Source organism: Calliopsis andreniformis, unplaced genomic scaffold (assembly GCF_051401765.1).
Source record: "Calliopsis andreniformis isolate RMS-2024a unplaced genomic scaffold, iyCalAndr_principal scaffold0133, whole genome shotgun sequence".
In the NCBI taxonomy this organism is placed as follows: domain Eukaryota; kingdom Metazoa; phylum Arthropoda; class Insecta; order Hymenoptera; family Andrenidae; genus Calliopsis; species Calliopsis andreniformis.
In genome coordinates, this window is record NW_027480542.1 from 948,569 (window position 1) to 1,236,926 (window position 288,358).

Here is a 288,358-nt window from a genome sequence, read left to right on the forward strand (position 1 = left end):
CATTTGTTTCCTAAGTTTCAATAATCTCATTAATGTTCAATAATCTTTACAAATGAATCTTTACATAGAAAACTATATTCCATACAGAAGATTCAATTTAAAAAATTATTGAATATTGAAGATTTCTGTTTGTTTCATTTTTTGTGCCAATATATTAACATATGGAGATTCAGTCTATTCCTTTTCATTATGTGCCACTGGAAGATTAACAAAGGACAACAAACAAAGGTAACAAAATACCTTTAAGTACAAATTTATATTAGTATATTATTTCTCGCAATCATGAAAATTGCATTTTCTATGCAACATTAGAACCATATAATTTGTATTAATTCGAACGGGCACGCTGAGTGACGTCATGCTCGCGCTTTTCATACCGGTTCCTGATTGATCAAAAGTTACCAGGCAACTTTTCTATTCTACAGATCTTGAACCTTTCTATTCTACAGACCTTGGGAGTTCGCCACCTTATAAGAATATGTTACACAATAATAAGTAATAAGACAATATTAATAGAAAGAGAGCGAAGTAAATACAACGACATAGAGAGAGATGGTGATAGGTAGACAGAGATAGAGTAAGATAGAATGAAATGAAGATAAAGCAAGCCGTGGGGTGTTACAGAAGTATAAACAATTATCCAATCAAGTTTTGCAATCCTTGCGTTACGAGTTACGAAACGTAGTCCTGTTTATAATAGACGAGGTATCTATGATATCTAATGTTACCTTGCTCTACACATATTTATAATACTTTTTAATGCTCCTTATCGTTTCGTGTAAAAAACAAATGTTAATGATTCTTAAACAAGTATAACACTAACTGAGAATACAGATAGAAAATAAAAATGAAAGAAAATTATTATATGTGTTACTATGTAGTAATGTCAGTATTTTTTAATCATTAGAAAAACATTAAATAATGTATATTATATGAATCTACAATATATATCAATTTTGCACATATTTATAGAATCTCTATTTGCATTAATAACACTGTGCAACCCGAATTTTGTTTTGTAACAATCATTGCGTGATTTCTATAAGGTTTTTCGCGCTAAAAATGAATCCGGAAGCAGAATTGCTCTATCACTCTCAGTTTTCAAAAAACACGAGTTTTTGTAAAAACGCGATCTTTCCAGAAAAAATGAGTTATTACATGAAAACTAAAAATGCTAAAAGCTTAAAACTTGTCTTAAATGAAAGGGGAGAGTTTCCTGAATGTAATACTGTTCATAGTTATAATTGTTTGTAGTTTTGAATGATTGTAAACATGCATCAAAGTTTGAAAAAAGGCCGATATCCCTAGTTTCTATGCGCAATTCTTTCATTTTTAGAAGAAACTATTTATTTGATACGAATTTGCCACACACTACTGAATTTTGTGAATATTTTTGAAGATAAGTCCGTCTGGAAAAAGTTTCAGAACGACTTTTAACACGAACAGGTTGAGAAAATATTAATCGGCAGCGTGTACGCGGCGTTTTGCCGCCGCGTGGCCATTGCTCGTCCATCGCAACTCGTCAGTGCCGTAACAACGCTCAATCGACACCAATAAAGTTGTCCAACAAGGGCTCACTTTTTATATTTAACACATGATTTTTTTTGTAATTTTGTGATGGTATAAATGGTAAAAACTATTAAATTATTTTTAATTAGTGAAAATTGTAGCCATAATTGATATCCGGTTAAAAGCATGTTTTTAATCTTGTTCTTGAACTATAGAAACAAAGGTGGAATATATAATAAGCGAATTACCTGCAGTATCGCTTGTTCAAGGCACTTTAGAAATGGTTGCGTCTTGCGTGTCGTTTATAAATTATATTTTTATTGTCTCGTTGAAGTGTCCAGCAATAATCTGCAAGCATTGCACTCATCTCTTTCCCTTGATATCGTTTCTCCATAGCTAGAATGTCTTGATGGAAGCGTTCTCTGTGCTCGTCATTCACGTCACCAAGGTTTGGTGGAAAAAAATCTAAATGCGAATGCAAAAAATGCATTTTTAGGGATATGTTGTAGCCTAATTCTTTACAATTCTTCAGTAATTCATTTACTATACTAGTATAACTTTTTGATTTGTATTTTCCAAGAAAATAGTTTATTGTTTTTCTTAGCGAAAGCCATACTGCTTTTTCTGATGAATTCAGTAGTTCCGTGAAATGGTCGTCCTTTATTAAATATTTGATTTGTGGTCCAACAAATATTCCTTCTTTGATTTTTGCGTCAGAAATATGTGGAAACTTTGTTTTTAAATAAGCGAAGCCGCGTCCGGATTTATCCATTGCTTTTACAAAATTTTTCATAAGTCCCAATTTTATGTGAAGTGTGGCAAATATACCTTCTTCGGATCAATTAAATTCTTGTGTTTGATATTTTTCTGTCCTGGAATTAATTTATTTTGTGGTGGCCAATCTTTTTTTATATAATGTTACTCTCTTGCTCTGCTGTCCCATTCACACAGAAAGCAACAGTATTTTGTGTAACCTAATTGCAATCCAAGCAATATTGCGATTACTTTTAAATCTCCGCACACGTTCCAATTATGCTTTTCATACTGAATTCTGTCTAAAACTTCTTTGAGTGGTCCGTCAGATTCTTTCATACTTGTTGTATAGGCAACTGGTACAGATGGATAAACGTTACCAATATGTAATAAAACTGCTTTTAAACTTTTTTTGGAGGAATCTATAAATAATCTCCATTCTTTTGGATCATGTTCGAAACCTAAAATTTTCATTAAATTGTTTATGTCGGTACAAACGCAAAGTTCCTCGTATGTGTGAAAAAACAGTTCTATTTTTTCGTGCCGTTTTCTAAAAGATGTGATTTTTGCATTGTCAAGGAAATTCCATTCTTGTAGACGTAATCCCAGAAGTTCTACCTATTCCTTTGACAAGTTCAACTCCCGTACAAAATCGCTCAAATCAGACTGGGTGATAAAATACGGTTCTTTCGATGTTGTGGCAGAGTCTGTTTCATATTCATCTGATTTTGCACTTGTAATTTCGATCTCTTCTTCTATAATATTTCCACATGCATTTTCATTAATTGGAGGTGGCATTGGTACGGGGAATTCTTTGGAATGTGCGACAGGTCGGATGGCAGAAGAAACTCTCGGGTATTCGACTTTACTTCTTCCTTTTTTATTAAAACCCTTAACGTTGCATACACAAAAGTAGCAATCCGTAACATGGTCACTTGATTTTTTCCATATCATCGGTAGTGCAAAAGGCATATTCTTTCGATCTCCCTTCATCCAAGCTAAAAGTACTGTCGCACAACGTTGACAACAAATATGCGGAATCCAATATTTGTCCTGATTGTCGAGTTTGCACTTAAAGTAATGTTCATAAGCATATTTGATTGGGGGAGTTATATTTCGACGAGCAGATTTTAAAACTATTTCTCCGCAAATATAGCAAAAAGAGTTTGATTCATTTACGCACTTTCGTGGCATTGCACTATGTTATACTAAACTAATTACGGCACTACATTAACAACTATACTATACTATACACTAATAAATCTACTAAATGAACTATAGAAACACTATATCACAATATATACGCATACAAAAATACGCCGATACACACACACATATACACATAATAAGAAAAACGCGAAAGAGTATTCAAAGACACAATAAAATACAAATCTATTACACTGCTCACAAGTTTTTCGAGACGGAGAAACATGGTTTAACACGACTGATCTCCATGACTTGAAAAACAAAACACAGCTCTAAATTAAAACAATGTATAGAAACCTATAGCACAGTGTTACTGACGAAAAATTCACCGTCTTGACTAAACCATACAACAATGTATTAGTTTTTAGTTTCAATCTATTTTCCAAAAGTTACAAACCATGAAGTTATCAGACTATATTATAGCATGGTCCGCAAAAATTGAACCATGTTCTACTTGAAAGTTCATTAAATCTAGTATATCTTTCAGACGTATCGATTTTATAATTTGATCAACTTTTTTCCTTTACACTTCCTTTTTCTGTAAAGATATTTTAGCGGTAGAAAAGCGATATCGAAGGAGAAGACTGCAGTGTTTGCAGATTGAAGTATTAAACATGTACCTATGTAACTGCGAAACATTCAATAGGCCTATAAGTTCATAAATAGCTATTAGTTAGTTTTGTTTAAATAATGATCAGAATAAAAGACTAAATAAAATAAATAAAAAATAAATAAGATAAAGTTACAAAAAAAATCATACGTTGAATATAAAAAGTAGGATCTTGTAGGACAATTTTATTGGTGTCGATTGAGCGTCGTTACGGCACTGACGAGTCGGGACGGACGAGCAATGACCACGCGGCGCGACTTTTAACCTGTTCCTGTTAAAAGTCGTTCTGAAACTTTTTCCAGACTGACTTATCTTCAAAAATATTCACAAAATTCGGGAGTGTGTGGCAAATTCGTATCAAATAAATAGTTTCTCCTAAAAATGAAAGAATTGCGTATAGAAACTGGGGACATCGGCCTTTTTTCAAACTTTGATGCCTGTTTACAATCATTCAAAACTACAAACAGTATTACATTCAGGAAACTCTCCCCTTTCATTTAAGACAAGTTTTAAGCTTCTAGCATTTTTAGTTTTCATGTAATAACTCATTTTTTCTGGAAAGATCGCGTTTTTACAAAAACTCGTGTTTTTTGAAAACTGAGGGTGATAGAGCAATTCTGCTTCCGGATTCATTTTTAGCGCGAGTAACCCTATACAAATCACCCAATGTATGTATGTTACAAAACAAAAAACAAATTTTTTTTTGTTGCATTTTTTACTAATATAATTTGCTCTAGAAATTTTATAGTATTGCATAATTACTGAGAGAATTGATTGAAATTATTGTTTACATGTAAGAATATAGTAATTTACAAATAAAATATAACCCAGTTCGTTTAAAACACGAGTTAATTAATTATCTAATTGTCATTAGATAGAATTTGAGAAACATAATATATATTACACATGTAATTTACTTTCTACATATTTCAGTTTAAGACGTAGTCTTCTTAAAACTTTGTGTTAGAAGAACTCACTTTCACCAAAGAGTCATAAATTAAGTTGAAGAGCCTTGTCCTTCGGGCAGGCCGGCGTTTTCCTTTTCCCTACTCTAGGACCGATTCCAGGTCAGGAATTTCCTGCCCTTAGAGAGTTTTGCAGACGTTTATAGACGTTTATAGACTATTGATATTTATCTACGGTTAAAGGGTTGCTTTGGCATTTTTAAAAAGTCGAAAATTGTGCTTTCTCATAAAGGGATAGCTTGAACCTTTTTAAATAACGTGGAAAAAATTTCATACTAAAATATTAAAAACAAAATTCGGTTTTAATGTCCTGTCATTTCTCAATGACACGCAAAAAACGTATAAAGTTGTAAGTGCAGTGTTTCATCACAGAAACGATGTACGCGAGGGTCATTATACATGTATGTTAAGAGTCGGGATTTCTATTTGGTTACACGTTGACGATGCCTTTGTAACTCAAGAAAAATAGCCTAGAGGTGCCAAAAACGCTTATATATTTTTTTTGGAGAGTTGTTTGAAATAGAAGAATTGCATATTTTAATAGCATTATGATAAATATGGCACTATGAAATTGAGGTAACATATCAGAAATTATTTGTTATATATTTTTCTCTTCTGTATTACAGATTTTATTTCAAATTTGTTTACTATACAATTTGCAATTATTTTATCTTTTTGGGGCAATAATACCCTCTAATTGTGTCTGAAAAAAATAATTTAATTAATATGCAGATTTTATACATTTTAAATACATTAAATAAAATGATTTTGTCATACCATTGTCTAAAATTAATACAAAGTTTAAATGTATGAACATTTACCTTTAATTGCTGATTCGTCTTTTTCAAAAATTGGATTTCTTCCATGTGTTTCTTTTCTTCAGCTTCTCTCAATTCAGCTGCTCTCTTTTCTGTCTGTTCAAATTTCTGCTTTAATTCAGCAACAGTCTTTTCTAATTCAGCTTTTTGTAATCGTAATTCATCTGCAGCAGCAATTAAATCTTCCTTTCCTTGCTCAGCCTAAAAGTATACGTAGAGGTTTAATTATTTGTTTCTTAAAAACTTATCTAATATATTTCGATTAAAAAGTACATACTTGGAGAGCTTTGCGCATGCCAAAAGCAATACTGCTTTGATACAAAATCTGATATGCAGCTAATGTCATTTTAAGTTCATCTCGAATTCTAAGCAAAAGTAATCCACGTTCAGCACAATTTACTGTAACCTGACGTATTATTTCATCTATAAAATAATACAGCTGAATAATCACAATCTGGAAAGAAATCCTTTGACACAATTATAAGTTATTAAGAAAATTGTTACCAAAACATTGTGTATAAAGTTGTCTGCGAACTGGACAAATACCAGTTTCTCTTGCCTGTCTCTGTTGTAATTTCATATCAAGTTGTTCTTGTAAATTAATGACATCTAGTCGTGTTGCTGGTGTGCTTGATACCTATTACATGTGAAAAAAATGATGTTAAAATGTTAAAATAAATCATTTTCTACTATTAAAAATAAAATTATTTACAAAGGAAATATTAAATATCTTACTTGCTGAGTCCATATTTGACCACCTTCTTCCCATTCTTTTGGTGGTAAAATTTTATTTAGTATCTCAATAGTTTCTCGTTTTGTGCTAACCGTTGGTGGAGTAGTTTGAACTTTACAAGCTGATGCACCAATTTTTGGTATTGTTTCCTTAAGTACCTGTCTTAAAAATAAAATGTAGTAATTACAACTGTGATCCTGTATATTATGACATTGGAAAGCAATTTACTTGCTTCTAAATTACGTGATTATATTTCAATTCAATAAAAAGTGTAAATTGTATAAGTAACACTTAAACCTTTTCTGGACGAATCGTAATTAAAACTGGGTTGTCATATTTAACCAGAGTATCCATTACAGATACAACACTATCTTTCATTCCTGTTGCCATTATTACCGTAATGTTTATATTTATGCAACTAAAAGTATATTGTAATTATTAAAATTTATTGCAAGCTACACAATATACAATTAAGTGACGTTTATCTATTTAACTCTTGTCTGCTGCATGAAGTAACTGGAAGTTAAAAACAGTTGCTATGGCAATAATGATGTATCATATATTGCTAAGTAATGTATCACATCAATTGTATATATGTACTTTATTACAAATTGAAAAACTATACAATAGTAAGTATAATATCGTATAAAAATTGAAACTATTATATATAGGATGCATCAGAAAATGTGGGATATTTTTAAAGGATAGATTCTACATACTGTACATTTTTCACTGACAATGAAAAAAGTGTATGTATGTACACATATACGTATAAATACTTAGCTTTTTAGTTACATGCTATTCTGTATTACGTATGGTTTGCTACCCCCTTAAGATCAATGACCATTGTCCACTTATACATGTAAAAGTCTGGAACATCTCTGGGTCTAGCATGTGCACATACATTATTTTTATTTTGTGTCTGTTTGTCTCACTCAATTCTAATTGCATGACTATTAATCTATGTATCTAATTCCATAAAAACAAAAGCGGATAAAATTAATTTTGAATGTTTTACCTACAATTAATTAATAAATTATAATTAAATAAGCTATGAGTATATACATACATACACTTTTTTAATACAATTTTTGTAGAAATATTTTATAATACAAATTTAATACAACAAACTATAGTTTTTTGATTTCATTTCATAAAAATTTTTTGTATATTTACATATTTACGTGTATAAGATGTATCTTCTTAATTTAAATTAGTTAAACTTTTAATACATATTAAAGTTCAGAGTGTCTTTGTATAATTTTTGCTTCAAGATCTCTATGAAGCTTTTCCACCGTTCTAGCGTGCTTTTTTATGTGTTGCTGCATAGAAGAATTATCCAAATTATGATCCTTTCCTTGACGTGCATTTTCTAAAGCAGCCTCCGTATGTAGATGACGTAACTTAAGTAATCTTCCTTCATAGTGTAAGAGTTCTTTCTGCACATTAAAATTAAATATAATAAAAATTAGGTTCTAACATAAAAAGCACATTATATACATTATTAAAGCAAATAGAGCAAGTAGAATTAAATGGTTAATAAATAAAATTGCAGGTTCGGTATAGCATTCGAAATCAGGCGAAAGGAAGGACTGAGTTCCACAAACACAAGTTTAATTTACGCAGTTGACACTCATCCAATAGATTATCTATATTTTGAATTCTCCGAAGACAACGGAGAAAATAACTACCTTTTCCTAAAATTGTTTTATGTATTCTTGCCTACATCCTAAAAAGTGTGTGTATCATAGGGCTTAAAAATTATGATGAAAAATAATTCTTAAGTACCATCCAGATTTGGACAAAAATATAATGTAATTGCTAATTGCTAATTATTAATTACAATTACAATGCAATTGCGAATTCAATTACAGATTAACTTCTGTAATCATTAATTGCTATTCGTCCTCAATTATGATTGTTAATCCCCAAGTGTAATTGCATGACGATTACAGTAATGATTACGATTGTAATTGTAATTGTAATTGCAATCGTAATTGTAATTGTAATTACAATTGCGCAAAACAATTACAATTAAAATTACTTTTAGTGATTTTACCTATTCCAGTAATAGAATTTTTAAAAACACATTTTTAACTTATTTTATTATTATTAATTTATTATAGGTAGTATCGTAAATGTTTTTCATTTATTTACTACATTTATGATCTATATTGAATTTTTTACTTATAGACCACATTGACAGACGTATCATTAATCAAGAATTCAGTAACTATACCACAATTTTTGAAAAATGCTATTGTTTCCGAAGTAACAACGGTTTTACTTCAGTTTGATAACAGTTTACAGTGAATCCTTTATCAGGTAGAGAAAAAATTGGGTTTCATTGTCAGTTAAATTTGATAGTTTTCAGATATATTATAGAGAATGATGGGCTGAACGAAAATATGTATCATTTAAAACCCTTTGATGAATAGTTACTTACATAGTGCCAGTCAAATGTAACGCAATCGCGCGATGCGCACCAACTGGTTAGGCACTTTAAGCGGATGAGTTTTATGTTGCAGTAATATAAATCCGATCACCGTGACCAAACAATAACAAAAAAGACATTAATTTTCCGTATTTGTAACTTAATTTGGATACTGTTATGTTAGCTGTCGCGCAAAATCAAATAATGAGTTCAGCAATCTCGAAGAAGGGTAACGCACATTGTCCTGATGTCTTGCATACCGAAGCGGTTCGATGGTCAAGTGATGTAAATATTCCAGGGTATGATTCGGAAAATTATACAATTGTTTATCATGTAAGTGAATTCATAGAGCATTACTATAACAGAGTCTTTCAAATACAACTCGTACTTGGATATTAACTTGCCTAGATTTTTCAAGTAGCTCTTCTTCTAGCTTTACATTAACTTCTTCTATTAAAACTAGAATGTGGTATCTGTTAATTAAAGTACCTACGACATTGTAAAAGTCATCAAAATGCTGAAGATGAGACATTATAATTATTCTATCAAAACACTTAAAACACTTAAATATTTATGATGATTTATGTTATACTTATTACTATGTCCATTTCTGGCTTCAACTATATACTTGCTGTACTTCCAAATCAGACGCAAAGACTACTGTCATGTAGTTAGTGTGTGTGGTATATAAAGTACGCAAGACATCAGGACAATACTTTTATTCAAAAAAATTAATACCTCTTTTGCTATTTTTTAGCCGTAGAGCTTGGATTTGTACTACCGCATCTTAAAACTCGACCGTTTAAAATACCAGACAAGGTGATGCGCACCACGCCTGTTGTTACCTTTCACTGACTCTATCTACGTAACCATTCATCAAAGTGCTTTAAATCTCATGTATTTTTGTTCAGTCCATCATACTCTATAATAAACCCAAAAACGAACAAATTTAACTGGAATCCATCCAATTTTCCCTTTAATTAGTACGGGGTTTTTTTAAATTTTGATATCATTGTTTGCATAACAGTTATTGTGCCTTCATCCGATGAACTTTCCCTTTAATTTAAAGAACCAACTGTAAATTCTTTTATTTAATCCTTTGGCACAATTGCAATTATAGTTACAATTACGATTACGATTGCGATTACAATTACAATTGTAATCGTCACTGTAATCGTCTAGTTTAATGAAGAATTAACAGCGTATATCAAGACTGTGATCAAAATATCATAAGACTATTAAATTTTCTTGAAATAACTTACTGTAGTTTACGATTTCACATGAAACACATACAAAATTCCAAAATATCCGTATTTTGTGTTTAGGTCAAGAAAATCAACAAAAACATATCATTTTTCAATATATTTGTTAAAGAAGTACACAAAACTGTTTATGCAGGCTGATTCGTCGTCTGACTTGGCAACAGCTCTTTGCTAATATTTCAAAAACTAACGCTAAATGGCTTATATACAGGGTGTCCCAGCATCGGTGGTACAACCGAGAAGGAGGTGATTCTACATGAAAAAATAAATCGAAAATAAAGAATAAAATTTTTTCATTTGAGGTTTCGTTCTCGAGAAAATCGGTTTTGAATATTCTGCGAGTACGTGTATACGTAACTATGGTTTAGATGGATAGATCCCGATAAAAATCATATGTCACTTATAAGTACCAATATCATTAGTATCAAGATGTTGTGCTATATTACTCAGTTCTGCTTATGGATTTAGAGTGAATTTAAATGAAAATAAGACATGTAATTTAGTTACTAACTTACTTTATTAATGCAAAAATTGTTGGAAATGCTGCCCATTGTGCTGCATACACAACTGTACTCGCCGAATTAAATTCGTATGAACGCATTCTAATATATGCTGTACCTTTAATTCTTCAAATATTAAAACGATCCTCGCTTCTAGTTGAAGAAGGCTTGTAATCTCCTCATCCTACACTTTTGATTTAACATGACCCCATAGATAGAAATCAAGGGGTGTGAAAACCGAAAATAATAACATACTAAGACACCAAACGAAATTTGAGAAGTGCTCGGAACATCATGTCAACAGGAATGTACAGAAGTGGAAACATAAACAAAAGTCTGTATCGAGATCCATCTGTACTCGCTGAATATTTAAAATCGATTTTCTCGGGAACGAAGCCTCAAATGAAAAAATTTTATTCCTTATTTTTTTATTTGTTTTTTCATGTAGAATCACATCCTTCTCGATTGTACCACCGATGTTGGGACACAATATATAGAGAGAAAAAGGTATTCTGTTAAATTTTATAACATATTTTAATTTCATCAAAATTAATGAGATGGATCTTTTTCTGTATAATTACTAATTATTCTTTCTATGAACAATAATGTAGTACCAAAAAAATTAATTGATTTTATTTAAAAAATTGATTTAAAAAGTTTGAAAAATGCAAAACAAAAATAAATTTAATATGTCTACTTAACAAATTTCATTCAAAAAACATATTTTATAATAAAGAAGTTTTGCAGAGATTAATAAATAAGTTATTTCAAATGATAATTTATATTGATTCAGCCTATGTATAAATATTTTACATATTTTTACCTTCAAAGAAGCACGTTCTTCTTGAGAGAATTGGCCTTCTAATACAGACTGCCACAAACTTTGTACTCTCGGTTCTGTAAATTCCTTATGATTTGGACCTTTAGCAATTAATTTATCTAAGCGATCAAATCCATTTCTGACTTCGAAGTGTTTTTCTCTAAAATTATACATTTAAGACATGTAAAAAATGATTAAGTTGTTGATAAATTAACAGAGCCAGTTATGCATACGTGTTTTTTGTGAGACTCAATACCGAAAGTGTGCGAGGTAATGAAAATATCCAGTCGAGACAAGATGAAAATTTTTTTCGAAACAGAAACGAGATTTCAAAGATTTTCGAGAATTTTGAAGATGTCGTGAATTTCAAAATTTTCGACAATTTCGAGAACTGTTTTGGGATTAATTTCATCATATTTGCACCATAGTCTTCAATGCTGAAATTAGCATGTCCAGAAACTATGCAATACGTTTTTATAGTATTATATGTTTCGCCAACGCTCAGGCTCCCAACAGTGAATATTTAGCCAGCATGCAACGTGTTAATAGGTACACATTAGTACACAATATGTACAATCTTTTGACATATCCCATTTTAATGTGTATATAAATCATTTTCTAGGAAAAAATTTGATTACTTCAGCTTTGCTTCTAACTGTAACATTGAAAATCTGAAATCTCAAAAATATCAAAAACAACATACTTTCCAGATCTCGTCTCATCTCGAACACTACTAAATACACTTTGGCTTTGAAATCCAAATATATGAATCTACAGGGTGTCCCAAAAATGTTGGAGTTCCTTAAAAGGGGTGATTCGGGGGTTGATTTGAAACAACTTTTTCCTTAGCGAAAATGTTCTTCGGGGCTTCGTTAACGAGATATTAACAGAAAACCCCGACCAATCAGAACGCAAGTATGCCGGTGGAGCGCCCGCGGTAGAGTAGGCTACGCGCTATGCTGCCGCGCTCGTACGCGAACAAGCGAGTCAGTACCAGTGGTGGGAAATCGCGAACTTCGGAGTCGATTGTCTCGAAAACGGTGCGAGATATCGAAAAATGTTACTCTTGCTTTTTTACTTGTTACGGGTAAAGGAGTCAAAAAGGAAGATTGGCACTTGTCAATATCTCGCTTCGTCGGAGAGATATCGTCGACAAGAAGTCATAGCCTGCGTTAAATTTAAAAAATACTGAGTACCGACAAATTGAATAAAACTCACCCTTTCGGTAATTCCTTTCCTTCCTTTTTAGAAACCTGTGCCGCTAGGGCACTGTGCCGAGCCGTAACATCTGCGGACGAAATGGTTGTATGGTAGGTCAGCGCCCTGTCCACGGCTGATCGCAGGTATACCCCACCACCCGAAATAAAGGGTCGCGACGTCAAGTGTATCCGAGTTATTGCTGTATCGAAGATGTATTCACTTCACTGCACGACCACCAACACTGATCAAGTGATACAATCACTGAAGTTATTTTTAATGGAACTTGTTGTTCCTACGTTGTAAAAAGAATTGGTCGCCCCGAAAGGGGTCGATTGTTGTTAATTCAGTAAATGCGGACCCGGTGGTATAAAATCGGGATGCCATTCTGCGGAACGAATTTGCACTGGGTGTCCGCCGCTCCGGATACCGTTGTTGATATGCTTCAACGGAAGCAGTGGCATCTCCGTTGTTCTCCACATACACTCAGAACATCCCGTAGTACTCTTGAGGAGTAAACATGTCTTCACAGAGGCTTTCCGACTGACTGACAAGATTTTTTCGAAGGAGTTTCCTCTTCCTCCAAGTAGTGTCTCGTGATTTCATTGTGATGTATCCCCACCAGGACGACAGGATTCACGTAGGAAGAAATCAGCATTTTTTGGAAACATGTGCGTTGCAGAAGGGCCAAGAACGGACCATTCTGACAGAAAACTAATTTTCACCCCATTCACGATGCTTCTTCTGTTCCTCTTCTCTACGGGTCCGTTCGACCCGATACACGTGCAGTCTCTGTTTTCTATCTCGAAGCAATGAATGTGTACGTTCGCAGTGAAAAGACGGAGCGCACGCTTTCGTGAAACGTTAGGATGGTCGGTCTTGGCCCTTCTGCAACGCACATGTTTCCAAAAAATGCTGATTTCTTCCTACGTGAATCCTGTTGTCCTGGTGGGGATACATCACAATGAAATCACGAGACACTACTTGGAGGAAGAGGAAACTCCTTCGAAAAAATCTTGTCAGTCAGTCGGAAAGCCTCTGTGAAGACATGTTTACTTCTCAAGAGTACTACGGGATGTTCTGGGTGTATGTGGAGAACAACAGAGATGCCACTGCTTCCGTTGAAGCATATCAACAACGGTATCCGGAGCGGCGGACACACAGTGCAAATTCGTTCCGCAGAATGGCATCCCGATTTTATACCACCGGGTCCGCATTTACTGAATTAACAACAATCGACCCCTTTCGGGGCCACCAATTCTTTTTACAACGTAGGAACAACAAGTTCCATTAAAAATAACTTCAGTGATTGTATCACTTGATCAGTGTTGGTGGTCGTGCAGTGAAGTGAATACATCTTCGATACAGCAATAACTCGGATACACTTGACGTCGCGACCCTTTATTTCGGGTGGTGGCGTATACCTGCGATCAGCCGTGGACAGGGCGCTGACCTACCATACAACTATTTCGTCCGCAGATGTTCCGGCTCGGCACAGTGACCTAGGGGCACAGGTTTCTAAAAAGAAAGGAAAGGAATTACCGAAAGGGTGAGTTTTATTCAATTTGTCGGTAATCAGTATTTTTTAAATTTAACGCAGGCTATGACTTCTTGTCGACGATATCTCTCCAACGGAGCGAGATATCGAAAAGTGCCACTCTTCCGTTTCGACTCCTTTACCCATAACAAGTAAAAAAGCAAGAGTAACATTTTTCGATATCTCGCACCGTTTTCGAGACAGTCGACTCCGAAGTTCGCGATTTCCCACCTCTGGTGCTGACTCGCTTGTTCGCGTACGAGCGCGGCCGCATAGCGCGTAGCCTACTCTACCGCGGGCGCTCCACCGGCATACTCGCGCTCTGATTGGTCGGGGTTTTCTGTTAATATCTCGTTAACGAAGCCCCGAAGAAGGAAAAAGTTGTTTCAAATCAACCCCCGAATCACCCCTTTTAAGGAACTCCAACATTTTTGGGACACCCTGTATATATATACACACACATACCTAAGTACATTTGCTTTTTCTAAATAATCTAATTTCTCTGTAGGAACTTTGTTAAATATTTCCTCTTTTGTCTCTATTTCGTTCCAGCCCTCGGGTTTGTGATATAAACTATCTGTAAAGTTTTAAATATTTTGAATTTGGCATTAAATACTTTCTTTTATGTTATATAATGAAACTACTAACTTTCATGTATTTCAGTATCTCCACTTTTAACATCCTGCAGAAGACTCATATATTCATCTACCTTATCCTGATGATGTTGAAATTCTTCTTTTAAAGTTTTTAATTCTTCATCTAATCAACACAAACAAAAACTGAAAATTGATCTCTTAAAAATTAACACTTAAACACTTAAATGTTAATTAAAAACTAAACGTTAACACTTTTTACTTTAATGTAGTATCTAATCATTGAAAAAGTTCAATTGCTATAAACTTTATCTCCTTTTTCTCAACATATTCACAATGGTTTATATACATTGTGCGAAGAAATGTTTCGTTGTGACTCTCATAGGCAATGCTATGCTTTCTAATTGGTGGAGACCTGTTTAATAAACATTCCACAAAATTGATCTTGAGATGCAATGTTAAAGTCAATATTTCTTTCATTACATCGTACTCTACCTATCATGAGGATAAAAAGTCTCAAAGGAACCTATACATCCCAATTCAATTGTTTTCTTGAAAAATTATGAGATCCTATTATCCTTTAGGTTGACTTTATTTACAATGTGTCTATAATTTATATTTATTTAGAAAGTAAATAGCCTGTTTCTAATGAAGCCGTACGAAGTTATGCCTTAGTACATGAAACATATTTATATTTCGTATATTATAATTTTTGAAAATAAATAATAAAATATTTGTTTATACACTGTACCTGATGGAATAAGAGAATGTACTTAAGCAGTATATATCAGGTACATTGAAAGGTTTCTATACATGATGAGTTTATTGTGCCTAATGCAAGACATAAAGTTATACATTTTAACAATCTACGTGTGTGTGTTAAAAATCTACTCTACAACAGACTTTAAAAAGAAGTTGTTTCAGATTATTAATAATAAAATTAAACTAATGAATATATAAGAAATGCCCCAAAGTCTTCATTTTAAATGTTCCAATGGTATTGTATTTAACTGTTATTTGGTATATGTTACCCAGAACTTGTCAAACCATAGTTGTAATAATTTTAGTATCACGACTCCCATTTATTATCCAATACTAAAGGAATAAAAATATGCGAGATATACTTACGCGTGAAACCTGCCATTTCAGCTTTAGCCCATAATTTATCCAACCTTTTATCTTTAAACACATCTTTCGCAACATAATTTCTACCATCATTTAATGCTTTATGCTTCTTCAATAATTCTGGATCTTCTGTTTCATTAAAATGCTCTAATAACCCATATGTGCTCATGATCCCTATAAATAAATACATTCTAAGATATAATTAAAAAGAATTTGTAGCTATTAAAAGTGATTTACTTTTCCAATATAATCTTTGAATTCAAGACATGTAATAAATCTTTATTATTTTATAAAAATTACCAATAAGTTTCTTTCTTAAACGTGCTTCTTCTTCGCCATTTGGATCTTTTCCATCAGACTTGAAATGCTTGTATGCAAGTTCTTCTTTATCATGAATTTTTAAATCACTAAAGATTGACTGCAGCTTTGTGTCAGTCAACCGCTGTTGGAAAATATTTTTACAATATATTGAAATAATTCTGACTTTGTAGGGTACTAATACAATTTTAAAAAAGTAATACTCACATTTTTCGCTTTAATCCACAATATATTTAATTTTGCCATACGAAATGGTTTGTCCAACTCTCGAAGAGAGGTGGGAAATTGTAAAGTATCTTCATATTTTGGTTTATTTGCTTCAGCAGAATACTTATTAAGAGCTGTACTTGTATGAAATAAGAGAATACAAACACTTGCTAATACATAAATATTAACTAATAATGCCATTATTCCCACAAAATTCTTCTATCGTTCTTTTACGAATACTTCAAATATAAAGGCATTAAATGAAAAGATTTAGGCTACATTCCGAAATTAGCTGACAGCGCAGAAAGTGCTGCAAATGCGTTCCGAATTTCAAAGTAACATGCTGATGTTGTGTATCCCGCCCTCATTCTATAGCGGCACTCAACGTAAGCTCTTCAGGCACTAAATTTGAATTGTACTAGAAAAGAGAGCAAAGCTGAAGTTGACATTAGATGACAGTAATGTGAATCCAGACTTCAGAATTCTCAATTAATCAATATTTTCTTAGAAACGAATGTTTAAACAGTTGATACTTGGCTTTACCTCTCTCTCTAAATTACCAAAAATCACTGCAGAGATATAAAAACTCGTTATTATAAAATCAATAATTGTGAACGACGAATTAGAATTAATCTTACAAAACTAAACAATTTTGTAATTGGCTCATAGAAAACAAGAACATTTTTGTAAGGAACAAAAGCATGTACAAGGAAATGAAAGAGTCATTGATTTTTTATTCCTTAGACACACCTGAAAGAGTTCAGACGTATTCATAAATAAAACATTATTTTTCTTCGAATAGATCAAATCATTTATTTTTAACAATTAAAGTTACAGTTTTGAGTTACTGAGTTATTCGTTTTGAGTGCGCTCACAGTGTCGACCCGCGTTCGCGAACAGAGTGCTTTAGAGCTCCACGGGTATCGACCCACGTTCTAATTTCCTTCAATCGCTAGATCTTCAAGTGAGCCGCGCAACACTGGCATGCTGGTTTTACTGAACTGTCACTTATTTTGGTACTAACTTTTTACATAAGTCGATTCTAGGGAATTGCTCATTTCCGGCTATTTCTGGTGATCTGTAACAGATGGTGTGGCTTTAGCAATGTATGTGGCATTCTTGTTCACAAAATACTGACGGTTCCTCAGACGACGGAAAAAACTTTACAAACACTATTAAAATAAAAGGTATGTATATTTGCAGTTTTTTTTGTCAATGTGTAGGTCTCGACTGATTATACTTTTTGAACACAAGGGAGAAAAAACCATGTGTAAAACCTAACGGCTTTCACATATAAAAATAACTAATCTGTTTACGCTAGTAACTTCAGATGGCGCGTCCTAACCGTTATCATAGTTACACCACATTACTCCCCTCCCAGTGAGTTACGAGTTTCATAACTTAAATTACGCTGAAGTAACTCTACATCTTGCATAGGTCTTAAGAGGTACCTGTGCTGCCAGACTAAGGACGCAAACCTTAAGAATTACCCCTTCCACTACATACACTAACGCACGGGCCGCGTATCCGTGAGCTCGGCGCTTCGGACAGTTTCGGGCAGCTTCGGGAGGTCGAGACAGAAGGTGGATCGTGATGCGCACTCTCTCATTCTTTGAAATGTTTAAATCCCAATCGCTAGCAAGCGGCAAGCGGAACGCACCTTGCGCGAGCTTTTCGATTGCCTGGATATTTTCAGTTTCCAACTTAGAAAAGTATTCTAATGAAAAAAAATTTCGAAAATTTTTTCTGCAGAAAAACTAACGTTTTAAGACCCCGTGATTACGTTTTAACTAATAAAAAAAGAGCTTTTTTTTAAAAACCGCATATGTTTATTAACCCAATTGCATTCAAACGACTGAATGAATTTCAATGAAACTCTATACCTAAATTTTATATTCACATCTCAAGATCTTATTAGATTTAGAGCAAAATCGATGCATGGATTATGATACTTACCTCTTATAATTATATTTATATTACACATATATTTTTTACGATTAGGTGGGAAGATAAAGATTTTCATTTGTAAAGTTAACGTAACGCGATTTAGTCTGGAAAACACTGCTTGTTTAGAGCTAGGTTGGTTAGAGCTAGGACCGGGAAAAAAGATGTTTCGAGTTGGTTAGAGCTAGGGCCAGGAAAAGAGATGTTTCGAGTTCGTTAGAACTAGGACCGGGAAAAGAAATACTTTGAGTTGTGTTACGTCCCCGTAACTTTTGACAGTAGTAGATCATCTATATGAATAATAGCGAAGGAAAGGACCACAATAATTCAAACAGCGTCCATCGATCAGTCACATTGACAATTCTGTTACCAATAATCAGCTGGCTATTCGTGAGATAAATACATATTCAAAATACACTTTGAACAATCAGGATTCAGCAGTATTTGAAATTTTGTAATTTATATGAAAAATTTTTTATGCGCGTACTGTTATATTTCTACCTCAAATACATGATTTAGCTATAAGTTTTAATACCAGTTAGTAGCATTACTTGAAAGACTGATCATTAATGATCGGCAAAAAGAAATCGATTGATACTTTAATCAAAGATAAAAGGGCAAAGATTTACATTGATTGTATTTCAAACCGTTTAATTCATCACTTAAATTACATCAGTCCGTACTTACAACATTCTTACATACAGTTCAATATATAGGGTCAGACATCAAAAGCAGGCCATTTGGATAACTGCCCAACCTTTAATAGAACAAAATTTATAAGACCAATATCAGTGATCTTTTTGGATGTACCATTCTGTATATTTGCACATATTGAACAAAACGTTTCAATATTACTAAAAAAAATCAGAGAGCGTGCGTCTATTTTTTGGCAAAGAAGATACTAAATGGCATACGAAACAAGTTTACAGTTCAGGAATCTCGAATTTATTTCCGCTCAAATCGTAGCCAGTTTGTATAAAACATTGATCATTTTCAATAGATCATCTCTGATGTAAGGTTTATCTGACACCTTGCCTTCAGCAGCAATGTCGACATATGTGTTAAATTTTCTTAACGCATGATTGATCCTATTTTCATCCCCCTTGTTTTTGACTAGACTCTATAATTGAGCAAATAAAAAAATGAACTTTCATATAACCTTTTAGAGTATCCATTGAATTATCAAATAACTCACTCTAAATGATTTCAGATTATAAAATAACGGCCAGTTTTCTTGACATGCTATGCAATCGCATTTAAAATAATACTGTTTTAAAAACTCTTTCTGCCTCGAATCTCTTGGAGTAATAGCGTAATGTTCACCATAATTATCCAAAATCTTAAAAAAAATGATTTTTTTTAATACACTGGAACAATACAATTTTATATAAATATTATACGATTTAAATAAGTGTACAAAAAATACCTGCTCGCCGTTTTCGATTGGATATATAGTATAAATAACTATATGGTTAGATTTCGAGTGTCTCAGAATGTTCGAGCTACAGCTATGATTAATCAAACTACAAAATGGCATAACTGCGACACCGCGTTCAGCTGCTTCTAACCCACGTTCTTCGCTGAACTGCAAATAGCAATTTAGTAGTCAAATAATCTTTTATTATATAAAGGATTAACTTAAAACAGTAACCACAGTACTCATACTCTTTTAGCGATTACATACAGAGTGAACATTACAAGGAATCATTTGCTTGTGCCTTAATATGAGGCCACCGACGAATGTAACGTCAGTATTTTTCACTAATGTAGATAAATCTTGTTGCAATGGACTTCCAAACATATCAGTACATGTCGCCAAAAAATACAAAATAAAACTGGCAGTTACAGATCTTGCAAAGAGATCTTGTACAGAACGTTTCTCAGTATTAGTCACAAGACCTAATAAACTTCTGTACTTGTTGCTTTCAAAGATTCCGTTCTTAGAAAACCCTTTAACACGTGGATCTGCAAAAGGATATGATTAAATTTACTACTTTTCACATAAAATATATTAAATAATTTACCATCACAGCTGTCAATCTCTTTCAATTCTTCTCGTAATTCCTGTATACTTGGACTTTCTCTTACAGCCTGTATAGCAAGCCTCAAACATAATAAATCTGATTTTAAGAAATTCATCTTTAGCATAGAAGGGAATACTGAACATTCTACATCATGAAATTGCTTCCACTCAGCAGCTCTACATTCTTCAGAGCAGTACATAGTATAAGTACAGTAGTTACATGGTATGTTAGCCCAGGATACCTCTAAACAATTTGAGCAATGTGTGTGTATTATCTGGTGTTAACAACAATGAGTAAGGCTTTTCAACAACAATGACTTCCCCAGGCTTTATTTTACGTGCTGCTACAACATGCCTACCATATTTTTCATTATATTTTACCATTATTGCATTAGAGGCACAAGGAACTTCTGGATTAACAGTCTTTATTTTAGGAAGTGAAGGTACAGTTTGATGTCTTGTAGTATTTTGTTTTTTTGAATTACATCGTTCTGGTATTCTTCTTATGGATGTAAGTTTCTCATTTAACTTTTTACGATTGCTATCATTCAAAGACATTTTTTCCAACCACTGCTGTGCTTCTTTAGCAACTTCTTCTGCATTAGAATCCTTCAAAGCTTGCAAACATTCAACTTTTCTTACGTAAAGTTTGGCTCTTAAATTATCCGGATATGCCAATGCTAATGCTCTATCTATATCTTGAATGCACTCTTCATACTTGTGCAGTTTTATCAAAATTGCAGATCTGTTGGCATATGCCAAAGACAGCTGCTCAGATTGACATGGCGCGTAAGCTACACTTTTAGTGTACAATTTTAACGCTTCAACACAAGCAAGATTTGTTAATGGTATTGAAACAAATATCTTGTTGCCCTGTTCCCTTAATCTCTCAGACTCTTTTGCATTCTTTACATCTTCACATACTAGAGGAATTATTCCATACTCTGACATGATATTCATGTTGTATGTCAACTCTGAATTTTCCTCTATCTCTATCGTGTATCTCCTGCAAAGCTAAACTTATAATCAGTATGTACTCAAATTCTTTCCTTCATGAGTCCTTTTCATGAGTCATCCGTGAACCCTGTCCTCAGTTACTCATTCCTTATCCATTTCAAACCTTATCCTCAGTGTCTCATCCCTTGATAATCTATTACATCCAAAACAACCCCACTCTTAAAACTTCCGAACATATATATATACCGAATGCTGGTTTCGAGGGCAGACTTTTACTACTATTCGTCAGCGACAGATCATTGAATTGTCTAGAACTTATATACGAATACCTATTGAACGTTGTCAAGTGTACGTTTTTCATTTTGTAAAAATATAGTTGTAAGTTTCGTTTGTAATAAAAAATATTGAGTTAACGGAATACAACATAATTTCTGGCGACGAGGATGGGATGTCCAGCATTCTACACACAGTGAGTATAAGTAGAATTAGCAACTCTACCCTGTGGATTGAATGACAACATAGTTGTTGAGAACTTGGACATTGATCAAAACAAAGTACAAGGAAGCAACATACTTGAAGAAAATTCCGCAACCTGGTTGGAAAATACTGGACCTAGCAAATCCAGCACCGATTGCAGAGAAAATTTTACAGTGAGTACTACTCAAATAGATATTCATCAGTTTAGACAATTCTTTTCCTTCTATTTTCCTAAGTCTCACTAAATCCTATACAATCATGCCTAATAACGTCAATCAAAGTTTACAATCTACGTATGAACTCCCATTTTTAATTAAATTAATCCCTGAAGTTTTTGACGGTGACCGATATAAAATTCATAGTTTCGTAAAACAAGTTGATGATGTCTTTGAATTAGCTGCGGAAAATCAAAAAACTGCTTTATTACTTTACGTAAAAAGTCGTATTAGTGGTAAAGCGCGAGAACAAATCGATATTCATTGCAATCTCACAACTTGGGAAGGAGTTTCGGAGCTTTTATTAAATCTTTATCAGGACAAAAAAAGTCTCGATCAGCTGTTTGAGGAATTAAATGCAATAGTTCAAAAGCCAAATGAAAACGTATCTCAATTCTATCAAAGGATCGAAGACCTTTCGTCTCGAATCCTCGCAGCCATTCATGCGTCAGAACAGGACGAAAGTCTGTTACCTGGAAGTATCGCAATGGTGACTAAAATGACTCTTAACCGATTTATTTATCATACTCATTCTCAAATTTCGCAAATGCTTCGATATAGGGAATTTCAAACAATTAATCAAGCCTTTACTGCCGCTTCAGCAGAAGAAAAGGCTCTTCGTATTCGTTACGATACTTTTTCTAATTGCACTTATTGCAGTAGAACGAATCATGCAAGTAAAGATTGTTATTTCAAAGATACAAAATCCAATCCTTCAGTATCTCGAAATCCGAAACCAATTCATTTTATGCAACAAAATCAGCCTGTTCGACAAAATAATTTTCATAATTCTTATAAAAGCTCAAGTCAATCCCAAAATTCGAATCATTCCAATAATCCTAGATCACTGCACAACTCTCATCGTTCACTAAATCAAATTCAGTGTCGTTATTGTAAAAATATGGGTCATTCTATAGACGAATGCATAAAAAGATTTGCTGCAAATGTACGACGTAATAGAAATAATGGAAACAAATCAAATCTTCAGAGTGCTCAACATTCAAATGAGCATCTTAGTAATCAAAATTTTCAACCTCCTAAACGGAATTCTAATACTTCTGCACAAGTGCTCACGAATACTAATGAATCTAGCATTGCAACACAGCTCAGTTCATTTACATTTCACAACGTTTATCTGAATAATAATGAATTAACATTCATCCTATTTGAATCTCCATCGTCAAATTCTCCTGATGCAGTTCTGAAATTTTTAGTTGACACAGGAGCATCCGTGTCATTAGTAAAAAAATCAAGTCTATGTAACTTCAAAATCACTAATCCTGAACCAATTATGCTTAATGGTATCAATGTCAATGCACCAATAGCAACTCTTGGAGAAACGGAACTCAAATTATCAATTCGTAAACACTCGTTTAATTGTAAATTCCAAGTCCTTGATTCCAATACTGGCATACCTTTCGATGGTCTTTTAGGACAAAACTTTTTTGAGACACAAAGTTGCAAAATAGACTTCAAAAATTCTTCTATTAAAATTGAAGCTATTCCATTCTCTATTCCCTTACAAAGGAATATAAATCAATCGACAAATGCATCCATGGTGTCAATCGCGCCTCGAACTGAAATGGTAATCAAAACATCCGTTTTAAATCCTCTGAATTTAGAAGAAGGATTAATTCTAAACCAATCTGTAGATCAAAAGGAATCGCTACTTGTTCCCGGAGCGTTAGTAAAGGTGATAAATGATAATGAAGCTTTAATTACGATTATTAATCGATCTCTAGAGAGGAAAATATTTCCTAAACCCAATTTGCTACTTCTACATCCTTCTAAACAGAGTCATATCTTTTGCTCTAATATCGATTCAAATAACAAACAAAAGAGATTTGCATTATTAAATGAAAATATACGAACAGAACATTTAAATTCTGAGGAGAAAAATGCTATAATAAAGTTGTGTCAAGAATTTGAAGATATTTTCCATCTCCCTGGCGACATGTTAACCATGACTTCTGCAACAGTTAATAAGATTCCAACTACTGAAAATATTCCTGTTCAAGTAAAGTCTTATAGATATCCTGAGGTACATAAGAATGAAGTATCGAAACAAATCGAAAAAATGTTAGAACAAGGAATCATTAAACCCTCAACAAGTCCGTGGTCAAGTCCACTTTGGGTTGTACCAAAAAAACCAGACGTTTCTGGTCAGCAAAAGTGGAGAATCGTTATTGACTATAGAAAACTTAATGAAAAAACTATTGGGGATGCTTACCCACTCCCAAATATAGAAGATATTTTAGATCAACTAGGCCACGCACACTATTTTACTACATTAGATTTAGCAAGTGGTTTTCACCAGATCCCTATGCATCCGGATGATGGTCAAAAAAGAGGTTTCTCAACTCCAGAAGGACATTTTGAATTTACGCGAATGCCTTTTGGGTTAAAAAATGCGCCGGCTGTATTTCAAAGAATGATGAATAACGTTTTGACCGGGCTTAGTAATAAACAGTGCTTTGTTTATTTAGACGATGTAATAATTCATGCATCGAGTCTTAGTGATCATAATTTAAAACTACGTAACGTTTTCAATAGATTTCGCGAACACAATCTTAAACTTCAACCTGATAAGTGCGAATTTTTACGCGAATCTTGTCAATATCTTGGACATATCATTTCTAAAGACGGAATCAGACCAAATCCAAAGAAAATTGAGTGTATTAAAAAAATAAGTTCTCCGAAAAATTTGAAGAAAATAAAACAGTTTCTTGGTATGGTAGGATACTATCGTAAATTTATTTCAAACTTTTCAACGATCGCGAAACCATTAACCTCATTATTAAAGAACGACGTGGAATTCATTTGGTCCGAGCAACAGCAAAAAGCGTTCGAGACATTAAAATCAATTTTAATTAGTGAACCTCTATTACAGTATCCTGATTTTTCTCAATCCTTTGTCGTTACGAGTGATGCTTCTAATGTAGGTATTGGTGGTGTTCTTTCGCAAATAAAGAATAATAAGGATTTACCTATAGCTTATTATTCGAGAACATTAAATAATTCTGAACAAAATTATTCTACGACTGAGAAGGAGATGTTAGCCATCATAAATACAATAGAACATTTTCGTCCTTACCTCTATGGCAGGGAATTTATAATTTATACAGATCATAGACCCCTTCAATGGCTTTTTAATTGTAAAAACCCTTCTTCAAAACTTGTTCGTTGGCGATTACGTCTTAATGAATATAATTACGTAATAAAATACAAACCAGGAAGAGTAAATTCTAACGCAGATGGATTATCACGATTACACCCTGATCCAAAGGAAATCTCTGAATCTGCATTTCATATAAAACCTAGTAAAACGTATCAAGATTTCACGAAGTTTCATTATAAAATCTTGAACGTAATTGAATTTCCACAGGAGGAGACACCTATTCAAAAATTAAAAGGGATAATAATTTTATTGTGGTCGGAAGATTTAGATAGGGAAAATCAATATTCGGATTATGTGATTGAGAATTTCGATACAATTACTCTAACACCAAGCTCTAACGGATTGTGCAAATTAGAAAATGATAATCAAACTTTATTAATACTATTTCCTAAAAGTTTACACCATGACAAAATCAATTATCGTGATTTATTTCAAAGTTTCACAACCCTTCAGGATACAATTAAATCTAAAGATTTTATTTTGGTTCCCCCTAAAAAGAAAGACGGAGTTACGTCTGAAATTTTTAATGAAATGGTTAAATTTATTTTTCCTTCTAATAATATTAAAGTTTTAAAAACAAATAAAATTATTCCAAAAAACCGTGAAGAAATACAAGTAATTCTTAAAGAATGCCATGATAGTAAATTATCTGGACATTCTGGCTTTCATCGTACTTATTTTAGAGTCAAAGAAAGATATTATTGGTCTACAATGAAAAAAGATATTAGGAATTATGTCAAAACTTGTCATTCTTGTCAACTGAATAAAACTAACTTTAAGCCTACGAAACAACCCATGGAGATTACAACCACTGCTGAAAAACCTTTTCAAAGACTAGCTATTGATGTAGTAGGACCTTTACCCTTGACTGAGCGAGGTAATCGAATCTTTTATAATAAGAAGGGAACGGTTAAAATTGCAAATTCAAAACTTACACTTCTTTCATATATGAATAAAACTCATTTAGACAATGCATTTACAATCCTTAACATATATTTTATTAAAACTAAAGATATTTGCAATTTGACGTTACGAGATTTAAATCGAAAGAGCGATACTAGTTTCCATTGTGAGCGCACTATCCAATTAAACGAAGCAGAATTATTAGAGATTAAAATGAAACATGAAATCCTCCAACAATTGACTGAGAAGCTTGCTGTTAGAAAGAAACGTGGTCTTCTGAATGGCATGTCGTATCTATTAAAATGGGCATTTGGTACACCTAATGCCGATGACGCTCAATTTTACGAAGATAGCATTAAAACATTAATAAATAATAATAAACAAACACAAACCTTACTCAAAGCACAAGTTCAGGTGATTACGAATACTATAAGAAACTTTAACAGCTCTTTAAACTCCCTTCAAAACCAAGAGAGAGTAATGAATAAAAATATAGAAAAAATTAATTCTTTTACTGTTCAAACAAATGCTTATATTTCACGATTGGAAATGGAATCCGCACTAAATCAACAAGTAATAACTTTAAATATGTTAGCAAGTCAAATTAATCGTGAACTTTCAAAATATATAGAAACTATTAATTTAGCTGAACATAATATTGTTTCACCGTTCATTATTACCCCTAAAATGCTATATGAGGAGTTAAAAGATTATAAAGATACGTACGAACTTGTTATGAAACCGGACCTTGAAAATATACGCAATTTCTATAAATGCATTCAACTTCATGTGATAGTCACTAAAGATAATATAATATTTGCACTTCAGATTCCTTTAGTATTACGTACGAAATTTGATCTTTTCGAGCTTATTCCTCTTCCTATTCAACACAATGATTCAGTATTCTTTTCCTATATTGTTCCTCAAAATCAGTACCTCCTTTTATCCCAATCTAAATCCCAATTTACCTTTCTAAAGGAATTGTCTAATTGTAATGAGTATCGAGACGAGGAGTACATCTGCTATCATCTGCACTCTACGGCTTCAACGAATCAAGCAGTCTGCGAGATCGAGTTGCTGTCTTCTCATATCAACAAAATTCCTTCCACCTGCATAACGAAAACTATTAAACGAACAATAGAAACCTGGAACTACATCGCGAAAAACCAGTGGATTTATGTCCTTCATAATCCAACTACTCTAACAATCATGTGTGAGGAAAATCAAAATCACATGGAAGACGTTGTTCTTCAACAAAGCGGAATTATACATCTTCAACCTCGTTGTAAAGGGTACACTAATCTATTTGTGATCCAAGCGACACATGAAATAAGTAAAAATGCAACTTACTATATTCCACATATGAACATTTTAGAAGACGATTGTTGCATTTTGAAACCTCATCTAAGAACAATTGAATCTGTTAATCTAAAGCCGATACATCTTACAAACATCGATCTCACGGAACTTAAATACGCCGATAAGAAGTTAAATGAATTCGAAGATATTATTACCAAGCAAATAAAGGAGCCATTCATTATTAGACATACCAAATGGTATACAATCGCCCTTGGAACAATCGCAAGTCTTTTGGTACTATTCATACTTTTTAAATGTTGTCGATGCATTGGACCTCTTCATTGGCTGCATCGTTTTTGCTGTACAACTACGAATTCAGGACGTGGACAGACCAATTCTCCATTAATAAAAAATTTCGTTAATTGCATCTTTGATTCATCTTCATCATTGGACCAGCCAGCAACATCATCGAACGAGATAGTTACCTATCAACCAAGACGAAGTGTACCTGTCATCGTTAATCCGGTACCCGAGATATCTGAAGATGAAGAAACAATTCTCGTAGTCCAAATTCAAAAGCGACAAAGAACACGTAGGAGTACCACACCCCTTTAGAAATAAAATTTTAAGTTATTTTATATTTAACCTTTGTATATCAAGAATTATTGAAATTTTTAGATTTTGATTTTATTTTACTAATACTAAATTATTCTATACATTAATTTAAATTCTGTATTTTTAAATTATTCATACTATACTTAATTATTAACATATTGTTAATTATTAACATATTGTTAATAATTTTATGGCGGAAGGTATAGTCCCTAATATTAACGTATAAATTGATTACTTATAATTATTTTTTTTTTTTGCACATCTTTTATATGCAATGTAATTATTTATAATCACGTTATACTCAATTGTTAACATCCCGTTAACAATTTTATGGCGGAAGGTGTTGTATGTCAACTCTGAATTTTCCTCTATCTCTATCGTATATCTCCTGCAAAGCTAAACTTATAATCAGTATGTACTCAAATTCTTTCCTTCATGAGTCCTTTTCATGAGTCATCCGTGAACCCTGTCCTCAGTTACTCATTCCTTATCCATTTTCAAACCTTATCCTCAGTGTCTCATCCCTTGATAATCTATTACATCCAAAACAACCCCACTCTTAAAACTTCCGAACATATATACAGGGTGTCTCACCTGATTTTGACATCTTGATTTTCTCGCTATTGTTACTCGTAGCAAAAAATGTTTCAGGGGAGGCTTGAATGGTATCGAGTGGAGCATATTCTGATGTTATTAGTTTTTTCGTGAGTGGACGCGTAAAGGTCGCATAAAGGTCAACTTTGTTTTTTTAAATGGAATGATGTATTTTTTAATATATCAATCGATGCAGCTGGACATTCGTTATAAAAAAGTACTAACCTATGTATGTCGAAAAGTTAGTAGTTCAGCAGATATTTCAATTTAAATTATTTAAATTCTTAAGGCATTATTACTGCCTTATTTTATCGATGGGCCACTGACTGAACCGAAGTACAAACACTTCATAATGGAAATTTTACCCACATTATTGGAAGATGTGCCGCTACATGTTCGTTTAGGAATGTGGATGCAGCAAGACGGATGCCCTGCACATTATTCTTCAGTAGCAAGAAATGCTTTAAATCGACAATTTTCGAATCGCTGGATTGGAAGAGGTGGTCCCATTAATTTTCCAGCACGGTCACCTGATTTAACGCCCCTCGACTTTTTCTTATGGGGCGATTTAAAGAATAAAGTTTATGCTAAAGCTCCAACTACAGTAGCCGATATAAAGCAGCGTATTATCGCTGAGTGTCGTAAAATATCAGCCGATACATTAAACAATGTAAGCCAGTCATTACTTGATCGATTTAAAAAATTCCGTGATGTAAATGGTCGTTACATTGAACCATTCCTGTAAATAAACGCTAACGTCTTAGTACGACAGTAATGGTGTTTTAGAATTATTTAAATTGAAATATCTCCTGAACTACTAACTTTTCGACATACACAGGTTAGTACTTTTTTATAACGAATGTCCAGCTGCATCGATTGATGTATTAAAAGATACATCATTCCATTTAAAAAAACAAAGTTGACCTTTATGTGACCTTTACGCGTCCACTCACGAAAAAACTAATAACATCAGAATATGCTCCACTCGATACCATTCAAGCCTCCACTGAAACATTTTTTGCTACGAGTAACAATAGCGAGAAAATCAAGATGTCAAAATCAGGTGAGACACCCTGTATATATCGAATGCTGGTTTCGAGGGCAGACTTTTACTACTATTCGTCAGCGACAGATCATTGAATTGTCTAGAACTTATATACGAATACCTATTGAACGTTGTCAAGTGTACGTTTTTCATTTTGTAAAAATATAGTTGTAAGTTTCGTTTGTAATAAAAAATATTGAGTTAACGGAATACAACATTCAGAGTAAATATTATCCGTTCTTCATCTGTAGATAGCATCTTATACTGATTAACAAGCTCTTCATGTTTATTAGCAGCAAGTATTTTTTTACCTAATGTACCCATTATCTTCTCCATTTTCTTTTCAGTCTTTAAATTATAATACGCAGCTATACATAAAAGGAAGATATACATTGTTCAACAATTATTTCTCAAAATTAAATGAAGTGTTATTAAAAATAAATTAATTTCATTATTTCGAATGATACCTTGCAGTATTTGATTTAGTATTTCTATTATAGTTTTTTTTTCGTTTGCAACAAAGAAATAAAAGCAGCTTGTGTATGTACCTGCGCTACCAGGCTGAGGACGCAACCTTGAGAATTACCCCTTCCACTACATATACTAACGCACGGGCCGCGTATCCGTGAGCTCGGCGCTTCGGACAGTTTCGGGCAGCTTCGGGAGGTCGAGACAGAAGGTGGATCGTGATGCGCACTCTCTCATTCTCTGAAATGTTTAAATCCCAATCGCTAGCAAGCGGCAAGCGGCACGCACCTTGCGCGAGCTTTCCGATTGCCTGGATATTTTCAGTTTCAAACTTAGAAAAGTATTCTAATGAAAAAAAATTTCGAAAATTTTTTCTGCAGAAAAACTCATTTTAAGAACCTCTGATTACGTTTTAACTAATAAAAAAAAAGAGCTTTTTTTAAAAACCGCATATGTTTATTAACCCAATTGCATTCAAACGACTGAATGAATTTCAATGAAACTCTATACCTAAATTTTATATTCACATCTCAAGATCTTATTAGATTTAGAGCAAAATCGATGCATGGATTGTGATACTTACCTCTTATAATTATATTTATATTACACATATATTTTTTACGATTAGGTGGGAAGATAAAGATTTTCATTTGTAAAGTTAACGTAACGCGATTTAGTCTGGAAAACACTGCTTGTTTAGAGCTAGGTTGGTTAGAGCTAGGACCGGGAAAAAAGATGTTTCGGGTTGGTTAGAGCTAGGGCCAGGAAAAGAGATGTTTCGAGTTGGTTAGAACTAGGACCGGGAAAAGAAATACTTTGAGTTGGGTTAGAGCTAGGGCCACGAAAGAATTCGAATTCGGTCGCGCGAGAATGTTTCCGTTAAGACCTTTTGGAACCGAACCGGAAATAAAATTGTGCTTATATATACAGGGTGTAACAAAAATGTCGCAGTTCCTTAAAAGGGGTGATTCAGGGGGTGATTTGAAACAACTTTTTCCTTAGCGAAAATGTAAGATGAGGCTTCGTTAACGAGTTATTAACGAAAAACACCGGCCAATGAGAGCGCGAGTTTGCCGCCCGAGCGACCGCGGTAGCGTTGGGTACGCGCTAGGCGCTACGGTTGTACTCCGAACAAGAAAGTTGACATGCGTCGAAGGAAAAGCATTAGTGTGAAAATATTTGCATAACGTATAAACGAAAAAGCAATGCAACAAAAGAAATGAACGGAGAATTGGAGAATTAACGTTAAAGATAGAAACGTTGAAAGTAGTCTGCGTTAGATTTAAAAAATAATAATCATTAATGAATTAAATGCAATTCATCTGTAGTTTGTAAATCTGTGTCACTGGGTCACTGTATCGCGACTGGTTGTTACACTACATTACAAGTCTATAATATAAACAATAAACTTATAATTAGTATGGAAATTCCATTAGTAACTGAAGTCATATTTCAACTTTATAATCTTCTACCATTGCCAGTAAAATTACAAAATGAATCATATATTTTTATTCAGCCTTAGTACAAAGTATTTAGCTATTTCACAATCAAAAACTCAATATATGACTTTAGATAATTTAAATAATTGTAAGGTAACACCTGAAAACTATATCTGTAAATTGACTGCACCGATTTATACCATTCATACTAGGTCAATATGTGAAACTGATTTACTAATTTCATCAATAGGTATACCGAAATCTTGTGATATGCGTGTTATTCAAATTTCGAATGATGTCTGGTACAGATTAGCAAATGGAAATCAATGGATCTATATTTTACCAAAGAAAACTAAGCTCATGTTAAACTGTCAATCACAATTACAACCATTTGATGTTATACTTTCAGGCATAGGCATCTTTGAATTAGCATCTGAATGCAAAGCATATACATTGTCAACTATATTACTTGCGCAAAATTCTTTTAAAACTACTTTTATGCCAATTATACCTTCTTTCGATATAATTAAGGATGATTGTTGCACTAAGAATAAAATAAATTTAAGTGTTATATTAGATTTTAAGCAAGCAATACTTCCAAATGTAAATTTAGATAATTTAGATATAGCTAGCTTTAAGTTAAGTAAAATATCTGATACTTTATATATTATTCCAAAACAAAAGTATGAGAAGACATTTTCCTTTCTGCACATTGTTCATATTTTAGTTTTATTGATAATGATGTATGTATCCTATAATATATATAAATATTGTGCGAATAGATTTAGGAGACTATATTCTAAACGCGATAGTGACGTAGTGATGTAGGTGGGAGTACTAAGGTCATAAATTTCTTCACTTTTAATCTCCGAAATAAGCAGGAGCCGAAATATGAATCGATACGATATCATTTGGATGATTTAAAAGCTATTATAAAAGAAGCTGAATTATCTGACCTACCTACTACGTCTCATCGTTCACGTAGCGTACTTAAAGATAAGTTTTGAACATTTATCTTTAATCTAAAGGGGGAGATGTAATGTACTTTCCGTATATTTTAGTTTTAGACGCAGTTTATTGAAACATTGTATTAGAAAGACTCACTTTCATCAAGGGTCATAAATTAAGTTAAAGAGCCTCGTCCTTCGGGCAGGCTGGCGTTTTACCTTTCCCCACTCTAAGACCCTGTTCAGGTCAGAATTTTCCTGCCCTTAAAGAGTTTTGTCAGACGTTTAGTAACAGCCGAACTGTGTGCATTAAAGAAATATATATATTAAACTGCAATATTAGTAACTTTCACCCAATTTATTTATAGAATAAGCAATAGGAGGAATTTATTAATAACTTTCACCCAAAAGGTCCATTAGATATTCTTAAGCTATATTTTTTAGATCCACAATTTTGTTTTTGATTCCTCTGCAATTCCATTGAATTATTTTCATTTTGTACTATTTCCCTTCTCCTTTTTTTCTTCTGTTTCTTTTCTTTTAGATAATTTTTTATTATATCTATATTGGTGATTTCTTCTAATATTCTCGATCTAATTTTTTGTTCACTTGTATGCTTTATATTTTCAATTGGATTGTCATTTTTTGTTATAGGGGGCAGACTCCTTGTGTTTTGAGCTGTGTGCGTGCGCTCACACAAGCAAAGAAAGTCATACACGTATACGCGATGAGCGAGAGAGACAAACGGTTTCGCAAATTACGCTTTACGTCTCGATACTTGCATAAATGAATTTTTCGCGGGTACAGAACCCATGAGTAGACTTCACTACAGGGTGCTCTGGTCCGTTTAAACTACAATAAACACTATACGTTGAGAAAACTGTAAAATTACAAACTGTAAGCATGAAACAGACGCTGTTGTAAACTAGCAAGATGGCTGCCGAAGTGACATTTTCGCAAATATCTCACGATTTAATGGTTTTTTCACTCATAGCACACCAGAGCACCCTTCCTTGAATTAGCACAATATCGCGGAAATGCGATTTTCCTCAATTTAACACTTCTTGAAGGCGTAAAGCGTAATTTTCGTTGTGCACCCGTTTTGACACAAAAATAGTTCAACGATTTGCCGTTAGAAGCGTTAATGGTATATCTCAATCAATTTGGTCATATTACCATCAGCATCGATAAAAATACAGATCAGTCGGTAAATGTAATCTAGAATTTGACAGCTGAATGGCGTATTCATCGAATACACGAATACAGACGCAAGAAAGGCTTAGTTGCCAAAACGTATTGAAAGTTTGATCACGCTGTTGCCACATATATGTATGTACATATTAAAATTCTGCCCATCAGGAAAACTCGAACGAAACCAACTCCAGCCGAGATTTTGATTCTTACTAATAAGGGAACATCGCGAAGTGAAAGTCTCCGATTTTGATGAAACTTTGTAGGATTGTAGAATAGCCGAAAATATTCGACACGTATTTTTTTTTATTGCTTCTAATTCATCTAAAGGGTGTGCAAACCACCCCCAAGGTTGGGGGTGGAAAACATATTTCGTTTAATATCTCCAAAACTAGTGCGTATAGCAAAATGATATAAATGGGGCGATTGTGTTTTTTTGAACGACGAATCCACCTATGTAAAAATTTTTTAAAAATATCAATTATTTAAAAAATATATTAAAAAATAGTATATTGTCGTTGTTTTCACTGACAACATGCTGATCGATCGTTTTGCAAATTTGTATGCAAATACTATGAACCAAAACACAAAACACGGCCAAAATAGAATTCTGAATTTTTACGTTATAAACAAAATAATAACATTCCTAGTTAAACTGCATTTTGTGCGAAATTGGGCCCTGAAACGAGTAGTTTTACGAAAAATATATACCCCTATAATGTTTTTGTCATTATATTATGATACATGTTGTTTATTGTTCACTAAATGTATAAATTATAACATTGCTAATGAATACTCGCAACGTCTTGCACTCGTTGCAAACAGTACGAGAGGTTCAGTGTGAGTGACCCTTGCATCGATGAAAATGTAGCAAGTAAAGGTGATTTACAAATCATTATTCTTCAATAGTTATTATTTACTATAAACAAACAATTGGAATTGTTCCAGAAGTTATAGTTTAATCCACTAATTTTACACGAAAGTATCTTAGTTGAGTGTGAATTAGGAATTCCCTCATAATTTGTAGGTGCCTGGTTCGAATCTCGTGGAAGCTTTTAATTTTTTTTGTTTTCAATTTTTATTTTAAATAATTCTAATTTTTGTATACCTTTTCACAGATTACAGTTATACCACTCATAACATTTTTATTATTAAATAAAAAAAAATTAAAATAATTTCGTTTGTTTATTTCTTAAAAAGTATGAATGAATGAATGAATGAATGAATGAATAGCATGAATTTAATGAATTATTTATTCTATATATATAAGTTTTAGGATTTCACATATTAGTATATATACAGTATGTCCCACGAAATCCTGGACAGTCGATTATTTGCTAACCTAATAAAAATACGAAAAAAGTTTTTATATGAAATTGAATGGCAAGTGGGGGCTGATTTATTGGCCGTAACAATTTTTTTTTATCATTATTATTTACAGAGATATGAAAGTTAAGTTTGGTTTTTTAAATGGGATTATATATATTTTTTTTTATCAATAGATAATACATTTCAAGACGAATTCAGCAAACATTAATGTATACACCTTTTTTCAAATAGTTTTTAAGATATAACGCGTAAAAGTTTACTGATTTTCGGTGGAAGAAAATCTGCGAGACCAGGAAGCACAGTAGGGAGTCTCGACTCTCGACCACACTTAAGATGCTACGGGTTAACACGTTCGACGCGCGACAGAGTAGATCTATCGAGTTGAGCCCGTTTCCCCGGAGAAGTAATGACTCGGCAGTGCTGCCGCGCGCTAGCATACAATCGGACAAAACTTTTTCGACCATTTTTTTACCCCCGCACGCAACGTGTTAAACCGTGCCTCTTGAAATTGATACGAAGAGACTGTGGTAGGAACGGCAGGCCTAAATCTTCCACCGAAAATCAGTAAACTTTTACGCGTAATATCTTAAAAACTATTTAAAAAAAGGTGTATACATTAATGTTTGCTGAATTCGTCTTGAAACGTACTATCTATTGATCAAAAAAATATATATAATCCCATTTAAAAAACCAAACTTAACTTTCATATCTCTGTAAATAATAATGATAAAGAAAAATTGTTACGGCCAATAAATCAGCCCCCTCTTGCCATTCAATTTCATATAAAAACTTTTTTCGTATTTTTATTAGGTTAGCAAATAATCGACTGTCCAGGATTTCGTGGGACATACTGTATATGCCCATAATTATGAAAGTGGTCTAAATTGTATATTTCTTATTTTGGGATATTGAAAGGATTAATATATTGAATAAATTAGAAAATAATTCTATATTACGTAACATTATAATTAGTCTTGATTAATGAACATTTATTATAAATGTGAAATTTTGTGTGAATCTCATACGAAAATGTTGTTTCTTAGACTACTTTCATAATTTTGGGCACATATGTATTGTTTTATTCGTAATAGTCTTTCTTTCTCGCTCGCACCGTCCTTTTCTTTATTCCGTATGAAGCAAAATATCGGCTCAAGGCGTATTCAGTAGAGATTTACTGATTCATAAAATTGTAATTGATGTGGCAACAGCGTGACAGAACTTTCCTACGATGCGATTTGGCAATTATACCTTCGCAATTCTCATTTGTAATTCAACAGGATAACGCTAGATGCCACATTATCAAATGTCGTGTGGGGACCAGCGTTCCGTACTCCCAAGTATGGGGAGTAGGGGAAAGGCGATGCGCATGCGCGCGGTACGCAGGCAGACGGAGAGTAGAGCGTGCCCGGCTTCCATGGCAAGCGCACCAAGTAATAAACGTGACTCTGATTACTTGACTGAGTTTCTTTATACGTTTCCCCTACGCACTGATCACACAAGAAGAACAAGAGCAGAATAGGGCTGCTGATACAACGATAACCCTATACTGGTGACCCCGACGTGATCACGTGCGGGGAAAAACGGGCTACCAGCGTGGCTCGACCGGGCTTTGCCGCAGCCTGCAAACTGGGCACCGACGAGCTGAGACGTCCCTTTCAACAACGGACCGGCGTCCGCGGTGAGAAACATCGTGCACGGTGAGAAGCATCGTCCCTGCGAGTTGCCGAGTCTCCCGCACAACCACGAGTGGCTGAGTGGCGTGGGACAGCCAAAGAACTGTCCAGATCATCGGAGACAACGAGGAACAACGTGGACTACCGACGGAGGCGAAGGACCACCTTCTACCTCAGCGCACCCGTCGTCGTGGCCCAGACACCGTCAGGAGTCATTCTGGAAGGACCGAGGTACAAGGAAATCCGTTTCCGATTGCGCAAGACGCGTCGCATTACACGGCGGCCATTTTGTGTAGGCAACCGTGCCTCGTGGACGGGAAACGCGCCAAGCGGGCACACGAGCGCCACCGGTAACAAGCGAGCGTGCGTTAAACCGCGTTACTATACGACGCGACGACTGCGACGACGCGGTAGAACGCGCAAATAATGAACCCCAGCGAAAACCCCCAGGAAACCCTGGAGCAGCGTGCTGCCAGGACGGAGGCTGCATTGAGTGCGGCCCAAGCACAAATCACTGCGTTAAACTCAGGGCACATAGATTCGTATCGCGTTCCAAAAATTCCCGGATTCTTTCGTGAGGACCCGGCGCTCTGGTTTTACCAGGTAGAGGCATCGTTCCGAACCTCGCGCATTGCGGACGAGCGCACTCGGGCCGACACGATAATTGCCGCGTTAGACTCTGAAATCATAGCGAGTTTTCGCGACCTTGTAACATCACCGAACCTCACAAATCCGTACTCGCAAATAAAAGAGCGAATCTTGGCAACGTATTCCGCGTCATCGGAAAGCCGACTCAGGAAACTGCTGAAGGGTCAAGTTCTGACAGACGGGAAGCCAACTCAGATCTTGATGCGTCTGCGGAACCTGGATGACGAGCGATGCAGCGAGTCAGTCATAAGATCGATATTTCTGGATCAGTTACCGTCGCAGTGCCGAGCAATCCTCGCGGCTTCGAAAATCACCGAATTATCGGAAATCGCGTCATTGGCCGACCAAATCGTCGAGGCAACGAATGTAGGGCCTAATTACGCGGCACCCGTGTCCGGCGCGGCGACCCCACCCACGCTGGAGGCCAAGGTAGACAAGCTCACGGCTGAGCTCGCGAAATTAACAGCCCAGGTAGAACGTCTTTCGAAAGACGGCAAATACCGCGGGCGTGCGCGGGCGCGAAGCCTGTCGAGACGTGACGACAAGCGAAGTAGCTCTGAAAATCGAGAACTGTGCTGGGCACACAGGAAATTCGGATCCGACGCGCGGATGTGCAAGGGAAACTGTAGCTGGAAGGAAAAAACGGTCGCGGGAAACTGAAAGACCCCTACATCGCGGAGACTGATGCGGGGGAGTGGATATCGCGAAACCGTCTCCACGTGCGCGACCGGCGATTCGGACAACTCTTCCTGGTCGACACCGGCGCGGAAATTTCGTTACTCCCCGTTCCCAACAAAATTGTCCGCGAACCGAACGCGTTTAAATTATATGCCGCGAACAACACGGTAATTAACACGTTCGGCGAGGCGCACCGCGTTTTGGATTTAGCGCTTAGGCGCCCATTGGCGTGGAATTTCTGTATCGCCGACGTGCCGTACCCAATCATCGGCGCAGATTTGCTCAGGCATTACGGCCTCGTGGTGGACCTGGGAAAGCGTCGTCTCACGGACTCCCTGACGAGCGTATGTACACTCGGCGTCTTGAGACCGACGGCGTTGACCTCGATCCACACCGCGAACCCGTCGAGTCGGTACGCGCGAATCCTCGCGGATTTCCCGGAGGCAACCGGTTTAGCTTAGCAGACGCCATTGGAGGCACGCGGTGTCTCGCACCACATATTAACTCGCGGTCCACCGATCGCAGAGCGACCACGACGTTTGCCCCCGGACAAGTTGCGCGCCGCGAAACTTGAGTTTGAACGCTTGACCGCGGCAGGCATATGCAAACCGTCATCCAGTCCTTGGGCAAGCCCCATTCACATGACGAAGAAAAAGAACGACCAGTGGCGGGTGTGCGGCGACTACCGCCGACTGAATGCCGTCACGGTTCCCGACAAGTACCCCGTGCCGCACGTACACGACTTTTCGGCGAATTTATTCGGGAAAACTATCTTTTCGTCCCTTGACCTACACAGCGCGTATCATCAGATCCCGGTCGCTCCCGAGGACGTCCCGAAGACGGCGGTGATCACCCCATTCGGACTTTTCGAGTACCTGGCGACGCCGTTCGGATTGCGGAACGCGGGCCAGACACTCCAGCGTTATATTTACCGGGCTCTCGGAGACCTGGATTTCGCGTTCGTGTACATTGATGACATCCTCATAGCTTCGTCGTCGGCGGAGGAGCATGAGAAACACATTCGAACCGTTCTTGAACGCTTGAAGAATTTCCATTTAAGGATAAACACGGAAAAGTGCAAATTCGGCGTGCCCGAATTAGAATTTCTCGGCTACATAGTGAACCGCGACGGGTTAAAACCGACCCCCGCAAAGGTCGAGGCGATCACAAAATTCCCAAGGCCGCGCACAGTCGCGGAACTCCGGAGATTCCTGGGCATGGCCAACTTTTACAGACGTAGCCAACCCCACGCCGCGGTGGTACAGGCACCATTGAACGCGTATCTAACGAATTCGCGCAAAAGTGACAGGAGGGAAATCGTGTGGACGCCGGAGTCTGAGGCCGCGTTCGACAAAGTAAAAACCGATCTCGCCGACGCGACGACCTTGGCACACCCTTCCGACGCGGCGGCGACGAGAGTAGTGACCGACGCGTCCGACTTCGCAATGGGTGCAACCCTCGAGCAAAGGATCGACGGTGAATGGAAACCCCTTAGCTTTTTCTCGCGTAAGTTCAGTCCCGCGCAGTGCCGTTACAGCGCATACGACCGCGAACTGACCGCGATGTACGAAGCAATCAAGTTCTTCAGACATTTCCTCGAAGGCCGTGATTTCGCGATCGCGACGGACCACAAACCATTGACGTACGCTTTCTCACAGCGCTCCGACAAGGCGTCACCACGTCAGGCCCGTCAGCTCACGTACATCGCTCAATTCACTACGCGAATTGAGTACATACCCGGAGATGAGAACACGGTCGCGGACCCACTTTCACGGGTCGAGTCAATCCGTCTTCCTACCGAGTTCAGTCTAGTCGAACTCGCTAGGGAACAAGCGAACGACCCACAGCTCAAAGAGATTCGGGAGTCCGACAAGCCCATTCTCACGTTGAAGCGACTGATGTGGGGACCGGAACACACCCACATATACTGCGAGATGTCCGCGGAATCAATCCGTCCATACATACCCGTGTCGCTGCGTCGACAAGTTTTCGATACCTTCCACAACCTTGCACATCCGGGCGCCAAGGTCACGGACAGACTAGTCAGGCAGAGATATGTATGGCCTAACATGCACAGAGATGTGGCAAAATGGTGCAAGAACTGCGTGCACTGCCAAAAATCAAAGATATCGCGTCATGTGCGAATGTTGCCGGGGCAAATCGTGGCCCCGGACGGGCGTTTCAAGCACGTGCATATGGACCTCGTTGGCCCATTGCCGGACGACGGTGGTTACCGCTACTGCCTAACCTTAATCGATCGCTTCACACGCTGGGCCGAAGCGGTTCCTCTGAGGGAGACATCGGCCGAAACGGTGGCTCGCGCGTTTTACGACCAGTGGATCGCGCGCTTCGGATCGCCCGAGGTCCTGACCACCGATCAGGGCGTCCAATTCGAGTCGCGAATATTCGCAGCGTTGCTTAGGCTAACCGGATGCCATCGCATACGCACTACAGCGTACCATCCGGCCTCAAATGGCATGATCGAGAGGTGGCATCGAACACTCAAGGCCGCAATAATGTGCCACGCGAACGTGAACTGAACTCGCGTATTGTCCACGGTATTACTCGGTCTCCGAAACCACGTCCGTCTCGACACGGGCACATCGCCGGCGGAAAACGTGTACGGAATCGCGCTCCGTATTCCCGGAGAATTCTTTCTCCCGGAGGACGTAACAGCCGATCCTCAAATATTCCTAGAGGAGTTTCGCGAATGCATGCGGAGAGTTCGCCCAGTGCCGGTCGCGCAGAAGTTCAAAAAGCGCGCGTTTGTGTATAAGGACTTAAGCACCTGTACACACGTCTTTTTGTTATGTAAAGCGACTAAGAAACCGCTGGAGCGACCCTACACCGGTCCGCACAGAGTACTGGCCCGAGCGTCCGAGCGCGTATACTCCATCGAGGTAAACGGAGAGGCCAGGAACGTATCCGTTGAACTGCTAAAACCCGCATACGTCGTATGCGACGAATCGTTGGACAGCGGTAGTGACACACCGTCACGGAACGTGCCGAGCGACGCACACCCAGCGCTAAGAAACTACCCTAGTCGTAAGAAAACTGTAACTTTCGCACCTAATCTAGAGAATAAGCCTAGAGAGTAAGAAACTTAAAGTTCCTAAAACTACCAAAAAAATAGAATATTTTTATATAAAGATATATATAGATACATCGACCACATGTATTATTCGTCATAAAGCGCGCCTACATTGTCACGCGTAAAATACCTACCCACACTGCCCATGTGATCCCAAGTCGTTGACACTCGGGGGGGAGTGTGTGGGGACCAGCGTTCCGTACTCCCAAGTATGGGGAGTAGGGGAAAGGCGATGCGCATGCGCGCGGTACGCAGGCAGACGGAGAGTAGAGCGTGCCCGGCTTCCATGGCAAGCGCACCAAGTAATAAACGTGACTCTGATTACTTGACTGAGTTTCTTTATACGTTTCCCCTACGCACTGATCACACAAGAAGAACAAGAGCAGAATAGGGCTGCTGATACAACGATAACCCTATAGTCGCATGTATAAATTATATGTTTTCACTAATGCCCGTTTTTTCGCAACAGCGCTTCGATCGATTCGGAGTAGGCCCCGAAGGAGTCTGCCCCCTTAATTTCAGCTCTCACTTGTGATGTTATTAGTGTATTGTTTTTATTTGTTGTTATTTTTTCTTTCCTGTGATATGGAAAGGTGTTATCTAAGGACAGTGCCTTTGCTTGTATCTCTTCCACTCCTTTAGTTTTATCTTCATTTTCCTTATGTTTATTTTCTAATAGGACTTGTTTCACTTGTATTATTGTTTCTGCATTTTCTACTTCTCTTTCCTTGATTAATTGTGTATCAGTAATTTTATTTGTAATTTCTAGTTTTTTTTGGTGTTAGTGGATTTAATGGATTTAGAAATTGCTTCTCATTCCAATCATGTAATGTGTTTTTGTTAATTTCTTTATGATATGTACTTATTATTTGATTTTCACTTATAATATTTTTTTGTTTATAATTTCTTTTGCTTTTTTATGGCCAATATTGTAATAGCTCATAGTCGTTGCTAAAATTTTTTGGTACTGGAGTCCTGGGCAGTTTATACTAAATGTTTTATGATTCCCTTTACAATTATGACATTTCATTTTGTTCTTACATTCTTTGGTTTCTTGACTTAAATCTTACATTCTTTTTTTTTGACTTAAACATTGTTTTGTTATGTGACCATATCTTAGACATTTAGTGTATTTTTTAATATTTTTTTTAACTAATGCTATTTTACATTTTACATACCATATGTATACAGAGGTGGGTAATAACACGGATTTTTTATTTTATACACGACACGTGTCGAAAATGTTGTAAATGTCGTAAAAGTGTCGTAAGTGTGAGACGAATCTCAAAAACGAGGTGAGGACGTGGCGTGAAATTGGGACTGAACACACAGACGAGTATTCAGTGAACAATTTTGGAGTATAATACTCGAATACAGATACAAAGGTACGCGAAATGCTTCCACGTAGATCTGCTCAGCTCGAAAGGTTGACTCCAAGTGGGCCTCGCAAAAAGGCCTGCCTATACTTCCCGCGACGCAGTTAAGGGATGACCTGACCTCCGTGGGTTTTTCCCGCGAATTTTCTTACATAAGTGTCATTTCTGAAACGAAAATAACTAACCTATAAAACGTTTTTTTTTTTTGTAATAAGTGTTTATTTACCAATAATTATAAATCCGATTAAAAGCAAGTTAAATATTGACGAAAATGGATGCCGAAAAGTTAGTAAAAGAAATAAATATAAAATAACAAATATAATTTATGTTATTTAACAGGTTATTTTTATTCTAGTGTAATGGACACAAGAAAGAACTTATACCAATTTTGGGTTGTAAAAGAGGTTTATTCACAATACTGTTCTCAAATGTACACTGTTCGACTTCTTGACAGAATCTCTGACTAAAGTAAAAATGTTTGACTATTTAAGACGCTTAGTTCATAGGGTGCGGATGACGCATTTCTTAAGATTATGGTGACTTGATTCTCGAAAACAAGTATGACTACGAGTACATATTTGTAGAAAGTATAGATATGATTATGAGAAGATAGAGATAGTCATAGGCGGGCACATTACACTAGGAATAGAAAGATTGATCATCTATTAGCAAATTTCTTTTTTAGATGTAATATCCCTTTTAATGTGGTTGAGTCCGAACATTTTAAAGGATTCATTAATGAATTGAATAATGAATATAAACCTCCAACAAGAAAAACGCTATCCACAACAATTTTAGGTACAGAATATAATCAATTAGTCAGTTCTATAAGGAAAGATTCAGAACAAGATGGAATATTATTAATTGATGGCTGGAAAAATTCAACAGCTAATGCTAAAACTGTTGTAGCCATGTTACACCTTACAACTGGCCATCAGTTTTTTCTGGACTTTTGGGATTTCAGTACTGCAAGACAAACTGGAGAGGCTGTGACTGAAGTTGTAAACGATTGTTGCCAAATTGCAAAGGATAAATATAATATTAAAATTTATGCTGTGGTAACTGACAATGCCTCAAATATGACCTATATGGGGAAAAGAGTGAATCTGTGGCATCTTACATGTAACAGTCACAGTGGTAATTTGTTATTTAAATCTTTAACAATACATTTGACGATAAAGTATCAGATATTATCAAAGAATTTAGATCCTCTAATTTGGAACACCAACTGTTGTCAAGAGGAGGCAAGAAGATGGTATTACCTGGAGATACCCATTGGTGCAGTAAACGGAATGCTTACAGAAGATGCTTGGAAAATATTAGTTTAATGTGTGACATAATTACAAATAATGGAAATCAACATTTAGAAAATCGATACATATTTAAAAATGGAGTTGCCAATACAATATTTGAAGGGACATTTGAGCAACAATTAATTGAAGCCTTAATAGTATTTGATCCTGTGTGCACCTTAGTTAATGCATGTCAAAAAATTAATTGTAACATGATTTATGCTACTGAGATGTGGTTTCATTTATGTATTACTGCATCTAATGAAGAATTTGAAATAATTAAAAAAAGTTATCAATTGTTATCGATTAGCTGCAAACTTTTTGCACCCAGTATATATAAGGCAAAAGTTTATAAATAATGATTATTACATAAATATCATGAATGAATTTTTAAAAAATTTATTAAATGACAATGGTCTCCAACAATTAGAACAATTTAAAAATAAAAATTCCATATTTGGAAAACTATTTGAAAAACAATTTCAATCAGCCGAATTATTTTGGAAGACTGCAAAATGTTTTTATTCGGAATTAAGTTTATTAACCGAAAAATTAATTAATATTCTAGCATCAACAGCAGAACTTGAAAGATTATTCTCTCAATGGGCCCAAGTTCATTGTAAAAAAAGAAATCGACTAAAAGACCACAAATCGGCAAAATTAGTAGCATTATATTATTCATTAAGATTAAAAGATTCTACTTCATTAGATTTGTCTGATGATGAAGACTGAAGTCCTTAGTTTTCAATAATAATTTATAGTGAAAGAGTTGTAATACTTGTAGTGATGTAGTGTATGTTGGATGTATGTGTGCAGATGTATCTTATAACCTATAAGTATATATAACACTGGAAAACAAGCAGTGTGAATTTTGACACTTGTCGCATCCAAACGTGTAAATAAAGATATCAATTTCTTAAAATAAAGACCATTTATTTGTGTCTTACAATAATAAAATGTTTAAAAACTAATTATACAAATAATATTTTTTATATTAGTTTTTCAAAATTAAAATTATAGAATATAGTAATACCGTTTATAATACATTTTTACAAACAATTAAAATAAACTCAAAAATGAAAATAAAAATTTGTTAAACTCTATTAATTACATGGATACAAAGTATTTTTTTGTATTGAAATAAATTTTTTAATGAAAACAAAATAAATATTTTTTATTCTAGTAATGCATAAATACAAAGTATTTCTTTGTATAAGCTAGGAACATTATTTTGCTGAACCAGCAAACCTTGATAAAAATTTAAATAACTTTGAATTAGAATCATTCAGTTATTTTTAATAAATAATATAATTCCAATATTTTTTCTTGTTCAAGGTCAATTAAACTTCCAGCTTCTGATACATTTGTTGATCCTAGCATAAACGCCAATATGTTATTGGTGACTGAATGTTTTTATTTGTCAATTTTCCAAAAATATCAATATTGTCACAATATTGAAAATAACTGTGTATCCCTTTTTCATTTAACTCAGTAATTAAAAATTCAATTATTTTCTTTGTATTTTCTTCTTCATTGCATTTTATATTATGTTCCTTATAGCATGGATGCAACATATGTGCTGTAAGAGTGATTGGATCACTGAGTTGTTCTACTTGTTGTTTAATAATTTTTCTTAAATTTTCATTTTCGGTATTGTTAAAAAATGTGATCCAATCCTCCAATTCTACAGCTCTTGTATAATTCAATTGTTGTTTATTACTAAGTTTTTCACAAATATATTGTAAAATACAAATATTTTCTTTTAATTTTAATTCAAACTGATTGTCAAATAATAACGATATTACGTTTTGACAAAATTCTGCTTCACTATTGCACACCACTTGACGCATTGACTTTATATTTTTTAAACACGATTTAAATATTTTTAGATAATTATGGCAGTCTTCCTTTTCCATAGTACTGTAACTTTCCCCATTATACCTTATTATTTCTTGTTCCCATTCAATGTTTTGAAATGCAGCTGTTAAATTCTTAATCTGTTGCACAAAATTATGATCAATACTTTCTTTGATAAATGATTTCAGTCGTTGTGATATGCATTTAAAGTACGAAAATTTTGTATTTGTTAATTGCATGTCTTGTTCATAATTTGACACAACTGCATATACCTCTTTGTGGTAGTTATTTTCTGCTTCGAGGACTGATGATTTTAAGAAAGATTCCATATCTGATTGATTTGTACTTTTGGCAAACAAAAAATTTTCTTCAGAACTGAAAGTCATACTTATCATTTATTTATTTTCTTGTACCGTAATCAATAATATGCCAGAAGAATTGATAACACCAGATTTATTCATATATTTCTCATAAACTTGATGACTTAATTGTTTTACTTCCTGAATTGTAGGAATAGTAAATGCAGGTCTTAATAGATGGAGTAGGTTTTTTAAATATTTTGATTCTAAACAATTTAAATCAATTTTGTATATTAGTAGTAATTGAACTAGAGGTTCATTAGTTTTTGTAATATCTTTTTCATCAATATTATCTATAAAAGTTTTTATTTTATTATTTGGTTTTTTAACTGAACGTTTAGGAATTTCATGAATTTCCTTATTTTTACAGACACTTGGTACCATTATATTATAAGTTGAAAGATTTGTAGCGTTTGAATTTAGTTCATTACTTAATAACATTTCCACACTCATATTGTAACTTGTATCAGTATCACTGCTACTTCTGGCTTTACGTTTATTAGTAATATTTTCCTCAGAAGTATTTAGTTTACATATATTATTATTATTAACTTTTTCATTGTAGGTTGTCAGTGTTGGGCTATTTGTGTTGTTTTTCTTATTGCAAACTCTTTAGTGTGCTTCTAATCTTTTTATAGCTGTATTGCTAATATCTTGGTTGCATATCGTAGAGTGTAACATTTTCACCTAACTCATTTTTTCTTTTCATGAATCTTATAGGTTCATATTGAGTATGGTCTTTTCTACCGCTCATTTTCAGACAACCAGGAGCTATACTTTGCTGCACAGTTACAAAATTTTCAGTTAATTTATATGTTTCATTTTAAATACTATGTGTTTTTAATATTAAATCTTTCTTATATTACTTACATGAAAGAGATATTTTTTTATCGTTCACTCCTGAAATAATTAATATTTCTATTTATTATATTCATTACAAAAGACGCGTATAAAATGGTCTGAAAAATTACATATTATACATACATTTACGACGTGTAAATGTATTTACAACACTGCGTAAAATACATACCCACCTCTGTATGTACATGTTTTGTGGTAGTTTGTCTCCTTTAATTCCATAATCTCCATTAATCTCTCTATTTCTAGTACCTCTGGGTTAGATTTGTGTTCCTCTATTCCTTCTATCTTCATATCCTTAGGTATATCATAAATTACTATGTGCCTGTATATTTTATAATCTGGAATATATGCGTACCATTCCGTTAGTTTGTTTTTTGCATTTTCCATAAAATTATTAGCGTGAGTGTAGTAGTTGTTAAAAATGTCAATTGTATCTTATCCTTCGCTAGTTTATTTATTTTTTGAAGTTCAGTTGCAAGAAGGGCTTTTTTTTCCCTATTTGTAATGGATGTAAATTACCTAAATTTTGTAATTCATCTCTTGACGTTATTTGCTCTATGTATGGCCCAGTTATATTGCTGTTATATTTATTTTTTCCTGCATTTCGTTTTATCGATAACCTCCGTGCCGGTGCGTCCGAAATGTCATTCGACACTTGGCAGGTTCTCTTTCCAATGATAGCCGGCCGCCAAGCCCTGCCGAATGATCCCCAGAGTCGACGAACGAAACATCATGTAGTTCCTTTTGGCTGAATGTGTGCGTGCAACGCACATATGTACGTATTATGTCGACGAAAATTTGAGACTGATGAAGAAAAATTTTCTTAGCGTTTCTGAAGAACTCATGACATGATATTAAAATATCTCTGTCATACATGGACCGATTTTATTGAATTTGTTCTTATTCGAAAGCTTATATGCGGTTTACATAGGAAAAGTGCTTTTTTTTAGAAAATATTGCAGGCGTGATGAGATATTAATGAAGTAAGTTTTAGGTTAGGTTGGAATAGCCGGTTTATGAGTAAAGATACACAGCAACGACAGTTGACGTATATATATCGATTTTCAATTTTTATGTACGTGGCGTCGAGACGCTGCCGCGTCTCTAGATTATCTTCCTCTCTTGCTCTTGATTATTAAGTTTATCTAATGGTCGACCAATAAAAATAAATTTAACTGAAAAACAAACCATTAGCTATAATATCGTGATTGCAACATAAGAATTTAGTTATACCAGTTTATAAAGTCCGTTGTTGCCTTTACCTGTTTCCAAATACCAAATTCAAAATTCACATACAACTTCACAAGACTGCCTCCATTTTGAAATACTACTAATTTGATTATTAATTGGTGCTTGCAAAAGTTTCTATTTCGACTATCTATAAATGTAAAAACTGATGAGCACATAAATAATGACTAAATAAATGAAACTATGAAATAAACTTAACAAATTAAACTGAAAACATATACAGCATTTTATTACTTTCTTTCAAAATACACAGTTAGAAACAAAAAAGATACATAATCTCTATCTTTACAAGTTATCAAACGTCACGCACGGAAAACTAAAAATGGTAATTATTGACAATTACTTACTCCTTACCGATTTTTTTGAAATTTTCCTAGATCATGTATTTTGATACGTAGATTAATTAATCCAAATGAAATAATTGTCACTTTCATTCTATTTAAATTGAGATAAGTGTTAGACATTAAGTGTTTCTACGTCCAAATGTATGGTGGCCCTGAAAAGAAACGTTTTGTGTATCATATTAATTAATTTCTTCAGTATTGCTTTCCCTGCTGGGTTCTTCAATTTTGTCTGTCATCGGTGGTTATAATTCGACAATATATTTAAAGAAATTAGATGTTCTGTCCTTGTGAGGAAAATTCTTTTAAAAATAAACTCTGCTATGTATCCCTTCATATGATATTCACGCGCTCCGTATTGCGGAATGCTGTTGCGAACGTCTCGCCACAGATGTTCTATATTTTGTGTATGAGCGCCTAAAGACAGTTTTAAATATATTATATTTATTATTAGTGTTACGCGCCGTGCGCGGGTGTGGACCCGAGCGGTATTAGTCTTGTCCCGGTGCACGGGTAACAGTACACAAATTTTTGTTTACTATAAAAGGAACCTTACCTCAAGGGTAAGGGGTAGGAAAATTTGGATTCGTCGGTAATCTAGTCCTATACAGGTCCTTTCATTGAAATCTGATTAGATTAAAGGATATTGGAGGCTAATCGTAATAACTTAGATTCAGTTAAAGAGAAAAATAAACAGTATCTATTAACACAAAACTTTACAGTGAAATGGTTTATACTTTCGCGCTAATGTGTGGTAGCTCCGATAAGGGTGTCCCATAATCTTGACGATTATCAAGAAAACTACCATCACTTACCTGTTTCCAAATTGACATTGAAATTAACAAAGAATGTGGAATTAAATATTCAACTCACCAAACAATAATTCGTATAAAATTTGAATTGGAAATTTGATTTCCTTTCTGTCTCTTTCTTTCTTTCTTTGTCTCTGTTCGCCGTTCTTGCTGCAGGAAAAAGAAATTAGCACTGTTCACACCACATCAGCTACCAAGATGGACGATTTAGTACACTACAATGAATAATTAAAATAAATTCTAATACGTAAAAATATATATTTTTATATATATACGATTTATATATATACGATATATATATATTTTTATATATATACGATTTTATATTGTAGGGAGGACGAGCGAGGGTTTAATAGGAAAAATGAACGGTTAACCTATAGCACTAATAGTTTATTTTGAATTCGGAATCCCGATTGAACTGCGATCGACCTGTCACTCGTGGACTTCTGACCAGTACGCGGATCATGCACGTTGCTACTTCAATTCATTTCTCAGACAGACTCTCTGACACGCTGTCTCCCTTAAGTCTATCCTGCGTGGTTGTTTTTCCCCACTACGTCCGAATATTTTGGAAAAACCCACCGCCTAAAACAGTCAGCGGAGTAAGGGCACGTGGATACCGTGGGGTGCACTCGCCCGAGCTCTCGGCCGCTGCCTGGGTTTTCCCCATCTGGCCTGCAGGATGGAGTTTTACGGCGCGTCAATGTCCATTGACAATTTTCTTAACACGATTCTTATAATTCCTCAAAATCGCCACGGGTCACGTCTGCACCATAAACTCCACCTCGGTCTCATCAGGTCGACCTTGCGCCCATGCCTCGGCCACTTGCACCCTCACTTCGCTCACTAAATTGCCTACAGTTCGGCCATTCTGACATTTTAGCCGTCCCGGCTAAACTTAGGTCGATTACGAATCAGTCATCATTCATACTACGCAAAAAAAAAAAAATAAACACACTCATATTCATACACTTATTTACACCACACTTACTTAATCATATAAATATTAATTAACATTAATCCGAATCTTATCAAGTATATTATGCCGATACCCCGGTTGTTTCCCACTAGGTGGAGAGAATTCCCTACATCGTAAGCAGTTCGCTATATAATCTTTAGCCTTCTCGCGTAATTTAGGGAACCAATACACTTTCAAGATATTGTCTACTACCTTATCCAAACCAACATGTCCCAGATCGTCGTGGCAAGTACGGATTACATTATTTTCCATTGAGTGTGGTACGTAAAATAGCAGTTTCTTCATTTTATCCTTTCGGTACACTAATCCATTACACAATTCGAAAAACTTCATTTCGGTCTTTTGCAATTTATCGCGTATTTTACCTATCTCGTCATCTTTATCCTGACATATTGACAATGTTTGCTCAAAAGTATTTCCTTCTATTGCTAGTATGCTATGACATCTACTGAGAGCATCAACATGGCTCATTCTTTTACCTGGTCTATACTGTATCTCAAAATCATAGTCCTGCAAGAACATTGCCCAACGTGAGATTCGGGGGTTTATATTCTGCTTGCTTAACGTTAAACGGAAACTATCACAATCTGTCATGATTTTAAAAAAAATTCCGCCTAAATATACATGGAAACGCTTAACTGCATATACCACCGCAAGACATTCTAACTCGAAACTATGATATTTTGATTCGGCGGGTGTTGTCCGTTGACTAAAGTATGATATTGGTCTAAAATTACCATCGCTTTGTTTCTGTAAAAGAATTGCACCGAACCCTGACACGCTCGCATCGCAATGCAATTCTGTTTCTGCCTTCGGAGAATAAATTGCTAGGATCGGTTTACTGGACAATTGTTTCTTTAAGGTTTCAAATGCCTTACTTTCCTCCTCTCTGAATTTAAATTTCACCTCTTTTTTAATGAGATCATACAGTGGTTTTGCAATCATTGAAAATTGCGGGATGAACCGTCTAAAATAACTCGCTAGGGCCACAAACCGAAGGACTTCCTTCGCATTCCGCGGTATCGGGTAATTGATAACTGATGCAATATTATTATCACTTGGTCGTATCCCATCCACACTAACGTGATATCCCAAATAATCTATTTCGTTTTGCGCAAAGAAACACTTGTCCAATCTAAATGTAAGACGATGTTGACCCGCGGCTCGAAATATTTCCTGCAGAATTTCAAGATGTTCTTCCAGAGTCTCCGTTGCAATAAAAAAATCGTCAAAAAATGGTAACATCTTTCCCGTTCTAATTAAGTTGGAGAAAACTTTACGAATAAATCGGTGAAATACCTTGGGTGCATTTGTTAGCCCAAACGGACAATATAAAAACTCGTATTGCCCCAAAGGGGTTACAAAGCTTGTAAACTGAATTGCCTCTCGCGCCATTCGTACATTGTAATACCCATCTTTTAGATCAAGCGTCGTAAAGAATTTTTTCTCTTTTAATTGATCAATATTATCGTCTATCAGCTGACTCGGGAAGTTATCTTTCACAGTAATTCTGTTTAACTCTCTATAATCAATACATAAACGTGTCTCGCCATTCTTCTTACGTACTAAAACTATCGGACTGGCATACGGTGACTCACTCGGACGGATAATCCCTCTCTCTAACAGGTCATCCAAAATGACCTGCAGTTTTTGCTTGTCCGCAAAAGATAATCTCCTCGGTCTAAAACTAACTGGCTGATTATGCTTTAACGCGATCTTCATTTCGAAATCTATTTCCATTGCACTGGTTTCTTTAATTTTTATGTAATCAGACACATACATATCCCTAATTCTTTCTATTTTTTCCGGCCCGATTTTTGAATTGATCTGTAATTTTTCTTGTTCTGTACTCACGCCACTAATACATTCTATATTCATAATTTGTTTGATCGCGCAATCTAATTCATCGGTTATCACTTCCGGTGTTTTCCTTGTAATCACTAATTTCCCATCCCACGTAATTCTAATTAATGGATGTGACGAAAAATCCCGTCCGAGTATCGCCATAAATGCCATAGTATTATCTGGTACAATATAAAAATTTAATTTAATTGAGATGCCCTCAATTTCAACATCCTGATAAAATCTACCTAATATCTTTAACGGCGATCCATTAATACCGCAAAATTCTGGCCCGGTCTCACACCCCTGTGTTCGCGCGTGCAAAGGAACCAAACAATTTTTTATTAGACTGATCGGGGATCCGGAGTCCAACATTGCGCATAGCGTGTACTTACAATTTTGTCCGCTATTATCAGCTATATTGTAACTTATTGAAACCGTGTACGGTGCGTTGAGTGTGGCTGGTTGTACCATGTTCATCGACGTTGCCGCTGAGAGTTCTCTCCTAGTCGTGGTCGTTTCTCTCGCCATGTTGCTCTCGCCTGATTGACTCGCGGTTCGTCGCGGGCATCCCGCTATTCGATGTAGCATCGATCCACACTCAAAACAGCCTCCCTGTTGCCTTTTCGGTTTTTGACAACTTGTCGAAATATGTCCCATTTCGGAACAATTAAAACATCGCACTTCTTTTTTAGGGGGTTTCCCCACTAATGTCTGCTGCTGGATACGGCCAAATTTCGTCTCCTTCTTCTCCTTTAAGTCCCGTTCATTCATTCTCTTCGGGTCCAATTTGATATTCTCAAACGACTCTAATAAATCTGCTGTCGTTTTGATCCGCATGATGCGTGCTTGGTTCCGCAGCTGTTGATCAGTCACCCCATCAATGATGTATTCCACCAATTCTCCCTCCGCAATTGGTACTCTATTTCCCAATATTATTTTATCATGGAAATAGTCCGTAAAAAGTTCACCAGAATTCCACACTCTATTTTCAAACTGCCTACGAAGCGACAGTCTGCTTGGTCGATGGTCAAACATGATCTTCATTTCCCTCAATAAATCGTCTATTCGGAGGGTGATATGCTCCGCCTTCGAATGAAACCAACTCGCGGCTCGCGCTTTCAATTTTGAACTTATTAACACCCGCGTGGCATTCTCATCCAAATGATACGTTGTACGAAGAAGGTTCACTTGCTGTTCCCATTTCCAGAACGTATTGTCGCGACCATCAAAATCGGATAATAAATCACCGATCGCTCGAATACTCATCGTCGGGGAAGGTCCAGTTGGTCCTCTGACTCTTTCCGCATCTCCTGGAATGTCTGGACTAGCTGAAAAACTTCTCGTGCGCATCTGCTCATTCCTCATGATTTCTAATTCCCTTTGCATCACCATGTTTTCCCTCCTCAGTAAGTCCAATTCTCTCTGCATCTGTTCGTTGAGCATGGTGTCCCATCTCGCCTTATCTCTACGAATACGTTCCGATTCCCTCCTCCGCGTTTCTTCACCATACGCAGCTTGTCCTGCTTCTGTTATCCGCTGGTCGTCCAAGTGACTGGTTCGCGCAGCTTCTCTGGTTACCCTTCCTTCTTCGGCAATATTCTCCCAAATATTTTCGTCGAATTGCTCTAAACGATTTATTAATTCAGCCTTAGTTCCTGCTGAAGATAAGTCTCGAGCCCTTAAAAACTCCTTCAATTCGGCCACGGTATAAGCCATTGTGGTGGCCATGTTGCAAAAAGACAGAGAAAGAAAAAAAAATTTTCCTCTTTTTTTTTCTTTTCCCCACCAACGTGTTAAGATTCACAGTTCGATTCACTTCGTGCCAATTACACGTCGTCCTCTTCCTCTTACACACTTCACGTTGGTCACAATGTCCAAACACAACAAAACACAAAGCAGCTTCACCACAACGGTTTCAACACTGTACACCGTTTGCCCGTCACTGTTCCCCAATTCCTTTTGTTTAAGATTCCACTAACAGATCCGTTCGTTATCCGTTTCAATCCCACTTCTGAATTTGTAGGGAGGACGAGCGAGGGTTTAATAGGAAAAATGAACGGTTAACCTATAGCACTAATAGTTTATTTTGAATTCGGAATCCCGATTGAACTGCGATCGACCTGTCACTCGTGGACTTCTGACCAGTACGCGGATCATGCACGTTGCTACTTCAATTCATTTCTCAGACAGACTCTCTGACACGCTGTCTCCCTTAAGTCTATCCTGCGTGGTTGTTTTTCCCCACTACGTCCGAATATTTTGGAAAAACCCACCGCCTAAAACAGTCAGCGGAGTAAGGGCACGTGGATACCGTGGGGTGCACTCGCCCGAGCTCTCGGCCGCTGCCTGGGTTTTCCCCATCTGGCCTGCAGGATGGAGTTTTACGGCGCGTCAATGTCCATTGACAATTTTCTTAACACGATTCTTATAATTCCTCAAAATCGCCACGGGTCACGTCTGCACCATAAACTCCACCTCGGTCTCATCAGGTCGACCTTGCGCCCATGCCTCGGCCACTTGCACCCTCACTTCGCTCACTAAATTGCCTACAATATATATATATATATATATATATATATATATAAACGCAGACTACTTTCAACGTTTCTATCTTCAACGTTAATTCTCCAATTCTCCGTTCATTTCTTTTGTTGCATTGCTTTTTCGTTTATACGTTATGCAAATATTTTCACACTAATGCTATTTCCTTCGACGCATGTCGACTTTCTTGTTCGGAGTACAACCGTAGCGCCCAGCGCGTACCCAACGCTACCGCGGTCGCTCGGACGGCAAACTCGCGCTCTCATTGGCCGGTGTTTTTCGTTAATAACTCGTTAACGAAGCCTCATCTTACATTTTCGCTAAGGAAAAAGTTGTTTCAAATCACTCCCTGAATCACCCCTTTTAAGGAACTGCGACATTTTTGTTACACCCTGTATATACGATGTAAAGAATTAACATAAAGATAAAATAAATAAAGTTAATGATATTAGCAGAAATTTCTTTACAACGGAATCAAGTCCTTTTCCTAACTTTAACACAAAGTCTAGAAAAACTTTGGCTCTAATATAATTCCGTGGACCCTAGACACGCACCTCGCGACTTTTCGTCGTAGAGTGTCGTAGCTTTGCGCCTTCGAAAGCGTCCGAAGTGGGTCCGCTCCGGCCTTACTGTTGAATCTTCTAAATAAGGCAGTAGTGTGTGTGAATCTATGTGCTAATTTCCCTATTTCATTCTTTTCAACTCTCTCTTAAGTTCTTACACTCACGTTCTCCTACAATCCGCGCTTGAAACCGATGTTACGAGCTGAGGGCTAGATAGTCTGACCGAGGGTCAGGGATTTGGAATATTGTTATTGTTTCGTGGACGAACCAACGGGTAACTTTGCACTCGTTGGGAGTCACTTCACGGATGTGGACGAACCAGTGCGCAAATGCCAACACCGGGAGCCACCTTAGGTTTTAGGTAGGTTTTCGTGGACGAACCGACACTCAACTTGACGAGTATCGGGAGCCACTAGGATGGAATAAAGACTGTGGACGAACCAGCGAGTAACTTTGCATTCGCCAGGAGCCACGGGACGTGGACGAACCAGTGCGCAATGGCCAACACCGGGAGCCACTTGTAGATTAGGAAAGGGACCTTCGCAAGGATTGCGAAGATGTTAGTATAGCCTCGTAACTTTCAAATTTATAATATATCTCGAGCGGTAAAGATATAATATTTGTGGGATCGTTACGCGATCGCTTCTTATTGGATTTAGGAAAGGTTTTGATTGAACTAAGTCCAATTTAACAAACCTTATAAAAATGTATATTATTACGAGTTCAAGTTGACTCGAAGGGATACAATTGTCGATGAGTTTAACGTGTCGCGGAACTAAGTTCTCTCTCTCTAGATTACGCACAGAGGTATGCGGGGGACGCGGCGTTAAGACTACGTTACAGTGAATTTTCTTTACGTACTGTACTCTATGATTCTGCTCGAAGGAGAACTAATGCTCGATCTTGCTTCCAGTCTAAGCCGCGTACTAAACTCGAACTGGATTACGAATGAGTCCCGCTAGACCGAATTTCTTGGCCTTTTTATAGTCAAATATCTATGGGAAAAATGGTGGGGACTCGGTGATATTAGTTTCAAAGAAATCTATTAATTGGGTGCAATGGAAATGCCTATCGGCCCTTACATGATGACTTCCAGGCAAAGTCAAAGGTCAACGGAAGGAGCTTTGAATCGAGCCCTTTCATAGTTACTTTACATAACTCGTCTGGACTCGTAACACCGAACTCTATGGCTTGCATATGGTATTCGCAATTTTTGTAGCGCTACTGATGAGGGACATTCCCATACGGCTAGCGTTATCAGGAGACACTACACATACAAAAATTTAATCTACACGTTTCGTCTACTCTGACCGTGGCAAGGCTATTATATATTTTCACAGGAATTTACGCGACTGACTGACGCCTCGTAAGGCCATTCATATTACGACGACAATTCTAAGGGAAAAGGGATTTCGAATTCATCTAATTCGTAGCTAATTAATCTGCAACAGCACTTGATTTAGGGATAATCCACAGTACATGCATATATTATCAAGGCACTTTATTGCAGAGCAATAATAAAAAAAAAAAAAATTAAAATTTTGTTCGGAACGTAACATTAGTAATTAAAATATTAATTAATCCATTTTATGGGGCCACATGAAAAATATACCTGACTCCAGATTCACAAAATTTAGGCTATGGTTCACCGTTGAATGTTGGAAGTTGTTTTCCAAACATACGATGCCCAACAATCAGAAATAATAGTCGTTTCGGGTAAAATTCATTGCTGTATAAGGTCTAGCAATGTTTATTGGCTCCTGTTAGGAATAGGAACCAAGAAACATTTTGTGGAGTCTCTTTCGTTGCCTCCAAAAATCCAATTACCCTCGATAATGCGACCCCTACTGTATGTTCTACGGCCAATTTTCGCCTCATTAATTTCGACAATTACTCCTGACTCTCCTAATTTTTGCGAATTTTTCTCCATAAAATATATACACACACCTATAATTGCAATACACGTTGAATTTTTAAATATACAATATTTTTAATTGCATATTTATGAAATAATTACTTCTTGACAAAAGCTTAACCAGTCTACAATGATTTTGTCACATAAATTTAATTCGTTGTTAAAAAATTGCTGACGGATTGGCTTCATCAATAAAAAATATGCAACAAAGCGACAGACAGTTTCTATATTTAAGTTAGAATTGCTAAACTACGTATTCTTTCGAACACTCGCGTAAAAATTGCATTGTATTTTCATGCGTTTCTGATAACCTTTTTTTATGTATTCCGTTTTCTTGCATGAAAATATTAACTTTTTACAGTTTAGTAGCCATGGTAGCCATTGTTGCTAATAATGTAAAAATAATGTGAGAAATTCAAAATTTCTGTATAGGTACGCATGCGCGTCTCGTGAACCCATATAAGACGTACATGCGCACAACTTCCGTTCCACCAACACCGTATAACTAATACAGAGGTACCCATAAACCATCATTTTCATATATATAACAATTTTTGTCTCGAAAACGAAATGAGAGCGACAATTATTTCATTTAGATTAATTAATAAATGAAATCAGTGAGGAGTAAGTAAGTGTCAATAATTACCCTAAAAATAACATTAGTAGTTTATAAACAGTTTTATTTACGCAAGTTTAATAAAACTACATTTATTAAGAAGTTTCGTGATGTAATTAATCAATTTCCATGAAAAAAACATCTTCTAAGATACTTTTAAAAAGCTCAAAGTTTCAACATTCTTCTGTTTGTTGGTTTGTGTATAGATAGCTTTAGTGAAAGCCTTTCGCCAATTCATCCTCACGACTCGTGGTGTGAATATACTTGACGCGAGTTTCTATCGAGACTCCTGATATAACCGCTACATAACATAGTGGGGTACAATGTTCTGTAACTTTTGTTATATAAATAGAACATAACAGTAACATAACTCATAAACAGATTTGAAAGAGAGTCATTTCAAAGTCACACGAAGCATATAATTTTACGTAACTTTTTTCTATATGTGCAACATACTATTTTAAATGTTTCTTTTAAACGTAAATATTACGGAACTTAGATGTCGCAGGAATCAAATATATAATTTATTAAATTTATTACATTTATCATATTTATTAAAAACATTTTCGAAAAATTTTATAAATATATATACATTATAAACATGTAAATAGATTTCTTCTACTTTCTCTCATAAAATCCCCCAGCATTAATTATTCTAAAGCTCGAATTTCTTCGCATGTATGACACATGACGCATGACTGGAGTAGTGAAAAGTGAAACACTAAATGTCCATTTTGTAGTATAGGTGCAGTGCAGTAATGTGCGATTCGACCTGCGGCAGCATAATAGCCAAAACAGAACTTTCGAAAAAATAAAATGAACTCAAATTTATGATTGGTAAAAGTAATAAAAGGTATTTACATATTGAATTTATCAGGCTTTTACAGTAATATCTTGTACTAATAATGTATATTATCATATAAAACATTTTTTTTAAAATAAAGTCTTACATACATTTGAAAACTTCAGCGATGTGGATTTTGGATCATAGGCATGATGAAACCTAGGATTAGACAAGGCTAGAAGTGGTTCCATTTAGGACAGTAGCCAAAAAGAAGACTTGAAACAAAACAAAAATAGGTTAAGTTATGTATGATACCTGACAATGTATAAAAAACAACTTTATACAAAATAAGAAATAATAGTTTAATGAAAAGAATTCAATCATATTTTACTTATTCTAATAAATATCCTATAAACATTAATTATAAGTAATTATTCATTATGTAGCAAAATAGGGTTAGTGTTATTACTCTGAGGTTACATTAAATTTACATAGCAAATGTGACTCACATTCATATAGCCTGGGGTAGCTGGTGTGAGTCACAATGTTAGGTTAATAAGATGGATACTTTTATCCTTGTTATGTTTATGTGACCCTTAAGTTTCATAACCAAAATAATTTAGTTACAGTAATGTTGCGGACGAGAGCCGCTCTCGGGTCTGGTCGCGACTCTCGTCCGCGACTGGTAGTCGATTCGGCTTCCTTTGCTCTCGGTCGCCGAGATAATTGGTACACGACCGGAGAAGCAAAAAAAAGGTTCTCGCTCGAGCTTGATGCCCGAAATCAATGACGTCAGAAAAGACAAGGATAGCATTAGGGATTTAATAGGAAAAATTGAAGTTCCTTATTTGCAAACAGATTTTCACGCAAGTAACACCAATCGATTCCTTGTGCTCTCCCGATAAAAGTGATATCAAATGCAACATGATTCCTATTATTTATAATAAAGATATTTAAATAATAAAGGTTGGAACCCTGCGGCGGTTACGGAGAATCGTCAAAGTTACTTTTCTATCAGTTCTTTACGAGCTAAAAATGACAATAAATGAAGATTTGGCTAACAGAATTTATCTACAGTAATGTTGCGGACGAGAGCCGCTCTCGGGTCTGGTCGCGGCTCTCGTCCGCGACTGGTAGTCGATTCGGCTTCCTTTGCTCTCGGTCGCCGAGATAATTGGTACACGACCGGGGAAGCAAAAAAAAGGGTCTCGCTCAAGCTCGACGCCCGAAATCAATGACGTCAGAAAAGACAAGGATAGCATTAGGAATTTAATAGGAAAAATTGAAGTTCCTTATTTGCAAACAGATTTTCACGTAAGTAACACCAATCGATTCCTTGTGCTCTCCCGATAAAAATGATATCAAATACGATATGATTCCTATTATTTATAATAAAGATATTTAAATAATAAACGTTGGAACCCTGCGACGGTTATGGAGAATCGTCAAAGTTACTTTTCTATCAGTTCTTTACGAGCTAAAAATGACATAAACAGAATTTATGTATATTATATTTAATCGATGTCGGAAAGAAGATATTAAAAATAAAAAAATAAAAATTTCTAAACATTTAAAACGGAACTTATATACATACTTTTTGTATTACGCTTTTATTTTCTTAATAATTTCAGTCATTAAATAATTAAACACAAAAATATGAGGGAATACATAATAGGGAGTTAGCCCTACGACGAGAGCCGCGTTCGTCGAATCGACTACCACTCGCGAGCGAGAGTCGCGCTCGGGTCTAGTCGTGCCTTAGAATCGACTACCATTCACGGACGAGAGCAGCGCTCGGGACTGGTCGTGCTTAAAATCGACTACCACTCGCGGACGAGAGTCGCGCCCGTGTCTGTTTACGAGCATGACCTTTCGTTCTACAAACCAAGTTTTATGTATCTTTGTTAAAAATAATCGGAATCATGTCGTGTTTGACATCATTTTAATCGGGAGAGCACAAGGAATCGATTGGTGTTACTTGCGTGAAAATCCGTTTGCGAATAAGAAACTTCAATTTTTCCTATTTAAATCCCTAATGCTATCGTTGCTTTTTATGACGTCCTTGTTCTCGGGCGTCGAGGTCGAACGCGATGGTTCCAAGAATTGGTTTCTCGGCGGCACGTATCAAATGAGGTAGTGGGGATAAACGACAGCTCTCGTCCGTGTAGACGAAACGGCTGTCGTCCGCAACATTACTGTACATAGCAGTCACGTAGCAGTTACGTTCTTGTGCTCTAGGGGAATCTACAATGAAGTAACAAACAAATTTATAAATATTTTATTGTTATTTTTATAATCAAATTAATTTTCATCGCATTCCATTGAAATGTACAGTAATGTTGCGGACGAGAGCCGTTTCGACTACACGGACGAGAGCCGTTTCGACTACACGGACGAGAGCCGTGGTTTATCCCCACTACCTCGTTTGATACGTGCCGCCGAGAAACCAATTCTTGGAACCATCGCGTTCGAGCTCGACGCCCGAGAACAAGGACGTCATAAAAAGCAACGATAGCATTAGGGATTTAAATAGGAAAAATTGAAGTTTCTTATTCGCAAACGGATTTTCACGCAAGTAACACCAATCGATTCCTTGTGCTCTCCCGATTAAAATGATGTCAAACACGACATGATTCCGATTATTTTTAACAAAGATACATAAAACTTGGTTTGTAGAACGAAAGGTCATGCTCGTAAACAGACCCGGGCGCGACTCTCGTCCGCGAGTGGTAGTCGATTTTAAGCACGACCAGTTCCGAGCGCTGCTCTCGTCCGTGAATGGTAGTCGATTCTAAGGCACGACTAGACCCGAGCGCGACTCTCGCTCGCGAGTGGTAGTCGATTCGACGAACGCGGCTCTCGTCGTAGGGCTAACTCCCTATTATGTATTCCCTCATATTGTTGTGTTTAATTATTTAATGACTGAAATTATTAAGAAAATGAAAGCGTAATACAAAAAGTATGTATATAAGTTCCGCTTTAAATATTTAGAAATTTTTATTTTTTTATTTTTAATATCTTCTTTCCGACATCGATTAAATATAATATACATAAATTCTGTTAGCCAAATCTTCATTTATTGTCATTTTTAGCTCGTAAAGAACTGATAGAAAAGTAACTTTGACGATTCTCCGTAACCGTCGCAGGGTTCCAACGTTTATTATTTAAATATCTTTATTATAAATAATAGGAATCATGTCGTATTTGATATCATTTTTATCGGGAGAGCACAAGGAATCGATTGGTGTTACTTGCGTGAAAATCTGTTTGCAAATAAGGAACTTCAATTTTTCCTATTAAATCCCTAATGCTATCCTTATCTTTTCTGACGTCATTGATTTCGGGCATCGAGCTCGAGCGAGACCCCTTTTTTTGCTTCTCCGGTCGTGTACCAATTATCTCGGCGACCGAGAGCAAAGGAAGCCGAATCGACTACCAGTCGCGGACGAGAGTCGCGACCAGACCCGAGAGCGGCTCTCGTCCGCAACATTACTGTATCTAGTATAGATATTTTTCTAATCTTGCCCAAATGTCTCCAAGATATTTCAACATAATTATCCGAAATGTTGCAGAATTATTGCTACAATCTTGTTGGAATATTCAGAAAAGCGGACATAGAGTTATTATAGTTACTCAATCTTGTAGGAAATATTCGGGAGATATGTATACCTCCACTTTTCGATGCTGTGTGGATATGTTTAGAAATATAAATCGAAAAATTCTCGTGGATATGTGAAAATACTCAATTATATCCATAACAAAATTACGTTAACGTGATAACAATAATTTGTTAAATATGATTAACTTTAATTGACATATATTTTTTAAATACATTTAAATACAATATCTTATATATTTGTTAAATATTTATTTGCGATAAAATTTTTAATTATATATTATTTAGTAAGAAAGTACTGGAAAAGAATTGTTTAATATATTACGTTTTAAATATTACCGCGCTTTCCACTGTTACTACAATATCTTTCCTTTTGTTTTTATCTACCTACGTATAATAAAAAGCGACAGAGATGTCTCTTTAAAGAACTGGCAACGCTGTTCCTATGGTGTGCGTTGGATTTCGGAAACAGAGCATCAAAGGTTCCGACAGAAGTTTCGCTTCTCTATGGATCCCTCTGTGTTGTTAGTTCATGATCCAATTTCTTGTGCGTGATGCGTACATGCCATTGTGAGTTCGTGATATCGTGTAATTGTTGTTAATTTTCTCGAAGTATACTAAAACATCAGTTTATTTGCGTTTACTAAAATCGTTTATTAATATAATAAGGTTATTACAACCGACAGTGGTTAAAAGTGGAAGTGCTTCAAGGGTGAAAAATGACCTAAAATTCATGGTGCCCGAGATCTTACCTATACAAACGTGGGAGGGGAAAGGAAGAGAGATGTGTCGGTGGATGAATTACTATAATTTGCTTAATAGCTAGTGGACTGAATTCTCTATTTTTTTATTTCTCGTGGCTTTGATTTGATCGGAGTTATGAAGTCATGAAGTTACATTGAAAAAACAGGCGTACATACACATGATGGTGCAAATCACGTAGGAAGAAGTCAGATGTGACGGCTAAGCGCGAACCGCGGAGCTTGCGCACCGAAGTCCGGCGCTTTAGCCACATTGCAAACACCGTGCACCTAGACTTTAAATTTCTGGCATGTTTCTACGATCTGTTCACGATGTTCGCATATGTGACGATACTGCCATACTTCATTCTAGGAATGTTAGGTAATTGCTCCTTTCATTACTTTCGTTTCACATTTATATTTACAATGTAAATTCTGTCTTAACCTAAACTCGCAACATTTCTGTTTCTTTTTTCAATGCGTTTTAGATCGTTATTAAAACTTATATACGGTTAGTTGATTCAAAAATATGTTATCCATTCTTATAAATACATCATCAATCGACCAATCGTATCGGTTATACATCTTTTCGACCATGTATGATTGGTAAGATTATTGATGCATTTATATCATTTGTCACGATATTTTTGTACCAATTGTATAAATATACGTATGTACATATGTTTACAGACATAATATAACTGTTTATTTAACTCATATATTAACAAAATGTAATTGAAAAGAAATATTCTTTAAATATCAAAATATAGTGCCCTATTATAACTGCTATTAGGAGACTGTTATGATTTGAGTATTATGATATTTATGTGAAAGTAAATATTTTATTTACATCTTTTGGAAATAATAATACATAATTTTATTAAAATTACATTATTTAAAATAAATTCAAATTAAATTTTAACTAGTTTAAATAAAAAAACAAAATTAATATGTTTAAAATAATATTATGCACAATATAGAAATATATTTTCATAAAATAACTTTTAAAATTCAATCTAAAAATAGAAAATTTATTACATATATGTTACATTTTATAGATTTTTAAACAAACAGAGAATTGTTAAAATCAGTAAAATTATTTGTATTTCTTAATTTTTTTTTATATAGCGCACACAAAACTGAATATAAGTAAAACCTATTTATGTATCTGTGCTTATGAATGATACACAATAGAGTTAGTTACTCTTTTTTATTTTGTTTTGCTAAAATATACAATGAAAAACCTAGCTGTTATTTGGTGTGGAACATTATTTATTTTAAATATAAATAAACTATATCAAGTAATATAAAAATTATTTATAAGATAACGTCAATATTTACTTATAGATCATATCTAATGTAGTGTAGCCTTTATTTATCAGTTTGTAAAACTTACCAATAGCTTACAAAAACTTACCAATAGCAACTATGTTAGTCTATAATGGTTAAGCTTTAAATTGTAAAATACCTGGTCATCTTTTTTAGCATTAGTTTAAATTCCATTGTACAGATTAGTTTTTCTTTCATTATTTTTATTTCTCTCATGTATTAATTGTATTAATTTTCTTATATTATCTATTTTATTAATTGTTTTTCTTATATCATTTTTAGTTCTCATTATTCATGTTAAGTTTTCTCATATTATCTAGCTGTACTCTTATTTCTTATATTATATATATTAATTCTGTTATCCGTAGTTATGTTCTTTTTCTAAGTTTAAATATCACTTTTTATTTCATAATTAAAGAACAGTGATTGACCCTCAAATGACAGAATAACTTGCGACCAAATAGCGGACTCTGGGTTCATTCAAAGTCAAATGTAAATTTCATTGCCTACTTTGCAATTGACAACGGTAGTGTTGATTAAACATTTACATTATTATATTTGTAAAGTTTTTATTATTCCTTATTTTTATAACGTTTTATGTCATTTTGTATTACCCATAATGTGTACCTGAGAAACATATCAATTCAAGTCAAAATTAAGTTTTATATAGCATCTTATTGCTCTCTTCTATTTAAATTACATATGAAATGGATGATTGTATTTCTTGTTTGTTTTTCTGAGAAATAACAGAAAAGGGCTTAGGTCAGATTGGCTTTCAGATACAATATTACGTAGCGAACCTGCAAAATACAATTTTTATTTATTTAATGTATGTAGCATGTGCAGGGTGTAAAAATATTAATGGTCAAGGTTGAAGGGGATGAATTTACACCTCTGGATCGGTGAACATTTGTAAAAACAATCCATTCGCAAAATTATTTATAACATTGAAAATTAATGTTGTTTTTTTATTACGTAATTGTATTTAGATCATTTAGCAGACAAACTGTTTGAAGGAAACCATATGCCGCAAATGAACGTTTACTCAGAAAAAATTGTTAAAGATTTGGCATTGGTTTGACTGTGCAGAGTCACATATAGGAGCATGTGCCTATCACTTTTCTGCTATGTGACAATGTCTATCCTGAACGAGAGGCTCAGTATAGTGGTGTGCATACCCCAATATAGAAGGCTTAGCAAGGCGCATTTGATCCAATAAGTCTAATTTAAGTAGCTTTTCTTTCTTTCCCATATTTTCAATATCGTACGACAAAATTAATAATTGTGAACTATAGTATTAGATATAATGGTAACATATTTACATACCTATTCGATGTTTAAATCTTCTATTTTCTGTTGTTTTATCTTATTTTTTAGATCACCTTCTGTTCAGCACAAATTGAGTCTTAATTGTTACAAATTCACTATTAATGAAAACCCTCTAAATAATAGATAATCAAACATTAACTATTAAGCACTGAAATGCTAATAATAATACCATTATGTTGTGCTACATGTATACTGCACAGACACATAATATGAATAACATAGATTTAAACTAATTTAATAGATAAAAAACTAAAAACTTTAAATAAGGTGGCAAGGACATTAACAGTTGCTTAGATATGCTTTCAGTATCGTTGTTAAAACAGTTCTTGCCTTTTGGAGCTTTTCAATCAATTTTCCAAAAATTCAGAACTTGGAGCTGACAATAACCAGTTACCCAATTTTGCGTGTTCTGGAGACATTCTTAAGACAAAGAGAGGACAATAGAGAAAGCAACTCTAACTTTGACTGAACATTTGCATTTACAAAAATTCAGATGTTGCGACAGGTCTTACAGAACTCAGGTCAGGTCAGAATCGTTTTAACATCAACACCACAAGGATGGCGACAATTGATTTCCTTCATGCCTTATTTGAAGTTTTTATTTGTTTAGTTTACTATAGTGAAGCAGTGGTATTTACTATTGGTGTTCAGTGCTTGATCATTAGTGTTTGCACAATTTTGATCACTAAACTTTGTTTGGTGAAACCAGACGACTACTGACTGGAAATGAGTTATTTGGTCAGATGAACCCAAAATTAACAGAATTTGTTCAGATGGCATGTCTTGGTGCTGGATTTGTAAAAATGAAAGGCTTAAACTACGACATGTAAAGCAAACGGTAAAGCATGGAGGTGGATTCCTAATGTTTTGGTGTGCTTAACAGCATTTGGTATTGGATCACTGCACCGAATTAATGGCATGATGAATCAGTACATGTACAAGGATATTTTACAAGATAATCTCATAGATGCTGTTGAAAATATGCCTTTAGAAGAAAAAAATGTAATTTTCATGCATAACTGAGACTAAGCACACTGCTAAAAGTGAAAATAGTTGGCTCAGTACTAAAAAATTGTCTATTCTGGATTGCTCTGCACAGAGCCCAACCTCAATAAAGCCCATACATTCTCTATGGGGTTTACAAAAAAAACGACTTCGAGATTCATACAACTCCAAACCAACTTCAAATACATATTTGTATGATAGAGTACAAGGACAGTGGGAAAAAATATCTCCAGATTATTGCAAAAAATTAGTAGAAAGTATGCCAAAGCGAATTAGTGCAGTTTTACAAGCAAAAGGGTTGTGGACGAAATATTAAAAGTAAATAATATATTAAATATTGCTAAATATTGGATGTGGTTCAAAACAGAGTCAATTTGTTGTTCTTGTCATTTCTAAACGACAAGATATTAACTACTGAAAGAATGTCTTATGTTATTACTTCTAACTGTGATAAAAATAATTATAATGTTATTTTTTGTTATTCTTCTATATTCCTAGCAATAAATAATGATTTGTACAAAACTTGCGGTTATTTATTCAGTTATACTCTTTACTGTACGTGTGACTCTGCACAGTCAAAACAATGCCAAATTTTGAACATTTTTTTCTGACTAAACGGTTCGTTTGCAACACATGGTTCCTTTCAAACATTTTGTCTACTAAACGATCTGAGTACGATTACGTAATAAAGAAAACAACATTAATTTTCAATGTTACAAACAACTTTGCAAGACGGATTTTTTTACAAATGTCCACCGATCCAGAGATGTAGGTTCACCCCTTTCAGTCATGACCATTAATGTTTTATACCTCGAGTGGATTTTGCATGTCGCAAATGACGAGTAGTAACTTCTCTAATTCTATTCTAGTTTGGAATAAGAAATAGGCTAATGACTATGACTGTCTATTATTTCACGACTGTAATATAGACATTAATTAAAGTTTACAAGACATATATTTGGAAAATAGAAATTTCATATGTCCCAACATTATGATATATTTTTCTTATTTCATAACTTATACTATAATATAATGATAGAAATATAAGAATATATGATTTTACTGAAACAACTTATTTTAGGGCTCAATTTTACACAAGATGTGAATAAATTACAATTGTTATTATTTTCTTTATAATCAAAAAATTCTGTTTTATTTTTATTTTGCATTTTGATCTACAATACTAATATTTAATATATTTTTTAAAGAAATGGGTATCTTTAAAAATTATTTATATAGATGGATCCATTGTTCAAAAATTTGAAATCTACTTTATTTACTTAATTTTTTAACTAGGTTTCTTGTCCCCATGTTTTTGGGGAATAGCTTTTAGCTTTTTAATGTGAACATCAGCAGATAACAAAAAATGTGTCAAATATTTTCAGCTACTTTAAAAACCTGTAAAGTTTCATCAAAATTGGGGATTAAACTATACACATAAGAACTAATTTAACTGATATAACATTTTAATAATAATCTAATACTCAATATTTATATAAAATTTGCATAAAAGTATCAGTAGAAAATTATCAGGGTATGTTGCGTATTCTTTGTTCAAAAAATTGATTCATTACTTAGTAGAAATCGAGAGTATTATTCAGGGTATTAATTATAAAAATATATTACAAAAAAATTTGCATTACATCCACGAGAATATGTTACTTAATTGCATCATTTAACATGATAATAACCAGGAATATACTGCAAAAGTGGTAAAATAAGAAATGTATAAGTTTTATTTACTTAAATCTTATTATTATGTATTATATGTTTTGAAAAATAAACAAATAAAAATTTCTAGTCTATATATCCATTTTTTTATCGAATCAATGCCATAAAGATATGCAGCAGTAAATACTATAAAGGACACAGCAATAAACTATTAAATGTAATAATAGTTTTTAATAATTAATAATTCTGTACATAAACAAAAATTAATTTTTTAAACATACATATGTGTTTAATTAATTTTAATTTTTTTAATTGTAACAAAAAATGTTACTACTACTGTTGTATCAATTACTGATAGCAGAAACTAATAAGGATTTTATTAATTTGCATTTATATAATAAAACAAATGATTGAAATCTATGATATTCCTTATGCATATAAATTTTAAGTTCAAGAACTGAATAACACAAATAAGTTCATATTACTGTTATTATTATTAGATAATTATTCAGAAGTCTATAATTTTTTTTTTTACTTACAAGGGAACATTCCGAAGTGTAAATATCCAATTTGGATGAAACTTGGCATGTTTGCAGATTTGCCAAAAATATTAGACACGTATTTTTTTTATCCACCCCTAAAGTTCGAGGTGGAAAATATTTAGCTTAATATCTCAAAAACTATTGCATCTAGTGAAATGGTGTAAATGGAGTGATTGCGCATTTTAACGACGAATCCATCTATGTAAACAGTTTTTGAAAATATCAATTTGTTTAAAAAATATATTGAAAAGTAGCATCTTTTTGTTGTACTCTTTGACTAAATGTTGATCGATCTTTTTCTTTGTATGTGAATACTATGAACGAAAACACAAAATACGAATAAAATAGAATTTTTACACTATAAACAAAATAACAGCAATCGTAGTTAGACTACATTTTGTGCAAAATTGAGTCCTGAAACGAGTGGCTTTATGAAAAACGTATCTTTATAATATTTTCATCATTATATTATAATATATGTATATTGTAAACGATGTTTACTGGCGAAACTCTAGTTGTTTGAACATGGTAAATAATTATTGATGAGAAATGATTTATAAACTATCTTCACTTGCTACATTTTCATTTATGCAAAAGTCACCGACACTGAACTCATCGAACTTTGCAACGAGTGCAAGACGTTGCGAGTGTTCACTAGCAGTGTTATTATTTATATGTTTAATGAACAATAAACAATATAAAGATATACGCTGCCGTCCAAAAGTATGGGATCAGCTGACTTCTTATTACTTTCTATTCTGTTATCTAATGTGGACTACTTCTTTTAGTCTCTATCTACATTTAATATAGTGGATTGTTATTGTTATATCTTTCTTGTCGTGTATCAAATTTCTAACAAGCAATTTATACTTTTACTAATTGTATGAGTATGGTCCCATATTTTTGGCCGACAGTGTATGTTTTTCATAAAGCCACTCATTTCAGGTTTCAATTTCGCACAAAATATACTCTAACTAGGATTGCTATTATTTTGTTTATAGTGTAAAAATTCAAAATTTTATTTTACCCGTATTTTGTGTTTTCATTCATAGTATTCAAGTACAAATTTGTAAAAAGATCGATCAACATTTAGTCGAGGAGAACAACAAAATATGCTATTTTTTAATATATTATTTAAATAGAAATTAATATTTTTAAAAACTGTTTATATAGTTCGAGTCGTCGTTGAAAAATGCGTAATCACCTCATTTACACCATTTGACTAATTTTATAATAGTTTTCAAGATATTAAACCAAATATGTTTTTCACCCTTAACTTTGGGGGTGGTTTTCACCCCTTTAACACGAATACCAATAGATAAAAAAGTACGTGTCTAATAGTTTAGGCTGATTTACAAACATGCCAAGTTTCATCAAAATCGAACATTTACACTTCGGGATATTCCCTTGTTAACTATAGAAGGTTTATTGTAATTGCATAAATTCTTTTTCCCAAATACATACCAATGACATTTGTTCTATTAGTTTAATAAATTTTAATTCTCTCTTGTGATTTTTATAGACTAAATCAATAATAAGTAATTCATAAGATTTAAAATAGCAATAAAATGTGAAATACAAACTTTTCAAATATTCATTACATATAAATAATTCATAGCATAATCTATTATGTGTATAGATAGTTAAATAGACTTACATACATATATGCTATAATTTTTTTAATTTAATTTGTTTTAAAACTTTCGTACAACAAACATTACCTACATTTTTTATCTAATGTATAGTATAAATAATCTCATCTGTCTTGTCTTACTACATTCACTGTAACTAAGTAAAATTATATACATTAACATAAGAATATGTCTATGATTTAATAATAAAAATAATTATCTTAAAAATTTTGTAAAAAAACCATTAATAAGATTTTGTTACTTGAGAATAATAATAATAAAATTTAAAGCAAATTTTTTACAAATATGACTAAAATGTATTAGTTTCTAAACTTTTTGTTTACATAATAATCATTATTTATGATTAACCTTTTTTTCATTGTTGATAATCATTACCAATAAGAGAAATTCATTTTGGTGGCTCAATTGATAACTACTAAGAGCAACTGAAATTTATTTCTCTTATTGGTAGTGATTATTGGTAATGAAACAAATTTCTGTTACTTATAGCATAGCTACTATTTGTAACTAAAAACATTTTAGTTAAAAAAATAATTGTCATCCTACAATTTTTTTCATTTTGATTATAACAACAGCTAGGTACCCTGATTTGATGTTTTTGTAGTATCAAATGGTAATAATAATGTTTCGATAAACTATAATTTTATAAAAGGTACTTAATAAATGGAACTTCAGTTTTTGTCCTGTTATTTTATTCAAAGTTTAGATTTTTTTATATGAGGTACAAAGATCCAAAGGGATGCAAGTGACAATTTAAAAATTTTTGAGTTAAGTATAGAAATAGTTAGTTGAATTGTGAAATATAATCTTGTAAATAATTTAAGTAATCCAATGTTGCGTAAAGATATTATTTAAAGACCAGAGAAATTGATGGCTAAATAAATGATTGAAATAAAATGATGCTAAAGGAATGCAAGTGACCTATTATTCATACATAGCAGTATAAACGCCAATTTACCCACGCAAAACAGCTCCTACTACTGAAACTATTGTAGATAATGACAAAGAATTTTTGTAAATCCAATGAGTAGAGATAAATTCAATATAGTTTTAATAATATCTTAACTGTTAGTATTCATAATAAAAGCATTTACTAATACTAACATATCTTTAGAATATGATCTTTTATATTTCCCTCTGTTTTTTCTCACAAAAAACTAATTGTGAAAAATGTAGTTGGTGCCAAAGTGATGTAAGCACAATAATATTATTTTCCATATAATTTAATAATTCATAAACTAAAAGATGAAATTTGTTTGTACATTCCTTATTATATGTCAAATATTAAATATAACTTAATTTTCATAGAGACTTGATATAGAATTGTTTTAACGTATTTGAATTTCAAACTCAAAAAATCATGAAACTTTGCAACAATATATGCAAAGATTCTTGCTTAGATGTTGTAGCAGTTATCAAATATCAAGAAATTTGTACAACTTGATAAGTTCCTATTTAAGGGAGATTTTTACCCCTAAAGTATAACCCAAAATGAAGTGGGCCAATGAAGCTATGAATTATAAGATTCGAACTTTAATTTATTTTTTATTGCAATAGTTTTGGATGAATTTGAACAAACTCATGGAATTTTAATATTAAAAAATTGTTTAATAATATACACATGATACAATACATTTTTCTAGTAGTATATATGTAGTACTTTTTGTTCACACAACTTTTTATGAATTTCTTTGTATGCGAACAAACTGTGATGAATTCTTCTAATTTTAAACATAAACAAATTTTTTAGGACCTACGTTAGGACATGATGTCAAAGGATCTTCAGTGTGTGAATTTTATAATGAAACACTGTGTACAGAATCCCAACAAGAATGTTCAGGGAGAGAAGAATGTGGTCCACATGATCCTGGAAAACGTAATCACTGTTATGTATTATGGCAAATTGATAATGTTACTAAAAAGTCTATAATTAAATTAAAGGTACGAATTTATTATATATTTTGTGTGATATATTTATGTATATTAACGTAATTTTCTTTTGTTTTGTATTTATTTAGAGTGTCTAGTGTACATATAATTTACTCACTCACACTTTTATTTCATTCATTTCCGTTTTAAAACTCGTAATTTTTCTTTATTCTTTTGTTTTTATTTATCTTATTGAATAATACTTTATTGCACTAGCACTCCTCTTTTTCCTCCTTTTCTTTTTTAGCTTTTTGAACTATTTTTTTTTTATTTTCTCATTCTTTCTTTTCCATACTATGTTTTCTATTGTAATTTCTCTATCTACATGTATACAGTTCCTTACTAAATGTTAAAAAGTATTTTATAATGTCTAGTATATCGTTAAGAACTTATGATAAAAATTAGTAGAATAAATATATTATAACATATTATTTAATGTTTACATAATATTATAAATGTACATGAATTGTAGGGGTGTTTCTTGGATAGCAATGACTGCTATGACAGACCACACTGTATTGAAAATAGTGCAGAAAGAAAGAAGGAATTATTTTTCTGTTGTTGTGATGGTAACATGTGTAACCAGAATTTTACATGGGATCCTCATCCAACATCCTCTTCTAAACCAATACAACCTTCCATTGTACATGGTATATATCTATTTTATATTATACAACTATATCAGTGCATATCTTTTATAATTGAATAACATTTTATTTTAGAATCGGAACCTGTTCCAAACACAGAACAACACATAATAACACTTGTTTTATCAATATCAATACCAATGCTCTTTCTCGCAATCATTTTGCCATTTTTATATTGGTGTTATAGACGTAAAAAGTTGGGATATTTCAACGAGGTTTGGAAGACATATGTACAGATCTATTAAAATATTAAACATTATAATTATTTTAATTTTGATAGTAAGTTGTAAACTTTGTTTAGAATTTAAACTTTATATGAATATTGTAGGTACCAACATTAGAACCTCTTCCATTACCACAACCATCTCCCAATTTGGGGCTGAGGCCAATTCAACTTCTAGAAATTAAAGCACGAGGTCGTTTTGGTGCAGTTTGGAAAGCACAGTTAAAAAACGAAATTGTTGCTGTTAAAGTATTTCCTATACAAGACCAACAGTCATGGCAAACTGAACAAGAAATTTTCAAACTTGCACATATGGATCATGAAGATATATTACGTTTTATAGGTGTTGAAAAGAGAGGAGATAATTTACAAGCTGAACTGTGGTTAATTACTGCATACCACGAAAAAGGTTCATTATGTGATTATTTAAAAGCAAACGTTGTTACATGGCCTGAAATGTGTAGAATAGCAGAATCAATGGCAAGGTAATGTTATGATATCATATTTCTCAAATACTTCATGGACATTTATTGCAATAATAACTTTTTTGTCATCAGAGGTTTGATGCATTTACATGAAGAAATTCCAGCTAATAAAGCAGATGGTTACAAGCCTGCAGTGGCTCATAGAGATTTTAAGTCAAAAAATGTATTGCTTAAAGCCGATATGAGTGCCTGTATAGCAGATTTTGGTCTAGCATTGATATTTCATCCTGGAAAGCCCTGTGGCGATACACATGGACAAGTATATTTTTCATTACAACATACTTGTTTCATAATATATGCGTGCCTTAAAACATAATATTAAATTTACTTTTTTTTGTTTTCAGGTTGGAACGAGAAGGTACATGGCACCTGAAGTTTTAGAAGGAGCAATTAATTTTACGAGAGATTCCTTTTTACGAATTGATATGTACGCATGTGGGCTAGTACTTTGGGAACTGGCTTCACGATGCATTGTGCAAGATGTAAGGTTTACTTTCTATATTGTATTCGATTTTTTAAAATAGTATAAATTAGTAAATTTGTATATGTATGTTAGGGACCAATTGGTGAATATAGACTACCATTTGAAGATGAAGTAGGTCTTCATCCTACTTTGGAAGACATGCAAGAAAGTGTTGTGCACAAGAAAGAAAGACCACTCATCTTAGAAACGTGGCGCAAACATCCGGTATGTATATTTATATAAAGTGTTAACAAAAATATAAGACGTTTTCACAGAATTGATCATAGGCATCAAAACGATAAAAAGAGTTTTACGTATTCATAAGCATGATAATACTTTTAATTATGCATCAATATGCTAAAATACTGATCCAAAGTGCATACAGAATAGTTGACGCTAGCTGATTAAATATTTTGAGCAAATGTTAGACGTTTATATACTTTATTTTCCTCAAATACTATTGAATTGATATTAATAACATAATAATGATATTAATAGTGTTATACAGGGTGTTTCTAAATTCGTGGGAAAACTCGGAGATGTAGGTAGTAGACAAGAAAATAAACCGAAAACTTCATATACAATATTCTCGGAAACGCTTAGTTTGTTAGTTATAAGCGGGTTTATATTTCGTAAAATACCGATATGACAGTGGCCCATCCCCTTTAAAGGACTAGGCATCTCTGGGCCTAAGTGAGCCTCTGACGACTCGCAACGCATGTCGAGAGATACTTCATCAAATGGAAAAGCGTACTTTCTAATTGAAAATACTATTGATATTTATCTACGATTAAGGGGTTGCTTTGGCATTTTTAGAAAGTCGAAAATTTTGCTTTCTCATAAAGGGATATCTTGAACCTGTTTAAATAACGTGGAAAAGATTTCATACTAAAATATTAAAAATCCGACTAGAGTATTAAAGAAGAACGCTGTGTGTGAATAATAACGACTTACCATATGTTTATAATCGATGTTCGAAATGCCCTCCACCCTCACGCAAACACATCTCTAGTCTTTTCCGAAAGGATTCCTGAATTTTCAGAAATATTTCCGGATTCGAAGATATTTCTCCATTCAAACCGAATTTCATTTTTAATATTTTAGTGTGAAATCTTTTCCATGTTATTTAAATAGGTTCAAGACATCCCTTTATGAGAAAGCAAAATTTTCGACTTTCTAAAAATGCCAAAGCAACCCCTTAATTGTAGATAAATATTAATAGTATTTTCAATTAGAAAGTATGCTTTCCCATTCGATGAGATATCTCTCGACACGCGTTGCGAGTCGCCAGAAGCTCACTTAGGCCCAGAAATGCTTAGACCTTTAAAAGCTCGAGGCCTCATCGAAGCCCGGACATTGACCTTAAAGGGGATGGGTCACTGTTACATCAGTATTTTACGAAATATAAAATCGCGTATAACTAACAAACTAAGCGTTTCCGAGAATATTGCATAGGAAGTTTTCGGTTTATTTTCTTGTCTTCTACCTACATCTCCGAGTTTTCCCACGAATTTAGAAACACCCTGTATAAACATCTATTTTGGTTTTTCGTCATTCAAAATAAAACTAGAGTTTAGGTTCAATAATAAAAGTTACAGCAACGTGTAATACAAATAGCAAAAGTCCCTAATTATAAGTATTTGAGGGCCATTACTTTTATAATCCTAAGGGAAACTAAAGGCTTTTTAATGGATACGAAGACAAACGATATACAGAATGTTTCCTTTAACTGGAAACGGTGGAATATCTTGAAAACAACTGGTGTGATAAAAAAAATGTTTCTACAAAAATTGTTTGATATAAAGAGGGACATTATATGATGTAAATGATTTTCTCGTTCATGGAGTAATGGGAGAGATTTTAAAACCAAATTATTTTTTTAATTGTCTCAATAAGTACCATCGTGTAATAAATAAATAAATATAAGATTCCGTTTAAAAAAATAATTTCGTTTTAAAATCTCCCCCATTACTCCATCTACTAGAAAATCATTTACATCATATAATGTCCTCCTTTATATCAAACAAGTTTTGTAAGAATATTTTTTTTATCACATCAGTCGTTCTCAAAATATTCCACCGTTTCTGATTAAAGGAAACACCCTGTATAAAATTCTGTTAAGTCTATAATCGACTTTTAGTTAGACTGACAAAATTGTCAGCCGTGAAAATGAAACTTTGTCACATCAAATATTAAGAGTTGAATTAGTGTAAGTACTGTGACTTATTTCATATCAGTTAGGATTTAATATAATTACATTATCTTTTGATTAACCCTCAGTTGTCACTATGGGTCGAAATAACCCATATTACTATTAAAAAGAAAAAAGTGTGATACTGTTTCTACCGATAAATTTTATTATCAATATAATTATACCATTTTTCTTATTCTAAAGTTTCTCTTTCCCAATATGTCACATAAATATTTTCTTTGAAATGAGCACTAAAAACTATTTTTTTTTCTTATACCATACTACATTTTAGTAGCATCAACCTATGTTTTCAGCTACATCGATTAGATTATGAAAAAGGTACAATTGTTTTTACAAAACTGTTTTTTGTCTGAATTTAGAGTCCTAAGAATTTCTTTTGGATATGTCACTTTATTTGTTAATTTTTTATCACTGAAACATATTTTATAATATTTGAACTATATTTCAAAATTTTTCCTATCAACTATCACTGTTATTTTTTTGACAGCAGTTGTTTGAAAATTGAACTGGGTCTATATGACTCAGTGTGAGAACCGTCTGCCATATAATAGGCGTAACAATTGAGAGTGAAATAATTATAACTTGTGTTTTTAACATGTTCGTTGTCACGTCGCATAGAGAAAACCTTCACTACAGAGCATGTTTTATTTTTCAAATGTTTGCAAGACTTATATACAATTAAAATATGGTAAATGTGAATATAAATTTAGTATTTAATAACATGACATAAATGTGTCACATATGTGTGATGTTGGGCTTTTAATGGAAATCGGTGCGTCACACATATGTAACACTAGTAACGAACGTGTTAATTTCGACTTAATAATGTTTAAAGAAGATAAATTGTATAGTGTTTGACATTTGCTCAGAACATTATAGTGTTTTAGATGATATAAATTTAAAAGAAGTAAACATTATTGAATATATATGTATATGAATTTTGTACATTATTTTGATGTTTATAATCGACTCTGTAAAAACAATGTTCATTTTTATCTATACTTTGCATCGCATTTTATATTTTTCTTGTAAGTAGTATCAATTTTTATGTCACAGTAAAAAGAAAGATGCTAAAAAATAGAAAATGAAAAATTCATGTAGAAACTTTAAGAATATCTCTCAAAGAACAAAAGGTATTCCTATCACTTTCCCGAAACACAGTGGGAAAATTGTGAAAAAATGAGTGCAAACATGTGTATACGATAGTGCTTAAATTCACCAAATTTTTATATTTCATCTGCAGGTTAATTAGTTGCAGATTGAAATTGAGTAAAAGCTATCATAAAATCGTTATTACATAGAAATAATAACTAGTACGCGTACTACGACTTTGTATTCACATGTGTCTGCAACAATGACTTTCAATCTGGTGTTACAAAATATTTTAACCTTCTATAACGCCATGTTTGAATTTTGAAGTCACGTATTGATATATCGATCGTATTTCATTCTTAGGCTACTAAGTGGCATATCTACATTGTTTCTTCTTGTTTGTGAAATTAAAATACAGAAGGTGTATCAGAAAATGTGACACATTTTTTTAGGGTAATCTCTAAACACAAAGCAATGAAAAAATGTCATTTATTCATACAGGGTGTTTCTTTTATCTTGCACATTCCAATATCTGTGTTATTTTTGCTGATATGACAAAATGCACCAGGACAAACATGTATTTTTTATGATGTAATATTATAGTGCACATTAAGAATTCAACGAACTATGACATTATGACCTTTAAATGTCCTTGAATGAAAAAAATCATGTTAATTTAATGTTGACTGAAAAATTTTATATTTTTGGTTCTCTGTAGGTAAGAAATTTTATTGTTTGATCATGATTTTAATTATTTTAAATTTACTCTGCGATAACTGTTCAAAATAGTGTCCATCGGTTTCAAGACATTTTTGGGTATAGCAAAACTTTTGCTTGCACAGTCAATTATTGTCGAAGGGATGGTATTGCAAGTATGTAAAATGCTTTCCTTCATGTTTTCTGCTGTTGTAGCGTGATCTTTTTCATTCAGGGTCATTTAAAGATTGTAATGTCAGTTCCTTGAATTCATCTTTATATGTACTATAATACTGTATCATAAAAAATACATGTTAATGTGCAAAAAAATGACGATGATCTTCAAACTCCAGAAAAAATTACCCGGAGAGAAAAAACATAGATCATAATATTCTTAGTTTTGAACCAAACAAATTTGTCCTGGCAAATATCAGCAAAAATGACGAAGATATTAAAATGTGTAAGATAAAAGAAACACCCTGTATGTCCGAAAACGCTTAGTTTTTTGTTTTAGGTTATTTTATATTGCTTACGGTGTGATACTTTCTTTAAGAACCTTGATCGTACGCCAGTTATTTAACATGTTCGCTATCACCAGAAAAATGATAGTGATGTACCGTGTGCCACCAATTCCTACCTCTAGAGACTAACCAATACTTTGTCAAGGCATTATTGACGCCTGGCACACGGAACATTACATGCTATGTTGACAATGCTCTGACAGTAGTAGTGAGCGTGTTAAAAGATCGGAATACTTTTGGGCCAAGTAGGTCCTTAATCCTCTAGTTGCTAGAAACCTGGAAATCGCGTCCACCTTTTACTGTCCCATGTCGCTGGTGATGCGATTTTCGCGTCGCTCCTGGTTTTTGAAATATTTTAGTAAGAGGAAGCTATTTCTGCATCAAACTTACAATAAGTTTGTTTATTATTAGAATTAGTATAGTAAAAAAAATTAGACGGCGTTTTCGTACAGAAAATTGAAAAAATTATTGATGGCTGGAGAACTAAAGGGGACAGCACACCGTGCAGAGATATAATAGGAATTTACGCAATATAAAATAGTGTATAACTGAAAAACTAGATGTTTCCGGGTACATGCGCACATGAATTTTTATCATTGTTATGTAGTATATAAAACCTACACTGCAAAAATGTCCCATATTTTCTGATAAATATTGTACATACATAAGGATACAGATAGATATTCTACCTCAATGTAAGTTTTCTGGAATAAAAAGCTTGAAATTTCTAAATTAATTGTTAATTCATACGCGATTCTATTTACTTGTGAAAAAAATTTAGGTTATAGAAATATAAGAGAAATAAGGAAAGCGAATAAAAAGAAAAAAGGATGTATGACACTTTGTTTCCTATTTTTCACATTGTCTTCTAAAAAAACTTAATTCTTTATTAAATAAGCTGTTAGATGCAATTTTAAATTCGTTTCAGAGTCGAGTAGAGCAAATTACTTACATTGCAGAGGAACATTCACTCATATATGATATTTGAACAGTAAAAGAAATATAAAACTATCAAACTCTAAAATGATGAAATGAAATTAACTGTTTCAATTTGTTTCAAAAGATAAAATTATACAATAACACAGAATGTCATATTTTATTCATATTTTATAAAGGAATTTATAAGTCACAGTGCAAAGGATTTTCTACTATTTGTCTCAGTCTTTAATTTATTTTTGCACATTTTCATTTTTTCTCTCCTAGTGTTTACACACGAAAAATTGATTTTAAGGATATGTACATGTTATGATGAAAATATTGTTGGTCCCGAGTCGTAATACTATTCTGAGTGAACATTGGATTTCAGAAAACATCAAATCCCTAAAGTGTAACAAATCAATTCTATTCCTGTTTGGTATAAAGTAATTTATATGCATTTATTCAGTAAAATGCTGGAACAATTTGTTCATAAGCAAATAAGGTCTCCGATTATATAAAATAAATCTCTGACAGTGTAAAGTAACAAAACTGATATCAAAATAAAGAAAATTTATTTCTTTTATACATTACTTTTTCAGTTTTCAACATAGTCCTCATTTAGTATTATATACTTTTCTAAATGCAAACATGCAGCATTTTTCATTTCATTTAGAAAGAAAGTTTGTGGTTGGTGCTTTTGCACAGTAGCTTCAATTTCGACAGGTGTAGAATCAAAACTTTTTTTTTGTATCATAACAACACAGGACCATATTCCAGTGAATAAACAAAAGAAGCAGTGACAAGCCTAAAATTCACAATTGTACCTCGTTCTCCTTCAAGCCCAAATTTGAGACCATCAAACTTCTGATTGTTTTCAGAATTATTAGAGACGCTGAAAGGTCATCTTTTATTGTATGAGTCAAACTGTTATGCATAAATGGTTCAGAAACTAAGTATCAACTGTTTTTATGGATGGAATGAAAAGGATTGATAGATACTGGTTTTTTTTTTTTTTTCATTTTTTATAATGAAAATTGTACCACACACGATATAATTTGATTTTCGGTTTATCTTTACTGATATATGAATGCCATCACATAATAATCAGATGTATAATAGGAGTTCTAAGTTTATAATATTAATACGAAATGGAACTGATATGTATAATTAAACCTTTACTTAATTTGCATATCATTATTTTAGGGACTTCTATCAATTTGTGATACAATGGAAGAATGTTGGGATCATGATGCTGAAGCACGTCTTTCAGCTTCTTGTGTAATGGAAAGAGTTGCTACATTAAGTAGGACACTTGTTTTAAATTCATCAACATTAATAAGAGTTGATAACACCAACGAAACTATCACCACTAAGGAATCTAGTATGTAGTTAATTTAAATGTATTATAGTTTTAGTTAAATTGCACAACTATTTTCTTCATCATAACTTTTATATATACATTAATGAGGAATGTTAAAATATTACATTCATTTTGTGATAATCATTTTACCATTTTTCCTTTCTTTACTTTGATTTTGTAAAAATTTTATCTTTCAAACTAACATAAACAATTGTAGTTATTTAATTTTTTGTGGAGTACAGTATTCCCGGGGTATAGGCTTGTCAAATCTCCCGGGTTAAACGCTCGTTGTTATCTGGGGGAATGGGACACCTCTTGGAATTAATGAGCGTGAAATGTGAGACGACTCGGCTTGCGCGGAACTACTTTGTGGAAAGCTGAAAACTGGTACTTAATAAATTAGGGAGGCAATTAAAGACCATGACTAAAAATGAAATGTTAAACTTTTTAATTGTTGGATTTATTTTGATGAAACTATTTTTATTATATTATTGTGATTTTTCCAATGAAAATAAAACTAAACACGACATGGTTAGAATAATAATAGAATAATGATAATGAAACGCTATGGTCGTCATCCATACAAGATTTTTGAATATGTATGTACATATTATGTATGTACATATTATGTATGTACATATTCAAAAATTTGGAATTAACCAATGCTAAACGCACGCGGTCCCAATTTCAAGCAACAAGCTTACACCATGAAAAATATTGAGGGCGAATGAGAAACTAATAGTAAACCGATATTAAATGCACGCGGCCCAAGACCCAACCAACGAGCTTACTTCTCAAGAAAGAGGGAGAAAAAACAAGGAAGAAACAATAAACCAATGCTACATGCTCGTGGTCTGAGGTCCAAGCATCAGTTCATTCTTTCTCCACTCGCTTTTACTCGTTTTTGTGCATTGTCCTTTCCTTCGACTACCATTTATTCTATCTCACTCACTCTCATCATTTTTCAAAGCTATCCCTTTTTTCGATCATCCAGTGCCGCCATTGAGGGCCGACGTTATCGTTTAAACAAACCATTCATTCGAAGCCAAATGAGGTGCGAACTAAGCATCCCGCCCAGGATAAACGCTCGCGACCGGTCCCGGGCAGCGAGCTTATACCCCGAGAGTACTGTAAATAACAAAATATTGAGTATAAATATATGTACTCGGATAGTCTTTTTTATTGCTTTTATTTAATAGACGTTGTATTATCTCAATGTTATAATGAATTAATATATCGTTTATATTTAGAGTGAGTATTTTCATATAAGTCGCTAATATCATTTAGATTTTGTAATTAGCGTTACCATCATTTAGGTCAGTGCTGTCCAAGCGAGGGTTTGCAAGTCTTGTAGGCTCTTCCACTCCTGCTTCCGTTGCTAAGAAAACCACGTGATGCTGTGAAGGCCCACATGATATGTTAAGTGTTCCTGTTTATAAAAAAGCTCAAACACTACGAGCAACGTATGCGTTGGTGAAGCAACAGAACGATTAGAAGGGGAAGCAGGAGAGTGAAGGGCCCCCACGCTGGACAGTGCTGATTTAGATATACATACATTATTAAATATAATTTCTTAAAGGGTTAAAGTTTAGAATATGGGATTGTATAAATGAACAATCGCGCACTGAGTCAATTTTAGCTCATATTTTATTCCGTAATTAGCCTTTAACATGACAGGTGAAATGAAATTACACTCTGTGTCTTGTAGGCTCTTGGTGGATTCCACTAATAAAAGGTCTTTAACATCAAATAATTTTATTTTTTTATAAACGGACATGAATATACGATATATAGAACGCCAGCACCATCTCTGATTTATTAAAAAAATTGTACATAATTGTAATGTATTTGGAGTTCGTCGGAACCCCACCTGTTATGTTAAGGGTTAATGTCAATAACATTTATTTCATATTTTGAATAGTTTATTATTATTATTAATTTTATTCAATATTTGCAGTGTTTTAAAATAATTCATGTACAAAGTGTTCAATTACGGGCAGGGGAAAACCCATCGGGTGATTGTAGTCGCTAAAATAAGACGGAAATCGAGAACAATGAAATTGCGTTTGAGTCTTCGTTTGTTGAATATAAATATTTAGTGAAAGTATTAACTGTCACAGCTGCTAACGTAAAGGAGACACTCGCCTCGCACAATTGCAGTAAAATTCTACAACACTCGATTTGGACATTGTTATCGGTATTTCCTTGTCACACGGGAATGACATGCCACAGTCTTGTCAGTTTCCTGACATATCGGCTTTCGTTAGTCAGAGGAAATATTATAGAATGAAAAGTCTCGAGTAAAATGCGTGCAGACTTTTATGTTCCAGGCTCCAACTTCTACTAGTTAGGGCTTACAAGAAATTAAAGTTTTCCAAACATTTCGCTTTGATTTTATACATATGTGTGTCCGCCCTAAGGAAGGAGTTGAAGTAAATACCGAGGTATTTGACCATGTTTATTAGTTAAATAGATCGCTTTCCTAAGCGAATCATTCAGAGTCTCCTTGGGATGTCAAAATTACCTTTTAAAAATATTATTTCTTTGTGATAGATAGCGATAACTTTTCTGACATCAGTTAGTTATTTTCGTTGTACTGGATTGTTCATGCTTTATTAGATCAGTTCTGCTGTTTCTTAATATGTAGATATTTTTCAATCCAGATAGTGACTATGCCAGTTTCTGCTTTCTCGCGGCTCGACTCCTTTTTTAATTTTTTGTTTTGTGGTTTCCATTTAAGCGGAATATTTCCAAATTTAAAGCATTAATTTATCACCTGTTATGATATTATTTGGTTCAGAATAATTTCATAGGGAAGAATGAATAAGAAACTGAAAATTTGTTAAATACAGTGATATTTCCTACCTCAATTTGCCTTGCTTCGGACACTTGTTGGCGAGGCGGGTTTTTTTTTGTTATTTTCTGAAAGATAGGAGATAGGCTTGTTCACCTCAATCTCTTTTTCAGGAATACACTTATATTTCTCGAAAAACTCGGACTGACTCAAGGTGTGCGTTCTGAATTTGCGCATTTGCATTGCAGCATAATGCTTAATGCAACTCTCTTCGTCAACTTAGTTCTGTACTAGTAGTTAGTACTATGCTCCGCTCAAGAGATGATTCTCGGGACGGCAACTGGGGTAAGAGAGGGGTCTTTCGATCAACATTGTGTGTGTGGCTGTCGTGATAATTGTATGCGAAAGCCGACAGTATATATAAGACTAGGCGTGTTCTTTTTCACTCTGACCAATTAGCCAGCATACCTTTCGGGGATCATCTCTTGAGCGGAGCACAATACTACAACTTGTTAAAGAAAATCTCTGATCTACCTTTTGTATTGTTATTCAACACTATTTGAATCAAATATTGTTCTTCAAGCCAGAGTCGAAACATAATCTATTGGAGAACAGAACATCACTCTTCAAAACAACTCAGTTTCTCAAGTGCACTTATATACTAACTGCAGTTGCTAGCTATCCAACAGCGAAGAAGGTGTTTCGCAAAGTTTATAAGTACAGTTGGCAAACATCTGCATGACTGCCCGCAGTGTTATTGCAGTTCAAAGTGTAAACTAATCAGTTTTAGAAATTTTGGATATGTCTTGAAATCTACTCGATTAAAATCGTTATATCACAAAGATTTTCATAAATTGAGGTATTTCGGTCACAACGAGTCGAACTCAGTGAGTTTACATCGTTCGCTATCCATCTCCCAAAACAGATAATGCAGGATGGTTACCTGCTATGATTTGCCAACTTTATATGAAAAAACTGAATTAAAATATGAAAATATAATTACTGTAAAACAAAAGTAGATCTGACACTGTTATAGGATATTTAATATTCTAATTGGGTTATCCTAAACCCTATCACTCTTTAAAATATTGAAACGTATACTTATTAGACCATTTTATTACTTCCTCCGACCGTGGGTAAACTTATGGCATCATCGCGCCATGGAAGAACTTCATCGAATAAGGTATAGATAGAAATTTTATAACTTTATTGACTACAAAAAGAGAGGAGGCATGTCATCTCGGAGTATCGTCGAATCTCATCTATAAGTGTTCGAAAAAAAATGGAGCAACATTGAGATGCATCGCCAACGAACTTTGGACCTTAAAGCTCTCAAAAATTCTACATTAAACTATTTGAAAGAGGATTTCTTCGTGATGAAATATTGGTTTTTTACGACGAAAGAGGTAAATCTTTTAATGCCTTGCAAGGTCTCAGCACATTTACTAATACTTAAGCAACTCTCCCTGGTGTCCTAGCGTCTAGGTCATGCCGGCAGCTGTCTTCAATCTACATATCACCGTTCTCAGACAAATATTCTGAATGGGCTTCTTTCGTTACATCAACATTCCTTCGTTACAATCGCTACAGATCTTGAGGCTGTCGATCGTCTGTATTATTTGAAGGCGTTTCTAAAAAGAAGAGCAGCAAACCTTGTGGAGAACATTGCGATCACTGCCGGGAATTATGGACAAACTTAACCTCTTATTACGATAATAAACGTAAATTAATACAGCAATACCTTGATGCCTTTTTTTACTTGAAGCCGATGACTTCTAAATCACATCAAATTTCGAAGCGTTTTCGAAATGGCATTATGAAAACTATTGAGATTTTCCAGGTTCTAAGCAGTTTTGTCTCAGCAATGGGCGACTTTTCGGTGCGTTTGACTATTTAATACTTCAATCTTCAAATTCAATGGAACTAGGATACCTTACTCCCCAGATGAAACAAATTTCATCGATCGACAGAATCATGAAGTCGCAGATTCAAACATTGGAACTAGAGATGCTTATAGAATATTCACAACGCCAAGAAATCACCAGGCAAATCCAAGACCGACAAAAATTTACCGCCCCAAGAAAAACTGTACTGTACACTACTGTAGCTCTGGTACACCATTCTTAAATCATCACAATCGCAGTCGATTGCATCAGACACAACGATGCAAATGCATTAGCCATCACACTATTTGCTCTTCTTTTTCTTTTAATAGGGACTACCTGTTTCTTTTATTATAACTATCCCAGATTTGCTTGACAATAAGAAAGGGACATTATAAATAATGAAGAAACAATTAAAGAAACAATCAAAGAAACAATCTTGAATAGTAGCAACGGTTCGATTAGATGAATGCGGAAATTCATATGAATTTTCTCTAAGGATAGAGATATTTTAGCTCTGATTTTAGTTACTAAATCGATTGTCTCTTTCACAGACTAGTTTGGAGTGATAGATTATCAAGAACAACAGAGTGTTGTTTGAATTGTGTTTGTTTAGGGTTTCTTTAAGTTGCTCCAATAAATGAGCTGTTTCTTGAAGAGATGTTATCTCTCTTACTGTATTTTTGATTACCAAAGACTCGCCTTCTTCTAGTCCTCAGCATGTCCACTATTTAGTCTACTGGGTACAGAATGTATTTAGATTCTGTTACAACTAATTTCCCGATAATATTTTGAGCGTATGACTGGACAACAATGTGTTAAGAAGGGCCTGTGTTGCGTGGTGGAAGAAATACCACTCACAAGTTAGGAAAACAGTAACGCCGTAAGTTAGAGAGAAATACAAATAATAATCTTAAAGTTGAGGTGATGATGCCTAATTTGATTGGGTTTACTTCTTTAAAATTATGTGTTAATATCTACGCTACTTGGTTAATATTTTCAGTATGTTGTATGTTCTGCTACCAACTCGGTGCCAGATAGCTTGTATATCTTCTATCTCTATCTATCTCTATCTACCACTTCTATATCTATACTATTATATAAAGAGGTAAAATTGTTTTGGTTTTTTAAGATAAATTCTGAAACTCCTGAACTGACTTAGAAAATTCTTTCATGGTTTGAAAGGTTATTTCTTCCCGAGTGACATAAGCTATATTTTATATTGTATTCCGCTCTGTTAAGAAAGGTATATTGTTACATGTAGAGAAAAAAATATCTCGGACCTAGCGCTGATCTACGCGCTCCGCAAGGTAGCCAATTGTCCATTGCTTTTCTCATGACTATCTATGTGCTGTTTTACTAAATGATCAAACGAACTTACCTCTACGTGAAGTTCGATCGTAATTATACGAAGGCATCGCCTGAGAGATTACAAATACAGTACCATTCCCCGTACCTACAATGAATCACGAATTTTAGAGCCTTGTTTAAAATGGCGCCTTCTTCGCCCTTCCCTGGCGCCACCTTTCCCAGCCTTGCGCCCTCATAACGTTTAGAGATGTCTAAGCAAAGCCAAAAGAAAAAAGGGGAATTGTTAGTGACACTGATGGGAAGAAGAGATTACTCTTTAATGTCCTCGAGCTTCATTTAAACTTTTCTTTTGGATGGGACCGTAATCTCTCAACCGATGCTCTCGTATAATTACGATCGAACTTCACGTACAGGTAAGTTCGTTTGATCGTTTAATTATACTTCGAGCATCGCCTTCAAGATTACAAATGTAGCTATTTAGAGCCTAACAATTACATTTTTTTTTGTTTGGGAAAAGAAAAGGAAGAAGGGGAGGTTCTTCTTATCAAAAGTGGAATCTGTATTATATTTCTTTTACTCTTACAAGCTCCTTAACCTAATCTTTGAACACTTCTTCCTGTATTGTATTAAGTATTACGGCTGATGCAAAGGCGTCGCTGGGATGAAATCGGCATCTTATAAAACTTCGCAAAGACCTGTGAATGTGCGGACCAACCTGCCGCCTTCTTGATCAAGTCAAGGTTGATCCCCTTTTCTGACGCCTTTGACGTCGAGGCATGTCTTGTACTGTGTGCGGTAAATTTTCCATCGACGCCGCAGTTTACCAAGGTCCTCTTTATCCATTTCGCTATTGTCTGCGATGTGACCAGCTTGTGGGGTTTACGAATGGAAAGAAACAGGGTTCTTTCGCCCTCTCTAATCTGTTTCGTGACTTCTAGATACCTAAGAACTGCGTTTGCCACGCACAGCTCCGGTTTTTGTACGAAGAGAGGAAGCTCTAAAGCAGGTTGGGCTGCCGCCGGTTTGGTTGCCTTGATGACATCCGGAATAAATATCCGAACATTCTCAGATAACGTTAGGATATTGTCGACTGAGATTTTTGAAAGGGTCTGAACCCTTTGGGCTGTACTCAGCGCGAGAAGAATAACAGTTTTCTCCGTTAACTGCCTCAGCGTCATGTTCTCTAGAGGAAATAACGCACTCATCTTTGTCAAAACCAGGTTTGTATCCCAAGTTGTATCGTATCGCGGCTTACTAGGTCTTAGTCTGAAGATTCCCTTCATATACCTCGAGATATATATATATCCTCTGATAAGTTCTCTAGCGCAATCAGGGAGATAGTGGCTGGCATTGAATTTAGGGTCCCGTGAGACGCTCTGACTTTGAATCTTTCCGACAAAAACTCCAGTCCTCTTGTGTGTGTAATCTCCCAGGGATCTTAATCTCTATTTCTGGCGAAGTTCCACCATCCTTTCAGGGCGCTGCTATACTGTTGAATTGTTGAGTCTGCCAATGACGCCATCAGAACATCAACTGCCTCTAATGGCAATTTCCTGTTTGAAAACGATTGCCTGATAATCTCGCAGCCACCAGGGAAAACCTGGATGCCAGCGGGTGATGAGATTCGCTGATCGGAGAGATCAGTAGCTTGGGACTGGGCCTGAAAGTGATCAGTTCGGAGATTAACAGTCTCTGAAATATCAGGTACCACGGTTGAGCCATCCACAGTGTGACTACTACCACGCCCGACGCCTTCTCATTAATAATATTTTGCAAAACTCTCGAAATGATTGCAAATGGTGGAAATGCATAGAAATCCCTATTTTTCCAATTAATCGTGAAGGCGTCTGCGACCAGAGCATCAGGGTTCCTTTCTCATGCACAATAAATGTTACACTTCGCGTTTGCCCGCGACGCGAAAAGATCAATAGAGGGAGCTCCGAAGCGGTTTACCACTCTGCGGAATGCGTAGTCTGCTAACTCCCATTCGGTGTCCACATTTTGTACTCGGGACTGAAAATCCGCTTTCTTGTTCTCTCGCGATGCTATATAAGCTGCCTGCACCCAAATTTTACGTGCCTCGCACCAGTTCCATGTCACTGGCCAAGTTGTGCAACTCGGGAAACCTTGAACCTCCAAGCTTATTAATGTAAGCCATTGCTGTAGTATTGTCTACCCTGCAGATCACTAGCAAAGCTTTTTATCGCTAGAAACGCTCAACTCCAGAGCGTTAATATGCCGCCTCTTTTCTTCCTTCGTCCATAGGTCTCGAGCTGTCTTTACTTCACAGAAAGCGCCTCAACCTGATAAAGAGGCATCGGAGAAGATCTCCCTCCCTCTTGTAGGTGCCTGTTCGGATACGTCGAGACGCACTTACTAGACGATGTTTCCACCATACTAAGTCTGGCTTTACATATTCCGGCACCACCATAAGCCCCTCAAAACTTCCTGCGTTAGAACTGAGAGCGTCCGTTTTCGCTCTTTCTAGTAACTTGCAATGAAGTGTGCCGTATTCAACGGCCGGACATGCTGCGACCAAAGACCCTATAAATCTAGCAAATTCCCTAATTCTAGAGGTTTGCTTTGTTACGAAAGTAGCGGTTAACCCAGGTAAGGCTTCCGCTTTCTTAGGGGTTAGCTCCATTGTGAACGCAATTGAGTCGAATATGAAGCCAAGATACTTGCATCTTGTGCTCGGCGAAAGACTGCTCTTCTCCTCATTAATGATAAACCCTAAAGATGTCAAAAGATCTATCGTTCTTTGAACACTCTCCCTACACGCTTCCTCATTCTCTCCTATACACAATATGTCGTCCAGATAAATTTCTGATATGATGTTTCTAGCGTGCAAGTAGTTCATTACTGGTTTCATCACCTTGGTAAATACCAGAGGGCTTGTACATAGTCCGAATGGAATACAAGTAAACTCATATAAACAACCGTCAGCTATAAATCTAACGAACTTCCTGAAGTCCTTATGCAACGGAATTAAAAAATATGCATACTTCAGGTCTATGGATGACAAGTATGCCCTAGGCCAAATTAATTTGCATACCACCCTAGTGTCCTCCATCTTAAAATTCTCCGGTATTAAAAACTTGTTTAATCCTTTTAGGTTAATTATAAATCTACTTGAGACCTGTGGTTTTGAAATCAAAAAGACGCTAGAGATGAACTGGTTCTGTATCTCTCAATCACGCTTAACGACAGCAGCTATAACGATTTCTTTTCTTATCTGAAGTAACTCACTCTGCGATCCATTGTGCATGGGAGGGTACTGCTGTCTGTCGAGGTTCTGAAGTAAATGGCAATTTATACTCCTTAATGCACTCTAATACGAAGGCGTCTGTCGTGATTTCCGCCCACTGTCTCGCAAACTGAGATAACCTGCCCGCTGTGATGTTTACCTCACAAGGGAAGTTTGGAAAGTGTTAATCGCCAATTTTAATGAAACTTTGTACAATTATTCTATGGTCCTAACTAAGAATTTTGCCGTACAAAGTAGCTGCCCATACGCACTTTTAAGGGAAAAACTGTATGATTATTGAAGAACTGATCATGCACACACACACACACGCACATGATATACGATAGTACTTATTATTAGTTAAATTATACGAGAACACGGCGAACAACGTGTGTATCACCACGCGGTCAAACCGGAAGAGAGACCCACGAGACAAAAGCCTATCACACGAGAAGCGATGGCAAGTATGAGGGCGCAACGATCATATTTTAGGTCCCATTTCCAACAGAAACTACCCCTTTAATCCAAATCGCCCTTTTCCTTTCGATGCTTATAGCTCGCAAAGTATAAGCGCTATAAAAAAATGTTTCATACAAAAGTTCTACTGTTTTTCAAGACCTATAAAATAGCTTTAAAAAAAATTTTGAAAAAACGAATTGTTTATAAAAATTCAACCCCCCCCTTTTTCTAACAAAAAATGTTTTTATTTCAAATATTGTATAGCAATATACAATGCTGAATTCACAACAAAAAGCTCTTTATTTATTTGAAATAAAAACATCTTTTGCTAGGAAAAAGGGGGGGGAGGGTTTCGAAATTTTTTTTAAAGCTATTTTATAGGTCTTGAAAAACAGTAAAACTTTTGTATGAAACATTTTTTTATAGCGTTTATACTTTGCGAGCTATAAGCATCGAAAGAAAAAGGGCGATTTGGATCAAAGGGGTAGTTTCTCCCTTAAAAGTGCGTATGGGCAGCTACTTTGTACGGCAAAATTCTTAGGTAGGACCATAGAATGATTGTACAAAGTTTCATTAAAATCGGCGATTAATATTTCCCAAACTTCCCTTGTCAGTCGACGGTTCTATTTCCTGGGTCCAGTTGGGCGAAGCTGACCCTGTGCTCCCCTGCTGGGGTTAAGCATTCTGTGCTGAGGATAATGTTTGTGCGTATACTTGTTCTTCACGCTCGTCTGTGTGGCTGTTTTCAACACAGGCAATGCGTGACTTGTGCTTGGGGTCGTTATCTTGATAAAACGCAAAATTATTGTTTATCCCCACTTTTTCAGCACTTTGAACTAAATCACTTCTAAGTATATTGAAAGAATGGTTTTTGCCTATGATACCGTCAATTAACACTAAATTACCGACTCCATATGACGAAAAGCAGCCCCAGACTATGGCACTGTTCCCTCCGTGTTTCACCGTACCTCTTGTATTCTTAAAATGAAACTCATGAATTCGCTTTCCACCACACCGTAGTTCTTCCACCGGAATTGCACAGGTTGAATTTGCTTTTATCGGCAAATATTACGTTTTTCCACCATGCCTCATCCTTAGAATTTAACTCTTTTGCGAACTTATCCGTTTCTTCCTGTTCATTTCGTTGATAAATGGTTTCTTTTTGGCTACTTTTCCATTGTATCCAGCTTGCCTCAGTATCCTCCGGGCTTTTTCGGTTGGCACTTGTTTGGAGTTTTCTTCTAATGGTTCACTAAATATTTTTGAAACACTTAATTGCGGATTTTTGTTCACTTTTCGAATAATTCTGGTTTTCTCCCTCGTACTTAAGAGACTCGGTCTTCCAGTTTGCGGAATGGATTCAATGTGATTCTCAACATGAAACTGTCGAATGATATCCGCAATAGTACTTTTGCTTATACGAAACATAGCACTAATTTCGCGATGGGTTTTTCCCTTTTCACGGTGGAAAATTTGATGATTAAACGAACTTACCTAAGTGAAGTTCTATCATAATTGTATGAAGAACCTCTTCCTCGAGATCAACATGTAATACTCCTACTTCGCGCCGAATTGTTACACGTCTAAAGTTTCTATTCCATGAACAAAAAAAGAACTAGTTCTCCACTCCACCGTTCGTGGCTCTCGTCTTCTCCGTATCATTGTTGAAAGTATCACCGCAACTTAAGGAATGCCCTGTAAAATCGAGATACCGGGCAGTTGGGAATGTAAGGGAGGGGTTGATCATCTCAGAAGAGGCGCTTCATACAATTATGATAGAACTTCACTTAGGTAAGTTCGTTTAATCATCAAATTGTATTTCGCGCCTCTTCCTCGAGATCAACATGTAGATGTTTAAAGTCTGTTGCGGTTAATATGAGTTCGAGTAGCTTTAACTCAATCCGTACCCGACTCGATGAAAGCAGTAACAAAGAAGAATTTTATTATTATTTGCACAAAGAAAATAGAAAATACAAAAATTACTGAATTAAGAAAAATTAAGAACATACAAAAATTAAAACTATTTAGTACTTCTAAGTAATATTATTGTTAATAAAGCGTTCAGTACCGATGTTGCGAACTTGTCGCTTCTATCACGTATTTTTAGATCATAAAATCTACTAAATGTAGAAGAAGTCTTTGTCCATCCCGCCGTTTTCCTAATCAAATCTAGGTTCACGCCCCTATCTTTTGCAGTAGACGTAGATGCGTGACGCGTACTATGTGCTGTGAATCGCTCCATGTCTACGCCCCCAGCATTTAACGTGTTTTTAATCCATCTGCTTAGAGTTTGTGCCGTAACAGCCTTGTACGGTTTCTTTAGCGATATGAGTAACGACTGTATATTATTTCTTAGGACCTGTGTCCTTTTGAGATAACCCTCTAGGGTAGACGCTACGCAGATTTTTCTATTCTCTGGGAAAAACGGCAAGATCAATAGTGGCTGATTTCTCTTTGGTCCGGATGTTTTAATTCTATCCGGTATCCTAATCTCACACCCATTTTCTACCTTCCTAATATTATTAATATTGATTAACGCGAAAGTCTGTAACCTATGAGTTATTATTAGAGCTAAAATTGTGATCAGTTTTTCTGATAACTCTTTTAGACTTAATTCTGGATCTTCGGGTAACGATGTATGGTAGTTTAAGATAATCTTTGGCTCCCAAATAAATTTGTATTTTGGCTTTGATGGGCGAGTATTAAACACTCCTTTGAAAAACCACCGCATTCTATGGTCTTGCGCTATGTCAGGTCCATTTAATAGCGATATCGCTGATCTAGTCGTATTTAGTGATGATGCCTCATCCATATGATGCCCCTGATTCAAATTCTTTGGTTAAAAACATTAAAATTTCTGTCACCGAACACTTGAACGGGTCTATCGCGTTTCCCCGACAAAAGGACCACCATTTTTTAATTGCCCCTTCGTATTGTTTTAACGATCCGTCGCTTAAAGATGAAATCATTATATTAAGTAATGAGGGGGGGACTCCCCTCTTGTCGAATGCCTGCCTGATAAGAGTGCAGCTACCAGGGTAGTCTGTCTCCAAAGCGGGTGCGGTTTCCCACTGCAAGAAGTCAGAAGGTCTTTGTCAGGCGAGAAAAATAGGGGTTCTGCATTTAGCATTGATTTAAATGTAGGAAACCAGGCTTGAGACTTCCAAAAAGGCACAACTATTATACCGTAAGATTCTTCACTCTTAATTTGTTGAAGGATTCTTAGTTCGATTGCAAAAGGCGGAAAAACATAAAAGAAGTAAGGTTTCCATGAAATTGTGAACGCATCACTTGCTATGGCACCTGGGTCCCTCCTCCAGGCAACATAGGTTTCACATTTTGTATTTGCCCTACTAGCAAACAAGTCAATCTCCGGTTCTCCAAACGTCTGAACAATCTTTGAAAAAACGTTTTGTGATAACCGTACTCTGTTTCTTTCTCAATTTTCCTTGACTCTAAGTATGCCTCTGAATTCATTTTTTAACTTATATACGAGGTGTAAGTCCATAGTTCCCTATTTTCGCATCATTTCCATATTTCTTTCGCTATCTGATTCAAATCTTTATATTGAATTCCCCCCATGCGATTAATGTATGTAATTGCCGTAGTATTGTCTATTTTTAATAGTATTTGCCTTTTCTTACGATCTCTAGCAAAACATTTCAGAGCTAAAAAAGCTGCCAATAGTTCTAGGTAATTAATCTGAAAAACGCGATCATTCTTGTTTCAGAACCCGTGTGACCTCTCGCCATAACAAACCGCGCCCCATCCCGTCTTGGATGCGTCCGAATAGATATCCAGATCAAATTTCATTAATCTAATTGGATTGTTCGCTACCGAAATTTTTTATTTCCACCACCTGAAGCTCTCTTGTAGTGAAGGGGGTATCGTCATGAAGCTATCATAAGATTGTTGGGATCTAAGTAACGCTATGTACCTTTCCTGTTCAACCTCTTTCGTGTACATCCATCCGTAGTTAATGGCCGGGCATGCCGCCACGAGAGTTCTAATAAATTTTGCGAAATCTCGTATCTTACACCTCTTGGTATTGCTAAACTGAGTTACAAGATTTTCCATTTGCCCCCTCGTAGCTTTTGGTAATTCTATCAGCATTTTATCCGAATCAAAAATAAATCCCAAATACTTGCACCTTCGCGACGGAATCATTTGACTCTTTTCCAGATTTACAACGAAACCTAATTTTTCTAAGAGTGTCTTAGTACGTTTAATATTTACCTCACATTCCGTGTAAGAGTTATCCATTATAAGCAAGTTATTGAAATAGATTATGTTTACCATACATCTGCTCTTAGATGAGTGATAACTGGTTTCGTTATTTTCGTAAAAACATAGGGCGTTGTGCTTAGTCCAAAAGGCAAACAGGTAAACTCGAATATTTCGTGTTCAAATTGAAACCGGAGATATTTTCTATTGGTTTTTTTTCTATGGAAATTAGATAATATGCGCCTTTTAAACCGAGAGAGGCCATGAAGCTACCCATGTCTAAAAGTCTAGCTACTGTTCTATAGTCCTCTAACTTAAAGTGTTCCGTCTGAATAAATTTGTTAAGTTGTTTTAAGTTTAAGATGAACCTTTTCGAAACCATCGAGTTTCGGGATTAAGAAAATTTCCGATATAAATTGGCCTTTCACTGGATTACATTTTTCTATTGATCTCTTTCCTTGTAACTGACTAATCAAAGAATTAATTTCATTCTTTTTATTTGCGGAGCAGTGTCTCTGTTTGGGAATTCTGACCTGATAAGGTTGGACAAAAAAAGGAATTTTATATCCCTGAATCCAGGATAAAATCCTTGGATCCGATGTAAGTTCTTCCCATTCCTTAATAAAAAAAACTAAGCCTGCCGGCCAAGGTCCTTACTGTCTGACTTATCGATGCTATCGATGACTCGTCTCTCTCCTTCTGTCCGATTTGTAATATACTCTCCTCGACGATGGCTTTCTTGTTAAGTCCGTCTGCTTTTGTCCGCCTTGAAGTGTTTTGGACCTTTTGCAGATTGTTCCTTTGTTGATGGTCTTATTTCCTTACATGATGCTTCCATGGATCTCCTCGATTTCAAACTCTCCTCCAGGTTTGAACCAAACAGGTATTCATCGATCGTTGATTTACTCAACGTCTCCTTCACGATCATGTTGGTATTTGTCAGTATGAGATTGCGTCGTATTGCAGACTCATCATGCTGGACGTCCGCCAACACTCTACCTGCATCGCTTAGATATTCTATTAAGATCAGGTTCTCTTTATTTTTGGTTAAAACGGTTGACAAGGCTTTCCCGATTGCTGCTAAGCAAGCTGCAATCTTTCCTTGTTTTTCTACTATTCGCTCATCCCTTTTTATCGCTGCTTCTTGTAGGGAAGCCCTTACCACCTCATTGAGGTGTGGAGGATTAATCACACCACAATTGCTTGGTGGCGGGTATTTCTTGACGAGTTCAGATCTTTCTTCTCGTGGTAAGCTCATCTTAATTTCCTCCCATCTTACCGCCACCTCTTGGTGAACAGTCGGAGACATTGTTTTTTCTAAGACGATCCGCTTGCCAAAGACGTTTATGATTTCTTCGTCTAGTGTATCTTTTTCCGATTGATCCACTTTCATCACATCTTCTTCTTCTTTCCTCACCAACATTTCCTGGCGATCTTTGTCCTGTGTCTCTGTTAGGACACTTTGTTCTACTATCTGTTGCGAACAATCGCTTACGTCTGTGAAAAAAGATATTCGTGTGTAAAAAGAAAAGGATATGACCCTTGTACAGATTAATTATTTAATTAATCGTAAGGTTTCTGATAAACATCTCACACAAGATTAGAGTCTGAGTGCGGTCAAGGTTCCATCAAAATTCCCTATACAGGAATTTTTTACACCATTGCCTATACAGGTTAGAGCCCGTATGTTCGTTTAGGTTATTTAGCTTCGAACACGCATTCGTTTTCTACAGATTAGAGTCTGTGTGAGTCTAAGGCTCTTTTAACCCTTTGACTGCTGAATACTCTGAGCCGAAACGCTTCGCGTCAATGGCGTGCAGCCGGCAATAGCTATCGCTGGGGACTGAATACTTTTTCACGCAATCTGAATCTGTTCAGCAGTATATTAAATTGTAATATAGTATAGAATCCAATTACTGTTACTTTATCCACTCCAAAATTAATATTTTTTAATTTTTTAAATATTTTTTATCTTCAATATACAGTATGTCCCACGAAATTCTGGACAGTCGATTATTTGGTAACCTATTAAAGATACGAAAAAAGTTTTTATATGAAATTGAATAGCAAAAGGGGGCTGATTTATTGACCGTAACAATTTTTTTTTATCATTATTGTTTACAGAGATATGAAAGTTAAGTTTGGTTTTTTAAATGGGATTATATATTTTTTGTTTGATCAATAGATAGTACGTTTCAAGACGAATTCAGCAAACATTAATACATACACCTTTTTTCAAATAGTTTTTAAGATATTACACGTAAAAGTTTACTGATTTTCGGCACAAGAAAATCTGCGAGATCAGGAAGCACAGTAGAAGGTCTCGATTCTCGACCACACTTAAAATGCTACGGGTTAAATCGTGCTCCTTGAAACTGATACGAAGAGACTGCTGTAGGAACGGCAGTCCTAAATTCTACACAATAGTTTTGTATACACCGTAGTAATACCATTCACATCTGAAAAAGTTTCTCTACCCCTTTTGTACGAATTTATATTGAAATTGTAATATTAAATTCTTGTGGTACATAATATCTGGCCATCATAAGTATTTTCCATTCAAATGTATTGCCAATTTGTTAATTACTTCAAAGTACGAGCAACGCTTTTAGCTTCATCCGTTAGCTTTATTTCTTTACTAAAACATGGGCGATATCTTTCTGCATGCCGTAAAGGTAACGGTTGTGAAAAAAACTATTGTGTAGAATTTGGGCATGTCGTTCCTACCCCAGTCTCTTCGTATCGGTTTCAAGAGGCACTCGTTTAACCCATAGCATTTTAAGTGTGGTCGAGAATCGAGACCTTCTACTGTGCTTCCTGATCTCGCAGATTTTCTTGTGCCGAAAATTAGTAAACTTTTACGTGTAATATCTTAAAAACTATTTGAAAAAAGGTGTATGTATTAATGTTTGCTGAATTCGTCTTGAAACGTACTATCTATTGATCAAACAAAAAATATATAATCCCATTTAAAAAACCAAACTTAACTTTCATATCTCTGTAAACAATAATGATAAAAAAAAATTGTTACGGTCAATAAATCAGCCCCCTTTTGCTATTCAATTTCATATAAAAACTTTTTTCGTATCTTTAATAGGTTATCAAATAATCGACTGTCCAGGATTTCGTGGGACATACTGTATATTGTTTATTCCTCAAGGGTAAAGTTTTAAAACGCCATAATTTGATAATTATAATGTATTTATTGGCATATTGAAAATTTAAAAATGAACGTCCAAACTACACATAAACAAGAACTTACAATAACAAAAAGACAATAACAAAATTAATAGTTTAACTGCGTATGATATATCTCGAAACAAGTGTCAACACATAATCCAACATCACATTTATTGCATTGGTATGGGGTATCCTTCCTTTGGTTCTGTTTTTTGCAGACAACACATTTCCTTCTGCTCACATTACCTCCTACATTTAAAGTTTTAGAAGGAAAATGTCTCTCCGTTAGACGGCATGGTAAGTTTTCCGTGTTTCTTTTTCCACCACCCGAACTTTTTCTATTTTACGGATATTTTTGCAAAATATGTTTTATCACCGATAGTTGAAATTCATTACATTTTTGTTTTTTACCGGTGACACTTTGGTATAAAACATAAGAATTGTATAATGATATGTCCAGTAAATGGAAAAAAAAACTTTTTGTACCATTGTAAACATTTTCTGTGTGAATGTAGTATACTTAAAACCATATCTACACGGTCTACAGCACTCATCTTCATGTTGTAATTCACAACACATTCTGGTTTTAACCTCGGCCATCCTGTAACATAATTTCTTCGACCAGTTTCTATCATTTTTGGTTCATGGATTGTTGATAACATCCACACATCTTTCTTGTCACGCCACTTCAATGTCAATAAATTATCCGTGTACCGGTAGTCAAATTTTCCTTTTCTTAGACTTGTATTGATTTGGGGCATATCTTTTCTATTCTTGCGTACCGTTCCATAGGCATTCGTTTCATGTGTGTGTAACAAATTATATAAATGTGGACTTGTGTACCTATTGTCTGTTATCACTGTATGACCGTTACCAAGATATGGACGTAAAAGTGTCATCACAACATTTGCCGCTTATTCAATGGTTGTAAAATTGTGCAAAATGTCTGTACTTCTTCCAGTATATACTATAAAATCTAATACATAGTTGTGCAATCGCAAAGTATAAATGATTTAATTCCAAATCTGCTTCTTTTGGAAGGGATAAATTGTTTGAAATAACATCGGCCTTTGAATAACATTAGACTTTCATCAATACACAAATCTTGGTATGGATAAAACGATTGCGAGAAAGAGCTCTTGAGTGCATCAATTATGAGCCGTATTTTATGTCGTAAAGTGTCATAAAGAACACTGTTTCCTAATTTGTTGGTTCGGAAAAACGGAAAGTAGGGGGGACGACGCCGTCGCAACATGGAAAAAACACTCAAATCTTCGCGCTTCTTTATTGTACGAAACATTACGAGGGCTGAAAGTCTCGAGGCTGAGATTCCGCAGGCCCTGTCATAAAATTCACTGTCGCCAATACCGTCGTCAAAGGTGCCTACGGCCTGTGCGCACTTAACTAAACCTCGTGTATATCTTCGGACGGTCAAGAAAAACTAATAAAACATACGCATCGGCCGACAATAACATTTGTCTGGGAACAGATAAAACGAATTTAAGATATAGTGAATAACTAACGAAATAAACGAGATTTCATTTTTTCTTGTTGATAAGCAAGAAGGTATGTTGTTTCTGAGAATGTTGCACGGATACGATAAAATAATTTCTGGACAAATACAGTAAGGCAGCAGTAAATGATCGAAGCCATTGCCGAGCGCACATGTGCGCCCATAGTCTATATCGATGGCTTGTACTGGGCGCATATGTGCGCATATGTGCGCCCAGTATATAGGCCACAGTGATAGCTTTCGCTGGGCGCATATATGCGCCCATAGCAGTCAAAAGGTTAATTCCCTTTTCACAGACTTCTTCACACCATTCCCTATACGGGTTAGAGCCCGTATGGTTTAGTCTGTTTTGCACAGGAACCCCAAACCGTTATGGAGGTTAGGCCGCTACGTGGTTCTTGTACATGACATGTAGGATAGAAACACGAATGCCTGCGACATTCGCTATCCACAGATTAGAGTCTGTGGTATGTTTCTGTTCCAGACTTTGTAATAATTAAAAAGGGCTGCTTACTCTTTCCGTCATCCGAATCCGTCTCTTCGGATATAGATGCGATACGATGCCGCTTCGTGTGTCGGTGTTTCGTATTCTGCTTTATTAACTTTTTCAGTTTCCTAAACCGCTTTTCGATGATAGACTCGTAATCCCTCTTCGACGATTTCCTTTTTCGATTCATTTTTGCTTAATATAATATATCACAATTAAACTGCTACTCGACTCGTGTTTAACATTCGGCACAAAGGCGAAGAATAATACGGAGAAGACGAGAACCACGGACGGTGGAGTGGAGAACTAGTTCTTCTTTTGTTCATGGAATAGAAACTTTAGACGTGTGACAATTCGGCGCGAAGTAGGAGTACTATATGTTGATCTCGAGGAAGAGGCGCGAAATACAATTATAAGTTGCCGCATATCGAACGTCGTATTCTTTCCTTTGCGATCCATTTTGGACGAACTTATATTAGCTACTGACAGTAGTGAGACGGCATAGACCTCTAATGCTCCTCTAGATGCTGTATGTAAACAAACGTTGAAATATTGGGTTACCAGATAGGGATTAGCGCGGAAATAATACGAGTTCGAATATTTTTGTGAGCCAAAAATGAAACATTTTTTTTGTAATATAGATGTATTATGCAATATATGTAAATTTTTCAAATACATTGTATATGTTAATCAACATTAATACCTTACCTATTGTTAGAAATAATATTGAGAATGGTTGCTTTATAAACAATTGAAATATCAAACTGAAAAGTTAGTCATACCGTTGTGTCCGAATATTTTTGGGAGTCACTGTACTTCAATAACTACTTTCCATTTGCTTCGAAGGTGGTCGATTCCACGGGCAACGAAGTCACGGTTCTTGGAGGTAATCCATATGGCAGAATATGGCAGATGTGGAAGCAGTTCCCAACTCTTTTGGCGATAAAGTCGAGAATAAAGCGTTCAATATGTGGATGCGCATTATAGTGGTGGAAGACGATATGGTTCTTTTTGCGCGGTCTTTTTGTCTTGATTGCAGCGTGAAGGCGGCCGAGTTGAGCTCAATAAACATCACTGTTGATGTTGAATTGCTGCTTGCCGTTTTTATCTGAAATTCGTCACCGTTGACACTCATCGTCGTCATTCCACCAATAACAATTCCCGTTTGAGATGATTTCCCAGTGGATGATTCCGTTTTTATCCCACCAAACACACCACATTACCTTCTTACAGTAGACGTGTTTCGGGATTCTTTTTGGTAAAACCCCTGGCGAAACACAAACCTTCTTTCTTTTGACGTTTTTGAACAAAAGCCACGATTCATCCCCAGTGACAAGATTCTTCAGAAATGGAGCTTGCTCGTTTCATTGCAGCAAATCAGTGAAAATACGAACACGTTCAGCTTTATTGTTGTTGGAGAGTTCGTGGGGGACCCATCCAGCCACTTTCCGTACCTTTCCGAGCTGTTTGAGACAACGAACGATGGTTGAATGATCCACATTGAAGTCTTCAGCCAGCATTCGAGTTGTCAAGCTTTCGTCCTCTTCCACGGCTGCCAAAAGTGCCTGGTCGTCGAAATCGGATGGTCGACCTCTTCCTGGCTTATCTTCCAAGCTAGTGTTGCCAGATTGTTCCTTCGCTGAAAAGTTCGTTGAGATCGCTAAATAACCGTGCTGCTTTCCATCCTTTTTCGAAGTGGTAAAGCATAATATGACGAATATGACTATGCTTATCGACATGCACTTTTATAACCTAAAAATAAAATAATATTGGGAGTACAAATTAGTTCGATCCGTTTTTTTGTGGTCAAAAATGCATTTATTTCAAAACAAAGTGAATGAACAGATTAATCAAAGTATTGTCCATCGCTGGCTACTACTTTTTCCCACCTCTCAGGCAATTGTCGAATTCCATCTCGAAAAAATATCTCGTCTTTTGAGGCGATCCAAGTTAGTAGCCAATTTTCGATTTCTGCGAAAGAAGTGAATCGGTGACCTGCCAAATCGTGCTGCATCCGTCGGAACAATTAGAAATCAGTAGGAGCAATGTCAGGCGAATACGGCGGATGCGGTAAAACATCCAACTTGACCGTTTCCAAATAATTTTTTACCACTTTTGCGACATGAGGACGAGCGTTATCATGTAGAAGGATAACTTTGTCATGCCTTTGCTCGTATTCCGGCCGTTTTTCTCGTAGTGCACGGCTCAAACGAATCAATTGTAGCCTATATCGATGACCCGTAATGGAATCGCTAGGTTGTAGCAGCTCATGGTATATAACACCCTTTTCGTCCCACCAGATACAGATCTTCGAACCATGAATATTCGGCTTTGGTGTCGATGTTGAGGTCGACGGCAACGATTGACTGGCCATAGCATAATATCTTCTCTTCTTGGGGTTATCGTAGAATATCTATTTCTCGCCCCCAGTCACAATTCGGTGTAAGAAACCCTTTCTTTGCTGCCTTTGAATCAACTGCTCACAAGTGAAAAATCGCCTTTCAACGTCTCTCTCTTTCAGTTCATAAGGCACCCAATTCCCTTACTTGAGAATCATTCCCATGGATTTCAATCGTACGGAAATTGCTTGTTGGGTAACTCCCAATGATTCTGCAAGCTCCTCTTGCGTCTGACTTGGATCTTCATCGAGCAATGCCTCCAATTCTGTGTCTTCGAATTTTTTGGGCTGTCCAGAGCGAGGCTTGTCTTCACCGCTGAAATCACCATTCTTGAAGCGTCGAAACCATTCCCTACATGATTTATCAGTTGGAGTATTGTCAAGCAAGCATTTGTTTACCGGTGGTTACGCGATGCTGTTTCTGTTGAATATTCAGCAGTTTCCGAACAAATTTTACTGCCACTCATTTCATATTCAAAACATGGTGATACTTCTATTAACAAGCACAATTTATGTAACTTTTTCCACGTGTTCGTCACTGGTGGACGTGCTAGGACGCTCAGATCTCGCGTCATCTTCGATGTCTTCTCGGTCTTCTTAAAACCGTTTGTATCATTCATAAACTTGTTTTTTTGGCATAGTACCGTCGCCAAAGGCCTTCTTTAACATTTTGAATGCTTCGCTGAACTTAATTCCGTTTTTAACACAAAATTTCAAACAAACTCTCTGATTCGACATTTCACCGCACAAAAATCGTCGAACACACTGAAGTACGTCTTTGTCATTCACTTGTCAAACACAAACTAACTGCGCGTTGCAGCTAATTGAAAATTGACGCGTACGTCGCTGGCAGTGCTATCAACACACAAAAGAAGAATCAACTCGATAGACAAGATAAAGCGCGCGCAATTAAAAAATTTTCGTTACTTCTTGATCATACCTTGTATTTACTTGGAACAAAATAGCTGGCGTTTAAAGTTAATATTACGATTTTCGATGAAAATTCCATTCATTTTTTATTCATAAAGAAAATTGTGTATCACAAAAAGAAATCCATTGTTCAAGGACTAGTTTTTCTTATCTACAAAATGGCCCATCGGATACGTCGGATTCAATTTTGAAATGAAACACAGTAAATTATTATTCAATTTGGAAATACTTGTTGATTTATAAAGTAGACATGTTGACATTAATTATGGAATACGATGTCGGCCAAATGGTCCCCTTGGCTATGCTGGCATACCCTGATCCTTTTGATAAAATTTTCGAAGACTTTTTGGAAGGCAATTGGCTCAATTTCAGAAATAACGCGTTGGATCTCTGTTTTCGGTTCAAGAATTATTTGTGGTTTGTTAGTGTAGATCTTGGATTTTACAATACCACAGAGGAAATAATCACATGGCGTCAAGTCGCAGGATCTGGGCGACCACTTAACGTCAGCATTTCTGGAAATCACACGACCAGGAAAATGTCTTAACAAATCGATGATTTCTCTTACTGTATGGCATGTGACACCATCCTCTTGAAACCACATTTTGTCGAGGTCCATGTTGTCCAATTGATTCCACAGAAAGTTAGATACCATGACACGATAACGTATTCTATTTATAGTTACAGCTTGGCTAGAATCTTTTTTAAAAAAGAACGGTCCAATTACACCTCCAGCCCATAATCCGCACCAAACAGTGACTCTTTGTGGGTGCATCGTTTTTTGCGAATGACAGGAGGATTTTCATTGGCCTAAATTCAACAATTCTGCTTATTAACAAAACCATCCAAATGAAAATGAGCTTCATCGCTAAAGATGATGTTTCTAAAAAAATTGTCATCGACTGTTTGGTTTTCCATCACCCAATTAGTGAACTATCTCCGTTGCAAATGGTCTTGTGGCTTGAGCTCCTGAGTTAACCCTTTCACGACGGGCGACTTCTCCGCCGTGGTGTTTCCGCTGAACGGGCCGCCGCGCCAAAAGTGTACACGGTGCTCGAGTAGAGTCAGCAGCGGCCGCGTTCACGGCAACCCGAGTTGGTTTAACGGTGTTTATTGAAAAAAAAACTCCACAATTTAAAATATTTATAACATTTAAACGTATTAACTTTTTATTAAACTTTAAATTAGAGAATATAATTGTAAGATAATAATTACAGTTAATAATGATATTGTGTGTGATATTGCTCGAAACATGGGATAACGCATAAACCAACATTGCAAATTTCGCATTGGTATCGCGATTCGCTTCTTTTGTCATTTATTGCACATACAACGCATTTTCGCAATGGATTTTTTCGTTTTGCAGTTGCACTTGTATACAGCGAAGGAAAGTGTCTTCCAGTTAGCCGAAGTGGATTTGTTTGAAATATTGTTGTTCATTTTTTGCAGATAGCGATTTAAAAGTTGCCGAATTAATTGTAAATGAAAATTTACATCTTTATCAGTTTTAAATTTGTATGAGCATTTCATATGTTTTCTCTGTGAATGAATTATACTAATAACCATATCCGTTTTATCAACGCTTTCCATTAATCGATTATAATCGACAACACACTTCGGTTTCGTTATCATTTCGTGTGTGCGATAATGCCGTTTCGTGTTGACAAATTCTTGATTGTAAAAAGTGGACAACATATACACTTCCCTCTTGTCACACCATTTCATAGCTAATAGAATATCACAGGAGCAGAAACTCGCTTCACCTTTTCTTAATTTATCTTGCATAACTGGCATACCCTTTCGTCGTTTTCGGACTGTTCTGCAAGCATTAGTTCCATTTTGATTTAAAAAAGTAAAAAGGGCCGGACTTGTGTACCAATTGTCCACATATAAAGTATGGCCTTTATTCAAATACGGTTTCAATAATTCCATAACTACAGTGCTCGATTTCCCAATAATTTCGTTTTCACTACTCATAGCCAATCCTCCACTATAAATTATAAAATCTTGTATGTATCCGGACTTAGTATCACATAAAACGAATGATTTGATCCCAAATCTGTTTCGTTTAGAGGGAATGTACTGTTTAAATGATAGTCTACCTTTATACAAAAGTAAACTCTCATCAATGCATAGGTTTTGAAAAGGGTAAAATACGTTTTGAAAACTTTGTCGAAGCAAATCGCAAATTTCCCGTATTTTATATAATTTGTCCCTATCTGCAATTACTTCATTAGAATTAAAATGTAAAATTTTTAACAAATATAAAAATCGGTCTCGACACATCAGTTCTCCAAAAATTTTGCTCTTCAACAACTCGTCGTTAGACCAGTATTCATAGTATGATAATTTTTTGTTTCGCGACATTAATAATTTTAAGGCAAGGAAGCAATAAATTTCTTGGATAGAAGTGTCTCGGGAATTTATTGTATTTGTATCGTTATCAGATCTACTCCAATAATCGTTTGTTGTGCCAACAATGAAATTTATAAAATTTTCGGAACAGAACAATTGGAAAAAACTAAAGCTGATGCTGAATAACCAATTGACGTTTTTATTCCCGAATGATTACATTGAAATTTATGAATATTCGGCCGAAATAAATTGGTAGTCCATGTAATTTGTCTTTCTATATCTTTTCTAGATTCAATTGAATTGTCCTCTTCGGATTCAGAATTTATTATATTTGCTCGAATTCTTTTATTACGAGTATTTCGTCCTTCTGTTGCCAAATTTAAATTTATTTGATCATCTTCGGATTGTTCCGAATAATTCTCATTCTCATCATTAATATGTCTTGCTCTCTTATTTCTCATGATTTTTAAAGAATGGGTTAAAATCTGTTAAAAAATAATTAATCTAAATAAAGGTAAATAAATTTAAGAAATAACGAACTATACCTTTGTGTCTGTTGTAGGGAACAAAAGTAAAAAATATATCTTTAGTAAGCACCAACTTTATTCGATGCAAACAGTCAGACGAGCGTCTCCAAACTGATTTGGCATTATTTCTGATTTTTATACTCGAGGAATGTCGAAAGAAACAAATAATAAAAACAAAAGACATGCTAATTGCCAGCAAAAAATACTCGATGTGAAGTAACAATAATCGCTCGTCATATGTATTATACAGCATATACTACGCGGCATTTTATGCAGGGCGACTGTAGTCGCCCGTAGTATGTGAGTGGCATTTTATGTAGAGCGACTGCAGTCGTCCGTAGTACGTCAGTGACATTTTATGGAGAGCGACTGCAGTCGTTCGTAGTACGTCAGTGGCATTTTATGGAGAGCGACTATAGTCGCCCGTAGTCGCGAAAGGGTTAATTGAACTTTGTAAGGGTGGAAGTGAAGGTCTTTGATAAAAATTCGTTGCAAACTGGTTTTGATCATGTTCAATTGTTAAGACCGACGACGTGTTGATGTTTCTGGATTCTCATTGATACTTTCACTGACATGTGCAATGTTTTCGGCCGACCGGACAGGACGAGGACGCGGTAGAGTTTGTTTGTTCATAACCGAATCAGTTTCTTCAAATTTTTTAATTAATCTTCGAATGGTGGAATTATTAATTAAAGGAATACTAAGAATTCCACGAACTTTTCGAACAGTTTCCGCAAAACTTTCGCCAAATTTGTAATGTGTTTTAACAATAACAATACGTTATTCTGTTGTATAGCGATCCATTTTTAATAACCTCAATAACAGCATAACCTCAATAACATGTCAAACATTTGAGTTGCCAATTCAAATACAAAAAAAATGGAGGGAAATTTAAATCTGGCGTATCCGGGTGGGTCACCCTGTATAATGAGCCTGCAAAATTTGAATTTGTCACACACGAGGTTTCGTGAAGAGAATTTTTAAAACCTTTATTCGTTCACACTTGACGTTACAATTGTTGACAATGATTCTATCGCTAATACTACCGGAATCTAATTCAGGACTATCCGCTCGCGCTCGCCTGCCCCCTCTTTATACTCTCTCTTATCACTCTCTAACGTCGGCTTTTCATTCGGTTTATCTTGTTTACTTGGACCGTAAGATTCCTAACGTTGGCTTTGCATCTAGTTTACGTTCTAACGTTAGCTTTTCCTTTGGTTTATTTTGTTACTTTACTTGGGCCGTGAGATTCCTCCTGGTGTAGAAGAAAATGCGTCCTCGCATTTTGATTACAATTCTGCATTCCTATCTAATACTATTAGGTTGTGTTCTAGTTCTTTTGCGACGTTTAGGACGTGGTCTAACTTTGTAGTTATATCTGGTTCGCTTGCGAACACATGTTACATTCTTCGGCGCATCTATACATATGAATATTCTTTCCGCATGTGGTACAGAGTTCTCTTTCTGCTAAAGCTCGGATTGATAACGTGTATCTTTCTGTGCCGTACTTCGTGTATTTCCACGTGTCGTCGTCATTCAAGGTGGTATAGACTGGGCCGTCGTCTTCTGTTCCTCGGGTGCAGGTCAAATTTTCTAGGATGTCAATAAATGTTTCCATTTTTCAGGTCTCATCTTCCACAAACAAAAGTTTTACTGTTTTTCAAGATCTATACGATGGTTTTAAAAAAAATTTGAAGAAACGAATTATTTATAAAAATTCAATTTACCCCCCCCCCCCCCCCCCCCCCCCCCGTTTCTAACAAAAAATGTTTTTATTTCAGATAAATAAAGAGCTTTTTGTTGTGAATTCAGCGTGGTATAGCAATATACAATTATTGTATTTCTTGTATGCAAAAACGTTGCATCATTTCTGCGTAGTGTAATATTCGCCATTATTGGTACAGTGAATTGGAGTAAATATCCAATTATTACATTTTTCATTCTCATTTTCGGGTGTTATCGTTATCGCTATTCGTTACAATGCCCCGATAATAATAACAAACCTTATTTTCTGACCTTTGAATGCTACTGTTATTTGCATATCGATAGTTTAATACGGCACTTGTGTCACCTATATACAGACGAGGCGGATCCCTGTCATCGGGTTGGAGGATTATTATCGCACCCTGGGCTGTTGCGTTCGTAATTCGTTTACAGCCCTCCAAGGAGATGTGTTTGACTCTCGGAGCGGCGCTGAACAGGTCACAAATATCCTGGTCGGTAATTCCCAGGTTGTCCCAGCATTCCAGCAGCTTTAACTTTTTCAAGTGGCGCAAGAACCTGCCTTCCACCTCCGTGTTCATTCCGCTCATATACAGTTGCTCACAATCCCTCAATCTGCCCAGTGGGTCCAATGCTGTTGCTCGCATTATTTTATAGCAACCCGTAATGTTTATGCACTGAAGGTGCAGGGCGCTATTACAAAGTGCGTTCAAGAATACTCCAGTGATCCACCTGGACAAACCAACATTAAGCTGAGTCAGATGGGTGCAGTGACGGGCAAACCTGACACTGGTTTGGATCAGTTCCTTAAGTAGAGGTTCGCTGTCAACCTCCGGACAATTAGGGACAAGTGACAACGATGTGTCGACTAGGTTTACAGCAACCAGCGCATCCCCAAGTGCCTCGTTGGCGGTGATCGCAGTGAGCGGTGTGGAGTCCTTCACGGAATAACCTTCAGAGATCTCCAGGGTTTAGAGATCTGTTAGGCCCCCAAGCAATATGCCAAAAATTGGCCCTGAAGGCGGTGACAAACGCTAAGCCGGAGTGACTGTACTCCCACCGGGAGTTTTATGAGCGCTGAGCCGGTGCAATCATTATTCACCACCGACAAGGAGCTGATGGGTACGGCGGCCAGTACCTTCGTGAGGTCAGGGCCAATGGGTCCATCGCATTTCCCAATGATAAGGGTCTCCAACCCTGACAGATTTTCCGCGATTTCCCGGAGAGCGAGCGGCCGAATCATGACGCTACTTATGTCTAACATTGTCACCTTATCGCAGGGTTTGACCAGTATAGTCACAATCTGGGGTTTGAGTTCTCGTGATAAATTTGAATCTCGGACTATCACGGAGCGTACGTAACACGCACATCTTGTATCAACCAGTACAGAGCCGTGGCTTTGACAGGCATTATTCCCCAGTCATTGGACCATCTCCAGTCGTCTAGGTTTAACTCGCGTGTTCTTTGGTTGGACAGCAGGCTTGCTTGCTGCCACAGTTTTGATACCTGCTCCATGCGAGCGCGCTTGCGGTAGGTACCGCGCGATGATCATCAGCACCTCCAGTGGTAATGGAACTCCTGAAGATTGTCGCAGCGCAAGCACCCCATCGAAAGGATCGGCCATCGGATCAGTCGGCGCGGCTGTCGGTTCCCAATCGTGCCAGTCGTCAGCCAACAACACTCTCAGCCTCTTCTTATGGCAGATTATCCCTGCACCTTCTGTATCAGATTGTTTATCTTGATCCTATGGTCCTTAATGTTCGTTGAAATCTCTTCAATTAGTTTATGTACATTGTGGAGGTCACTCATGACAATGTGAGTCTGGTTTCTCATCAATAGTGTTATTTCCTTTTGATCGGCATACAATTTGTCTATTTGAGAATTGTAGTATTCTGCATCATCCTCAGCCAGAGTCCCAAATAAGGTACGACTAACTGTACCGACAGATCCAAATGGGGCATTCCTGCGTGATATAGTTTTAGGAAGGTCTTCAACATCTAGTTCTTCAGCGTTGATTTCCGTTCCCAGATTTTTGATCTCGGTATGCATATCCAAAGCTTCCTCTATTCTGTCATCAAGGTAATGAATCCGTAGTATCGAACTGCATTCAAGTTTAAGTGGAAATTTAATATATTGCTGATAAATATCGTTTAAATTTTGATATTCATTCGGAAAGTGCTTAATAAATCTTTCCGTATCTATAAATAATGTAACGTGCCAGTCAGCCATTTGAAACTTAGTATTATGGACTCGTTCGAAGTATAATCCCGGGTTTGCGTCGATTCGGGTCAATCTGTACGGTCCTTTAGCTATGCATGCTGTCATCGTAGTGACGAAAATATAGTGGAAGTAGTAGAATAGTACCAATAGTTGATTATGTCTCATCTTCACTCCCTGGTTTAGATTATTTAATTTTAATCTATAGCGACGTGCCGTACGCCCAAAAAGGTAAATTATCTAGCGTGCAAACGACTAACGTAATTTATGACTCTCTCTTCGACGAAGCTATTTTTGAGTAAATATTCCCAGAGTTTCTTTTAAGTATGTTCCAGTAGAGTTTGTCAAGATGTCCTCAATAGCAATCTGCGGGCGTCATAAATTAGGGGTTTCCAGAGGGCACTCAGCACGGTCCCATCGTCTTTTGACTAAGTGGGCCTTGAACGAGTTGCCTGAAGGAAATCCCGGGGCGAAGAAAAGTTACACGGCAGAGACACCCCCACCGATAAACCAGCTGTCCTGAAGACAGTGAAACTGAGGGCGGTGTTTTGAGAAAACGACCAACCCTGATTGGAAATACTCTATGAGTGGGGTTAGCCAATCAGGGTGGGAAAGAAGATGTACCAGTGCATAAAAGCAAAGAACGTAGAGAAAAGATACGTTTTCCAAAAAAGAGAACACGACGTCTTAGTATTCTCTCCGAGTCGTCGGATCTGTTTGGTTAAATAAATAGTACTTTTTCTCCCATTCCCATCCTCCAATACAACATTATTTCCTTCCAGAATTCCAACAATTTTATATGGTCCATGGTAACGCTTATCAAATTTACCTTTCCTAGGTTCAACTAATACACGTGCCATGTCTCCCATCTCACCTCTAAATGGACGAGCTTTTTTGTCGTAATTAGATTTTGACCTTTCCTTTGTCTGAATTAAATTTTGTCCTGCTATTATTTGCATTTCCGACAATCGAGTTATTAAGTCATGTAAATATGAATTATACGTTGGTAAATTCTGTTCTAGCGGAAAGAAACTAAGACATCGCGCAACTTTTCCAAAAACCAATTCATGTGGAGTGAAATTTGTGGCTTTATGTACAGACGTGTTATATGAAAACATTGCAAAAGGTACTAAACGATCCCAATCATCGAAATCATTTACATAGTGGCTAATATATTCCGGTAAAACTATATGACTTCTTTCTAATACACCATTTGTTTGAGGTCTATAGCCAGATGTTGTTACATAATGAATTTTGAAAAGTTTTGCCAATTGTTGAAGCAAATTATTAATGAAACTAGTCCCTTTGTCAGTTAGAATTACACGAGGAGCACCAAACTGCAATATAAGGTGTGTTACCATTGCATGTGCAACTGCCTCTGCTTTTATATCGGGTATGGGAACTGCTATACAATATTTAGTCAAGTTATCTTACATTGTTAAAATATGTTTATTTCCGTTAGGAGTAACAGGTAGAGGTCCTACCGTGTCCAATGATACTTTCTCAAATGCTTCTAACGGAGTATCTGTAATTAACATTGGCTCACGAGTTTTGGCTCGAACTAATTTTTGACTTTTGCAACTATCACAAGTACGAATAAACTTTTGAATATCATTACGCATGCCATTCCAGTAAAATCGTTCTCGAATTCTGCGATATGTTTTCGTTAATCCTTTATGTCCACCTATCAAACTTCCATGAAACTCTGAAATAATTTGCAACCGACTTCCTTCAGGAGGTATTTCAATATTTCCATAACAGAGTGTGATCTCAATATCGGTGTCTTTAAAAATGTTCATTAATATCTCTATTAATGTACCTTCATTTAGTGCGTCTGTGAAATCACCATGTTGTGAGATTCTAAAATTTTTCACTTGTAAAGCTAGAAGAATTTTCCTTAAATTTTGTAAACCAATTATTAAATTTTCTTTCTTTAATTCGTCAAAATGATTCTTTTTTATAGTCACACTAAAGATTTTATCTTTCCTACGTTTAGTAATTAGTATTTGTCCTAATTTTGGTTTAACTTCCTTCAAACTTTCAGTGTCAATAATACTTATTAAATCAGAAAGCAATTTACCAATTGAAGTTACCAACTTACAATTCTCAGAAATAAAATGAACGTTGATAGGTTTGTGGGAAAGGAGATGTAGATGAAATCACTTTCACACATATAGGTTTGTTACCAGAGGATTTTATTCAGAGCGTCTTTGCTCGCTGGCGTTCCGGAACAGACTCCCCGAACCTTTTTGGTTTTCGATCGCCCCTGCCGCGTATCCTCTCTTTCTAAACACTCAAGGACTACGCGACAGTTAGGCGGCGACTTATCGCGCTGGGGCAGAACGGCGCCGCGAAATATACAGGGTGTCCCAAACTAAGTGCGGGAGCCGGAAATGAGAGATTCCTGGGATGATTCTAACCAACATTTTCCTTTGCAAAAATGTCCTCCGAAGCTTTGTTAACAAGTTATTCACGAAAAACCCCGACCAATCAAAGAGCACGAATAGCGAGCGCTCGGCCGACCAGCGACAGGTCACAAGCTACGCGGAGCGTTTGCTACTCACCGTGCTCGAGGCTTGTACAAGAAACTCAAGACCTTTACACGTTATTGCCAAAATTTCTCCTAAAGTATTGGATGAAAAATTATGAAAAAAATTAGGGACACGCTAACTATCGTGACACATATTGTGGAATTTTTTCAGATTTTTAAATTATTAGCCAAGTTGTAGAAAAAAGAAAGACAATGTTAGTGTTGATTTCTCATAAACTATTGAACAAAAAATTATGATAAAAATTAGGAACACCTTAGCTATCGCGACAAATGTTGTGGAATTTTCTGAGATTTTTAAATTAATTAACAAAATTGTAAAACATAAAAAACGAGAGACAAGAAGGATATTGACCAATTTTGTTAAAACTATTGTTGGAAAAATTATAACAAAAAATGCTGCAACATGTTAGCTACCGCGACAAATATTTTGGAATTTTTTCAGATTTTTAAAATAATTAACAAAGTTGTAAAACATAAAAAACGAGGAAAAAAAGTTTCCAAATGCCCGGACCAAGGCAAAACATGGTTAAATAAATTGAAATTAATAATATGACTCTAGTAATACGAGTAATTACTATCGCTAAAACTCACCCATTCGGAGAGGAATTCACCTGGTGCTTGAACACTTGCTCCATCAGGTCGTTGTGCCGATCCCGATCATTGGGGGATGATGCCCAGGTAACGCTGATCGCAGGTATCCAAGACCACAAGAAGACATCTTGCATTTACAACACTTCGCGGTCACTAATACTGATCATTTCACTAAACGTGCACTTGACCTTTTAATGACCGACAATCGACTATTTTGAAACGTTCTGCGACATTTCGTAAATAAAAACAAGGTGTTACACACTTCGGCGGCGAAATTACGATGGATACTGGCGATTTTTTCCGAAGTCTCTTTCCTCGTGCCCTCTTATCCCTCCAGCGCGAGTTCTCGGGGTGTAGCTTCGGCGGAATACTCGAATTTGATTTGTTAGTTGACACCAACGAGGTTGGGTCTTCCTCGGTTACTTTTTTTAGTGGAGGTGGTAGTATCTTCTTCGGGTCGAAAAAGTCGCAAGCAAATTCATGGGGAAAAGCAAAAGTCGTATCGAGTGTCTCGCAGATGTGGCCGTTTATGATCACAGATATTGCCCTGCAAGTTCGACGGAGCCATCGCTACTCGAGACTGAAGACCGCAAGGGTCGCGTCGCGTTTACCATGGAAGTCTTTTCGATGCATTCAAACGAATGACATATGGAATTGCCCGTTGTTAAAACGCCAGTTGGGGGATGCTTCTGAACTTTAAACATTTGGTCAACGGATGTCTCGCATAGACAGACAAACTCGTCGATGAGGAGAAAATACGGCAATTGATATTGAAGTAACTAAAGAATGAGAATACAGAGTTCTGTGACCGGCATGCATTTTATTACGGCACACACACAGTGATCATCCGATGTTTGTTTTTCTCTTGTCCAATTTTCGTAAACCTTTTCGACCTATAGGGGAGGCTTACCCATGTATTAAAGATTTGACGGATCTTTTACATGCACGTAAATGCATTTAGGTACATGTAAAATCAGGACCTACTTTATAAATCACTTGGAAATTAAATTCAATACAATGTCAATACTTTTTTTCCTTCGGAATATTTCAATGAGTATCTGTTTATTTTTTGGATTTTGTTTCATAAAAATATTGTGAAAGATAGCAGGGCAAACAATAAGAATAAATGTACGGTCACTACATGTGCAGCGTGATAAAAAGCAAGGCTCGATCGCAAGACGCAGACATCGAAATAGTTAAAGGGATTCGAATACAATTGATGTATTTAACCCCCGATGCAGCGACGAATTAGTCTCTGTCAGACATTCGTTGACCAAATGTTTAAGGCCAAAAGAGTTTCCCCAACTCGCTTTTTAACAACGGGCAATTCCATATTTCATTCGTCCGAATGCAACGAAAGGACTTCCAGGGTAAGCGCGACGCGACCCTCGCGGCCTTCGGTCTCGGGTACGGATGGCTCCTTCCAACTAGGCAAGGCAATACCTGTGATCCTAAACGGCCACATCTGCGAGACACTCGTTACGGCCTTTACTTAACCCCATGAATTTGCTTGCGACTTTTTCGACCCGAAGAAGATACTACCACCTCCACTAAAAAAAGTAACCGAGGAAGATCCAACCTCGTTGGTGTCAACTAACAAATCAAATTCGAGTAATTCGACGAAGCTACACCCCGAGAAGTCGCGCCGGAGGGATGCGAGGGCACGAGGAAAGAGACTTCGGAAAAAATCGCCAGTATCCATCGTAATTTCGTCGCCGAAGTGTGTAACACCTTATTTTTATTTACGGAATGCCACAGAACGTTTCAAAATAGTCGATTGTCGGTCATTAAAAGGTCAAGTGCTCGTTTAGTGAAGTGATCAGTGTTAGTGACCGCGAAGTGTTGTAAATGCAAGATGTCTTCTTGTGGTCTTGGATATCTGCGATCAGCGTTACCTGGGCATCATCCCCCAATGATCGGGATCGGCACAACGACCTGATGGAGCAAGTGTTCAAGCACCAGGTGAATTCCTCTCCGAATGGGTGAGTTTTAGCGATAGTAATTACTCGTATTACTAGAGTCATATTATTAATCTCAATTTATTTAACCATGTTTTGCCTTGGTCGATCGTAATTAAAAAAATAAAGATCAATGTTTCCATACTTTTTACCGATTACAGCATCTAATACGTCCAATTTTTGTTTATTCATTATGAAATAAGTATTCTTGTAGAGTTTTCAATGTTTTAATACACAGTAAAATAACGTACAATCCGTAGGAACTACGAAAACATTGCTTTTTATTTTTTTTACTATGGCATTACTTTACTAAATCGGCATTTTAAAATTCATTCTTCTCGTCTTTTATTTTTTACAACTTGGATAATTAATTTAAAAATCTGAAAAAATTCTATAATATATGTCTCAATAGTTGACGTGGTCCTAGTTTTGTTCATAATTTTTCATGCAATAGTTTAGGAGAAATTGAGCATTGACGTAAACATATTGAGTTTCTTGTACAAGCCTCGAGCACGGTGAATAGCAGACGCTCCGCGTAGCTTGTGACCTGTCGCTGGTCGGCCGAGTGCTCGCTATTCGTGCTCTCTGATTGGTCGAGGTTTTTCGTTAATAACTCGTTAGCAAAGCTTCGGAGGATATTTTTGCAAATGAGAATGTTGTTTGGAATCACCACAGGAATCTCCCATTTCCGGCTCCCGCACTTAGTTTGGGACACCCTGTATACAATCTTAATCTAATTACCGTTCTGCCCGGGCGTGAAAGGCAGCGATTGACATGTCGCCGAATTCCTCGAAATGTGACGCCATGCGCGTGCATGGGTCGCCACAGGTTAAATTTTCGCGTGAAAATATAATAACTCTGTTTTCATGACGCAGATCTCGAGAACTCAACCGTGGATTTGGCAATATACCCTCAGTAATTTGTATACCTAAAGGATGTGAATTTTGAATGGATGTTAATTTAGATTTGGACACTTCAGTAGCCTCTCCTCCCTCCTTAGAACACAGTTTAGTATTTGTTTCAGGAAGTGGAGTAGATAATGCTAAAGGTTGTGGTGTAATTGTTGGAGTTGATAATCGTGAAGTGTACCGTGGTCCTATTATAATAGAATTTCCGTTTTTATTAATATTGCTTAACTTTTCATGTTCTGAAATGTCTTGTAATTGAGATGTTTTTGCAGATGCTGCTTGGTTCATTAACTGTTCTACTTTTTGAGCTAATTCGTCCGTCTCAGCAACGGGAGTAAAAATTTAAGTCTGTTCGTCTGTCATTTCTTCCTCAGTTAATGTATCGGAAAGTTCTCGTCTACTTTGATCTGGAGTTTCAAAAATTTCACTATCGTCGGTTTCACTAGTGCTATCATGACTTTCGGGTAATTCGACCATAATATTTTCCCCTAATTGTAAGGTTTGATCTGACTCTTGGATTTCATCGATAGCGGAAAGCGTATCGCTTTCCTTTGGAACTTTAGGTTTACCCACCATTCGTTGTTCCGAATGCAGTTCCAAATTTGGCAACACACTCCTACGTCGACGTAATATTGGAAGCTCTGGCGCTTCGTTATCGGAACTATCGTCAGAGGCGCTTTTTACATGTGAAGATGTCAATGGTATCGATGATGGTTTAGGCGTAACTAATGCTGAACGTGATCTTGAACTAGTTCTAGGCTATTGCTTCTAAATCTTCTGGTAAAGGTTGTTTTGGTTTGGATTTAGAGCTTAATGGTATCCCTATCTTTGGTTTCCCTATGGTTTTTTTTTAATTACAGAAGCTTCAGATTCTACCTTCGGAGTCGGTTCATCATGCTCATCTACTGGGTACAATTTTTGTGATTTGACTTTATTCTCTTCCTCAGATGAACTGGATAAACTAAAATCATCGGAAGAATCTATTTCATTTGTGATAACTGGATTACGCGGTAAAGCATCCGCATTAGTATTCATCTCGTAATTTTAGTCGCCAACGAATTAATCGTTGTCCTGGATCTTTTATTGAATTTATCCAACGTAATGGTTCATGATCACTAATCAATCTGAATTTGCGTCCATATAAATACGGTCGAAAATGTAAAATCGCGTATAATACAGCTAAACATTTTTTTTCCGTTGTAAAATAATTTTGTTCCGGTTTAGTCAAAGTTCTTGAAAGATATGCTACTGTCAAATCATGACCATTAAATTCTTGACTAAGTACAGCACTAATGGCATAATCCGAAGCATCTGTTGTCAATGTAAATGGTTAATCAAAATTTGGATATTGTAATATAGGACTTCTGCATAATGCTTTTCGTAATTCAAGGAAACTTTTCTTCTGTTCTTTACCCTCTTTTCTGCGAAATTCTTTATGAAACGCTTGTAATAACCTGCAAGGTCTAGAAATTGTTTAATGTTCTTCGGATTTTTAGGACGGGGAAAATGTTTTACAGCAACGACTTTCTTAGGGTCTGGCTTTACGCCATTACGACTAATAACATGTCCTAAATAAGTTACTTCTGTTTTTAAGAATTCACATTTATCCGGTTGTAGTGTTAATTTAGCATCACCCAAGCGCATAAGCAAACGATGGACTTTTCTTTTATGTTCTTCCAAGTTTTTAGCGTAAACTACTATGTCATCCAAATAAACAAAAATTTCGATTCCTTGTAACCCTAATAATATTAGATTCATTAGTCTTTGGAAAGTTGACGGTGCATTCTTAAGACCTTCGGGCATACGAACGTATTCGTAAAGTCCGTGGGGTGTTGTAAAAGCGGTTTTATGGTTATCTCTAGGATCCATTTCAATTTGTTGAAAACCACTTGCTAAATCAAACGTTGAAAAATATTGTGCTTCTCCTAAATGATCGAGTATTTCTGTAATATTTGGTAAAGGGTATGCATCTCCTATCGTTTTCTCATTTAAATTTCGAAAATCTATTACAATTCTCCACCTTGGATTTCCTTTAGAATTTGGTTTCTTTGAGACAGTCCAAAGCGGTGAATTGTATGGAGAGCTGGATGGTTTTATTATTCCCTCTCTCAATTTTTGCGATATATGACATTCTATTTTTTCTTTATGCACAGGAAGGAAATCTATATCGTCTGCAGTGATAATACAATGTTTAATACATGGAGTTGCTTTTAGCCTATCCTCAGGTAAATGGAATTGTTCAGGAAATTCTTCAATAAGATCAATTACATGGTCTCGTTCTTCTTCGTTCAAATGATCCAAACGTAATCGCTTAACTATCTCAGTAACTCTATCTCTTATGATTGGTGTTTCATCAGAATCAAAATTTTCTTGCTCTTCCGGAAAATCATGGTATTCGAAAGGTATGATTTCTTGTGGTGAAATTTCAATTTCAACGTCCTTTTCTAAGGTGTTAATAACGAGAACAAGACACGGGCCTCTATCATTGACAGATACTGCCGCTTTGCCAATAAACAACCCATCTATTGTTTTAATTTTCGGCAAGTAACCCACTCCCAAGTCACAATTGATAACATCAATGGGAATTGCTTGTCTAGTGCGTGCTTTTATAAAAAGAATTCGTGATTTTAAGTTCCGACGTTTAAAATTTTGATTTACCTCTTTTTCCCCAATGAAACGTAACGGTTTAATAGGATCGCTTTGTGTTACTAATGTATTATGAGCGAAAGAAATTTCTGCTTGTTCCTGTCTAAGATAACTCTTTCCTAGTATACCATCGCAACGTAATGGAAATGAAGACTTCACAACATGAAATTTTACAGGTTGTCCTAGTAAGTTAACTATTGTAGTACCTAACGTTTCTATTCTATCGGGAGTTATTCCAGAAATAGTAACCGATTCACGAAGTTCAACGGTAGAATTTTCATCTAAAATATTTAATTTTATAATATTAATATCTGCACCAGTATCTACCAGAAAATAAGCTGAGCCTGATCTTAATTCCTTAGCTTTCATTTTTACTAATGGAGATTCATTTAGTTCAATTGCCCCGATCTTTCCTGATTTTCAAGAATATCACTGTCGTGTGACGCTCTTTTTCGCACTGACTCATCGTCGCGTCTTTTCTGAGTTTAAATGCTCAAATTTCGAATCATTGAACTTGGGTTTATTATCATTACTATACGAAGAAAAAAAGGGTCTTGATGGAGAAGGCGATTTATTACGCGAATAGGTATTGTTTCCATGAGTTGGAATTGATTGTTCAAAGTGCGGATTAGCATAAGGATAGTAAGGAGGATGTGGTACAGGTGGATAAAAATATGGAGAGTAATATGGATGTGGCACATTAAGTGGATATTCAGAATGTTTATAAGGTTGATATTGATGTGGAGGTTTTAAAATTTCTACTGGTAATTTTGATGTACTCGGAGTTGGACTTGAAGAACGCGAATTGTCGTCATGTTGGTTTTTAATTGGATAATTTTGGTAGTTAGAATATCTCATAGGTTGAAAATGCGAAAAACTGTGATACTTCGGAGATAAGGTGGTCGAGAATAGTTGTCGTTTTGAGAAAAATTAACTTTCTGAGTTTCGCCGCATGGAACTATTCCTTTTTTCATTTGCGTTTCTGTAAGAACTGCAATTTTTACTGCTTCTTCTATAGTCGTAGGATTACGTGCTTCTACTGATCGCGCTAATTCATCAGGTAATCCTCTAATAAATGCTTCTAACGCGCATTCTTTTAGTGGTAGTAACATTTGTTCCCAATTATGCGCATAGGCATCTTCTAATGTAACTTTAGCTCCACTAATTAAGATATTTAATCTATTATAAAAATCATTCACTGATTCTCCTCGTTTCATTTGTGTATTTTGTATTTCATGAAGGAAAAAGGGGTAATTTTTATCAGGTGCAAATCTATCTTTCAAGTGTTTAATTAAATCACTTATAGAATTAAACGATTTTCCGTACGTGCTATCGCGAGCAGAACCTTTTAGTTTTCCAAATACTGCCTTTAAAAATGAACTCTCTAATGCTGTAGGTACTAATGCTGCGCTGTTCTTAATATCTTGTGAGAAATTTTTTAAAGGAATACTTTTACCATCAAAGAAAGGAATATTCATTGTACTATTTTGAATTACCAAGCACTCTGCCATTGAAGTCATTATTGCGCTTGTTAAATTAAGATTAGCATTTGAATTACCGGAATGATTAGGATTAGACATTGTTTTGTAAATTAATTTCAAATAGTCTTAAAGGAAATTCAGAATAATTCACAAATAAATCAAAATAAGCGATACAATAAAATAATAAAATATATAGACACAAATAATGTATATAAAATAGTGTGTCGTACATAAAACGTTCACAGATAGAGTGGCTTACCCGTGAACAAGGGGGTAGGATTCGTGTGGCGTGCGGTTAAGAAATGAGTTCCATAGACTATGATTTCTCTTTTGAAATATAACATGAAACTATTTATGGGCTAAATGTTCTACAATACTAGGTTTCTTAATTTTATTCTTATAATGGTACTACCTTTAGTCCTCAGCGTGGTAGATTCTTATCACTATACAATTAATACTTATCACTAAATTTTAGTAGAGATAGAATAGTAATTAATCTTAATTTGAGCAGATGGCAGTGATGATATGTGTCAAGGAAAGAACAAGGAGCTAGTTGAAGTTGTCTTGGTCGGTAATGGAGAAGCTAATCGAAGCTGCTTCAATTCAGAGGATCCAAGGAGCTGGTTAAAGCTGCTTTAGTGAGGTTCGGAGTTTTGGGGAAAACTAGGATTTTTAACACTTATTATTTTAACACTTATTAATTTTTAGCACTTATTAATTTTGAAGAAGACTCCCCACTGGGGCTGGCGCTGCCCTATTTATACAGGGAAATTGCCTCCCTCTTTTGGGCCCAATGACTGACCTCGGTGTAGGGGTAGTGTCGTGTTGCGTTTGCGCGTGTAGGAGTCATCGCAGGATATGCGTCCTCTATTGGTTCCGGGTTTTCAGCGCATGCGTCTGGTGGTGTTTGCGCCGGCGTACAGAGAGCGTTGTTTGTTGATTGGCTTGTACTGTCATCATCCGGTCGTCATCCTGTCGTCAGCGTGTGTTCCATCGTATGCCATAGGATGTCGCCCTGATGACGTACTGATCCTGTGCACACGCGCGTTGCGTGTCACTGGCGCGAGGGTTCGATTAAGGGTTCTATCGAGGATTCGATTGAGGATTCGAGGTTAGGGTTTTTCTTCCACTGCCACTGTTCGAATTTTGACTATCGTTTTTTATTTATTAATTATTAAGGGGAAATGTCCTGCGATACCGGACTTCCTCACAAATGAGGTCGCGACTGGTTGTTACAATAGAATACACAATAAAGTTCAAAAATACATATAATATTTGATATGGCAATAATATTCACCAGTAAACGTTACCATAAGATCATATCATTGACAGAAAAGAAAACAGAAAAAATTTCAATAAATTCAAGCGTCAGAGAATCCCAGAAAAAAACAATATGATTTTTTCCTTTTTCTAATCCCACTTCTGACACCAGTTCTGTTACGGCGGGCGACGTAACTTAATTATTTTAAATGTTCGTTGTCGTCAAGTTCGTTGACGCTTTAATCCAGAACTGGGCCTTTATTGAAATCCTCGAACGTTTGCCTTACTGTATATTGGAATTCAAGGCACAATATAGAAATATAGAAATTTAATTACGAAGTAATAGTAAATATATGTACATGTATTATAAAGAATTCAAAATACAATGACAATCTCTTGAGTACAGTATGAACCAAAAAGAACAGAATCTTCAGTCAGGTAATCCAAAGTTAATAATAACTACTGAAGATTACTATTGCCATTAGTTATCATCGAATAATAAAAAACTATATCAGAAGATGATTGGAAGATGACAATGAACTAAAGAACACACCCAGTCTATACAAATTGATTGGATTTTTGTGTAATTGGAACCCTTTCTCTCTTTTCACAATCTTTTCACACTCTTAAGTAGTAAAATATGTATAATAAATGAATGAATTAACGGCAACTATAAACTAGGCTTTACGAGAGCCAAAGTCTTTTGCACTATCGTACAAACTCTAGCTTAACACAACTCACGGACCCATCGACGCGCACCTCGCGATTATTCGTCAAAGAGTGTCGCAGCTTTGCGCGTTCGGAAGCGTCCACAATCGGACCGCTCCGATTAAGGCGTAGCCGCATTGTTCTTTCTCATTAGCTAATGAAAGTAAAATCTTCGGCACTCGACGATCCGTGATTGGTCAAGTCAAATCAGATCCAAGAGAAAGAAGTGTGCGCTACTATATGTCCATCTCCCTCCCGGGCTCCAAGATTCCCACACAGTGCTCATTCATACGTTCATTACATATTACATACATATATGTTTGGTTTTAGCTCAATGCACATATACCACTTCGTTAACTCTCATGTACCTGATTATAATTTTATACTTAATTTTTGTTGAACCCTTGATGGTTTGCAATTTTATTTGCATCACTGAATATCTTTCAATAATCTACGAAAGAGAGGCACTATCTACATCGCATTGTTGAGAGAGTCCCTCCATACACTTTCGTTGAATTTATAATAGCATTCGTAACAATTCCGAAATTGTATTGGTTCGATCATTCACATGAAAGTACTATAGTTTAACAGACTGAACTGACTGATACGTTACAATAATTTTACTGACGCAAATTTTTCCATTCGCTCGAGAAGGTTCTCACGGCGGTACGCGCTATCGCGCCATGTATTCGCCAAAGGAATTCGTAAACGATTTTATCGCATACTACGACGAGAGTTTAGGCTATGGACCACCTCGGTGACGATCATTCCAAAGAAGAAGAGGTTTACAATTTGATATCTACTTCCTGTACGTTCGATAAATCTATTGCGTACGTGCTCAACTAGGAAAACTCCACAATGCAATGCATTGTTGAATCACGACGTTCCATATTTTGATGAAAAATTTGTTAAAATTTGATCGGAACATAACACTACTGTCAATGCAATATAGTTTTTGTATACAGATGACTTATGTATGAAATAGCACAACTTGCATTGTAGTTGGCAGCTCTGGACGAAGGAGAAAAAATTAAAAGGGGAGAAAAAATAGCAATATCAGTTAATTTTACCCATGATTTTTCATAATTTTTATTTACTTCAAAATTAAAAAACATACAATCAGGGAGTGACAGTAGTGTAGTATTTCGATCTCACCGTCTACAATAATGAAATAGGATTCGACAATACAATCCGACATTATATTCTGTTAATTTATTCATGTATTTATTGTACGTAATTTTCACAATAATGGTACTCTTCGCAAAAATGTTTAAAGCAGAAGTATTTTTTATACCAAGCACAACGAAAAATTGCAATTTCTCCGCATATTTGACACCTATGAATTTCGATATTTTGTTTCCCGAAACAATAATCAACTGGATTCTCGTAACGATCTAGGCGATTTTCGAGATATCCACTTTTAAACTATGAATGTTTAAACATATTATGAAATCTAGGCGAAGACAGCTGATTGTGAGTAAGAGATTGTAACTTTATAATGTTATTTCTCTGGTGCAAATTGACGTCGTAGTTACGCAATATTATATGATCAAATAAAGTTTTTACGAAATTCTTCCAAATTCGAAAACCAAGAACATCTAAAGGTTGTAGCTGCCCTGTTGTCTTTTTTGGTATTGTAAGAATAATTACTTCCTTACCATGAGGTACAAACTGTTGCACGTGATTTGGGCAATGTCCACTCCAAGAATCCAACAATAATACGCTTCGATCTTTTCCTTGTGGAAAATATATATGTATGAACCATGTTTTAAAATGATCGCCAGTTAATTTTCCAAATTTTGACGTAGAAACTTAAATATTGGATGATCTATATAAGGTACTGGCTACCACTGGTCTGAACTGTCCACTTCGTTCTTTCAGAACTAAATGAAGAGGTAACTTTCCATCTGCAGAAATAATTGGTTGTTTAGGGGTTTTCCCTAATATGTGGGAAAGGCAGGCAAGTAATATACAGCAACACACTTGGTTCTAATGACTAAAGATAAACTCTTTATTTCTAACACTTAGAACTATGTCCGACGCTCGGTCGTGCACCGTTGCTTGCACATCTCCCCTGCCCCCTGTCACTAACCGCCACAAGGGTACGAACTCACGGCTCCCGATCGCAACGACGCCTGCGGCGCGTCATCCGTCGAAACGCCGCAAGCTCGCGTGGCGCGATACATCCGCCACAGTTGAATGATATAGCTGTGAGTAGTTGTAGATGTAGATTGTATTGCAGCTTCTATGGTTTTTTGTCCGCGTACAGTTAATGTTCAGCCAGAATGTAACTCCAAATTAAAACCACTTTCATCGGAATTAAATACATTTTCTGCTCTGTAATTCCTAATCTGTGGTTTCACAATTCTTATAAAATTATGTATTGCCAGTTTGATTTCGTTATGTTTCGCGAATCTACAGGGTGTTTTCGTTAAGTTATGCCATCATTTTTTAGGCATTTCCGGTAGTGCAATTAAAAAATGTTTTAGACAAAAATTTATTTGTACTTGGTTGACTACATGTTTGCATATTATGAAATCTCAAAAAATGCTTTTTACGTTAAAAAGTCAAGGTCATCTTGACTTTTTTAATAGCATCATATGTTTTTAACATCATAGGATTGTTACTGATGTTGAGACGAATTCAACGACCTATTATACTATGACTTTGAACTCGAAAATTTTGTGCAAACGTAATTTTAATGAAAAATTATTTCTTATAAAATAAATAAAGTTACATCAGATGTTCGAACTGCAATTCATCCTCTATGATACTGAGCTCCGCTCTTTGCAGTAAATTTGTCGTTGTCGCCATAATTAGGGCGTCTCGGTTTATGTTATTACATGCAGTTATTATGCGGTTCTGAAGTTCTTCAACATTATTGATTGCTGTGTCGTATACAACCGATTGTAAATATCCCCAAAGATAAAAATCCAGCGGAGACAGATATGGAGAACGCGGTGGCCAACGAACCAGAGCATATGTTCCTATCCAATGATTTCCAAACTTGTTATTGAGATATTCCCTAATAATAATAGCATTATGGGCAGGACACCCGTCTTGTTGAAGGTACATATCGTTCCTAATATTCAGTGAAATGTCTTGCAATAAATGTGGAAGCTTTTTTTCCAAAAAGTTAAGATATCGAGCAGCTGTCACATTTTCTTGAAAGAAGTATGGTCCGATTAAGTAACCATTTAAAATACCACACCATACATTAACACTAATTTTAGTTTGAAAATTGCGTTCTCGTGTCCAGTGTGGATTCTCTGTTGACCAATATCGTTGATTTCGTCGATTGAAAACACCATTATTTGTAAACTTAGATTCATCTGTCCACATAATTTTCATACAAATTTCAGGATCCTCTTCGTTAGTAGCAGCTAGCCACGCCAGAAATTCTAATCGCCGCTGTCCATCAGTAGCACGTCGTTCTTGGACTAATGTCATTTTAAATGCATGATATTTGTATCTTTTCATAATTCTAATGACACTTGCAACCGACATGTTAAATTCTTTTGCAACTTGTCGATGAGACGCATGTGGATTGACTTCAAAATAAGTTAACACTGATATTGCATTATCTTCATTTGTGACGGGTTTACTGCCACTAGGATGTTTTCCGTCAGGAAATTTAGCACGCAAAAGTAATGATTTCTGAAGATAACGGAACGTTTCTCTGGAAGGACAAATTCTATTGGGAAATCGTTCTTTGTATAATCTTTCCGCCTTGCGTGCACTTTTTCCACATTCACCGAATACAGATAGCATATCACATCTTTCTGCATTTGAAAACTTACTCATTCTGAACTATCAAATCGTGATACTAAACTACGACCGAAGCAATACTGTCAATAAGCTGATTAGATTGATGACACGATGACTTACGAGTTTGGAGCGTACATAAATACAGACATAATATGGAAAGCAATGAAAGTAAACATAAACGGAGACGTTGTTATGGCAACAACGAAAAATCTAATGCAAAGAGCAGAACTCTGTATCACAGAGGATGGATTGCAGTTCGAACATCTGATTTAACCTAATTTATTGTATAATTATTTATTGTATAAGTCAAGGTGACCTTGACTTTTTTATGTAAAAAGCATCTTTTGAGTACAGATAAATTTTTGTCTGAAACATTTTTTAATTGCACTACCGGAAATGCCTAAAAAATGGTGGCATAACTTAACAGAAACACCCTGTATACTATGAACACTTTTAAAGGTTGATATCCACCAATGACTTGCTTTAAATGATGGGAAGTCGACATTTTCTTTTGCTTCAAGCGCCCACCGTTGAAGGTCTCTATCATGAATTATTCCACCTTCGTTAATAGCATCAAGAAATTTCTCAAGGACATAATTCGAAACATATAATAACTTGTCCCTTCGCGTGTCACCTGCTTCTACATATTTTTCCCATCTATACAGGGTGTTCGACAACAGGTGTCCGATAATTTAAGGGCTGATTCTTGGAGTGATTCTAAACAACTTTTTCCTTAGCGAAAATGTTTGCTGCGGCTTTGTTAACAAGTTATTGACGAAAAACATCGACCAATCAGAGAGCGTCTTTAGCCAGTGCTCGGCCGGCTTGTACAAGGAATTCAGCATGCATCAAGTTATTGTTGAATTTCTTTTGAACTATTGGATGAAAAATTTTGAAAAGAATCAGAGACACGTAAGTAGAACGTAAGTTCTTCAGTTCTTTCAGGCATCAAATCCTGAGGTAAGGGAGTCCAATTGTCGTCGTTTCCTAATGAGGTTTCTACACGACAACGAGTCACACGCGGAGAGACGTAGCACTCGTATACGTTGTGCGTCTCTGCGTTTACAGGACCAAAGGTTACGGCCGGTATTCCCTACCACATCCAAAGGTACAGAAATCAGTGGTATATTCGTTACCACCGATTCTCCAGTCGCAGTTACTGTCAGACCCACAGTTGATAAATATTCTGCGATCGGACTAGGAAGCGTCATCTGATCTAGACAGGCACTCACGTCTCTTTCTGTTCGTAGGTTTCCTTCTTTATGTTCATTTTGCGCTACGTCGATAAGAGACGCATTTAGCGCTGTGGTACATTCATGTAAAAATACCGAGAATGGTAGCTTCCTTGACAACCGGTCGTCAACCGCTTGCATATGACGGTATGTTCGCTCCACTAACAGCGGATAAGTGGAGTGGTCCAGATTGTGACCATGAATTTGATCTATGGGAATGGTTCCCATAATTGGGTCCACTGAATATAGGGGTCCCGCTTGTTCGGGGGTTTCGGTTGTTCCACGAAGGGCAGACTCATCCACGACGCGCTGTCGCGGAGGAGGTCTGGCTGGGGGCGGGGAGCGTTCCTCGCCCGCCATGCTCCAGCACGCTGCTGTCCCTGCTCTGTCGGCCTTCCAGGCAGGGGGTTTCGAACAGCGTCTTCGTCCCGGCGCTCGACATCTACTATGTCGTTCCAATCAGCACCAGGGTGGTCAGCTTTTCGCAGATTGAAAGATGCCATGCGTTCGGCTCTTCGCGGTATTCCGCGGGAGAGAATCTGTGCCATCTGGCGATTGTTCATCACGAAATGGGGTATTCACACGTTCTTGTAGTCAAAAACGACTCGGGAGGGGGTTTGGGGGAGGGGCGGCAGCGGCGGCGTCAAAACTATGGCATCGATGAAATAAAAATTCTGCAATATATCCAACATAATGTTGTTTCCGTGTTCCGTAACGGGGAATATTAGCCCTTGTTTCTCGTCAAATACGCTCTATATTTTGTGTATGGGCATCGCTGTCAGGATCAACAAAGTTCATTTTATAATTTACTGCTAAATGTCTGTATCCTTCCTCATTTAAACACTGGTACGATTTCCAACAACCAGACATAATTGTAGTACCTGGTTTGATCCATTCCTTAATAATATTAAGCAAAGTGGTGGAACTTCGGTCGGGAACTGGTACAATAAATACCTCCTTGCTTGATCGTTGAATTCCACCAAAAATCCATTGCCCAGTGACAAGGCGGCCTTTGTTAAATTTTCTTTTTCCTATCTTTGCTTCATCGATTTCAACAATTTCATTTTCACCACCAATTTGTGTTGAATGTTTTTCAATCCACAATACACACAGTTCTCGACAAAAGCTAGCCCATCGACACATGTTTTCGAGGAAATGCGTAGTTCGTTCATAATAAATTCATGTCGAGGTGCTTTCAGCATTATATGATATGTAATGAAACGGTAAACAGTTTGTATGGGAAGACGTATATTATCAAACCAAGTGTCCTTATAAACACTAATTTTGAAATTACATTGTATTTTTATACGTCTTTTCAAAGATTTGAGACTTTCACGGCCCGGCATCATACAGTTGTACTGTGTAGTATCAGTATCAGTGTGTGTCTCTTGACCCCCCTGATGAAGCTAATTGCAATATTAGCGAAACGTTGGGTAAATAATTCCAAATGGACACGGCGTACACCCGAAAACCTAATAGTGACAACTGTATACGTCTTTTATTTCAATTTCTAATATAACTAGTATTATGACATCTAAAAATTAAGTTTTCGCGATCAAGTAGCATATTTTCGTTGCACTTGATACAATTCCTCGTGCCATAAATCACTTTACTGTTAACTAAAAAATCTCTCAACTTTTCTTGATTGTAGCAGATATCCAAGAATTCGTATAGTTTTGTGCTTAATACTCAGTATGCTAACACAGCTGACAATCAAATGAGTTCGCGTTCGACACCATTTATTTCACGTTTCAGTTCGTAAACATAAGCCTTAACGGCGGCCACAATTTCAAATCTAACCCAGACCTACTGTGATTACTTTTTGAGATGTTCAAACTTTTTTGCGAATATCTCGGAAGCTAAAGCTGAGTGGTGGTAACATGTATAGAAAAAAGTTGTTCAGAATAATGACCTTGACAACATATATCAAGGTCATCAAAATCGGTGAGGAAGCCCTTAATGTAAATAATTACCAAGAAAAATTTCGAACTTTTTTTTATTGCAATGTATAGCCAATCGAAAACTGACCAACTTTTGTCTATAACATTTTTTGGTCAGATTATAGGTACTTGAAAAATCGTGAAAAGTGTTACGTGGGACACTTTGTATATTTGAATTCTTTTTTCCTGTGGAAATTTTAAACGGAATTTATCCGAATTGAGTAAAAACCAAGAAATTTTATTTCTTTTGAAGGTTGAAGTTTACATTTATTTAAATTTAGAATCATGCCCTGTTTTTCTAACAAGTTTCTTGTTTCCTTAATATTTTTATAACAGTCTTTACCTGATTGCTCAAATAGAAGAATATCGTCTAGATAAAAAACCGATACATATCCTATCGATCTCAAATATTCCGCAATCGGTTTCATAACCTTTGTAAACATATGAGGCGCTGTACATAATCCGAAAGGAGTACAATTGAATTCATATGATTTCCTTTTAAAGCTGAATCTAAGGTATTTTCTATTTGATTTGTCCACGGGGATTAAAAAATATGAATTTTTGAGATCAATTGTCGCCATAAAATTGTCTCTACTCATTAATCTTAACGCGGTCTTTTTATTGTTCATCTTAAAATGAGGTGGCTTAATAAAATTATTCAAATTTTAAAAATTTAAAATAAACCGTTTTTCACCGTTAGGTTTAACTACTAAAAAATATGTCGAAATAAATTAATCTTTACACGGACTGCATTGTGAAACTGTCCCCTTGTTAATTAATTTCATAATTTCAATTTATAATTTATATTAAGTCTACTGGAAAGTTCTGTCTGTTTTTAGAATAAAACAAAAGAATAAATTTTTCATACCTTGAATAATCTTTATTGAGTAATATAATTGCCATCATTATTTATGACTCCTTGCCAACGTGATGGCAATTTGTATATCCCATTTTAAAAAAAAGTATTATCTCTAGAGGCCAAAAATTGAACCAGTGCTTGTCTTCTTCGTTCTTGAATTTTTTGCCCTGCAAAAAATTTTGTAAGGACAGAAACAAGTGATAATCCGAGGCCTGACATTATCATGAAGCAGTATGATGTCCTTCCTATTGAACATCGCCGGCCTCTTTTCTTGGAGTGCTGTTTTTAATTTATCCAATTGTTGACAGTACTTCTCCGTATTTAGCTTTTCGTTTGGTTTCAACAGCTCAAAATGTATTGGTCCTCGAATGTCCCACCATATACACAACATTCTCTTATTCAGGCTCAACTTCGGTTTAGAGGTGGACGGGGCAGATTTTCCGGGTTCACAATATGCCCTTTTCCTTACGATGTTTTCATACGTAATCCACTTTTCATCCCCAGTTATGATCCGGTCCAAGAAGGGTTCGATTTTGTTCCGTGCAAGCAAAGATGTGCATATGATGATTCGATCATTCAAATTCTTCTCACTTAACTTATGTGACACCCATCTCGAATATTTCCACACAAATCCTAGTTTCCGAATATGGTCCGAAATGGTTTGTTGAGCTGAATCAAGCCTTTCCGCAATCTCCGATGATGTCAAAAAAGGATTTTGTTCTAACATGATCTTGACAGTATCGTCATCGATCAAAGACGGTCGCCCAGAGCGTGGTTTATCAGAAAGGTTAAAATCACCTACTTGAAATTTTCCGAACCATCTTCTACATGTTCTGTTAGAAACTGTACCTTCATCAAACACTTTCAATAAATTTCTACACGCTTCTGTAGCATTTCTTCCTTGTTGGAATTCGTACAAAATACAATGGCATAAATGAACTTTATCAGGAGCCATGGGTACACGGTCGCGTCTCACTTAATACTAACAGGGATCATCTTCGCCTTAGTTCATCTGCGACGTTAACGTGTACACATTGTCAGCGATTAAAAGAGAGAGCCAAATATGCGTCACATGAATAGGCGCGTACTTGTTGAAACTGGGTGTAACCGGAACGGACAGAACTTTTCGGTAGACCTAATAATTTATAGTTTACAAAAATCAGATTCTGCCTTGGACAATCGTGGTTCAATACTTTTTAAATTTGAATATAGTTTTTCCTCAAAAGGAGTAACATAACCTTTTATACATTGTAATATGAATGGGTTACTATGTAGTGAATTTTTCCCTTTCTGAAAAAAATTCACGAACTCTTCTTGCGATTCTTATCTCTTCTAACTCTTTCGCAGATCCTTGATTCGGGAGTTTTTCGGTATTTGCCCCTTCCATTGAGTGTCCCGACAACTCACTTAGACGGAACGGCGCCAGTTTAAATTCACACCTTGCTGTCAATATCTGCTCTGTTTCGAACTTGTTGGTGGATAATTGCGATATTCCGTACCAAAATTCTTTTTCTTGCTTAGACCCTGGAAAGATTTTTCCATCGCCTCTGCTGCTTTCAGGTTTTATGTAAGACTCTCACCAAATAACATTGCATCAATTTCACTTTCGTCTGCAATATGTTTTATTATAGGATTCAATTCAGGTACAATGTATGATTTTCTTGTTTTAGACATGTTGTGATGCAAGTCCGAAATAATTCTACTAGTATCGCCTAGTTTTTCTATAAATTTGGACGTATTTATTGTTAAAGCCTTGCTTTTTCTGCAACCAGGACCTTTGTTAATGCCGCACCTATTGCATTAATGCTCGTTCCCAATTGGTCTTGAACATTGAGTTGGTAAATATCATTTTTTACCGCTAACAATAATAAAGCAGATTTTATTTCGGGATTTAATTTAGGTGCTTTCGTTAGACGACAATTACCAATTGTTGGGTATTTTTATTTCAAATCTTTGTTTGCTTTTTTGACAGACCACCTTGTAAAATGTTCCTTCAACGCTTTGCCACTGCTACGTGAATATCAGGACCTATTTTCTGGTGTTTAGTTGGGTCATCGCCCAATAATTCAAGTGTCGCTTCGTCTAACTCGGTCGGTAACTTCTTATCGACATTATCTGGATTCTCTACATTAACTTGTTTTACCGTCGTTTAATCGATCGTCGATCGTCGTTTTCTTTATCACTTTCAGAATATGTATCATCTTCCCTCGATCGAAATGAACGATGCCTAGACCGTGATGTGTCTCGCAGACGACGCACAGTGGTCCTGTTCGCGAAATTTCACGTCATTTTACATTTTGATATAATTTTTGAACCACAAAAGATATCGATGTGAAATTTAGTCTGAAAAATATTAAAAAGTAATCACTTTTAATGGAATATATTTCGTTTTTGTTTAATACTTTTTTCTTAATTATTGTTGTACCCTAAACAATATTAAAAATTATTTGCTACATACTTTATTTAATGTTTTCCAAGTAATGTGAACTTCCAGTGGAGGAAATTTGCTGTTTCCAGATTATATGAACAATTTGAATAATACTATTAGAAACTGTGTCAAAGTCTACTGTTTCAATGTATATACTGCAAATGAAAGATAATAATAAGATTATATCGAGTAGGGACTCTTGTATATAAAAATTTAATTAATGAATCTTACCATATCGTTTTTTAAAACAACAGTTAAACTATTTCTTGTTTTTTAATGAACATATAATGTAGTAATAGTACTAAATCACCTCTGTCTAGAGGTTTAAGTTTCTTCTTATATGATTTAATTCTTAATTTTAAAATGTGTGGATCTGAAGTAAAAAGAAGTCGATAAAAAACATCTTCATTAGTGGAAATTCTGCAAAATTTTCAAGTATGTTTATTCCTGAATTTTTTGAAATCTTTATGTCAACTTTCTTGCACCTCCTCTGATAGTTGTCCAATTGGCAGCAATGCAGGTTTTACAATTTCTTTGCCGTGAATTAATCATTTATGCATTGAGACTGGCATATAGTACCAACCATAATGTTCTACAAAATATTTGCCTGTTTGATATGCATATTCCTGGAACTTGTTAAAATATATTTTATAGGGAAATGATATAACTTGTAATAATATATGCAACTTCTTAATTAGTGTCACACTAATCCCTGTGATCTCGGCCGAAAGTTCTGCATTTGAAAAAAATCGCCTTGCAGTATTGCCGTCATTAGACGAAGCCCACCCTTGTTTTACAACCTCAACTAACGATCCCAATTTGCTTTTAAATTGTTTCTGAATTTCGTGTTTTCTCTCATCTCGAATTTTTTTAGAGCGGGTGTGTTTGCATTCTAGCTGTTAAAAGGTAGATTGTAAGATATGTGTAGCAAACACTCAAAACACCTTGTCCAAGCATGTAGAGAAGAAAGTCCAAATGAATAATTATCGCTATTGCAAATTTTGAAATATATTAGGTTGAGATTATTCATCTTTACTGGTGTAGCGTTACAGATGTAACAACGCATTGAAGAAGTTGTGTTCGTAAGTGCATTGTAAATTTTTATATTGACCATTGTAAGGGTCATGTTGTACTGTATTTCTAAATTATTTATTTTAAGTGGTTTTAAATTTTGTGTTTGACTGTTAATTTCAATTATTTCTTATTCTATAATTTGTTGTGTTTCTTTAATAAATTCGAATTTAATAAGGTGACAAAACCACGGTGAAGATGGTTCTGGATTTCTCCATAAAACGACCTGTATTACTGTGTTTTGTAATGTTAATAGTACTATACTTGATACAAAAATGCTGTCGTCAGTCATGTTAAAATCTGTTTGTATTTGTTTGTATCTCGGTTGATCTGGGGCATAGTGGGGCGAGTAAATGGAACGACTGAACATTCGTATATAAGTGTTGAATAGGTGAAATATTCTTTAAAGTTTGTTCATAGAAAATATTTGAAAAGTTACATGCATGTATTTTTGCATGAATTTACAAACATTTTTTTATAGTATTATTATTTTTACGAAAAATAAGTAAATATTACCTTTAAAAATTCTGATGTATATCTTAATCAAGAAGTTCCTTGACTTCTGGTGATATTTCTTTGTATGACGTAAGTGGTGAAGATCTCAGATGTGAAATCAGTAGATCAGAGTTAATTAATAGATTATTTGGTATATCTGTATTGTTATCAGATATTGATATTTTTCTGGAGTGGAATTCTCTATACAAACGGAAAAATTTATAGTTTGTTTCCTGAGCATCTTCAGATAGCTGTCCAATTGGTACTATTGAATTTCGTACTATTTCGGATCCACGAATTAAAACTTTATGGACTGTAACAGGCATGTAATACCATTTGTATAAGGAAACATACATTTCGGCCGTCTCTTTGGTATAGTTGTCAAATTTCCTACGGTCAATTGATGCACCAGGTAATACTGCTTGTAATATTACTGCAAATCGTTTGATCAGTTCCACATTTGTTCCTCTCATGGAAGCTGATAATGATGGATCTGCGAAAAATTTCCTGCCCATATTTCCGTTATTAGATGTTCCTTTTCCTTGTTTTACATGGTAATCCCCTACCAGTAATCCCATTTTATCTCGAAAATCTTTAATAATTTGTTTGACTCTATCTTCAAAAAGATGTTTATGCTGTGGCGATTTTGTATTCCATACTTTAAAGTCGAGTCTATATACTATATGGAATAGACATTCGAAACATTTAATCAGGCAATTCAAAGACGATAAACCAAAAGAATAATATTCAACATTATTTTCTCTACTATGATTATAGTAGAGAAAATTATTCATTTCCTTTGGTAACGCGTTGTATATGTAACATCTCATCGATAAATTTGTTTCGGTGAGATAATTACAAATTTTGCCGTCAGCTATAGCTAATTTAAAGTTTATAGAAACAACATGTTCATTATACGATTCAAGAGAATCTATCCGAAATTTTATATCATCAATAAAAGATGTTACAGTTGTAATATTTTCTTTAATATATTCAAATTATATAGGTCTGCAGAACCTAGTAGAAGATGGTTTCTTATTCTGCTACAATACTGCTTCGTTTTCATCATCCAAAAGTTTGATTGGAATCAAACTGCTAATAAAAATGTTAAAGTCGTCCCCGGTATCAGAAGTAGCATAATTAAATTTTTGTTTACATTGTGACTAACTAGAGGCACCATCACATCCCCACTTTACAATCATAGTTACATTTTTAGGATTTCCTATATTTATTCTGTTTGATAAAGAATTTAACAAACGGCTCGCAGTATGATTTAATAATGGTTGAATTTTTATTCTTGCTCCTGTTTTTGTGACAGCTATGGATTTCTCGGACGAATAATAATTTTTTTTTAGGTGTTGTATTTTATAATAGCTGGGGTAAAAGTTCTGACCCAGATCTTTCGCATTTTCTTTTATGGCATTGTACTGAAACCTAGTAAATTTAGCAGTGGCATAAAGTTCAAACATTTTTTCCTCTTCGTGATGTTCTGCAGGTTTTAATAAACTTTCACAATATTTACTCATGTTGGCTGTGTGTTCTGGGTGCTTTTGAATAAAATCAATAATGAAACGACCATCTTCAGATTTAATCCTTTTTTCATAACGAAGTCAAACATATCTTCCGGATAGTTTCTGAACAATTCAGTTTTTCTCCTTTTTTGCCGATCTGATAACTGTTCAAAAGGTCTTGCTTGTTATTGAAGGCCACCTACTGGTTTAGAAGAACAGGATGGAAGTTCCAAAATCACTTCTTCGGAGATGTTAAAATCTGAATTTAACCATTTTGCGTTCTTTTGTAAAAACCGATTAATTTGTCGACCAGAAGCTTACCACACCTGGATGACAGATGACCACGAAATGTCCTTAATTTTTCACGCATAACTAATTTTGCTGAATTGGAAATTTTGTACATAAGTATGTTACGGCGGGCAACGTAACTTGAATATTTAAGTTTTGTGTGAGTTCGTTGACGCTTTAATCCTGAAACTGGACCTCTATTGAAATCTTCGAATCACCTGTTCTGTTGTTTATTGGAATTCAAGGACACGATATTAAAATAAAGAGCTTGATTGAACAATGATAGAAAATAAGTATGTATTATAAAGTATTCACAATACATTGACGATATGGTTGAATACAATATGAATTGAAAGAAACAGAATTTTCAGTTAGGTAATCCAAAGTTAATAATAACTTCTGAAGATTACAAAAAGTATATAGCAAATCGAATGTTGTGGCCGGGTTATGAGATACAATATCGTTTTAATGTTTCTACATACGCATGTCGACAATTCAAGGAATTGAAAATGAATGAATGTTCTTGTTACGCTACCAAGGCAACGAAACCTTGCACATTATTATAACAAATGATTAGCGATTAGTGAAAGTTAGTACTATTATCCTTGAAAAAAACTGTTTCATTAAATTCGAGGCTTTAATTAGTGCAGTAATGAGGATTAAATTAAATTTCTGTCGAAGAAGCAGCTAAAAGCAAGAAGTGCTTAACTGATTGTAATGTATACAGTTCTTATAAAAAAATTGTGAAGAGATTTTCTTGGTCAACATTGACCAACTTTTGTAATTAAATGAAATTGTTATAAGACTTACAAGGAAACATCCCGAACCCGAAAATTCAAAAAATTATGCAATTTTGGGTGTATGTAGAGCATGTGGAGATATGTATTACGCAATTTCTTTTTGCTGCCCAAATTCACTCTAAGGGGTTGGAACTACCCGTCGAAAATTTGGCTATTTTTCGATTTTATTTTATAACTCGTGACCTATGCGAGATAGGAAAAAGCTTTTGAAACAAAGGTTATTTCAATAAAATTAGTTTTTCACGTGAAAACTTAATCGGTGATACAAATAATTATGAAGTAGCATAATCCATGTTTTTTTTGCATACGTATGTAACCTGTGGATACTCTTGTATCTTATTAAACTGTATTATTCTATTATAGATGCGTGAAGAGCAGTATTCTTCTAAAATATATTACGCAGTAAAAAACCAAACCAACTAGGAATAAAGGAAAAGAAAGATTCTGTTATATTTAGCTTATTGTTATTAAAACTGTAGAGGCATGCTTCTACAGCGGTAGAATATTAGAAACCAACACTCCGACACATCTTTACTGCGCACATAATAATATTTCTTTATTACAATGGGATAAACAAGAGTAACTTAATCGTCGTGGCGAGAGTCATGCATAGTCATGAGCGAATACAGGAATCGGCGACAGATCACGTGTCGCGCCGGAACAGACAGTGCCGTATCACATACAGCAACGATGGGGGGGGGGGGGGGGGGGGGGGGGGGGGGGGGGGGCTCGTTACAATATTTCCCCTTGAGACGGAACTGATGTCGTATTCGCTCGCGGTATCGCTTAGCCCCAAACGCTTAGACAGGTTTTGGTGTTTAGAACCTGACAACCCCTTTGTGAGCACGTCGCACAGTGTACGGTCCTTATGGACGTTCGGGACAAAACTCATAACTTTTGAACTAATCAATTTTCAGCATAAGTACCCTAACACTTTTTTGAAAGAAATACATGGATGCATCGATTAGTGCAAAAACATATGTAATTATATAAAGAAATTGAATAACCTTTATTTTTGATTGAATTAATAACTTTTTTACCATATTTATTATTGCACTTTTTTAAACTAAGAACTGATGATAAAATTTATAACCTTCCATTTGTATAATTTTTTTATTTTTTGATGTATGAATTAATTATACATTATTTTTGGTTTTAAATTAGTTCTGACTCAGAATAGTATTAAGTATTGCTGTATATTGGCGTTTTCATCTTTTTTAATTTTGTAACGTTTTTTCTATATTGTGATAGTTTTGGATCAGAGTTTATGACAAGTAAATTTAATAAATCTTTGTTGCAGTTTTGTCTTGAATTTTTGCGTGTATGGTGTATTCGCATGTATCCGACTTCCTTGTGCCTCGCTTCTATGGCTTCTTCAGATAATTTCATGATTAAACGAACTTACCTGTAAGTGAAGTTGTATCATAATTGTATGATGCGTCTCTTCCGAAGAGATCACTTGTAGTACTCCTTCCTTTGACCAGACAGCGCCACAGGTTCAACGTCCCATTTCTTCTTTCTTTTTTTTCTCTCTTACATGCCACACACTACGGCGTCCTCTGAGACCTTTCGATCCCTCCTCATTTCTATCAAGTTATGCCATAAATAAGGGGTTCAATATTACCTAATATGGGTTTTTGAGTGGGACTGGTCTCTCCGGAAGAGGCGCATCATACAATTATGATAGAACTTCACTTACAGGTAAATTCGTTTAATCATTAAATTGTATTTCGCGCCTCTTCCTCAAGTTCACTTATAGATCTTTAAGGAATTTATGGCGGCTTAATTACTTTTGTGCTTTATTTTTTAAAATAGAATACGCAAACGACGTATTATCTTCTGCCAAACTTAGATCATAAAAGTTTACAAAGGTCTTAGACCTTTCTGTCCAGCCCGCAGTTCTTTTTATTAAATCTATACTAATACCGCTTCTTTTTGCAGCCGACGTGGCTGCATGTCGTGTACTGTAGGCGGAAAAAATATCTGTGTTTATACTACTTCTTTTCAGCATACATATTATCCAACGACTAATAGATTGGGTTGAAATTGCCTTATGTGAAATAAAAAGTATTTCTGTCTTACCCCGTAACTTTTGAGTTCGCTGAAGATAGACATCTAATGCCGACGCAACACATAATTTCTTATTATCTAAGAAGTAAGGCAAAATAAGAGTCGGCTGTTTTCTTTGTGGTTTTGAAGTTTTAATGCTTGCCGGTATTTCAATTTCTATTCGTTTATTATCCGACCTTATGTCTTTAACACTAATCATACCAAGACTTAATATATACCTATTTCTACCATAGCGGGTCAAATGACCCGACTTTATGTTTCATGCTTGAATGTATGAAATATGGATGTTAGGAAGGAAATAAAAATATAAATTAAATTTATTATAATTAAACAAAATAGTATGTTGAGCATTTCTATTACAAAAGCAAAAAATAAAAATTTTTAATTCATGGTTCATCGCATTTTTTACATATAAGTGTGTTCATTGTACATTTTCCGCAAACATATTTTTTACATTTAGAGCAAATTTTGTTGGTTTTATTTTCTTTACAGTATCCTATTTGACATCTCATACGTTTATAAGCATCTGTAGTAGACTTAGGCAACGATCCTTTCGTATTTGTTTCTTGTTTTGGTTCTTCACGGGCTTCTCGAAAATCGGCGCCAAGTTCTTCTGCTAGCTTGAGTAAAAAATCTTGTCTCGAGATATTTTCTCCTGTCGTTTGCTTGTACAAAATCCAGGCATTTATGCCAGCTAAATCAAGGATATTGAAAAAAACTTGGAGAGGCCATCTGCAAGACTTAGATTTTGTAGTAAATTTCCTCGCCATTTGATCGGTCATGTCTACACCAAATTTGGTTTTATTGTAATATGAAACAGTTTCAAGTAAACGTTTATCATTATTTTCTATTTTAACGAATTTATGTTTAGAACTAAGTAAAAGTACTTTTTTTGTTGGCTTACTTTTATAGATTGTAAGAGTACAATTATCTGTTGTAAAAATTTTCGATGAAAATCGTTCCATATCATCTTTCTTTTGCTTCGCAATTAGTGGTAATTCTCTTTTATTTGACCGAATAGTTCCAACTAACGTAGTTTTTTTGGCTAGGAGTTGTGTTGTTAGGGATTTGCTTGTGAAGAAGTTGTCTGTGGTCACAGTTCTTCCGCAACCCGTAAATGGCTCAATGAGTTTGAGTACAACATATTCAGAGAGTGGTACTGAAGAGGGCCTATATTCATCTTTTCCAAGATATGGAAGTGCATTTATGACGTATTTGCTATCGACGTCCGATGCTAACCAAAATTTGATTCCAAATTTATCCGGCTTGTTAGGCATGTATTGCGTAAATCTACATCGTACTTTAGTCGGAAATAGCTGTTCGTCTATAGTAATATTTTCACCCGGTTTGTAACAGTTTTGGCTGTTCTCAATGAAAATATTCCAAATTGCAGATACCATAGCGAATTTATCTGTTTTCAAACGTTGGCTCCGCTGACTTTTTTATCAAAACGAATAAATCTAAGAATTTCGGTAAAATTATTTCTGCTCATAGTTTCAGAAAAAAATTTAGGCCCCCATATGTTATTCCACAAAAAGGAAATATTCAAATTATTTGCTCCATATGCAGCTCGAGCATATAAAATTGCAATAAATGCATCTAATTTTTTTTTAGATAAACTCCAATCGGAACCTAACACTCTCTTTGCTTCTTCTATTGTGCATTTTCTTATATGGTTCATAATACGGTGGTCAATTATCGATGAAAATGCAGTACTAACTTTACCTTTCATTATATGACGTTTTGCATATCCTGTTGGGCCTACTTCTTGCCTGAAAATGTTATGAAGTGGTGCTCTTCCAGGTGTGCCACCTACTTGCATTTGTTGCCAAATAGATCCATCATTCGCAACATTTTGTTCATTTATTTCTACTTCACTTTCTTCCGAACTTGAGAGTAATCTTATTCTTTTTCGGCCACTACATACATTCACAATATTTTCCTCTTCATCGTCAGAATCTGTAGAATCAAACTCATTTTTATTTGCAACCAATATATCTTCATTTTCAGAAAATTCATCTTCACTAATTTCTGAAAACTCTTCGCCAATATTATTTATATCTTCTAAGAACTTGTACTGTCTTGTTTGCTTCGACATTTTTCTGGGTAAAAAAATGATCTGTATTACTATGGCTATCAAAATAAAATATAAGCTAGGTACTTACCAAGACTTTCAATTTTTGCCACTTTTTCTTACACTAAAAAGCTATTTTCAGTCTAAAATTTGATATTTTCTTGAAATTATTCTGAGCTATTTTCGTTGAACTACTTTACGCAACAGTCTTTGGAAGAATGTGCAACTTACTGACTACAAATATGACTCGATAATCTCATAAAACAAAAAAATTCTCTCCGGGTCAAATGACCCGTTGTGGTAGATATCGGTATACAACAAGGATTACTCAGAATAAACAAAACAAAACAAAACAAAAAAATTTTTATAACTGTACATTAATTACTTAGAAAAAGTCATGAAGTCAAATGTGCAAACGCAATAAAATTATACGTGTATTTTCAATACAAAAGTTCAAAATGGGTCATTTGACCCGTTATGGTATGTTTAGTGTTAATATTTATTAAAGACAGAGTTTGCATTCTTTGCCCCGTTGTTAGAGCTATCAATGTGACTACTTTCTATGATAATACTTCTAGCCACAACGACTTGTTTTCTGACATTTGTTCAAACAAATCCAGAAGTTTTTTCGGATCCCAAGTATCGTTATATCTTGGTCTCGGGGGCGCTGGTTTGCCACCACTTTACAAAAACGTTTAATTAAAGGGTCCTGATCCACTTCAGGACCTTGTAATAAAGCTATAGCCGACCTATGACATATTTATTGTACCATATGTGGCACTAGAATTATACTCTAACATTAAAAATTTTAGGATAATAAGAACTTTAAACTTAAACATATCCATATTCTCTTTTTTACAAAAGTTCCACCATTTCTTAAACGCTTTTTTGTACTGTCGTAACGACGTCTTCTTAATTGCAGTTGTAGCTACTTCAATTGCCTCTTCCGGCATTCCTCTCCCTTTTAACGCCTGTTTGATAATACTCCTGCCACCAGGGAAAGTTGTCACCATAAAGGGTGATGATCTCTATTTGAGTAATGAAGTAATCGAACATTTGGTTTTAACTTAATAGGCTTGGATTCTAGCATAGACATATATAACGGAAACCAAGCTTGAGATGTCAAAAACGGAACTATTCCTCTGGCCCCATCAGATCTAATTTTCCTAAGCATCTGTAAAATTACTGCAAATGGTGAAAAGGCATAAAAGAAATAGGAACACCAGTCCACCGTAAATACATCCACTGCTACTGCTTCCGTATCTCTTTTCCAAGATACATATCTCCGACATGTCGTATTCAACCGACTGGCGAACAAATCAATCTCAGGGATTCCAAAAGCACTACATATGTTATTAAATGCTTTCATTGATAACTCAAACTCCGTTTCAGGCTCCAGATATCTCGATTCTAGGTCCGACATAACATTATCCTTCGAGGTAATATACGAGGCAAAAATTCATATCTTACACGACTCACACCATTTCCAGATTTCTTTTGTCAACTTACTAAGTCTCTAGAATTTAATTCCTCCCATACGATTTATATACGAAATCGTCGTCGTATTGTTAAATCTGAAAAAGTATTACAATTATTTAACTCTCCAACAAAATACTTGAATCTAAAAAATGCTGCGAGTAATTCCAAGTAATTGATGTTCTTACTCCCCCCCCCCCTCTCTCTCTCTCTCATTCATCCTTAAGACACTGTTTTAACTCATTCGTATTTTGAAATTGTCTGTTTTCCTTGTACACCATTCGAGCAAGCTGTCCTCAACAGTTCCCGATTATATTTAAATCAGGGGAACACGCTGGCCAGTCAAGAAGCGAAATATTTTCTGATGAAAAATAATCTTTAACTATTTGAGCTGTATGGACCGCGGCATTATCTTGCTGAAATATAAAGTTGCTACCAGCAATGTGTACCGCACAGTTGCTAATTTGCTGTCGTATTAAATCACGATAAGTGGTAGCATTCATTCGGCTGTCAATAAAGACGATTTCGCTTTTTCCATTACAGCCAATGCCTGCCCAAATCATTACACTTCCTCCACCCATTTGACGTCGCACTTTTGACAATTCTTCTTTTTGTACATGATGATAATAGTAGTCAAAACCGTCTGGACCATCCAGGTTGAATCTCTTTTCATCGGTGAATATAATTCGCCGCCATTTCTTTTTCCAATGTATATGTCGTTTTTCAAAGCTGACACGAGCCTCCTTATGTGTCGTTGTCAACGCAGGTTTCCGTTTTAATTTTCGTCGTATAATATTGTCGCATGTTTGGAGAATACGACGAACATTTCTCGGGTTAGTTTCAACCCCTGCTTTTTGAGCAATTTCACGTGATGTAAGGCATGAGTTTGATGCAGCACGTGAGATGGCACGTTTTTCTCTATCAGAAATAGCGGGCGGTCGTCCACTGCTCTTCCGTGTACCATATTTATTGCCGTCTTTTAGTAAATTATAAATTACTTTACGACTCCTTTGCACAGTTTTTGCAATTTTTGATATGGAGAACTTTTCTTTTCTTAATTTCAAGATAACTTGTACTTCTTCTTTGCTTAATTTCTTGCCGCGTCCCATTTTGTTCAGTGCTGTTTGGAAGTTCTACCAAGACTGAGTGCCTATACAACGCTATGTTTGTATGATTCGAAACGTAGAAACAGTGAGAAATCCGAATACAAAGGCAGGTGTGCTATCATTTCGCCGACCTCTGCTACACGACTTTCGTTGATAAATACAAGTACGGACAGGGTAGTTCTAGTTTGTCGCTACATATTATATTATCGTGAGACGATGTTTGCGTACCATTTGTAGAATTCAGAGAATTCTTGATTTATCCTTGAGAACTAAATGATAGCACACTTGTGCTATCTTTTTGTTCAGGAGTGTATGTTCGGTTTTAGCTCAATGCACATATACCACTTCGTTCACTCTCATACACCTGATTCTAATTTTATACTTAATTTTTTGTTGCAATAAACCTTAATGGTTCGCAATTTTATTACGCATACTGAATAATCTACGAAAGAGAGGCACTATCAACATCGCACTTCCTCCATACATTTTCGTTGTATTTGTAATAGCATTTGTAACAATTCCGAATTGTATTGGTTCGATCATTCACACGAAAGTACTATAATTTAACAGACTGAACTGATTGATACGTTAAAATAATTTAATGACGCAAATTTTCCATTCGCTCAAGAAGGTTCTCACGGCGGTACGCGCTATCGCGCCACGTAGTCGCCAGAGGAATTCGTAAACGATTTTATCGCATACTACGACGAGAGTTTAGGCTATGGACCACCTCGGCGACCATTATTTCAAAGAAGAAGAGGTTTACAATTTGATATCTACATCCTGTACGTTCAATAAATCTATTGCTCACGTGTTCAACTAGGAAAACTCTACAATGCAATGCATTGTTGAATCACGTCGCTCCATATTTTGATGAAAAATTTGTTAAAATTTGATCGGAACGTAACAATATGGTGTGTACGTTCATTTTCTTTCCAAAATCCATGAGTAGATAAATTATTGCAACATGCACCCCAACTTGATTGGGAAGCGTCCGATAAGATTTCAATACAAAATTTAAAATCATTAATAGGTTTCTTAGCTTCTACTATATTAACTTTCCACCAATTCAGGTCTTTTTCCATTTCTTTTGAAATAGACATCCTTGCTTTAAAATTGTTATTATTAACCTTTAACGCTAAAAGTTTTTCTCTTTCTAGATCCTTTAAATAAATCCAACCATACCTAAGAGCATAACAACTAGCACCTAATGTTCCTATAAATGAAGCAAATTCACGAATTTTACAATCTTTTTTGTTGAGAGACTTATTTATCGATTTTAATAAGCCAATTTCCTTCTCCTTAGGAAAACTTATTACCATCTCCTGCGAATTTAACATAAAACCCAAAAATTTGCAAGATTTCGAAGGATTTTACCTACTCTTCTTGAAATTATGATGAATTCTAATCTCTTTAAAACTGAACACGTTACACTCACAAATGAACTACATTGACCCAAAGATTCTTCCAACATTAAAATATCATCCAAATAAATTACTGACGTTATGTTTCTATTCCTTAAATAGGCTATGACTGGTTTCATTACTTTTGTAAAGACATACAGTGCTATGCTCAGCCCAAAAGGCAAACAGTTAAATTCATAAAGAGAACCTTTAAATATAAATGTTAAAAATTTTTTGCTTGACTGTGTAATTGCTACTAAGTAATAAGCATCCTTCAAGTCTATTGTACTGATCTTTAAGCATCACATCCCTAGTTGTTCTTAAATCCTCTACTTTAAAATGCTCAGTCCTTACAAATTCATTTAACTTCTTAAGATTTAAAATTAATCGACTTGGTCCATCCGGTTTTGCAATCAGAAAAATCCCTGAAATAAACTGATCCGCCACCGATTTACATTTCTGAATTACACCTTTTTGTAACAATTTTTCTAAAATCTCTGATATCTGTCTAAGGTCTTCTGAAGACCACTGCGGCTCTTTGGTAAAATATTCTGATGGGGCCGTTGTACAAATGGAATTTCATAACCTAAAATCTATTTCAATACAACTTTATCATCCGTGATTGACCTCCAAGCTCCATGGAACCTAGACAATCTACCGGCAATTTTACTTACATCTAGTGTCTCCTCAACGCTTTCTGTTTCTCTCCTTAGGTTCTGCTTGAAATACCCTGAGTTCCTCTGGCCGAAATACTTCTTCTGCCCGCCCGGTGCTCTTGCGTGTGTCTTTCTTGCAGGGGCACGGGTCGGGCCTTTCCAGTTTTTTGGCAATTTTGTTGAAGATTGTGTCGTTGGTTTTAAATCCTTACTCGTCTTTTCCAAGGATTTCGCCGTCTTTATGTGACCCTCTAATTCCTTACCAAATTGTTGTTGTATTAAACTTACACCACTTACTGAACGAAAGAATATAATTTATTCTTTTACATTGACTCATACACAAAAACGTGGTACTCGGGCTCGAGACCGTACAGTACCTTCCTTCATTCGCGCACGCTGCACACGCTACTTCCGCCGTGCTCATCCTGCGCCATCTTCATGGCAGAATGGCAGAGTGGCGGAATGTTTGAATTATACTTCTTTTTCTTCTCAACACAAATAAATAACCATTTATGGTTGTGTTATTATGAGCTTCTTTTACACTAACATTTAGGTTAACCAAGACCAGAGCTTTTCGAGTCCGAGATTCTTCGTACTGCACATCCACCAGTAATCTAGCAACATCGCATGGAGACTCCAACAGAGGTAAATTATCTGACCCACCTCTTTCTAATAAATTAGAAACTCCCACTCCTAGAGCCGAGAGGCATGTTGCCAATTTTGATTGTTTCAACACCATACGTTCATCTCTGTTTATGGGACCTGTCGGTAAAGAAGCTTTTCCTTCTGGGTTTAACATAGGTGCCTTAAACTCTGTGGAATTTTCTGGGATGGGATACTTCTTCACTAACGTTTGACTTTCATCCTTAGGAAGACCCTGTTTAGCGATTTCTCCCCAGCGAACAGCAATATCTTTGTGTAAGGCTGGTCTTAACAACATTTCAGAGTCTAATCGTTTTCCCAAAACCTCTAGAACACACTGGGACAGATCGCTTGAAGCTTCTGTGTGTTCTTTATCCTCAGTGGTTACCCCAGAAGGACCAAGAATCTGGTCTTCTTTATTCTGTTGTGGATTTTCTGCCCTCTTCTCATTATTGTGAACACCGATGCTGTTTTCTAAGAGAGGATCAAGGGAACCTTCCCGAGAATACCTGTCTGTCGACGAAGATTCCGAACTCGACGACGGCTCACCTAAGTTATTATCATTAGAAATAAAATCAATTAATTCAAATTCAAATCTTTTTGAAAATGGAATTTATATTTCGTGTCTCATGCTCAAGGACTCTTGTCCGAGTCTGTTCAGGTCTAACCCGACAGGAGACTTATAATCAAAACCTTATGCCCAACTTTTGGGAATGGTATCTATATTCCTTATGTGTCACGCTCAAGGACTCTGTCCGAGCCTGTCCAGGTCTAACCCGACACGAGACTTACGTGCATACTTGAATGAGAATAGAACTCTTGTCCTAAACTATTCAATACATAACCTTACTTACGGTGGCGTATACGCCTCTTCTTCTTATACTTTTTCTTAATGAATCTTTCTAGTCTTTTTAAATGTTCCTCCAACGGATTATCTTCTTCTAACACCTCTTTATGACTTCTTTTTCTCCCCATCTTCTCTAATTTTCTTCTCTGGAAAGGTCCCAGAGGACGGCGCGGCGTAGCATGTGGCATGTAAGAGAGAGAGAAAGAAGAAAGAAGAAATGGGACTTTGAACCTGTGGCGCTGTCTGGGCAAAGGAAGGAGTACTACAAGTAATCTTGAGGAAGAGCTGCGAAATACAATTTACCAATGGGTATTGGTACATTTGTAATAATATCTAGACTATGAAATAATAATTTATGCAAAGTGACAGACATGTATCATAGTACCAATCATAATTGGATAAATATATTACTCTTGTCTCGTGTAGTATTTTTTTGAATTCTGTTTCATTGATTTTTCGTCCATTTGCTATAACGTTTAATACGATGTCTAAGTTGAATATCAAATCATAATTTACACCTGTTGTATCTGCACTGGTTACTGGATCATTAAAAAATCTTCGAGCGGTATTTCCATCATTCGTCGTACCGTAACCAGGCTTAGGTACATCAATCAATAATCCCATTCGTTGCTTGAATTGATCTTGTATTCTTCTTTTATTTTCGGTGAAAAGTTTTCTATTATAGTCTCCTCTTACTTGCCATTTCTTAAAGGGCAGTCTATACCCAATATGAAGCATATTTTCGAAACATCGAATCCATAAGTGCAGGGACGACAAACCATACTGATACATCTCTTCGTTTGGAATTTTGTTGTGCGCAATTTCTGAATTTATTTCTTTTGGCGTACATCCACAAATATAACACACTTGTGATGACAACGTGTTTGATATTATATTACATACGCTTCCATCTGTCATGGTAAAACGTACATCATGTGTAATAATTATGACTGAATCATTTCGACGAACATTTGTTAAAGTCAAGTCTTTTATTAAATTCTTAATCTTATTATATTCTTGCGTAACCAATTCTTGCGATTTCTTAGCAAAAATAAACTTGAGCGGCCTACAAAATAATGTTGAGGATGGAACTGGAATATATATAATATTATTATATAATGGAATATAAATAATATTATAATATAATTAAAATATATAATATTATTATTATCATTATCGATCATACGAATGGGTACCATTGCCGATATAAGCATGAATTCATCCGTCAAAGTGGAATCAGCAAACTTCTGTTTTTATCTGCTGTGGCCGGAGCTGCCATCAAAGCCATATTTTGTTGAAAGTGTCGTTATATCCAATAACTCCTGCATTGCAACTTCGGCACTCGCTTCTTCGATTTTACATTCTTTTGGTAATAAAGAATTTTTATAATTTTTAATAACATCATAACACGGAAATGTTTCTGGGTGTATTACATTGACTTTGTCGCGTAACAGTTTATATTCTTAATATACAGTTAATTTTAAATCTAGCATCAAAGCTAGAGCTTCAATTCATTAAAAGGCTTAAGTGGCCTTCCTCCCCCTAAGATTACTAGGCTTGATCCAGCCTGAACGTTATCAATGTAATCCATTATGAATTTATCTATGATAATTTTTCTACTAAGCCATGTCCCATGTCGGTCATACAATCTACTGTACATCTTATTACAACTTTTATACTTCTTCTTTAACTTAGCATGAACAAACGTTGCACTTTTTAGAACAAGTTTACCAATCCTATCTGGCAGAGTACCAATTAGATTTAAATCGTCTTTGATTAACTGAGAAATGGCAATAACTTTATCTATATTTGGATTTTTCCATACTTCTAAACACTGACTATAAGTGATGGAATGATTTGGGCCTAAAATATAAATTAAGTAGTTTAATAGGCGATTTTCTACTTTAAAGTTCTATTCATATATTATAAGCATAATTCCTTTCCATTTATAAGAGATAAAAATATTATAGGCAAAAAGTTATTACTTGTTTTATTAAATAGGACTAATATCATATAAAATAAAATTTATGTAATACATTACCACTTTTCGATTCATGTTCCGTGATAATTGTAAAATTAACCAAAATAGAATACTTTAAAACTGTAGGATATGTTTATACTAATATTGTATAATTTATATGTAGCTTATGCAATAGTAGTATGAATCACACAATAAAACTGGTGTACAGTATCCTAATATCAACTATAAAAATTAACTCAATAAATTCGCTAATTATATTCGCCTTTGCACTATATCGTTTCTGGCTGCTGTTTTAGGTTAAACAGAAAAAGAGAAGACTACTACTTACAAACAAAAAAGCCTCCTGACTTTGCGGGGGGCACAGGTGGCCTTGCGTGGGGTCCGAGAGGCTACGCTAGAGGCTTTAACCGTGAACGTCTTAATCATGATTTTGATCATTTTCTTCATTTCGTGCAAATTTGGGCACCTTAAATTGATGTTAAAATAAAGTTTAAGGCTCTTTGAAGTAACGTACAAAAAATCAGAGTGGTATTTTTTGATGTTTTTTTAAAGCTCATGAAAGTTGATAAACTTTTAACATAAGAGATTAGTATAAATCATTAAATATTGCAAAAAACTGTTCTGCATCTTTGAAGATACTACAACATTGGACCGTACACTGTGCGTCGGCCACCATTTCTGCAGTTGGGATATAGTCCACTTATAGTTCTGCGTTGCTGACTGTTGTACGCACAAAATGGTGCCTAACATCGATATGTTTAATTCGATTGTGAAAGGTGGGGTTTTTCGCGAGTTTAATCCCCCCTGGTTATCGCAATGTAATACGATGTCAGCCAGACTTTCGAAACCTATTTCGACGAGGAAACGCTGCAAACATATGGCCTTTTTCGTGGCCTCGCTCAGACTCATGTAGTTGGCTTCCACTGAGGAAAGGTCCACTGTCTTTTGCTTCTTTGACTTCCACGAAACCGCGGCGCCCGCCAATATAAAGGAGTATCCAGTGAAAGACCTTCTATCCTCGGAACAATTTCCCCAATCAGCGTCGGTATAACCTTCCATTTGCTGTTCGTTCGAACTGTACGTCAGGCCTAAATCGCAAGTACTTTTTAGGTATCACAGGATACGTTTCGCGGCAGCCCAATAAGTTCAGTCGTGACAGCCATTAAATTGACACAAAACACTCAACGCGTGCGCGATTTCGGGCCTAGTAGCTACCGCTAAGTATAGCAACGAACCCATGAGTGCTCTGAATGGGAACTCCTTATCATCCTGTCTAGGATTTACGGATGCCTTTCGCATTTTGGCGCCTACCTCTAACGGAGTTGATGCAGGTTTACAGTCCGACATCCCGAAGCGCTTTAATAAATCTTTAATATAACCGCGTTGTAGTACAGTGTTAAGTAATCATTTTACAGTGTACCTTCAGTTGACTGAGCGTTTTATATAGATCGTCCATATCGAATTCAATAGTAATCTGGATTTCTTCAGAGTACAAGTAGCCTGTTTCTATATTTTCTATAAAGATGTTACTATTGTTGAGCGGTATTACTTTTATACAAGTTGTGAAGTAGATGGTTGTAGTGAAGATGATTGCTGTCCTGAAATATATGGTTTTAATCGGTTGCCATGTATTTTTGTTGGTTTATCTTTTATATTGGGGGTATATGTGGGAGGTCGAGATTCTAGGATTTGGTAAGGACCTAACTATTCATGATCTACTTTGTGTTTCTTATGATCGTTGTGAAGCCAGACTAAGTCGTTTTCGTTAAATACGGTTTGTAATTTGATAATTTTACGTTTCTGATCGCGAGCGTAGCGTTCCTTATTTTGTTTGACTATTCTTTGTGCGTCTCCAATATATGCGTCATGTCATTCTTTCCAGAGTTTGAACAGTTGGTCGTATGTGATATTAGGAGTGGTTGAAATTGTGGAAGGCATGTTAGCTTGTCGCCCAAAAGTCAATTCCAAACGAGTATGTCCAGTCGTTTCGTGTACCGAAGTATTATATCCAACGCAAACGAGTTTTAGATTTTCGACCCATTCGTTCTGTCTGTCTTTAGTGCAGGTTTTCAAGAGGTCTTTGATTGTAGCGTGTGTTCGTTCAAGGGATCCGTTGGATTGAGGGTGGAAGCTGGTGGTTTTGATGTATTTGATTTTAAATGCTTGTTCGAACGTTTTCATAAGCTTACTAACGAAATTGGCACCTTGATCGGTTAGAATAGTTCGGGTTGCGGAAAAGATATAGATGTAGTGTTCTAATAGAAGTTGAACGATTATCGAATGAGCTTGCTGATCTTTCAAAGGGATGAGTACAAGGTATTTGGTTAGTTGGTCTTGTATGGAAAGGATGAATTGGTTGCCTTTCTTGGTTTTGGTTAGTGGTCTGAATGTGTCCATAGCAATTTTATCATTAGGGATTGTTGGAGTGTCTGGGATGGTTGGTAATTCTTTAGGTCGAATTCGTATTAATTTTTCGGCTTGACAAGTTTCGCATTTCTCAGTATAACTTTTAATGTCTTTTATCATGTGAGGACAAGAGTATTTTTCTTTTATGCGTTTGTAAGTTCTTTGAATGCCTAAGTGTTCCATAATGTCGTTATGATTTTCTTTTAAGATTTGGTCTCTCTGTTCGTGAGTTAGTTCTAGCGGTTTCTCTTTTGCAAAGCTGATCTGTTTATTAGGTGTGATTTGAGCTAAGAATTGTAGCATGAGTTGTAAGTGAAGAATTTCGCGAGTAGTAATGTTGTCGTCGTTTATACCAAGTTTGGCGTTATCGGGATTTTGTGATATGATTTGATTAAGCTTGTAGAGCCATGCTCTTTCATCAAATGTTCCGAGATACTGTTTAGTTAGTTGATCGGAATTATGTTTATTGGGTTTGATCATTAGAGGAATTCGAGATGTAGATTTTTCTTTCTATTTGTAATATGAATTTAGAAGTTCATCTGGCTCTAGAGTATTAATAGGAAATATTCGCGAGAGTGCGTCTGCGGCTTTGTCTTCTTTACCTTTCTTGTATTCGATTTCATATTCGTATTCTTCTAATCTAACAAGGAGATCGCACAGTCGTAGAAACCGTTTTTTAAATGACAATGCGTTCAAGTTATAGTATATATCTTATCAGGTTATTTATCGGTAGAGGTGATAAAACGAGAGATTTTCCCTGCGTCGAGCTGCCGTGAGTTTGAGGCAGGGCAACCTGATAACTTCGCTGTATCCGCCCTGCAAGTCGCTCGACAAAAGGACAAATTGTGCAGATGGGCGCCAGGCACTTTCGTGCTAACTACAACGAAAAACTAACGACGATAGGCGACCCTTGCAGTGCAAGTACGGCGGCAAACCTCGGCTAGCTCGGCGGAAGAGGAAAGGTCGTGGTTCGGACGCGCAGAGGAGTTAAGCCTTCACGTCAAGGCAAAAACGAAACGCCGATTATCTTCTACAGATCTTTATTCTATATTACGGGACCGTGCAGACGGCACGGTTACGGAAGACTACAGAAACAAACTCGTGTCCTAACAATTTCGGCACACGTGGACTCGCCCGTTACAAAAGTTGTCTCGATCGTAATGACACTGGAATAAGCTAACAAGACGACAAATTACACAATACCGCGATATTAGAGACGCCCTGGAGGAAACCCGAATCGCGCCTAGCACTTACGGCACTCCGTGCCCGGTAATTAGACCAAGGTAATCTGTGCAGCTTACCCCAAGTTTCGCTGGTTGTTTGTATCGAGTCGCGTGTCGGCAACGAGTGATGACGTTCGACACACGCGCATACGACCCCCCTGATTCGCGGCACGTCCCTTTCCCGTGCAAGCGCTACATCCCCTCTGCGTACTCGCTCCTGCCGCCTGGACAACGATCTCCGGGCTCGCTTCCAGCCTCGCCTTCCGCTTGAGCCATTGTAGAAGGGCAGCACCGCGGGACCTTCCCTCAGCTTGTTGTGGCAGATGTTCCTCAGGCTCCCTGGTCCACCGCGGAGGTGGCAAGTCCCTCAACTCCGAGGGTGGAGGGCCCTTGTACCATCCGGTGTAGATACGGCGCCTGAGTCCGGAAACTGCGCGGCCAGGGGACGGGGACGACCTCAGAGTCCCTCAGGTCTCCTCTACGCCCCTGAAACGTCGTGCGCGCTCGGCACGGAGGCACCCGAAATTAGCGACGATTCCAACTTCACGATATTTTCCCTCAGGAGACGTCTCTCGGCATGTGTTTCGCAAGAGCGCCGTACGGTCCTTCTTTTCGTTAAGTTTTCATAATTCCGCAAACGGGGACGGCGCCATGCTCAACGTCACAGAACATAATTATGCAATCTAAAATGAACTACTAATGGAAATATGTCATTCTGTATGGTCGGGCCCACCATTAGAGCATTGTTAAGAGACACTCCACTGGTAGACTTTGCCGAAGCATTAAACACTACTCGTAACTTTATTGTACTACTTGTACTTTTAACCACGGCATGATGTGACAGGTAAAACCCTTCGTCTTTCACATCATTGCTCACAAGTTTCATATGACCTAGTTCCTGATATTCCGCTATAAATTCTTGATAGCGCTTCTTCAAATCCAGATTAGCCTCTAATTGTCTTTCTAAGGCGTAAAATCTCTTAAGTGCACCTTTATATGAGTCACCTAAATTGTGAATGTTCTTATTAAATGGAAGTCTTACTACGTAACGACCGTGTCTACCACGTTTTGTATTCTTCTGATAATGCTCTTCGCACATTTGTTCCTCCGCAGATAAATGTTTTAAAGTACTGCATTCTTCTACTTCCCAAAATTTTGAAATTTGTTCATTTAGATTGTGATTAGATAAGAAACATTTGTCCCTCTATGGTTGTATGGAAGAGTGTGTATTTCCCCGGAAATGACCCAACCCAAACGGGTTTCCTGCAAAACACATTTATAGTACAGAATACTTATGTAAAATAAGTATTCTCCCAGAAGCACCTCTATTGTGGCCGGTCTGTAAAACTGTGGGTCAGCTAGCTCTATTTTGGCGGGTATGGGAATCTTAGTCTTGTCTACCTGACGCGAAGGTAATTGCCCGGTAATCGTCGGCAATACCAATAATGTAATATTGTCACAAAAATTTGAACATCTTGTTTTTATATTTGTCTGCACGTAATATTTGATGCAATTACGATTTTCACCTAAACCTGAGACTGGTATATTAGTCTTGCACATTTCCAATTGCAGAATCTTCGCTAACCTTTTCGAAATAAAATTGGATTGTAAACCCGGATCGAGTAATACTCTATATTTATATTCTTTATTATTACGATCCAAAATGATAATACGCGCAGTAGATAATAGAATTTCTGATCTATCATATGATATTAACGTCACCGCGCTTGCAGACGATTCTGCATCATTCCCTTTACCTGGAACTTGATCCGCTTTGACGGTTTCAAAATGTAACAGTGAGTTATGTCGTTTGTTGCATTGTCGACAATTACCTTATCTACATTGAAACATCGAATGATCAGGTCGTAAACAGTTCAAGCAAAGCTTGGTTTTTTTAATTTGTTGAAATCTAGCTGACGGCTCTAATTTCAAAAACTGCTCGCAGTTTTATATAAAATGTTTATCTTGACAAATTGGACAGCGCATCGATTCCTTTGAAACAACTAACGTACGACGAGGACGCTCATTACGTTTATAAGATTGAGTCTTATCTTTCTGAATATTTAAAGCTTTGTCATTGGTTAAACTCAAAGGTTCTGCGTCTTCGGAATACTTATTCACAAATTTCAGCAAATCGTCAATAGTAGGCATAGGATTTCCTTTCATCGAACGCTCGCATTCTACGCACATTGTTTTGTCTAATTTCGCGGTTACTATATGGATTAGCATTTTATGCCAGTCCACCGGTTGGTTTAATGAACGCAACACCCGCACATGCATCTCTACCTGATCCACCAAAATACGTAATGCGCTGGAATTCTTCGAACTAGTTTCCGAAAGTTCAAAAAGCGCGCGTATATGTGCCTCGACAATTTTGCGTGGCTTATCAAACCGTTTCTCGAGAATTTTCCATGTAATCGTATAATTCTCTTCGGAGGCGTATAGTGAGTTTATAACAGTGGCAGCCTCACCTCTTAAATAAGATTTTAAAAGGTGAAATTTATGCAACACCGGAAGAGACTTAACCTCATGAATCAGGCTATGAAACAGATTGTGAAAACTCTTCCATTCCGCAAAATTGCCATCGAAGGGTTTTATCTGAATTTTTGGCAATAACCGTTGTATTTTAGAACTCAGCTCTGAAGGCTCTGCATTAACCGTTGGCGAATCCTTGGCAATTTCAGTTGACTCTAATTTGCATCTGTTTTCTAATATACTCACTACATTGATAATGGATTTTCTCAAATTCATCGCGAACAGATTCATTATCCTGGTCATCTACTAACGATTCTATTTCTAACTGAATATTCCCGAAACCAATATATATCTCTTCTAATTTTTGTCGACGCTGTTCTAAATCTTCAAAATCTGTAAACTTTTTGGAAGGCATTACTGCCTTTTGCAGTCGCGTTAGCTGAGCTTTATAAGAACCGCGCTGTCTTATCAACTTTTTCGTATCCTCTGACTCTTCTGCCATGGTGATTGTAAAATGAAGGCCGAAAGGACAGTGAATTAAAAGTAAAAGGAGTGAGCCGACCTCTTACCTGTACGCAGTTGTGACGACAGCAGTAAATCAGTTCTCCTCCTTGGTTGCTGTTCCCTTCGTCCAAGTATTGTCGATAGATTGGTTGCCAATAAACGACAAAGATGCCCAGAAGTATCTCCCTTTTTAGCTCCAGGCCGGGGGAACGAAGCGTCGATCCCTGGTGTCTACCGCGCCAAGACCAGGTAGAAGTACCGACCTCAGGTATCCTCCTTGTGCTGGATGCCGGGACGACGTCAGGGTTTCTCCAGCTGATCCTTGACAACTTTTTTCGATTATGTGTGCGTGCTGTCGCCCGCTTGATGTCTACGGATTTCATTGCTGAATCCGTATTCCAATATCAGACTTCCAGTACTCATCTGATGCTCCATTTTTTTTGGAACGTCTGGAGAGACCATGTGGGATGAGCCTTGGCCATTGCAACTACTTTCTTCTTATAATTGCAAGGGGTGTCAGGATGGTGAATGAAAAATAACTCGCTTAACAGAAGAACAAAGAAAGAATACGATTTAATAAATACGATATGTACAATAGGTCGCGTCGTCCGGTGAGGCACTGTCGCTTCACCTCATATCGGCACGCGTCCGATTCTTATTTGTTTCAACACGCACTGTCGTAGGCACTGCCGCATGAGCGTGGCGCCTACGTTACATCATCTAGAGGTATAATGTGTTGCTGACCACTGGTATCGCATTCTTCTTTCCACTCTTCTTCTTCCTCTTTGTGAGAACTATATGTACAAAGTTCGAAATCAACGTCCACACTGTCATTCGAAAGTATCAGTTCTTCATCTTCCGTAAACTCCATTTCGTTTAGCATGTTAAAAATACAATTGTACATTTCGTACCTAATTTGTATGTTAAACTCTGAAGTTTTAGGAGACTTCGATTCCTTCATAAAGCCATTTTCTATCAACATGCTTTCACATATTTTCCACGCATTCGAAAATCTATTTTTGAATTTTGCACTGCACCTTCATCTACGACTACTTCTTCGCGCAAAAAACTGGCTATCGCTCCATCTGATTCCATTTTTTACTATAAAATGCAAAAGTTCCTAATATTTGTTCTACAACGTATTGCTGTAGACTGATGATCAAACACAGAAATTGCTTGGACAAGGCCCACTCTCGAGAAGTAGGTATTCGGACACCCTTTGGGGCAGGTATAAAACCATCGTTACGGCAAAACATTACCGTTATCCTACCAATTCCTTGATACCTGATCGACAATCGTACAGGCTGATACTTTCGGCAAGAATGATTCATACAGAAAAATGTATTTACAGTACGTATTGACAAGATTACACGTAAATGCAATAAATAATATTACTTCACGCGTATTAAGGTTTTTTGTTAGTTTAATCGCCTTAAAATTCACGTGAGAAGCAATTAAAATTAAACAAAAAAAATCATTTTCCTTTTATCGCAAGAAAAAAAAATAGTTTCTGCAGTGGAATTCGAACCCAACATCACTGATTTTGTAACCAGCGACTATACCCACTTACCTATCAATACATTTTGATAGTACATGTAACAGAACAACTTACACGGTGCTTAAGAAACTTTAAATTAAATCATCTCAAAAACGAATGCCCATTGGGTAGAAACCTAATAGACTTTTTTAATATTAGATATATACTATAACTTGAACGCATTGTCATTTAAAAAGCGATTTCCACGACCGTGCGGTCTCCTTGTAAGTCTCCATCTCATGAGCCTAGATGAGGAGTCTTTACAATCTTTTAATCATATAAGAGCTTGATGGTCAATCTGGATAATGAATTTACGTCCGAGGAGTTATTGTTTAAATCTTTTAATTGACCAGATTATTGCAAGGAATTCTTTTTCTGTGGTGCTATAATTCTTTTCGGGTGTATTGAACGTTCGTGAGTTGTAACAGCAGGGGTGTCCTTCTTGTGAAAGTATCGCGCCTATGCCTTCATTACTTGCGTCTGTAGTTAGAGTGAAGGTTTTCTTAACCCCTTAACCTACAACTACGGGCATAGCCCGTGTACGATGATCGGGCCAAACGTAAATATTACGGGCATAGCCCGTGTACGATGATCGGGCCAAACGTAAATATTACGGGCATAGCCCGTGTACGATGATCGGGCCAAAAGTGAATATTACGGGCATAGCCCGTGTACGATGATCGGGCCAAAAGTGAATATTACGGGCATAGCCCGTAGTATGATGATCGGGTCAAATATAAATATTAGCGGCGGCGCCCTCTTAAAATTATAAATATTTGTGGAATATTTGATATGTAATTACAGCCTGATGCAATAATTGTGGTAGATGCAAGTACTACAAAAAGTTTATTTATACAAAAATCAGTAATACAAAATTAATAATCTGCAATGGTGTGATATAATTCGAAGCATTCTGGTACATGTAAAGGAACTTTGCACTTCTTACACTCCCACGTTGTTTCTCTACGTTTTTTATTTTTTTGGCAAACTGTACAAGGTTTTGACGGTCTTAATTTTGATGCTGTAGGATCAATGTGCTTTGGAAAATGAGCCCAATGCTTCGCGTGCAGTCTCTCTGGCGCATCTCCGGAAGATAATTCGCCTCGTTCTCTACAATTCGGTTTTGTCATAGTCTTCAGTAGATATTCGGCTATGTCGATCCTATAGTTGACGTAACATTGTTTCTTCCCGTTATTTATTTTTTTCCATAAAATGTAAGAGTTAAAAAGACCAATATCGAACAGATAAAAAAAAATTTTTTTATATTCTTTCATGTATTTCCTCATTACTGGAAAACATGCTAATATTTGGTCTTGGAGATCAATTCCATTCATTCCCTTGTTGTACTCTGTAATACAAATTGGTTTTGGAGTGCGATTGGATCCTTGTGTAGTCATTTCGACTGTTTCATGTTTTGTCGATATAATATAAACATCTCGCTTGTCTTTCCATTTTATAGCGAGTATTCTGTTGCAGCTTCTTATTGCGTATTCCCCCCTTTTTAATTTTACATTGCACAAATCTTTTGGCATATGTTTCCTATTCCCACGTACTGTGCCAATTACATTTGTTTTATATTTATATGATAATGTCATAAATAATTTTGGGAAAGAATACCAGTTGTCTATGTATAAAGTGTGACCCCTGTGCAACACTGACTCAGAAAGCTCTTTGACAACACTTTCCGAAGCGCTATCATCACAGTTTGTTTTATCGCGGCCTGTATATATTTTAAATGCATAGCAATAGCCTGAATCGGACTCACATAATTTATAAAATTTAACGTCAAACCTTGCCCTTTTTGATGGGTTAAATTGCTTATAAGATAGGCGCCCCTTGAATTTCATGAGCGATTCATCAATTGCAATCTCTTCTTTCATTATGTACACTTCTTTAAATTTTTGGTTCAAAAAATTGATCACAGGTTTAATCTTGATCAATTTATCTGTATTGGCAACCAGATTATTATTTGAGAAATGCAAACACCTTGTAATTTGCAGATATTTTTTCAAAGGCATTGATTTTCTAAATATCGGCGTTTCGATAACAGCCCTCTTCGACCAATTCATTTGTATTCTTGGTTTTTTTACCTGTGCCATTATTATGGTCAATGCGAAATATCTTTTAATTTCGGTAGAATCTACAGGAAACCAAGTGTCATCGATTTTTCGTGTTCTATGTGGATTCGCTCGTATTTGATCTGCATACTGGTTAGTTTCGGTTACAATATTGTTCCAGAATATGTCATCAAATATTAGATTAAATATATCAAATTCTTTTCTACTTCCTCCTAATTGACATAAGGTTGCCTCTCTTATGCCAGGGGTCATCGTATAGTTCCAGATTTTTGGACTATTTCTTATTTCGTTCCAAAGCCAGGACTCTAGTAGTTGATCTTCATCGGATGTATCATCAATAACTAATCGCCTACACTTTCTTCGAACACGACATATATCGTCACTACTGTCACTTTCGTTAGCAAAATTATTAGCACAATTCTCACTGCTTTCATCACGAAATCTTTTTCCTGAGAACATCTTGTGGGGTTGCTTCTCTAGAATTTATGAAAGTAAATTTCGATGTGCGAATGTGACCAAGAATAACTTGAAACTGATCACGATACGAAGAGATAATAGGAATACATCACGAGCCTTGTCTGTGCTATTTACAACCCGCGACCGTCCTACCACGAGCGATGCCCGTAATATTTACGATTGGCTCGATCAGCATATTACACAAGTCCTGCGAATGGCTTGAAGGCTGCGCGAACTTGTTTACGTTTCCGGCCCAAAATTCTCGAACAGAAATCGTAGGTTAAGGGGTTAAAGTCAGGATATTTGAATACAGGGGTATCACATAATTTTTGTTTTAGTGTGTCGAAACTGTTTTGTTGAGCGCATGTCCAGTGGAATGGTATGTCTTTCTTTGTAAGTTCTGTCAAGGGTTTCGCGATTTTGCTGAAGTTCTTTACGAATTTTCGGTAGTAGACTGCTAGTCCGAGAAATGATTTTATTTGCAAAGGGGTCTTTGGTGTTTTGAAATTTTTAATAGCGTCTAATTTTTTAGGATTCGACTTGATTCCTTCTGCGGTAACTAGGTGTCCGAGATACTCAAGTTCTGGTTTGAGAAATTCACATTTGTCTGATTGTATTCTATGTCCCAATTCTCTAAGTCGTTGAAGTACGATCACTAAATTTTGATTGTGTTCTTGAATAATGGAACCGAATATTATGATGTCTAAGTATACGAAACAATGTTTGTTGACTTAGACCTCTAAGCACTGTGTCCATCATTCGTTGGAATGTCGCGGGAGCGTTCTTAAGTCCAAATGGCATTCTGTTATAATGAAAGTGTCCTTGAGGTGTACTAAATGCAGTGTATTTCTTTGAGTCAGGGTGCATGGGGATCTGATGAAAGCCTGAAGATAGATCGAGTGCAGAAAAGAATTTTGCGTTTCCGAGTTGATCGAGAATTTCATAGACGTTGGGTAAAGGATATGCGTCTTGGTCTGTTAGTTCATTCAATTTTCTAAAATCTATTACGATCCTCCATTTCTGTTTACCGGAAGCATCTAATTTCTTTGGCACGTCCCAGACAGGTGCATTATATGGACTGTCCGATTTTTGTATAATGTTTTTCTGAACCATGTCGTTTACTTGGCGTTCTATTTCTTTCTTATGACATTCGGGAGGTCTATAACTTTTAACATTAACTGGTTTTTCGGATTTGAGAGTTATGATATGCTGTGTTAGTCTACTGTAAGGGAGTATGTCAGTTTCTAAGTTGAACACGTCTAGGTAGGAAACAAGAATTTTTTCTATAGGTTCTCGTAAAGCACTTTCGATATGATCTGTTCTAACTATTTGCTTGAATTTCGAGATTTGATCGAATGGTTTTTTGTCGGTATAAATTTCGTTAGAAACATGATGAATACGCTTACCATTGTTGAAGAAGCATACTGGTGTCGGTTTGCCTTGTAAATATACTGTATAGATTTCTGTTTCGCCAGGGTTAATTGGCTGGTGTGCTGGTTTCTGGAAATATATTGGGTGGTTATTAAGTATGATTTTGTCGTTTGTAATTTGGTATTGATAATTTTGGAGTAAGGGAAGTTCTATTAGTCCGTCTTCAATGAGGGGGAAGTTATCAGGAACTATGTGGAAGATATTGTCTTCGTTAAGTATTTTTATCATAGTTACTCTGCCCGTCGTATGTTTGTCATTTCTCATATAAAAAGATATTGATTTATCGTACTTAATTTTAGCAGCGTTAATCTGTGTTTCTTTGATTAAATTTATTCCTGCTCCAGTATCCACGAGCATTCATCAGATGGTTCTAGTGCTTGGTTGTTGTAGTCCGATGGTGAGTAAGTTTCTTCGAGTGGTGCAGTTGATTCTGATGTCTTTTCTGCTTCTTCCATTTCCATGATTACGTTCCAGTCGGTTTCGTTTGTGTTGTCTGTGGTCTGGTTTATTCGTTGCGATGGTGGAAGGTTGGGTTGGCTGGCCAATGGAAAATTTCGAGCGTAGCACTTGTCACTGGTGTGGCCAAGTCGTCCGCATTTGGTACACTTCAGTAGGGCGCGTTCACTGAGCGGATGAATCTCCATCTTTTCGAATCTTTGTTCGATTGGCGTTGACTGTGATCGGAGCGCGGCGTATCGCGGCGTAGTTGCAATGTGACGAGGCTGTTGTTGCTGGGTGACAGTTCGTGTCGTTGATCGTCTCGCTTGTCGTTCGCGTAGATGCATCTCTATTTCGGAAGCTAGATTTTGTGCTTTGAGTAACGTAAGAGGTTGGTTAGGAATTACGTATTGTCTTATATCATCCCGTAGGTTAAACGTATAAATTTTGACTGCATCTTCCATTTCTTCTTCTTTTGCTATGCGTCTGCTAATTGGTTTAGTGTGTTTATTTTGCAACGCGTATGTTAGTTACTTAAGTTGTCTAAAGCGTAGGTTATATGACTGTACGCTTTCAGTGTTACCTTGTTTTGTGTTGCGGAGTCTTTTACGGCAATTCAATACTGTACTTGGTAATGAGATTGTTTGTCGTAATGCATCGTAAAGGTCTTCGTAAGTTTGGATATTTGGGAAGCGAATGTTACGTTTGGCACTGTCCGTGATCCGTTTCACTAGTATGAGTTTGAGGAGTAATGCTTTTTGATAGCATTGATTTCGGGCGAATTTTACGTTTTCGATGAAATCTTTGACACTGATATCGTCTTTTCTTCGTAGGATTTCGACTAGTTCAATGGCTTCGTTGGTTTCCAGTTCGTCTTCATTTGTTTTTCGTAGAATTATTCCTTGTTGTTGTTTCATGGAAGGTTTTGGTCTGCCTTCTCGTGCAGTGTGTAAGAATACTGAGTCTTCTTCTTCGTCATAGTCTTCTACTCTAACACTGCGTACAGTGAGGTCTGAGCGTCGATTAGGTCCAGTTTCTGTTAGCATAGTTAGTTGTAAAGTTTTGTTTAATTGTTCAATTTCATCGGTGCGCTTCTTATTTTCGTTATTGACAGCTATGAATTGGTTACGCATAGCCTCTTCGAGTTGCTGCATACGATCGAGCACTTGCCAAAGCATGGTAGTTTCGTTACTTGATGTTGGTTGAGTTATTTCGTTAGAAGAGTTGGATTCAAAGCTATTTTTCCGTGTACGATATTTATAGAAAGCCAGTTTTTACCTTGGTCCGTAGAGCCTTGCCGTCGTCCTGGATGACCGTAGTTCCAAGTAGCATTATCCGTAGACTAGAGTGGTCGTTGGTTTTCCAGACGAGCAGTTGAGGTATCCTGGCAGGATTGCCAAAATGTCACGTAAAGCACGATGTGAAAAGAAATAAACGTACGAGTTTCTTTGTTTTCGTCTAAACGTCTTTTTAAAGAGAGTTATTGGAGGCCGTAATAATCGTAATATTGGAATGTGAATAGCTTTGATTTATTAACAAGAACTTATGTTCTTAATACGAGGGTAGGCCGAAAAGTAATGCACACATGCTTGTAGAACACGAACAAAAACAAATAGCAAGATCGGGCAAAAAGTACATTAAAGTACAATTCTTAAGCTTCAAAATTATATATTTATTTTTCAACATAGCCACCATTAAGGCTAACACATTTCTCCCAACATGTAACAAGTTTTTTCATTCCGTCACTGAAAAATTCTTCCGACTTCTCTCGAATCCAGAACTTGATAACTGCCTTCACCTCATCGTCCGAGGTGTAATGATTACCCTAGAGGTCTCTCTTGAGTAGAGGAAAAAAATGAAAATCACATGGCGCAAGATCGGGGGAGTAAGGAGGGTATTGAATCGGTTCAAATTCCAGGTTTCGCAGAGCCTGTTTTTGCGCGCGAGGTGTGTGGACGAGCGCTGTCATGTTGCAAGATTATTGGCGCCAGGCTGCCTCTAACACGACAAACTCGATGTCGGAAGTGTTTTAGAATCTGTAGTGAGAAGAATTTACCGTTGCTCCTCGTTCCAGAAAATCGGTCACATAAACTCGGTGAGCATCCCAAAACACAGTAAAAAGAAGTTTTTTTGCGGATGGTTGTGTTTTGAACTTTTTCGCCTGAGGAGAAGACGGACGTCGATATTCAGCGCTCTGTCTTTTCTCTTCCAGGTTGTAATGATGGACCCATGACTCGTCTTCCGTCACAATATTCAAAAGAAAGTCGTCTCCTTCGTCACGGTAGCGTTGCAAAAGTTGTTCTCAGCATTCCAATCGACGCTGTTTGTTCTCGTCTGCGAGACAGCGTAGTACCCATCGTGCACAGATTTTACGGTATCCCAATTGTTCAATATGGTTTGCGATACGCTTTTGAGTGATTCGCCGGTCATTTTGAATCAAATCGTCGACGAGTTTGCGATGTTTATCGTCTATGGCAGTGATCGGATGTCCGCTGCGTGTTTCATCAACAGTTATGGCTTTTTCAAGCTCGCAACCACGAAATTTTATTATCCATCGATTTACAGTAGACCTATCAACAGCATCGTCACTATCAGCAGCCTTTAAACGACGATGAATCTCAGTAGCAGTCACTTTTTCAGCAGTTAAAAATTCGATAACAGCACGCTGTTGAACTCGCGTTGACATAGCACTAGAACACGTCTCCATACTTTCGCTTCTCAAAAAACACTGGATCAATGCAGCTACCTCAAACCTGTGCATGCGTATAGAGGGGGAGTGTTACTTCCACATGCCACCTGGCACGTTTCTGAAGGTCATTTCGTTCGCGCTCTACAAGCATGTGTGCATTACTTTTCAGCCTACCCTCGTATATTGACAGTTGAACAATCACTGCCTGAGGAGTGCACCTCCGGGAGATATTTATACTCAGGGGATTGTGATTTCAGTAGGACCGTGTGCAAAGGTGTCTAATAGTTCAGGTGGGAACGTATGCAAAGGTATCCTATTGTCCAGGTGAGAAGATGTCATCCGAGGCACGTTTTGTGTGCGAAGGTGTCCAATAGTTCGGTGGGAAGATGTCATTCGAGACACAAGGTATCCAATCGATAAGGTGCTATCTGAGAGGAAAGAGGCATGTTATACGTGCACCGATACATCATGGCTGTATTCTGTATGACCGATTTTTCGACACCTATAACACCTCACTTTCGAACTATCACCGCTAACGGCGTCTTTAGTCTTAAGGGGGTATTGGACTATTTGATGTGTAAAATCGTTAGTTGCTTTGGCGCCATACATTTTCGGCACGAAATAATCGTTATACTCATCCCTTTCAGGATCTATTGTGGGTACGTTTGCGAGTAATTACAACAAAAAAAATCATCGGAATGTTCAAAATTGTTGAACTTATTAAGTGCTGAAAATGGTCCCATACGGCGCGCAGCTTGAGCTGGTGTACATTGATTCAGGCGACCCAATCATCTGAAAGCAAAATGCTTTAGAATGAATACTTCATACACCAAAATCTACAGTGTGGAACATTGCTGGCGGATTTGAACGAAAATTGTGGAAATTGTACACTAATGAAGATTTTTCCCACATTTTTGCATGAAAAGACAACTTTCAATCATTTTTAATAAATTTTAAAATCACGCTATGTTGATATGGGAGTTTCACACTGTGGAGGGAGGAATTCTACACGTCCAGTTAAAATTTCAAGTTAAAATATTCACTGGTTCAAAAGTTATCATGTACACCGTGTCTACAAATGTTGTTTTGAGAAAAACAGGTTCAAAGTTTGGAATACCTTTATCTCTAACCTATGAATTGTAAAATGTACAAATCTGGCCTCACGCGATCCCTGGTCCATACAGGGCTCCTTCTACTGCAAAATCTTCTTCTTCTTGTTCTTTTTTCTTCCTTCTGGTTTCTTTTCTAGCTTCTTTTGTTGCCGTTCTTGCTCGAACGTCTGCTGCCGATAATCGTCTTTGATCTAACTTTTCGCACATACTTCGCGCTTTTGAACCAACTGCAAGTTCAAGTTCCCGCATTATCGATAGGAGTGCTTTGTTACCATCATTATACGTTGCAAGAGCAATATATGCAGCAATTTCCACAGTTTCAGCGCCACTGAAATATATCTTCGGTGCAATTTTCCAAATTTTGGCGTTTAAGCTTTCGTTGCTATTCTGCGTATAGCCACCGACGCACCTTGCTAGCAATGTTTCGTCGCTTAGATGCTCATAAACGGGATAAATCGCTACCTGGACATCTTTCTGTAATGGAGTTTTATGCCTATATTCGTGTAAAATACTCTTCGCTGTAGCTCTTTGCCAAGAGCACCAACTTGTTTCTCCAACAGGGCAATAGTTATGTTGGGGACTCTCATCTGTTGAGCACTTATGGTAGTATGTGGCCAAAATCGCATTTCTCATAGCTTCTGTGGAATGCCTAGCCCCTCTAATGGCGTTTCCATAATATGAGCTCAGTTCATCAATTAATTTTGCCGTGAGCTTTCCTTTGCCTCCAAGGCCCTTCGTATTCTGCTTTATTTTTCGGAGCGCAGTGCCCATGCGTTTCTGAACATGACCTACACATTCTTTTTTATTTACCGGAATATCGTAAGGATTAGCGTTTACGACGGCGTTGAACGTCTTACTGTCACCGTCTCCGATGTAATTGACGTATTTAGTATTATACAACTTTTGGGATCGTTGAAAAATTTCCACAATCGCGCTCACCTCCATTTTGCCGGCACTACCCTCATGATTTGCCTTGCACTCAGTAACGTGCTGGTCCAACCATTCTTCATATTCGTTTGTTCCAATTTTTTTCTCCCACACTTCGCAAACTTTGCAATACGCGCTCTTCACTACAATATCAATCACTTTTCCAGTCAAATTCCCAATAACTGTTGCAACTCCAAAAAGTGACGAAAAGCCTCTTTTTCGCCAGGTTCCATCACCTGATACGGTTACGCCTATACGTTCCGCTACAATAAAAACTTTTTATATTTAATATCTTACACACAATGTTTCGAGAAGAGAATTTTTAAAACCTTTATTCGTTCACACTTGACGTTACAATTGTTGACAGTGATTCTACCGCTAATACTACCGGAATTTAATTCAGGACTGTCCGCTCGCGCTCGCCTGCCCCCTCTTTATACTCTTTCTTATCGCTTTCTAACGTCGGCTTTTCATTCGGTTTATCTTGTTTACTTGGACCGTGAGATTCCTAACGTTGACTTTGCGTCTAGTTTACGTTTGGTTCGTCTCGCTTACGTCGCTTTTAACGTTAGTTTTTCGTTTGGTTTATTTTATTACTTCGCTTGGGCCGTGAGATTCCTCCCGGTGTAGAAGAAAATGCGTCCTCGCATTTTGATCACAATTCTGCATTCCTATCTAATAGTATTCGGTTGTGTTCTAGTTCTTTTGCGACGTTTAGGACGTGGTCTAACTTTGTAGTTATATCTGGTTCACTTGTCCATTCGTTAAATGTTCGCGATAGATACGGATTGGTTTTATTTTCGTAATTTACACTTACGTTATAGCAGGCCAGCATATATCTTCTAAGGTCTAGTGTCTTATGCTTTAGGAAAAAGAAAAATTTGGTGGCGTATTGCGAATAGATGTTACATTATATATCTATGTTATATACGGAAACCGTAGACATCTAGCGGTTGTATCGATGCAGTAGTTTTTTTTTGGTATTGTCAGTATTTCAATATGCTGACTAGGAGGTACACTGCTTTGCAATGTAGACGGCCAGTGACCAGTCCACGAGTTTAATAATAAAATGCTTCGAGATCCCGCAATTTGTAGATATACGTCTGTGAACTATTCACTGAACAGTTCCGTTCTTAGCTCTCCAGATTTGGATGCGATTATATGAATATTCCATGGTCGAAATAAAGATTCTTGTATATGTGGACCAAAAGTATCGCTTTGTTCTTTCAGGACAAGGAATAACGGAGAAATTAGTTTGTCAGAAGCTGATATTATTGGGAGTACAGTATAACTGTGTGTAGTTGCAGATATAGTCTGTATAACGGCTTGAACCGCTTTTGCTCCTTGTGGGGCTAATGTGCGACCGAAATGTAATTCTAAAGTAAATCCACTTTCATCGGCGTTATATGTATTGTGTTTCCCAATATCTCTAATACGAGGTTTTACGTCATTAACAAAAGTCGAAGCAATGTTATTTAGCTCTGTTATGTCTGTACTATATGATCGGGTAATAAATTTGTTTACTTTTCTTGAAACTATTCTATAAATTTCCTTAAAATTCCAGATCCAATGCTTTAAAATTTTCCAAATTTACTTCTTCATTGGCTTGTAACGCTCATCTTCGAAGGCCTAAATCATGAATACTGGCATGTGTTTCGACCCCGACAATAAACTTATTATAAACATGTTCGGAAATTTGTAATAATTCTTCTCGCCGTGTCCCTCTCTTGTTTATCGTTTCTTCTCACCTAATGTATACAAAACAACATTGTAAGAATCAGTGCCGGCTCTGGCCATCTCCGCCCCTGGGCAAGATTATTGTGGCGCCCCTGCCCGGGCATAATACCTTTTTTTTTTTTTTTGTGAAACTTTTTTGTGAAATTTAAAATAGACTTAAATCTAACGGGTCTAAAACAAATTTAAATCTAATAAAATGTAACTTTTCGGGCTTTTTTGTCGGCAAATGTGCGGATCAAATCGGCGAAATCTAATTTTTCAGCGATTTCGTTTTCGATCGACAGCGTAGCTGAAGTACTCAGTCTTGTTTGTGACATCGTTGATCGTAAATAGGTTTTTATTAATTTCAGTTTTGAAAAACTGCGTTCTCCACTAGCTACTGTTACGGGAACACTTACCAAGATGCGAAATGCAATCCATACATTTGGATATAGTTCCTGAATATTGCGCTGCTTTATAAAGTTTAAAACGTAAATGGGAGTAACATCGTTATTCGGAAGAAAATGTTTCAGACTTATAAGTTCGTCACATAATAAGTTTCCATCTATGTCAGAGTTGGAACCAATAGTAAGTTTTTGTTGGAGTTTAGTACACAACACCATAAGTTCTTTTCTTTCGGGGATTTTTTTAATATTATACAAAAAAGACCATGTTTCCGAACAAGCATGCAACTGTTTAAACCTCTCTCTCGCTGACATTAAACAGGTGTCCAGCAATACATTGAAAAATTCCGTTTCGAATTTTTTTTCTGGAGATTGAATGGGTTCATCCGTGGCCATTTCATCAGCCTGACATTTTATGCGTTGTAAACGTTTCATCGACTTAGAAACAGGTTCGATTTGAAGTTCATTTGCTAAATCACTTGCTATCAAACGAGCTTTTTGGAATCCAGTTTTTCGGTATTCTTCCAAGAAATTACAGCAGTTTTGAAGCATTTCTGTGCATTTACTAAGGTCGACGTTTATTGACTGCAGAGATTTGCTGACAACATTAATTTGAAAGAGAATCTCGTACCAAACAATTAGAGAAACTATGAAACCGAAATCCTTCAATTGATCTGCCAAAGTGCTTGCCTCGTGTGAGATGGTAACATCAGTTTTCTCAGTTTCGTTAGCCAAAGTGATTAGAGCATCATGAACCTCACAAATTTGATATCGGACAGCTTTCACGCTATTTATTTTAGCTTCCCAACGTGTATCGCTCAGTCTTTTCAAATTATAGAGTTCTACATGATCCGTTAGGATTTTCCACCGATTGACAAAAGCAGAAAACATACTAAATAACCTCTGTAAAACCCCAAACAACGTCACAGACTTCACCGACGATTTAGCAGCGTCACATAGTACAAGATTGTAACTATGGCAGCCACACGGTACAAAGAAAGCCAAGGGATTTAAATCTAAAATTCTTCGTTGTACACCGATATTTTTTCCCTTCCTTGTTCGCTCTATTATCATATCCTTGACCTCTACAATTTCGTAGCTCAAGCTGGTGTTTGTTTAGTACGCTCAGAATTGCTTCCGTAAGACCTGCACCAGTAGAGTCACCGACCGGGATGAACTCTATAAAATGCTCCTTAATACTGACATAGCTATCTGAGAAGTCTGCGAATCGAATCGTTAGGGACAATTGTTCAGTATGACTTATGTCTGGCGTGCAGTCAGCTATAATTGAATAGTACATAGAGTTTTTGGCTCGCGAAACAATTTCAGATGTGACTTTTTCGCCCATCAGATTTATCAGTTCATTTTGAATATTCTTACCACATTAGTGGTCCGAGATATTGCCTGCCATTGCTAACTTCAAATGCTCCTCCATGATCGGATCGAATTTCCCTAATAATTGTACCAATCCCAAGAACTTTCCATTGTTTGGTGTGTAAAGTTTGTGCGGGATCCCTCTAAACGCCATATTATTTTCGGCCAGGTAAAGAACAATGTTCATTAAACGAATTAAAACATTATTCCAGCGCAAAGTTTCTCGACTGATCAATTTTTGTTCTTCGCAATCGATTGTCTTTCCCGTCTTCAATCTCATTTCCTTTTCAAACCACTGATGGTAGAATTTCTTATGGCATACGCTATTCTCATGCATTTTTATGATTTCGGACAAATGCTTCCACTTGTTGAATCCTTCAGATGCCAAGTTCGATGTCGATTGATTATCGAAAAGCCGACAACAAAAACAGAAAACCCTATTTTTTGAAGGAGAATACACAAGCCAACGACGCGGTATTTTTTCAGCATTGAAAAGTTTTCTAGAGTAGTTAGCATTTGAAAAGTGACGACCGGCTTCGTCTTTCGGAAAGTTATCTCGATTAATCTGTGTTGGACCTACAATTATAATGTGGTCAATCATTTTGCTATTACGAATACTCGGCCAAGTGCCTATATCGGATAAATCAACTGAACTTCCTGGAATTAAAAATGGGTCATCAGGATTGTGAGGAAGGTCGGATATAGTACTAGTACTATTAGTAGCCAAATCTAGAGAAGAATAAGATGTACATTTATTAGCGTCGGAAGGTACATCTGTAGATGTAGAAGCAGGAACCGTAAAAGAAGGAGCAACACTAGCAACACATAGTTCCGAAATCGAAGAACCTACATTCAACGGTTTCGTTTCAATGTATTTATCGAGACGCATTAATTTTTTCGCTTGTTCGAACTCTTTTTCCTTCTCAGCCTTGCGTTTCCGATATTCCGCACCAGATAGCTTTTTTTTAAACTTTTGTTCAGACATTTTTTTAAAAAAACTGACTTAATAGCCGCAAATACCATTACAGTCAATCTGCAATCCTATAATAACAAAAACAAAGACAGCAAAAAGGTATTCAGGATACTTGGGGCACAGATATTCAGAAACGGAGAAATCTGAAAATGAGGAACCGAGCGCTAACTAGCAACCAGTAGAACTCTAGTCTATAGGACAGTACACCGCTGGAGATGAGATCAAGCAAAGAATTAAGCGATTTCGTGCCGCGCTCAAACATCAGAGGTCCAGTGATCCCCACCACACGCGCTAAGGTGGTGGTGGGAGCGCCCCACCAATCGTAGGCGGTGAAAGGCGCCTCACGTGGCGGGAGAGCCGAGCGCCGCGATAGCTCCGCACCGAGCGAAGAACACGAGCGCCATGAGAGGCATTGAGAAGGACGAGGAAGGGGGAGCATTAGGCAGCGGCGCCCCTATAGATTTGGCGCCCCGGGTGGCCCCCCCCCCCCCCCCCCCCCCCCAAGCCGGTACTGGTAAGAATAAAGTACATAAACACAAGCACCTTACCATAACTCTACTCTGTTTTCTACTCACCTATACAGTTGTTGTAAGGTTGAAACTTTTCAAAATCTATGTCTGACAGATTCTAAAGAATGCCACTGCCTCTTCCCGCTCTTCCAGTATGTAACAACATTAACTTTATATTGTAAAGTTACAATATCTCCTTCTTCTGGTACACACTGCTCATTTTCGATCTCCGTCGCTTTCAGCAGCTCTTCACACGTAGGTGAATATGTATCATTCACAAATTCTGCAGAATGTAGTCTAAATGGATTCAAAAATTCTAATGTGACATCAGATTCCATTGAAAATGAAGTATCTTCGTTAGATTTAATAATCATATCCCTTATTATACCATGTAATTCCCTTTCTTTGACATTAATAGGTGTCTCATTATTATTTCTAATATCAAATGATATCATAAGTAAGCGGACCACATTTACAGGATTTATCCGAACCATTTTAAACGGCACACGTGTTTTTACAGAAACAACACATTTACTGTTAATAATGTTAGAACAAACTACAAAAAATTATTTGTACAAGGACTATGAAGAAGTATTTCTTATTGTTAATGAATCATCACTCTTCAAATCCTTTGAATACTACTGATAGTAACAACGGGTTGAACCAGTACTCATATGTACTTTACCATATTTCGTATGAACAAAACATGTTTATGCAGTGAAATGCGTTATTAATCTCATTCATAATATTTATTGTTTGTCTTGACTTTCCTCGACTTTCTTCTCAATGCTAGATAACGGCAGACGTAACACTAACATTGTACTGTGAACAAAAATAGCCACACCAGCGGTCTGTACTGATTGTAAAATCTACAATGCCAATCAAGTGCATGTGTACTCAATTACTTTTAAAATCCAGTTTCTTTGAAAACAACCTAATCCTGTTATTCTGGATTTTTGTATTATTTTGAATCACATCTCCTTGACTTGACTTGTACCGTAAATTAGAGACCACTCTGTATAAATTTCTATCTATGTGTTATGTACTGTTTCCTAATACATGTTAGAGGAACATGGCTGGCCCCGTAGCTTACATCTGATACATGGTGTTGTTAGATGTTCTGCCATAGTCGAGAAACAGAGTTTATCAATACTGCACAGGTTATATACGTATGAAAAAAAACATGGATTATGCTTTTTCATAATTATTTGTATCACTGATTAAGTTTTTACGTGAAAAACTAATTTTATTAAAAGTTATCAACATTTTTGTTTATAAGTTTTTTCGAATTGTTTAAACAATTGATCAATATTTTATCATTAGGTATATATAATCGAAAGAAATAACTTTTGTCTTAAAAGCTTTTTTCTATCTCGCATAGTTCACGAGTTATAAAATAAAATCGAAAAATAACCAAATTTTCGAAGAATAGTTCCAACCTCTTAGAGTAAATTTGGGCAGCAAAAAAAATTGCGTAATACATACCTACACATGCACTACATATACCCGTAGTTTTTTGAATTTTCAGATTCGGGATGTTTCCTTGTTAGTATGAAGTGTAACAAAACACTGTTCTCAATTTAAAGCTTTTTTTCGTTAATTGTGGAATTACTATAACTTCAGCATAATGCAGTGTACCCATTTCTTAAGTAAAAACGTAAAGTAGGGATTTCAGCCAACAAAAAAAGAAATATTTTACAGTGGCATCTATTATTGGGTTCCATGGAATCACTACAGTCACAAAATGGAAAAATACTAGTGAATATGACTGTCAAATATTCATATTTTCTTGCTAATAGAGACATGTGCGCCGGAGACATTGTTTTTTCTAAGACGATTCGCTTGCCAAAGACGTTTAGGATTTCTTTGTCTAGTGTATCTTCTTCCGATTGATCCACTTCTATCACTTCCTCTTCTTCTTTCCCCGCCAACATTTCCTGGTGATCTTTGTCCTGTGTCTCTGTTAGGACATTTTGTTCCACCATCTGTAGTGAACAATCGCTTACGTCTGTGAAAAAAGATACTCATAAGTAAAAAGAATAGAATATGACCCTTGTACGATATAGATTGTTTTGAAATCGTAAGGTTTCTGATAAACGTCCCACACCAGGTTAGAGTCTGAGTGAGGTCAAGGTTCCATCAAAATTCCCTATACAGGAATGTTTTACATCATTACTTATACCGGTTAGAGCCCGTATGTTCGTGTTTGGCTTGGAACGGGGATTCCTTGTCATGGAGGTTAGACTCCCACGTGGGTTCGTTTAGATTATTTAGCTTCGAACTACGCATGCGCGCGGTATTTGTTCTCTACAAATTAGAGTTTATGTGAATCTAAGGCTCTTCTAAATATCTTTTCACAGACTTCTTTACACCATTCTCTGTACGGGTTATAGCCCGTATGGTTTTTCCTGTTTTGCACAGGAACCCCAAACCGTCATGACGATTAGGCCGCCACGTGGTTTTTGTACATGACATGTAAGTTAGAAACACGAATGCCTGCGACATTCGCTATCCACAGATTAGAGTCTGTGGTATGTTTCTGTTCCTGTCTTTGTAATGATTAACCCTTTCACAGTGTGGTAAAATTACGAATTCTGGTGTAAAATATGTTCATGTTGAACATTTTCATGTTCGGAAATACTACGGCATGTAATAAAAAATGTAAAAAAACGTGTTTTATATTTACCTTGTTAGTAATTATTCCGTGTATGATACATGTTAAAACACAAGATACATAAGCCGATGTCACAATCCGGGCAGTAGTATCTTGTTTCCTTCCTCACTTTTTTTCCACTTATTCGTTTCGAACAGCACACTACACAAAGTCTATACGGTTTGGCCTTATTGGCAGTTGGCAGAATAATATCAGTAAAATGTCTTTCTGTCAGTCAGAGCGGTGTGAGAGTAGAGGAATGTCTACGGCCTTTGCTCGGGCTTGGTACTTCCTTATGGTATTTTGCTATTAGTTTATTTATCTGTTCAAGTTCATGGTTCTGCCTTCCTTTTTATGTAGTATATATACATTCCATATGGCTTGGTCAAGAAGGTGTATACAAATTTTAAAATAGTATTTTTTGCCTCTGCTTCTTGTTGTGGAGTAATATCTTAAATTCTGGTCGGCCTTGTCTACTCCTCCCATTGTAAAATTGTAATCGGATACAACCTTTGGAACTATTTTCGTCTCATTGTTTTTCTATACCGTTGTCATATCCGCGTTGTGAATTGTTGATAATATTACAACATCCTTCTTATCTTTACACTTTAGAATGCAGATCTTTCCGTCCTGGAATGCTATCTTGTCACCTCTTTTCAATTTTTCAGTTTTTATAACTGTTGGTATGTTTTCTATTTTGCCGTACGGTCCCATAAATGTCGATATTGCGTGTCAGTAATATGCTGGCTAATTCAGGTGATGTGTAGTAGTTGTCCGTAATAATACAGTATCCTTTATCCAATAATGGTCCTGCAAGAGTCATAACAATGCTTGTCGGTTGCGATAAGTTTTTATATTCTTCATTTATACATACTGTGCCCTTCCCAGTATACATAATTTGAGAATAGACGTATCCCGTGTTTGCCTCGCAAAGCATGAAGGTTTTGATTCCGAATCTGGATCGTTTCAATGGCAAGTATTGGTTCCATCCCAATCTGCCTTTGTATAATGATAAACTCTCGTTTACGGAAAGATATTGGTTTGGTGTAATTGCTGACATAAAAGAGCAATTGATGCGGTTGAACACAGGCCAAATTTTGTGAAGTTTCGGATTTGGATGATCTAGTGGTATCTGTATGTTGTTGTCTACAAAGTGGAGACAACTTTTCAACAACCGAAATCTGTCATATGTCATAATATTTCGCACAAACGGTGTGTCAATGCTGTGCCGTTTCGACCAGTACCATTCTACTATGAGCTTTTGTACTAAGGATTGCAAGATATGCAATGTAAGAAATACGTAAATTTCATTTATGGTAGCATCTTGCCATTTGTTGTGCCGCGAGTGATTCTCATGTTGCCCTGTGTGGTCACGTGCGTATCTATTTGTCTCGGTGTCAATCAAATGCAGTAAGTCCGGAGAGAAGAAATATTCAAAAAATAGCTTAGTATATCGCCGCTGTCGTTTTTTACGTGAACGGACGGAGAACTGGTGAAATGCATTCTTGGTGGTGGAGGAGGCATAATATTTCCGTCAATTCTTGTAAAATTATATTCGAAATTATTGTCAATTCTGTTGTTCTGTCATGCATTCTCTGATGAAGTTGAACTGTCATCGGTTGAGACCGGATTATCACTATCACTGGCATTTATGATTGACGAGTTACTACTATTACTACAGGATGGCGCAAAATGAACGTTGTGGTTTGAATTCTTTATAATTGTTTTATTTAAGCGTTTTATGTACATATACAGTTCATGAAATGATTCAGTTTAAGCATATACTGGAAATTTTATGATTCATATTTGTCACAGAAGTAGTATTCATGATAAAAATGTTTAAAACAAAATGCTTTTTGACACGAGGAGCATCGAATTCTCGGTATATTATGACATAGTGCACACTTGATTTGCGTATTCTGTTCGAAAGCAGAATCAACAGGATTCTAAAATCTCCTAATTTATTTTCTCTGTAGCCATACTGAAATAGATTTTTATATCTTGGTGAAGACAACTGATTGTGTACAACCGATTGTAATTTAATAATATTGTTTCTTAAACGAAGATTAACGTCGTAGCCATGTAACAGTACATCGTCGGAGAACCGCCTAACATAATTCTTCCACACCCTAAATCCGTAAACATCTAAAGGCTGGATTCGTCCAGTGGTGCCTTTTGGAATTGTCTTCATTATAATTTCTTTGCCGATTGGTTTTGCTTCATTTACATCTTGTTCACAGTGTCCACTCTAAGAGTCTAGTAGCAACACATTTGTGGTTCCAGTTTTAGGAAAAAATACCTCTTCCAACCAGATTTTAAAATGAGCGGCAATATTAAAATAACATCCACATTAACTATGTATATATTAATTATCATTAAAAGATATCTTAATTAAGATAGTTTCAGAATACTTCATTACCTGAAGTGAGTTTCCCAGATTTTAATGCAGTCACGTACACGTTCGTCGGCTTAAATAGTGTTTTCTGAACTGTTGGTCCAAATTGTCCGCTTACTTCCTGTAAGACGATAAAGAGAGGCGACAACAATCTTCCATCAGCAGTTACCGTTGGTTGTATTGTATAACTATGTGACGTAGAAGATACAGATTGCACGACACATTCTACTTTTTTCACGCCTTCCGTTTGCAAGGTTCGTCCAGAATGTATTTCTAACTGAAATCCACTATGGTCTGAATTATATACATTTTCTGATCCATATGTTGTAACCAGAACCTTTACCACGTTACCGAAGTCTGCAGCCTTAGTTTTCAAAACTTCATCGTCTTCTATTGCCTTTCGGGTAACAAATTTAGTTACTTTTCGTGAAACAATGCGATGAGTTTTTTTAAAATTGTATAACCATGTTCTGGAAGCTACAAATTCCATATTATTATTACTCTGCTCCGCATATGCTTTCAATGTCCATCGTCGAATGTCTCTGTCATGTAAGATATAACCAGCATCAATAGCCTTCTTGAAATTTTTTATTACATACTCGGAAACTTTTGCTAATTTTTTTTGTTTGGTTTTTAGGGGTTTTCCCTAATATGTGGGAAAGGCAGGCAAGTAATATACAGCAACACACTTGGTTCTGATGACTGAAGATAAACTCTTTATTTCTAACACTTAGAACTATGTATGTCCGACACTCGGTCGTGCGCCGCTGCTTGCACATCTCTCGTGCCCTGTCGCTAATCGCCACAGGCGTACCAACTCACGGCTCCCGATCGCAGCGACGCTACACCTGCGGCGCGTCGTCCGCTGGAACGCCGCAAGCTCGCGTGGCGCGACACATCCACCAAACTACCCCCCTTCCAGTGGTTAACGATACAATACGCATAAAAATATAAATATTCCACGTAATACGCGTTATAGTATTACAACGTATTCATATAGGTATGCATATAGTAGTCACCTTAGACTTTTAGAAAAAGAAAAACATTTTCCTTACATTCTATATATAATACGAAATATATGAAAACAGAAAGGAACATAAAAATTTTCTTGTATTATAATATGAAAAATGAATTACGAAAATCCGGCCTGATATCGGTTAGGAAATCGTGTTTGCCTCCCTGACTTACGCAGTACGAACTTAGTTCCGTTATCATCTACTGTATGACTAGTAGTATCACTCGCAGTGTTACTTGTAGTGATAGTAGAAACATTACCTGATACGTTATTCGGAACGTTATTCGCAACGTTATTCGGAACGTTATTCGCAACGCTACACAGTAGGGCCAAATCCCAAAAAGCTGGCCAAAAGTCAAAAGCGTTATAAATTTGGCTGAATGTCAGTACTCGGGGGTTTTCGGGGTCGCTGATTACGAATCCGAAGTCAAAATTTAAAATAAAAACAAAATGGCGGATTTAAAGTGAATCACTTTTATTTATAATCGGTTGGTTATACATGGCGTAACTAACAATAAAACTGAGTTTTTTCGTGGTAATTCGCGCAAACTCGAAATAAATGGATCGGATAGTAAAAACAAGCGTAAAATAATATCTTCCATTGTTTTGGTTCGGGAACATTTTCTTGCAAAGTCTTCTCGAAACTTCTTAATATATTTATTAGTAGACTCTTGAGCGTCTTCGGACATCTGCCCTATCGGTAATATCGATGAATTTATCACTTCTGCGCCATGAATCGGTATCTTGTGTACCGAAGTTGGCATGCAGAACCACGTATATAACTGCACAAAGTAGCGAGCTGTCTGTAAGGAATAGTCTCGAAATTTTATGAAATCGATTTCATGGCCACACGAAATTGTCTGCAATATGACATGAAAACGCTTAATCAAGTCCTCATCAACCCCTGTAATGGCAGCAGAAATGCTTGAGTCTTCGAAAAATCATCGAGCGGTATTCTCGTCATTCGAGCTACCGAAACCAGGCTTTGGTTGATCGACTATTAGACCCAATTCCATACGGAAACCTTTCTGTATATTTGCTTTTCGAATTTTTATTTGTTCTTTCTCTTTATCACTACGCGCTTGCCACTTTTTGATTTCAAGTTTATATGCTACATGCAAACAACATTAAAAAAAGTGTATCCATGCATGCATAGTTGATAATCCGAACTGTAAATTATCTTCAGAGACTTCCTTTTCTAAAATTACATCAATATTATTAAAGTCTTTTGAAGTTGCTTTGCATAAATAGCATCGTTGAATAGATATATTATGCGTGATAGCATTACAAAATTTACCGTCTATCATTGTGAAAGCAAGTTGGAAAGAAACTCTTATTTCTTTTCCGTCTATGATCTTTACGAAAGGGACAAGATTGTTTTCTTACTGTTTAATATTCTTTATTTCGTCACGAGTGGCTTCAGCACTCTCGTGAAAAAATTGGACCCTAATCGGTCTACCAAAACGAGGAGATGACGGTCTCGGATTTTTCCATACAACAAGTCTAGCGTTTGTTTCTTGGCCGTCTGATACAAGCTGCAGTGGAACGATTGAGGTAAAAAAAATATTAGCATCGGACTTGCTTCCATCATCATTGGTAAACTTTTGTTTGTACGTACTTTGGCCAGAAGTGCCATCGCAGACCCACTTACAAATTAAATTCAAGTTGCAAACATTCTTAGACAAATTTTTAACAACATCTATTTGTGTTAATAATATTCTATCAGCTGTGTGATTCAGCAAAGCCTGCAATTTTACCTCAGCTCTACATTCATTGACAGAGATACCTGATTTAGGCGGATAACATTTCAGCTTGGCTTGATATAGCAATTTGTACGGTGGAAATAAATTACAACTATTCTCTTTGCTTGTATTACGAAGTTCCTGATATTTTGATTTTGATAATTTTAGTTCCACTATGAGGGACAAAGCAGCATTGGCAGAGAAACCAATTCGTAGCTTCAGATGGGCTTCCCAATCCCACATCACGGACAATTTTCGCAGATGATCGAAGGCTCATTTGAGTAGCATACGTCAATTCTTCCATACTATTTCTTGTGCGTAATTCTTCAGTCCTCCTTCGTTTTGTTCGGTCAGTAGACTCTGCAAATTCTGAAGAAGGTCGACCCAAATTATGGGATTTTTCTGAAGATTGTTTAGTTTCTTCGAAAGGAACAAACACGTTCAACCATTCAGAAAATTTTTGTAAAAATTTATTTTCATTTCTTGCTACTTGCTGCCACTTTTTACGCAAGTCATGCAACAACTTGCGGAGGACAGGTTTTACATTGTCTGATAGAGCAAAGGGACATTGCAATTTAGCAGACATGAACTTTTCGATCTCTACATATATTTCAGGCGCTTTATTATTCAAATGACTTTTCAATATCGAAAAAATTTCCTCTCTAGTTAGACCACATGCTTTAAGTTCAGCAGCGACAGATTCTAAAATTAGAAAATATAATATGTATATAATTCCATATTCAACGTCGTTACTATTATTTATTCCAAAATATTATTTGAAAAGAAAAAGAAAATATTCATAAAAGTGAATTACGTATCATAGAACTCAATACAATAAAGACCGCAGACAAATTCAAGAAAAAGAGCAAAACATTCCACGTCGTTAATGTTCAAAATTCAGAAAACTATGCTTTACTTTGCAAGAACTCGCACCAATGACACAATTGCAGCTAGTTGCAGCTAGTTTTAACTTTTTTCATTCAATAATAGTTCTATCTACAATATGCAATCGGTCCCGTCACAGAACTCTACAGAATTTATGAACTTTTTTCTACGCGTTTAAAATTTTTCGTTTTAATCTTTCGATCATTTTTGTACAAATCATTCGCTTATTGTTATCACATAAACTATTATTAATGATATTCTACTCACTTGCAGCTGCTGATTCCATGTTTTAAATTTAAAATCGATTGATTTTTAAAGGTTTGGCGTCCTCTTGAATATTGCGTTGAAATCTTTGTTTACTACACGACGCTTCTAGCTCGATTGAAGGTTATCTTTCAACTGAGCTACAATAGCAGGTATAAGGGACAGGGCGCGTTAAAGTCTAGAATTCGACCTTTGCATTCTTACCCAATCTAACCCACGACTAGAAATTAACGGAACTTAAACTTTATTTTGCGACTTTTGGCCAGCTTTTTGGGATTTGGCCCCACTGTGGCGCTATCCGGAACGTTATCCGGAACGTTATCGACGATAATCGTTCGAGGTGTCCTTCCATTGCACTGTTCGTTCAATATAAACGCAGGTTTCAGTTTATCAATAGCAACTGTTGCTTCTTTTCTGTTTACATTTATAACAAAAGTCTTATCTCCGCATTTAATGACTTTAAACGGCCCATCGTACGGCGGGTGCAAAGGACCACGCACCGCGTCATGTCTTACAAAAATATACGGAGATGTTAGCAATTCTCGGAAAATTAACGTTTTACTTGTTCCATAGCGTGTCGCAGCCACAAGTCTCAAATTCTGCAAATGCGTTCGCAGTTGTGCCGCAAAATTCGTCTGCAAACTAGTTCTGCCCGTGATAAAAAACTCGCCCGGCAACTGAATACCTGAACCATAAACTAATTCGGCCGAGGTAGTTATCAAATCCTCTTTATGTGCTGTACGGACACCAAGCAAAACAATTTGCAGAACTTCGACCCAATCATCTGTCTCATGGCACTTAATCACGACTTTTAATTGCCGATGAAATCTCTGTACCATCCCGTTTGCTTGAGGATGATAAGAGGTCGCTCGCAAGTGACACGTACTGATCAAACGCGTCAGCTCAGTAAACAAATGCGACTCGAATTGACGTCCTCGATCTGTCGTAATTCTTAGTGGCACGCCAAAACGAGCGATCCACGCACTAAGAAACGCGTTAGCAATTGTCACCGCGTCAATCTCCGCGATCGGAATGGCCTCCGGCCAACGCGAGAATCGATCAACACACGTCAAACAATATTTAAAACCCTTGGACATCGGTAACGGTCCGACTATGTCCACATGTGCATGTTCAAATCTGCCGCTAGGATTCTCAAAATTACCGACCGGAGCTGCGACATGCCTTGTAACTTTCGACCGCTGACACGCAATGCAATAACGCGTCCAGTCTCGACAGTCCTTATTAATCGACGGCCAAACAAAACGTTTCGTTACTAACTTTTGCGTTGCTCGAATGCCAGGGTGAGAAAGTTCATGCAATGAATTAAAAATAGTTCGGCGCAACGCTAACGGAATAAACGGTCTTATATTTCCACTTGCCGTATCGCAAAACGAACTTATATCGAAATCCGGAAACTGTAATTTCTTTAACTGTAGGACATCCGATTCCGATGCTAGAATATCTTTTAATTCTCGATCGGATTCCTGGGCCACCTCCAGTGCTCTGTAATGCGGCGCGTGTGTCAGAGCCTCTACCCGCGAAAGCGCATCCGCGACATCGTTGTCTACACCCTTTATATGACGAATGTCGGTGGTAGACTGTTCAATATAATCGAGATATCTAAACTGACGCGGGGAACATTTGTTGAGTTTTTGACAAAATGCATATGTTAAAGGCTTATAGTCTGTGTAAATGACAAAACTACGGCCTTCCACGAAATGTCTGAAACGTTTCACTGCCGTATAAATCGCAAGAAGCTCCCGATCATAGACACTATACTTGCATTGCGCTGAAGTAAGTGTTACAGACAAAAATGCTAACGGTTGTCATGTTTCATCAACCAATCGTTGCAGTACCGCGCCAACTGCGTAATGGTTGATTTATATTATCCGTTCAGACACGGGCCGGTTGCAGAACGGTTCCGCTCAGACAAAGACACTTCGTATTTATATTTTCAGTTGGCATCGGACAGCGTCAGATAGAAGTGTAATATTTCTAAACATCGTGTAGTCCCTATCATTTTATAAGTTTTCACATTTATCATTAAAAGATTTAGCTTGTGTAGCATTATTATTAAATGAAGATAATACGGAGAAACGTAAACGTCGATATGCTGTTCATAAAATATTGAAAGAAAGAAAAACTAAGGGAGAGTATTGGACACTCTCTAAACAATTAATAGATGACGAAGAAAAGTTTTTCCAATATTTCAGAATGCCCGTCCATTCTTTTAACATCCTTTTAGGTAAAATAGAGCAATCTATTAAAAAGAAAAATACTACTTTCAAGCAGGCTATAAGTCCAAGAGAAAAATTAGCTGTATGCATAAGGTAAGCTATTTTATTAATAAAAAAAATTATACAAATATAATTATTTATTTAACTGAAAGTCCGACGAGCAATTTGCATAATGATGGGATGCGGTAAGAATTGATGGTTCTTGAGGCTGGAGTAATTGTAGTGACTGTAACGTAGATGGAGATGATGATGGTATTGGTGTTACACTGGAGCATTCCGACGAACATGGTAAATTATGGTGATTGGTTCGTAACGTTGCTTGTCATTCCAATTCCGAAATAATTGCAAAAACTCGGGCTTTGGCCAATGCTTGATCATATGGACTGAATTTTTTTACTGTTGAAGCCATGCTATTAAAAAATAGGTCAATATCGTCTTGTTTCGATGGTGTTTGATCTTCTTTGTTATTTAAAATGTAGTACATTAGGATTGACGAAGCTGTTTCATTTCTTCAGCTGTTTCATATTTTCCGTCGGCGGGTTGCAAATAACATCTTCGACTTCCTCTACGTAACGACCGTCTAACCGGCCTACGACGCACAGTGGGGTATTCGGTTCGAAAAACCGGAAAAAACTATTTAGAAGTTATTTTTAGGTTAAAGGTCATTATGCAGTACGTTATTGAATTTGTCTTAACGTCATTACAGTACTATGAAATCAAAAATACATTTTGACATTTCAAAAATCAAACTGACCATGATTTTCTCTCGAAAAAAAAAATGTTTTCAAAATTTATTCTGCAGTTTTGTTTATTCACAACACCATTTAAGTGAAAATGAGCTTCATTGCTCATTATCAAACGATAGATAAAATTGTTGTGATTTCTGGCCATTTATTGCAAACGAACAGCATAGGCAAGTCACTGTCCGTAATCTACTGGCTTCAATTCTTGAACTAATTGAACTTTGTGTGGAAACATCAATAAGTCTTCTCTTAATATCCGTATCAATGATCTCCGAGACATTCCTAACTCAGCAGAAGGCCTTCGTGTCGATGTTCCGCGATTTTTCACAATACTCACTTCAACGCGACGAATGTTCATATTGCTTCGTATAGAACGTGGTCTTCCGGATATTGAAAGATCACACATTGCACCTTGCTAATGAAAACGTTGAACTAAACGTCGAACTAAACGTCGAATCATCGATTCAGAGAGTGGATTTCGCACATTAAAATAACGGCGATAGGCTCTTTGAATTTGTATCATTGAACTATGGTATTCAAAATAAAACTCAATAAAAATAAAATTTAAAATAATTGCGAATATTTTCAATTCTTTCGCGACTTTTGCACCACCCTATACATCCTCACTATTTACAGTGCCGAGTTTCTTCACGGAGGAACTTTGCGCCAAATTATCGCCATCCTTATTTGTGTGTTTATTGCCACAGAAACGTCTCTTCACCCGCCTAGATGCACGTTTGGAGTGCCCCGTCTTTCCTTTTAGATACTTGTCGCTGATAAATGTGCTTCCAAACTGAAGGTTGGGACTCTACTGACGCTTGGCAACAATCGCTCTGAAACAGGCCTTCCTTCGAAATTTCTCTGTGTTTGGAATTAGTAAGGTCGACTACACTAATATACACAAAATACATACTTATCTACGTAGCCATAAACGTTTCCGAGGGAAAAATTCTATACGAGGGGTCAATAAAGAGAGCAGACCCCTTCCCACTGCCGCGCGGCTGGATACCTGCCTGACGCTTGCCTGTTCCATTAGCTGTATCTCCCGAAATACATCGAAGTTTGCTCCGTAACTTTAAGAACATATTCTAGACACATACTACAATCAATTTCTAAAAGAAAAAAGCGAAATTTTTGACCGTCTAAAGTGTATTCCCCCTTAAGTGACCACCAGAACCCGTTAGTGGAGGGAGATATGCACCACGAGGTGGTCATCCTCGCCTACGAGGTGTGATCAAAAAGTAAGGTATTCATGAATATTTATGTTGACCACTTCAAAGTAATCTCCCTCAGATATAATACACTTGTGCCAGCGCTTTTTCCAATCTTCGAAGCACTTCTGATAAGTACTTTTTGGTATAGCTTTGAGCTCTTCCAGCGATGCAGTCTTTATCTCCTCGATCGTTGCAAATCTCCGTCCTTTCATGGGTCTCTTTAGTTTTGGGAAAACGAAAAAGTCGTAGGGGGCAAAATTCGGTGAATATGGTGGCTGAGGCATAATTGTGGTATTGTTTCTGGCTAAAAAATTACTCACAAGCAACGATGCGTGAGCAGGTGCATTATCGTGATTCAAAATCCATGAATTGTGTTTCCAAAATTCCGGGCGTTTTTTTCGTATTGCTTCACGCAAACGGCGCATAACTTCAAGGTAATGCTCCTTATTAATTATACGACCTTGTGGTAAGAACTCCTGATGCACTATGCCATGATAATCGAAGAAAACAGTGAGCAATACCTTGACATTTGATCGAACTTGGCGTGCTTTTTTCGGTCTTGGTTCTTCTGGAAACTTCCATTGGGACGATTGGGTTTTGGTTTCGACGTCATAACCATATACCCATGATTCGTCACCAGTTATGACCCTTTTGAGCAAATCAGAATCATCATTGACGTCATTCAACAGCTGCTGAGCGAGGTTCATACGACGTTCCTTCTGGTCAAAATTAAGCAGTTTCGGAGCAAACTTCGCTGACACACGTCTCATGCTCAAAACGTCCGTTAAAATTGCTTGGCACGAACCGAACGAGATGCTGACATCGTTATCAACTTCTCTAATGGTAATTCGACGATTCGCTAACGCTATTTTCTTCACTTCTTCAACGTTTTCATCAGTTGTTGACGTGCTGGGGCATCCAGAGAGTGTTTCGTCATTAACATTTTCCCGGCCTTCTTGGAAGAGCTTGTACCACTTATAAACAGTTCTTTTACTCAGAGTACACTCACTGTATGCCACTGTCAACATTTCAAGTGTTTTGGAGCACTTAATTCCATTTTTTAAACACTTCTAACCTTTATGCTTCTCACAAACAAACAAAAAATGTTATATAGCTGAAACTGTGAAATCGGGCACGTTTCGGAGCAAGTTCTTGTAATTTGCTCAAATTTGAATATGTTGTAGTCTTTAACGATATTTAAACGTACTCCAAAGGATTTTTCAAAATTTTGAAAACTGTCGATTTTACAGCTGTTTGAAGTTAAGTGCTACCTTTTTTTTTTTTAAATCATAGCTATTGAACTAGTAAGCAGATGGAGATGAGCTTTACGGTGCTTATAGAGAAAATATTAAAGTTTGTAAAAAAAATTATTTCATTTAAACAAATGCAGGTTTTTAAGATGATGCGCGATTTTAAAAATCTCAAAAAAAGGAGAATATAGTTTGATCCTTCCCCTTGATGGATAAACTTTCAAAAAGATGGACATTTTAAAATTGGCCCTGTGAAAATTGCTGAAAGTTGACGCTGCGTCGAGTCGCACTGCTGTGGCGGGCACGTCGTCGCTGGCAGCCTACTCGACTCCAGCGGGCGAACGTGCGTTATTATTTGCAATCAAGGCGACTTCACCCAACATTATTCTACATTATCTTCGAGCATTCGCAAGGTTTAATGCAATCAATAAATATTGGTAACTCCATCTTCGTCTTATTCTTGAAAACATAAATATAATCTCTTAAATCCTAGCTTTCATTTCGAAGATTTTGGTATTAATGCAGAATGGCACTTTTTTGCAACTTCACATGGCAAAAATGAATGTGAACTTGTCAGTAACTATCATTGACAAAGAGTGAGTTACCAATATTTGCCGCCTTGATCGCAAATAATAACGCACGTTCGTCCGCTGGAGTCGAGTAGGCTGCCAGCGACGACGCGCGCCCCACAGCAGTGCGACTCGACGCAGCGTCAACTTTCGGCAATTTTCACAGGGCCAATTTTAAAATGTCCATCTTTTTGAAAGTTTGTCCATCAAGGGGAAGGATCAAACTATATTCTCCTTTCTTTTCAGATTTTTAAAATCGCGCGTCATCTTAAAAACCTGCATTTGTTTAAAATAATTGCAAAAAAGATAATTGAAAAACAATTTTTTTTACAAACTTTAATATTTTCTCTATAAGAACCGTAAAGCTCATCTCCATCCGCTTACTGCTTCAATAACTATAATTTTTTAAAAAAAGGTAGCACTTAACTTCAAACAGCTGTAAAATCGACAATTTTCAAAATTTTGAAAAATCCTTTGGGATACGTTTAAATATCGTTAAAGGCTACAACATATTCAAATTTGAGCAAATTACAAGAACTTGCTCCGAAACGTGCCCGATTTCGCGTGGAATGACCCGTTCGGGACGAGTGTACCAGCATATGAAAAAAAAGAAAACGAAAATCGATTGTAGGTATCCCTCGAAATTCAAAAAGTCAGTTTACTTTTTTATCACGCCTTGTATCATGACGTAACCGTAACTGTAGCGGAACTCATGCTCCCCTCCTCAGGTGAGTCGTCCGCCTCCTTCCAACCTTGAAGGCGTCCACTCACAGATATGACAGTCTCCTCCCATATCCCGAAGGTATCATTCTCTCTCCTCAGGCTGAGTGATCCTAATGCGCTATAGTCGCCAAACCAAAGGATCCGCCGTAAGCCTCCTGTGTTGGCTTCGATACTGGACCACCAGTGCATGATGTTATCGTTGGTCACCGCCGGGTCGCTGTTGACAATTCTCCCATGCGTGGAACACGATCACGATTAACGTTAGGTCCGCTAATTCCTTGTGATGCACATTAAAGAGTACCGCTCTTACCGCGGAAAGGGATCGGGTTTATGGCGTGCGTTTATGCCCTATCACAACCTATATTCTGGATCATTTCCTCGTTCTTACAAGCGAAAGATCACAAGTTGTCGACTCCAATTTTAATGTGTTTTTACAGAGCGATTATATGCAAATTATTAACGCTATTTGTAAAATACTATGTGTAGTGATTAAATAGTTTTGAAAATATGAATAATTAAAGTTTCAAATAATCAAATAATCGGAATCATGTCGTGTTTGGTAAGAAACTTCAATTTTTCCTACTCTAATGCTATTCTTATCTTTTATAGCTCCTTTGTTCTTGAGCTTGAGCACGATGGTTCCAAGAATTGGTTTCTCCGAGGCACATATCAAACGAGGTAGTGGGGATAGCCGCGACTTTCGATCGTAATGCCCGTAGCGGCTCTCAATTGGGCAACTACTGTATACATAGTATTTTATAAGTAGCATTAACAATCTGCATACAATCACTCTGCAAAAGCACTTAAAGTTGGAGTCAACAATTTGGAGTGCTTCCCTTGTAAATTATCTGTCATTGCATTTCTGTTTATGGTTTAAAAACCTTAATGGATACGGTCTCTAAATAGGAATGCCAGGTCCAAAGGTTACTTAATAACGATACGGATGGCCTGATTCTTGTAACGAGTTTTACGTTGCAACAATTTAATTCATTGAATGCCTGGCGACTTTTACGAATTTTTGAAACGCTTATTTTTACCAAAGGAAGACTCAATGCAATTTCGTTACTTATGGCCTGCATAAAAATGTCACTATGTCTAAATACGTATTCTTATACTCATCAGATAAATAAGACGGTTTTGTCACTTTTGAAGTTATAGTAAGGTTGCTTGTATTTTCTAAATGAAACATTTTTGATCCATATTTCTCACTGAACTGTTTTCCTCTGTAAAACGATTACTTACAAATTTCACTTTTATAAGGCTCAAAGTTTTTACTATAATGCAAGCGATCTTCCAACTTCAAAAGGGGCAGAAATTTCTCTGTTTCCAATACCATTTGGTGTAGATACTAGTTATAGTATCTCCTATAAATCTCTTACTTATACGTGAATTCGGAGCAAACTGATACATAACGCTGTTGTGCATCGATCTCTCGGTTGTCCGACAACTTTGTATCGACACACTCATTCACTCAATTCAAAACCTCACAATACGATATTGTTTATACATATGGTAGATTGATGACGAGGCAAGTTTCTGGAATAACTTTTCTTACATTTTTTAGCAACACCATTTATTTACACTAGAAGTGATAACAGCAACAATAACAAAGAATGTATCAACAAAACCTAATTTAACCCTTTCGCTACGGTGAGCGACTATAGTCGCTTTCCATAGGATGTCATTGACATACGACGAGTGGCTGTAGTGAACCGATTTAGGTTGCCCGCTTTGCTATTTTCTAAAAAAAATTAGAATATGCATTTCATCGGTCTGAGAGACCGACACGCGGGTAGAAGGTTACATTTTGCAATGATCCCCTGCTCTATAGGTTGTAAAATAAGCGTTGTGTTGAGAGGAAGAAATACAATTTCAAAATTCTCATCTTCTGGACTATTAATTTTGTGGCTCTGGCAATCATCGACTAATAAAATAACTTTGCCCAGCGTGCTGTTTTCAAGTTGGTGTTGTCTTACCCTCGGTTTAAAATGTTTTAAAAACCAATCACTAAAAATATATCTGTTCATCCACGCTTGTTTTTGGTCTCTATATATTGCTGGTAAATTGGTGGAATTTTTCAGGGCCCTGGGACTTCGAAATTTGTGAATGAATATTGGCTTCAGTTTGTGACTTCCTGTTGCGTTGGCGCATATACCTATTGTGACTCGATCTTTTCTTATTTTTTCCCTTCAATTCTTGTTTCGTTTTCATGGACTAATGTCCTAGAAGAAATAGCTTTCCACATGAGGCCCGTCTCGTCCACATTATAAATGTTGTCGTGTAAAATTCCCTCCTCTTCTATTTTTTTCAAAAAATACTGCAAAAAATTGTCGTCGCTTCCTTTTTTTCCGTGGGCACAAAGAGCACGTATGTTGTAGCGTTGTTTAAACTTTTGAACCCAACCCCGACTAGCAATAAACGTAGAAGATATGCCTAGTTCATTGCCGATTTTGATCGCTTGCTATTGTAACAATAAATCTGTTATCGGGTTTCCAAGTGTCCTCCGTTCAAAAACCACTTATGGAGGCGGTGTTCCAATTCATCAAAAGTTGACGTTCTTCGATTTTTACGGCTTAATTGATGCGCACCATGTCTATCATAATCATTCAATGTGTGTCTATCCCGGAGAATATGGTGAATAGTTTTGGGACACACTTTAAATTCATTAGCCAGAAATGAAATCTGTTTTTTATTGATAGAAAAGTTTTTGTTTTTGAATTTGTAGAAGCTATCATAAAAGCTCACAATATCTCACCTATTTTTTCTCACCAAAGAGAAATCACTTCTTCAATGACTAAACTCTATCGCACAACGATCCGTACTTGTCAAAGACGCGTTCAGAACTGCCGAAGAAACATTTTTCTGTAGTGCCTTTTGCGTTACTACGCCCTACAGTACTTTATGTACATAGCTGTTTGGCAGGTAAAGTGGGTTTCCTCAAGATTTGGTTCTCCACATCTGGTAGCTAGACTTAGACTGGGTCACCGAAGTATTTTTCCGCTAACTACCTGAAAAGAATTCTTCCCGTGTGTGGAGGCAGTCGTCAGTACCTTGACTAAGGGCAAATTGTGAATATGAAAATCAGGGGATTTAAATCGTATTGCATAATGTCGCATCATATTATACACGGAATGAATGACAGGAGTCAAAACGAGAGCGCTTGTCGTATTCTGTCCTTTTTTTATCAACGAAGGAAGTCGCGCCAGCGCCGAACGAAATTTATGGCTTGTCGCTGTCGTGTAATCCCCCTCGCCGGCGTAGTCGCCTCGAGTAACGCGGCAGAAGTCAAAGAGGACGAAATAGACTACTCCCTCGAAAAGTGTCGCAACATCGGGACCTGACTGGGACACTTTTCAAATCAATACTATATATATTTCTGGCGTGCCTTCTCGTTCAACGGGAGCGAATATCTTTTACTGACGTTTAAGCAAACAAGCCATATTAATTTGATTTTTAAATACTGTTGCGTATTCATAAAGAATACACTTATACAAATATTTCATTTTCGCTTTATAGTCACAATGTTACAATGTGGAAAAGGGTTGGCTTCACGAAGACTCACTGATCCCACATAACAAATATTTATTGAAAAGATAGGCTTTTTACAAAGAGACAAGTACGGACTGGGTAGCGACTAACGATACGTTGCGTTCGGTGTCCGGATTAGGAATAGAAGAGCGAGGCCTCGGTTGCTTCGGGTTTTATACTCTTCAAATGGTGTCGTTGTAGGTGGTTTGGAATTTTGGCGGGAACTAAGAGATGCTCCTAATTGCTCAGATGAGGTAATCGGAGGGATGCAATCGACAGTACCAAGCACTTTAAGGGTACTTGTCCTTATCCTTAGTGGCGACGCTCAGGCGGCAGGACGGTATGCAGGATGGATCGCTTAACAACGTTAAAGCATGTTGTCAGCTTTGTATAATTTGATAAACTAAAACTTCGAATTTACAAATTTTTACCGAGTTACTCCATTGTGCGTCGAATAGCAGGATATTTAAACAAGAAAGCGGAAAAAAGTAATTTCATAAAAATATTCTAATAATGAAAGATTTATTTACTAATACATAATTTAACATTTGAGTTATGACTGAGTGCGACTTTTTCCTCCATTTATTAATTTTGAACACGATTACCTTTGAAGTGGGCGATGTAAAACCCACTCAAAATTAGAATTTTCATTTACATTGGTACTTACTTTTTAAAACTGCATGCCTATTGACAAAATGAAGTGTACTTAGTTACAGTGAAGTTCAGTGTTTATTCTGATCGCATTGGAAAGAGTGAAGGCTTATATTCCTCATTAAAAAAATTGGTTACTATTAGCTGCTATTGGAGAAATTAGCTTATGTTTTCTTTATCTTCTTTTTCTATCGAAAATAACTTCCTTGTAATTGGGATTCAAGGTATTGAAGGTACTGAATTAAAGATGCAGGCGAAGACAACGATGATTACAAGTAACAATGTAAGACAGTCGGATGAAGAGTTATATAAATTGATAAATGTATGTACTAATTATATAAAATGAAAAAGTAAAAGAGTTATGTATGATTTTACTCGTTACATATTTTTTTCGCTTTCTTGGTTCAAATACCCCATTGTGCGACGTATGTACATAGAATCAACCCCTAAATTGTTCTCTACTTGTAACCGAACATCCTTATTTAACTCTTCATGAACTACAAAAATATAGTTGTAATATATACAATATGAGCTATAAGTAATATTTTTTTATGGATATGTTATTATTAATTATATTTGTCCAATTCTCTCTTGTTACACACAAATTGTCATTTTTAGTATACTTTTTAATGAAGTACGTAGTAAAAACATTCCTCATTGATGTTAATGACCATGCAATGATTGTTTGAGAAACACTAGCCATGTGGATTTTAATGGATGATTTTTATTTATGAAAAAGTTATATTACATGTGAATTGTTATGCAGATAACACAATTTTATACAAAGTACCTGGTAGGGGCAGTGAAGGTAATTGATTGGAAGCCATGAGGAATTTATTAAGATCTTCATAGAAATAAATGAGCTACTACAATTACTTCGCATTTCGTGATGTATAATATTTAAGGTGACTAGCTTACCTCTCGAGATAAGATTTTTTCCATCAACATTTTATTATTTTCTTGTGTTCATTTATGTTGGAAAGTAGTAACGGTTATAGACATTTTGAAACCTTTATAAATTTGTCCAACATTGAATTCTAAATTGAAACCAATCCTCATGTATTTTATCCGAATCTCTTTCTAATTCAATTTCTGTGCATAGATTATTTATAAGATGTATAATTATTTCTGATATTAATCTAAATTCTATATATTAGTAAAGACACCTTATGCAATCAAAATTAATATATTGGTTAAATTTTATTAAGAAAATCAAGGATTCATGGATTAAACTTTATCAAGGGAAGTAACAGTCTTTTTGTATATCTTGAATAAATTGTAATATTTTTTATTATAAAAGTATATAATTTAACCGAACAAGGTAATCTTTTTAGTTACTGCGTACATTAGCTTTAAAATATTTTTCATCCATTATATATGTATATATATTGTAATATTTTAAATACAGATTGATTCTTTATATTTATATTAACCCTTAGTGATTACTATTGATATAAAATATGTGTTGACCGTTAAGGGTTAATAATGTTTAAAGAAACGAAGCATCTTGCTTGAACCAACTTACTATACCTCACACAAAAGTACTGGTCTCGATATTAGATCTTTAATTCAAAATATTTTTAATATATTGATTTGACATAACACATTCCTTTTCTTAAACTTAAGTGAACTTTTTTAACATATCTAGGAGCAATATTCAAATAAATTTAGATTTATTGATATCAATAAATTATGCTTAAAAAGGACTAATAATTTGTTTTCTGATGCATACTATGGATATACGTTTTATAAGAAGATATATTATGCTCTATTAATAAACACAATTGTATGCAGTGTGCAATTGTAATAAGATAATATCTGTTACAAAAAGGTAATATTTGATATCAGTTTTTAATATTTTTTCAACTTATTTATATTCAAGACTGTATAACGAGACTGAAAAAAGTATTTCAAAATGTTTCGAATTTTAATCTATAATGTATAAAACTTTTATTAAGTAAAAATAATACTAATTAATACATTATAATATTCTCTAAATTTTCTATGCAGCTTTTTAGATATATGAGATTTTAAAGTGGCATAACTAGAATTTTAATATTCATTTATCAAACATTCATTAATTATACTCGAAGCCTTGGAAATTTAAAGTATAATGCATTCTAAATTAGTTATGTTTAGAAAATAAAATGGCCATTCAAGATGCACGTTTCACATGACTCAGATTTGTTTAAGTTGTGGTTTTGAGGCAATCGATTTTAGATACGAAACTTCTTTTACTTGCTCTGTATTCCTATGAAATAGGTTTAAAGTAATAAAGAAATTTGATTGAACTTATAAATAAATTACATCATGAATCAAACATGAATTATAGTAAAGTTTTCCTTACAAACGATTGATTTGTTAAACTTTACAGAACTAAGTTATTTTAATTTGATGTAAAAAAAATATAATTTTACTATAAACTGTGATAATATTTATGTAAATTGGATTATGCTGCTGTATAAAAATGAGGCCTAACTAACATACCACATAAGATAAGTGTTCCAGTAACCGACCATTTCCTGGTACATGAATGCTAACGTTAATTTTATTTAATTTCATGCTTAAACTCTACTGTAATGAAAAACAAAGAGTAGTATCATCAAATAGTATGTTCAGTTACTGAGACATTATAATTCAGGTATCGGGACATGCATTTTTAGGTTTTTCATATGCTGGAACATTTTATAGGTGTTCAGGTATTGAGACATTTACCTTATTACCTGTAAGTTATAATATTAATTTATTAGAGCAAGTAAAAGACTAGTTAATTATTTTTTATGTAATAGGGAGCTTTAATGGTGCCAAAAGGATAATAATATGTGCACATATTATTAGGGCTTCTTCAACTTTGTACATTCATTTTTAATTAAGACCCATTGAGATAAGTAATAATATGTACATACCTATTGAACTTTAATATATAATATTATAAATTATGCATATAATATTTTCTTCAGTATGTAGACTTTTATGTATAATATTCACATTTACCGTTTAATAGTACAATATATGAAGAAATGTGAGAACTAAAACTTATAGAGTTTATTTTGTAGTTACGTTACATTTTTGATTATGTAATTGTAATATAGAAGTTACTGATGAATTAATTACTACATTATTTTAATTCAAAACGATTTTTGAAGCTTTACATATCAAATAGTAATGAATTCCATTCTTTTTTTAAATTTCATTATAATCGTTTACCTTATATATACTGTATATGTATGTTGAAAAGCATGTAAGGAAAATATATTCTAATCTCATCACTGCTAATTGTTACATACATCGATGTCTGTATGACGAATTCAAATCTAATATGTTTAGAAGAAAATTCTGTTTATTAAGATAAAATTGAATTATGAATAAAATATTTGTTTATCAAAAAATGGTATTTGTATAATTTTGTCTTCAAATAGAGTGCAATTGTGAGGTAATGTTTTGTAACACCTTTGTACGTAGATACACAAACCATATTAAACATTGTGCTACATTGTTTTCCTTCTCCGAAATCATATTTTATGAACACATAAAGGCGTTAGGTTTTAATATTGACGTTGCAGCATACTAATCACGTGTTACATATTTTAGCTATTGATACTATCAGGTGTTCTCTTGCGTCGAACTGCGTGTACTCAAGGCAAGGGTGCCTGATAAACCTCATCGTATCAGTCACAAAAGTCGCTCGATAGAAGGGACAGTCGTCCAGATGGGCGCCAGGCACTTTTCCTGCTGACTAACGAAACGTCCAGAAAGTTCGCGGTTCTTGCGATGCAGGTACGGCTGAAGCTTCGTCGTAGGTCGGGAACGCTGGAAGGGTGTTAGCTTTTACGGCAAGGCAATGACGACATGGTATGTATCTTCCACAGGTGTTTATTACAAGAAAATCGGCCACACGTTGCGGCACGGCAACAGAAGGTCGATGCAGATTTTCGCGACAATCGGCACGCGTGGACTCGTCTGTTACAAAGTTTGTGTCGGTCGCACTGACATCGGAATTACGTGAGAGCTATCGGCACGAAATACGACGATAAACGTTGAAGACCTGTTGAGGTTTGCGTTTTAGGAGGTAGGAAAAACATGAGACACACGTGATCACTTTTGGTTTAAAAAATAAGAACTTGTAACGGCCAGCAGCACGTACAAATAAGAACATTTAGCGTGCAAATGGTTGGCAGGATTTTTAGAGACGTGCGTAAAGAAAGCTATTTTTAGGAAGATTGTTCCGTTAGCTGTTTCAAACAATGCATGTTTCCTTTTATTTAAGACTTTTAGTTTTGGGCCTCAATAGCTACGGCGGGTGTCACAATGTCCTGAATTTCCGAGGGGCCTAAGCGTTGCGAGAGTGACAACGTGCGAGCGATGTAGTCAAGCGACTCGGGCTCCGAGGAAATTCCGCTGCGTTGTCAAGTTACGCCAGTAGCTGGTTCTCCGCAAGGTCGTGACACGACGTCACCGTCACGACAGTGGAAGTAGAGGGTGCGACCGAGCAGGAATTTTCCCATTGGTCAAGGAGCGTGAGGCATTGGCCAGTGGGAATGAATGGATAGGTTCGGCGCGCTTTCGTGGTAGCAAAAAAAGGATTGGATAGCTATAATTTAAAAAAAAAAAGTTATCACTTAACTTCAAACAGCTGTAAAATCAACAATTTTCAAAATTTTGAAAAATACTTTGGGGTATGTTTAAATATCGTTAAAGACTACAACATATTCAAATTTGAGCAATCTACAAAAACTTACTCTAAAACGTGCCTGATTTCGCGTGGAATGACCCGTGTGTTACTAAATAAATAAAAAGAAGCACAAACTAAGGTTTGGAAAATGTATTTCATTACGTTATTACAATATTCATTCATACTTAGATACATACTGTGACGTTGCGCATAGCGCCGTCCCCGGGTATCGCAGTCGGTAATGTTATTGAGAAGAAGGACCGTACGGCCCCCTTGCGAGCACCTGCCGAGAGACGTCTCCTGGGGGAAAAGTCGCGTCTTAAGAATAGTTGCTAACTTCGGGTGCCTCCGTGTCGAGCGCGCACGACATTTCAGGGCCGTAGAACATACCTGAGGGACCCTGAGGCCGTCCCCGTCCCCTGGCTGTGCAGTTCCAGATTCAGGCGCAGTAATGACACCGGATGTTACAAGGGCCCTCCACCCTCGGAGTTGAGGGACTTGCCGCTTCCGCGGTGGACCAAAGGGCCGAAGAGGGAAATCACCACCAGACAGATGGTTCCGCGGCGCTGCCCTTCTAAGGAGGCTCAAACGGAAGGCGAGGGTGGAGGCGAGCCCGGAGATCGTTGCCCAGGCGGCCAGAGCTACAGAAAGTCCTGGGGGAGTCTCCACATTGGCGGACAAATGCAGAACGTCACCGGAGAAGAGCGGGGCCTCGCTCTTCACATACGCGCCTGGGCCAGAGCGAGTACGCGGCGGGGCTGTAGCACTTGCGCGGGGGAGGGACGTGCCGCGAATCGAGGGGGGTTGCATGCGCGCGTGCCGACTATCGTCACTCGTTGTCGAAACGGCGGAGATAACATAGCGAAATTAGGGTAAGCCATTTGATTACTTTGGTCGTAGAATTTTCTTGGGCACGGAGTGCCGGTAGTGCGAGGCGCGACTCGGGTTTTCCTCCAGGGCGTCTTTAATACTGCGATAACGCTTTCGCGTCTGATTATCGTGCTAATTCGACAAAATTTGTGACGGGCGAGTCCGCGTGTGCCGAAGCGTCGGACACGTGTCTGTTAACACCGACCACCTGTGGTCTTCCTTCACCGTGCCGTCTGCACGGTGCCCTAATTGTAATAAACATCTGTGGGAGACAAATTGAGTTTAGTTTTGTTATCGCTGTAGCCCGCTTTTCCTGCGTTTCCGGACCACGACCCGTCCTCTTCCGACGAGCTAGCCGAGAAAAGCCGCCGTGCCCGTTCTGCAAGTGTCGCGTAGTGTTGCGAGATTTTACTAAATCGGTACGAAAGTACCTGGTCCCCATCCGGTCAATCGGTCCATTAGTAGAGCGACTTGCAGGGCGGATACGGCGAAGTTATAGGAGGATTCCGCGAAAAGCATTCCGTAGAGAATAAAACACCTGATAATACATACATACATTCGTACATACATACAAACGAACAGTGTACGACTTACTCTATATATACAAATATAAAATGTCGACATTTTTAATTATTATCGCTATCGCTTTCACTGGTTTCTTCCTGTACAATACGACCTCTCAATTATTGTGGTATTACTCCTTTTTCATACATACTTTTATTAAAATGTTTCAAAAAATCATCACTTATAACATAATTATGACATTCTGTCGCCGTGTTTCGGAATTCTAACTTAATTCGTGCCAATGTGGCAAACATTTGCGGTGGTAGTTTATTACGGTCTGGCGTTTTTATTTTTGAAACGAGAGAGAAAAATTTCTCAATTTCGGCGTTAAAATATGATAGCAATAAACATACTAATGCTAAATTAGATATATTCTGAAATGGTCTCTTGCCATCAGGTTCCCGCACATTATTAATTTCTTGCCAAAATTTAATTACTGATAATCCTAATAAGCGTTCTTTTACATTGTCCTCACAAACAATTAAAAAACCTAAGGCGTCTCATTCGTAATTGCATATTGTTACATCGAATTTCATACCGAATTTTTCTAGAATAGAATCTATTTGATTGGTGTGTTTACTAATGTCTAATGTAATAGAGGGCTCTAAAAATTCTAATAACTTTGCGAAGTTATCGTTAAAGGGTAATCTTTTTAGAGCTCCTTTCTACACTGCCTGATAAAACTACTGGCAGTTTTCAAGGACTTTAGTAATCATTTCTAGTTCGTGATTGTCTGTTGCCTGTCTTTTAATTTCCTCTATTATACTTTTCACCTTTCCTCCAATGTACATGCACTCCAGTGACAACCAATTTTCAGATTTGAACAAGTCAGTGTCATGAAAATTTAGTGCTTTAGCAAGAATTGTGTAATTTATAAAATTACACCCTATTTATTTTAAAAACTTGTTACAATATCGTAACAGATTACAAATTAGAAGATCGGAAGTCTGGAAAATTTTATTAAATTTTGTTGGAAACTGGGTGTGGAATAACAGAATGCGTCGTGCACAGTTCACTATGCACGTAGTGTATTTTATTTGATACACCGAAAATTGTAGGTTTAACAGAAAATAAATGATATCTGATCTTGATTTTATATTGCAATAAAGCGAACGAAACGAATTGTTAACTTGACATATAAACTATTTATTTTGTGCTTAAAAAAAAAACTCGAACTCAACAATTTTCTTATTTGAATCTGACTCACACTCGCACCACGGCCATGTCGCAGCTGACAGCCCGAAAAGACCCCCACACGCACATATATTTTCTAGACCCGCTTCACATCAAGGCTGCCAACTTGTGACAGATAAACTAATATCAACAAATTTAGTGGTAGTACCTAGTGTAAAATGTACGAATTCTAACTATGCTTTAGTATATAAACATCGAAAATTATCTACTATTTCGAGGGATGACTTTTTCAATTGGACTCCATCTGAAGCGTCTGATAATCCTGCTTTAGATTGTGATTGTGACGCACTATCAGATTCTGATTCATTTTCAGATTTGTCACACACTTCGGTTTTGAAAAATTGTTTAAGTGCGTCCCATTGATCCAGCTATCTATTAACGCATTCAAATAGTGTCAACCATCTGGTTCTGGATGACTGAATAACCTTATGTTTTGCTACGTGCATTTCTTCCTGAATCTTTTCCAGTTGTGCCTGTCTCTGTGGACTTCTTAAAATGTATGTATAAATTGTATGCAATAATTTGTCTAATGTTCGCGGAAGACAATTGCATGCGTCAGATGCAAGTAGATGAATGTTATGGCAAGTGCAGGAAAAAACTACTATATTCGGATTTTCTGTTAAAAGCATAGAAACCTTCTTTTCGGAGCTGGTGGATGCATACTGCTACTGGCTAGTATTGGTATCCGTATCTGTTTCTGTATTTGTTAATAAAATTTAGATTACTAGGCCATTTATAAAATATAAAAATAAAATTTTTTTGGAAATAAAGAAAATAGTGGTTGATGCGTTAGTTAGTAGAACGGACGAAGCTGATGCGAAATCAGTTAGCCGTTGAGATAATTGTAGGCGAGGACGAACCTGATGTAAAATCAGAGAGCCTCTGAGGATAGATGTGCTTGCAGACGAAACTGATCTGTCATCGGTGAGCCGCAGGAGTGTGAGTTTCGTGAACATACCTGATGCGAAATCAGGGAGTCCATAGGATCAGTTTTACAGACGAACTCAAATTAAATCGAGGTGCTGTTAAAGAGGTTGGCGAATTCAAACAGACGAACCTGATGCGAAATCAGGGTGCTGTAAGGAAGTTGGATAATGTACAGACGAACCTGGTGTTACAGGTAGCTGTAGGAAGCAGACGAAACTAATGTAAAATCAGTTAGCTGCAGGATAGGTTACCTTTCGTGGACGAACTCGGAATATATCGAGGTGCCACTAGGTTGAATACAGTTTTCTTTGGAAGTAGGGGTATGCGGACGAATCTGATGTAAAATCAGAGAGCTCCAGGAAACGTTAGTAAGCCTTGTAACCTTTTAAATTACTAATTGATACAACTTGAGCGGCTAAGCTTCCATGGAATAAATTACTAAATTTAATCCGGTTAAATTTTGTGCAAACAAATATGAAGTTTACTCTCTGTAAGGGCACCATCCAGATTCCACCACAGCAAGATCGCCTACAAATCATGAAAGAAAACCGTGAATCACCAGTAGGAGGTTATAAAGGCATTAGGAAGACTTACCATCGCATCAGAAGTTGATACTACTAGAAAAATATGAAATACGATGTCACAAATTTTACCAAAACTTGCCTACAATGTCAAAGAAACAAATTAGTTAGAGTAAAAAACAGGGAACCAATGTGTTGCGGATTGGCTGTGTGGGTTGGCGGCGGATGCGCACAAAATCACTGCACAACCACGCGACCGGCAGCGTCCGATGGCGAGTGAGCTCCCGAGTCGGCTGGCCGATCGCTGAGTCAGATGTCAGCACCGTCCGGCGGCGATTTGGGTATCGATATTCGATTCTATGATTAGCCAATCAAGATTGAATAATCGAGGCATCCAGGTCGATCCCTTTTCGCTCGCCCAACCGGCTGACGAAGAGGCCAGAGCACTCGTGTGTCGTGTGCGCTCTCACTCTGCCGTACCGTATCTTCTTTCGACGTCGTGCGTCTTTTGACCGGTCGCGAAAATAAAACAGTAAATCGCGGCTGCGGAATCCGTGATCTCACTTACGTGAAAAACATTTGTCAAGACTGTTTAAGTCGGGTTTACTAGTTTAATCAAATTCTTTGTACAAGACTTGTTTTGGTTACATGTTTAAGTTTTTTGTACAGTAAACTCAAGATAACGAACCCGTTGGGCGAAATAAACACTTTTGATTTCTAAGCCAATTTTCTTGAAACTATTCGTGCCGAACACAATGATAATAACAGATACACCTATGGATGCATTTGACAAAATTTCCATGAATATCTTAGGACCACTCCCCTACACTGAAAGGAATCATAGTCACATACTGACAATCCAAGATAACCTCACAAAATACTCCCTTGCAGTCCCATTAGTGGCGACTACACTGAAGATGTTGCCAAAGCGTTTACTGAACACTTCATATGCAGATTCGGTAGTCCAAAGGCAATATTAACGGATCAGGGCACTAATTTTACAGGATCCCTTATGAGAAAATTCGCACAAGCGTTTCACATCAAACAATATCGAACTTCTGCTTTTCACCCTCAATCAAATGGATCCATTGAAAGAAGTCATCATGTTCTCACCGAGTATTTGAAGCATTACGTATCCAAGGAGAAACAATGGGATCTATTGTTACCTCAAGCAATGTTCTCCTATAACACAAGCACACACGAAGGAACAAGATTCACGCCGCACGAACTTATTTTCGGTAGAAAAGCGCGCTTACCCTCAAACATTCCTTCAAATGACTGTCTAGACATTTACGCAGACTATGTGAACAATTTAATCTCCAAACTATATTCACTCCGAGAACTAGCACGAGCTAATCTTGAACAATCAAAGCACAGACAAAAGTATTATTCCGATAAGAAAATTCACCCTAAAAATTATAAGGTTGGGGATTATGTAATGCTCCTTAATCCACGACGCGACAAACTAAGTAGCGAATACAGAGGGCCTTACCGGATTATTGAAATCCTAGAGAATAATAATGTAGAAATCTCTATAGGACCAAGAAAACTTAAGGTTGTTCATATGGACAGAATTAAAAAAGCCCATCTTTCATAAAATACATACATTAAGATAAAATCAGCAGCCATTATCGACGCAAACAAGGTGCAACAGGGCAGCAAGACGAAACAAAAGAACGGCAAAACCGTAAGTAAAATATACAAAGAATAGAAAAGAATAAAAAAAAGAAAACAGGATATAGGATATATTATTTTCCAGAAAAGATTTTGAACTTAACTACCGCAAATGGAATATGTGCAAACAAAGGCGATTTCAAAATTACACAGCCGCTAAGATGACAAGACTAATGGACTTGTGGTACAATGTATATTGCATTGAAGGGGAAATTATACACTGACGCAAACGGGAACAACTACTGTCGCGAGTGCAGTGCGAATCATAATATCGTAGAAGTATATCACTCGCACCATCTAAGTATAGCCTATGCAATAAGATGTAGGACATGCATAAAATCAGTTCTTGAACCAAAATCGATACACTTTTCCCCGAGCCTGTCGAACAGCGTTTATAGCGGCATACAACCGACGAGAAAACCGATTAAGAAATATTTAAATACATACATTTTTTTTAATAAAGTAATAAAAGGAGAGAAGAGTTTTATCATTTTTATTTTTGTATTTCACTCCCACATATACAGATATATATATATATATATATATATATATATATATATTAGCAGTCGTATATATATATATATATATATATATATATATATATATATATATATATATATATATATTATATAGCAGTCGCTCGAACGGCAAACTCGCACTCTCATTGGCCGGTGTTTTTCGTTAATAACTCGTTAACGAAGCCTCATCTTACATTTTCGCTAAGGAAAAAGTTGTTTCAAATCACCCCCTGAATCACCCCTTTTAAGGAACTGCGACATTTTTGTTACACCCTGTATATATATATATATACATACAGGGTGTCCCAAACTAAGTGCGGGAGCCGGAAATGAGAGATTCCTGGGATAATTCTAACCAACATTTTCCTTTGCAAAAATGTCCTCCGAAGCTTTGTTAACAAGTTATTCATGAAAAACCTCGACCAATCAAAGAGCACGAATAGCGAGCGCTCGGCCGATCAGCGACAGGTCACAAGCTACGCGGAGCGTTTGCTACTCACCGTGCTCGAGGCTTGTACAAGAAACTCAAGACCTTTACACGTTATTGCCAAATTTCTCCTAAAGTATTGGATGAAAAATTATGAAAAAAATTAGGGACACGCTAACTATCGTGACACATATTGTGGAATTTTTTCAGATTTTTAAATTATTAGCCAAGTTGTAGAAAAAAGAAAGACAATGTTAGTGTTGATTTCTCATAAACTATTGAACAAAAAATTATGATAAAAATTAGGAACACCTTAGCTATCGCGACAAATGTTGTGGAATTTTCTGAGATTTTTAAATTAATTAACAAAATTGTCAAACATAAAAAACGAGAGACAAGAAGGATATTGACCAATTTTGTTAAAACTATTGTTGGAAAAATTATAACAAAAAATGCTGCAACATGTTAGCTACCGCGACAAATATTTTGGAATTTTTTCAGATTTTTAAAATAATTAACAAAGTTGTAAAACATAAAAAACGAGGAAAAAAAGTTACCAAATGCACGGACCAAGGCAAAACATGGTTAAATAAATTGAAATTAATAATATGACTCTAGTAATACGAGTAATTACTATCGTTAAAACTCACCCATTCGGAGAGGAATTCACCTGGTGCTTGAACACTTGCTCCATCAGGTCGTTGTGCCGATCCCGATCATTGGGGGATGATGCCCAGGTAACGCTGATCGCAGGTATCCAAGACCACAAGAAGACATCTTGCATTTACAATACTTCGCAGTCACTAATACTGATCACTTCACTAAACGTGCACTTGTCCTTTTAATGACCGACAATCGACTATTTTGAAACGTTCTGCGACATTTCGTAAATAAAAACAAGGTGTTACACACTTCAGCGGCGAAATTACGATGGATACTGGCGATTTTTTCCGAAGTCTCTTTCCTCGTGCCCTCTTATCCCTCCAGCGCGAGTTCTCGGGGTGTAGCTTCGGCGAAATACTCGAATTTGATTTGTTAGTTGACACCAACGAGGTTGGGTCTTCCTCGGTTACTTTTTTTAATGGAGGTGGTAGTCTCTTCTTCGGGTCGAAAAAGTCGCAAGCAAATTCATGGGGAAAAGCAAAGGTCGTATCGAGTGTCTCGCAGATGTGGCCGTTTATGATCACAGGTATTGCCCTGCAAGTTCGAAGGAGCCATCGCTACTCGAGACTGAAGACCGCAAGGGTCGCGTCGCGTTTACCATGGAAGTCGTTTCGATGCATTCGAGCGAATGAAATATGGAATTGCCCGTTGTTAAAACGCCAGTTGGGGGATGCTTCTGAACTTTAAACATTTGGTCAACGGATGTCTCGCATAGACAGACAAACTCGTCGATGAGGAGAAAATACGGCAATTGATATTTGTTGGAATCGCTTAAAATAAGGGATCCAACGGAGGTCCGGATGAGGTGAGATGGAGGGAATGCGAAAGAAACGAAAACACAAGTTTTATATTTTGTCGGCCCTGAAAAGGGCTTGGAAGCGACGTTTATTTAAACTTTCGTGTAGGGGGCTGGGTGTTGGTTCCGGTCCTCGTCGGCTCGGGTGGACGGTGGATCGGAGGCCCTGTGGTCGTGGCGACGCCGGTGCTCCCCTTAGCGACGTTGACGTCTGAAAAAGAGATAGCGGCGGAACCGCGGCGGTAAGCAAGAGTGGAAGTCTAGCTATACCAAAGATTCCCAACTCCAGGCTGCGCTCGCGAGCCTATTTGGAGGGGATAGCAAAACCTTGCCTGTAACGCAAAGGTAATGCAGTGGACTGTATTATCGACTCTTCTTCTGGTGCGAAGAAGGAGTCGATGAGCGAGTGGCTAGAGAGGAGAAGGGACCTCTTCTCTTCGCCTTGCACCTTTTGGAAAGGTTCGTTCCGTACGAATCCAAGTAACTTAGGGATTCGTGAGCGGAGGGACACGCTATAACCAGCGAATTGCTGGTCCTGGAGGCTGAGGACGGCCAGAGGCTCCGCGACTCCGTTCACCTTACCGTGTGCTTCTATTCGTCACACGGGGGTTGCTTCTAAACGGGGTGGCAGAGCACGAGTAACGCAGAGGTGATAGGCACGTACGTTATCTCTCTCTGTTGTAACCCGTCTCTCAGGGATCCAACAGGCAGCGGCCTTTGTTGCTCCGAGACGAAATGAGACTCAGAGAATCAGGGCAGGCCCCGATTCCAAGAGTGCAAATCTCGATCAATTGTCTCCTAAAACAAACCAGGTGCTCTTTCGTACGTATTATACGTACGAATCGAGCAGAGCTTCCTAGTCTGTCGGCGACAGAGGTTCAGCTTTTGAGAGCTAGTGAGATTTCAAGTGTCTGGTAACCAAACTACTTGAAATCTGGAAACTGGCGAGCTGAGATGCGCTTGACGAACGGTCGCACTGACTGCGTCAAGCTTGATTGTCGTAAGACGACTGGGGCGAGAGCCGCGCGTGTCTCCGCAAAGTGGAGAATGTGCAAAATTTTACCACTACGCGGCACTCACTTATTATCTTTTATTTCGTGCTAATGTAGTACGATGTACTCTCTCTCTCCTTCAGGCTCCGATGCCCCCACTTGGCATCGGGCCTGGAGTTCAAAACCGTTGCTCGTCAATGCTTACTTTGTTTGAACTTCAATTTTAACGATAAAAACAAGTCATACGACAGCTGACCGTGTTTTGCTGCTAGGACAACGGATTCTCCAACCGAAGGCAACCTTCGGTCACGTATACCAGCAAATCACGAAATCCGGACCTCCGTTAGATCAGTTATTTTAAGCGATTCTAACACCGACGAACACTCAATGAGAGCCCGGATGTTAAACGGTTCCGATGCCGTTTTCCGGAATAGCAACCGGTTTCCCTTTCGCCCAACGTGTGTATGTCTCTGTTTTCTTTTACTTTATCTCTTTGTATATGTTTGAGACATTGATTTTAGGACACCACATTTGCATAGGATTTCTCTTAGGGCTTAGGATCGACTGACTCGTGTCCAACGGCTGTTCACACGAAACCCTTCTCCACGTCAGTCCTCCAGGGTCTGGGTTAGTTCTGGGTTAGGTTTGCTTCACTAGTTTGCTTCACTTCACAGACATTTGGTCTGTTATCGGCATGCCGAGAGTTATGTTACTGCTGGAGAGCTGGGATTGTTACCGATACTTCGTTAGGGACCGTCTGCCACCTCACGCAAGCGTGAGGGCCCAGCGGGACCACGAGGAGGTCGTCCCTGTTAGGGTGGGAGAGGATTAATGGCCACTAGGACCTGTATTACGTATCACCACCCCCCGCAACCTTGACTCTCCTGCCCATTGCACCAGCACTTCGTGCGACGGACAAGAAAGTCATAGCTACTCCCGCCCTTGTGGGCGACCCTTGCGGTGACCCTCTGCCAGCCAAACCTTCGGGGGCCTTGTGGCCCTGTCGGTGGGTCGGACTGTACTCGGCCCCCCCGCCCTGTCGTCGGGCTGCTATTGGACCGGGGCGGGCGGAAATAGTTGTCTCGTCTGTTGCCCGGCCCTAGATTTGCCCCTGCGGGCGGGATGGGCGCGTCGCTCCCTCTCCCGCTCCGCAGCTTCCTTCTACAGCATGACTTGCTCGCAGAAGGAGGCCATTGCTTTCCACGACCTGTCGCCGGTCAACATAGTCCGAACCATGGCCCTCAGCGAGAGGTCGTGTTCTACCGTTTGTGTCAGGACACGGCGCTTCGCTGCCCACGCAGGGCAGACTTCCAGCGTGTGCTGCGCCGTGTCCTGTTCATCGCCGCAATGATGGCATGTCGTTGTCGCTTCCTTTCCAATTCGACACAGGTACTCCCGGAAACAGCCATGTCCGGAGAGCACCTGCGTCATTCGGTAGGTGAGCCTTCCGAATGCTCTGCCCCACCACTTTTCAAAGTGCAGCAGGACAGCACCGACGGCCCTTTTCGTGGCCGCGCCAGTTAGCTGGCGGGTCCACTCCAAGTGTAGAGCACGCCGGGCGTGACGCCTCGTGTGTTCGACCGCATCTGCCTCTGGTGGTCTCCCGCTATCCCGGAGTTGGCGCAGCCGGACGTATACTGTCCGATCGTGCTGCGCCAATAGCTCGGGGGTGGGTGGGTGGGTGGTGGGGGGGTAGACCAGCCAGGGCGGTCGTCGCCTGGTAGGAGATGGTGCGATAACCTCGGATGACTCTGATGGCCAGCCGCCTGTGAAGGCGTTGCAGCAATAGAATGCTGCGTTTGATGGCCATTAGGTCCGGGGTCCAGACAGGGGCCCCGTAGAGGGTCATTGATCGCATCACCCCAGCGTAGAGGCGGCGAATTCCTTCTTCGGGCCCCCCTATGTTGAGGAGGAGGCGGCCTAATGCGGCCGACGCTCTCTCCACCCGGGGGGCCAAGCGGTCGAAGTGTTCGACGAAGCGCCATTGGCAGTCGAGGATCAGGCCCAGATATTTCATCTGCTCCTTCACCTCGACGAAGGCATCATCCACCTTGATCCGCAAGCCGGGCGGAGGCTCATCACGGCGAGGCCGGTTATAGAACCACATGGCCTCGCATTTGTGGGGAGCAACCTCAAGGCCCGACTCACGGATCGCTGCGACAACGACAGCCACCACCACTCGGCACGGCTGATGGCCTTTCCATAGCCTATCCCGCCGACCAGCACAAGCGTGTCGTCCGCGTAGCACGTGAGGCTGACGTCGGCGGGAAGGCGGGCCCGCAGCACTTTATCGTACGCGACGACCCATAGCAGGGGGCCCAAGACGGACCCCCTGCGGTACGCCGCACACGACCTTCCTTCGGCTGATTTGACCGTCTCGGCCGGTGTACTGTATCCACCTGCCGCTGAGGTAGGACCGGATTGTTCGTCTCAGGTACGGGGGCACGTGCATACGACGGAGTGCCCACAGTACCCTGTCCCAGGGAAGGGTGTTAAAGGCGTTGACTATGTCTATCGATACTGCCAACGCCACCCCGTCCATGGAGACGGCCTCCTCCGAGAGGGACCTGACGCGCATTATGGCGTCGATGGTCGAGTGGCCCTCCCGGAAGCCAAACTGGCTGGAGGCCAATCCCGGTCCCACGGTCGACAGGTGGGCTGAGAGGCGGGCAGCAGTGATAGTTTCGAACAGCTTTCTCGCCTCATCGAGCAAGCACACCGGCCTATATGCCGAAGGCGTGTCTGCGGGCTGTCCATCCTTTCTGAGAAGAACCATCCGCGCTTCCTTCCATGCGCTGGGGAATTCCCCAACTCGGAAGCAGCCGCTCAGCAAACGCGCGAACCGCGAGTTGAGGACGCCTATTGCCGGGCCCAATACGTGGCCGGGGACACCGTCAGGGCCCGGCGCGACGTTGCGGGAGCTGCGACGGTGCAGTGCCCCGGCCAGCTCCTCGTGGGTAACCCCCATCTCCGCCTCGGACCACTCGCTAGGTGGCTCCGAGGCTTCGTCGCGGGTGGTCTCCTGCTCCCGGTCTAATCCGGGAAACAGGGTTTGTACCACCCGCTCGAGGAGTGGGGGATCCAGGGTCTCCGTTATGGGTGGCGCCCATGGGCGTAGTGTGCCCATTACTAGTTTGTATGGGCGCTCCCATGGATCCCTGTTTAGCTCCACGAGGAGTTCCTTCCATGCCCGGGCTTTGGCGTCCCGGATGGCGCGCTGGAGGGTCTTGCGCGAGGCACTATAGTCCTCATATAAGCGCGCCACCTGCTCGGGTTCGGCGTGTCGGCGACGGCGGGCGCGGGTATACCGGCGCCGCGCTCGGACATGCGATGTCCGTAGTTCGTCCATTTCGCGCGACCACCAGTAGGCCGCGGCCGGACGCGAGGGTGGCCTGGCTCTGGGCATGGCGATATCACACACACGCCATTATTGCCCTGTTGAACCAGGCCATTTCTCCCTCGATGTCGCCGACTGGCCCAGCCGGTGTCTCCGGCCAGGCTGCTACTTGAGCGGCTGCCTCCAAGAGGCTGTCATCGAGCCTCTTGGCGGCCCATCGCTGCGGCGGGCGAGGTTGCCGGCTCCCGTGGCACCGGGGCTCGACATCCTCACCTCCATGGTGATATAGAGGTGATCACTGAGGGTCGCCACTTCTGTCGCAACTCTCCACCCGGATAAACGTCGCAGGTCGGAGGGGGTTGCCCACGTCAGGTCTATGATGGACACCCCTCGCGGCCCAACGAACGTGTTTTGCCGACCCCGGTTAACCAACCGGAGGTCCAGCCCGGCCGCCCAATCCATGAGGACCTCGCCTCTACGGTTCGTCCTGGGGCTGCCCCATGCTGTAGCATGGGCATTGAAGTCCCCCAGGACGATTACTGGGCGGGGCATGCACCTTCTGACGCATGCTTCTAGCCCGTCCAAGTATGTTTCATACGAGGCGAGGTCGGTGTTGGGCGACACATAGCAGCCCACCACCGCGATGTCCGCCCACTGGACCGCCACGCATCCCTCGCCCGTCTCGATGACGGTTGCTGGAGGCGATGCGGGCGTCCAGGTCCAGGTAATGGTCACCGAGCTGCACCGACTCCCGACCCAGTCTGGGAGGTCGGGGATATTGTACGGCTCGGTGACGACGGCCAATCCTATTTTCTGCTCCCGCAGGGTGTGTACCAGGAGGTCCTGGGCCCTGCGGGAGCGCATTATATTTGCCGGGAGCAGGACAGGCGCCATTTCTAGGCCGTATCCATGACCCCCTCCAGGTCGGCCGCTCCCCCGGTTTCGGGGCTACAGGGGATCGTCGAGGGCCCAGCTCCCTCGGAGTAACCCAGACCTAACCCAGACCTCACCCAGACCTCGCCCACCCCATTACCCCACGACTGCGACCCGCCCATCCCCCGACCGCGCTCCCCCAGCCCCAAGAGTCTCACCTCCCAGGGCAGTTACGTCCCCTGGGAGAGTACACCCTTATGTCCCACCCCCGCGACAGTGGGGTACTATCTCCGATGGGAACAAGTTCCGTCGGAGTGTACACCCTACCGTTTCATCCCATGCCGCCTCCCTTCCACCCTGGCATGAGGCCTGGACCACGCCCCCAAGAAGGTTTTTAGGCCTCCTTGGGGTGTTCGCCCAGTCAGCGCCCCCCTCCCTGCTCCTACGGTGGCTCGAATGGCGCCTCCGCCTCCCTCTCGAGCTGACGCTGGTGTTCCTCCTTGGGACCGAGAGTGTCAGCGCAGAATCTTACGAAACTGCGCTAACACTCCCATCTTCCACACCGCGCAAGGTGGTGCTCCGGGGTGTCCTCCTCCCCGCATCCGAACCAACAATCGCCCGTAGGAGATTTGCGGATCCGATGCCGGAAGGAGTTAAAACACCCGTGGCCGGTTAGCACCTGCGCGGTGTGGAAGTCCAAATCCCCCGCGAACCCCGTCCCCAGCCAGGAAGTCAGGTCAGGGAAGAGGCGGTGAGTCCAATGACCACTTTTCGCCTCATACCATCGCCGCTGCTAGGCCTCGAGAGTCTGCCGTCTGGCTTCCAGCTTCCGGGCGGAAATCCACCCCCGCAGTTCATCGACGTCGATGGGCCGAGCAGACGCGCCTGTGGCGCGGGGGCCTCAGATTTTATGGGTGGTCTCATAGACCACCCGCCTCTCCATAGCCTGAAGGGCTATGGGAGGCACCCCCGCTAAAAAGCACAACGCGTCATACCCGACGCTCCTGTACGCGCGAACCACGCGGACGAGGCCCAGACGGTGTGCTCTATCGAGTATCCGTCTATTGACCTCGTCGTGCAATGCGTGGCCCCAAATAGGTGACGCGTACAGGATCACCGACTCGACTACCCGCAGGTAGGCCCGCCACACAACGTACCCGGGTCCCCAGAGATTGGTCATGAGGCGAGCCAAAGCAGACGCCGCCCGGATCGCCTTCTGGGTGATGCTGGCCACATGGGCCCTGAAGTTTCTCTTGGGGTCCAGTAGATACTTCAGTTTCGTCCTAGGCCGCACGGCGTGGTCGTCGTGCCGGATGTTGAAGGACCGAGATACCCTCTTGGAATTCAAAAAGACAGCTTCGGTCTTCTCACCGGCAAGGGATAGAATCTTATCGACGAGCCACGCCTGGATGAGGCGAATTGCCTCATCTGCAACCTGGGACAGCCTCTCCAGGGCATTTGCTGTGACCAGCATCCCGATATCGTCGGCGAAGCCGACAAGCCGACAGCCCCCCGGCAAAGGTTGGCGGAGCAGGCCATCATACACGAGGCACCACAGGTGTGGACCGATTACCGATCCCTGTGGCACCCCCATGTATACCGGCCTGGTCCGCCATCCCCCCCCCCCCCCCCCCCCCCCCCAAATACGCGATCCTGCGCCCCTCGAAGTAAGAGCGCAGGACGATCCGCAAGTACCGGGGTACCTGGCGAAGCCGGAGGTCACGGAATATCTCCGTCAACCACAGCGAGTTGAAGGCGTTACGAACGTCAAAAGTTATAAAAAGACAAAAAAGGCCATTCCTCGCTGCGGTTTCCGCATCGGCCGCCACCAGGTCTAAAGCCTGGACAGTGCTACGCTCCCTCCGGAAACCAAACTGGTTCTCCGCCAGGGAATCCGGGCCGAGAAACGAGAGGAGTCTTTCCTGGAGAATATACTCCAGCAGCTTGGCTCCGGACTCGACGATGCACAGCGGCCGATAGGCCTCCGGCTTAGCGAGGTCCTTCCCCGGTTTCCTAATCAGTGTCACCCGGGTGGTCCTCCAGCGCATCGGGAACACCCCCCGCTCCAGAATACTGTTATAGAGCATAAGGAGACGGGAGGGGTCAAAGTTCCCGATGCCTCGGAGGACAAGGGCAGGAACACTGTCCCACCTGGCTGATTTCCCCCCCTGGAGGCGCTGGAGCGCCGCGCTCAGTTCATCCTCCCTTATGACCCGCTGACGGGGGTCGTCGGTTAGAGCGAACTTCTCCCGCTCGACCCCCGCTAGCGGGTTGCGACCAGCCGCGACCTCCGGGATCGGGAAAAGTTTTTCCATCACCCGGTGAGCCATTTGCCTAGACAGGTAGGGCGGGGGCTCCCTGGCCTTAACGGCCTTGGCTACTATCCGATAGGGACGCCCCCACATGTCCCGGTCCAGGTCCTGGCAGAGCTCGTCCCATTCTTTCGCCCTTTAGCGAATCAGGGACGAGCTCAGGTTGCGGCAGGCCCGCTTATAGTCCCCCCCCCCCCCCCCCCCCCCCCCCCGAGAGGCCCGGATCACCGGCGACTTCTTAGCAGCACGCTGCCAGAGCCGCCGGGTCCGGTTAACCTCCCTCCGGAGAGCGGCGATCTCCGGGGTCCAGCCGACATCGCCCACAGCCTTGGGACTACGAGGAGGGTGAGCCCTCCTAATAGACTTTTCGCAAGCAACCTCGATGGCGTCAAGGTACAAATCGTCTTGTCGATTGTCCTATCCGCCACCGAGGAGCAAGCTGGCTACGAGCTCGTCGTATGAACCCCGGAATCGATCGCCGTCGAAAGTCTTGACGTTCCAGCGGAACACCGGGACTGAAGGGGTTACCCCCAGCCCCCCGAGCACATGGAGCAGGTACCGATGGTCCGACAAAGTCGCCTCACCGAGTACTCTGCTCAGCCCGGCAACCCTCGCGGTGGTTGGATCGCAAAACGCGAAGTCCACCATCAAGGACCGGTTGACCCCCCCCCCCAGTCGGCCCTCAAGGCCTCGAGGCGCGCAACCCGCTCCTCAAACTCGTTCAGGGGAATGTTCGGCGGGAGGTAGCATGAGACGAACACAGTTCGTCCCAAAACCACCCCCACAAACCCATCTCCCCGGACGGTCCTATCTTCCTGGGCCTTGATGCCATTGAACCCCGTAACCCAGGCGGCTGTTCTGTTCGTTTCGTCGAACTCCCAGTCGCCCGGGTTATACAGGGTGTCCCAAAAATGTTGGAGTTCCTTAAAAGGGGTGATTCGGGGATTGATTTGAAACAACTTTTTCCTTAGCGAAAATGTTCTTCGAGGCTTCGTTAACGAGATAATAGAAAACCCCGATCAATCAGAGCGCGAGTATGCCGGTGGAGCGCCCCCGGTAGAGTAGGCTACGCGCTATGCGGCCGCGCTCGTACGCGAACAAGCGAGTCAGCACCAGTGGTGGGAAATCGCGAACTTCGAAGTCAATTGTCTCGAAAACGGTGCGAAATATCGAAAAATGTTACTCTTGCTTTTTTACTTGTTATGGGTAAAGGAGTCGAAAAGGAAGAATAGCACATTTCGATATCTCGCTCCGTTAGAGGGATATCGTCGACAAGAAGTCATAGCCTGCGTTAAATTTAAAAAATACTGATTACCGACAAATTGAATATAACTCACCCTTTCGGTAATTCCTTTCCTTCCTTTTTAGAAACCTGTGCTGCTAGGTCACTGTGCCAAGCCGGAACATCTACGGACGAAATGGTTGTATGATAGTTCAGCGCCCTGTGCACAGCTGATCGCAGGTATACGCCACCACCCGAAATAAAGGATCGCGACGTCAAGTGTATTCGAGTTATTGCTGTATCGAAGATGTATTCACTTCACTGCACGACCACCGACACTCATGAAGCGATACAATCACTGAATTTATTTTTAATGGAACTTGTTGATCCTACGTTGTAACATCCCGTAGTACTCTTGAGGAGTAAACAAGTCTTTACAGAGGCTTTCCGACTGACTGACAAGATTTTTTCGAAGGAGTTTCCTCTTCCTCCAAGTAGTGTCTCTTGATTTCATTGTGAGGTATCCCCACCAAGATAACAGGATTCACGTAGGAAGAAATCAGCATTTTTTGGAAACATGTGCGTTGCAGTAGGTCCAACAACGGACCATCCTGACATTTCACGAAAGCGTGCGCTCCGTCTTTTCACTGCGAACGTACCCATTCATTGCTTCGAGATTGCGGAGGATATTTGACACATGTGTGAGGCGGTAAAGTTGATCCTTTACCGCCTCGCGGACATTGAGGCGGACATTGTGGGAGGTCTTAACGAAATCATCGACTTCTTCTTCGACCTCCAGGGCATCAGTTATGATGCCCAATGCCCGCACAATACCGGCCGCCAAACAATCCTGCGCGTCTTCGGCCGACGCGTTGGCTATTTCGGGGTATATATCCCGGTATTTGCCAGTCGGCTGAATCGGCGCCTTACTTTTAGGCAATGTTTTTTGCGCCGCGTTTCTGGCACTGCTAGTGCCCGACTGAGATATGTCATTCCCCCCTTCTTCGTCCGTGTCCGAGTCCCGGATAAAACCGGTAACTCTTCGGCGGACGATCCTGGGTGGGGCGGGATGGCCCGTCGTCGTCAGAGTCGGCGGCGAAAACAAGCTCGCCGCCTTCATTCTCGGGAGTATCAATCCCGAGTTGCGAGACGTGACCCAGATAAGAGTCCATATCCTTGACGTCTTGTTGCTCCTACGCTACTACCGCATACATCCGCTCACGCATTCACACTTCAACACACTCACGCACGCGCTATTGACAAAACAACGGAACAACCACGGAAGGGCACTAGCACTATCAAACACCAATGGAGATGCACACCGAATAAAAGGACAGCAACAACACTGAATCACGAAGACAAAATCACCAACAGGTAAGCAACTACACAGGTAAGTACAAACAGGTAAGTATAACTGAGTATGGCTAGTTCTGAGTTGAAATTAAGGGACGGCACACCTTATTCTCTAACCTAAACCAAGCTTAACCTATTCTAATACTACCTATTTACAAGTATATGTACACAGGTACACCAAAAAATTAAGTTTTTGAGACCCCGATCGTGGTGCCACCTATGGCTGAAGAGATACACCCAAATGCTGTGCGCCAACGAGTCTCCCGTAGCCGAAAAACCACGGCGCGGAAAAAATCTGGGTCAAATCGGATGGTTTTTACAGAAACCACCCTCTTTGCCGAAAACCACCCCTAATGAAGGGGGTGTGGGACTAGGCCACACAGTCCGTCGAAGTATATTGCAGCGTTAAAGGGGGACGAAAATTTGCTTATTTTCGCCGAAAAACGCCTCCTTCACCCTTGAAACGCAGAAAAAAGGGGTTTTCACCCCTTTAAGCTAAATAGAACCCTTATTAAGGGGTTGATCGGGTAAAAAACCGACCCAGACCCTTTTAACGACTCTTCCGACCAGGGGTGTCGTTCCTTCTAAAAAAAGGGTTTTCCACCTCCACAAACTACCCCTTGCGAGGTAGGGGTTTTTACCCCTCAACACAAATTGCAGCTCGTGCCGAGAGCTACAACTTCGAAAAAACCGCGTCTTTCTACGGTGGCTTTAGCCGATTTGCCCAAAACTTAGCCCAGCGTGTACTCCAGATGTAGCAGTCTAAGAGTATATGAGACCTAACCCAGACCTATGCGATTTATGCGATTTATGCGAATTTGTAAGGGGGGGAGTGGTCACCGGTGTGACTCCCAGGCCACTATCAGAGTTGGTACGTCCGACTTCAGGGTGGCGATAACCCCTTCCTACCCTCGTTCCCCAGCCTCCAGATCACCCCTGCTTTACCGGTCCGAGCCTATGCAGGATGTGCCTTCGGCCGGAGCTACGTCTTCATCGAAGTCGTGCCATGGTTCCTCCCTGATTGTAGCTACGTGGTTTAAGACGTTGGGCGAAACGACTCCTCCGACGCGACCGATTCCTGCGAAGAAATCGAACTCGACTCTCGTCGAATCACTGCGAATTTATCCCTGATCGTGAGGTCTCCCTAAATCTAGTACAAAGTCCCTTCGCGACCTAGGACCAGCTATCCTGGTACCTGCCCCCCCCCCCCCCCCCCCGGCTAATCTTCCCCCCTACCCTCTCCGTTGTCGAGCCAGCTGAGTTTCGCCGAAATTGTCTCATCGATCGGTTGACTGTGCGTCTTTGGATCGAACTATCGACAACATCAGTTTCATCAGTGTTTTTGACGCGTCTCTTTTTCCCAAACTCTACCCTCCATCCCCCCCTTATACCCAGAGACGCTGAAAGTCCCCCCTCTCCCTTGCGACGTTTGCTCAAATCTAAATCCCCCTTTCCCCCGGTTTCGATACCCCCCATCCACCACCTTCCTTCCCCTCGTGTGATTTTATCCCTTATGCTCTAGGCCTCTCCCTTTTCCCTACCTATTCATCGGAGACCTCTGATCTCAAAATTTCGCAGCTCAATATTTAGATCGTTACAGTGCTGAGACAGGGTGTGAACCTTCCCTTCTCCGGCCTCTGTACTTCTTCCCTCTTTCAGGAAGGCACGTCTTAGATCCCCATATCCTTTCGGACAGGTATTTCGAGTCAGGCTTACCGTTCAACAGCTTGCCTTCCTCATTTCTCGTACCTAAGATGTATAGCATTCGGTACGATAGAGACGGGATTCTGTTTCAGAAGGGAAGACGTTTCACCCCTATGTTCTATGTTTCCAAGGAAGTATGGGACAAAACGTCCTGGACAATTCGGAACCTCCCCTGCTTCTATGTTCCACCTTTTACAGTTAACTATGGAGCAGGTGATTTGTAGGATTCGAGAGTCGTCTAATGTCTATGCTCTGCCGTACAAGGTTCGCTATGAAGTTAGACTATCCCGTTATGATTGGAAACACTCGACTACTCCTTGTCTATTCCACGACATTTCTGTCTAGATATGACCCAGTTTCGTCTAGGAATTTTTGATGGTGGCAAAGCATCCCCTCCATCCCCCTACTATACATCTTTCATTTCTCTCTCTCCCTGCTATGTACTTATCTCTATGTATTCCATAATTTCCCAGTATATATATTTTTTGTCTTTTTTCTTTTTCCCCTTCTTTCTTTTTCTTCCCTCCTCCCCTTAAACTATTCAGGGTGTAGTTCAAAGCAGTCGATAATCTCATATTTTGGTAACGATTGTATCTCTTTATTTCTTTCTTTCTAATTTACGATTACATGATTGTTTTATTCGCATACTTATTTATATTTTATGAAGACCTTACTTTATACAGTTACATTTCCTTCACGCATATTCACTCCATCGCGTTATTTCCTTTTCTCTCGTTTTTTTTTATTTTTTTTTTTTTTTTTTTTATTTATTTTTTTTTTTTTTTACTTTATCCCTTCTTTCTTCACTCTTCTTCTACGTCCGTTTATTCCAATATATCTATGCTACGTAATTATTCTTACCTACATATATCTATTATTTCTATAACTATGGTTTCGTCTTCAGTCCCTATCTTTCCTATGTATAATTTATTGCTTTCTTATTTTTACAGTCCCTTCATTCCATCTCTCTCATATGCTACGCAGTGTGGCTCTTATTATATTTATTCATACTTCTGCTCCTATCTATATTCAATTCTTACTGTATTATATTAAGTTACCTGTCTTCATACATATATAAAAAAAGAAAATAGAAACATTTTTTTTTTTACAAAATAACATTTTTACAATAATACTTCTCCATACTTGTTTTTTTTTTTTTTTTTTATTCATTCAGCCTAATTCCGTTCCTCCTCTCGTTCATCATTTGCTCATCTTTACTTAAAGTCTTCTCTGTCTAACGTTCCTTTAACTTATACTTCTGATTTTAGCCTAAAATTTAGACCCACCCTCCCGGCCCTATCAATTTCGATCTTAGACTATAATTGTCGTTTCTTATTTCTTCTAAATTTCAATGAAACTTTCCCTCTTTTTACCACTTTGGTACATTATTCTCTAATTCCCCTTATCACTATGTTTACTTCATTATACATATTTCTTATTTATATATACATATGTGTGTGTGTGTGTCTTTTTCTCGTGTCCTTCTTCCTTCCCTCTTCTCCTTCCATGTTCCTATCCTTGATTGTGTGTCCTTTCTCTCCCTCCACCTCTTTCGCTCCTGTCTCCATTTGTGTTCATCTTTCCAATATGGTGACTCCTTTCCTGCTTCCTTTCTCATTCCTTTCTTCCTCCTGTGCTGCAAAATTCAAAAAGATATCTGTAAATACATCCACCTAATCCATTCCTCCTATTCTTTCAGCTTCTTTGGATTACCCATATATTTCTTTTTCCTCTTTTCTTCCTTCCTTCCTTTCTCACTTTCTATTTATCTATCTAGTAATGTTGCGACGGGGGCCTCGACCTCGCCCCCGTCCGTGAGTCCCCCCAGGGTCCCTTGACCCTACCATCCCGAGGGATGGTCTGAACATAGTGAAGGCATTCGATAGTCGAAAACCATCACCCAGTTGGACTATCTGAGAGACTTCTTACCTCAGAGATTAATCCGGCTACCTCCACAGATTAATCTCTGTTCCTGCTCCTTCCGTGTCTCGTTCAGATCCCTTTTTCTGATCTCCTTCCTCTCTCGTTCCTGTTTGTCGTGTTTTTATTCAATGCTACTCTCCCCTCCCCTTCCCCATTCTTTATTGTTTCATACATATTTAAGAGAAATTTTTCCTGCAGTATAGCAGATTTTTCTGCATCATCCGGCTTTATTTACAGGCATTTATTATTTCCAATCTGATATCATTCTTCTTATCCCTGGCCTTATTCTTTTCGCTTCCTTATCTACTACCTTCTTTGCCTCCCTCTTCCCCATTCTGCGTCCCTTTTCGTCCCATGTTTGTATCTCTTCTTCCTTTTTTCTTCTTCCTGATCCCGCTTCCTCCTTCCCCCTTGTCCTCTCCTTCCCTCTTCCCCCGCCTTTTCTCCTTTTCTCCTGTAAGCAGACTATCCTTCTCATTCCTATTAGTGGCTGTTTTTTTTTCCTCCTTTTTCCCTTTCTGTTGCTTCTCCTTCTGTCTTCCTGATTCCTCGTTACCCTCTATCCTTCCTTGCCTCATTGTCCCTCCCGTTCTTCCAGTTTCCTTTCTGCATTTCCTGTTATAAAAACATTATTGGCATATTAGTTCATTCTTTTCCTTACATGTTGTGATGAGAGCCCCGACGTTGCCTCCACCCGTGAGTCCCTCCAGGATCAATTTGATCCTATCACCCTTCCGGGTGATCTTATGTCAGTGAAGACCTGTGTTTTGTCACAGGTCCTCACCTCCCTGGACTCTCCGTTTTATCCTTGCCTATTGGAGGCTAATCCGGATGCTTCCACGGATTAAACTCCATTATATATTTTACTAGTTTATCCAATTTTATTTCTCCTACCTCATTTATTTCTAGGAAATGTTTTCCTAGGTACTTCCTTCTTTTGCCCATTAGTCTGGGACACTTGCAAATTATGTGAGCACTGCTCTCTTCTTCTTCCTCACAGAAACCACACATTCTATCTTCCAGTTGTTTCATCCTGGCCAGATGAAGTTTCAATTGCGCATGCCCCGTTAGTAAGCCTGAAATCAACCTACACCTCCCTCTTTCCATTGCTATTAAATTCTTTGCATACTTGTATCTGAGTTCTTCCCCTAACATCTTCTTTGCCTCTCTGCATCCCTCCGTCTCACTCCATTTCCTCTTCCTTTGTTCCATGGTCCATTGTTTGATTGCAGTCTTTACTGTTAATACCGACATTGGCAGATATGGTTCCATTCCTATCGGATTTTCATCCGATCCTTGATTTGCCAATTTGTCTGCCATTTCGTTTCCTTTTATCCCCTCGTGTCCTGGTACCCATATCAAGGTTATCCTATTCTCCTTTCCTGCTAGCTCATTTAGTTTCGTCTTACATTGCATGACCGAAATTGATGTGTGCGCTTGCTTACAAAGCGCTTTCAACGCTGCTTGGCTGTCTGAGCATATAGCTATCTTTTTATTTCTAGTATCCCTTTCTGTGAGTGTTTCCGCCCATGCCTGTATGGCCAGTACTTCTGCCTGGAAGACTGTTGCCAACTTTCCTAACTGGATCACTCCTTTATCTGTTCCTTCTTCATTGGTCCAGGCTGCTCCCGTGATGCCCTCCTTTCTTGATCCGTCCGTGAACCAGATCTGATGATAGTCCTTCCAGCTGTTACCTTTATCTCCCCATTTTGCCCTGTTACCAATCTGTATTTGAAATCTTCTCTGGAACATGAATTTCAGGATCTGGTTATCCTGCCTCATCCTTATTAGTTCCCTGATGTACTCATTCCCTTCTGTTCTCAATAACGAGCTGTGTCCATAGCTCCTTTCCTTCCAGACTTTCCATGTTATCAATCTGTGTGCTGTTTTCATAGCAATTCCACGTCGATTTTCTTTTCCATTGCCGTTTGCATTAATAACTCCTGTGCAACACGGCAATGATTCACATTGCATTGGAGAAACGTTAAAGAGTTGAAGGCAATCTACGTCCCAGCATGTCATTTACATGTGCTTTATATTGGGGGCATCCTAAGGAGCCCGCAACATGTCCGCAACATTTGTTTCATGGACACCCCTTCTTATGTACAAAATGCACCGTGGCATGGCATTGCATGACTTAATGCCGTGGTCTTCGTTGCCACATCTTCTGCACAACTCACGGCCTTTCATTTTTACCTTGCAGTTGTATGTCATGTGGCCAAATTCATGACACCTAAAACACCTGATTAATCGCGGGACCATTCTGACTCTGCAAATGGTGTAGCCAACTTTTATTCGATCGCTTTCCTTCACAGCGTTCGAAAACTTTGCGGGCATATCTACTATGGCGAGTCTTGTGCCGGAATAAGTTTCTCCTATAGCCTGAACCTCAACCATACTGGTTTCGGGTATCCTATAGAAGTTGGCAATGTCCTGTGCCACTTCGGTTCTAGAGGAAATAGGGTCAAGTCCCCTAACTTCCAGGGTAACCCTAGGAAGCAGTGCCCTAACTGTATAGGACTCGCCCACCGCATCATGGACCACTCCTCTAATCTTCTCCATATCGGTCCTTGGGTTGACCTCAATCACCAGGTCACCGCTTCGCGACCTTCTGACTCTTTTTTTTTTTTTTTTTTTTTTTTTTTTTTTTTTTTTTTTTTTTTTTACGTGGAGAATTGCCTAACGCACACCCCGGGATGGGGGAATCCCGGGGTAGTGTGGGGCTTGTACCCACTAAAACTCCACGGTGGCCATCTTCAGCGCATGAGGGGGATTCCGGGAACTCTTTGGAACACTACTGGAGCCCCCCGCGCTACCTGCGCCGCTATCAGCGCGGCGGAGTGCCTGCTTCTGTGGGGAGTGTCACCTCCCCACGTGGCCGCGGACGCCTCGCGCTACGCGCCCAGCGCCCGCGGCCACTTCTTTTTCCCTTTTGGAATTGGCGCCACCGAGAGGGCCACACCCTCGACGACGCCCCTTCTGAGCCTTTTGACAGGAGGCCACCGGGTCCCCGACCCGGTGACCTCAGGCCCTAGCGGTCCCGCGCGCGGCTGACGGGCAGAGTAACCGAGCCCGCCGCGGCGTTATGCGCGGGAACCGCCTGTTAGTGCCGGGCGGATAACGGTTTCGCCCGGCCGAGGGGCGCGCGGGCAGGTCAGGGGGGACCAGCCCCACCTGTGACTGGGGCGGCACGTAACGCCGCCCCGCTGCCCTACGCGCCCCTCTTCTTTCTGCGCGAGCGGGAGGTCGCAGACTCGTCCGCCTCCTTCCGGGTCATAATATCCTCACAGAAGGAGGCGAACGCTTGCCAGGCGTCGCGATCGCCTGCGATCGGAGGGAGAGGTCGCCACCCATCCCCCTCCGGAGCGCCCGCCTTTGAGCCGCAAAGGCGGGACACTCTTCCAGCGCGTGTTGCGCGGAGTCCTGCTCCACGCCACACTGGTGGCACCTGGCCGTCGTCTCGGCACCTATCTTCACCAGGTACTCTCCGAAGCATCCGTGCCCGTAGAGCACCTGGGTCATTCGGTAGGTGAGCCCACCATGCCTAAACCCAGACCTAACCCTGACCTAACCCTGACCTAACCAAGATCAACGTTACCTTGGTTCCTCTGTCAATCAGTCTGTTTACCCTCCTTTTGCAGTCCATGACCGTCACGGATCTGTGCGCTGGTTTGCTCAACGCCTTCAGCGCCGCTTGGCTGTCCGAGCAGATGGCGATTCTCTTGTGTTCGGTTTCCCTCACTATCAGTGTCTCCGCACAGTCTTGTATTGCCAAGACCTCTGCCTGAAAAACCGTCGCCAGTTTCCCTAGTTGGATCACCTTCATGTCCATTCCGTCCTCATTCGTCCATGCCGCTCCCGTGATGCCTTCTTTCCCGGATCCATCCGTGTACCAGATTTGATGGTACTCCTTTAGCCCCTTCTTTTTGTCCTCCCAGCTTGTTTTGCTACTAAGTTGTGTCTGAAACTTCCTTTGGAAGATAAATTCTAATGTTCTGCTGTCTTGTCTCATACTTATCATTTTCCGTACGTCCCCGTTCCCTTCCGTCTTCAGTACAGAACTATGGCCGAAGTCCCTTTCCTTCCATGCATTCCATGTCACTAGTCTATGCGCTGTTATTAACGCCAGCGTCTTGATTTTTACATCCAGTGGCTCCACCCCAGCCACAACTTCGGCCGCCCTTGTCGGCGTCGTGCTTAATGTTCCCAGAATCCTTTTCAGCGCTAGACCTTGCAACCCGTCTAACTTGTTTTTCACCGTTCTCATGTTGGCCGCCTCCCACCAGGTTATACTACCAAACATTAACCTAGGAAGTACGATCGCCCCATACATCCATTTTGTCGTTAGGGGTGATAACCCCCATGTGGGGCCCACCACCCTACCCAATATCGCTAGGTTCGCTTTTGCTTTACTTATCTGTTTGAAGATATGTTTCCTCCATGTCAGCCTCTTATTCAGCCAAACTTCTAGGTATTTCACCTCCTTCGTGAACTTCAGTACCTGTCCTTTGTATCTCAGGTCCGTAACTGTTGGCCTGTTGATCTTTCTTGTGAACAGAATCATTTCCATTTTCGTCGGATTCACCGATAACCCTGTCTGGTTGCACCATTCCTCCAGCACTCGCAACGCCTTCTTTGCCCTGCAAGTAACAAGCTCCTCGCTCTTCCCTGTTGCCAGGAATGTCACGTCATCGGCGTAAGCCAGTACCACTACACCACTTCTCTCAAGTCGGTGTAGGAGATTGTCCACTGCCAGGCACCATAAGAGCGGTGACAGGATTCCCCCTTGAGGGCAACCTCTATTCACGAATCCTTTCGTGATTGCTTCTCCTTTCGAAGTCTGCAATTCCCTGGTGGTTAACATAACGTTTATCCACCGGCTAACATATTCATTTTCACCAAATTCCCTCAGAGAGTTGACTATTAATTCCGTTGGCGTTTGGTTAAACGCCCCCTCGATGTCCAAGAAGCTTGCGATCGTCAAAGACTTTTTCCTCATGGCCTCCTCTATTCCCCCTATCAAGTTATGCAGGGCTACCTCCACTGAGTGTTCTATTCTGAAAGCATTCTGTTTATCATGCAATGGTTTTATTGTCAACGTCACCTCCTTCATATACCTATCCACTAGCCTTTCCAACATTTTTAATAAAAGTGATGTCAGGCTAATGGGCCTGGATGCTTTAGGCGCTGCATAATCCGTTTTCCCCGGTTTGGGTATAAAAGTTACCCTAGTTACTTTCCACAATTGCGGTATTATTCCTAATGCGAAGCTGGCCCGCATTATCTTTACCAAAAATTCCTTAATATGGGGCATCGCCACCTTTATCACCTTTGGGTTGATTCCATCCACCCCTGGTGTCTTATAAGGCAGAAACGATCCCACTGCCCATTCCACTCTTTCTGTTGTAACTATTTTGTTTGCGATCTCCCATCCTGGTTTCTGAATTGCGTTTGACGTTCCTTCCGTGTCTATGCTCTCGTTCGTTTCCAGTGGAACCCCACTGAAGCCTGGGAAGTGCTCCCTCAACAGCATGCTTAAGCTCTCCTCATTGGGTTCCGTGTAGGTCCCGTCCTCCTTTCTTAAGGCCCCAAGCTGCTCTCTTACTCCATTACTCAGCATTTTGCTGAGTCTTGTCGCTTCTGAAACTCCCTTAATCTCTGCACAGAACTCCTTCCACGATTCTCGCTTGGCCACAATTACTATCCTTTTAAAAATTCTTGTTAATTCCCTTACTTCCTTCCATCTTGCCATACCACCTTTCCTTTTTGCCGTTTTTATTCTTCTCATGATCTCCTTCTGTTCCTTTTCCAGCGTCCTGTTCTACCATGGTATTTTTATCTTGTTTCTTGTTTCTATTTCCTCCGTCGAGTCTTCCCAAGCCTCCCTTAGTATCTGTGTTAGTTTATCCACTGCCCCATTGAGTTCTCCCTCCGTCCCATACCTAGAAGGAAACTCATGCTTGCGTGTCTTTACCATTTCTCCATACCTTTTCCAATTCGTGGCCCTTGGGTTTCTTCCCAACTCTGTCTCCTGATGTTGTCCTACATCCACTTCGAACCTTATGTATTTGTGGTCCGAGAACGAGATGTCGCTGCTCACCTTCCATCCTTTTATCTTGCCCGCTAGACGTTGTGAGCACATCGTCACATCCAGGACTTCTTTTCTGGGTACCGTTTCGAATGTATGCCTGTTTCCTCTGTTCAGCGTTACCAGTCCGTTCGCTAAAATAAACTCCATTAATTCCTCACCTATTGTATCCGTCACTGTGCTCCCCCATCTCTTATGTTTGGCGTTCACATCTCCTCCTATCAGCACTTCCACTCCTTTGTCTTGTGCGAATTCCATGAACCTTTGAACTGCTATTCCCGGCCTTTTCTCCTTCGCATTCCATGGCGCGTATACCGACATCACATAAATTATTTTGTCTTCCTGATCCTCTTCATCTTTAATTCCTATACTCACCACAGCCATATCTCTTGTATTATATTGCCTTACCGTACCCACATCTATTCTTTTCCTTGTCAGAATACACGCTCGTGCTTGCTTATTGTTTAGCGCCCATACTTTTCCAACCAGTCCTAGACCTCTTATTCCTCCATGTGCCGTCCATGGTCCCTGAATCAAAGCCACGTCAATTCTGTCCCTGGCCATGGTCCTTGCTAACGCTGCTGATGCGGCCTCGCTGTGATGTAGATTGATTTGAATAAGTCTGAGGGACATAATTAACGGTCTCTGTAACAAAAAGCTTCCTTTATTGTTCTCCCTATTTATTCTTACCTTAGTGTGGTTCTTGGCTTCCTCCTTTCCATCCTTTTCCCTCCGGATTTACCCCTTCCCTTGTCCCCCGTCTTCCCTTACTTCCCCCAGTGTAGGTTATTAAGCATAGCCTATATTTATTCTTTCTACTATTTTTTTTATTATTATTTTTCTTATATCTATTGTACATTTCTTACTTGATATTACTTAATACTATTTTACAATTTCATCGCCCTTATTTTAAGAAGTGACGTAAGGTGAAGGTCACCTTACATGCCTCCCCTCCTATCGACAACCTCATGTCCCTTTGTTTCAAGTATCTATACGTTCGAGGTCCCACCTCAAAACAGCTGTCCCTACCTCTGCTTAGGGTGGGACGCTCCTTTAGTAGTTGCCAGTCTGCTGTTCTTATTAATCTATTGTCTCGTCTCAGTAGTCTAGGAAGATCCTCCGCCCGGATCCCTTGGAGTCCTACCGACGCTATAATTCGTATTGATTTATTCAAAATATCAGGATCTTCAATCCTAATCTCCCCCCCTCCGCGCATATCTTTTGTACCACTTCTTTATTTGGTGTATACACCTCTCTTGTTCTTGTCCCCTTCGCGTCTACTAAGATTCCCCCTTTCATTAACCCTATCCTTGTTATGAACGTTCGTTCGTTCATTTCCAAACACCTCAATACAAATGCAGATACTATCGCATCCATTTCCGCTCTATTTAATTTGTGACGCGGGTAATCCTCTGCGACTATACAAAATTTAGTCCTTCTCATTCTGTCATCTCCTCTCTCTTCTTTCGCGTTTGCTGCCTGCTCCTCCTCCCTTATTTTGCCTTTTTCCTCTTCGGTTCTCTCGTTTTCCTCTTTCTTGTTTTTATCTTTATCTTTTACCTCCCCCCTGCTTCCCTCTGTTTCTGTTGTTTTACTCATGTTCTCTCCCTCTTTCCCTGTCACTTCCCTCCTATTTAATCCTTCTATTCCCCCTATTCTTCCTTTCACACCCCCTTGCGTCCCTTTCCTCTCTCTGTCCTCCCTCACGTCGATTACCTTCTTCCTTTCCGCGTCCCAGTCTATCTGTTCCTTTCTTTTCCCCCCTTTTTCCTGAATATCTTCCTCAAACTCTACGATTATCTCTTCCTTGATTCTTTTCTCTTTCACCCCCAAATTTCCCCACTCCGCTACTTCTCCTTTTTCCCTTTTCCCATTCCCTGCTTGTTCCATTTTTCCCGTCGTCTTCTCGTTTTTCCCTACTCCTCTTCCTATTCCCTTCACCTTCTACTGAATCGGTGGGCATTTTATCTTTCCCACCAGCAGCTCTCTGATGTCAGCCTGTTTCTTTGTGCCCGGCTGTCCCCCCAATACTTCGACTTCCCGTACTACGGGCTTCATGAACTCTTCTTCCTTCGCTTCCTTCTTCGTTGTTTTTTCCTCCTTCCCCTCTTCTTTGTTCATTTCCTCCTCCAGGTCCTCTATGGTGAAGTCCACCTCCTCACTGAAGAAACTCTCTTCTATGATGAGGTCCTCATTTTCGTCAAAGTTCCTCTCCATTCTTTTAAGTAAATAAACAGGCTGTTACGTAGGAGTTTGTGATTGACCAGGGGGGGAGCAAGCAATCCCAGAACGCAAACCAGAGACCCTCATTCCATTCATTCCTCCACCCTTCCACACTCATGCCTTACAATTGTTTGCCATATTCATTCATTCATTCCATACCCTAACATTCTTATTACTACCTTATCCTATGTTCTATTTTATCTTAATTGTACTATATATAAAAAGAAAGGAAAAAAAAGAAATTTTTTTTTTAGTCCTCCTCCGTATTACTCTCCCCAAACAGATCCCTCAATCTCTTCTTTACTTTTTCCCTTCTGCTTTCCTCCCTTCTGTCTTTTCCTTCCCCTTTTCCTTCTTCTTCTGTTACCATCTCTCCTTTCCTTTTCTCCCCCTTCGTTCCTGCTATATTCTTCTTTATTTGGTTCCTTCCGCCATTCCCTTCCTCCTCCTCATCTTCTTTCCTCCTGCTTGTACTTTCCCCTTTTCCTGCTTCTTTCCTTCTCTTCACCTCTGCTCCTTGGCCTTCCTTCCCTAATGCCCTCTTCCTGCTCTCAAATTGTACTTGCGGGTACCGCCTCTTTAGATCTTCCATTCTTTTTTTCTCCCGCCAAACTCCTGTCTCCCCCTTTTCCCCCTTGTTCTTTTCTATATTTCCTTTATCCCTTGTTTCTTGTCTCTCTCCTGTCTGCATTCCTTTCTCTCTCTCGTCCAGCCATCTCTTCACTTTTTCCTCTTGCTCCCTTTTTATACTCCCTATTTTCCTCATTTCCCAATTGATATCTAATTCTACCTTCTCCTGTTTTCTACTTCTCCTTACTTCCTCTGCTTTCCTCTGGTCCCTTTTCCTCGCGTCAATCCACACGTCTTCTTTTCCCACTATTCTGTTGAAAATGTTTTCTTTATTTTCTTCCCCCTTTTCTCCCCTTACTCCCTTTCTTCCTATCGCTACTACTTTGTCTATTTTCACTATCCTAGGTTTCTTAACCCCTTTTGATTCGTTCAACCTTTCAAATATCTCTATTTCCCTCCTTACCCTCTTGCCCACTGACATCTCCGAAAGTTTCGACCCTGATGTTTTTGAACTTGTTATATCAATCACTTCCTCCTGTTTCCTCTCCTCCTTCGTTTCCTTCTTCTCTTCTCTTTCTTTTCTATCTCTTTTCAATCTCAGCTCCCAGGCTTTGTTTGCTCTCTCCCAGGCTCTATCGAATTTACCCGAAAAATCCACACTACCCCCCTTTTTCCCCTCCTTCCTCTCTTCCCCTACCATGTGTATGTTTCGCGATTCTGTAACCTCTATTCCCGATGACAGTCTTTCTCGCGTACCGCGCAACGTCGTCTTTTCCCGAGACATTCTCGTTAACCTCGTCTATCGTTATTCGTTCTAGCGATTCTACTTCATCTCGCGTTCTGTGCGTACTAGCTGCTTCGTATCGATGCGTACACACGCCGACACGAGTGCGACGTTGATCGTTCGACGAAACCACAGTGTCTGAGTTTCTGTTTTAAAGTTTTGCAGATTCCTGGCCCACCGGAGGGTTTCGCAGAGCATCCTCCCTCCAAATGGATAGTCGACCAGGTAGAGTAATTACTTTACTTTACTCTGTCGAACTTCAATCGCAATCGTGTCAGCGTACGTATTTCCGACGCGTTCCCTCGATACTACACGTTCTTCATGCTATCCCCGTGCGCACTTTTCTTTTACCCGCGTCCTCTCGTAATTTGACTCGCCTCTTTATTCTGTACAAGTTTACACCGACTCGACGATACGCTATTCGTTTATTTTTCTATTCCCGCTGTTGCAGCCGTGCCTCTATCCTCTCGTTTCATCATCCGTATTTTCATGTTTCAAACAATTTCCTATTCTTTTCGTATTTATTATTTTATTCCCCGCATACCGGCGAGTACTCGCCCCCTGACCTTTCCGCGCACCGAGTCCCGTTACTTTTTGACCGACCTTGCCCATGCATTGTCTACCGATTCCCCTTTTACGATCGTTGTCTTTTTCGTTCGTATCTTCGAATTGTTTGTCTACGATTTACGATTCCTAATTTTCTTCGAACGAATAATGACTCTACCTCGCGTGTTGTTTTTTTTTTTCTCGGAATTCCCTTTTTCTAAAATCGAGCCTCTATCGTCATCACTTCACTCCTCGTGAATTTCTTTCTTCTCTAGTTAGGATTCTCCTTTTTGTAGTCTTTTTTCTTAAACCGTAGAATAATTCTGCTTTCTCTTTTATTTTCAGTTCCAGCGGGGGAATACCGGCCATCGCCGTCAGCACATCGTGGGAAACCGTACGGTAAGATGTAATTATTCTTCCAATTCCTATCTTTTGTATTGCTAATAATTTTTTCTTATTTATTTGCAGGTCCACGGCTCGACTCCATATGGGTGCCGCGTATGTAACAGCAGACTCCATCACCTGGTAATACAAAATTCTATTCTTATTTTTAGGTCCACCGATATTTGCCATCAATCTGGAGTGGCCCGCGATGGTCTTACTTCCTTTTTTAGTAACGTTTTCAACATGGGTTTTAAAATTTGTGTCTTTTTCGAAGGTAACACCTAAATATTTCAGGTTTGTCTCAGGTTGCTTTTTATAATCTAGTATTTTTAGCGTGAACTTTTTGTCTATCCGTTTTTTATTTAAAAATATATACTTAGTTTTATCTTTTGCTATTACTAACCCGGTATTTTTAATCCAAGTGTTTATATCTGTCATTACTCTATTTGTTATTTCTTTCAGGTTTTCTAATTTGCACGCCGTTATCAACAGAGCAACGTCATCTGTATAACCAATTAGGTGCGTACCTTTCGGTAAGTTCAATTTTAGTAGACCATCGTAAGTTTTGTTTCACAGGACCGGTCCCAGGACCGAGCCCTGTGGGACACCCCTATACATTCTTTCTGTTATCCACCCTTCAGCACATAGATATTTTATATTTCTATCCTTAAAATAGTTTATCATGATTCTTCTTAAATTGCTTGGTATTCTTTCGTCTTCTAGGGCCTCGAAAATCCTACTCCACGGCAATGAATTAAAGGCATTCTTTATATCAATCGCTATCAGTACTGCAAATCTTTGTTGTATGTTCGCCGTTTCGGTAATCTCTTCAACTTTCGCCAACGCATCCATTGTTGACTTGCCAGTCGTAAAACCGTATTGGTTACTTTCAAACGGTTTTTCTCCTAAGGCTTTCATAAGTCTCATTTTTATAATGTATTCAAACAACTTTGCCCAGGCATCGATGACGCACAGCGGACGATATGCGTCATCCATGCCTGGGTCCTTGCCTTCCTTTCTTAATAGTACAAGCCTTAGCGTTTTCCATGCATCTGGTAGTCTGCCTTCTCTGAGGCAACCATTTATTAGGTTTTTAATCATGTTCGTTTCTTTTTTAGCAAGCCATTTTATCAGCGCAGGAGGTATTCCATCGCATCCAGGAGCTTTTTTAATTTTCAGGTTCTTCGCCGCATTTAGGATTTCTTCATTAGTCCGGTTCATCATTCAGGTAAGTATCATTTTCATTCTTTCTTATCTCATTGTACATTTTTTCTTCATATTTTTCCAGGTATTTCAGATCGTCCTCGTCACCAGGGAACAATGTCTTTATAATCTCACGCGCTCTACTATTTCCAAGTCTTGGACTCGGAAGTTTACTCTTAAGTCTGTTTATAGTTAGTTTATAGGACTTGCCTCATATATCTTTGTCTAAATCATCACATAGGCTCTTCCACCATTCAACCTTACTATCTGATATCGTATACTATAACACTTTCCGTTTTTCCTTATGTTCTTTCTCTAAAACTTGCCAATTTGTTTTCTGTTTCTTTCTGGCTCTCTGAAACCTTCTTCTGGCTGCATTCATGTTTTTCCTTTTTTCACTAATCTGTATATTCCACCAGGGGTTTGCTCTACGTTTCTGTGGATAGATGCTCTTCCTCTTCATTGATTCCCCGCATGTCAATAGGGTGGCTCTCAAGGTTTCACACACTCTTCCAAAAGACATCATACAATCACTTGTACGCGGCGTCTCATTGTTTACCAGGTAAGCATCCAAACACTCAATAAAACGTTCTTCATTAAAGGTTTCAAACGACCATGGTCTAAACGCAGCATCGTCTATCACACTATTTTCTGTCATCCGTATAACATGAGTTACATACTTATGGTCTGAACTTAGGTCCTGTTCTATTACTTTACTTATTTTAACTTCCTTAAGGGTTTTTACATCACAGCTAATAATGTCAATTTTAGATGTTTTACTATTTTTCTCAAACGTGTGACCACCATCAGTTATTATTGGGACCAATCTCATGTCTTCGTGAGCTTCAAGAAGTATGTTACCGCGGCTATTTGTTTTATCAGAACCCCATGCTGGCTGTTTAGCATTTAAATCTCCCATTAGTGAAAAACGATCTTTATTCGCTCTTCTTATCTTTACTATCTCTTTAACTATTTCACAAAATTTGGTAATACCACTATTTGGGGAGATATAAGCGCTAATCATCACGATATTTTCTACATTTGTACCCACAAAACCTTCTCCGCATATAAGATCTTCATCGTTACAGCCTATGCCGTTATACTTAGTGAAGACCTAACCCAGACCTATGCTGATTATGCTGATTATGCTAACTGTCACGGGGGGAGTGATCACCGGTGTGACTCCCAGGCCACTATCAGACTTGGTACGTCCGATTTCACACCGAAGCATGGAGGCAATAACCCGTTCCTACCCTCAACCCTAGCTTCCGTTTCACCCCTGCTTTACTGGCCCGGGCCTATGCAGACTGTACCTTCAGCCGGGGGTACGCCCTCATCGAAGTTCGTGCCATGGTTCGTCCCTGTTCGTAGCTAAGAGTGGTGTAAGACGTTGGGCCAACCGAACTTCTCAGACGCATTCGAGTCCTGCTAAGAACCCGATCTTGACTTACGTCAAATCGCTGCGAATTCGTCCTCGATCGAAGCCTCCCTACGCTATCCTCCGTTACACAAAATTTCCCCGTGCGCGCGACCTAGGACCAGCTACCCTGGTGCCTTCCTCCCTCGACTAATCTTCGCCCCACCCGTTGTCGAGCCAACTGAATTTCGCCGAAATCATCTCATCGACCATCTCAGCTGACCTTGCGTCTTTCGACCGAGCTATTGATGATATCAGTTCCGTCAGTGTTTTTGACGCGTCTGTTTTTCCCAAACTCTACCCTCCAACCCCCCCTTATGCCCAGAGACGCAGAAAGCTCCCCCCCTCCCTTTGACGGATAAGCAACTTTAGTTCCCCTCATCCCCACGGTATCGACCCCCCCACCCTTTTTCCCCCATCCCCTCGCGTGCTTTTACTCCCTATGCTCTAGCTCCTCTAAGTCCCTGTCTACCTACCATTCCCCTGGAGGCTTCCGATCTCAAAATTCGCAGCTCGTTCGTTGAATCTCTACAGTGCTGAGATGAGGTGTAAACCTTCCCCATCTCCGGCCTCTGTACTTCTTCCCTTTTTTAGGAAGGCATTTCCTTTCGGAATCCTCATGTCCTTTCGGACAGGTAACTTGGATTTGGCTCCCCGTCTTCACGGCTCGCCGCCTCCATTTCTCATATGTAGGATGCGCAACGTATGTCAAGTAGAGAGAGAATTTCTAGGACAGACTCCTCGTCCCTATGTTTCTATGGAACTATGGGACAATTTGTTTCGGAGTTTCATGGACCCTCCCCCGCTCCTATGTTTCACCTTTCACAGCTTAACTATGGAGCGGGCGATTCGCAGGATTCAGGAGTCATCTAGATCTATACTTTGCCTTCCCAAAGGTTCGTTATGATTCTAGATTATCCCGTGGATCGGATACAAGCTCTACTCCTTGTCTATTCTTCAGCATTGCTGCCTAGATTTGACTCAGTTTCGTTAAGGACGCGTTTGATTCTAAGACAGGTGACTCTCTCTACCCTCCCGTTACGCATCTTATCCCTCCTTCTCTTTTTTTTTTCAGATGTTCACTGCTTTCCAGGTATATTTATTTTGACGCGTTGACACAATATTCTCGTTAAACGTTCCATTTATTTATTTCTTCTCTTATAAATACAAGTTTCTTGTTCTTGTTACTAGTACGTGCGCTTCCTTATTTTCTCCTTACAATTGTTCATTCCATTGGCTACCTATCGTCATTCCTTACTCTATTCACATGCTCTTGTTTAAGTGTATACTTCCAATCATTTATTCGTTCTATCTATATTTTATTGTGACATTCTAATGTTGCACACACCCGCGGTGTCCCTATTCTATTATTATTACACTGTTCAACACGGGTCTGATTTTGTAACCGTGAATAAACATTTCCTTTAGATTTCGACGTCCTGATTACGAATCTGCAAACCGTTTTTTTCCAGAACGTACAGTTTTTGAAAAAATCAATTTTAAAAAAAATGACAAATTTTCAACTTTGGGATTTTTCTGTGCTTTTGCCGTAGTAGTTATTTAGTTACTCTTTGCACGAAATGATTCTGTGGACTCTCCCGAATAAAATAATATAAATATTTATTAGATTATAAACATCGAAATAGGTTTAAATAGCAATTAAAGTAAAAAGGACACCTAAAATGCACCCATTTTTGCTGATATTTTTCACTTTATTTCAAAAAGTAAGGGTTTAGGAGAAAATGTGACCATACCACGCGATAGAGCAAACCTTTCTACTAAGGGAAGCATCAAGCAAATGTTCAAAATTATTTTTGTTTTCAATATAGAAATAAAATAGTTTGGCGAAACGCGCGGCGGCGACAGTGGTACTCAATGACGGCGGCGCGCGCCGGTGGACGCCTGGCCTATCGCCTGCCGTTCCGCGGACCCTATACACATTGACGTCATTGAGTACCTCTGTCTCCGGCGCGCGTTTCGTCAAACTATTTTATTTCTATATTGAAAACAAAAGTAATTTTGGACATTCGCCTGATGCCTTCCTTAGTAGAAAGGTTAGCTCTATCGCGTGGTATAGTCAAATTTTCTCCTAGACCCTTACTTTTTGAAAGAAAGTGAAAAATATCAGCAAAAATGCGTGCGTTTTGGGTGTCCTTTTCATTTTAATTGTTATTTAAACCTATTTCGATGTTTATAATCTAATAACTATTTATATTATTTTATTCGGGAGAGTTCACAGAATCATTTCGTGCAAAGAGCAACTAAATAACTATTACGGCAAAAGCACAGAAAAATCCCAAAGTTGAAAATTTGTCATTTTTTTCAAAATTGATTTTTTCAAAATCTGTACGTTCTGGAAAAAAACGGTTTGCAGATTCGTAATCAGCATGTTGAAATCTATAATAAATGTTTATTCACGTTTACAAAATCGAAAAAAAGTCAAAATTTGTTGAACAGTGTTATTATTCTTGCTACATTTTTCTTTTTTTTCCCCCCTATCTCGATCTCCTTTCATTTCTTTCCTCCCCATCAATAAAATTCACCTCTGTTCTATTTCATTATTATTATTATCTAGTTCTATCCTCGGTAACAATCTTTACCATCTCTATTTTACATTAACATTTCCTTTATCTTATCTACTCATCGTGCCATATTTATTTATCTATTTCTCCTCTTTCCGTAAAATACTATATTTATATAAGCATATATCATATTCTAATCAATCATACATTCTGGTTCTCCGGAAAAGTTTTTTTTTCAGCTAATTTATTTATATTACATTGTTCTATTTCATTTTATTATTCTATTGTCCCGCCCACCTATTAAATTTACATTCCCGTTCTCTTAGTTTTACGCATCCTTCTTCTTTTCCTTTCCTGATCCTTCCCGGTTCCTTCCTGCCCTCGGGCTGTCCCTTTCCTTTGGTTCTCGTCCTTGTCCCATTCCTATTCCTAGTCCTGCATACCCTTCCTTCTGTCTGTTTCCTTTCGCTTCTTTTCCTTCTGTTCCTCCTCTCGTTTCGCAAGTCCGTCCTTGCCTCCCCTCTCTCCAGCTGGCTGAAAACATTGAACACATATCAACACTCTATTTCTTTAGTTCTTGCCTTTGCTCGTACCCTTTGGCTTTATGGTGACGGGAGCCCCGACCTCGCCCCCATCCGTGAGTCCCCCCAGGATCGCAAGATCCTATCATCCCGAAGGATGATCTGAACTTAGTGAAGCCCTTGTCGGCCACCACCCAGTCGGACTCTCCGTTCTGAATCTTACCCTTGGGAACTGGTCCGGATATCTCCACAGACCAGTCCCTGTTCCGTGTTCCTCTCGTTTCCTAATGTCCTTCTTCCACCTTGTCTTGCTCTCCTGTCCCTCTCTTGTGCCATTCCTTGCTTCTCTCCATCTGGAACACAACTTCTTCTCTTCCCCATTAGTACCCATTTCTGTTCTCCTATCCTCTTAACCTCCTACAAATTCAAACGACTGATTAGACATATCATTCATGTGCATTGATTCTTTGGAAATCCCTTATCCCTTGTACGCTCTATGTTCCATCAATATCTCACTAAGCTCGTGTATATATTATTTGTCCATCTATATTTATTTATTTATTATTTGCATGCTCGTGTATATTTATATATATGTTTATGTTTTCGCATAACCAGTTCTTACATAAAGTTCCCTCCAACATTCTCTCCTTTATTTACAAAAACTTCTTTTTTTTTTTTACATTTGTTCAAACTCCTCTCCTTTCCCTTCCTTCTCTTCTCCTTTTCTTTCTCCTTGTCCTTTTCTGTTCTCCCTCTTCCGCCCTGCTCTTTTCCTCGTTTCTCCTGCTTCTCCCGACTGCTTTGATGAAGTCCTCCTGGTCGTCTCTACTCGACCTCCTCCTCCGCTTCCTCGTTCGCTGCAAACAGTGCAAATTATTATTTCCTCTGTCTTTCTCACCTTTATGTCCAATGCGATGACAGCCCCGACCTCGCCCTCATCCGTGAATCCCCCTAGGATCCGATTGATCCTATCATCCCCGAGGTTGATCTAAACTTAGTGAAGGCCTCCACCTTTCAGTCGAGGCCACCACCTAGTTAGACTCTCCGTTTGCCCTCTTCCCTCCTTTACCTTAACCTGGTCGCTTCCAGGGATTGACTTCCAGCATAAATTTTGCCAGCATGTCCAGTTTCATACCTTTAACTTCCTCCGTTTCTATGAGGTGTTTCCCTAGGTGTTTATACCTTCTCTCCATCAATCTGGTGCACCTGCATATTATGTGCGCGCTACTCTCCTCCTCTCTTTTGCAGCAGCTGCACATCATGCCTTTCAGTTGCTTCATCCTACTCAGGTGGAGCTTTAGTTGCGCATGTCCTGTTAACAGTCCCGCCATCAGTCTGCATTTGCCTTTGTCCATTGCGATCAGGTTCTTGGCATATTTCTATCCCGGCTCTTCTCCCAGTATCTCTTTTGCCTCTCTGCATCCTTCCGTTTCCTCCCATCTCCTCTTCCTCTGCTCCATTGCCCAGTCCTTGATAGCCGTTTTCACCGTGAGGGTCGACATTGGCAGGTATGGCTCTGCTCCCGTTGGAACCTCATCCAACCCCTGGTTTGCCAGCTTATCTGCCATTTCATTTCCTTCAATTCCCTCGTGTCCTAGCACCCACAGTAGCACGATTTTGTTACCTCTTCCTGCTAGATCATTTATCCTCTTCTTGCATTCCATCACTGATATCGATTTATGTGCCGATTTACTCAGTACCTTCAGTGCCGCCTGGCTGTCCGAACATATGGCGATCCTCCTGTGCCTGGTATCTCTTTCCATCAGCATTTCCGCGCAGTCCTGTATCGCCATTACCTCTGCCTGAAAACCGTTGCCAGTTTCCTCAGCTTCAGTACCCTTCTGTCTGTACCGTCTTCGTTTGTCCAGGCCGCTCCTGTGATGCCCTCCTTCCTTGAACCATCCGTATACCATATCTGATGGAACTCTCTCATGACCTTTTTCTTGTCCTTCCAACTCACCTTGCTACCAATCTGAATCTGGAATTTCTTCTGGAACATGAACTCCAGTACCTTGTTATCTTGTCTCATACTTACTAGTTCTCTTATAGCTTCATTTCCTTCCACCTTTAATATGGAGCTATGTCCAAAGTCCGTCTCTTTCCACACGTTCCACGTTACCAACCTATGCGCCGTCTTGATTGCCAGCGTTTTAATCTTGACATCCAGCGGCTCCATTCCTGCCACCACTTCCGCCGCCCTCGTAGGTGTTGTACTTAATGTACCTAAAATTCTCTTCAACGCCAGTCCTTGTAACCCATCCAGTTTATCCTTGACTGTCCTCATATTAGCCGCTTCCCACCATGCAATGCTACCAAACATTAGCCTAGGGAGCACGATCGCCTCGTACATCCATTTTGTCGTCGCCGGTGTGAGGCCCCACGTAGAACCTACCACCCTGCCCAGCATTGCCAAATTTGCTTTAGCCTTACTAACCTGTTTAAAGATATGTTTTCTCCAGGTCAGCCTCTCATTTAACCATACCCCTAGATACTTCACCTCCTTTGTGAATTCCAGCACTTGTCCCTTGTACCTTAGGTCCGTGATAATTGGCCTATTTATCTTCCTTGTAAACAGTATCGTCTCCATCTTAGTTGAATACACCGACAGTCCCGTCCTCATACCCCAGTGCTCCAGCACCTGTAACGCCTTTCTCGCCCTACAAGTAACAATCAATACGTTCTTTCTGTTGCCAGGAACGTTACGTCATCGGCGTACGCCAATACCGCTACACCGCTCTTTTCAAGCCGGTGTAGGAGATTATCCACTGCCAGGCACCATAATAGTGGCGGCAGGATTCCCTCTTGAGGGCAGCCCCTGTTCACGAAACCTTTCGTGATCGTTACCCCTTTGCAATTCCCTGGTGGTTAACATATTGTTAGTCCACCGGATGATATAATCGTTTTCTCCAAATTCCTTTAGAGCTTCGACTATTAGCTCTGTGGATGTTTGATTAAACGCCCCTTCAATGTCCACGAAACATGCTATCGTCAACAGTTTCTTCTTCATTGCCTCCTCCACTTGACCCAGTAAATTATGCAAGGCCACCTGTACCGAATGCCTTATTCTAAAGGCATGCTGTTTGCTATGCAACGGCTTCGCCGTCAACGTTACCTCCTTCATGTACCTGTCCACCAATCTTTCCAACATCTTTAACAGAAATGACGTCAGACTGATGGGCCGGTTTGCCTTTGGGACCGCGTAATCTGTTTTCCCTGGCTTCGGGATGAAGGTTATCCTGGTCACCTTCCATGACCTTGGTATTACTCCCAATGCCAGGCTTGCTCTCATGATCTTCTCAATATACTCCTTGATGTGTCGCATTGCCACTTTTATCATTTTAGTGTAGATCCCATCTACCCCCGGCGTTTTATATGGTAAGAATGAACTTATCGCCCATTCGATTCTTTCCGGTCTTACCACCTTACTCGCGATCTCCCATCCTGGTCTATTTAAAGCGTGCCGAGTACTCCTCTCCTCCTCGCTTTCCTGCATCTCTAGAGGCGTCCCGCTATATCCAGGGAAATGCTCTCTTATCAACATATCCAGACATTCCTCATCCGTTTCCGTATATGTTCCATCCTCCCTCCTAAGTGCTCCCAATTGTTCCCTAGTTCCGTTGCTCAGCATCTTGCTGAGTCTCGTTGCTTCTGTGACTCCGTTTATATTTGCACAGAATTCCTTGCAAGATTCCCTTTTCACCACTATCACTTTTCGCTTGAATACCCTTGTCTGCTCCTTTACGTTTCTCCATCTCGCCACTCCTCCTTTCCTTTTGGCTATCTTAATTCTCTTCTTAATCTCCTTCTGCTCTCTTTCCAACGCCGTGTTCCACCATGGTATCACTATCTTCCCCCTTATTTCTACTTCCTCCGTCGTTTCCTCCCAGGATTCCCTCAGGATTCGTGTCAGCGTGTCCACTGTCTCGTTCAGTTCTTCCTCATTCGCGTATCTCTTGGTGAACTCACCTTTCCTTTCTTCCACTCTTTCCGTGTACCTCTTCCAATTCGTTGATCTCGAATTTCTCCTTTTTTCTAACTCTTGTTGCTTCCCAATTTCCAGCTCGTACCTGACATGTTTGTGATCTGAGAAAGACACATCGTTACTCACCCTCCACCCCTTGACTCTTCCTGCCAGGCTCTGTGAGCACATCGTCACATCCAATACTTCACGCCTCAGCATAGTCTCGAACGTGAATTTTCCTCCCGTGCTTAGCATCACCTGTCCATTGCCTAAAACAAATCCCATCAGCTCCTCCCCCTTCACATCTGTTACCGTTGTAACGAGTGAGAGGAAGGCCGCGAACTCCCCACTCGAAGCCGCCCTGGTTCGCGCCGCGGCCGCCAGGCGGCGACCGCGGAATCCCGCGATCTCGCGAGTGAAACCGCGACACCGCAAGGATAAAAGGCGGGCAAGCCGAACCAAGAGGCAGAGCGTTCCAGCCACCGAGCGTGCACACAGCGAGCGATCCCGTGACAGCGCACAAGCTGGTTCTCTCTTTTTGTAAACAACTGTCCTCAGTCCTCCAGCGGACCCCTGGAGGTGGTGTTCAACCGCTCCTTGTGGTAATAACCGTGATCCTCGACGGGAGAGTTACCTCTCCGCGTCAACAACCTCGGGTCTCTGTGCATCACCCGTGGCGTAGCCCGGTGGACACAGGGGACGGGCCCTTCGGCCAAGGTCAACGGGTGGCGTAGCCGCCGTGGCCTGTAGCGCCAACCTTCGACTCCGATCCCGATGATCCTACTCCCCTGCGTACTGTAAGCACAGCGTGGAGCAGCGGCTCCCAACATTCACCGACACCGCCGTTGTGGATACCCGATCCTCTACCGCATACCGTAGGGAACAGCGGTTCCCAACCTACCGACGCGACTAACCGGGGAGCTACGACTCCCAACGCGAGCGACTGGGTGGGACTCCCCGCTCCCCGCGAAGGAGCAGCGGCTCCCACTCCGAATCGTACACGAGGGGCATCCGGCCTCTCCCGCCGCGCGTTACTAGAAAGAGAGCAATAAAGGACTGTTTAGAAACCAAGATATAGCTGACTCCCTTCATTCGCTACACGAACCCGGCGCCCGACTGAGGCGGCACCTTCTTCCTCGCTCCCCCTGGCGACCACGCACAGCGTGGTCACACCGTGCTGCTCCATTTCCTGTGCTTCGCATTGACATCCCCTCCTATGAGTATCTCCGCCCCTTTGTCCTGCACGTTTTCCATCAGTCTCTGTATGGCCTCTCCCGGTCTCTTCTCCGTTGAGTTCCATGGCGCATATAGTGATGCTATGTACATCGTTTTGTCCTCTCTTCCTCCTGTTTCCTTTATTTGGATTGTTATCACTGCCAGGTCCCGTATGTTGTATTGCCTCAACGTTGAGACCTCCAGTCCTTTCTTGGTGAGAATACAGGCCCTTGAATGTTTATTGTTTAGTGCCCATATCTTACCGATTAATCCCAAGCCCCTGATTCCTCCATGTGCCGTCCATGGTTCTTGTATTAGAGCCACATGGGTTCTGTCCCTTGCCATAGTCCTCGTCAGCGCTGCCGATGCCGCTTCGCTGTGATGTAGATTTATCTGTACTATTTCAAGGGACATGATTGATGGTATCTGTAATAAAGTTAAATATTAGTATTTCTTCTTAATATTCGACCTTTTGTCACTTAATTTTACGTTGTTTACCATTCATCCTTCCCCTACTCCCTTTTCCTCCCTCATGCCTCCTTTCCTTACCTTCCGTTCCCTCCCTCCTTCATTCATCCCAATGAATTCCAATTTGCCTCTCTTTTTTTTTTTCTTTTTATTTCCTGCTTACAACTTATTACAATTTTTGTCCTTAACCTAGACTTACTATTATTATTGTGTATTTATTCTTATCTCTATTATACTATACTATTACTTATTCTAGAGAGGTATATATATATATATATTTTACGTCTTTGCATCTTTACATTTTGTTTTTTTTTTTTACATTTTATTCCTCCTCTTCGTCGTTTCTCTCTTCATCCTCTAATGTGAGTGAAGGACACTCTGGCTGCTCCTCCTCCTATGGGCAGCCTCCTGTCCCTCTGTTGTAACATCCGGAATGTCCGTGGCCCAATCTCGAAAATAAAATCCCTCCCCCTGCCTAAGGGACCTCCTTCCTTTACGAGCTTCCAATCTGCTACCCTGATTACTGGTGTATCGAATTTTAGCAATTTCGGCACCATTTCTCCTCTAATGGCCTGTAGTCCCACTGATGCTATGATTTTAATTTTTGTGTTTAGGATCTCCTGGTCCTCGGCTTTCAAAAAATATCCTGTTATGTCTTCCTCTTTCTCCGTCAACTCTTCATATAGCTTCCTAGCCCTTTCGTCCTTCCCATCTATTAGGAGGCCACCGTTCATCAATCCTGTCCTTTTTATTTGGATGTGTCTGTTCCTTTCCATGCAAATTAATGCCACCGACGAGATGATTCTGTCCGTCTCATTTCGTAGTAATTTATTTGCCGCGGACCCCCTAGGCACCACGCAAAACTTGGTGCTCTTTCTCTTTGCTTCCTCTTTTCCCCCCTCCATGGCTTCACCTAGTCTCACTGGACCCTCTCCCTCTTCCTGCCTTCTTTCCTCCATCCTTTCGATCTTTCCTACTTTATTTACTTCCCCTACTCACGCCTCCTCCCTCTTTTCCTTCTCTCTTTCTTTTTCCCCTTCTCTCTCCTTTTCCTTCTCCTTCTCCCCCTCTCTCTCTTCTTCCCTTTCCTTTCCCTCTTCTCCTGCTTCCTTCGCCCTTCCTTGTTTCCCATTCTTATCGATTCCCTCCTGTTCACCTGCTTCCTCCTTTTTCCTTTTGTCCGTTCCTTCTTTCCTCCCATCTATCCCTTTCTCGTTCTTCCTCTCCTCCTTTCTCTCCTCCTCCTTCTTTCTCTTATATCCTTCCCCTACCTCCCTGTCGTCGATGATGACGATTATCTCTTCCTTCATCCTCCCGTCATCTCTCCTTTCCTCCCATTTTATCTCCTCCGTCTCTCTTCCCAGATACTCCGTCATAGTTTTATTCCTCCCTTCCCTGCTTCTTTTTTCCTTTCTTTCCCTCTTTTTACCTTTTGCCTCCGCCGATTTGGGGGGTAGCAAGAGCTTGCCCTTAATAAGGTCCCTAATGAACGCCTGTTTGGATGTGGACGGTCCCTCATCCTGAGCCCCATTCTCCTTTCCCCAAACCTCCACGGATCTTATCCTTGGTCCTGTTTTGTTCTCCTCCCTTTCATCTTTCTCCTCCTTGCTCGTCTATCTCTCTTCCTCCTTCTCTTCCATTTCTATCTCCCTGATCAGGGCTGCCTCTTCCTCCGCTTCCATCTCCATCTCCTCCTCAAAATATTTTGCCTCGTCTATTTGCAGAATGCAGTCGTCCGATTCAAAGTCCATCTAAAAAGAAAAACTCTTCGAGTAGGAATTTCTAACTTACCACTTTCCCTTCCTTCTTTATGCTCCCTCCCCGCTCCGTATCTCTCCTCCTCCTCACTCCCTCCTCCTTTCCTCCTTCTACTCATGCATATTCTCCAAATCCTTTACCATGCATTCCTCGTTCCTTTCACTCCACTTGCCTATCTTCATTCTCTTCCACTCCCTCCTCTCCACTCTCCCCAACTTCCTTCCTTCTTTCATTCATCCATACCATATTCTCCTCTTACTATATTGACATAATAGGTACTCTTGTTATTATATCATGCATTTTTTTATTAATTTGTTTTACAACTTAGTTTCATTCAGCATATTCTTATGACCTAACTTCTACCCTTACTGTTCACACTCCCTATTCTTGTTCCCTTTTTCTATCAATCCATTAACCACCTAACGTCATCATTCTTATCTCTTCTCTTTCTATCCTTACCCCTAATTCTTACAACTAATCTTTATTATTTTTATTATTATTATTATTATTATTATTATTGTCATTGTCTTAATATTATTATTCTACCTTCATTATTATATGATTTACATTTGTGTGTACCTAATTTTTAGCTTATGTACCTACTTGTATCTCTATTATCTCTACTCTTATCACTTACATTATTACTATTCTTATCACTATCTTTTATTAATACTATTACCACTATTTATCTTTCACTATTATTATTATTAATACTATCGTCAGTGTTTGTGTGTTGTTTTTTTTTACTCCATCACCTCCATTCCTCCTCCCTTTATTCTGTGCCTTCTTCGCCTCCTATGTAATAATACCGGCGATCCCTTTATCTCCCTCGCTCTCTCCTCTCTCCTCCCCCTGTTGTCCTCGTCCTCATTTTCCTCTTCCGAAATTTCCCCGAATAATTCCAATTCTAATTTCCTCCTTTCCTCCCATGTCCTTTTCCTTTTCAATCCCGTAACTCTTCCCTCTCCCTCTCCGACAGCCTCCCTTCTCATTTCCACCTCTTCCCTATCCTCATTCCTCGTTGACGGCCCCGCCATTGCAGCGGCTGTGGCTGTATATATTTTTCTTGTTCCCGCTGCTGTTGCTGGTGCCGCTGTTCTTGTTTCTGTTTCTGTTACTGTTTTTGTTTTTGTTTCCGTTGTCGATGTTACTGTTGTCATCATTGTTGTTGTGGGTTTCCCTGTTCCTCTGTCTCTTGTTCTTTCTTCATCACACTTCCTCGCCAGTATAATCACCTCTCGCATTCCTCCCTTAGCTTCTTCCTTCCTCTCCTCTCCCTTTTCCGTCCTCCTCCCCTCTCCTTTTCCTATACCCCACTGAAATGACACGTTGGGATATATCTGTGTTAGGTTCCTAATCACCTCTTCCTTTCTTTTATCCTTATCCTTCCCTGCCATCCCCTTCTTGTCCTGCGCTTCCTTTTTCTCCACCTCCTGTCCCTTTCCCAACCATTCTCTTACCTTTCTTTCTTGTTTCATTCTAGATATCCCTATCTGTCGCTTTTCCCATCTCGTCTCCCTTTCCTCAACTTCCCTCCTGTTCGCTCTCCCTTCCATTTCCCTTCCCTTTTTGCCCTTGTCCTCAATTCCTTTCTCTTTTCTCTCCTCCTGTTTACTCCCTGTTGCCTTATCTGCTTCTTTTCCTTTCTTCTCCCCGCTCGCTCCACTGCTTCTCCCTCCGGCCATCTTTCCCCCTCCTGTCCCCCACTGAGTCATCTGTCTCCATCCGTTTTCCCCCATCAATGAGATTTGGGAGAACTCTCTGTCCCCTACCGAACTTGAAATGCAGATTATTTTACTACGCTTAACCCCTGTCTCTTCTTTCCTTGTTTCACCTTCCTGTTTTCTGCCTTGTGTTATTCTGCTCGCCCTTTCAAACATTAAAGTCGCCCCTATTCCTGATTCCTTTCCTTATCTCTACTCTGTTCCTATTTCCCTTCCTCTATTCGTTCCCTTCCTTGATCTCCATGTCCGTCCATGTCTGTGTTTCCTTCTCTTCGTACCTTCCTTCCACTTTCCTACCCCTTTCTATCACGTCCATTAGCCGCCTGTTACCTATGACTTCCTCTGCCGCCGCCTCTATATCCATTTCTATCAACGCCCTCATCGCCTTCAGCAGCCTTTGCCTCGTCTTTCTCCTTATTATTGTCTCCCTCTGCTGCTGCTTTTCCTGCTCTTCCATTATTCCTTTCTCCATTCTAAAAATACAAAACTATAAAAATTACAAAAATACCAGAAATGCATGTGACACCTAAGTCTTAATCCTTTCTTCTCCTTTCCCTGCCTTTCCCAACTCCCCCCTCGTATTACCCTGCCCCTTTTCGTTTGCTCCTATTCCTTACTATCTGTTTATTTATTACTTCATTCCTACCTTCCTCCCCTATGATATACCCCATACCTTCTCATTCATTTTTTCATTTACTTCCCTTATCCTTTTATATGTCCTCTTCGGGCACTCTTCCTCTTCCACACTACACTACACTATTTCTTGTACACCATTTCCTTCTGTTCATCACACTCCTTGTTCACTATCACTATTTCTACTGAAAGCTTCTCAAACCTCTCCGCCCAACTCCTCATGCCCACACCTATCCCTGTCTCCTCACACACTCATGCACGATGCGCATGCGTCCGGCCGATCATATTTTAACATGAAGAGTGATTGTTCCCCATAACCTTACACGTATCCCTCGCATTTTTCGAAGAGGGCCCTCGCCCTGATGACCCGTCACGCAGGCGGGCGCGCCTCAATCCCCGTGTTGCGAGAAAGACGAAGGGGAAGAAGAAGTCGAAGAAGACGGCAAAGTAGGAGAAGACGAAGAAGAAGAGGAAGCATGAAAAATAACGATGGGCCTCAGTAGGCGTAAAATCACCCGCCGCGTGACTCTATCCCGTTAGTCGCCTAATTTCCCCGACTACCTGCGCCGATACCGCCCGCTCATCCAAAACAGCTGTCCCCTACAATGCTTATGTATTTTTTTTTTTACAACTATCCTTCATTCGGGCTAAGAGAGTTTATCGCTCCACCAATAAAGAGATAAATAAACAAACGAAGGAACTCAGCGATCACGCTGTTTACTCCTCGCGTCGTCCAATTTCCCGTGTTATTACTATCCGCCCGCCTCACTCGACCGATACGTTTCGTCCCTACGATCGCCTTCGCGCCTGTTAAGTGCTCCTCGGGAACACTACCTCGTGCCTCTTCCTCCGCAGTCCGTAGATCCAAGTGATCCCAACTCTCGTCACGGAGGCGAGATTTTCCCCGCCCCGTAAAATAAAGGAGAGACTCTACTCTATCTTCTCACAATGCAAGAATATAACTGTATACAGGGTGTAACAAAAATGTCGCAGTTCCTTAAAAGGGGTGATTCAGGAGGCGATTTGAAACAACTTTTTCCTTAGCGAAAATGTAAGATGAGGCTTCGTTAACGAGTTATTAATGAAAAACACCGGCCAATGAGAGCACGAGTTTGCCGTCCGAGCGACTGCGGTAGCGTTGGGTACGCGCTGGGCGCTACGGTTGTACTCCGAACAAGAAAGTCGGCATGCGTCGAAGGAAATAGCATTCGTATGAAAATATTTACATAACGTATAAACGAAAAAGCAATGCAACAAAAGAAATGAACGGAGACTTGGAGAATTAACGTTGAAGATAGAAACGTTGAAAGTAGTCTGCGTTAGATTTACAAATTAATAATCATTAATGAATTAAATGCAATTCATCTGTAGTTTGTAAATCTGTGTCACTGGGTCACTGTACCGATACTGGTCATCGACCGTCGAAATGGTTTATGGTAGGGTAGAATTTTTCCAAAGAACCTTCTTGTACCCCCCACGCAGTTTAAGCACCTCCGACCTTCCTTGTTCGGACACTCCGAGATCATGTCTCCTTCGAAACCAAAGCAATAAAGCCATAAATTACCTAAACGCGTGCCCTAGCATAAACCATTTCGACGGTCGATGACCAGGATTGGTACAGTGACCCAGTGACACAGGTTTATAAACTACAGGTGAAGTTTGTTCTCTTCTTCCTTTATTTTTCGTTGTATTGCTTTTTCGTTTATACGTTATGCGAATAAGAAATTTACATATTCGTGTTTTTACGTTGCACGTAGTTTTCCTCGATTTTAAGTAATTATTCACTTCAAATGATACACAAAAAAAGGACTCGGTATTATTTATTATGTCGCTTTCAGTTTTCATACTAATGCTATTTTCTTCGATGTATGACGACTTTCTTGTTCGGAGTACAACCGTAGCATCTAGCGCGCGTGCCCAACGCTACCGCGGTCGCTCGGGCGGCAAACTCGCGCTCTCATTGGCCGGTGTTTTTCGTTAATAACTCGTTAACGATGCCTCATCTTACATTTTCGCTAAGGAAAAAGTTGTTTCAAATCACCCCCTGAATCACCCCTTTTAAGGAACTGCGACATTTTTGTTACACCCTGTATATATGTTAAAGATTTCTCTACGTATGTCGTGCAAAGTTTCGCGTGTTCGTGGAATCGTTTTCGGGGCAGCGCCCTATCTTTCTCACCAGTTTGGCAGCGTAGTATAGGCGCCACCCGTCCGACGTTCCACGATTCTTGTCTCTAGCTTTCGATTGCAAAGTTTTAACTACAATTTCCCCCCGTCGCCTGAGAAGAAGATGATTGCACGCACTTCTTAAATTTACCCGCGGCCTGTTCAGGAGACTCGAGTTTCACACACCAAATATCCCACGAGCCAGTCTGATAAACCTCTATTGTGTCTCGTTCTTCCATTTCGGGATGTTAAAAGTGGACGAGTCGTTGAAGACTTCCCTTCCCTGGCTCGCGGATAGTTTCGAGGCGCTTTCTCGAGGCTCCCTTGACGCTCGCTCTCCCGGTGAGAGTTTCACGTCCACAGACTTTTCGATCTCGCAAGGGCAGATATTCGTTCTTCCGACTGGACCGTTCGTTAGGGATCCTTGTACGATCCAACTCGGTCCTAAGCGAGTGCATGAGCATTGATCGCACTGATCCCCCTGGATCGGCGGGCTCGAGTGTACGGGTGTCGCGGATCTCCTCGGTCGCGGCCCTGTCGCCCGCGCCTCGCCGAAGGGCTAACTCCACCTTCGGGCGCGAGAGCCGTGGAGGACGGCTCTCCTGTAAGGCTGTGCCCTTTGTACGTGGTATGCTAGAGTGCCTACCTTCTTCTGGCTGCGGCTTTCCTCCGACCGTCGAACGCGTGGTCTCCGCACGGGCACTGCAACGAAGAGCGAAGGTTTCTGTTTGGCGCGATAGCGTTCAGATCACTTAAAACTAGCTAGTGTCTGATGATCGGCAATTGTCACTAAAACTACAACGACACTGAAGCTCGCACTAAAGTTCGCGTGGTACTTCGCGTGGTAGTCGCACGGTGGTCGTTAAACAATGAAGCTCGCGTGGTACTTCGCGTGGTATTCGAACGGTGATCGCTATGGTGTGCTCTGAGGCTGAAGGTCTGCGTCGCACTCTAACCCAGACCTAACCCAGACCTATGCGATTTATGCGATTTATGCGAATGTGTAACGGGGGGAGTGGTCACCGGTGTGACTCCCAGGCCACTATCAGACTTGCTACGTCCGACTTCGAGGTGGCGATAACCCGTTCCTACCCTCGTTCCCCAGCCTCCAAATCACCCCTGTTTTACTGGCCCGAGCCTATGCAGGGTGTGCCTTTGGCCGGAGGTACGTCTTCATCGTAGCCGTGCCATGATTCCTCCCTAGTCGTAGCTACATGGTTTAAGACGTTGGGCCAAACGACTCCTCCGACGCGACGATTACTGCGAAGGAATCGGACTCGACTCTCGCCGAATCGCTGCGAATTTATCCCTGATCATGAGATCTCCCTAAGCCTGGTACAAATTCCCTTCGCGACCTAGGACCAGCTATCCTGGTACCTGCCCCCCCCCCCCCCCCCCCCTCTCCTGGCTAATCTTCCCCCCTACCCTCTCCGTTGTCGAGCCAGCTGAGTTTCACCGAAATTGTCTCATCGATCGGTTGACTGTGCGTCTTTCGATCGAGCTATCGACAACATCAGTTTCATCAGTGTTTTTGATGTGTCTCTTTTTCCCAAACTCTACCCTCCATCCCCCCCATTATGCCCAGAGACGCTGAAAGCTCCCCCTCTCCCTTGTGACGTTTGCTCAAATCTATGATCCCCTTTCCCCCGATTTCTAAACCCCCCACCCACCACCTTCCTTCCCCTCGCGTGATTTTATCCCTTATGGTCTAGGCCTCTCCCTTTTCCCTACCTATTCATCGGAGACCTCTGATCTCAAAATTTCGCAGCTCAGTATTTAGATCATTATAGTGCTGAGATAGGGTGTGAACCTTCCCTTCTCCGGCCTCTGTACTTCTTCCATCTTTCAGGAAGGCACGTTTTAGATCCCCATATCCTTTCGGATAGGTATTTCGAGTCAGACTCACTGTTCGACAGTTTGCCCTCCTCATTTCTCGTATCTAAGATGTATAGCGTTCGGTGAGATAGAGACAGGATTCTTTTTCAGAAAGGAAGACGTTTCGCCCCTATGTTCCAAGGAACTATGGCACAAGACGTCTTCGAGAATTTGGAACCTCCCCTGCTCCTATGTTTCACCTTTCACAGTTAACTATGGAGCAGGCGATTTGCAGGATTCGAGAGTCGCCTAATATCTATGCTCTGCCATACAAGGTTCGCTATGAAGTTAGACTATCTCGGTGTGAATAGAAGCACTCGACTACTCCTTGTCCTTTTTATGACATATCAGTTTCGTCTATGAATTTTAGCGGTGACGGGTATTCCCTCCATCCCCCTGCTATACATCTTTTCGTTCTTCTTTTCTTTTTTTTTCCCAGCTATGTATCTATCTCTGTATATTCGTAATTCCCTAGCAAATATCTTTCTCCTTCTTTTTTCTTCTCTTTTTTTTTTTTCTTTTTTTTGTCCTTTTCCCCTTACCTTAAACTAATCAGGGTATGTTCGCATTTGTTGATAGTCTCATATTTTCAATTATGGTTGTATTTCTTTATTTCCTACTTTACAGTTACACGGTTATTTTATTCGCAGGTATGTTTATGTTTTAAGAAGGCCTTAATGTATATAATTACATTTTCCTTATGCATACTTATTCTATCTTATTAGTTGTCTTTCTCTTATTCCTTCTCTACATTCATAAAATTTTTTTTTCTTTTTTACATCTATCGACGCTACATAATTATCTTTACTTTACATACATCTATCAATTGTATCAGTTATTCTTTCGTTTTTTTTTTTTTCATCTTAGTTTATCCTAATTATAATCTATTGCTGACATTCCTTTATTCTATCTCTCTTGCATGTTATGCCATCAGATTTTCCTTTGCTTATGTATATTTCCGCGCTTGTCTATATTAAGTTAAGTCGCTTACTTCTATTCATTGCTACACAATAATTAAAGGGAGTTTTTCTGTTTACAAATAACATTTACATTATGCTGCCTCTTTATTATTAAAAAGAAAGAAAGGAATTTTTCCTTGATCATCCGCTCATCATTTTTACATCTTATTCGTTTGGTATTCCTGTAACTTATGCTTTTAACTTAAAAATTTTGACCCCCCCCCCCCCCCCCCCCCCCCCCCCCGGCCCTATCATTCTAATCTTAAACTATATGTATCCTTACTTATTTTTTTCATGGTTACAATGTGTTCTTCCCCCTTTCTTTCTTGTCTTGTTATTCCGCAATGTTCTCTGACTATGCTACTTTTATTCTATATAATCCTTATTTCTATATACATATATACATTCGCTTGTGTGTTGCTCTTCATATTTTTTTTTCTCCCTGTCTCTCCGTCCTTCATGTTCTTATCCCTGATTGTGCATTCTTCCTTTCCTTCTGCCTTCTTCTGCTCCTGTCCCTTTTGTGTTCATCTCCCTATATGTTGGTTCCTTTCCAGCTTCCCTTGTCACTCCCTTGTTCCTTCTGTGCTGCAAAATTCAAAAAGGTATTTGTAACTACGTTCGCTTAGTCCATTTCTCCTCTCCCTTCAGTTTCTGTAGATGATTCGTGTGTTTTTTTTCCTATCTTTCTCACCATTAACTTACTTATTTATTTATGTTGCAACGGGGGCCCCGACCTCGCCCCCGTCCGTGAGTCCCCCCAGGCTTCCTTGACCCTACCATCCCGACGGATGGTCTGAACATAATGAAGGCCTTCGGTGGACGAAAACCATCACCCAGTTGGACTCTCCGAGGGTTTTCTTACCTTAGGGATTAATCCGGTTACTTCCACAGATTAATCCCCATTCCTGCTCCTTCCCTGTCCCGTTCCGATTCCTCTTCCGATTTCCTTCTTTTCTTGCTTCTGCTTCATGTTTCCTTGGTCTTCATTCTGAAATCAAACTCCCCACCTTTTCCATTAATATTCTGTTATCTCTGTTAGAATCGCTTAAAGGAAGTGATCTAACTGGGGTCCGGGCAAGGTGATACTGAGGGTATAGAAAGAAACAAATACACTCGATTAAATTTGAGTCGGCCCTTACAACGGCTTATATACGACGTTTATTAATGTTAATCAATTTGTCGTGGGGGCTGGGGGCTCCTCTGGTCCTCGGCGGCTTTAATGGTTGGCGGTGGATCGGAGGGCCTGGTCCTTTGACGCCGGTCAGCGACGCTGGCGTCTAGAAAAGAAAATAGCGGCAGAACCGCGACGGTAAGCGAGAGTGTAAGTCAAGCTATACCGAATATTCCCGACTCCTGGCTGTGACAACAAGCCTGTATGGAGGAGATAGCAATACCTTGCCTGTAACGCGAAGGTAAAGCAGGGGACTGTATGATCGACTTTCCTTTACAATTAAAGGGATCGTCGACCGGTGAGTGCGTAGACAGGAGAAACCTCTTCTCTGCGTCTTATGCACCTTTTAAAGCGGTGCACGTCGGTTGAATCCCTGCGAGAGCAGAGATTCGCGAGCGTTGAAATGCACTGTCCCTAGCTGGTGCTAGGCTCAGAGGCAGGTAACGGCCAGAGTCTCTACGACACCGTTCACCGTGTTCATCTATTCGTCACACGGGGGTTGCTTCTAAACGGGTAGTAAAGCGCGAGTAACGCAGAGGTGATAAGCACTTACGTTTACTCTATCTGGATTTACCCGTCAAACAATGCTCCTGAGCAGTGGGCTCGATGCTCTTCCGACGATAAGCAAACTCAGAAAATCGTGAAAATCACCGATTCCAAGAATGCATTCAATCGTTACAGTAATCTCCTTTTTGCAGGCTGATTCGTCTGTCGCACGTATAATACGTGTTAACCGAACAGACGAATAGATTAAGCCGCAAGAGAAAATCGTTCGATTAGCGAGGACTTCGCTCTTCGAGTGCTTCGAGCTTGTTGGAGAAATCAAGAAGCTTTATTCGAAGTAATCTCGAAATGGCTATACTTCTGCTAATCGAACTGTTCCCTGTCAAAGACTGGAACAAGACTGACTGCGAGACTAGCGCGTGTCTCCGCGAATGCGCGGAATACGCTAATTAGCCGCTACGCGGCGCTCGCTAATCATACTGTGTCCTTTTCTAATATTCGACGATTTTCTCTCTCTTTCTTTCAGGCTCCTACTTGACGTCGGGCCTGAAATTCGAACAGCTGACACAGGTCGTTCACCTGTTCGAGTTCAACTGTAATTATCTAAAAACGAGTCCTTCGTCAAATTCACCGTGTTTGTTATTAGCGACACTGAGTCTCCAACCGAAGGCGACGTTCGGTTGAGCACGTAGATTAACTTACAACGGTTTTTCGGGAACGAGATAGATTTCTCATTATATTAACGCTTTTTTAAACAATCTCCGATCTGTACCCTTCACCATCCCCTTGACCCTGTATTTTGTTATTATTTGCTAATTAGTTATGTTTTTGATTAAATACTACTTTCCCCTCCCCTTCCCAATTCTTTATTGTTTTCATACACATTTTTTAAAAGTAATAATTTTCTCGTGATAGGGCAGATTTTTCTGCATCATCCGGCATTATTTACAGGCATTTGATTATCTTTGATCTACTATCATTCTTCTTGTTTCTGGTGTTATTCCTTTTGCTTCCTCTCCTTCTCCTCTCTTCGTCTCCCTTTCTCCATCCTGCGTTCCTCCCCGTTCCTTGTATGTATCTCTCCTCCTTCCTTCCCCCTGATCCCGCTTCCTCCGTTCCCCTTGCCTTCTCTTTTCTTCTCTCTCCGCTTCCTTTGTATTCCTGTAAAGAGACTAACTTTCTTCCTTTTATTCGTGACTATTATGTTGCCTCTCTCTTTTCCCCTCTCTTGTTTCCCCTTGTGCCTTCCTGACTCCTTATCACCCTTCATTCCTTCTTGCCTCATATTCCCTCCTGTTCTTCTGGCTTCCTTCCTGCGTTCCCTGTTATGAAAACATCATTGACGTATTAGCTCATTTTCCTTACAAGTTATGATGAGGGCCGCGACCTCGCCCCCACCCGTGAGTCCCTCCAGGATCAATTTGATCCTATCATCCTTTCGGATGATCTTCTGTCAGTGAAGGCCTGTGTTCTTTCACAGGTCCCCACCTCCACGGACTCTCCGTATTTATCCTTGTCTATTGAAAGCTAATCCGGATGCTTCCACGGATTAACCTCCATTATATATTTTACTAGTTTATCTAGTTTTACCTCTCCTACCTCCTTTGTCTCTAAGAAATGTTTTCCTAAATACTTCCTGTGTTTACCCATTAGTCTGGGACATCTGCAGATTATGTGCGAGCTGCTTTCTTCCTCCTCCTCACAAAAGCTGTACATACTATCTTCCTGTTGCTTCATTCAAACCAAATGAAATTTCAGCTGCTCGTGTCCCGTTAGTAAGCCTGAAATCAGTCTCTACCTCCCTCTTTCGATTGCTATTAAATTTTTTGCATATTTATACCTAGGTTCCTCCCCTAGCATTTCCTTTGCCTGTCTGCATCCTTCCGTCTCACTCCATTTCCTCTTTCTCTGTTCCAAGGTCCATTGTTTGATTGCGGTTTTTATCGTTAGTACCGACATCGGTAGATATGGCTCCATTCCTATCGGATTCTCATCCGATCCCTGATTCGCCAATTTATCTGCCATTTCATTTCCTGTTATCCCTTCGTGTCCTGGTACCCATATCAAGGTTATCCTGTTTTCCTTTCCTGCTAGCTCATTCAACTTCGTCTTACATTCCATCACCGAAATTAATTTGTGTGCCTGTTTACAGAGCGCTTTCAACGCTGCTTGACTATTTGAGCATATAGCTATCTTTTTGTTTCTAGTATCCCTTTCTGCGAGTGTTTCCGCACATGCCTGTATGGCCACTACTTCCGCCTGAGAGACTGTTGCCAGCTTTCCTAGCTGGATCACCCTTTTATCTGTTCCTTCTTCATTCGTCCAGGCTGCTCCCGTGATGCCATCCTTTCTTGACCCGTCCGTAAACCGTACCTGATGATAGTCCTTCCAACTATTACCTTTATCTTCCCATTTTGTTCTGCTACCAATCTGTATTTGAAATCTCCTCTGGAACATAAATTTCAGGATCTGGTTATCCTGCCTCATGCTTATTAGCTCCGTGATGTATTCCCTTCTGTTCTCAGTAACGAGCTGTGTCCATAGCTCCTTTCCTTCCAGACCTTCCATGTTATCAGTCTGTGTGCTGTTTTCATAGGAATTGATTTAATTTTAATATCCAGGGGTTCCATCCCTGTTACTATTTCTGCTGCCCTTGTTGGCGTTGCACTCAGTGTTCCTAATACCCTTTTTAGCGCTAGGCCCTGCAATCCGTCCAGCCTTTCCTTCACTGTTCGCATGTTGGGCGCTTCCCACCATGCTATACTTCCAAATGTCAGTCTAGGGAGTACAATTGCCTCATATAGCCATTTCGTTGTTTGTGTTGTGAGTCCCCATGTGGGTCCTACCACCCTTCCCGACATTGCCAGGTTAGCATTAGCCTTGTTTATTTGTTTGAAAACATGCTTTCTTCATGTTAGCCTATCGTTTAGCCAAATTCCCAGATATTTTACCTCTCTACTGAATTCCAGTACCTGACCTTTGTATTTCAGATCCGTGATAACCGACCTGTTTATTTTTCTTGTAAAGAGTATTGTTTCCATTTTTGTAGCACTTACCGACAGCCCTGTTTTGTCGCACCATTCCTCTAGCACTAGTAGCGCCTTTTTTGCCTTATATACCGCTATTGCCTCATTCCTTCCCGTTGCTAGGAAGGTTACATCGTCAGCATACGCTAGTACTAGTACACCACTCTTTTCCAGATCGTGTAGGAGTTTGTCCACTGCCACACACCATAGAAGGGGTGACAGGATTCGCCCTTGAGGGCAACCTCTATTCACGAAGCCTTTCGTGATTGTTTCTCCTGTTGCTCCTTTCCCGTCGTTGGTGAGAGCTAGTGTGCTCCACCGCCGATAGCCGTCAGGTGGGAAGGAGATAGGATGATTGGGTCCTTGGCCAGGTTTAAGAGTTAGGACTCACCGTGTACTTGACTACTTTTTTATTCAATGTTAATTAGCTCTGGTACTGTCGCGTGTGGTTAGCTGGACAGGCTATACCAAAGTGCGAAGCGTTCCTCGATCGTCTCCACGATCCGCGTTCCTTTTGGAGGCAAAACGGGGGTGGCCGAAGCCGTCACGTTTTGCCGATTCTTGCGAATTTGCTTAGCTCGGCGCGGAGGTATTAAGACTCCGCGATTTCTGCTGCTAAGCGCACGTGTCTTTATACGGGCTACAACACTCCTTTCGAAGTCTGCAATTCCCTGGTGGTTAACATGTTGTTAATCCATCGGATGACATATTCATTTTCACCAAACTCCCTCAGAGAGTTGATTATTAGTTCCGTTGACGTTTGATTAAACGCCCCTTCGATATCCAAGAAGCTTGCGATCGTCAAAAACTTTTTCCTCATGGCATCCTCTATTCCCCCTATCAAGTTATGCAGGGCTACCTCCACTGAGTGTCCTATTCTGAAAGCATGCTGTTTATCATGCAATGGTTTTATTGTCAATGTTACCTCCTTCATATACCTATCCACCAGCCTTTCCAGCATCTTTAATAAGAATGATGTTAGGCTAATGGGCCTGAATGCCTTAGGTACTGCATAGTCCGTGTTCCCTGGTTTAGGGATAAAAATTACCCTAGTCACTTTCCATAATTGTGGTATTATTCCTAATGCGCGAGTGGCTCGCATTATTTTTACTAAAGATTCCTTAATATGAGGCATCGACACCTTTATCATTTTTGGTAGATTCCATCCACCCCTCGTATCTTGTAAGGCAGAAACGATCTTACTGCCCATTCCACTCTTTCTGTTCTAACTATTTTGTTTGCGATCTCCCATCCTGGTCTCTTTTTTTTTTTTTTTTTTTTTTCGTGGAGAAATCCTCGTAGGACACCCCGAACCCCTTGGGGAGGGCTCGGGGTAGTGTCGGACTTTTACCGACTAAAACTCCACGGTGGCCAACCTAAGGCGTTTCGGGGGACACTCGGAACTCCGAAGAACACTTCCAGTACCCCCCTAGCCGTGCCGAAGCGCATCCCGGGAGGGGAGACTCCCCTCCCTTCCCTTGCGGCACATCTAACTTCGATGACATGTAGTGGGCACACTACATGTTGCCGCCCCCCCAGGGTCGCTGTGCAATGGCGACTTGGGCCCCCAACCCAAGCCGCCTGCGACCCCGCAATGACCCGCAGCCAACCAGACCCTCGGGGGCCTGAGGCCCCGTCAGTGGGTCGGGCCGGCGTCGGGCCATTGCTCCTCTTCCCGTGACCCGTGTACTGCGCCGGGGCGGGCGGAGACTTTTGTCTCGCCCGTGGCCCGGATCTGGCTCTTCCCCTGCGGGCGGGATGGGAGTGCCGCTCCCTATCCCGCTCCGCGGCCTCCTTCTGCAACATAACTTGCTCGCAGAAGGAGGCCATTGCTTTCCACGGCCTCTCGCCAGTCACCATAGATGCTACTACGGCTTCCGGCGAGAGGTCGTGTCCCACCCCCTGTCTCAGGACAAGGCGCTCTTCTGCCCACGCTGGGCAGACTTCCAGCGTGTGCTGCGCCGTGTCCCGTTCCTCCCCACAATGGTGGCAGATCGTCGTCGCTTCCCGCCCAATTCGACACAGGTACTCCCCGAAGCAACCGTGCCCGGAGAGCACCTGCGTCATACGGTAGGTGAGTCTACCAAATGCTCTGTCCCGCCACTTATCAAAGTGCGGCAGGACAGCCCCGACGGCCTTCTTAGAGGCCCGGTCAGCTTCGAGCTGCCCGGTCCATACCTCGATCAGTGCACGCGAGGCTAGACGCCTCGCCTCGCGAATCGCCTCTGCCTCTGGCGGCCACCCGCTGTTCCGGACCGCGTGCAGCCTGACGTAAACAGTCCGGTCGTGCTTCGCGAGCAGCTCCAGGGGCGGGAGTCCCGCCAGGGCCGTCGCCGCCTCGTACGAGATGGTGCGGTGTCCCCGAATGCCTCTGATGGCCAGCCGCCGATGTAGGCGCCGCATTATCGCTATGCTGCGTTTGCTGGCCATCAGATTTGGGGCCCAGACAGGGCCCCATAGAGGACTATCGACCGCACCACCCCAACATAGAGGCGGCGAACTCCTTCCGCAGGTCCCCCGAGGTTTGGGAGGAGGCGGCTCAGTACGGCCGCCGCTCTCTCCACCCGGGGGACGAGGCGATCCATATGATCGGCGAAACGCCATTGGCTGTCGAGGGTCAGGCCCAGATATTTCATCTACGCCCTCACCTCGACAAACGACTCACCTACCCTGACCCGCAAGCCGGGCGGGGGCTCCCCACGATGTGGCCGGTCATAAAACCATATAGCCTCACATTTGTGGGGAGCGACCTGTAAGCCCAGCTCACGGATCGACGCGGCGACGACTGCCACCGCCATCTCCGCTAAGCGGATGGCCCTCCCAAAGGCCCCCCCCCCCGACCAGAACTAACATGTCGTCCGCATAACACGCCAGGAACACCGCACACGACCCTACGCCTCCTTCGGTCGCCATCTCGGCCGGTGTACTATATCCACCTGTCACTCAGGTAGGACCGGATAATCCTGCACAGGTACGGGGGCACCCGCATACGTTGCAGGGCGCCCAGTACCTTTCCCCAGGGAAGGGTGTTAAATGCGTTGACGATGTCCAAGGACACCGCCAACGCCACCCCACCCCTGGAGACGGCCTCCTCCAAGAGGGACCTGACGCGCATGATGGCGTCAATGGTCGAAAGTCCCTCCCGAAAGCCAAACTGGCTGGAGGCCAATCCCGGTCCCACCGTCGACAGGTGGCTCGAGAAGCGGGCAGCTATGATTGTCTCAAAAAGCTTTCCCGCCTCGTCGAGCAAGCACACCGGCCTATATGCCGAAGGCGTGTCCGCGGGCCTTCCGTCCTTTCGTAGGAGGACCATCTGCGCCTGTTTCCATACTAGGGGGAATTCCCTCATGCGGAGGCAGCCGCTCAGCAGTCGCACGATCCTCGAGCTCAGGACGCCCATTGCCCGGGCCAATACGCGGCCGGGGACACCATCAGGGCCCGGCGCAACGTTGCGTGACCCGCGACGGCGCAGCGCCCCGGCCAACTCCTCGTGGGTTACCCCCATCTCCATCTCGGACCACTCAACAGGTGGCTCCGAGGTTTCGGAGCGGGTGGTCTCCTGCTCCTGGTCTATGCCGGGAAACAGGGTCTGAACCACCCGCTTCAGGAGTGGGGGCATCCAAGGTCTTCGTTATGGGTGGCGCCCATGCTTGCAACTTACCCATCACTAGTTTATATGGGCGCCCCTACGGATCCCTGTTTAATTCCACGAGGAGTTCCTTCCATGCCCGGGCTTTGGCGTCCCGGATGGCGCGCTGCAGTGTTCTGGGCATCGCGCTATACTCTGCATACAAGCGCGCCACCTGCTCGGGTTCGGTCTGCCGACGTCGGCGAGCGCGGGTATACCGGCGCCGCGAGCGGACGTACGCCACGCGCAACTCGTCCATTTCCCGCGACCACCAGTACTCCGCGCCCGGACGCGAGGGTGGCCCGGCTCTGGGCATGGCGGTGTGTCACACCGCCTTTATAGCCCTGCTGAGCCAGGCCATTTCTCCCTCGACGTCCCCGACCGACCCAGCCGGCGTCTCCGGCCAGGCCACCGCATGAGCGGCCGCCTGCAAGAGGCTGCAATTCAGCCTTTTCATGGACCATCGCGGCGGCGGGCGGGCCCGGTGGCCCCGTGGCTCCGGGGCCCATCACTCCGGGTGGAGGTAACAACGGCGACCCTCACCTCCATTGTTATATAGAGGTGATCGCTGAGGGTCGCCACTTCTGTTGCCACTCTCCACCCAGACACACGCTGCAGGCCTGAGGGGGTTGCCCACATCAGGTCTATGATGGACACCCCATGCCGCCCAACGAACGTGTGTTGCCGACCCCGGTTAACCAACCGAAGGTCCAGCCCGGCCGCCCAATCCATTAGGACCTCGCCCCTACGGCTCGTCCTGGGGCTGCCCCATGCCGTAGCATGGGCATGAAAGTCCCCCAGGACGATTACCGGACGGGGCATGCATCTTCTGATGCACGCTGTCATCCCGCCCAGGTATGCCTCGTAGAAGGCGAGGCCACAGTTGGGCGACACATATCCGCCCACCACCGCGACGTCCGACCATTGGACCACCACGCATCCCTCGACCGTTTCAAGCACGGTTACTGGAGGCGATGCGGGCGGCCATGACCATGTAATCGCCACCGAGCCGCACGGACACCCGACCCAGTCTGGGAGGTCGGGGATATTATACGACTCGGTGACGACAGCCAATCCCACTTTACGCTCCCGCAGGTTGTGAATCAGAAAGTCCTGAGCCCTGCGGGAGCGCCTAAGATTAGCCTGGAGGAGGGTAGCCATTTCTACGCCATTTCCATGGCCTCTTCCAGGCCGTCCTTATTCCCCTTTGTTCCGGGTTGGGGCTTCGCAGAGGGCCCAGCTCCCTTTTGCGGTATCCTCGTCCCTGTCTTTCCTCGTGGTTATTTCGGAGGGCCCCGAGTTGTTCGCCGTAACGGTAGCGGTACCCCCTCTCCGCTCTTTCTGGCTCGCCGTCACTTCGGTGCGGGCTTTGTTACCCCGCCGGCGCTTAGAGGGGGGGGGGGGGGGGGGCACAGCCCGGCCCCCCTAGTCGGTAGCTCTTTTGCCCATCCCGGTGTGGTCATTGCGGCTTATGCGCGGTAGTGGCCCGATCCGCCGTCCCGCGCCTCCGCCCGAAAACCTCAGTCCACGCCGGTTCCCGGCTCACCCCTCTCCCGACCGTTGCCTCGCCCTGAGGCTTCCCTGCCTGTGACCGCGGCATGGCGGTGGCCTTAGGACCACTAATCCGCTCCTCGCCCACCCCATGCGCCGTCGGTGCCCGCCTGTCAGCAACGGGCTTGGGGGAGGGCGTACTCACACCGGGGTTCGTCGTCACCGGTGTCGCTCGTTCGACTGCCCCAGTGGGTCGCTTCTGTCCCTCACCGGCTGAAGCCAGAGCCCTCGCTCTTGCCTCCTTCCTTCTTCTTCTCCTCCGCTGTGTTGGGGTTTCTCCCAACACAGCTTGAGGTTGTGGTATCGTCACCGACGGCGCCGGTGACTTCTACACCCGTGTTGGCCCCTCCCTCTTTTCTGTTGGGAGGGTGCTCTTCTGGGCGAGGAGCACTATCTCCGCCCTCAACCCCCGGAACTTCTCCTCCACCAGCGCCTCCATTTTCGACCACAAGGCATCCACAAGGGAGTCATGGCCCGAGGTCGTTTTAGGTGGGGCGCTGGTGCTTGTCGCTGGGGGCGGCAGCGGAGGGGGAGGCATGAGCTCCTCGTCTCTTAACGTCACCCTCCTTTGGTCCCTGGGGGTTTGAATTCGTTCCTGTCTTCAGGGAAAGACTCCCTTTCCTGGCGCAGCTTCTCTATTTCTGCGCGCATTGTCCGCATTTCCGCCTCCAGCCGGGCATTCTGCTCTTCGAGCGCTTTCTGGCTGGAGGTGGCGACTGTCCGCTGCTGTATTTCTACAGCAGCCACGCTTATAATGCGGGCTGCCATCTTCAGCTTGCGGACAAATGTCCTCTTCAGGTTGCCCGAATTCGACGCAACCCTTTCCACCTCCGACAGCTGCTGGCTGATCATCCCGTCCAAAGAGCCAGTATCCTGCCCTATCATCTCCCCTTTAAGGGAGTCGACAGGGGGCAGGGTATCTTGTTTCTTCTTCTTCCTTTTGTCCTCTCATCCCCCACCCTCGGCAGCCGCTTAGGGCAGTTGCCTTTTGCGACTGCCGGTCGATGCCACGGATCTCAGGGACATCGCGGACCGGTAGGAGGACACGCTGCCTTCGTCGCCGGAGGAAGACTCGGACATCGCCTCCCTGCCCACGTCCCCTGTTTCTCTCTGCCCACTCCCGCCTGCGTAGGCGCTGCTCTAGTTCAGACCCAGGTACTGCCACAGGGTCCAACTGAGCCGCTTGGCGGCGGGCTCGTCTCTGGAGGCACTGTCTTCTGCATTGGCCGCTTCTTCTGCCGCTGCAAGACCTGTCCATTCCGGGTCCGGACATGGGCCTAGAGGAACGAACCCGCTCGACCCACTCCTGTAGCCCCCCATCCGAGGATGAGCTGCCCCCCTGCTCCTTTGTCGCTCTGTCCTTCGCCACAGGGATATTTCCCAGCGACGAGCTGCGCCGTCTGTCCAAGTCGCCTTGCGACTCCCCCTCCATCCCTAATGTTTCTGTGTTTTTATACATTGCGGCAGATATTAATTTCCTCCGGTACGCCCATCATGGGACCCCCACGGCGGTGGGGTACCTCCCCGAGTAAAAGAAGCCCTAAATATGCATGCCAAAACCGAGAAGCGGCTTGTCAGGTGGTCAACCCTATTGGCACCTGGTGACTCTACGAAAAATATTACGGGATAGGCCCGCGCCATATAAGATGCAAAAGGTTTAACGTCACCCCTATCGAGAGCGCGGGTACCCATCCGAAGGGCTCCGTATCCTAACTTCAGGCTAGACGGCGCGACGGTTTGCCCCCGTCTCACGGGGTATGAGGAAATACTGACCAGGTAATCCTCCATACCTGCGCCCAGTTGAGCTCGCTTCAACACCGACATAGGCTCCAGTCAGTACCTGGAGAGCGGTTTTTCCACGTTTTGCATGCGGCTTCAGGCGACCTTTGCCATAATTTCAGGACTTACTGTTACGCATCTTCCACCGCAGAGGCTAGGTACAGACTTCACCCAGGTACCCCGGTCGGGGGGCAAAGACCTAACCCATTTTTTTTTTTTTTAACGTGGAGAAATGCCTAACGCACACCCCGGGGTGGGGGGATCCCGGGGTAGTGTGGGGCTTGCACCCACTAAAACTCCACGGTGGCCATCTTCAGCGCATGAGGGGGACTCCGGGAACTCTTTCGAACACTACCGGAGCCCCCCGCGCTACCTCCGCCGCTACCTACGGTTCAGCCAGCTATCAAAGCTGGGCAGGACCGTCCCTACCGCCCGCTGTCGGTCGGTGCCGCTCCGCTGGAGCTGACGGGCTAAGACCTTTTTTTTTTTTTTTTAAATTTAATCCGCACAACCGCCCCTCCCCGTCAACGAAGACATATGCTTCTTCCACTACATTGGTGATTGAAGCATACACTCCTGGCAAAACGCCTGACGGGGCCTAAGAAAAGGTCCGGGTTTCATGGACCTACAATAGTCCAGGCTCTGGTCTTATCCTAACTATCCCTCCCTCTTGCGACCCAAGATTTACAATTACATCCTAAAAGGCATATATTTTTTTAATAGCCTAATCAAAAATCAAACCTTTAACTAAACTTTATCTTGGGTAGATAAACTATATAAAAACACCTAACTACACTACCTAAGTATACCGACAACACACAAACCACGATCACAATATATACAGCCGCAAAACGCATCCAAACAAGCGTATCACACATATAACCCGTACAAATCCACAAATCTAACCTTACTCACTCTTTTTCAAGGTCAACATCCACTTCTAACACGCACGCAGGTATGAATCTCGCATACGTACCTCATACAAAACCACTAATTTAAACTTTCTTTTTCAGGGTCAACTTACACTCCAGCGGCAAACAGTCTCTGGTAAGTATCACACACGTACCTCATATCCATACACTAATCTACACTTTATTTTTCAGGGTCAGCGACCACTTCCAGGCAACACGTAGGGTGAGTACATCCCACACACACCTCATTATAAACCACTCATACAACCTTTCTTTTCCAGAGACGAACTTACACTCCAGCGGCAGCACGCATCCAGGTACCAAAACAAACACATCTTTTGCACCATGAAATAAAATAAATAAATAACACAATTTTGCAAAGCGTAATTATTTATCACCAATAGTGTTGGAATCGCTTAAAATAAGAGATCCAACGGAGGTCCGGATAAGGTGAGAGTGAGGGTATTTGAAAGAAGCAGATACACAATTTTAATCTTTGTCGGCCCTGAAAAGGGCTTGTAAACGACGTTTATTAAAATTTTCGTTTCGGGGCTGGGTGCTGCTCCGGTCCTCGGCGGCTCCTGTGGTCGGCGGTGGATCGGAGGGCCCTGGCTGGTGGTGGCGACGCCTTTACTCCCCTTAGCGACGTTGGCGTCTGAAAAAGAGAAATAGCGGCGGAACCGCGGCGGTAAGCGAGAGTGGAAGTCTAGCTATACCGAAGATTCCCGACTCCAGGCTTCGCTCACGAGTCTATGTGGAGGGGATAGCAATACCTTGCCTGTAACGCAAAGGTAATGCAGTGGACTGTATTATCGACTCTTCTTCTGATGCGAAGAAGAGGTCGATGAGCGAGTGGCTTGAGAAGAGGAGGGACCTCTTCTCTTCGCCTTGCACCTTTTAGAAAGGTTCGTTTCGTACGAATCCAAAGAACTTAGGGATTCGTGAGCGGAGGGACACGCTATAACCAGCGAATTGCTAGTCCTGGAGGCTGAGGACGGCTAGAGGCTCCGCGACTCCGTTCACCTCACCGTGTGCTTCTATTCGTCACACGGGGGTTGCTTCTAAACAGGGTGGCAGAGCACGAGTAACGCAGAGGTGATAGGCACGTACGTTATCTCTCTCTGTTGTAACCCGTCTCTCAGGGATCCAACAGGCAGCGGCCTTTGTTGCTCCGAGACGAAAACGAGACTCAGAGAATCAGGGCAGGCCCCGATTCCAAGAGTGCAAATCTCGTTCAATTGTCCCCTAAGACAAACCAGGTGCTCGGTCGTACGTAGTATACGTACGATTCGATCAGACCAGAATCCTAGTTTGTCGGCGACAATGTTTCAGCTTTTGAGAGCTGAAGAGAGAGTGAGATTTCAAGTGTCTGGTAACCAAACTACTTGGAATCTGAAAACTGGCTAGCTGAGATACGCTTGACGAACGGTCGCACTGACTGTTGCAAGCTTGGTTGTCGTTAGACGACTGGGACGAGAGCCGCGCGTGTCTCCGCGAAGCGGAAGACGTGCTAAATTTTACCACTACGCGGCGCTCACTAATTATCTTTTATTTCGTGCTAATGTAGTACGATGTACTCTCTCTCTCCTTCAGGTTCCGATGTCCCCACTCGACATCGAGCCTGGAGTTCAAAACCGTTGCTCGACAACGCTTGCTTTGTTTGAACTTCAATTTTGACGATAAAAACAAGTCATACGACAGCTGATCGTGTTTTGCTGCTAGGACAACGGATGCTCCAACCGAAGGCAACCTTCGGTCGGTCACGTATACCAACAAATTACGAATCTCGCGGACGAGCCAAATGCCCGTTATATAACCGCTTTTTAAACAAATAGGTAATCAAAGTTTTTCCTCTGTAATTCTCTTTCATACTCTTCCTTATCTTTCATCACCAACGTACAGAATTCTTTAAAGATATCCCATTTTCCTGGGTCTTCACAAATACATTTTCCTATATCTACAGGCTCTGCGGGTACCCCTAGCCTCGCCCAGGTATTCGCTCTTTGCTCGCGCCATCTGTCACACCGGAAGGTCGTATGCCAAGGATCATAGACGACGCCACAGCCAAACCAACAGAGCTCATCTTCAGCCCGGTTTATCTTCTTGAGGTAGGTCTTAAAACATCCATGTTCCGAAAGGGCCTGAACCATATGATAATTAGTCACACACTTTGTTGGTCTAGAGGTCCACCTCTTAATGTCCGGAATCCACAGGAACGTCCACCGTCCCGACTTCGAATTTAACCATTCGCTTTGCCAGTGCGTATACGTCGAGTCTTTAATTTTCTTTTTATAGTTCTTCTCGGCTTGCTCATCCACTAAATCACCAAACCTTTCACGTTTTTTACCAAATTTCAGGTTCTCCAAGAAAATAAGGATCCTTTCTTTTATCTTCAAATACAAAGGAGGTATACCCGCGAGCACGCATAACGTATCTGCCGCAACAGTGCGATAAGCGCACACAACTCTATTTAGCGCCATCTTTTGCGCATTTTTAATCACGATAAAATTCTTATACCTAGCGGCTGCCTCACACCAAATCGGAGCTCCATACAAAAGTACCGCCTCACAAATAAAATAGTACGCTCTCCTACTCTTCTGGGAGGGTCCAGCGATATTGTACATAAGTCTACTGTGATCCGCCATTAGTCTCACACCTTTCTTGGACGCATGCGTCAATTGCTCACAGTACGTTCTCCTTGAATCAATGACAAGGCCCAGATACTTAAGCGATTTCTTGGGCAATATCTCATACTCATCCACACATATTCTGACGTCATTAGAGATCCTTTTTGCATTTAAAAATATAAATTCGGTTTTCTCGCGGGCAAGCTTGAGACCCGAATCACTCGCCCAATTCACAATAGTACCGATAACGTCGCTCGCTTTACGCATTAAACTATGTATATTAGAGTCGTATATAAGGACCGCCAAGTCGTCTACATATTCGAGTATCTTACACCCTTTGGGAACTTGGATACCTAAAACCTCATCGTATAAGAGATTCCAAATAATAGGTCCAAGAACTGAACCTTGCGGGACACCCGCATATACACCAAGGTCTATATTCTCACCATCAAGGCCACAACTGTAAACAATTCTTCTATGTGAGAAGTAACCTTTCAAAATACGTCTTAAATAAAAGGGAAATTTTCTTTCCCTCAAAACTTGTGCGATATTTGACCACCTCACGGTATTGAATGCATTACGAACGTCAAGGGTGACCAGTGCCGCAAACGCGTTTTTCAAAATAGCTGTTTCAGCAAAAACCTTCACCTCATAAAGGGCATGTGTGGTACTTCTACCCGGACGGGCACCAAACTGGTTCATTGCAAATCCTGAGGTCCCGACATGTTCTAAAATCCTGTGCTTAAGTACGTATTCAAAAAGCTTGATTCCAGCTTCTATAACACTCAAAGGCCTATACGCCTGTGGGGTGCTGGGATCCTTGCTCTCTTTTTTAAGGAAAACCACACGGGAAACAGTCCAAGATATCGGCAGACTGCCCCTATCCAAAAAGGCATTAAACGAACTCGCCATCCTTAACGGATCTAAATTTGCAATACCCTTAATGACTAACGGTGGGATCCCGTCGAGTCCAGGGGCTTTCCTCGGTTTTATCTTTTTAGCGGCAAGTACGACTTCTTCACCTGACACATCAACGAAACCCACATCCATAGCCCCAACATCACAGGGATCTTCGGAGAGCTCGGATGCCGGGACCGGCATATCATACCCGTCAGGTTTCGTGACAAAAAGCTCCTCGAGAACCGATCTTGCAAAACCGTACGAGAGCTGAGGAGGAGGACTTCTACTCTTAATATACTTAGTGACGATCTTATAAGGCCTGCCCCATAAATCAGCATCAACAGAGGCACACACTTCTTTCCACAAGCTAGCCTTGCTATCCAAGATAGCTATGCACAATTTTCTTCTAGCTCTCAATAACTGAACACGCAGTTCGTCTTGGTTCACATCACAGCGCCTAGTGGCCTCCTGGAACTTACGTCTCGCTCTGTTGGACTGTCTTCTCAGCGAGGAAATATCAGGTGTCCACCAAGGGTTCTGTTTCTTACCCAACTTCGGGGCCATGCCAACTCTACGCATGGACGCATCGCAAACAAGACTCATAGTCCTGAGATATTCATTTTGAGTCGAGATATCCATTGCTCTAGTCACAGGCAAGTGTTCTACACACCCAAAGTAGGCACTCCTCATAGTCTCGACGTTTATGGTTTTCACGTTCCAGGCACAAACTTTGCCGCACCACGAAAACAGTGAAACAAGTATAAATGGTCAGAGCCGGACTCGACACCTAAAACTCTGCTAGAAGTAATCGCCTCACATGTCAACCTATCTGCACAGGCAAAGTCAATTTTGGGCATTTTGGAGCCTTTCTTAAAAGTAAAACCACCCTGGGTAGTAATAGGGTGCAACTTGCATGCCCATAGGGTCTCACACAACGCTGCTCCTCGCTCATCCAGCACACGAGCACCCCACGCTGAGGACTTACAATTAAAGTCGCCCATAATTATAATACGATGACCAATATCACTGGTTGCCTCGTGAAGGTCATACAAAAACTTATTAAAAGCCTCCTTAGAGGAATTCGGTGAAATATAGGCACAGCCAACCACAAGCTCACCAATAGAAGCAAGCACCAGGCCGTCCGTAATAACCGTAAGATTCGCATTAGGTCTAATACCATTTATATTCGTAAACCATAAGGCCACATTAAGCCTGTGGTCAACGATCCAATCGCCCGGATTACACAAGGGCTCTTTGTATTGCGACCACATCTGCTCTCAACTCCATAGCCGTCTGTGCCAGTAAATCATGGGCAAGACGACAATGGTTCACATTAATTTGTAGCAACCTCAAGCACGCGAACTTAGTATAGTTCTCCTAATCTCCTCTTTATATTGTGGGCAGCTGATGGCACCAGCAACGTGCTCACACCTATTCTCAGGGCAACCCTTACTGACGCACAAAACACACCGAGCTGGGGCACCTCACTCTTTTATATTGTGTCCAGTCTGGCCACACTTCCTGCACAGTTCCTTACCTGCCAACACGGCACGGCAGTTATAAGACAAGTGCCCAAAGTTATGGCACCTATAACAACGTTGTATGTTAGGAACTCTTCTAATCCTAGCTATCACATACCCCATACGTACACGGTCACCGTCGTTAATGCCAGACGCATATCTGGCGGCGACCTCCACAATCGCAGACCTAGTGCCTGCATATGCGTTTCTTATATGACGCAAAAGGACGCTACTCCTATCCTCAATACGATAATGTCTTATAAAATCTTCAATTATCACATCCTGAGGCGTGATCGGATCGAGATCCATAATTTCAAAAACCGCCTTAGGTCGCAATGTACGCGAGGAACAGCTGTTACCCATCGCCTCTTGAATCAGGTTACGAATACCATCAGCACTCTGTTCTTCAGTGACCTCAATCAGCAAGTCACCAGACCTAGCCTTCCTAACTGATTTAATATTGCATAGCTTATCACCAGTATTTAGCGCAATGTCACGGAATAAATCCGCAAAGGATTTGCCTTCGACTTTCCTCACCAACACGGCGTCGGTTCTCGGGCGATTTTTCTTCTTGACCTTTGCAGTCACCTTACGCCGTTTGTCATTTTTGATACCGTCATCACAGGTGTCGCTTCTAGTGTTTCCAGCCGGACGATACTCAGACTCGGTCTCCGTGTCGGTGGTCACAGCGGGAACCACACTCTTCCTAGCGGACCTTTCCTTATTATACCTCACCTTTACCCAAACTCCTTCAGAGTCGCAATCCTTACCCATACTCCCTTCCTCAGTTCCTTTTCCTATCATCCCAGTATTCCTTTCCTGTCCATCAGTTCCTAGGTCCGTAGAAGAACCAAGGGTGTCCTTAAAATCGTACCCGGAGTACTCACAAACTTTTTTAATTTTTGCTTCCTGGGGAGGGGAGCGGAACTTCCTCTTACCTTTCGTAGGGATGTCGGTATCTTGACTTTTACCTAAGTGCATGTTACTTCTTTTATCGTTTTATCTCCTATTGTCGTCAATTACTTTTATCCGCTGTTTAATCGTTTTAACCTCCTTAATTTTAATCTTTTTATCTTCACTTTTATCGGTCACATCAGCAACCTTTTCGTTTTTATTCCGGAAAGTTTTATCCGCATCCCTAGAAATAGGGACTTTTATATCGGATGCATGATCGCTATCCCACTGGATTATTTTTCTTTTAAATTCTTCCAGGTCTCTCTTTAACTTGTTTATTTCGTCATTCCTTGTATCTAACTCCTTTTTAACATTTGTCAGCTCATTTCTAAACTGTACAATCTCGTGCGTTCTGTTTTCACAGTCAGCTTTCCATTTCGCTCTCTCTTATGAAAGAATCCTTCTCTGTCTTTCTAGCCGCTTACAGGTATTTCTTAGTTCCGAGATCTGTGTTTGAATATTATTATCGTCCTCTTCTTTAAAGGCCTTAATATTAGCGATTGCGTTCTTTGCAAGCACCCACAAATTGGTGTTTTTTCTACACAAATCTTTAACCTCTTGCTTAACGTTGCTGTTACCAATGATTTCATCCTCAAATTTATGCGTGTTTAGCATCGCCTTTGATATACCATCGCAGGCTTTTACGATGCTATCACGCATCCCAGACTTATCCGGTTCAGGTTTACCAGGACTCCTCTTCACATGATCAGAGGTACGAGGCTCCAGGATTTTACCACTCCTAGGTGTACCAACATGGGTTTGAACTCTTGACTTTCCAGACGAAGGACTTTCTTTCTTAGAGGTCATAGACACTCTGCGCGAAATAGTAATATCCGGCAAGGAGGCGTGACGTTCACGTTTCTGAGGGTATTCGCTCTCACGAACATTGCTAGGGCCAGGCACAAAAAGTGCGCTGCCATCGCTATCAGCACCACTAACCTCATCACAAGACTCTTCCTGTTCTTTTTTTACTTTCACCTTACGTGATACCATCGAAACCGGGCTAAGTGAAACCGGACTAGATTGTTGTTTCAACAGCTCTACGAGGTTTTTACCACCATACTTAAGGATAATATCCATATTCACATCCGAAGAGGAACCTTTATGCTCAACCGCAGTATCAACTTCAGAGGAAACATGGGCAGTCGTTTTACTCATGTCAGAACCCATACTGTCACGGAATTCGGAAACTCCAGGTTCACTACTCCTACTATCGATACGCTCATCAGCGCTCACACTTATTTCGGCTGTCGCAACATTGGTAGCAGCGCCCCGCCTGTACAGGCTACTGCCCCCAGCTTGCAAACTGTCGCACGCGTCACTGAGCACGCGTGTGCCCGGGCGATCCTCCGGCAGCGGCTCTTGTCCTTTTTTCCTTGGGTCGTCTTCCATCATCGCTTTCCATTGCTGGTGGAAGCAGCCCAAGAAAAACTCCTCACTCCTCAAGGTGTGTGTCAGTGTGTATGTGTTTGTGCGTGTGTAAGTATGTGTGTGTGAAAACATCGGTCCCTTAAACTGGGGACCCGCAGCCACAGGCGGCTGCGGGCCACCCAGGCGGGGGCAGATGTATGCAAATGATGTGTATCTGTGTGTGCAGCGCGCGGGTGAAAAGTGTGAGTGCAATGAGAAAAATGTATGAATGTGTATGTGTGAGTGTGTGTGTGTGTGTGTATGCGCGCGTGTGAGAAAAGTAGCAGGCTCACAAACCGGGCTCTTTTACGCCATCCCGGCCTTGCAGCCTTCGGCACCCGCTAAGGACCTTAGCTTTAGGCGTTTACCCCTCACTCCGTTCGCTTTCTGTTGCAGGTATCACCGACCAGAGGACCAGGACCAGGACCCACAGGACCCAAGACCAGGACCAGGACCCGTAGGACCCAGCCCAGGACCAGGACCCAAAGGACCCAGGACCAGGACCACCAGCCGGATGACCAACAACAGAAACCCAGAGGCACCACGAGGAGGTGGAGCGAGAGGATTTGTCTACTACGCTTTTCGTCCACTTTCACTGCTTTACGCCTTTTAGGGTGATCCAGATTTTCTCCCTACTCCAAAAAATTCGGACTTAGTCTACAAACTCAGACTAAGGCCGACTCCCCACTCCAAAAAATTTGAAGATAGATTATTTTTCTTCAAATTTGAAACTTGAGCTTCGAGAAGTAGTATCGAACCGAATCACTTCCAAATCGTTCTGACTCGCTCTTTTTCGAATTCTCGCGATCATCCTCATCCAGTCTCCCCTTCCCTTGGGTCTCTCAAATTCTATTGGGTCTCCTCGGGAAGGGGGAGAGTCACATGGTCGTTTTGAACTCGTGCATTGGCCTTGTGGCCGGTCGTTCGCCTCCTCCGTTCGTTGCTTTGACTTTGTTTGCTCGCTCGAGTACGTTACCCCCCTTTTTTGTTCATGTATGTGACTTCAAGTATCTACTTTTGGTTTGATATGCTTCTCGAAACTTCCAAGTTCATTCGAATTTCTACCCGTTTTAACTTATTTCTATATCTGTATAAATCAATTTTTGTATTCTTTATATCTTCTACTTTTAGCTCCTCCACTCTCATATGCTATATCGAACCTTTACGCACTCATTTTCATGCGGCAGCCTTTTATCCACGTTTTTTTGAGCCAATTTTAGCTTTTTATACTTATATGCACGTTGTATTTTTATTTATTTAAATAAAAATTTTTTCTTAGTCTTATCAGATTCTTTAGACCTCACTCTCTGATATCCCGTTTTCAGAAATTGTCTACCTATTTCGGTTTTCCCGCAAAACTGACTTTTCGGTTTTCTGAAAACCTTATTTGTGGTTCTATCCGCTTAAAACTTTGTACTTACGTAGATTTCGCAATTCCTTATCTCTTTTGTCCTTAGTGTTTTTCCTCTAAGTGCCCCCATTTTTCCGCAAAAATGGTTTAAAAAATTTTTGGAAATCTATTTTTCGCCCTATCTTTCCGAAACTTGGTACAGTTGTTTTGTACCCTATTTCTGACCTTTTTTGTTCTTTGTATTTTTTCTCTCCGGCTTCTAGTTTTCGAGATATTTCATTTTTCTATCCAAATTTTCTTCCTTTAGGTTTTTTAATGCACCTGTCCCTATCCTGCCCTTGTGCTAGACTCGATTCCGTTTAGCTGTTTTTTCGAAAAAATTTTTCTAATTTGCAGTGTTTTATGCCTACCGTTATTTTTAATATTATTTTTAAGTCTCATTTTTCCAGACCTAACTCAGACCGACTTTAATTCCTCGCTTATCTTTTCATAAAATTTAATATTTGATTATTTTATCCAAACCTAACCCAGACCAGATTCTATTCCTGATTTCAATATTTAATTTCTCTTCCTTTCATGAATTTTAATTTAATTTAAACTTTAATATTTGATTATTTAATTCAAAACTTTTATTCAAACCTAACCCAGACCAACTTCAAATCCTAAGTTAAATATTTGATTTCTCTTATCATTTTCTCTCTAAGTTTATTTTATTTCGGTTTTATTTTTAAAAAACTGATTTATAAACTATAATTTGTTTTTTATTTAACCGAAAATTATCCAGATCCAAATGGTCTTTAGTTGCCTGCTTTTCTAATACCTTCTTCTATATGAGAAAAATTTTATGAAATTCTCGATTTATCCTATGTATCCCTATCTATTATTTATTCCTGGCTGTCTCTTACTTGGCCGTTACTCGTAGGTACGTATTGTTTTAGCGTCCTTTTCTAATCGTAGTTGGGACATCTCCCGTCCTTCTCTCTCCTGTAAGTATTTTTTAGTTTTTTGATTTTATTCCCTTAATTTGACTATTCCTTATCTGATGTCGTGTTTGGATTTTTTCGGAAAATTTTTTCCTACTAAAACCCTCTTTTAATTCTTATTTGACTCTAATTTTAAGGTTCACATGCATAATATAAACTGCTGTCCGCATAGAAATGTCACGTTTACAAAAAGGTCGATAGATTTCACTCCAAATTTCGCGTTTTCTTCGATTTTTTTGTCCGCCACGTGTTTCTATTCTAGCCGCCATCTTGTCGGTAAGCAATATGCCGCCAGTACATTGCGCCTGTCGGTAACATTATTCCCTACAGTTACGTATGGCGGGTCCACGTTTGCTAGGCGCGAATTTTCTCTGTATTTAAAAATCTTTGTACGAATAGGTCCGTTCTCACGCTATGTATGATTTTATGTTAATTATTCTAGTCGCTAATTAATTTAAATTTAAATTTTTTGTTACTTTCTAACTTATACTATACGATTTTTAACTCTAATCTAATGTGTGTGCTGGCTATATCTTGAAATTTCCTTACTTTTAACAAATATACATTTGTTCCTTATTTCTATATTTTTTAAATTTCTTTTTACGTAGACTTTATCTCATATTTCCGCTTACTTTTGCAGGTTTCCACGATGACGATCCAGTGGTGTCGCTACATTTGCGAAATTTGCGAAGGCGTTCCAGGCTCGTTTCTCCTCGATTATTTTGTCCATGACGATTTCTATTTTAAGCTGCTCTTCCTTGATCCCCAGAGCCTCTCTCAGGATTCTTCTTTCAGCTTGCCACTCCTCGCAGTCTATCAGGGTATGTTCCGGCGTGTCTCTCACCCCTTGGTGGTACCAGCAGTCGTCACTGGTGGCTTTACCAATTCTTTTCCTAAAAGAATTAAAAATGCCGTGTCCTGTTAGTTCCTGTGACATATAAAAATTAATTTCTCCGTGCTTTCTTTTGATCCACCGTTCAATGTTGGGGATTAATTTGTAGGTCCATCTTCCTACGATTTCCCTCTCCCATTGTCTCTGCCACTTCTCAATCGATTGTTTCGTTGCCTCTTTCCTTAACCATCTCTTCAACCTCTTCCTCTCTTCCTGTTCCTCTTCCTCCGAGATGTCCAATTCCGTCTCCTCCGCGTTTGGTGGTGTTGGTAGCATGTGGTCCTCCCTTATTTGGACGCCGTCCCCCGTCAGTCTCTGTTCATCGTACATTCCTTCGATGTACCTTGTCCCTGTTGTTCTCCTTGGTCTTCCTCTTGTTTCCACGTCTCCGAAGTAGTATTTTTCCCACGCATATAGAGTCTTTCTTTCCTCAACTTTTATGTTCCATGGGACCACTCCCGCGAGTACGCAAAGGGTTTCCAAGGGGACAGTTCTATAGGCCGCCACCACCCTTGATAGGCCCATCTTCTGCGTCCTACATATTAAGGATCTATTAGTCTGGTTATAGATTGCCGTTGCCCAGAATGGAGCCCCATACAACACTATTGCCTCTGTTGTGTTGTATAGAAGTTTTCTGGACTTCTGGCTTGTTCCCATGGTGTTCCCCATCAAACGACTTAACGCTGCTAGAGTCCTGACCGCTTTATTCGTGACCCTGACAATGTGGTTCCTGAAACTTCTAGCTCTGTCGAAGGTTACTCCTAGGTATTTGATTTCTGAGCTAGGCTGGATCCTGACCTCGTTTACCCTGCAACAGAAGTCCTCTCCCACTCTTTTATTATTTAGGAGCATTATTTCTGTCTTTTCTTCTGCGAGTTCTAGACCCGTCTCATTTAGCCAGTTCTGTATCAGGATAATCGCCGATTCTATCTTCTGTTTTAAGTCCTCCGGTGTTCTGCTCTCCACCGTGATGCCAACATCGTCTGCAAATGCTATGATTTGTGCGTTTCCCGGTAAGGTTTTTTTGAGCAGTTCATCGTATACTAAGTTCCAGCAGGTGGGCCCGATGACTGAACCCTGGGGTACCCCCATCTGCATATCGAGCTGAATATCTTCTCCTGCGGTCCTATATACTATTGACCTCTTATTAAAATAGTCACTTATCATTTGTGTCAGATAAAGCGATATTTTCCTTCTCTCAATTTCTTGCATGATCTTAGTCCATTTTAGGGTATTAAAGGCATTTTTGACATCTATAGTTACCAGTGCTGCATACTTCTGATGTTCTGTAGCCCTTTTTGCAAATCTTCTCACCCTCTCCATGGCGTCTGTAGTCGCTCTACCCTTCACAAAGCCGAATTGGTTGTCCGCGAACGGTTTCTCTCCCAGCTCTCCCATCAGCCTCTCTCTCAGAATATATTCCATAAGCTTTGGTATGGAACCTATAATACAGATAGGCCCATATGCAGATGGGGATGCAGGGTCCTTACCTTCCTTGGGGAGAAGTATGGTCCTCGCCGTTTTCCATTCCTTGGGCCACCTTCCTCTGTACATAATACCGTTGAGAAGTGCTGCAAAAATCTCTGGTATATAACTAGCAAGTCCCTTCGTTACCACCATAGGAATTCCATCGAGCCCGGGGGCCTTTTTCGGCTGGATCCTTTTAGCAGCATCGATGACTTCCTCTCTTGTTACCAGCGGAGTCGTGTGGTCTACTCGCCAGTCTTCTATCCTCCTAGTCTCCTCTTCTTCATCCTCTTCTTCGTTTCTAGGGGGTTCTTCTTCCCCTTCTCCTCTTCCTTCTAGGCGTGGGAAGAGAGCCTTGAGCACCTCATCGGCGAATTCTGGGGATAGGTCTGCTGGGGGGGAGTTTTTTCTCACCTGTTTCATTACTGTTTTATATGGCCTGCCCCACACATCTGCTTCAATTGTGTCACATACCTGTTTCCACAGCTTCTCTTTCTCATCAGAGATCAGTTTGTTTAATTTCTTCTTAGCTTTCTTTAGGAGGTGACTTACCGCTTCTGCTTCGTCTTCTCTCCTTTTCCTCCTTGCCCTTTGCATTTCTCTTCTGAGTCTCTGTGTTCTCCTTCTTGCTTCTCCTATTTCTTTGGTCCACCATGGATTTGAGAATCTTTTCCTCCCCCCCGTAGTCCTTTCCATTGCTCTATCGCAGACCTCCGGGATTATTTCTAGGAATTTCCGTTGTTCCGCCTTGGAGAATTTTTCCTTTCCTTCCAGGGCTGCTTCTCTAAGTAAATTGTCAAATGCCTCTTTTAATTTTTTTATGTCTAGCGTCGAGACCTTCCATTTATGTGGTGTCTTGTCTTCTCCGAAAATGTCCTCATGTAAATTTACCGATGTTAGTATGTATTTATGGTCCGATGCCGTCTCTTTATTGCTAACTCTAGAGATAATCCCCCCTCCCCCTCTCTGGAGCTCCCGAGAGGTTGCCACAAAATCAATATTTGATTTGGCGTTTCCCTTCTCAAAGGTAGCGCCTCCAATAGGTTTAATGGGGAAGATATGGCCCTTTAATAATTCCTCAAGGAGTATTGTTCCTTTCCTATTTTGATCCTGGGAGCCCCACGCCGGCGATTTCGCGTTAAAGACTCCCCCAACTTGTAACGCGTAAGAGGAAGGCCGCGAACTCCCCACTCGAGGCCGCCCTGGTTCGCGCCGCGGCCGCCAGGCGGCAACCGCGGAGTCTCGCGATCTCGCGAGTGAAATCGCGACAGCGCGAGAATAAAAGGCGGGCAGGCCGGACCAGGCGGCAGAGCGTTACAGTTACCGAGCGTGCCTACAGCGAGCAAAACCGCAACGAGCACACAAGCTGGTTCTCTCTTTTGTAATAGACTGTCCGCAGTCCTCCAACGGGCCCTTGGAGGTGGTGTTCCAACCGCTCCTTGTGGTAATAACCGTGATCCACGACGGGAGAGTTACCTCTCCGCGTCACCAACCTCGGGTCTCTGTGCATCACCCGTGGCGTAGCCCGGTGGACACATGCAAAGGACTCTTCGGCCCATGGTCAACGGGTGGCGTAGCCGCCGTGGCCTGTATCGCCAACCTCAGATTCCAATCCCGATGATCCTACTCCCCTGCGTACTGTAAGCACAGCGTGGAGCAGCGGCTCCCAACATTTGCCGACACCGCCGTTGGGGATACCAAATCCCCTCTACCGCATGCCGTAGGGAACAGCGGTTCCCAACCTACCGACGCCGACTAACCGGGGAGCTACGACTCCCAACGCGAGCGACTAGGTGGGACTCCCCACTCGCCGAGAAGGAGCAGCGGCTCCCACTCCGAATCGTATACGAGGGGCATCCGGCCTCTCCCGCCGCGCGTAACTAGAGAGCAATAAAGGACTGTTTAAAAACCGAAATATAGCTGACTCCCTTCATTCGCTACACGAACCCGGCGCCCGACTGAGGCGGCACCTTCTTCCTGGCTCCCCCCCGGCGACCACGCACAGCGTGGTCACAAACTATCACCATCCTGTTCTTCCTTCTTTCCTCTCTCACGTAGTTCATCGTCTTTTTCACCCTGCTGGCAAAATCCTCATTAGTAATGTTGGGAGAGTAATAGACGCTTACCAGCGTGAGGTTCCCAATTCTCATAGCCACGAAGTCGTCCTCTTCTCTGGTCCCATCTTCGTAGGCTCTGATTCCTCGTATTCCCGTGATCCATATGGCCGCTCCGTTTCTTTTGCTAAAAGTCCAGTTTCCTGGGTTGTATAGTGGTTCTGCTATGAGCACCACATCTGCCTTCATCTCCGTTGCAGCTTGGACGAACAAATAGTGAGCCAGTCTGCAATGGTTTAAATTTATTTGTAGTATATTTATCTTGAAGGCCCTTCGTTCCTCCTCCTCGCCGTCTGCGTTCTAATAAAAGCCCTGTACTGGGGGCAATTTGCCGCTCCTGCAATGTGTTCCGCTTTGGCCGCCGGAATTCCTGCCCTTGTGCAGAAAACACAGCACCTCGTCGCCTAGCAGTTGTTTATTTGATGGCCCTCGCCTCCGCATCTTCTGCATAATTCCCTCCCCCTCAATTTCTCCCTGCAAGTATAGCTCATATGCCCGAAAGCGTGGCACCTGAAACATCGTATCAAGTTATGAGTTTTCATTATTCTACACATAGTATACCCTATCCTGATCCTGGTTCCTTCCTCCATTTTATCGGAAATATTTGTGAGTAGTGTCACTATTGCTGTTCTTGTTCCCGCATATCCATATCGTAGAGTCTTCACCTCGATTTGCATTTCCTTCTCCTTCTCTCATTTGAAAGTGTCGAGCCAGTTCATGTATTAATTCCTCTTTTTCAATGGTAGGATCTAAGTCTTTAATTTCAAAGATTTCCCTGGGCGCCAGTCTTTTGATCTTATTCTCTTCACCCAGGGAATTCTTTATTACCTCTGCAAATTTTCCGCTATCCGCTTTTTCCTCCATCTCAATAATGAGGTCTCCTCCTCTGAATTTTCGGACCGTTTTGATCCCTTCGAGTTTATCTCCCGCTTTGATTTGTTTAAATAAATCCGCGAAAGATTTTCCTTCTGTGGTCTTTATAACCACCGCCTCATTTTTAGGTGGTTTGGGGATTCTAATCTTCCTGATTTCTCTAAGATCTCTATCTCCTGGTCTTTCTTCCCTGATCTCGGTTTTCCTCTCATTTACTTCTCTAGCTCCACTCTTCTTTCTCCTTTCCACTGTCCTCCATTCCTCCTGTTGTTTTTTCCTAGCCTCTTTGGTCTCCTTGGGGTCGGTTTCCTCTGCTCTCTTCTTTTCTTTTCCTCTTCCTTGGTCCCTCGGTTTTTCCCTCATTCCATTATTTCTATTTGGTCTAGTCCTCTTCTTCTTTGTTGGTTTTTCCTCATCTCTTCTCTCCCTGTCCTTTTCTTCTTCCTCCGATTCTGTTTCTATGTTTCGCATACCCGATTTTTTGTATACGAAACTTTCCGGGGGGGGGGGGGGGGGGGGGGGGGAAATTTCCGGAATCGCGTTCCTCGTTCGATTCCGGTTCCAACGAGCCCTCACACGCTGGGGTCAAAGCAGACCCCTATGGGCCTGCGCGCCCTTACGAAGTGAACAAGTCAGATATCTGGACGGTAGACTTGTTCACTTCGTAAGGGCGCGCGAGGCCTTCCTCGCTGAACACATAGACGTTAGCAGATATATTTTTATTATAAAAAATACTGTCCTCACTTATAGACGTTCCTACTTGTTCGTTCGCTCGGCGGACGCTCACTCCCGTCGCCGGTGGACGCGTCGTCAGCGTCTCCGATCGTCGCTTCGGCGCCGTCTATGTCTGTCCTTCTCTTGACCACAGTACTCTATATGGGCTGTGGTATTGAGCTGTCTCTTTCTCGTGTATGAACTCAGCGTCTTTCTCGCACTCGCTTTTACACCTATATCCAACAGTATTGGACCGTCTCTATCTCCGCGCACGCTCGGAGTGTCTTTGTCGCACTCGCACGTTTCTCTATACTAAGCGGTATTTAACCGTCTCTCTTTCCGCGCACTATTGGAGCGTCTTTATCGCACTCGCACAAACTTATATACTAAGCGGTATTTGACCGTCTCTCTTTCCGCGCACTATTGGAGCGTCTTTATCGCACTCGCGTAAACTTATATACTAAGCGGTATTTAACCGTCTCTCTTTCCGCGCTCTATTAGAGCGTCCTTATCGCACTCGCGTAAACTTCTATGCTAGGTAGTATTAAACCGTCTCTCTCCTGGCGCACTATTAAAGTGCTCTTAGCGCACTTGCACTTGCGTTTTGGGTTTCCCCACTCCACGAAATCGATACTTAGAAAATTTTTGACGGGTTCCCCCACTCCAAAATTTTCGTACTTATAAAAATTTTTAGAGATCTTCGCACGTCTTACTCGCATGAGTACCCGAACCGTTCTGGATTTTTCGAAATCGGGGGTCGTTTCTCCACTGGTTTCCGTTCCCTGGTTTCCTGGCCTCCGATTCGTCCATCCAGTCTTCCTCCTTGTGGAAGGGGGGGTCACGTGCCCTGGCTTCTGGCCTTGTCCCCGGTCGTTAGCCTCCTCCGACCGTTGACTTTTGGCTTGTTTGCCCTGCTTCGGTTTTTGCCCCCCTTTTTCAAACTCTTATAATCTAAATTTAGTTTTAACCTTCCTCGTCTCGCTGAGGTTCATATACACTTTTATACATCTATTTTCTAGTTTCTACCTACTGGATCATATTTTTCCTTATTTATGCGATTATCATTTCGCCTTTTTCATTTCTTAGGATCCTATTTTCGTTCCTTAATTTTCTTACTTATTTTCCTACTTCTTTGATGTTATTACACGTGCCTGTTTCGTAGGGAGCGCTTTTAATGCGTTTTTAGTTGAATCTATGCATTTTCCCCCCCTCCGGTCCCCTTTTTGAGATAAAAAATTTTTTCTTCTCTTAAGACCTTCTTAGGGGTCTGGGCTAGGTCTCCCCATGCTCGGATTTCCCCTAACTCCTCTCCTCTTCTTGCAAAAATGCTTCAAAAATTTTTTGGAAGGTTATTTTCGCTCCTAACCTAACCAAACTTTGTAGTTGCATAGATCTCGTTTTGTCTGATCTTTTTGGTCCTATTCTTAGGGGCCGTAGACCCCCTCCTTTTCCCGCAAAAATGAATCAAAAAATTTTTGAAAACTCTTTTTTCGGCCTATCGGTCTGAAATTTTGTATGCATCTACTATATTGTCTGTTCTATCTTTTATGTCCTATACAGTCCCCCCCTATCTCCTTTAGTTTTGGAGATATTGGAGTTTTTTCGTTTGTTATTAATCTTTTCTGATTAAATCTTTTTTCAGGACATTTAACTCCCCGATCTGTACTCTTTTCCGCTTAGTGAAAATTAGCCACTTTTTTCTTTCCCTAGCCGATTTGTTTATCATTTTCCCGTCTTATTTTTAATAATTTAGCTTCCTCCTACTTTTATTTCTTTTAATTTTATTTGTTTTACTTCTATTCCTACTCTACATTATCCTACTTTGTATTGTATTCTTTTCTTTTTCTCTAGTCCTTTAATGTCTCCCAACTTTCTTTTTGGAAAAGATCTTAATTTGTCTTGTCTTGAAATCTGTTCTCGTCTCGTATTCGTATTCCCTATACCGGTCTACTTCGTTCCTCGGTTTATGTTTTCGTTTGTCGGTCAACTGTCCTTATTTGATTTCCTATTGTCATGTTTCCGTCCTTTCTTATCCTAACCGTCTCGCGCATTGCGCAGTACCGTCTTTCCTACCTTTATGTCTAATCCCTAGCCTAATCTTACTTATTTTATAATTTTTCTTAATTTATTTCCCTTAATTTCTCGTACCTCTAATCGATTTCGTTTTCAAAAATTTTTTGTCACTTTCTGTTTTTTGGATCCTCATTTTTGCGTTATATTGCCCCTAATTTTCTAGTCTAGATCCTTCAGATTCTTTATCGCTCCCTATGAAACATCGCGTTCACAAAAAAGTGCATCAATTTATATTCTAAATTTGTATAAATTGCCTAAATTTTCTCGCGCCTCGTGTTTCCTGAGCGCGCCGCCATTTTGTTTCCTACGTGCTCGTTGCTGTGTGTTGTTCTATATCTATCGCGCTTTAACTGACCATCTTGTCGGCCTACGCCTATGAGTTCGTTGCCCTCTCTACTTTTACGCTGGCCTAGTTAGATTTCTATTTTATCTGCTTTCCGCCTGCGCCTATGTGAATTGCTACCCTCTTGACTCTAGCGCTGGGTTTATTATCTTATCGTAGCAGATATCTGTTTTATCTGCTCCTTCCTGCGCCTGTAAGATGTTTTACTTCTCTACTTTTGCGTTGATCTGGCTCCCGGTATACCAGGTTCCTGTTTTATCCGCGCTTCTAATCTTATTTATTTTTCTCTTTTCTAATTACTTTTCTTAACTATCCTATATTTTTAATCTACTATATTCTAATCTTATTATTATTTCCATCTATTTAAACTGTATTTGATACTTTAATGTAAGGCATGCAATTAAATTTTAAGCAATACGCCGCTGAAACTTTATCACTGTATTATTATACTTTTATCCTAAATTTTAGCATATTTCTCTAATTTTACTCTGTTCTATTTAACTAAATTTTTTATTTTTCTTACTAGCCTTTACCTACTTGTTTCTTAATTTCTGTTTCAGATTTTGCTCTCTATATGTGATATGTCTTTTAATGTAGTTGACTGCAGTTAAATGTAAAGCAATACGCCGCTAGGACTCTGTCGATATCTACAAGACTTTTCTATCCTAGCTTATCAGTGTTTCTTATATTCTATCCTACCCCATTTAGTTATTTATTTAATCTATTTTTCCTAGTATTTTCTTACTAATTTCTTGATTTTCTGTTTTAGGTTTTACTCCCTATCATCCAGCTCAAGGAAAACCTTTTCCGTTTTAACTGAGGTAAGTATCCTATTTCGAATATCTTTATTCTATTTCTAATTGTTTCTATTTATTCTATTCCTGTTTTCTTTCTACTGTTTTGTTATTCTATTACTAATTTCTTAATTTTCTGTTTCAGGTATGGTTCCCTATTGACCAGTTTATGAGGTCCCTTTTTTGATTTTTCTAAGTTAAGTATCCTATTTCGTATGTATCTCTACTATTTATTTCTATTCTATACTTTTAATCTACTCTTACTTTAGTTGCTATTTTATTGCTAGTTTCCTAATTTTCTGTTTCAGATTGAGGCCCCGCATCGTCCAGCCTGCGTAATCCCTCAACCGATTTTTAAGTTAAGTTAATCAACTTTTGATTCCTCCTTTCTCTCCAATTCTATTCTTATTTTTACTCTTCTCTAGTGTACTTATATCTCGTATTTTTAATGTTTCCCTACTTCTTATTGTGCGTGCTGGTTTTTTATATTCTATACCCTATATCTATCTAACATTTTTACATGCTTATTTACATCTTATTCTACATTTTAACATAGTTATATTACAAAAATTGTCTTTTTATGCACTAAAAAGTTTTCTTTCGCTTACTTTTGTAGCGCTCTTCCTAATTCGAGTCCTCGTCGGGTTCTCGTGGATTCACTTCGGCTTCTCAGGATCTTCAGGGTTCCTTCGTCGGCGAGGGTCTATTTCCGGCCTGGTCCTGCAACTTCGGCTTCATCTCAGGGTCCGGTTCATTTCTCTTCGCCTCCAAAGTTCTTTCCCAGCTTCCTGGTCGGCCTCCGTTCCTCCATTCGTACCCTTGTTTCGAGGTTTCTGTAATCAATATCGCGTTTTTTAGTTTCTTTATTTATTTTTACCGTTTAAGGTTTCCTAAAATAATACTTAGCTTTTATTATAGCCCTAACATTCTGTAGAGATCTCCTGATTCCACGTCCTCATCTGTCCCTCTCATGACGTCGAGATCCTCTCCTTCCTCTTCTCTTCGTCTCTCCTCCTTCTCCTTACTTTTTAATACTTCCTTGCAGAAGATTGAAAAAGCTTCCCATGCCTCCTTCCTCTCTAAGACTTCTCCCATGAGTCTTTCCGGGGTCAGGGTCTCCTCTTGTCTTCCTATGGCCTCCCTCATCCTGTTCCTTTCTTCTTCCCACTTGTCGCATTCGAAGAGCGTGTGTTCCGGAGTATCTTTTGTTTCGGGGTGATACCAACATTTTTCGCTCGTCATCTTTCCTATTTTCTTCCGGAAGGTGTTGAAAACCCCGTGTCCGGTGAGGGCCTGCGTCAGATAAAAATTCAAGTCCCCATGCTTCCTTTTGATCCAGGGATCTATAACTGGAATCAACTTAAAGGTCCATCTTCCCGTTATATTTCCCTCCCATTCTCTTTGCCATTTGTCCATAGCTTGCTTTCTCGCCTCCTTCCTCAACCATTTCTTCAATTTTTTCCTTTCCTCTTCCTCATCTTCCTCTTCCTCTCCTACTTCCTGTCTGTTGATTAGTGGTGGGGGAAGGGGAGGCATTCCTCCTCCCATCTGCACTCCATCAACGATTACCCTCTCCTCGTCGTATATTCCTTCCGCATACCTTGTTCCTGTTCCTCTCCTCCTGACTCTCCTTCTCTCGATGTCCTCCACGTAGTACTTCTCCCATTGATAGAGATCTCTTCTTTCTTCGATTTTAATTGTCCACGGGAGTATGCCTGTTATTACACATAATGTGTCCACTGGGACTGTTCTGTAAGCTGCAGCTACTCTCGCGAGGCCTATTCTCTGTGTCCTGCGGATCAATGATCTATTAATTGCGTTGTATATGCCGCTTGTCCAGATCGGGGCGCCGTAGAGGACTATTGATTCCATTGTGCTATATAGCAATTTCCTCGCCTTCTGATTCGTCCCCATCATATTTCCCATCAGGCGGCTTAAAGCTGCCATCATCCTGATTGCCTTGTTTGTTACATTGGTAATATGTTTCCTAAAAGTCCTTCTTTGGTCGAAAGTTACTCCTAAGTATTTGACCTCCGGTTTTGGCCAGATCGTCGTGTCCTGCAGTCTAAAACAGAAATTTTCCCCTACTCTCTTATTATTTAATAAGATTATTTCGGTTTTTTCTTTTGCTAGTGTCAGGCCTGCGTCCTGTAACCATTTCTGTACGTCAAGAATCGCTTTTTCTGTTTTGTCCCTTAGTTTTTCCGGGGTTCTCTCTTCAATCAAGAGTCCCACGTCGTCCGCGAACGCTACAATTTTGGTCGCTCCTGTTAGCTGCAGTTTTAGGAGGTCGTCGTAGACCAGGTTCCAGCAAAGTGGGCCAATAACGGACCCCTGGGGGACCCCCATCTGCATCTCCATCTGAATCTGTTCTCCAAGAGTATGATAAATAATCTCTCTTTCCTTAAAATAACTCCTTACCGTGCGGGCGAGGTACCGTGACACTCCTCTTTTTTCTATCTCCCTGATTATAATTGGCCATCTTAGCGTGTTGAAAGCATTTTTTACATCCAAGGTTGCTAGTAGTGCGTATCTTTGTTGTTCCGTCGCCGTTTTAGCTGTCCTTCTCACCCTTTCCATGGCGTCTGTTGTCGCCCTTCCTTTAACGATACCGTATTGGTTCTCGGCAAACGGTTTTTCGCCCAGTTCCTCCAGCATCCTCGCCCGCAAGGCGTATTCCATTAGTTTAGGAAGAGCATCTATGATGCAGATGGGCCTGTAAGCAGAGGGTGTTAAGGGGTCCTTACCTTCTTTTGGCAGTAGTATTGTCCTTGCCCTTTCCCAATCTTTTGACCAACTGCCTCTCCAGAGTATGCCGTTTAACAATGCTGCGAAGCTGTTTGGTCTGTAGTTGGCCAGTCCCTTGATTATTATGGTTGGGATCCCGTCCAGGCCTGGGGCTTTACTTATTTGCAGGTTTTTTGCTGCCTCGAGAATCTCCTGTCCGTCCACCAGTCTGAAAGAGTTATCAATTAGCCAATCATTTATAAAGGGTTCCTGCATGTCCTCCCTTTCGACGAGTCCGCTGCTTCTTTCCCCCTCTCTCTCTTCCCCCTCCCTAGGAAATAATGCTTCCAAAACCTCCCTGGCGAAGTTTGGGGATAGGTAGGCGGGTGGGGAGCTGTTTCTTGCGTATTTCATGACTGCTTTATAGGGTTTCCCCCAAATATCCGTGTTGACCATGTCACACAACTCTTTCCATTTCTTCTCTTTTTCCACGACTATTAATTTGTTCAATCTTTTTTTGGAAAGTCTATATAGCCACCCTGCTGCCTCCAGTTCGTCGTCCTGTCTCCTCCTCCTGGCCCTTTGCATCGCCCTTCTTAATTGTTGTGTTTTTCTCCTCGCCTCGCTTATTTCTCGATTCCACCATGTGTTCGTTCTTTTATTTTTATTAGTCTTGATCCTTTCCATGGATTTGTCACATACTTTTTCTATAATACCTAGAAATTTCTTTTCGTCACTTTCTCTAAAGATCTCCTTTTCTTTCAGGTCCATCGCTTGGAGTTCCTCGTCGAAGGATGTTTTCATTTTCTCCACGTCCAATGTGCAGGTTTTCCACTTATGGCTTCTTCTCGCCTCCGTCATTACTCCCCCAGGTAAGTCAAACTCTGTAAAAATATATTTATGATCAGAAGCGGTTTCCTTGTCTATAACCTTTGAGATCACCCTTCCTTCGTTTTGCAATCTTCTGGTCGTAGCTATAAAATCTATATTGGAGGTGGCGTTTCCCCTCTCGAATGTGTGTCCTCCGATTGCTTTTATCGGATGGAGGCCCGCTTTCGTCATTTCCTCCAAAAGGATGTTTCCTTTCTCGTTTTGTGACTTCGAGCCCCACGCCGGCGACTTTGCATTAAAGTCACCTCCCACTATGACCTCATTTCCTTTTCTTCTTTCTTCTTTAGAGAAGCTCATCATTTTTCTGATTTTGCTGGCAAACTCATTATTAGTTATATTGGGGGACAAGTATGCGCTTACCAGCGCGAGGCTCCCTATTTTCGTAGCTACAAAGTCCTCCTCTTCTTTGTTCCCATCTCTTCAGGCCTTTATTCCGTTAATTTCTGTTACCCATGTCGCCGCTCCGTTGTTTCCACTAAATGTCCAGTGTCCCGGGTTGAAAAGCGGCTCCGAGATGAGGACTACGTCCGCTTTTAGTTCTGTCACTGCCTGGTTTAGTAGGTGCTGCGCCAACCTGCAGTGATTCACATTTATCTGGAGAATTTTTACCTTGAATTTAGATTATATCTCCCTCCTGCCTGCTGTTTCAGATATAGCTTATACTGTGGGCAGTTTGCCGCCCCCGCTATATGTTCTGCCTTCGCTGCCGGGATCCCAGACCTAACCGAGACCTTTTTTTCTTTTTTCTTTTTTTTTTTTTTACGCGGTGGAAATGCATTACGCACACCCGGATTTCTCCAGGTAGTGTGGGACTCTTCCAACGAGAAGCATCGGGCCTACCCCCTTGCATTTTCACTATCCTTTACTGCATCGAACCATATCGGGCAGCCATATAGGATCACAGACTCCATGATCAAATAATACAGAAACCGGTTTTTCTGTGAGAAACACAAACCGTTTCCCATAATACGTACAAGTGCCGACATTACCCTCACTGCCTTATTTGTGACTCTCTCCACGTGGTTTCTAAAGCTTCTACCAGGGTCGATGGTTACCCCCAAGTAATTTACCGTGTTCGTAAGTCCCATTTCAAGGTCCAGAATACGAAAGGTCATAGCCGTCGGTATTCTTTTTTTTATTTCGTGGGATAACCTCGGTTTTTTCTTCGGCAAGCTTTAGGCCGACTTCACTTAACCAATTGTGGACAGCACGTACCTCCTCTTCAAGCACTTGGGCGTACCCTCTCCAAAGTACTTCCGGTAACGATGATCCCTATATCGTCAGCATAGCCGATGATTTTACACCCAGGGTGTATTTTCTTTCGTAACAAAGAGTCATACACCATGATCCACATTAGCGGTCCTATGACGGATCCTTGGGGGACGCCCATGGTCACCTTTCTAGTCACCGGCCCATCGTTGGAGAAGTGTATAATACTCCTGTCGCTAAAATAACTTTTCAGGATATCACGTAAATATGCCTGGAAGCTCCTTCTCTCGAGTTCTTCCTGAATAGACTGCCACCTAATGGTGTTGAAAGCATTACGTACATCCAGTGTCACCAAGAAAGCATACTTCTGTTTTATCGCCGCAACTTCAGCAGCCTCTTTAATCACTTCTATTGCTTGCGTTGTACATCTGCCCTTTCTGAAACCATATTGGTTTTCAGAAAGGCCGTCAGCACCCAGTGCACTCAGAAGTCTCTCCTTCAACACATATTCAAGGAGCTTTGCACCCGCATCCATAATGCATAAAGGACGATATGCCTCTGGTGTAGCAGGGTCCTTGCCCTCTTTGCGTATGAGTACAACTCTTGTGACTTTCCATTCCTTAGAGAAAGTACTTTCTTGCAGGCAGCCCTCAAACATTGAGATGAATTTCTCAGGGGAATGGTTTGCAAGTCCTCTCACAACTAAACCAGGCACACCGTCTATCCTAGGTGCTTTGTTCGGCTGGAGCTTATTTACTGCTACTCTAAGTTCATCCCGTGTGACCGGGGGCCATGTAAAATCAGTGGTCCAGTGAAAGTAGTCGCTGTTAGTATTAAAGCTAAATCTATTTCTATATACATTATATACATTATGTACCTTAGTCGTTCCAGGACTGCACAGCGGCATTTCTCCAGGTTTTTCCTCCGCCGGGAAGAGCTTTGCCAGCACTCTAATGGCCATGTTCTTAGACAAGCATGGAGTCGGCAGCCTACCCTTGCAGTATTTTAGAACTGTCTTGTAGGGTCTTCCCCAAAGGTCACGTTCAATGGTTGCACATAAGTCATCCCAGGTTTTAGATTTCGCTTTCGCGATTTCCTTCTTAAGGGCAGATCTGGCCAACTTAAAGTCAGCCGTTCTCATTGTCAAGTCTGAGGCTCCTTTGACTCTGCCTCTCTGCATACTTCTGCGAGGTCGATTTACCTTCTTCCTTAGCCTGGCAATGTCACGATTCCACCACTCGTTTGGTGTTCTCCAAGACAGGTGTCTTGATCATTTGGACACAGAGGCGCTACATACCTCTTGGATAGCAAAGATAAATTGCTCAGCTTGCTGTACAGACATATGGTGTCCTCCCATATTAGCGGTAAGGGCATCAAAGGTGGCCTTCATAATATCGATGTCAAGAGTCTTGAGGTTCCATACATTGGGGAACTCGGGTGTTACTGCTGGCACTTTACTCGACAGGGTGTGCAAAAGGTACCTATGATCTGATGCCGTAAATACATCAAGTACCTCGGACCTAGTCACCTTTATGAGCTTATTTGCATCTGAAGCGGCAAAATCAATCTTTGATCTCCTTCCACCTTTCTCAAAGGTATAACCACTTTGAGAGACAATTGGTGACATATTTATCCGCCACAGCAGTTCTGTCAGCATCGTTCCTCATGCATCCAGCCTATCCGAGCCCCAGGCAGGAGATTTCGCGTTGAAATCGCCGGCCAGAAACGCACCGCCAAAACGCGACCTCCTGCTGGCTGCCTCCTCGACTACCTCCAAAACTCTCGCAGCATAGGCACCACTGCTTAAATTCGGCGAAATATATGCGCTCAGGATCGGCAGACTCTGAACGCATACACCTGCATAATCCTGGCCATGGAAGAACTGATCGTGGTTTCCATGGTCCCATTTCGACCAGTGACCCAAATAGCCGCCGTGTTTCTGTCGCTTACTATCCAGGGGCCCGGGTTGTATAGTGCTTCCGCAACTAATACAACATCCACTCGCATATCCACTGCAGTCTGGATCAACAGATCCTGGGTTATCCTGCAGTGATTTACGTTGCACTGCAGAATTTTTAGCGTCTCGAAGACGACTTTCGACACGCAAGCTGGTTCTTCACCTGCTCCTTATATTGCGGGCACGATAGTGACCCTGCTACATGACCACACTTGGTCTCATGCACTCCTTTACGGAGACAAAGAATACATCTAGGCATAGATGTGCACGTAGCTATGCCATGGTCTTCATTGCCGCACTTTCTGCAGATCTCTCTGCCTTTAATCTGGGCCTTACAATTGTATGACACATGGCCAAAGTCATGACACCGAAAACACCGTACCAGTTGGGACACCATCCTAATTTTACAGATGGTGTATCCGATCCTTACTTTGTCTCCGTCCCTAATAGATTTTGCGGCTTTCGTGGGTATCTCTACTATCGCCAGTCAGGTGCCGGAAAAGGTCTCCCTAACGGCCTTTATATTAATAACAGTCACATCCGGTATTCTGTAACAGTCGGCCAAATCCTTTACTATCTCCTCTCTCGTGGAGATAGGGTCCAGATCTCTAATCTCCATCGTAGTCTTGGGCTGGAGCGCTTTTACATTTTGTGGTTCACCCACGGCAGAACACACCACATTTCGGATTTGCTCCTCATCGACTTTTGGGGTTATTTCTATAACCAGATCCCCAGCGCGAGACTTCCGCTCCGTCTTGATGCCCTCCAGCTTCTCCTTTGACCCGCTGGCGATCTGCCTAAAAAGATCTGCATAGGTCCTTCCCTCCGGGACTCTTACCAGGACCGCATCGGGTCTCCTGTTTCTCTGAGGCTTTCTATCCTTTATCGGGGCAGATTCCGCCTTTTGCCGGTCATTTGGGCCAGATTGTTCTGTGTCAGACCTTGAAGGCACATTCTTCGTGGGTTTCATGTGGTTATTCTTTTTCCTCCTGCTGACCGTCTTCCACATCTCAGTTTCAGACGGGACACCGCTGTTGGCCGTACTCTCGGTCATTTCATCTTTTTTTTGGTCGGGTTTGTTGGTGGTGGGGAGTATTTCTCCTGATTCACCCTCAACATCTTTGCCGTAGTCACGCGAAAGACCCCTCTTCCTTTTTCCGGGAAGTTCTTCAGTAGGGGATCGTTCTTT

General features: G+C 39.6%; 16 protein-coding genes, 3 long non-coding RNA genes and 2 pseudogenes across 28 annotated transcripts; 5 read left to right on the forward strand and 16 right to left on the reverse strand.

Moving 5' to 3' along the window:
• Positions 1-5,625: 5,625 nt before the first annotated feature.
• On the reverse strand, positions 5,626-7,132 carry Dnali1 (Putative inner dynein arm light chain, axonemal Dnali1). The gene is made up of 6 exons (XM_076391894.1): positions 6,892-7,132; positions 6,597-6,752; positions 6,366-6,498; positions 6,139-6,284; positions 5,865-6,062; positions 5,626-5,746 (listed from the first exon to the last, which is right to left on the reverse strand). Exons 1-6 carry the CDS (start codon positions 6,982-6,984, stop codon positions 5,711-5,713), a joined length of 762 nt encoding a protein of 253 aa, XP_076248009.1. The 5' UTR covers positions 6,985-7,132; the 3' UTR covers positions 5,626-5,710.
• LOC143187649 (alpha-2-macroglobulin receptor-associated protein) lies at positions 6,636-16,904 on the reverse strand. Of its 3 annotated transcripts, XR_013003249.1 has the most exons (8): positions 16,588-16,904; positions 16,363-16,504; positions 16,066-16,236; positions 14,993-15,103; positions 14,810-14,921; positions 11,614-11,770; positions 7,771-8,033; positions 6,636-6,756 (listed from the first exon to the last, which is right to left on the reverse strand). XR_013003249.1 is itself a non-coding variant. In XM_076391892.1 (7 exons), exons 1-7 carry the CDS (start codon positions 16,786-16,788, stop codon positions 7,830-7,832), a joined length of 1,098 nt encoding a protein of 365 aa, XP_076248007.1. In that variant the 5' UTR covers positions 16,789-16,904; the 3' UTR covers positions 7,179-7,829. The 3 variants fall into 3 exon arrangements, 2 of the variants coding, with proteins under 2 accessions (XP_076248007.1, XP_076248008.1); XM_076391892.1 differs by lacking the exon at positions 6,636-6,756 and having other exon boundaries at positions 7,179-8,033; XM_076391893.1 differs by lacking the exons at positions 6,636-6,756; positions 7,771-8,033 and adding an exon at positions 9,759-9,950.
• A 2,575-nt stretch (positions 16,905-19,479) lies between these two features.
• LOC143187640 (protein-lysine N-methyltransferase SMYD4-like) lies at positions 19,480-30,173 on the reverse strand. The gene is given in 7 exon segments (XM_076391885.1): positions 19,480-19,651; positions 19,727-19,870; positions 19,958-20,116; positions 20,216-20,496; positions 20,556-20,824; positions 20,826-21,498; positions 30,044-30,173. Coding segments are annotated over 7 exon segments (1,821 nt in total). The 3' UTR covers positions 19,480-19,486.
• Positions 30,174-37,310: 7,137 nt separating this feature from the next.
• LOC143187671 (uncharacterized) lies at positions 37,311-38,192 on the forward strand. Its single transcript, XM_076391910.1, has one exon. The coding sequence runs from the start codon at positions 37,311-37,313 to the stop codon at positions 38,190-38,192; it is 882 nt and encodes a 293-aa protein (XP_076248025.1).
• A 5,027-nt stretch (positions 38,193-43,219) lies between these two features.
• LOC143187643 (uncharacterized) lies at positions 43,220-44,968 on the forward strand. The gene is made up of 2 exons (XM_076391889.1): positions 43,220-43,235; positions 43,363-44,968. Exon 2 carries the CDS (start codon positions 43,589-43,591, stop codon positions 44,003-44,005), a length of 417 nt encoding a protein of 138 aa, XP_076248004.1. The 5' UTR covers positions 43,220-43,235; positions 43,363-43,588; the 3' UTR covers positions 44,006-44,968.
• A 152-nt stretch (positions 44,969-45,120) lies between these two features.
• Positions 45,121-48,031, reverse strand: LOC143187642 (uncharacterized). The gene is made up of 4 exons (XR_013003247.1): positions 47,566-48,031; positions 47,220-47,384; positions 47,056-47,085; positions 45,121-46,966 (listed from the first exon to the last, which is right to left on the reverse strand). It is a non-coding gene; the product is annotated as an uncharacterized LOC143187642 (long non-coding RNA).
• Positions 48,032-50,453: 2,422 nt separating this feature from the next.
• On the reverse strand, positions 50,454-53,999 carry LOC143187672 (uncharacterized). The gene has a single exon (XM_076391911.1). It carries the CDS (start codon positions 53,997-53,999, stop codon positions 50,454-50,456), a length of 3,546 nt encoding a protein of 1,181 aa, XP_076248026.1.
• Positions 54,000-58,408: 4,409 nt separating this feature from the next.
• LOC143187632 (uncharacterized) lies at positions 58,409-63,302 on the reverse strand. Of its 2 annotated transcripts, none has more exons than XR_013003241.1 (3): positions 63,227-63,302; positions 58,861-58,965; positions 58,409-58,678 (listed from the first exon to the last, which is right to left on the reverse strand). It is a non-coding gene; the product is annotated as an uncharacterized LOC143187632 (long non-coding RNA). The 2 variants fall into 2 exon arrangements; XR_013003240.1 differs by lacking the exon at positions 63,227-63,302 and adding an exon at positions 59,200-59,674.
• On the forward strand, positions 63,143-192,330 carry Put (activin A receptor type 2 punt). 7 transcript variants are annotated; one of them, XM_076391856.1, is made up of 10 exons: positions 63,143-63,428; positions 72,325-72,515; positions 72,976-73,153; positions 73,226-73,365; positions 73,479-73,858; positions 73,931-74,117; positions 74,203-74,340; positions 74,415-74,546; positions 80,964-81,141; positions 192,005-192,328. In XM_076391856.1, exons 1-10 carry the CDS (start codon positions 63,380-63,382, stop codon positions 192,052-192,054), a joined length of 1,623 nt encoding a protein of 540 aa, XP_076247971.1. In that variant the 5' UTR covers positions 63,143-63,379; the 3' UTR covers positions 192,055-192,328. The 7 variants fall into 7 exon arrangements, with proteins under 7 accessions (XP_076247971.1, XP_076247970.1, XP_076247972.1 ...); XM_076391855.1 differs by lacking the exon at positions 192,005-192,328 and adding an exon at positions 124,352-124,535 and having other exon boundaries at positions 73,226-73,380; XM_076391857.1 differs by lacking the exon at positions 192,005-192,328 and adding an exon at positions 85,023-85,144 and having other exon boundaries at positions 73,226-73,380.
• On the forward strand, positions 85,164-85,652 carry LOC143187630 (uncharacterized). The gene is made up of 2 exons (XM_076391863.1): positions 85,164-85,320; positions 85,393-85,652. Exons 1-2 carry the CDS (start codon positions 85,213-85,215, stop codon positions 85,612-85,614), a joined length of 330 nt encoding a protein of 109 aa, XP_076247978.1. The 5' UTR covers positions 85,164-85,212; the 3' UTR covers positions 85,615-85,652.
• LOC143187631 (uncharacterized) lies at positions 85,792-86,387 on the forward strand. Its single transcript, XR_013003239.1, has 2 exons — positions 85,792-86,026; positions 86,130-86,387. It is a non-coding gene; the product is annotated as an uncharacterized LOC143187631 (long non-coding RNA).
• On the reverse strand, positions 123,896-124,216 carry LOC143187662 (uncharacterized; the record flags this gene model as incomplete). Its single annotated transcript, XM_076391901.1, has 1 exon — positions 123,896-124,216. A coding segment is annotated over one exon (321 nt), but the record flags the coding sequence as incomplete, so codon positions are not given.
• LOC143187663 (uncharacterized) lies at positions 128,065-128,672 on the reverse strand (annotated as a pseudogene).
• Positions 165,515-167,043, reverse strand: LOC143187664 (uncharacterized). The gene is made up of 5 exons (XM_076391903.1): positions 166,991-167,043; positions 166,949-166,952; positions 166,834-166,901; positions 166,695-166,777; positions 165,515-166,656 (listed from the first exon to the last, which is right to left on the reverse strand). The coding sequence occupies exons 1-5, from the start codon at positions 167,041-167,043 to the stop codon at positions 165,515-165,517; spliced, it is 1,350 nt and encodes a 449-aa protein (XP_076248018.1).
• On the reverse strand, positions 175,791-177,425 carry LOC143187665 (uncharacterized). Its single transcript, XM_076391904.1, is given in 5 exon segments — positions 175,791-176,346; positions 176,441-177,063; positions 177,107-177,212; positions 177,264-177,332; positions 177,403-177,425. Coding segments are annotated over 5 exon segments (1,377 nt in total).
• On the reverse strand, positions 182,694-183,044 carry LOC143187666 (uncharacterized; annotated as a pseudogene).
• A 16,139-nt stretch (positions 192,331-208,469) lies between the features above and the next one.
• Positions 208,470-209,287, reverse strand: LOC143187674 (uncharacterized). Its single transcript, XM_076391912.1, has 2 exons — positions 208,667-209,287; positions 208,470-208,613 (listed from the first exon to the last, which is right to left on the reverse strand). Exons 1-2 carry the CDS (start codon positions 209,285-209,287, stop codon positions 208,470-208,472), a joined length of 765 nt encoding a protein of 254 aa, XP_076248027.1.
• A 9,067-nt stretch (positions 209,288-218,354) lies between these two features.
• Positions 218,355-219,802, reverse strand: LOC143187675 (uncharacterized). The gene is made up of 4 exons (XM_076391913.1): positions 218,648-219,802; positions 218,565-218,602; positions 218,469-218,503; positions 218,355-218,395 (listed from the first exon to the last, which is right to left on the reverse strand). The coding sequence occupies exons 1-4, from the start codon at positions 219,800-219,802 to the stop codon at positions 218,355-218,357; spliced, it is 1,269 nt and encodes a 422-aa protein (XP_076248028.1).
• Positions 219,803-229,858: 10,056 nt separating this feature from the next.
• LOC143187676 (uncharacterized) lies at positions 229,859-230,809 on the reverse strand. Its single transcript, XM_076391914.1, has 2 exons — positions 230,753-230,809; positions 229,859-230,692 (listed from the first exon to the last, which is right to left on the reverse strand). Exons 1-2 carry the CDS (start codon positions 230,807-230,809, stop codon positions 229,859-229,861), a joined length of 891 nt encoding a protein of 296 aa, XP_076248029.1.
• Positions 230,810-257,582: 26,773 nt separating this feature from the next.
• LOC143187678 (uncharacterized) lies at positions 257,583-258,290 on the reverse strand. The gene has a single exon (XM_076391915.1). It carries the CDS (start codon positions 258,288-258,290, stop codon positions 257,583-257,585), a length of 708 nt encoding a protein of 235 aa, XP_076248030.1.
• Positions 258,291-265,607: 7,317 nt separating this feature from the next.
• LOC143187680 (uncharacterized) lies at positions 265,608-266,168 on the reverse strand. The gene has a single exon (XM_076391916.1). It carries the CDS (start codon positions 266,166-266,168, stop codon positions 265,608-265,610), a length of 561 nt encoding a protein of 186 aa, XP_076248031.1.
• Between the last annotated feature and the right edge of the window lie 22,190 nt (positions 266,169-288,358).

What these genes read in the sequence shown, in the direction of transcription:
- LOC143187643 (XM_076391889.1), top strand. Translation starts at nt 43,589, where the DNA reads ATGTTACACCTTACAACTGGCCATCAGTTTTTTCTGGACTTTTGGGAT.
- LOC143187680 (XM_076391916.1), bottom strand. Translation starts at nt 266,168, where the DNA reads ATGTGGTCGCAATACAAAGAGCCCTTGTGTAATCCGGGCGATTGGATC.
- LOC143187678 (XM_076391915.1), bottom strand. Translation starts at nt 258,290, where the DNA reads ATGGCTACCCTCCTCCAGGCTAATCTTAGGCGCTCCCGCAGGGCTCAG.
- LOC143187676 (XM_076391914.1), bottom strand. Translation starts at nt 230,809, where the DNA reads ATGCTTCGGTGTGAAATCGGACGTACCAAGTCTGATAGTGGCCTGGGA. An exon ending in GTGGCCTGGGAGTCACACCG is followed by an intron (nt 230,693 to 230,752) that starts GTGATCACTCCC and finishes GGTCTGGGTTAG; the next exon opens with GTCTTCACTAAGTATAACGG.
- LOC143187674 (XM_076391912.1), bottom strand. Translation starts at nt 209,287, where the DNA reads ATGGCGCCTGTCCTGCTCCCGGCAAATATAATGCGCTCCCGCAGGGCC. An exon ending in ACCTCTATATCACCATGGAG is followed by an intron (nt 208,614 to 208,666) that starts GTGAGGATGTCG and finishes CGCCCGCCGCAG; the next exon opens with CGATGGGCCGCCAAGAGGCT.
- LOC143187675 (XM_076391913.1), bottom strand. Translation starts at nt 219,802, where the DNA reads ATGACATGCTGGGACGTAGATTGCCTTCAACTCTTTAACGTTTCTCCA. An exon ending in AAATAAAATTGGATAAACTA is followed by an intron (nt 218,603 to 218,647) that starts GTAAAATATATA and finishes CATCCGGATTAG; the next exon opens with CCTCCAATAGGCAAGGATAA. An exon ending in AAAACGGAGAGTCCAGGGAG is followed by an intron (nt 218,504 to 218,564) that starts GTGAGGACCTGT and finishes GAAGGGTGATAG; the next exon opens with GATCAAATTGATCCTGGAGG.
- LOC143187630 (XM_076391863.1), top strand. Translation starts at nt 85,213, where the DNA reads ATGCATCGCCAACGAACTTTGGACCTTAAAGCTCTCAAAAATTCTACA. An exon ending in GGTTTTTTACGACGAAAGAG is followed by an intron (nt 85,321 to 85,392) that starts GTAAATCTTTTA and finishes CTGGTGTCCTAG; the next exon opens with CGTCTAGGTCATGCCGGCAG.
- Dnali1 (XM_076391894.1), bottom strand. Translation starts at nt 6,984, where the DNA reads ATGGCAACAGGAATGAAAGATAGTGTTGTATCTGTAATGGATACTCTG. An exon ending in TTACGATTCGTCCAGAAAAG is followed by an intron (nt 6,753 to 6,891) that starts GTTTAAGTGTTA and finishes TTTTTAAGACAG; the next exon opens with GTACTTAAGGAAACAATACC. An exon ending in ACTTTATACACAATGTTTTG is followed by an intron (nt 6,285 to 6,365) that starts GTAACAATTTTC and finishes ATTATTTTATAG; the next exon opens with ATGAAATAATACGTCAGGTT.
- Put (XM_076391862.1), top strand. Translation starts at nt 63,380, where the DNA reads ATGTTCGCATATGTGACGATACTGCCATACTTCATTCTAGGAATGTTA. An exon ending in ACGAGGTTTGGAAGACATAT is followed by an intron (nt 73,381 to 73,478) that starts GTACAGATCTAT and finishes TGAATATTGTAG; the next exon opens with GTACCAACATTAGAACCTCT. An exon ending in CACGATGCATTGTGCAAGAT is followed by an intron (nt 74,341 to 74,414) that starts GTAAGGTTTACT and finishes TATGTATGTTAG; the next exon opens with GGACCAATTGGTGAATATAG.
- LOC143187664 (XM_076391903.1), bottom strand. Translation starts at nt 167,043, where the DNA reads ATGCGAGGACGCATTTTCTTCTACACCGGGAGGAATCTCACGGCCCAA. An exon ending in TTAGAAAGCGATAAGAAAGA is followed by an intron (nt 166,778 to 166,833) that starts GTATAAAGAGGG and finishes AAATTCCGGTAG; the next exon opens with TATTAGCGGTAGAATCACTG. An exon ending in AATTCTCTTCTCGAAACATT is followed by an intron (nt 166,657 to 166,694) that starts GTGTGTAAGATA and finishes TTTTTATTGTAG; the next exon opens with CGGAACGTATAGGCGTAACC.
- LOC143187671 (XM_076391910.1), top strand. Translation starts at nt 37,311, where the DNA reads ATGAACCCCAGCGAAAACCCCCAGGAAACCCTGGAGCAGCGTGCTGCC.
- LOC143187649 (XM_076391892.1), bottom strand. Translation starts at nt 16,788, where the DNA reads ATGGCATTATTAGTTAATATTTATGTATTAGCAAGTGTTTGTATTCTC. An exon ending in TGTGGATTAAAGCGAAAAAT is followed by an intron (nt 16,505 to 16,587) that starts GTGAGTATTACT and finishes ATTTTCCAACAG; the next exon opens with CGGTTGACTGACACAAAGCT. An exon ending in AAGAACGTGCTTCTTTGAAG is followed by an intron (nt 8,034 to 11,613) that starts GTAAAAATATGT and finishes TTTAATGTGCAG; the next exon opens with AAAGAACTCTTACACTATGA.
- LOC143187672 (XM_076391911.1), bottom strand. Translation starts at nt 53,999, where the DNA reads ATGGCCACCACAATGGCTTATACCGTGGCCGAATTGAAGGAGTTTTTA.